Here is a 262,901-nt window from a genome sequence, read left to right as displayed (position 1 = left end):
CGATAGCCTGTTGAGCCAGTGGCTCTTCTCACACAGTGTCGAGATGCACAAAAATATACAATATGTACATTAAAAATAGATAAACAATGGGAGCGTCGCACAGTGCAGACGTGTAATAGTCAGCTCCGTAACTTTGTCTAGATACAAGTCTCAAAAAGTTACTTTGGTGGTGTTTTAAGTCGCCCAAACGTGAAGAATACCTATTTGAAGCACACTCAGGGAAATGGGGATCGCCACGGAACAGTATCGCGTGAAAATTGGGAATTTTACTGGCGGCGACCCGATACGTCAGCAAACGCTCCCAAAGATGGCCGCTCTGCACATCTGGTCTATTGCAAGCTGTCATTGACTATAAAGCTGTGCCTTCTGAATCTGCTTGTCATCGGTGGAAACGTGGAGAGACACCCAGGCCCTAATCTCTGTTCCGGTAATCAGAGCACAGGTTCGGGAGAAGATTCTGCTACAAAAAATGATATCGCAGGTATCGTAGATGAGTCAATACTCTTCTCCATGATACGAGGGAAATGAACGCTAAACTCGACGGATTGCAGTCTCGAATGGACAATATACAAAATGAAATGAATGAGCGAATCACGAGAGTCGACTGACCATAACAGAGCAAATATGTCTGAATTCGAATCAAAACAGAAAATCTTACGGTGAATTGAAAGAAGCAATTGCAGGTCTGAAACGAGAAAATGATCAAATCCAACGAGACAAAGACAATCTTGAGAACCGGAGTCGAAGGAACAATGTATTGTTCCACGGCTTGAAACAAGAAAACGCAAATGAAATTTGGGAAGAGGCTGAGGAGAAAGTCAAAGAAGTGATGAAAAAGAGCCGGAAATTTCGGAAGATATTCAGTTCGAAAGGTGCCACCGTTTGAACAACGCACCGTTAACACGTGGAGCATGGCCGGCCATAGCAATGCTGACAAAGTTTAAAGACAAAGTCCTTATTCTTTCGAAGTCAAGTAAACTACGCAACTCTGGTATCAGTATTGGGAAGACTTCATGAAGAGAGTCCGTAATATTCGCGCCAAATTGCTGACCCATCGAAAAATCCTGCTAGACTAACATGTCGTTCTAAAGCGCTCGTCCGTTTTGAAAAACTGAACTAAAGTGTTTTATACCGAGAAAGACATTATCAGTATGCTTGATTTCCTCATTGACAACATATTTGTTGAATTTGGAGGACACATTTTCCAACAGTGTATAGGAATTCCCATGGGCACTAACTGTGCTCCCTTACTTGCCGACTTATTTCTGTTCTCATACGAGGCAGAATTTATCCAGAACCTTATCAAGCAGAAAAAGGTCTCTGTAGCTCGAACTTTCAACCTAACATTTAGATACATAGACGATGTTATTTCAATGAATAACTCTGAATTCAGTTAATATCTCGCTATGATTTATCCTCTGGAATTGAAGATTAAAGAAACTACAGAAACGGCCTCTTCTGCTTCATATCTGGACATTTTACTTGAATTTGACTCCAATGGTCACCTTTCTACTAGGCTATATGACAAGAGAGATGATTTCAACTTTAGTATAATTAATTTTCCACACCTCATCAGTAATATTCCAATTTCACTAGCTTATGGGGTATACATTTCCCAGCTTATACGATATGCAAGAGCATGCAGTTCATATGGTGATTTTGTAGAGAGACATGGCCATCTCTCTTTCAAACTGTTAAATCAAGGTTACACCAGAGCAAGACTTGTCTCTACATTCAAACGCTTTTTTGGCAGGTATCGCAAGCTGGTAGATAAATACAATATCTCTCTTCGACAAATGATCACTGATGGCATCGGTGACATTGGGCCTTAGTTAGTGACCACTACCTATCTGACTTACAGATTGATATATGGCGGGTGCCACATGTGGGGCAGGATGCGCTTACTATTTTCGAAACACCTGACATCACTTCTTGGTCTTTTGGCCAGAGGTCCATATATCTTTCTTTCATGAATTTGACTTTGTTTGTACCGTCTATTTACTGTCTGTTCTGTGCTGTTTTGTGTCTATGTTTACGACTATTGTCTTACAAATTTTGACCTAGTGTTATTGGATTATGGATTGGTATGATTGCGATTATTATACCGCAGTTAACGGTCAGAAGCCATTATAAAGTCGATGATTCAACGGGCAAGTGGTGAAGTCACACACGGTCACACCATAGGGACATGGCCAGTGTCCAAAGACAACTGACATTTCATTTCTGTTCTGGAATGTCAGGGGTTCAAAGAATAACGTTCAGTTTCTGAATTTCTTGCATTTTGTAAAATTTTTGACATAATTGGTTTGGTAGAAACTTTCTGTTGCGAGACAGACTCTGTCGATTTCTTAGATAGTTATGTTTCTTATAAATTTCCAGCCTTTTAGACGCAGCCAGAGAGGACGTTCGAGTGGGGGAAGTGCGGTTTACGTTCACAGTAATATAGCAAACAAAGTCAAGGAAATAAAGAGTTCTGATAAAATTGCATTTTCTTTCATTTCCATAAAATGCTCTTTCCTTTCCACAAAGACGTTCTTTATGGCTGCTGTTACTGTAAACCAGACGATAAGACAGACAAATTCGATTCACTTGAATTATTGATTTTCGTTCTTTCAATCCAGAATCACTGGTTTTGCTGGTGGTGATTTTAACGCCAGAACTGGGTCACTCTCAGATTTTATCGTCGATGACTCAATCACTCATGTACCAACAATATTTTAGACTATGAACCAGATACTTTCCAGATGGAAAGAAATTCCATAGATGAGCATGTTAATGAAGCAGGAAGAAAAGTATTTAACTTTGACTCGTAATGTAAAATTTATACACGCACTAGCTCGCTTCCGTTTCAATGCTCGTCTCTCCCTCTAGAGGTAGAAGTTGGTCGTCATCAAGGAATTGAACGAAACATAGATTTTGTAAGCTTTATAACTCCGGTGACGTTGAGGATGAGTATCACTTTTTGTTAATTGTTCACTTTACGACAGTATTAGAGTTAAGTTTTTATCACCAAGTACTTTTCTTGATCCAAATTATGACAAATTCAAAAGGCTTATGAGTTCTAAAGATCCCCAGGTATTAATGAATATTTGTAAGTATATTTACAAAGCTATGGCTGTGAAAACAGCAGCCATTTGCAACTCTTAGTATGAATAAGCTAATCTTTAACTTATTTTTGCGAGTATTTTGTAAATACTGTATCATTTATTTCATGTCTGTATTTGTGTGATGGATAACTTTATTGAGAACTAGGTGTTCTCCTTGCATTTGGGCCCGAGGCCTTGAAACGCAATAAAATTACAATGTACATTAAAGATCCATTAGCTGTAACTTTGGTCATTTTTTATTTTGTTTGTTCTGTGTATCATCTGCAGTTTCTGGTTTGAATCCCTGAACCATGGAGAAACTTCTGATATTAAGCTCATAAATATACCTTATATGAGTATAATCTGCATTGTTATTGTTTAAATTTTGTACTCAGGTCCGGACTAGAATACATTTATCAACAATAACAATAGTCGTTTCACATATACAGGCTGTGTTGGCAAGGAGGACACCGAGCATTGGTCATGATGATCGGATTATAGTAAAATTCTGTAGTTGATACATTGAAACAGAGTAGTGAAAAAATAGTCAAAAGTTACAGTAATGTCCCTTTAAAATATATATATAAAGAACAGAAAAAAACATATACATAAAGACATCAGGTAACAGACGGCAAAATCAAAAAAGTCCAAAAAATGGCTTTCGAATCGGATTTTGCTCAAAAGGTGAGACGTACATTTCATTTTAAAAGAATGAAGAGTAGAACAAGATTTAACGTCTGCTGTAAACTATTCCATATTTTTACACCATTATACGTAAAACTTCTCATTAAAATGTATGTTCTGTGTCTTGGTATATATAATTTATTTCCATCTGTAGATCTTGTACTACGACTGTGGACGTTCTGGACACTTCTGAAAACAATCAAATATTCAGGAGTTAAATTATGTTGGATTTTGCACATTAAGACTGATTCATTAAACAACGATTCTTTGTTTAAATTGTAACCAGTTATAAATTACGACTAGGAGTGCTAAAATCAGAGTCTAAAAGTACTATGGCTACAGCTTTCTGTAGTTTTTCAATACAAAGTAAACGTTTGTTGTAACAATGACCCCATATGTTAGGGTAGTAGTAAACAATTGTAAAATGCGATCTTTGCTCTCTAGTTAAACCAGATATGAACTGAAAATGCTCACGTGTTTAATTATATGTGCAGTTATGTGTAAATTTGAACCTTTGCAACATGTTTGCAACTTCATTTAAAGTGTTATGATCAATATAATGAATAATATTCACCACAGATTAATTTTAAATCCAAGTATATATCCCAAATCAGGAAAATTCATTAAAATATGCAAATTAGGTATTGACTGAAATGTTCTCATTAAATATGCAAAGTATGAATAAGCTGAATTAAAAATGTTAAATGACTTTCTATAATGTCGTATCATAGTATCTTTAATGTACAAAGCAATTCGTCAACTTTGGTCTAGTTAAGACAGATAATAATCCTTAATTTGGAAAAATCATTAAATTTGCTAATACGGAATCGGCTAAAGTAAAAATGCTTAATGACTTTCAATGCTGTATCATAGTATCTTTAATGTACATAGCAAGTTTTGTCAAATTTGGTCTAGTCAATACAGATAAATATCCCTAATTAGGAAAGTTCATTATATATGCAAATTAGGAATTGGCTGAAGTAAAAAAGTTTCATGACTTTTAATAATGTTGTTTTATAGTATCTTCAATATATGTTGCAAGATTCATCAACTTCGGTCGAATCAATTCAGATATATAGCCCTAATTAGTGAAGTTCATTAAATATGGAAATAAGGAATTGGCTGAAGTAAAACTGCTTAATGACTTTCAACAATGTTATATCACAGTATCTTCAATGTACATAGCAAGTTTCATCAATTTTGGTAAAGTCCATTCAGATTTATATATCTAATTAGGAAAGTTTATTAAATATGTAAATAAGGAATCGGCTGAAGTAGAACTGCTTAATGACTTTCAACAATGTTATATCATAGTATCTTCAATGTACATAGCAAGTTTCATCAATTTTGGTAAAGTCCATTCAGATTTATATATCTAATTAGGAAAGTTTATTAAATATGCAAATAGGTATTTGGCTGAAGTAAAACTGCTTAATGACTTTCAACAATGTTATATCATAGTATCTTCAATGTACATAGCAAGTTTCATCAATTTTGGTAAAGTCCATTCAGATTTATATATCTAATTAGGAAAGTTTATTAAATATGCAAATAAGTATTTGGCTGAAGTAAAACTGCTTAATGACTTTCAACAATGTTATATCATAGTATCTTCAATGTTCATAGCAAGTTTCATCAATTTTGGTCAAGTCAATTCAACTAAATATCCCTAATTTCAAAAGTTCATTAAACATGCAAATTAAGAGTTTGATGAAGTAAAAATGCTTAATGACTTTCAATAATGTTAAATCATAGTATCTTCAATATACATACCAAGTTTTGTCAATTTTGATCAAGTCAAATCAGATATATATCCCTAATTAGGAAAGTTCATTAAATATGCAAATTATCCATTATCTTTTATGTCACCCCTTAATATCTTTCACAGCTGATATATCTTGGTAAGATCAACATTTGTAGCAAATCTCATCAAATTGTGTGCAGTCGTTGTCAATATATATCCGTTTTTTCTAAAATCATTAATTATGCAAATAAGCAAAAAGTAAGCAAGCCACACCTACCAAAAACTAATCAGTTCTTGCCATTTGCAAACTGAATCTATGTACCAGATTTGATTCTGATCTGATGAGTCGTTTTGAGATTTTGAGCACGCAGACAGACAGACAGACAGACAGACAGACAGACAGACAGACAGACAGACATCGCTGCGACATATGCTCACGTGTGTCAACACGTGAGCAAAAAAAGGACGAATAGGTTTAAGGTGCAGCGATTTAAAGGATACCATACTACAAACTGAATTTACTTGCTTTTCCAAATTTAGGGTGTCTTCAATGGTTACACACAACAATTTTTCATGACTTACACAATCGAGCTGATCGTTACCACACATAACATTGATGTGATTTTTCGTTCTGGCTTTTTTCTGTGTTGTCCCAAAGACTACAATCACTGTGTATGATCAGATTATGTCTTGATGTTTGGACTAATCACCTTAGCTGATGCGTCATCAGGATTAAAGGTATACTGTTACCAGTAATCTAAATATGCCCATATATGGACAAAGGGGCATTTCTTCGTATTCAAAATGCCCATGTGAGGGTGCTGTTTTTAAAAGCGGCTACCCGCTTAAAATCTGTGATTGGTTAGATTTTCTCTTTCCATGGTAACTGTGGCAAAATTGGAACAGGTGACAGTATACCTTTAACATACATATCAGAATTTTCAGAAGCTAGCGGAAGGTCATCAATAAAAAGCAGGAAGAACAGATTCCTGTGGTACGCCTGATGTACAGAGAAGAAAAGAATCACTCATCCATTAAAAACTCAACTGAGTTCTGTTTTCTAGGTATGAAGAGAAAAAGCCAATTGTCTGCTCTGAACAACCATAGAGTCTGAGTTTCTGAAGTAAAATAACATGGTTAACTAGATCATAAGCCTTTCTAAACTCAACAAGTAAAACGCCTATCAGATTTCCGCTATCGATTGCCTATTTTTTTTTTCTTTTTTTTATTCAGTTCATCATCCAACAGGCGCTAGCCAAATTACAGGATGAGTTATTCATAACCCACTAACCCAAATGGAGCACCGAGGAGTAAAGTGCCTTGCTCAAGGGCACAACACCGTCCTAGAGTTTCGAGCTCACCATTCCCCGACAGTGAGTCCGTTACTCTGGACCTACCGGGTCTCGAACTCACCACCCTCTGACAGTGAGTCCGTTACCCTAACCACTGGGTCACGGTGCCTCCAAAAGAGTCTGAGTTTCTGAAGTAAAATATCATGGTTAACTAGGTCAAAAGCCTTTCTACAATCAACAAGTAAAATGCCTATCAGATTTCCGCTATCGATTGCCTATTGGTTCCATTCTGTTAGTTAAGGCTGTCAGACGAGATTGACTCTTATACCGGATTGATTATCTGACAATAAACTCTGAAGTGAAAGAAAATTATAAAAATGACCATGGACATGTCCTTCTAACAATTTTGACAGAACAGAAAGGACTGAAATAGGTCTGTAGTTTGAGATGTTATCTTTCATGCCCTTTTTAGCTCACGCGTTCACACACGTGAGCTAAATGTCGTAGCGATCTTTGTGGGTATCTGTCAGTCTGTCTGTGCCTGTTTACACGATATTTCATGAGCGCCTGAACGGATTTAATTCAGATTTGGTAGACAGGTACCATATGCAGGTCTATTCACAAATTCCATAAAGGCGGGATTCCTTCTGCCCGAGAAAATGCGAATTGTCTGTGCTTTCCTAGGTTGCCCAAAAAAGTAATCAATGTGAAAGATATGTTGGCAATTTCCGATATTGTGAGTGGGCCGTTGTAGGATCTTGTGATACATTGTATATTGACTCTATCAAGAACAATTCTCGCTTTATACTTAATCTTAATACTTAATCGCTTAATCTTTCGGGGAAAGATGACTATCACCAAATAAAATTAAGGGATAACAAACTAAGTAGGGCGACTGATGAAGAGAGGTTTCGAAATACATGCTGCTCAAGATGAATAAAACATAAAAACAGTAGCAGATGACATGACCAAGGTCAAAGCATTGTACTATATGCAATATTGATATGCCCAGTATCACCATGGTATTACTGGTTTATAACGTGGTGCCGTACAAAAACTGAATGTCACTATCACTACAGTCTTCTGCTATCTCAGTATACAAATAGGAGTGTGTGCACAAGACTTAAGATATTCATATCTGGAGTTGATCTTTGATTTAATTTATTGATTTGCCAGTGAAAGTACATCCAGCATTTTAATTTGTCACATGTAAACGCGCAATATACTTTAATGTGTTAACTCCTTCTCCTCCCTCCCTTCCCCTCCCTCTCTGTGTCTCTGTGTCTCTGTGTCTTTGTCTTCCTGTCTCTGTCTTTCTCTGTCCTCTCTCTCTCTCTCTCTCTCTCTCTCTCTCTCTCTCTCTCTCTCAGATGGCTAACATGACAATGCTAGTAAGCCTCATGCTGATTAATGTGGCTGTTCTGCTAAGCGTGGTTCAATCAGGTGAATTTTGATTTTTAGCATCGCACTTCCAAAGCATAGAAATTTGACAATTATTATCATATTTGTGTTCCGACTGTTGATAGCACCAATTTCATTTCAATGAATGCAATTGCGACTGGCATAATTCATAATTCTGATAGTTGACATCTAAAATGAACTCTATTAACTGGTGGCCAACAAATGTGTGCTAATCTCGGAAACTACGCCCACTACGTTCGTTTCAGAGAAACCGTTGTATAGTTACGCGTCAAAGTAATAGCGGGCAAGTAATTCTAGGAAATTGATCTCACCTGTGTTTTGACATGTTATCAATTTTTCTTTGTACTTTGAAAGTCATAACCGGTTGTGGTCAACTCTTGAATGTGTAATTTTGGTTACAATTCTTTTCATGAATATTTTTCTCTCGATTCCTTTTGCCCTCTTTTCTGATTCCTTTCCTCTTCTCCTTTCTTGCCCTCCCCAAAAACACTAATATTTTAATTGTTTCTTTTCTACAGGTGACGTTATCGTTAAGCACGCATGTGAACGTGACACTATTACCTTGTCTTGTACACGCGGTGGTACCATTCATATCTTATACGCTATGTACGGTCGGTTAGAGAGCTATGTGTGTCCAGCTATTGGCAACAAATTGCAAGTCGGCGACTAGCTTTAGCGTCACTAATCGTCTATGTGAGGGTAGGAACTCCTGCCGAGTGTCAGCTAGTAACGATGTCTTCGGTGATCCTTGCGTTTTAACCATTAAATATTTGGAGATTGTTTATGAGTGTAAGTTGCCAATATGAGTGACTGCGACTTAGGCTGTGTTCAAAAAATGGTGAGGGGGCTGGTGGAATCGCGATTGAAATCTTATTTTTTTTCAGATCCCCCCTCAATACCCTAAAAAAATTTCAAGTTCCCCCCCCCCGTCTATATAATCAAAATTTTTCAAGTCCCCCCACCCGTTACCATATAGCCGTATATACTTATTAGGAATGCACGCGGAATAAAAATAAACATGTATTGTGTAGTTGTGCACGCAAATGTTCAACACTGCCTCTTATCAGCAGGTTGTAGAGCAATATGCCTGGTTTTTTTTGGGTTTTTTTATTCATTTTAACATAAAAAGAGATGGAGCAGGGTGTACAAGTGTAATAATTCAGAAAAAAAAGAAAAAAGTCAATCTACATATCACAGTGCATTAAAGAATTCTCCCCAAAGATCATTAAATTTTCTTTCCTGTCCTTTTGTCTTATATATGAATTTCTCGATACACAATTTTCTCTTAAGTTCTGCAAGGAAAAGAAACAGGAAAAGATCTTCATTTTTTCTCTTCTGTGTATAAATAAACCATTTTCCATGAAAAATACAATAGTTTAAAATGTGACTCATTTTGTTTGCGGAGGTTATACCCAGCAATACATGTTTGGTGGAAATACTAATACTAATATTCATTACTTGAGAAATCCATTTTGTAAACGAAGTCCAAAAATTCTTTGTAGAATTACATTCACCGAAGTAGTGAACTACGATGTCCTTTTCCTGGCAGTAATTACAGTTTTCTGAATTAGTAAGCTTCCACTTAAAAAGTAGTGCATTGCAAGGGAAAACTCAATGTAGTATTTTGTATTGTAAAGCTTGTATTTTAGTTTCTTTGACTGAACGAAAACAAGTGTATAAATTTTTGCCGAGCCTTCTTCTTGAATATCCGAAAAAAATTCATTCCATCTCTGTTTACTAGAATTCTTAAACACTTGACGCTTAGACATAAAACGACTGTATAGCTGACCAGTTTTCATTGTTGAAGCGTCTCTGACATTGCTTTCATTTGTGTCTCTATCCAGAGATAAAATGGTTCAACACTGCCTCTTATCAGCAGGTTGTAGAGCAATATACCTGGGCAAGTTCTTAAATTGATTCATTTTTAAATGGTGTAATAATGGCAAATTTGGTAAAAAAATAAATGATTCAATTTAGTCACACTTTTTCATTTAAATTAGAGTCTTTACTGTTCAAAGTTTTACTTTTGTGTTATTGTACGATGAGATTTTGTTTCTCTAATATTTGATTGTTCTCATATGCCAGAATTCAAAAATCCATGGTAACTGTTAGTCCCCTAGTCTTCTATGTGTTGCTCTCTGGCCGGATCTTGTGTACATGTATGTTTCACTACCAACTGAGTGTCCTTTGACCGAACACGGTTGGAACTAATTTGGGATAATTGGATGGTGAAGTAACGTCTTTAAAATCTGCAAATGTAAGCTAACCTGCTTTTCTTTTTACGTTACATACTTCTTTTATGAGTAATTTGTAATATCGAGACATTCAGCTATGGGGAACCTAAGATTTTTGAGAAATTTGAAAAATATGAAGATCCAATTATCTCAAATTAGTTCCTATAGTGTCGACCGAAACTCTTCTTAAACTACATCAGAGTCAGAGCTATAACTGTCACTGCCAGTATGCAGTAGCAGGGCAGTAGCTGTATTAACTTTGTATTTTGACAATATTTTTGTTCAGTTTATACAATTGTGCTCTTGTTCTACTCCCTATGTAGCATGTTGAGCTGTCCATTATTCAGCTTGCCAACACAGCCTACGTGTACCGTGCATTTGTATCATTGACAAATAACTTTCAGTCTGAACTCTAATTCAATTATCACCAACATTTAGACAAACGGGCTTTGTTGACAAACTGAATATTGTGTTTTTCAGCATGCTGTAGAAAGACACCAAGAAACTGTATTTGATACATTTCATACAAATATTGAAAAAATATTAACAGTTGCAGCTCCTGCCCCATTACAAGGACAACTTGTTGTTTTTACGAAAATTTACCGCATTGATACATTTTTTTAGATTTTTTCGAGATGAAAGTCATAAAATGCAAAAAAAACGGTTCGATATTTTGTTTAATTTGTTTAGTTGTTACTAACATTAGAACCATTGGACGAAATCAAAATGTTGGCAGCCAAAATATTTTCAGGTCCCCCCTATAGACAGAGCAAAACTTTCAAGTCCCCCCTCGACTTCCTCTACAATTTCGAATCCCCCCTGAATTTCTCCAGCCGCCCCCTCACCATTTTTTTAATGCGGCCTTACTTCAGTTTATTTTACGAACTGCATGTGATATAATTATAATTATAATCGTTTTCATTTGTCGCCAAATTGAACATTATTGACTACTAACTACTGTCTTAAGAAGTGCTAATTTGTATACTTATATAAAAAACTCTGTCCTCATTGTAGGTCGCTACAATTGATGATTAGGATGCGAATGAAGTCAGCCATAGGCTTGCAAGGTAAGTTAGACTATCAATTAAGGTATCTATCCCTGTCTCGATAGTAATACAAATAGGGGGTGTCTGAAGAATTCATGTGTAGGCTTTATTTTAGACTATGGGAATTATACGTTTACCTGTAGCTTCATATTTCTTCAGTGTATTCAATACCGTCGGCAAAACATTACTTCTAAATAAACTATTAGTTTTGTCAAGACATCCGTGCTTTGAAGTTTCAACGTATTAGTGCTGTAGAGAGAAAAAGTGCTTATTTGTGACGAAAAGTGACTATTCGCGAATTATCTTTGGTTAGTCCTACTTCCATCGACATTTGTTATATTTACCGTGAAGAAGTGCAAAAACAACTGTGTGGACAGAAAGATTTCACCTAAATTTGCAATGTGAAGGTGCGCGTTAATTTCGAGCTCGAGAAATTTAAATTCATCATTTTTCAAATATAAGCTAAAACACAATCTGCTGAGTTATAAAATGTGTTTTGTTCTAAACTATTGACATGATTTCCTTCTTGTGTTTCACGATGGAGGTATTTACTACGGCGATATTGCGAAAGATGGAGATGTAATTTAGCTACTTTTCTATCTTTCGCCATGTTGACCAACCCATAAAATCCTAACAAGTCCACGGATTGGCATAATAAGTTGTGTTGACTTATTAATTACAAGATATGTATATGAGAGAAAAACGTCCTTGCAATGGGGTGTAAAATAAATAAAGAGTGAAGAAGCTAGGTTAGATCGATCAGTCAGACCATGAAGAAAAGGAGACGAACTGATAGAGAAAGCAGTGAGAAAAAATCAATAATATTAATAACGTCTGGTCCACCTGTGCTTAAAGTGAATATCATTTTAGTGTCTCAAGATCAATCATGTCGATCGTACAGACCTATTGTGTAATATGCCCACGTTAAAAGGGCCCATTTTATACACTCTTAGTTATATGGACGCCCCGGCGCGGCCGGCCGCCCATGTCATACATAGCTTATACACATACAGCTATTTTATCAAGTGCTGCTCTGCAGAAAGGAAGCTCAACCCAGACGAAATGCAAACTCGGTTATGTGACATCAATATTTCATAATTACGATTTATTATTTTTCATAATTATGAAAATAATATCATATTTTAGACTATTAATTTCAAGTTGGCCTGTGATAACACGCGTACGGATAAGTGTTCTCAAGTACACTCAAGCGATAACAGTAGCCAAGCCCAAATCAAGAAAGTCATGATCAAATGTGCTTTCAATACGTGTGTTAAGACCTCAAAGTGGTCCCGACTTCAAAGTGGTCCCCATCCTAAATATCCGGTAAGATAGGGGTTAAACTCAAGTCTGACGACACCTACCGCATAATCGACGTTTTTGTTGTCACGTGGACGTTTCTGATGTAAAATCAGCTGCTATTTGATACCTTAAGTTGGGAAAAAATGTACAAAATAAGGGCTGAGCACAGAATTAACAATAGGGTGGGCCAGTGTCTATATCAACTATGACTTCTCTATAAAATGACTCATTTGAAGTCATATCGACATTATGAAGTCATTCTAATCGCTGCTCTTAAATACATAAACGGATATGAAATACAATTTGCAGCAGTGCTGTGGCGTATCAATCGCGCTTGGGGCCAAAATTCATCGCCACAATCCAGCCGGCCCAAAGACACTTTTGGTAGTTTTCTTCGACCGGGACCATAACACTGTTTGGTTCCTCACGACCCATTGTCTACTTCTGCTAGCTACCTCGATAATATAAACATGTATTTTTAACAATTTTCCCGTGAGCCGATGTCCACGACCTCTGCAACGTTTGCCCTCTCGAGTAAAACGCATTGAATACGTTTGATCTGTCAAAAGTTCAGAACAGAGCAGAAACAGTCGACGGCTCTTAAAAACGGATGAAGTTAGATGTTGCCACATTCGACATAATTAACGGAAGTAGGAGATGAGTCATAGATAGTCAGAGATAAATAGGTACATGTTCATTTATTCAAGGACTAAGCTATTTCATTATTTTGCGAAGTAAATTAAAAAAATGATTTGTATCGTAGTAAACTACGGAAAAGGTCTATGGACAGATTAGCAGCGGTTCTGAAGCGATATTCCTTGACACGAATGCGATCTATATGCCTTAGCATTATGCTACGTATGCCAGATATGAAATACACATAAATAGGGATCGAGACAAATTTCTTGGGGGGCCTATTTTTCTTTATATATTTTTTTTTCAAAATGTATCCGATACGTAAGGTAGTGACGCGACTGAAGTAGAACATTACCTATAGGAAGTTGAATAAGCAGAGAAAGTGTACAATTATTCGAATATTCGGGGACCACTTTTAGGTCAAAGGACACTTTTGGAGTCAAACTGATTTTCTTTATTCAATACTAAAAGTTGACAAAAATCCAAGGAAGTGTACTATAGTCCTATTAATACCTTATACTTCACAGGTCGCATGTTACATTTTTCAAGTTAGAACATTCCTTCAATTACGCAAAAGAAGTTGAATAAAGCAGACAGAGTGTACAATCATTCAAATTTCCCGGGGACCACTTTGAAGTCAAAAGGACACTTTTGGAGTCAAACTGATTTTCTTTATTCAATACTAAAAGTTGACAAAAATCCAAGGAAGTGTACTATAGTCCTATTAATACCTGATACTTCACAGGTCGCATGTTACATTTTTCAAGTCAACGCATTCTTTCTATTACATAAACTATGTTGAATTCAGCAGAGAGAGTGTACAATCATTTGAATTTGTCGGGGACCACTTTGAAGTCAAAAGGACACTTTTGGAGTCAAACTGATTTCCTTATTCAATACTAACTAAAAGTTGACAAAAATCCAAGGAAGTGTACTATAGTCCTATTAATACCTGATACTTCACAGGTCGCATGTTACATTTTTCAAGTTAGAACATTCTATCAATACGCAAAAGAAGTTGAATAAAGCAGAGACAGTGTACAATCATTCGAATTTCTCGGGGACCACTTTGAAGTCAAAAGGACACTTTTGGAGTCAAACTGATTTTCTTTATTCAATACTAAAAGTTGACAAAAATCGAAGGAAGTGTACTATAGTCCTATTAATACCTGATACTTCACAGGTCGCATGTTACATTTTTCAAGTCAAACCATTCTTTCTATAACATAAACTATGTTGAATTCAGCAGAGACAGTGTACAATCATTCGAATTTCTCGGGGACCACTTTGAAGTCAAAAGGACACTTTTGGAGTCAAACTGTTTCTCTTTGCTCAATACTAAAAGTTGACAAAAATCCAAGGAAGTGTACTATAGTCCATTAATACCTGATACTTCACAGGTCGCATGTTACATTTTTCAAGTTAGAACATTCTTCAATTACAAAAAAGAAGTTGAATAAAGCAGACAGAGTGTACAATCATTCGAATTTCGTGGGGACCACTTTGAAGTCAAAAGGACACTTTTGGAGTCAAACTGATTTCCTTATTCAAAACAAACTAAAAGTTGACAAAAATCCAAGGAAGTGTACTATAGTCCTTTATACCTGATACTTCACAGCTGGCATGTTACATTTTTCAAGTCATCACATTCTTTTATTTACCTTAAAAGAAGCTGAACAAAGCAGTAGGAGCAAATAATCAAGCGGACTTTCTGTGGACACCTTTACGGACATTTTGGAGTCATATATTTTTCAATACCATACAAAATGTTTGATAAATCAGTAGAAATGTAGAATAATCCTACAAGTAACTCTGACTTATAAACTCAATCTTATACACACATACAAATAGATATTAAGCATTATTTAGCAAAAAAAATTTATTTGACTGTACATAAATTTTAACAGGAGAGTTAATAAAGCACAAGAACAGTTTTTCTCTATAAAGTAAAATAACTACTCTCAATAACCGGAAAAATGAGATAAAGGGCACAAATTTCACAAATATGAAAGCACATTTTTTGACCAAAATTGCAAAAATTGCCCCAAAATACAAAATGCAGATTTCCTCCTGATTTCAATGTATCATATTATGATAGCCCTAGAAACCTGTATACCAAACATCAAAGCTATCAAACGAGTAGGTTTTGAGAAATAAATTTTTGATCAAAAGTGACAAAAATTGCCTAAAAAGTACAAAATTGCAGATATCATCAGAATTTGAATACATAACTTTTGATAAACCTTATGAACCTGAAAATGAAATATCAAAGCATCAGATGAGTAGTTTTTGCAGAAAAAAAATGACCAAAAATTGAGAAATTATCAAAAAATTACAAATACAAAATATTAACTACAATTTTACAAACTTGACTGAGGTCATTCAGAGGAATATGGATACCAACTGTCAAAGCAATCGGACAAGTTGTTTGAGAGGAGAAGATTTATTGACTAAAACTGAAAAAAAAATTACCCCAAAAATACGAACACGCAAATTTCATACACAGTAGTACACACCTAATTTAGAATACCTAAAGGAACCTACATACCCAGTTTAATCCAAATCTAACCAACGGTTACTGAGTTTTAGCAGTTTGTAGGATTTTTTTCCCCTCATTTGTTTAGTTTTGACACTGACATGTTCATTTGAACCAATTCACATCTCCACCCCTCGGTGCACCTATATACCAAATACTTAGACAGTAGCTGCTGCGGAGTTTTTGATCTGGACGTACCAACAGACAGATAGACAGACAGACATACATCATACATACATACACGCAGATGACATGTAAATGAGATGCAAATGAACTGATTCACCTTATAAGGTGAATAAGCTCTCTTGGTATACCAAAGATAAGCTCTCTTGTGACTTTGTTTGTGTACCGTCTATTTACTGTCTGTTCTGTGCTGTTTTGTGTCTATGTTTACAACTATTGTCTTCCGAATTCCGACCTACTGTCATTGTATTATGGATTGGTATGATTGCGATTATTTTGGTATACCGAATGAGAGCTAACAAGAGAGTGACTGATGAAGGAACCCCATTTTAGGTTCCGAAACACCGTTAAGACGAATCATTCAATCAACAAACAGGTTCACCGGGGACCCAGATCACATGACAAGGATCAAAGCACTATCGATTCCCCAGTGTCTCACTATGTATTCCACAAAAAACAAGTCATTGACAATGACATAGTCACCACTTGTAATAGGAGTATTAGTCTTGATGGGGCAGGGAAATGTGGTCATTAAGAAGTATCACTGGAGTGTATATGTTGAGATCTATGGGCACATAGGTCTATGTTGTTGTTCCCAATTTGAAACACATGAGGCATGTCTAAGTTATGGTTCTAAATCGGGAAAAAAATCAGACTTCTAGCTGTATTGGCCAGCCATGAATACATATGTGCATAATAAATGAGGTACAAGATGTGACATCTTAAGGTCTAATATCCTATCAAAATTGGAGGGTATAGAACTTGTGGTTACTGAGTTATGCATATATATGTATAATCAAGGTCAAAGGTCATCGAGGTCATGTGACATTTTGAAAAAAAAAATTGTATTGCTAATTAATCCCTATATGCCAAAAATTAGACCTCTAGCTCTATTCGCTTGCCCAGAATTAGATGTGTGCATAATTAATGAGGTAAAGCGTGTGTTGTCATAAGGTCTCCCATCCTACTAAATATAAAGGACATAGCACTTGTGGTCACTTATTTATTGACATAAACGCATATTTTAGGTAAAAGGTCATCGAGGTCACATGACATTTTGTCAAAAAACTTCTATCCTATAGTTATCCCTATACACCAAAAATCAGACCGCCAGCTCTATTGGCTCGTGCATAATTAATGAGGTACAATATGTGGCATCATAAGGTCTCCTATCATACCAAATATGAAGGGTGTACCACTTCTGGTTACTGAGCTATGGACAAATATGTATATTTCAGGTCAAAGGTCATTGAGGTCACGTGACATTTTGTCAAAAAAATTGTATTGCTAAGTTATCACTATATACCAAAAATTAGACCCCTGTAATGGACAAATATGTATATTAAGGTCACCAAGGTCGTGACATTTTGTCAAAAAAATTGTATTGCCAAGTTTTCCCTATATACCAAAAATCAGACCTCTAGCTCTATTGGCTCGCTCAAAATAAGATATGTGCATAATTAATGAGGTACAGTACGTGGCGTCATAAAGTGTCCCATCATACCATATATGAAGTGTGTAGCACTTGTGGTTACTGAGTTATGGACAAATATGTATATTTGAGGTCAAAGGTCACTGAGGTCACGTGACTTGTTGTCAAAATATCTGCGATATCTGCGTAAACTGATGGACGAACGGGTGGACGAACGGACGGACATGACCAAATCTATAAGCCCCATGGACTTAATCCGTGGGGACTAAAAACTGTGTCACTGCATCCTTTTTGCAATATGAATACGATGAGAAAACTTGTGCAAAGTTTGAAAGAAATTGACCTGGGCATGTCTGAGATATCTGCGTGAACGGACGGACGCACGGACGCATGCACGGACATGACCAAACCTATAAGTCTCCCGGCGGTGTCCGTGGGGACTAATAACTGCAATGATCCTTTTATTCACAATATCGTAATATTAAACAAACTTGGTAGAGCTAATGTATGAAGTTGCCCTCACTTTCCTTTACATTCTTTCATCTTCACTTGTTGCTCAGGACATCCATCATCAATTGGCACTGTACGTTACTTCATAAACTGACACCACGTTAACCACCCATTGTGCAATCTAATAAAAAAGACATGATGAAAAATGTCATTATTTCCTGTGTTCAGGTGTTTGTTACAATACAATGCGAAAAATATGTAAATTAAAACTGTCTATCCACATCATTTTTTCTTGGCTAAAATAATCATTTAACTTCAAGGGATATAGTTATCGGAACTGCGCTCAAAGATCATATGGGACCCATACCACCCATGGCAACATGTATCCAAGACACAATGGTGATTGATGAAAGTTAAAACATGTCTGTCATAATCTATCAATGTATAATTTAAATGTTGCAGCTATGATGATGAGGTGCATCTTGATATCGTGCATGAAATACATTGATTGTAAACAAGAAACTCGCACAGGCGCAGTTCTGACGACTATATCCCTTTAATAAGGAAGTTACATCATATCCCTTTAATAAGGAAGTTACATCAGAAAACATCATATACTGTAATTAAAGATGTGTAAGCTAAACCTTCGGCTATTGTTTCAGAAATCTTGTTTTATGTAGTGTAGCTATGTCAGTCTGATGTTCTACTCCCTGAAGCATGATGATATATCCCTTGACTGGTTTATCGACACAAACAATGTAATGTATAAAAAGTATTGTTATTGTTAAAAATTTAATTATTCTCTGGGCCTCGTCAAGTGTGCTGCCACTGAAGTACCTAACGGACTGTACCACTATTTTTTGGGGTGCCCAAAAGGCGTCAGGGCCTGAATTTAGCCATTAGACAACACTTTTGCCAATTATAACTATGTGCAAGTTCATAAGTCATAAATTTTGTCTTCTCAACATGCTCTAGTTAAAGAAATCATGCATGGGAACAGGTTATTTATAGTCATTAAAACTTTTGTGTTCATGCACGTTGTACAGGTGCTGTAATAGAATGTGTGAAGAAGGTGCCTTAATGAATAGATATACCGGTAATCCACGGCAAAAAGGAATTCATTTCATCAAATTTCAATATATCACACTAAGACAACCCCTAGGAACCTGTATACTAAATATCAAAGGCATCAGACGAGCAGTTTTGAGAAATACATTTTTTGACCATAAATGGCAAAAATTGCACCAATAATACAAAATTGCAGATTTCATCATATATTCAATACATCATATTTAGTTCATCTGTAGGAACCTGTATACCAAATATCAAAGCTGTTAGACGAGTGGTTTGATGAAATAAAGTTTTTAGCAGACTGTGACAAATAAAGTTTTGACCAAAAATGACGAAAAAATTCCTTAAAAATACAGATTTGCATATTTCATCACAACTTGAACAAATCTAAGTTGGGTTATCCCTAGGGACCTGTATACCAAATAACAAAGCTGTCTGACCAGCGGTTATGAAGAAGAAGATATTTTACCAAAAACACCTTTTTTGTGCTAATTTGCATATTTCAACAATATCACAAAACTAACAAAATTAGTTTCTAAGAATCATATGTTGCATCTACGCAACAAATATCAAATCAGAAAGTACTGCGGTTCTCAAGATATTTGAGTGGACGGACGCCTCACAAACGGACACACATACATACATACATACAGACTGACGACAGACGCAGGGCAATCATTTAGCTCTACGTACAGGTCTTACACAGCCTCCACCAGGCCGTGTAACGCCGGGAACACACAGACCTCCCGGCTGTACGCAGGGCTAGGCCATCATCATTGTTCCAACATGGCTGAATTGCGATGTTTCTGTGCAAGTTCAAACTCAGTGTAATTTGATTTTGGATGAAGATAATCAGTACTCGCATGAAATATAACTTCGAGCAACAAGATGGAAAATATATGACTGTTTTGAGGTGGTACTCACTCAGATATTGGTTAAGGCTGATGGGTTTAACCATGGAGATTCGTACAGTGATCGGTAGGTCGCCAGTTTTAACCGCCGTGTGCAGTGCAAACTCCCATGATGCTAATATGAGACACCCTAACCAGGTGAAAAATATGACGTGCAGTTTGGGCTGATTTCGCATGGTAAAATACATCGGAATTTTGAAAAAAGTATAAAGTGAGCGCATATATCAAAAAGGACCAAAATAACAGAATAGTATTTGCAATGTTACAAAGTTCAACAACTTTATGCAAATATATGAATGAAAAAATCCCTGGACTGCGTAAAAATTAGTTCAATTACAACTACGGGACCACTTTGAAGTCAGGGACCACTTTGAGGTCTTCACAAACGTGTAATTCCTGTTCAATATTCGGCAGATATTTAACTTAGATTAATTGACCTGAATGCTAGTGACAGATCGGCCGCTGTTTTAACTGGTGCCAATATCTCAAACACTGTAATCAACCCATAACTCAGTGTGGCGTTCGTTGATATGTTTTCAACAGGGGGACCCCCGCACGAGCATGCGCAGTGCGACGACCGCCGCCCTTTGATCATGGCAGTCAATTTCAAGGTGTACACAGGGCGGGACTTTTTACCGTTTTCCTGACAGAATTGACTTACTCTATGAGATCATCATACATGTATATAGATTTTGAGTTGAACAAATTTAATTTTGAGCACTGAAAACGTCTCTTTGGCACCGTTTTGAGGTTCAAGGGCAACAAATATCCTCTTTAACTAATATAAATAAGAATTCTCTGACGAATACTGGGATAGAAACCCTCTATAAACTATATACAAGTGGAAAGCCTATAGCTGGGATCATTTCGTTGTCATTTTAAACAAAAGGATAACATGATTTTCAGAAATCAGTTTTCAGTACTTTCTTTGACAATTTGAATTTCCGACCGAAGGGGGGCTTTCTTTACAATGCAAGACATACAAGCCTCGCATCGAAAGGACATAAATTTCAGAGATGCCATGAAGGGGACAATTTATTATGACATGAAATGTAAAAGTGAGGTATTGTTCTCACACTTCAGGAAATTATTATATTGGCCAGGGAGGGGAGCTTATCTGTACCAAGGCTCGAAATTAACTTTTTTCCCTGGTAGTCAACTTGGGCTACCATTTTCTGAAGTGGTAGCCCAGTGACAATGGCTGGTAGCCCATGCATATTAGCAATATTTTTTTCATTAACAAGACCAGAAAACGCTATTTTTCAAGATTCTGTCCATGAAGTGAATTCTTTGGTCATTTGATGTGAATACTGACACACAACGGATACAACATAAGCTTACATTTGGAAATTCTCTGAACTTAGTGTGAACTTATTGACAAGCCAACGTCAGCTGTTCAGTACATTCCTGAACCCGCTGCATCAATTTCCACGTGGTTGCATTTGCATAGTTTCAAGAATATCCAACGAACAAGTGGATCCCCGAACAACGGTGGCATGTAAAACCCATGACCCTGCGATGTCTAGTTTTCCCAGTGTGCTATTTCCAGAGATGCCACTGTTTCCTGTTCGATAATTCTGCGGGATTTTAATTCCTGTTTAGTTTCGGAAGGTCCACGCTTCTTGGAAGCAAGTCAACAGTATTCAGTAACAGTGCAACAGAAAGGAAAGTGCACTAAGTGACATCAGTATAAATAATGTAATTTCCCTCGGCTTTCTTATGAAAGGGATACTAGCAAGTCGGGTACATACATTCCAATTGCAACATGCAGACACGTCACATTCTCAGTAAGACAACATTAACTGTAGGTATGTGATAACTTTTTATTCCTTTTAGAAACCAAAAAAAATCGATAAATAGAAAATAAATATCCGATCAAAGCTAAAGTTTTAATTATAAATACATCTTTTGTAAATAAAGATACATCATTTTTCATATGTTTAAAGCAGTCCAATAGCATAAAACACCACTCACTTTCACACTTGCTTGTTTCAACGTGCCAATAGCATGATAATTTTATGTATGATATGTAAATAGTGAGTCGGAGTTCGAAATGGCAATTGTAAATGGACACTGCCATTGTTTAAAATGTTCAGACAGATGTATTCTCCTGAGGAATGTTTCTCTCTCTCTCTCTGTCTCAGAAACAACTACCATGGTCTGTCTTCTCAGAAACAACTACCATGGTCTGTCTTCATGTAGGCCTAAGTCCTTCCGACGTTTGGGTCCTTGATTTCATATAGGTCCTTGGCAAGACGTCTGTCTCTCTCCTCTCCTGTAGGTGGCGGCACGTTGGAGCGGTGTCCGCCGATGACGTCGTTCACTTACAAGCATACCAGGCTGTAGATTAATCCTGAGCGGTTTTGAAATCCCTCCACCACTGTAAGGGCATTTGGAGATACCTAGCAACGCCATGGTCATTGCCGGTTGTGACGTTGTCTACGTGCCGTACTGTATCTTCATTCTGGCGGGCGAAAGTGACATTGAACATGGCATTGAGTGAATTATGACGCAGTGAAATGTTAATCAGGATCACTATATACAAGAAGAATATAGAAATAAATCACCATGGCTGGTTCGCAACTATAATGGCGCTTTGACCGTAACCTTTGTCTAGTGCAATTAAGAGTGGAATACTTGCGTGTTGATGTAGAAAGAAATGCTGTTTATTTTCAGTGACCTCGTGTGACCTTATTATTCAGACACGTCGACAGGGCGCACAGAGTAATCCTTCTATCATACCCCGTCGTTTCCACTCCCTAATTCCTGATAGAACGCCCACTGTGATTTGTGGTAAATTTAAAATTTGCCTAGAAGTGCACGTACACCATCATTTGACTATATTCTCATTTATACAGGGAAAGGAACAGGGAAATTCACCATATGAAAACCTACGTATAAAATGAGGAGCGAAATTTGATAAAAAGGGCCTACTTTTCTTTCGCATTTATCTGAATATTGTAAATAGCCGCATTCTCCAGTGTTCTAATAAGAATCGTGACGACTGTTACCGTACACTGTTAAATGGATATGCTCTAAGTCAATAAAATTCAAGAATGATACGATCGGAATGCGCCCAAAAATAATTGCAACGATTTTATGAATAACTCAAGTCAATCACGAATGTAACAGCTCGAACTGTAGCTTGTAAAAATGTACAGTAACCATATACCAGTTAGCATAAGCTTATATATCGACGACAGACAATTTGTCCTAAAAATTTAAAATCTAGTAATATTGTTCATTGCAAGTATAATAATATTGTGTCACGGTCAAGCTTCGACGGTAAGCCATGGGCATTTTAATCTATGGTTGAGTACGTTTAAAAATAAATTCAACAATTCTTTCGTTTGACCTTCACGTCAAATTTATGAAAGGGGTTTAAAAGGGTCAAACTCCAGCTGCAGTTCAATAGCTCGACGTTTTGCCTGGCTATTTGGGTCGGACGGCAAAACCAGAAAACTGGTTTTGCCGTCCGACCCAAATACTGGTTTTGCCGTCCGACCCAAATACCCAGGCAAAACCTCGAGCTACTGAACTGCAGCTAGGTCAAACTCGTGCTTAAAATCGCTCACCTGGTAGCCACCGTGGTGTTGGCGTTGATCGGCTTTCACCAACATCGGTACGGGATCAAAGCCCGGCGCTGAAAATCCAAGCAGCGCGAACTTGCAAGCCTGGAGTTGCCTTTTCTCGGCCATCCGTTGTAATATATGTATTGAGTTTAACGATCAGAACGGTTCAACTTTTAAGTGTCGTGTGGTCTTGAGGTCTCGGGGTAGACGAATGGGCTTTCCCAGGACATGTATCGCCTTGTTATGACGGCGGTTGAAGATGACGTCACGGGTACCGGTTCACGCTGGTCGCTGTCACAATTGGTTACTTCAGCGATGACGTTTTCCGGTTCGAACAGTTTCTACGGTTTATTCTTTTACAAGGTAACAAACCATCAAAAGCTGAATAACGAATAAAAGAATGCCCTTCAAACTCAAAATGCCTCGATGGTTTGAAAAGGCGATTTGTTATACACTTACTTGTTCGCAGTATTTTGGTGTCAATCACAACTCACAGATAGGTTCGATTTAAAACTACGGTAATGCTTCAGCTCGATCCCCATACTCACCTTTTAAACTGAGAACGATGACTTTCTCCAAACTACAGCCTAAATTGTTCATAATCGTTCCTCAAATACGCAAAATTTGCAAAAAAAAATCATCCCTAAAGAAAAGGCAATTATGTACTTTCTATGTCTGAAATATCATCGAGACTTTTTATTTGTCCTGTAAAAGGTACTGGACCACTGAAATGTATTAACTGTATTAGGTGAGAGTTACGCCTCTTTTCCGGAAAGATCGGGTACTAACTACATCGCACGTATGTCACGAACGCAGTTGGAATCACTCAACAGCCAGAAATGTCAGTGTAAACAGGACTTCGGCGCCTTTATACCAAATTAGGTTAGTGGAGCGTATGTTGTACTCATTACGGGACATATAGAGTACAAACGGTCAGTGACCTTACGAACTCCATCATAACCGAGAACGTGATAATTGCACTATATTAACGTTAGTTCTGGTTTTCAAACCAATACATCCTCGGGCTACATTGTAATTTGCGTGTAGAAATCCACGAAACGCCTATAAAATGTTGCTTCAAAATTAAACCATGAAACCAAAATCCGTCGACTAAATGTATGAATGAAATTTGTGTACATTTTTTCTACTTTTATCTTAAGATATTAATGTTCTTCTCGACTAATAAATGTGTGTATATGTCTATACATACTAGAACATTATGTATATATTTGCTTTCATTTATTATTTATGGGTTTGTTTTCATCAATTTGATCTATCTCTTTGTATCTGTTTATCTATTGGTGCATGTATTTGTTCGTCTATGTACTGCATCTGTTTAATTTACATACCCTGAAACACACACAAATAAAAATACCTACCTACCTACCTTCATACATACATACGTACATGCACGATATATACATGATACGTACATTGCTACATACATACCTACATACATACATACATACATACATACATACATACATACATACATACATACACACACATACATACATACGTACATACATACATACATACATACATACATACATACATACATACATACACATACATACATACATACATACATACATACATACATACATACATAATACATACATACATACATACATACATACATACATACATACATACATACATACATACATACATACATACATACATATATGCATGCATGCATATATGCGAATGTGTCTGCATGTTGCTTTTGCACTACAGCGCTGTATAGCGAGCGGCCAAACTTTTTCAAGGTCACAATGCTTTACATCATGCGATTTGTTCACCTGCTGTTGAATTTCTCGTTTGTGATGAGACAAGCGAATACAAAGAAGTAGCATTTTTAATATACTGAAACTATACACACATGTCAAACTTCTGTCCTTGCTGCACTTTGGTCAGACAAGGTTTTGTAAACAAACAAACAAATACACAAACACAGCATTCATCATTCCACAACAGTAGCTATGCCGTGTACGGACGATTCGAAGGGCACTGCAAGGGCACAGGTGCAAAAGACTCTCGCAAGATGATATGTTTGTTGGATTTGTATGTGATATGTGAGCAACGTATGTTTGCCTTCTCAATAGCGACCATGCACGAAACAGAGTCTGTTCATTAACTAGGTCACATGATCAATACACGTTTGTTTACTCTACATAGTTCAGTGACCAAACTCCATTCTGTGTGAAAGACAGACGATCGTAAACTTCTCGAAAGCTCAAATTGTTTATTCACCTATCGTTCTATTGTTTTATGAAGCGAAGAAAATGCTGCAACTAACAAGAAATTTGCCACTCGGCTTGTTGGTTTGTAGCTAGACAGCAAGGAAACCTTGTCACAAGCCAGTAATGTGTCACAGGAATTCATATAATAACTAACAAGATTCGACAAGTTCAGAAAGACAAATTTGTCATGGAAATTCCTTGTAATTTCGGACAAGTGACCGACAAGTGACCGAACAAGTTCAACACCACCTGAGTCACAACATTTTGTAAGATTAACGTTTGGAACACTGTGTACTTTGGAACAAATGTCCTGTATATCCCCCTCATCAAAAGGACAAATGCTATTATGATAGTAATAATATTATGATTATTATCATATTATAATTGCATATTCATCCTACTGTCGTAACTCTTTGTAATTATTCCAAAACTATTTCGGTGAATCATGACCAACTCCTTACAATTTCATTGTGTCACTGTATGAATTATGGGATATAACAGTTGAATATGTTCCAAGACACATACCAAAAGTGTTCAATACGTTGCTGTACTTCTCGCTTTCCTCTGAGACTTCTATTTATTTGTTCAATTTATTGGATTTTCCTCTGTCTGTTTTGAAAATATCACAAGTAGTTTTGCCAGACTTTAATGTTGAAAAGATAAAAGACTAGGGTCGCAGACATTTACTACTTAAACAGTTTAGACTGGCTTAATCTTATCTCGCAAGTCAACACGAAGTTACTCCAATCATCCAAATATTCACCACGATTCCTCCATCCCTATGGGCAAAAATATATTAATATCGTGATCGACAGTTTGTTACAGGACATTACCGTTGATTTGAATAATGCATGGCTGATTTACTGATGTATCTACCCACAGAGTCGCTTTGAGTTATACTGAGATTCAAACAACGGGCAATTCATATTATATGTCTATTTCAACATAAATCATCGAATTTCCCTTTGTCATGACGTGAACTCTCGGTGACACTGCAAACGTTGCGCGCGGTGAGCATGGTGAGGAGTGACTATCTCGGAACTGTCAATAAATTATTTTGTATTGATCGTTGAGGGCGACATCTCTGTGTGAGCTCGCCTGTCCATATAGTCGAAACAATGAAAATCTCGTATGGCACTATCATTGACTTCCAGTGGAAATGGATCTTTACAGAAGATGTAGGGTCATGTCAAACGTCAATTTCCTGTTTCTTCTATATGTATATCGGAAATAACGTCGGGGCACCACAATACTCCACAAAATAATTCTGTACGTTCAACCGACGTGAGCTGATATCGCTCTAACTGATAAATGTAACGGTTCGATTACAGTATTGATAGCGTTTCTGCTTCGAGTGAGGCGTCAGGTTCACAGAACATTCCAATCGGTCTTCCCGTCAAAGAGTTCAAATTTCAGACTCGATTCTAAAGTAATTATAGTGGCCAGATGGCCATCCGTCAATTTTTCAAACCATTAACTGTATAAGTTTAATCGAAAAACCTACCGTACGAGAATCGCAAAAAACCTTCCGTACGAAAAACGTCAACGCTGTCCCGGTTTACCACAAATGACTTAGCTCTTGATTTCAACTCGTTGCATATATATAAATATATATATATATATATATATATATATATATATATATATATATATATATATATATATATATATATACACACACACACACACACTGAGTTGATCAGGATAATCTAAAATATTACATTTCCACTACAAATTTGTTTCGTATAGGCTGCAGAGCCGCCTACACTCATCGGGTGGCTGTGATCGACTGAAACTTTAGGCGGGAAACGATTTCTTTTGTTTTGATTTTGTTGGCACCTGTTTGTTGCAAAAGGTTGAATAATTAGTGACTGCACAAGAGAAATTTTCTCCTGTGTCTGCAGGTCGATACTAATTCGTTTCTATTGTTGAGGGAGCACATTTCTGGATATCTGAGGAGTATGAATTTCTCGTGGAGGCACAGATTGCATTTTTTGTGACGTTGGAGTATGGATTGCATTGCTTTATTATTTTCCAGTCAATCCTGTATTCTGTCTTTGCATCTTTCAGTGACCAGATGTGCTTGCTCAGTTCGGTGCTGTTTCTGTATTTTGTGTTGCGGAATGATAGCATGTGGTTATTATATCTTGTTTTGAATGGAGTCTCCGTCAGGCCGATGTATGTTGCGTGTGTATTGTTGTCTTCTCTGGTGACCGTTGCTTGGTAAACCACGCCCTCGGTGAGGCATTTTCCTGGCAATGGGCATTTGCTCTTTTGTCTGCAGTTGCATTCTTAGTGGCGATGGTGGCGGTTGTGTTCTTGTTTTCCATTTCCTTGGCAAGTACTGATTTGTTGTGTGAAGTGATAATACTTTGCATGTTCGGCATACAGCTGTAGCTTAGTTTGAGTGTATTCCTGTTGAATATCTTCCTGAGTGGATGATCGTGCCGGAAACATTTGTCGATTAATGTAGAAATTTGCGCCCGATGTTGGTGTTGACGCTATTGTCAAACGGTGGGTTGAACCATATGATGTTTCGTGTTCTTGTGCGTTTTTCCTGTTGTTGTACGGGTTTGAAAGTGAGTTGGTGGTCGTAGCCGCTCTTTTTGAGTGCATCTTGGTATGGTGTGATGGCCGAATCGAATGTTTGTTTGTCTGATGATATGCTGGTCAATCGTTTGTTGATGGATTCTGGTATGTTGCGGATGATGGAGGGTGGGTGGTTGCTTCTGTGGTTGACGTATAGCGGGATGTTGTTTGGTTTGGTGAAAGGCTTGAAAGTTTCAGTGCGTAGGTTGAAGGTCACGTCCAGGTAGTTGACAGATTTCTTGTTGGTTTCTATGGTGATTCTGAAGCCGTGGTCTTTGAAAACTGCGCATATTTGTTTCTTTATGTTCTCCATTTTCCTAGGTGGTTCGTTAAGTGCAGCCAGGCCGTCGTCTCTGTAGAGGCCTGCCTTGTCTCCGCATATTGGTTTAAGCAGTGACAGCAAGTAGGCCCCTACAAGCTCGCAAGTTTCTGCGCCGTCGAAACTGCCCATTGTCACATCAAATAATGTGTCTGTTGTCTTCTTACACCAGGTTGTGTTGTCATTGAAAAGTAGTGATTTCTTTGCTTGCAAGATGATGTTTCTCTCTTCGGCAGTGATCGTGTTGTAATTTGATGCAAAGACCAATGCTTTTTCCAGTAAGTCCTCTGTTATTGATGGGTAAAAGTCAACTATGTCAAAACAGATGAATGTGTGCTTGGATTTGTTGGGGATCGCCTTGTACCAGTTGATGACAGATTGCGTGTTTTTCCATTGGTTTAACCCGCTTTTCTTTGCTATATTTGTGTTCACCCGTTCGAGGATTTTTTTGCTGATGATGCCGATTTCTGATTTTGATGGGTTTATCAGTCTGCATACTGGGTTGTTGCTGAAATTTGGTTTGTGGTCTTTCAGTGTTATGAAAGCGTCTTTTTCTGCGATGGCATCAATCCTGTCGTCTAGCTCAAGGTTTTCTGCAATCTTTTTTCCTCTTTCACTATCTTGGGTTTTGTATTTTTCGAGGCTTTCTTGTATGATTTTGTTATGTTGTTCTGTAAAAGTTGGTTGTACTGGGCTGGTTCCATGCGGTAAAAGTTTGTTGTTTTGTCAGCTGCTATAAGGAGTTTGTTGTCATTTCTGATATTCTTGACATCTTGCGATAGTCTCTTCTGAAATTCACAATTGTTAGATTTTCTAAATTCGATGTTTTGGACGAGCTCTAGCATTCCGTCTTCAAATTCTTTTAGCTCGCTGACGGGTTTCGGCGATTTTGTGGTTTTGAAACCGAAGGTTTCTTTGTCTGGTTTACAAGATGGATTTAGGAAGTGGAAAGCTTTCCATCGTACTCGCCTGAGGAATGATTCTGTTTTCTCGATGAAACGTTTCAAGTAGCCTTTCTGATTGGCAGTCGGGATGTTCTTCGTAGAGTATCCGAGGTTCACAGGTTCCATGTTGATCTAGAGAATGCTCAACGAATGCCGGAGCGAAGTATATACTTCTGTTTAGTTCAAGATCAACTGGAGTAGAGTGCTCAATACTAGAGTAGAGCTAAATACACAACTGAGTTGATCAGGATAATCTAAAATATTACATTTCCACTACAAATTTGTTTCGTATAGGCTGCAGAGCCGCCTACACTCATCGGGTGGCTGTGATCGACTGAAACTTTAGGCGGGAAACGATTTCTTTTGTTTTGATTTTGTTGGCACCTGTTTGTTGCAAAAGGTTGAATAATTAGTGACTGCACAAGAGAAATTTTCTCTGTGTCTGCAGGTCGATACTAATTCGTTTCTATTGTTGAGGGAGCACATTTCTGGATATCTGAGGAGTATGAATTTCTCGTGGAGGCACAGATTGCATTTTTTGTGACGTTGGAGTATGGATTGCATTGCTTTATTATTTTCCAGTCAATCCTGTATTCTGTCTTTGTATCTTTCAGTGACCAGATGTGCTTGCTCAGTTCGGTGCTATATATATATATATATATATATATATATATATATATATATATATATATATTATATATATATATATATATATATATATATATATATATATATATATATATATATATTTTAAAGAAAAAAAAAATATATATGAAATGTTCTTGCCCCAACACTCTCTTTTAACTCTGTCTAAAGATTGCAGGATGCATGAAACTTAAGTAACATATATTATTACTTTGTACTTGAAGTAACTTATAATATTATTTGTAACGCTGTGCTTTTACCATCGAGCACTCTAATTTCCAACGAGAACAGTGTATAGTTATATATATATATATATATATATATATATATATATATATATATATATATATATATATATATATGTATATGCCAATTGCTGTATATTCACTACACCATCATCACCAGAAGCAAGTCTTCGAAGACTGCAGTGATGGCGACAATTACATACGAGCAGACGATTATCTGTATCTGGTGGCGCTTATCACATATACTCTTGGCGTAAGCCGGCATGCCCTGGAGTGTTAAAAATATCTACGTTTGCCCTACGTATTTTTAAAATTTTATCACTTTCCATCTAAACCAGCCTGATTCGTAGCGCATTCGCGAGCGAACGAGGCAAGGTTGCCAGGTCTCCATGGCAACCATGGAGGCTAAAAGACCCCTTTTTGTATTTTAGATGGTGTTGTGCATCGATATCTGACATCCAGTCAAAATGGTAAAAAGTGTAGAAACCGAACGCGTTATTATATGTTATTTAAAATTTCATGTAAAGTAGAAATTAAACAGTTGGAGTTGACATGTGATAGGAAGCTATCTCTTTCACTTCACGTCACAATGATCAGTAGGGGGGATTGTCCTAATTTTTTGTTTCAACTTCAGAGTACGTCGAAAATATTTAAAATTGACATGCCTTATAACGAGACGCCGATAATGTCAAGCCCGTAAACAAAATAATTGGTTGAAATGGCTAGAGCCAGATGGGTTTCCCCTGATTTTTATCGTTCTGCTTTTATCAAAGATATATATTTTAAAGTGAGTTATTTCGGGACAAAATAGATCTTCTCCGCTATATTGTCAAAGGAAATTAAATGTACATAGCTTGTTTTTTACGTCCAAGTAAAACACCGTACCATACACAAAGGCTCACTTCCATAGGCCTACAAGCTTAGGCAGCTTACTGACAATTCCTCCACTAGAACAATTGACTTCCCGAACAGAATAGTCTCATGGTAAAATACTCCTGGAGGATAGTTTTTTAATCTCAAGTTTTAGTAATGTTTCCTACTTTACGTTTTATCTTAGCTCATTTTGAATCTTATGGAGTCAATAAAGTATACACAATCTTCTCCACATGAAATCGAAATTTTAACTTTTCCCAACGGCGTTGAGAGGGTATAGGGGTCAACGTGAATTTCAAGTATCGGTTAATTTTAGGTCATTTCTTTGTCAACTCTTGTTATTTATTAAATTATTCCCGACTTTCATTTTTGATCATGGTAAATAGGTGGTATAAGTTTCTTTTGGGTTTCTTTCTTGAAAAAATGGAAACCTTTCTATCTTGAAGCGCCTAGAACGTCAAAGCAGCAATCTTAGCGGTCGCTGCCTCAAGTCCTTCACATGCCCCCGTAGGACAACGGAATACTAGCTTCACTGGTCACGTGATCGACGATGTCAGAGTATATCGGTCATGTCAGTTTGGTGCCACGGCTGGTACCATGTGTCGAGGTCTGGTCCAAGCAATTCGTCATCCCCATGGTAACAGAATTAAACATCCGTGCCACTGCGTTAGTAAAGGGTAGCCAACAAAGCTGTTCCGCCTGCAAAAGCGATTTCTCATTGGGCAGTTGGGTCTTTTATAGTGGGGGGAGGGCAGAGAGGGAAGTTTTTTTTTGGGGGGGGAGTGCAATCTGATTAAAATCAGATGTAGAGTACGGCGACGTCTTTACTTACGCGGTATTCTCTTGCTGTCGTCTCTCACTACAGCGGAGAGAATACCGCGTAAGTAAAGACGTCGCCGTACTCTATATCTGATTTTAATCAGGTTTGGGGAAGTGGAGAAGCCCCTACGGAGAAGGGGACATTATGGGCGGGAGGGGGAACTTTTTTCAAATCGTAGGGAGGGGGTCGTTACAATTATTATTTCCTCCTCAAGATTTTAACGTCATATAAATACCGTAGAAAAACGCACAGCATTACAAGTTATCAAACCGGCTGTTTTGCTGCCCCTGGTTAGTTCAGTTTACAATGGAGGGTAAACTTGCACGAAGTTGCTATTAACGACGCGAATGGAAAAATATCCCTATTCATACAAGGAACACTCGAATTTCAAAAAATAATTAAATTCTCTGTGTTTTTATTTACAATATTTCAGGGTGACATATACAAAATATTCGTTGATAGTTATAATAACTTATAATTCCTGACAACCCACCAAATATTGCAACTCCTCCATTCTTAAAATGAGATGATTTTTCAAAGAATCTGGAAATTGAAGCAAAAATGACAACATGTAGAGCAGCATTACGATTTTTCCAAAAGGTGGTGTTTTGTAAATTGCTACGAGCTTTCAATGTACACTGTTTGAAGCAAAGCTTCAGGTAACGACCGGCACCTGTGTCTGCGTCATGAACTCACGATGCCAGCAAACGGAAATTAGGAATTTTATATTAAGTGTTTACCAGCCCCCGACTCAAATGCATGTGCCAGCGGTATATTCCAAATAACCAGTGGCGAGTCCGTAAGTTATCCCGGTAAGATTTATGTAGTACTTACGAATCTATCCTTTTCATCGAATATCCTTGTGATGTCATAGATATTTATAGGACTATCAGCCACACAATTCTTCTAACGAGAATATTCTTTTATCTCATACGTTGTATCTGGGTTTACCGCCTGACGAATTCTGTTGTTTGCCCCAAAGTTCGGAGTTACACAGTACGTGTAGTGCCTCATCTGTACGGCAGTTTCGACTTGAGTTTGATTTAAATTTGTGAAAACTAGTATCTGCCAACTTCGAGGAAACAGTCAATCTAAAAAGTTTTATTGACTGCGTGGTTATTCTTGACAAATGAATTTTAGTCCGCACTAAAATTCAAATGTAAGGGTAACAGCACATAGTAAAAAAAACACAAACAGTTACAACTACTATCATGATTTAGAATAACTGCGCAGTCAGTAACACTTTTTAGAGTGAGATAAAAACTTATTATATGGGTTTATTATTTCATTCCTAATTAGTAAATCTTGCAATCGATCGGAGATTGGTGTGTGCGTCGGATTGATTGATGCTGTCGTACAGTTATAAATGTGATGTCACAGTGCGAAGTTGAACATTGGTCATGAACAGCGCCGGCAATCAGAGAAATTCTAGGATTGAGCTGATGTGCTGTGTGGTCTTCCAGTGATAAACAACCCTGTGTTCTGCAGACCTTACCGGTTACATTGACATGCCCGATTAAGTTTTCTGCCAAGTAGAGTTCCATTTATGCAATCGACAGTTCACGAGAACAGTAATAGATGGAGCCTTATTCAGCAGAGGAATATTTCTGATTTGTCGACAACTGGCGCTGAACCAAGGTTGACCTTTACAAGTCGCGCCGGCATAGAAGATGTTACATGCACAGATATATTTGCGTATAGATTGAATTGAAGAGGGGACGAGGGACACCCATCCGATTCTCGCCTGGACAAATGCACTTTTTAATTTAAAGAATCTCTGGTGCCGCTCTACTGTATGACAGACATTAATTTTATTGGTATACAAGCGCACAATAGTTGATTAAGTATTTCGTATAGGGTAGACCTTGGAGGGGTACAAGTGGAACACATTGCAGGTGGTCGCCGATGACGCACTTATTGTCAGTGGGCCTGGCGCCTGGCTGACACGTATACTCGGCCTGAAATGGGAGAAAAAGCACCGACAAAATTCAAACCAAAATGAAACATTCAAAATTCAAAACATTCAAACAAAATTCAGTAATCAGCCGGCAAAGTAAATGTTATGTGCGACAAAAGTTTATTTTATCGCGTTTTTATTTTCCAAATCACTCACATTTCCCAGCTCACACAAGCACTTTCAAACAAGGTTTTCGAAGATTCAGAACAAATCGTTGAATTATTACCTTTGACCCTTGAGTAAAGCGCTTGTCAACTCAGGCAGGCGCTGTACATGTCCAAACTGCATTATTATCGTTTACAAGTGAATTCAGGTCCGGACTAGAATTCAAATGTAAATAATACCAGTGTAATTTACACATATAGACGTTGTGTTGACAGCTAAACAGTATAGTGTTTCAACATGATTGAGGGAGTAGGACAAGAACTCGCAGTTGACACGACAATCAGACATTGCGAAAATATCATCAATTGTAACTACTGGCCTTTTAGTCTATCCCGTGTGTTCTGATGTTCACTCTCATTCATTCATAAATTTACAATTTCTACAACGCAGCACACGTCTTGCATCGTCATTCAGGCAAAATGAATATGGCCCTTCGGAAACGCGTTTTGACTTTTTAATTTGCTTCCAGTCAGGAATTAAAAGACTCTCGAGCCGAAAGCGTACAAAGATTGACAGACGTTTGTAATTTAACTTGGCAGCCTGGTGGATAATAAGACAATGATTATTCGAGAAATAGCAACTGCATCCCCCTTATTCGTCTTCTGAGAACGAAATGACCGTAAAATTACATGTAATTGGACAGTCCGGGGACCTTGGCCTATAATTTTGCATTACCCTGCTAGCCCCGCTGACAGCACTTGCCACAATATACCGATCAAATAAAACCCCCATCGTTCATGTTATTTCAATTTGTGTAAGGACTAGTTGCTTAAAAAAGGCGGAAATGACTTTAATTTACTTGATGACTAATCTGTTGCAACGAATCTACTACACAGTAGCTCGAAATGGGTTAGATCCACGAAAATTAAAGGTTTTCACATTATGCTTACAAAGACCCTATTATGAGCAATATACCTTAGGCCACACAAGATAACTATTGTTCATCCGGGTCGGAATCGCCGCGTCTACTTTTGTCGATTTTACCTCTTTTTGGAAATCCTATAAAATAGCCGCAACTTTTATTCTGCCCCTTTTCCAGCGACTGTATTAGCCACGATAGTGTTGTTGTACCACAACCTGTGATTTACCACGGTGAAAGAAATGTATCACTTGAAGAATGCTGCTTCTATTTTTAGAATGCAAGACAGTCTCCTCGATGATTGTATTTTATATCAAAAATTAGTATCATAACTTAGATCACGGTACAGTGTTGTCGGAACGTTGAGTCAAATGTGTCGAGACACCGTGGTACAGAGGCCAAAAGATTGAGTCGGAGTCATATTTAAACCTGAAACATTAGACCCCTTCTTCAAGAAGTTTAAGGGACAATAGCTATATACTTGCAATGTACTTTACACTTCTAGAAACTTAAGCTCCGTATGTTTTACATTGTGCTGGTCTATAGATCATAGTTTTAACTAGTCGTTTTCTATTTGGAAATCTATCTGGATAATTATGTGATATGCGTTATTATTGCCGGTTTTTGAATTCAAATAATCAATTTTAATGTGGGTATGTGTACAGACAGTGTTGACAAGCTGAATCGTGCGAGTTCCAAATGCTCAACCTTTCACCCTTGTTTTCCTCGGAACAGGTCACACCCTGCCATGGCAAATATGGAGTTGCTTTAAACCATGGTAATGAACGGGTTTATGAGGGAGTAGGCCATAAAACAATATACAGGACAAAAATAACTGGAAAAATCAGACGTCACAAGTTGCAGCTACGACGCATCCCCTGAATCTATGACGTCATCAAGCAACTGGGTTCTTGTTTTACTACAAAGAGTCAAAATTCACTGAACATTTATTATTTGTTGTTTCTGTATGGTGATTTACTCACATCCGAGGAACAATATTTTTGTCTTGCCTACATCCTGTTCAATTATTTTTAGTTGGGCAATACACTACTGTGTATATCAAAAACCCTTGATGGTTTAATAAAAATGTGTTTTTGTAGTTATTATGAAGGCCTGGATGTCACGATGACACAAATCTCCCTAAATCAATTTAATGCTATACAACAGTATCCATTTTATACGTTTATTTTTTGAAGCGTGCTATAATCATTTCGCAGCCAAATTAAACTTCAGATTACACGATGACGAACGATGAAAATTTCTTATAAATAAATTAAATGTACAATACGTGACAAAGGTGTCCTCTCTCTCTCTCTCTCTCTCTCTCTCTCTCTCTCTCTCTCTCTCTCTCTCTCTCTCTCTCTCTCTCTCTCTCTCTCTGCATCTAAAATTTCCTATACTGGTAAAACTTAAGCTACAAGCTTTTGACACTGATTATGAGATTATATTTGATTAATACACTGGCAAGGAGCTAGCCGATGAAACGTCACTTAAAATGAAAAATTCCGTTTAAATTCCTCAGCGACGTTTTGTTTTCGAAAATGGGCGGTGTGAAATATTTGAAATCACAAATAAGTGAATTGGAATCAATAGAAGTTTTTTGTGAGGTGCGGGAAATTGCCATTTTGACGTCTCTTCGGTACTGGTGAGTACAAATTTATGTTCTTTATGTCGTATACTAATCGACATTTTTAACAGCAAGCCGTTTGTCCCAATTTAGCCAATTCTTTTATGTGATATAAATCGAGAAGCCAGGCGTTTGATAACCGGTTGAATTATCAATTGACAGCTTGAAAGCCATTATGCGACAACAACATTGATTCCACATCTCAAGGAGACTCGCTTGAAAGCTTTGAACATAAAATCTTGGGCGTCACAGTTCTCGTATATTCACATAAATGTCACGATTTTGATATTCATTCGCTGCCACTCTTTGGAATCACAGCTTCAGCTGCTCGGAAGCGGAAACGGTTCCTTGATGATTATCAAATAGGTACATGTATGCTGGCAACGGATTCTCTCTGCCGAAAGCTTTGTAAATGGCTGGCGATGGACTATGCGATTGGCATTTACGTCAAATGATGTTTTTCATGCTGTCGGCGAACCGATCAATCATTGAAACGTGCAAGGAAATCAGAAACCCACCGGCAGTGGCTTCAGGTGTAACTCCATTTCTCACTATGTCTGCGATAGACAAATGTCATGTAGAACATGCGCTGGATAAATATTTTACCGCGGAGATTTCCCGCACCTTCGTGGAACACACACTAAATGATTCACTTTATGGAAAGAACCATTCGCCGAACTCTGAAAACAAAACAAAACAACAACGTCATTTTCGAAAGAATCAACGTGTATGGTGTGAATTTATTGTGCAGTCGTTATACTGGAACAAGAATAATGGGTCAACGCGTAGGGAGAGGTTTTAAGAAGACATATGAAGTATTACAGATTGGCAGTTGGCTTTAACATAATACGCGTTGTTTTAGCATAGTGTGTCGGTCGGGTACTCCATCATTTAATAAATCCTATCAAAAGCAGTTCTTTGTCAAAAGTTATTTCCTGTGAGCGACTTTTATCGAACCTTATTACGAAGTCTCGAGCACTCTAATCATTCGTAGCAATGTGTCTTTGATCGACTGCATGTTGTTATCACCCTAACGTGAAGGTCAACACTATCTAGGTATATATAGTCGTTGCAAGTTGCAGGCAGCCCTCCTACAATGGGAGTTTCACCGTGTACTGAAAGTCGCCTGTACACAAGGGCGACAAGAACCCGGCACGAGAAGGACAATCGGCGTAAGATCATATACAACTCGTTTACTTGCTAACAAGGGGGCACTTCCGATGTGTTTACCAAAATGGTGTCAGAAACCTCTCTAAGAGAATGAATTCTTTAAAAAAAAGAGAGCAAAATTATCCGGCACCAACTTTAGTTTCCATTTGTTAAACATCAGATAGCCTACACAGCGCAGTAATCAATTGCATACCCTACATAATTCATACCGCGTTATTTTACCTTATGCTTCCATCAAATTAAAACAGGTTTAGATGAGTTGTGTCTGTACACATGCACATGTATGTTAAAATGTAACTGTAACTGATTGACATAAACAGTTGATTGCGTTTGATCAGGAGACAGTATGAAATTTCGATTACGCCAGGTCACAATTGCTTAAGGTTACTGTACAATTATTATAGTAAACTGTATCTCGTGGACACTCTTTCGGACTCTCAACTTTCAAAAGATTTCATAACTTTCAAAAAATCAAAATTTCAAGAAATGCGTAAGAAGTCAATCGCATTTTGAAATACTGCTCATTGAAAATATTTATTTCATTTTTAACCCTTCCCTTTCATAATTTTGTATCGGTATGTATTGGTGTTTTCATCTAATCCACCATGAACCCTAGCTCTGCGTGGCAGGGCTGTGTGTTACCGGCGTCATATGGCCTGTCGTGGGAGGCCGTGTAACGCCGGTAACGCACAGCCCTGCCACGCAGAGCTACATGGACCCTAACCACCATGGACGTACTGCGGTACTTTCGTCTATCCTTGTTCATTGTTTAAAGTCTTGTATATTTAAATAGAGTTTCGTTCCGTCGATAGTTCACCGAATAGATCGAAGTCGAACGAATGAATCGAAAACTAACACGGTATGAATGGACATACACTTTCTCGTCGGAGGACTGGTCGCATTGCAGCGACCGATTAATTGCCGTCTTATGTTCACTCAGTGATTTCTTGCTGTTCGGAAAACATAAGAAGCACGCGTGCCAGGTTATAACGTGTAAGTATCAATCGCTTGATGGCGAAACGGGACACTAGTTAAAATAAATATTTCATTTTCCAATATTAAAAAGAAGCCGCCAATGTCTTTGGGAATTGCTGGTAACTTGTTTGTTCGCGCAGTCGGCAAACGCAGTGCGTTGTTACCATGACGACCAGATCAAAGCCAGATGATACACCGTTATCCCCCGAAGAGACTTAAAATAAAGCCAATTTTGAAATATTGGGAATTAAAAGGTACTGGCACTCGGCGCGATTGCTGCAGGTATCACTTCTACATCTGCAAACTCAACCAATAATGGAGATCTTTTTCAGAAAACAGCGATAACGGTCCAATTTGTAGTGGGTAAAGTGAGAGTTAATACAGCACTTCTGGATAGGTCAGGTAAATTTAATAGCAGGACGCTGGAAGGGCACCGGCGTCGCCACCTAGAAGAACACAAAATTAAATCAAGGTAGGCCAGTCTGAGATTCAGTGTGAGAAGGGGGGTAATACTCAGGTAATCTCTCTAACGAGAGGAAATGGTCGGGCAGCATTGCGCTGGTTTTCAAGTACCGATTTGGATAAGAACAGATCATGAAAATAACCGTGAATGAAGTAAACTTCAAAGGTCGGGACACACGGTTAAAGCCGATAATATCCATTTTATGTGTAATCGTCCTGCTACCCATGAACGCAATTACGCAAACTACAATCTACTCCCGAACAACGTACAACCTGGCTTTGGATTGACGCACTGACTCTTCCACCTTTGATAAATAATTTACATAGGTGATCACCCGTTGGTTCAAAGTCGTGGGACGCGGAAAATACCATTTCACAAAGAAGACTAAGCCCTTCTTACTCCGATCTATATCCTAGCCACCAGGTACATCTTCCATAATACAGTACTTTTTGAGTCCTAACTTTTGCTGTCTCTGGATTTCACTCCACAGTGTCATATGATCGGCGGATAACAATTCCCGAAATTTAGACTGATGTGTGGGTGAACCTAGCTGCTCTGTGTATAGTTGCACGGAATATCTAAACCTATGGAAATAATTTATTGCTTAGCTTATGCGAAACCTTTCCCGGAAAGATTGAAAGTTCACAAAACCGATTATAACTATAATTTTAAGATATAGCCGCGAAAACTGGGTAAAAAGACTGATTGTTTGGTATAGTATAGAGTAAAGATAGTTAGAAAATCGACGATAGGATTTTTACTGTAAACAAACATATTTAATTGTGTAATTATATTTTATTAAAGCGGAGCCTAATACAAAACGCTGAACAGAAACGATACAGGTATGAAACGCGTTAGCAGATGACAGTCTGTCTCGTTCGTCTGTCTTGTATATACATCTTCTACTGTGTAAATATCACACTATTACACGTTTAGTTTTTCACGGAAAGACCTCATCGGGGAGCATCTGAGGGATGTTGATTTTAAACTTTAACATATTTGCTCATCAATGGTCGAGTTGGGAGAAAGTCTCAGCTTACTGCGGATAACACACATCATTGAAAAACCACAGTAATAACACCGGAACATTAACGGGGATGTCACCGCTGTGCTTACGACCGCGTGAAAAGTGTACATCAAGCTAAAAGAAGGTTAATTACTTCAGGTAATATTTCTGAAAGAACACACCAAACCTAAGGCAAAATCTCAGTAAATCTAATTCAACGTCTATCAAGTTCTATGGGGTTGCCATGGTATCAACAGGAGAGGTCTACAATTTCATGAACATTCCCCAGTGACTGCGATGGAATCATAAGTGACATCGCAATCAGAGACAAACGAATCCTTAAAGGTTGCTCTGGTTTTTTACTTGAAATTCATTACCGTCCAAATATTGAGATTCTAATTTTAATGCCGACTGGCGCATGAATGGCGTACTCGCTGACATTGTTTAGTTGAACACGCATTTGACGATAGGAATATCCGTGCCCGCTCTGATGGAAGTGGTGAACCACTCAGCATTTTTATTGCCCGCCAGAATTTTAAGAAAACGGCCTGCCTTCAGATTTTTAGGCCGCCTGTTACGTGTATGTTCTTGCCGCTACATGTTCTGAATTTGAAAAGTAGCCCGGATGTGCTAACAATCTCTGAACAGCTTTTGGTCACCATATGCGCAAAAAGACCAACAGATGATAACAGTGTTGTCAGATTATTGTGTCAGTCATAAAATAACGAATGCAGGATATTGTAGTCTTTATTGCAGACCTTTGTTATGAGCATGTCATGTAATAATTCGAAAATTTTATGAATTATTTCAGTTTCGAAGGAGGCATTCAGGGATAGCCCTTGTGTCAGGTGTCCTAAGATCATTGCTTTTTACAATCACCGGGGATATGAGGATTTGATGTATGTAGCAAACGTGGAGTAGAATGCCCTTCCTCTTTATATCTTGACAGTATACGTGCAATGTAGCTTTGTCGACGAGTTGACGAATGGTCTGATGTGTAAGTGAAGCAGTAATTGAACTTGTAACTGAGGCATGTATAACTTACGACTGTAATTAACAAATCGTGGTGTCTGATTTACTAGACCCTAGTTCGCTCGAGGCTTTATTTTGCTGGTGGAATAATTTCACTTCTGTTCGCAGCCATGGCTGGTTAGCGAACGCGCTGACGACTTTTACGTCTATATTTTTTCAACCTTCTTACGCTGTTGAAAAGGAAAACATCTCACACAATGAGTAGGGGACATGGATAATTAAAATCTGCGCATGATAAACTGCGTCCATTGCATTTGGCGTCAGACTCCTGCCCTAAATGAAAGTATTGAAGAGTGAAAGTTTGTGTATGTACGTACGTATATGAATGTACTGTTACTAATCGTTTTTTCTTCTTCTTCAAAGTAACGTAACGTTCCGGCCACCATGTTACTCTTCGTTCTTTCAAGGGGGGGTTATATGTTGAACTCGCCTTGGCTGCTGAGAGGTAACTTGGGGATCTTCAGTGTATCATAGAGAAAGATAGATAGAGTGGCAACGGGTATTGTTTAAGGCGTGAAGCGGTTACGTAACCCATCCATGTTCGCCTCGCCTCAGGTTGCTCTCGCCTCTCTTTTCCGAAGAGTGCCGACCATGAATCCTTCGGTAGTTTTCGGATTTTCGCCAATTGTTAAGCGAAAGTATGTTCGGCAAAGTTTGTGTTGTTGTTGTCGTGTGGTGCTGAGCAGAATTGACGTGCTGGCGAAAACGGGAGTGTTTTGAGCTTCAGGAAAACGAGTTTTACGTTTTAAAAATTCCTCTCATATTTTTATGAATATATAATGAGTGTGTTTGAACCAAATTTGAAAGTCTTTTATCGATACTGTCTGGTTTTACTCAATGGTTTACGGTCAGTCATACCGTCTTTGACACGTGCGTCAAGGAAGGACATGTTTATGAAACTGCTGGCGTGTTATGTTTTGATTGGCGTGAAGCAGTGTTTCTGGCCTGAGAGCTCACAAAGTAACTATGGTTGCTACGCGACTGGCAGTACGATGCCATCTCGTCGTATATTTCGCATAATCTCGTGTAATTATCAACCACAAACAAAGCCTCCAAAAAGTTTAACACCTTTGAAGCTCATTTTAATATGAAAAGCCAATAGTCTACCGAGACGACCATGGAACAAAAGGCATGCAGGCGTTACCACTCTGTCTATCTTACTCTGTGGTACTACATAGACTTTATTTCTCTGTAGACAAGCTTGACAGTTGCCATCGCCCAAGATACGCTTCTCCCATTGTCTAAATGTCTTGGATCCGCTGTGTTCCTCTCTCTCTATTCCAATCTTACCTGTATTGTTGTAGAATGGGATTTTAACTGTTATCTTTAAGTCGTGGCTTTGATCATACGATAGACATGAATTAAAGATAAAATGATACATCCAATCATAAACATCGATGCAGGTCTTGATCTTAAACCGGTGTGCGGGGTATAAAAGGCCCCTAACTTATTGAAAATTCATAATGGCGCTTGAGTGACAACTGGCAATAGCTAGGTAGACCGCTCCGTGAAAATCGGCCTAAACGATTCTCAAACATATATTATTGGCATACCATGAACATAGACTGTTTCATAAACACCTAGGCCATACAGGTATCTGCAAAGTTTCACAAAGTTTTTTAAAACTACGACGATTAGGGGAAAAATCGCTTTCTGAACAAAGGCAATGGCCCTCAGGAGACAGTCGTTCCATGATTCAAACAATTGTCAATCATTCGGTGACGCGCAGAGGCGTAAACTGGTCAAACATTTGCTGTGCATACGAGAACAATTACGATGTAAACAAACTATATGTAAACTTAGAGTTATATCAGCGGGCGAAGGATGAAAACTTTGTGTTGCCATCAACTCTTTTGCCAGCGTTTATTGTGCAATGACATCACGAAAGTGAAACATTTCAGACGTGACTTAGCAAGAGGACTAGTCAGTAAGCTTACCCGTAGTACGATGTTTTCTAGCGAAAAGCGCGTAAGCAGAGTCCGTAGTTTGCACTGAGAATGGCATCGAAAATAACCATCAAAATATGGCGGTAGCTCCATGATCAATTTAATTATTGTCAGTTGAAGAGATCCACGTTTTAACTACTTCCCCCTTCCAAATCTACGGCCGAACGTGACGGTACTGAACAGTTGTTTTGGATATATATGCTGGCCCGAAAACGGCCGTATGTACACATGTTTTTTACACGTGGAAATGACATGTCATGTTCGGAGGGCTGGTACTAGTAAGGTTTTGATATACCGATTATCCCAGTTACATTTGGACTTCTGTGATGAGAATTTACAAAAATTGTAAGATATTTGAACAGTTGAAACATTCAATCTTTCAGTTCAAGATGAGCAAGTAAGCGCCATCACCCAATCTTGTAAACGCTTTAGGATACGCGTGTCTGAGGACAGCTCATTGATTCCGCGCTACATCGTAATAATATTTCAGCAAAAGCTGGACTTTAATTCCTTCAATAACCATGGAGGTAGAAAGAAAGACGGAGAGGAACCCAGTCTGTCATTGATTCCAGTCGAAGGTTAACAAACGTTTCGAGCAAAACTTGCAATTGCTCCGAAAATAAACATAACTCGTGATAATTTTTCGATATCACCCCGCCGCCAAGCAACCGAGCAACTGACCGCAATCGCTATTACAGATATCGTGATACACGAGATTCAAGGAAGTCTCGACCCTTCCGTGAATTTCCTTTATTTTTGCGATCAGTCATGACGTCGCCGTTTACCTATTTCCTACCATTTTCCTGACGTGTTCCTTTTCGTTCCTAGTTTTTCTTCTTTTTTCTTTCAAGTTTTGCCATGGCATAACTGAAACAAACCGGGAAACGAAGGCTGTTCGTACCCAAGCCTGAGCGTGATTTGAGAGCAAACAGATTACGCAGATAATGTGAACGATCGCAACCGTTACCAACAGAGTCATTATGCAGAGCCATGCCCCAAAACGCCCACCCAAACTTGGCACTAATCCTGATCCCGGTCCATTTCGAGCCGGGCTTTAAATTGACAGGTTGCCATTAATATGCAAACGTAATAGGCCAGAACCGGAATTCGAATCGACCACGGTACAAACAAAGCCATGTGCGCAAACGCGCATAGACTTACGTGTATTTCCATAAGCGTTACACATGTGGGTTTGTTTGTACCGCCATCACGTGATCTTTTGGGCGTACTGAGTCTGTAGAACGCATCGCGTCCTTTTTATTCCGGAGTAGAACCATTGACTACCTTCATAATTCTTAATATAATTCAAATGTATTCTTGTTTTCATCCAGACTTCCGTAAACATCCTCGTAAAACGTAATTAACGTTATTGTGCGTTTGTCTCAAATATGGTTTGTATGTATATCGATTTATAATTGAGATCTTGTTGTTTTAATTAATTATTTTACTGGTATCAATGACTGCTAGGTTAAGTAACCTTTGTGTGAGATAAAATATCTCCGTAACAGTACATACATACATACATACATAAGCTTACATACATACATACATACATACATACATACATACATACATACATACATACATACATACATACATACATACATACATACATACATACATACATACATACATACATACATACATACATACATACATACATACATACATATGTATATATACATACAAAATGGCCAACAGCATGACATAGCTGATGCTGTTACGTTACCCTTGACTGTCTTCAGATAAAAACACTGTAAATAACACGTGAATTACTTACATTGATGGATTATTGGGTAATCCTACGCGTACCTAGAGTGGAATTGCAATTATCTCGCAGCATTGATCAAAAATCACATATTGCAAGATTGAACAGAGGCCAGCAGTAAGGGTGACATTAAGGGACAGACCGTATTCCTTTGCCTGTGGGCACCATTGGCTCGATATGAAGAGGTGGTCACGTTCATGACTTTCAGAGAGTGTCGACTTGCCTGTATACATTTTGATCACCGTGAATATGCTGCAACGCTCTGACTTATCACAAATAGGCCTATGGAAAAATTAGCCAGTATTAAAGACAGCTTCAGGTTAACTGCCTATACTATAGATGTCAAAATTTAAGCTCTGAGCAAAGGTCAAGCTTATCGTGACTTTACCTTACACTATGTGGTATATAAATGCGGAAACGGTTTTCAAGTTGGATGTTTCAATATTCCCCTAGGTTTTCGCATTACAGTTACAGTGGTATCAGAATTCCGACAAAACCAAGGCCTGCCCTGATAAAAGTCGATGAAAGTAGATTTTTAAGTAAGTATGCGCCTCGAAAGTGAATGACTTAAACTTTTGCTCAAACTTTCCTAAATGAAACTTTCAATCATTCTCTTACCAATTCAAAAATAAAAATCAGGGGTCACCGTGCAAAGTTTGGAACTAGAAAAAGAAATTACTCGACATTTTGTGATATTTGAAATTCAAAATGGCCGCCATCCTTGTGTTTACTCCATGGGGTAAAAATAATATTTTGGGATTTTCGCGAAACTAAGACGACCAAAGTTTTTATTTCTTCAAGAGCTTTAAAATGAGCCCCCATAAGTGGTAGATCAGAAAAGAATTGTAGAAATTTTAGAGTCCGAATATCTGTCCCGGGGCGCGTTTTACCTTAAGGCAACAATAAGCTTAGGCTTACATGTAGGCCTAATGTCTGGACGTGAAAGACTGTGTAAGCTACTTTTGATCATTCCAATGACCTATAAGTTACTTTACACGTATAAAATACACATACGATAAACACAGCTAAAATATTTATTGGTGTGTAGGATTAGAGTGACTAGAGCAGTCTCTTTTTCCGTGTACCTTGAGTTCTGTATCTACTCGTAACGATGCCGTAAAAGGGTGACGTAAAGTCTTAACGACCTCTGACAAACCTGTTACTGTATAATGCTTATCTAGTTCAGCTGTTGGCATAATCGACATAACTGCTATCGAATTTACAACTATTTAAAGGGGAAAAATAATATCTTAGAGCCGTTTTTCACATTATTTCTGAATTTCACTGCGACTCTGATACACGACAGCAGACAGTTCGTGCTGTTGTGCGTAGTGCCGTCAAAGGATTGATGAAGCTATTTGTTGATGCAGCCAAGTGTATAAATTGCTAAGTGGTTTCTCAAATAGTCCTTTGAATCTCCTCATGGTCCTTCATGCCATAAGATTAGACTTCAATGTTATATAAAGAAGAGTTCAAGATAAAATTCTTTGAAGCACACTCCCTTCACACACGAGGACTGTGTGTTTAAACGAACACGACGTCATCGACGAAAGCATTATCGCGAAATGAAATCAATACAGCAATATAAAATAGGAAAATTAATATGCACACGAGTGCACAAGGTAAAACTCCGTTCGCATCAAGTGATGACTGCTCCGTTAAATTTTGTACCAGACAGCGTGGCATTTTCCACATATCTAACGTCATGGATTAAATCTAAATTATCGGACGCTTCCTGGAACGCTTCTATTTACAGGAATTAAGCAACATATGGTTCGACTTACAACGAAGCAATTAATATCAAACGTGGTCGTTAAATTGATGGTAACGTTTGCAAAATGTCCATTATGGAACAGATTGAAGATAGTACAGATGGCCCTTTGCGTCAGTGTTTCACATCACGTGAGGGTACTTCGCGGAAGTAATATTATCGCTATCTTATCTCACGTCACTCACTGTTTTATCATGAACTATCTCTGATGCTAAACGACGTTTATTTTACGAAACCACATCGTAACAACAATAGACTCTGAAAACTTAACGACGCGTGTAGTTTCTCGGAAGTATGTTAGCGGGTGCAGTGTTACAAATCCTGGAAACTACAATCTTAAGTGAGTTCGTGAAGAGGTGAGAGGTGACATTGTCTGAGGAATGCTCAGAGAAAGCTCCACGGATTTACAATATCAACTTCCCCCATGCCTGGAATACAAACGACAGTTTAACATCCTAGAAAAGCATAAAGATGTGACGATATTGAGATGTTGAAGAAATTGGAAAGTAATTGCATGGCATTGTGTATACAAAAAATGTAAGAGTGGCATGTTAGTTACGACTCGTGGTCTATCTAAAACTCCATTTTAATATTGTAATATGCACCAAGGCAGTCAAGGTCTCTCAGTTTTTTTGTAGTTCTTCTTCAAGAATGCTCGATGATTCACAGAAACCCTACTATCGCTTTGCTCAGTCTTTTCTGTACAAAATAGCTCTGAAAGACTTGTTACCATAAAAACATCACAAAAGAGTAATTTTCATTCGGATAGGGCAAGGTTGGGCAAGGTCACCACATTACGATTGTAATTGGTAAATTTTCAAGACGTCCATTATCTCTAAAATATGCTCAGGTACCTTATTCTTCGAATAAAATTACCGGACGAGCCTACAGTCCGGAACGATGCTCGCAAACACGATGTACATGCTCGCTGCTAAAATACTCGCAAAAGTCACAGAAATTAGCCATAAAAACATTTTTAAGGCAAGAATTTCACCACATTCTCTGAATTACCTTTTAATATTTATAATGGCTATGGATGATTGATGAAAACACCTACCTCAAAATTTATCGCAGTATTTTTCATATCAACCAAGATTCACATGAAACTCACGTACTCTTTCAAGTTAGCAATAGGTATGTAACCGGTGTGGTGAATCCAAGTCACAATGCAATTGCAAGCTACGGCGCAGCAAACACAGTTACAATGCCGTCCTTGTATGAGCCTTCTCTCCTATCTTTGGTTTGTGTATTGTGTATTTGCCCTAACATGTTCAGTGATGGAAGTGCCGTCGTTTCCCCCCTTTCTAAAGCCGGTGGAGTTGATAAGCGCATCTTTCCTTGAAATCACGACATCATCAGAACGTGACCTGCAGGCACAACGCGACGTTTTTTAATTCACTCACACTGCCATGGTTGTAAATCAGCGTACTTGGTATCAGGACAAAGATCAAGGGATGAAGATGCAGACAAAAGTGTGTTGGGTTATTGACGATAACTAATAGAATGACTGATCGGATGAAAGGAAATCGTAAATCCTCTTTTGCTTCCGACCACTCTAAAACTATACCGAAGTTGAGGCTGCAGTCACTGCGTGCGTGTTCCCGGCGAACAGGGTCATCAGCACTTTGCTAAATAAAACACGGTGTAAATTATTTTGGCGACATGGGACATGGTCAGCTTGAATAGTACACGAAAATTCAATTCTTCTTATCTATACAAAAGACTTCAGAAGTGAAATGGAAGTCACACTGTCACTCGTAAAAGCGCTGTGGTGGTCAGTGCAGGGTTCCCAAATACCTTTGAACAGAGCATAATTCATACTGGGCATCATCACCATTAATCTCTCCACTATTTCTCAGCAATTCCATTCCCGTTACCAAACAAACGCGCATCACAATTGTCAGCATCGCTTATTTTCAAATTTCTTAACAACTTTGAGAGGTGGGGAAGAAACATGCATGGGAAATAAATCCACGGCACATTGGATCTTTTGGACAGCACCGCTTGTAATGACGTACCGATGTTAGTGTAACAAGCAGTCCCTTGGCGACAACATTCTGAACATTGACTGTGCGCCCCCTTCATTAAATACTTCTGAGGCACTATGCTTACCTGTAATAGAATCCTAGAAGTAATCTCGTTCCGTGTTTGAATGTTCCATAATTCACCGAGAGGATTTTCGTTCACGCCACTCCATGACGCAGGCAATTTGAATCTATCAATTTTAACGATTTCAGCGAACTTGCGGCTTCGTCACACGCTTCTATCGTCCTACGTCTTTTGGAAAGACAGCAGTGAATAAAACATGACATATTCTTATAATTCAGGCCAATGAGAGGGGCGTAAAGACATCCACTCCGGCTTACACGCTGTAATGGAGTGGCCAACTGGACTACAGGACGACATATTGATGATCGCACCGACACGGCATCATGATTTTCAAAAGATTGCCCGGGCGAAATAAATACACACAATTTGTGTGGATTTGGACCCATGTCGCAGGGAGGTGAAATGGCTTGTATAAAATAAGGCGCAAAAAAGTTCTCGTCTCAATCACATTCACTGTGGTTATATCTTGCAAACTTGGCGACGGTTTCCACTGCGATTGACACCCGCAATATCATGAAATGCATTGAGGCACAAAATGTCCACCTACGAATATGTTTTTGTTCCTAATGGTTAATTACATCAGGAGAAGTCAAGTGAGAGATTTCCTGGAAGTACGTGCATCGTTTTTCCATGATGCATAAAAGTTGCCCATTTGATAACGTTATCGTGCCATTCCACCAAGTCGCCTCGGCAATTATTTAATAATTTGCCATGACTGTGTTTGCTTAACTGACGCAACAAGTTTCCCTGAAACGAGCGACTGGAGTGTTCCATCACGTCAAGGCTTTCGGATTTCGCCCGAGGACCAATTTTCCGCCGGAGTTCCGCATCTCCCTACATGCAATAACGGCCGATCGCTCGGTTGAGTTGCGACAACTGTTACATCACGTTCATTTGGTTGGATGCCGATGTGAGAGAGCACCTGGGCGCGAATATGTCACTATGATTGGTGGGTAATACCTACAGTCGAATACCCGGATAGATTTCCCAGTACTCTGCAATTTCGTTAAAGTGCCCATCATTCGCCACCAGTCGGTCAAACCTACCTCTGCACTGTAATCCATGAATCTGTCTCCGGTAGACGAAAAGAGAGACCAAAGAAACATCACTGGGCATTGTCACCATCAAGGTGCTCAGGTTTCAGAGACAGCGTAATCTTTCGCTACAGCAAATCCGCAGCTGACATGAGCGTCTCTAACTTGTTGAGCGGTTCAACGAGCCAGTCGCCTTTTCGCTCTCGTTTCCCTTGCCTAAGATTGCGTATGGTGCTATCATTAATATCTCTGTGGCGCACCACGTGACCACGTCACAAGCCGAGGAGAGCTATACATCAACATCAATGTATTTGGAGCTGCAGCTGGGCCGAGTTGCTCGCTGTTATTTTCGCGTTGTGGCTACACAATTCTAGTCGGCTCTGCTATTGGAAATTTACCTCAGACTAAAATTTTTCTGTTCTTCGAATGCAATTCCTGTCGTTCACCTCGATGATTGATTGGGGAGAATTGCCAGATGCGTCAGGATTTTCAACCGCGCAGATACTGTTGTTACTGCTACTATGAACAACACCACTGCACTCTATGAATATCACTGTGGGGACCGCAAAGCCCAGGACATCGTGGCTCTGGTTCTCCTAATTGTCGGGATAATCAGCAACATCGCTTTCCTCTACACCGTGTTCTGCTTGAACGAAATGAGAGCTGTCACCGCAAATGTGTACCTGTGCAATCTAGCCGTGGCTGATATGATGTTCTTGGTCTGCAACGGGATTGGCATCGTTTGCAAAGTCATAAGGCACGCCGCTGGAAATTTCGACGCCTGCAAAGCAATACTCTCATCGACCGTGTTCCACTGCATTGCAAACTTCGTAGCAGCTACCAGCTTCTACGCCTCGGCGTTGATCATAGGAGTGATCGCTCTGGAGCGGTATTTCGCCATATGTCGGCCACTCCGCGGCACCAACTGTTTGCTCTGCCTTCGTAGAACGTCCTGCGTGCTACAGACAACGTGCTGGGTCGCGGCGTCCATCGCCAGCGTTACTAATTTCTTGCCTTGTTGCGGTTTCGGCCATCTCAAGCTTGCAATTGAGGAGGGGCAGAACCTGACTATGATCTGTCTGTTCTTTCTCCTGGCGGTGTGTATCCCAGCTTTGTACATCCAGATGGCAAGGTCTCTCTGGAGATCATCGCACAACGAGTTTCTCAATTCCCCCGTTGCCTGGGACACGGAGAAGCAGGTGATGAGAGTCTGTCTGATCACCGCGGTAACCTTTGTCGTTTTCATTCTACCCTACATCGTTCGCCTCATCCTGGATTTGATGGTATACCATTTTGGCATTAACAACTTGCACGCGTATATTTGCTTCTTCAATGTCCCGATGTACTTTCTGATGCTGAACTCTGCAGCCAATCCGATTCTGTACGGCATAGCAAGCTCTAGATACAGAAAAGCTTTCAAGATTGCCTTTCATTGTGGCTAAGGAGACAGTTTACGTACTCATCAAAGGAAGCCACCGCTCGCCATGTATGCCAGCAGCTCTTCGTGATTTCTCGTTATTTACGGTTCCTTTGTTTTATTTCAGTTATTTGAAGAAAATGCCCTACCACGGCGCGCTTTTCTCGTGTTTTTTTTCAATTTGAATGCAGACAACTGTTTCATATGCAGGTCACTTCAGTAAGTGGTGGTACGAACTTCGAACTGCAAGATTGATCAAGGAAGCCACAGTCCTAGGTATTGTCAACAGTCTGTTTGTCCTTTCAGGTAATCGAAAAGCAACGCGGGTTGAACTTCACAGCTTTTGACATGATTATTCGAAACATCGAACCGTCAGGTCACGTATAAACAGGTTTTCAAAGGCTATCAATAATCAACATCTCATCTTTGGAATGGTCATCAAATATTTTACAACATTTCTAACTACGATTATTACAACGTTATCATAATCATTCTTATTATTCCACGAACCATACAAACAATAAAAGATTAACATTCAGAAGGAAACTATGTGGGTAATGTATATAATCATTATCTTCACTTTTCTAGATTGGCTTTGACAAATACACCCTTGTCTTCTTTTTGGAATGTATATATATATATATATATATATATATATTATATATATATATATATATATATATATATATATATATATAATGTGGACCATCAACATACACAATATACGGTCAACATTATATATATAAAATATAAATATAATATATATATATATATATATATATATATATATATATATATATATATATATAATGTAGACCATATATGTTTATGTAGGGGAGAGAGAGAGAGAGAGAGAGAGAGAGAGAGAGAGATGAATAAAGTGTGCTAGGCATATTAACTCGTGGAGCGTCAGTTTGGCAACTGCAGCGCACTTTTTGGTGTTGCCCCAGTGAAAATCAATAACTTGTCACTTAACTATTTTAAATACGGGTGGCTGAATTCCTCTGTTGACATGATAAATTCTCTCTTGGTAATGGTCAGAAATGTGTCAACGCGGTTTTTAATTTTTGCATGCTTTGGACCTCGAGTACTATAGATAATATTAATCTTTCGTTAAGCTTTCCAGAAATACCACCGAAAGGGTCAAGGTCATCTTCGAAGAGGATGTCCATAAAAAACTGTTCAATTGTTCAGATCAGCGTTGTGGGCGTAGTAATCTGACGAACTCGCATGAATTTCCATTAACTTCTGTGAGCAAATGATGACTTAGAGTTTATATTTCAGGGTTGCCACGTCTATATAAAAATATGTTATGTCTCTAGGAAAATAAGTCTTTTTATCTGCGATTATGATTATCTATTATGTTTCATCCCATGATATCTCCTTAGTCTCGTCTCGTGAATACTCTTCCGTATAGGTACCAAGAGTTTTTCCGCAGATGCAGTGTGTTTTGTAAAATCGACTTATAATTGAGATTCTGGCATTTGAATCCAAGGGCCAGTAGCTGTAACTTTTGATAATTTTTTTCGCTATTTTTCTTCTGTGTGTCGTTGTTCTATTCACCAAAGTTCGTTGAAATACTTATTATTTAGTTTGTCAAGACAGCGTCCGCACTCGTAAAATACACTGTGACAGTCATTGTTTACATTGAAATTCCAGTCCGGGCCAGAATGCACTTTTGAACAATAACAGTGCGGTCTGCACATGCGCAGGCTCAGTCGATAAAACGATACATGGTACTGTGTATCTCAATCTGCTTTGAAGTACGAGTAATGTAATTGACATTAAAGACCAAATCAGTGAAAAAAATCAACAAAAATTGCAGATACGAGCCCTTATATAATAATAGCAATCACAGCAATAGCTAGGTGAATGAACCTTTATGTAAGCTACTGAGAAAGTCCTGGGGAATGAGTCACCCCCGTAGCAAGGTCACCCCTCTATTTTCTCTCTTCGAGACGGCAACGAAATCTTTGTTCACACATAGTCTTGTTTTGGGGTTCCCAACGATCCAAGTCTCAGAGCTTACAAGTACTTAACGGAGTGCCAGAAAGTCTTGAAGTGTCTTGTCCAGATAGAATACATTTTTAAGATGATAATTTCCCCTGCTTTGATGAATGTATTTTTCTCCCAGCGAAAACACGATATTAAGCGATGGCGGTATCCACAGAGTATGGTTACTGCTATTCTGCTGCAGGCTAAGAACTACAGCTATATAGAAATTATGATTGAAGTGAGAGACATCCATAAAACTGATTGTACGCGTGACTGTACATATTGAATTCGTCTGCTGTGACTTTCTCTTTCTTCTGTAGCAAATATCATTCAATAATCCCCAAAGAAAAACTGCACTGTGTCGTATTATCCGGAGCACACCTTCGATTTCGCAAAACAATGCGCATGTCTTTCAATCTCTCGAAAATCTATGAAATACGCGCGCTTCGGGTGACCCCGCACTTGGAGGCAGATGTGATGTTTCAATTGCCCTTTTTACGTTGACATTTTTGATGTGCTTTTAAAGTTTTGTATATAATAGTCAGTGCCTAGAACATGTAGAAATAGCAGTAGTAAAGTGTATAGGAACGTGTGTCTTTTTTGCCTTCGATAGCCATATTGATAAACGAATCACTAACAGCTCGTTAATGTGTTTTTAACTAGGAACTCTCATTTAAAACAAAGCTGTGAATTATGTACGCCATGGGAGACAAATCCGACTGTGAGTATTTACTTGGTAGCTTTAGGTTATCTGTATGTCGCATTACATTGCCGTCCTTTAACCCATAGGTGAGCTCAGGTGATCCTGATATACTCCAGGCACCTATAAGCTTTTCTATCACTTTGACCCCCCCCCCCAAAAAAAAAAAAAAAAAAAAAAAAAAACCGTTACAGGTCTGTTTCTCATCCCACGTCTCTTAAAAGCACGTGTTGACGAGTTGACTTATTTTTGCTAACAACAAAATTTCAACCACAGCGAGGAAAAAGCAAAAAAGTGATTTTAACATGCAGCGGTGATTCTTGGGCGACGATTAATCTCGCTGTTGAAGACTGAACATTGCTTACACTGAATCTTCAGATATCAACATTTTGTGCGTATCGCACTGTCAATTTTGCGTTTTTCATTTTTTCAAAGTTAACGTGAAAAAGTGGCTGTCGCGGCTTAGTCTAGATCGACGCACAAGTAGATGAGTAACAATACATGTCCCTTATGGCCTTCCTTGCCCTTTCCTCTTAAATCGTGCATATATTATGAAATCTAAAAGGCATTTTGTGAGACAAAAATAGAATTTGCGTCGTGAGTTTGAGATGCTTTTTAAGCTTTCAGAAATGTCTTGTCAGGCTTCTGCCTTCTGTAGTCCGAGAAGGGAAATCCAATGACGTTAGAGTTACAAACGTAAACATTACGATCAAATTGATGGCATCGACCCCACATACGCACGGCTGCGAATATTAATTTTAATGTCGGCTTATCCAGGATAGGAAACAATAACGCCAGAACAAGTCGACTTTTCGCAATACGGTTATCTGCAATCGAGAATAATAGCATAATCGTCACCTATCTTTCTCACCTAGCTTCTGAATCACGGAGTTTCCTATCTCTGGCAGTATATCATTCACACCTCGTTTCCCATCAACTGACAAGTCTCCTAATAACAGACATTGGTGACGTCTGGTTTTCATCACGCATATCCATCTTGCACGGTAGTAGCTGTCAACAGCGTTCCGTCAGGTTGCTGATAAAACACGTCATCACTTGTCAGAGGAAAGGGACTCTGTATTGTCTATGTACAGTGATTGCATTTGTATCATGCCTGGCCTGTTATATTTCCCCTGTGGCAGCTTTTAACGCGGATAATTATTAGGATATGTTCATGGTTTGATAGCTCCGCGTGGCAGGGCTATGTGTTACCGGCTATAGGACTCCTACCGCGCACAGCCCTGTCACGCAGAGCTAATGGCTTGATTGCCCACTTGTGGGTCTGTACTATCTGTCTGTCTGTATGTCTATCCCTGTCTGTCTGTCTGTCTGTCTGTCTGTCTGTTTGTATGTAAACATGTGTTAACATTTATGTACGTAAACATTTACTAGTATGTAAACATGTATGTAGACACATTATTATATAAACACATATGTAAACGTTTATGTAAACGTGTGTAGAAGAACATCAGAATAACATTACAAGCAATAATCTACATGGTGGTCGTAAGTTCCATAGTGACAAACTCAATGTAGCAAACACAAACAGTGCAAAATGGATAGGCAATAAAAAGTCAAATCTGCTGAAAAATATCCGGTAGAGACAGCCTAGAATTATTAAATGTCAGGTGTTTCGAAAATGGTGAGCACATTCTGCCCTATGGTGGCACCAGAATGTAGAAGCGTGTATGGACGTACTGGTGGGTGACGGATGTGTGTACATGGACAGACCATCCTTTCTTAGCTCCATGGACAGACGTAGTCATAGTGTATTTTGTTGTCTGTCTAAGCGTCTAAGTTGATCTGATCTGCTGATCAGATGGTGTAAATATGTCCACCCCTCACCATCCAATCGTGAATTTATTGGGGGTCACTGTTCAATAATGATTGTAATTTATGCTGAAGGGAATGAAACTTGACTGTTACAAGAGATGGGATCAGCAAATGTACAACTCGGAAAAAGTCGAACGTAGGCAAGGGTTCCTCCATAATCGGTATGTAAATTCGCAGCGTGTGAATAATTCAAGACAATCGGCAACTTGATAGCTTTGCCCTTTAGGCCGGCCTCGTTGGGCTAGAACAAGTTGATGGCGTATGCAAATTGTCTCTGTGTACCTATGTGGAAATTCTACCGTGAGATCGCTTTGATTGATAACGCCAAATTTCTCACTCTTGGCTGATGTTTTGATCAAAATACAATACACTGTATACGAAGAAATGGGTGTTCTGACCAAGATTTAAGCAAAACGAGAAGTACATAAGTAACACAAAAGAGCAGCTTTCTAAAAGATCAAATTTAAGAAAGTTATTTGCGAATTGTCCGAAGAAAAACCTACGTTGATTTTGTTCGACACCTTTAAAAAGTGCACGGGCATCATTAGGATGTGACCACAGAACCACGTATAAACCGCTAACAAAAACCCTTTCCCGTCGTTAGTGTGATTGACAGTGACTCAGGTTTATAAGGTCAGGCCAGAAAGCACTCGAAATGGTGCGATTATCCTTAAACATGAGGTTGCGGTCAGGTCGAGCGGCACTGTATCTTCACGTATGCATGCAAGACTGAACAGCCACAGGGAGTAACCTGCAACGCGCGTAGCCTCACGAACCAATTTCACCACACAATGAAGAATCTATGGAATAAGAAGCCATTTTCTCTGCTCAGTGATTCCTTATAAAAATGGCATTGCATGTAGAAATAAAAGCAGAGAAATCGGACCAAGTAATGAAGCCAGAGATTAAAAAAGGAAACCCAGTATTTAAATGCCTTGAGAACTCAGAGAGAGGGGATTTGATTAGCCATGCATGAAACCCCTGGATTCCTTCTGTTCCATGAATAAAAGGGGTACCTTGATAAGATCAAGTTTATGGCGTCATCGCTAGGCGGGATTTGCTCATCTGTCATATCATTCTAATCTCACTTTGTAGTTGGTGACGTCATATTAAGTCCTACAACAATGAATCCTTCGATCATTGGCAAACGAGGGAAACTCCGATATCTGATGATGTGCGTGGAACAGCTCTTTATTTGCTTCTTGCCTTGAAATTTGAATTTTGATAAACTTCAAACTCCCTAGGGAGTTAATTTTATTGGCATTGCATATTTTTTTCGAATGTCACACACGTAGATGACAGCCGATTTGTTGTATCTAGGTGTAAACTAAGATTTTTTCCCAGGGAGGTTAGTTCTATCATGGCGGCATCGCTGAAACCAATTCAAATCAGAGGTGAGGCTGCATCTTCACGATTGTGAAATAGATGTCATGTATCGACCGTCACGTATGACGTGTGACTTAACAGATTTAACTCCCTGATTGCCCGATATTTGCCATACACCTTAATTTGTATAACTGTGCTGTTTGGATGTAGAGTTAACAGCTGTGACTGATGAAGTGTAAAGCCATGGCTGCTGAGAACAAAAGCCATATGTGACTCAGGATGATTGTTCTCGTGGCCACCCAGATCACATGCGTGTGTGTCGTTCAGAGAAGGGTTACAATTCTCAAGAGTTAGGAAGTTACATCTTCCCAATTGCACAACATATCTTACTGACCTTTAGCTGCGTTTACGATGTGTAGCAGCTTATCGATAAAAATAGCATTGCTCTTATTACTACATAAGCTTACGTCACGAACATAAGCATAGCTATCGGTAGAAGTTTGGGATAGATACGACAATTTATACTGTACAACTCTCTTAAAGCTTCCTCAAAGGCTATAAATACCTTGTAGTTGCTTCATTTAGGGCCGGTCGTAAATCAGTTCCCTTCAAAATTATTAACAGCTAGGACACGTTCACGTAACCAGACATGAACTGAAAATTCCCCCCTGTTTCAGTACATGTTGTAGTTGTCTGTAAATAGACTCTTTTCTCTGACACCATTACCATAGGTTTGCAACTTCGTTAAAATTGCCCGAACCAACATCACTAGAGTGTAGCTTCAATTGAAAATTAGTAATTAGCGGAAACGAAAATGCTGTCATATCAATGTAACATCACTTTATATGGCGAGTTTAATTGCCTTTGGTCATGTCCTTCAAGTTACACATAATTCTTTTTTCGAAAGTTTATAACATGTGCAAATTACCTATTAGCAGGCGGGAAAATGCAAAATTTCTTGAACTCCAATTGTACGTATACCATAGTTTCATCAATATACATAGCACGTTCGTCAACTTTTGTCAAGTCCATACGGTAAGGTATCACTAATTGGGAAGGTTAATTTAATATGGAGACTACTGACTAACTTACGTAAAATTTTAATATGCAAATCAGCGACTAGCTAATGTGAAAATGTAAATGTCTACCACTACCACATCATTGCCCTATCAATATACCTAGTAAGTTTCATCAACTTTGGTTGAGTCCTTCCAATTTAAAATGGCTGACTGGGAATGTTTGTTAAATGTACAAATTAAAAATTTGCCGCAAGAAAATGCAAAAATGTCTTTAGTTGCTATTTTATCATCATATATTCAATATACTAAGAAACTTTCATCAACTTTGGTCGAGTCCTTCCAGTTTCATGTCCCTGATTGGATACGTTTATTTATGAGAAAATCGTCGATTAACATACGTGAAGATATTAGATTCTCAACTACTCTAATCCTTATACCCTCAATTTTCATCACAAATTTCATAAACTTTGGTCGAGTTCTTCGAGTTCAATGACCCTAACTGCAAAAATTCACTAAACACGCAAATTAGTATTAGCAAATTGTAAAAATGGTCACGTGACTTTCATTTACGGTTTATTACAGTGTATCAACTTTGGCAAGCCAGCCTAGATCTATATCCCTATTTGGGAAAGTTCATTAATTAATACAAATTAGTAATAAGCCGATGTAAAATTCCTAAATAACTTTCATAGATGTTATTATGGCAAGTTTAAGAACTTTTGGTCAATCCAGATATACAGCCCTAAGGAAACTATTTAATATTCATATGTACAGTGCCATTTTTAAAAAAATTCTGCAAGCCTTGAAATTTTTCCTATATCGTTGAAGTCTGTAACAACATTCGACATGATGGTGTCATTCGTGACACATCTCATTTCTGAACATAATTATACTAATTAGTATAAATTATGAAAGTCACGCCCACCAAAACATCAGTTCTTACCATTCTTAAACAGAATCTATGCACTAAAGGTTTGATTTCAATCAAACGGGTCGTTCTTGAGATATCGCACCGACAGACAGACAGACAGACAGACAGACTGACAGACAGACAGACAGACAGACAGACAGACAGACAGACTGACAGACAGACAGACAGCAACACGCCAATAGCCAAAGTATGTGCACTCGTGAGCTAAAACTTAACAAACGATAGGGAAGACGTCAGACACACACCATAGATAATGGACCTATAGATCGCAATTAAACGTTTATTTCCTGAACATAATCATTGAATTTGTAGGATGTGCGATATTCTATCCTGTCGATCGCACTGACTCGTTAACATCGTCAAGGTAGCGTTCCACTCTTCTAGGCATAATACGGGCACGGGTAACAGTCGTGATGCGTGATGACGTTCATGCTTCAGAAGCGCGTCCTTGTTCCATTTCCACTGCTCGTATCTATTTCGGCATGACGTTCCAACTGAGCAATGTAATAGATCATAGTTTATCGCCAGGTAATTATTACGAATATCCACAGACTCTTACGAGCCCCGGCACGAGCTTAATATGAGGATTTTTTAAATCTACGGATAATGGTGAGCGGGATGTAAAAGCTGTATGAGGGTTTCTCTTTTTTTTCTGAGAGTCATTCAACCCACTTAGTTCAGAATAATACTGCTGCCGTGTTACCTTACTTCTAATCAATTTTCAAGTAGTTTGTCTGCCTATTTCGATTAAAGAGTACTTGGCAAGCGTATGTTTCAAGGTAATCGCTATATTTAACCGGGGTTTAAATTTACTGCAAACGACCGTTCGTATGTTGTAACTATGCGGATGCGTTTGCCTCAACATATAATAGCTTTCGCACCAGATAATTCGTGTGGCTAGTTGTGTTCAAATCTAAACGAACACAAGTGTTTGTCAGAGATCTAAATTACTATCCTAACAATCTGTTCGAAGTGAAATTGTCGACACTTTCCCTTACCTGGAGATGCAATTTGGGCTTCCGTGTACTGGAACGTTTATGTGCATTTCAACTTTGAAATTTAAGAAAATGTGATCTGACCGAGAAAACAAGGTGAAATGAAAGCCACAATCATTAGACCCTAATGAAGTTATACTATCTGATAGTTCTCTGGTTTATATGTCTCTGCCGAATTGGTTGCTGTAAATAGATTAGAATATGAGTGGATGGGCATCAACCTATGCTTTCTTGATTTCTCTCCTCTTTACAGACTCGTGCCGAATATAACTTCATTCAAACTAGGCTCCTCAGTGGTGTTTTACTGCATGAATTATAGGTGTTGTTTTATAATGCGACGTTGCAATTTTTTCGAATATGTGCAATTTACATGTGCTTTCTGTCGTAACTGTGACGTATCAGAGCCGATAAGTTTCACACTGGATGGACAGAAAACGTGTAGAGCGCATGTGTTTAAATACTGTGCCAGATGTAGTATTCATCGTTTGAGTGACCCTTTCTCGTACGTGTCAGCACACCCATTGAGACGGGCCAAAAGAAGAGCCGTACGCAAATATCTTCATCTCCGCTGCCCCCGGTTTTTCCCAGGTTCTCTCTGTAACACATGTCGGTGTACATATAGTTCAGTGCGTGAATCGAAAGTTTGGTGGGAAACGCTTGTAGGTTCCCTTTCATAATGGTCAAACATGTACAATGGAGCATGGCACGTTTAAACTTGTTACCAGCACGTCTGTTTCCATAAAAATTCGAAATCTAAATCAATCTGTCAATTGTTGAATGACATAGCAGGGACTATATTAATAACGATGACGAATTGTTATCAGTCTGACCAGTTTTAAAGACGGCATTTCTAATAAGTGCGCAGTGGTCTGTTACTACAACACGCGAATAGGTTTTAGGACCCTGAAGTTTAATGGTTTCATACAAGTTTTTTTTTGGTCGGAAAACGAATGAATTTTCTTCACGTTTTTCTTGCATCATCATTTCCCTTTCACGGTCCCACTATTGGGCACTAACTGCGCCAATAACGTCTTTCTCATTCGTACTCAATGTTAATTAACAAGGCTTATATACAGTATTTGTCTTTCAAATACACCGAATAGTGTTCAATATGCAATACATGTAACTGTTGTCAAATGAATTCTAATGAATTCTAACATTCAGCTGTACATAATCACAGTGGAAATTACACTCTTGCATGTAATTGCTCTGTTTACAATACGGTGTTTTCAATCGGGTTCGAACTCACAACATACGGCAGCCAGTCACCTAGCGGAGAACGTACCGCTGGACAAAATCCCCACTCTCTCAAAAAAGTGGTTCACTAATCGAGTTGTTACGATTTTTCTAACTGCGACCCCTCAACACGCTGTAGAGTTCATGAAGCACTCACGCTCGTACCCTTAGTCTCACGAGTAATTGATCCGTCAGTCGTCTGTTTGTTTGCTTGTTAACTTGTTTGTTTTTGTTTACTTGGTTTGTTTATTCTGACTATTTTTATCTTTTTTTCGATTTTTTATTTTTTTCTATTTTTCATTTACTTGTTTGGTGTTATTCAGTCAGAGTTCCCTGTAGTAAATCACTATCACACATCGCACGCTAAGTTAATTGCAACAATGAATACATCGCTTAAACAGGGCAAAAGACAGCCTCGGGGAAAATTCTGTCCACCAGCAGTTGATCAATAGGCAATTCGACAGTCATCATTGTAGGAGTAGAAAGAAAACCTGTTTGCTACAAACAGAACAAACTAACCCTCTTGCACGTGTTAATGACGTTTCAATGTGACTTTACTTGTTGGCGAAACTTTTTATCAAATGTTACTACATCATCGAACATCGAACATGCCTCTGACAATGGCCATACTATGCGTGTAGATAACGGAGGGTCGGTACACTGCCCCTAGTGGGTGACGTATGGTAGACTACTTACGTCAAATCTATGTTTCTTTCTATTCAAACTGCACCCACACGTGACCTTGTACACACCGTCATTCAACTGATAATCAATATCCGATTCGGCGATTGCCGCAATATATATGGTCGCCATCTTTAAGGGAGCGTTCAGTTATTACGGCCGGGGATGGACCGACAAAATCCAGGGGTTCACCTTAAATTTGAAAACTGTAGAGGGGGGTCATGTATTTTTCAAGCAGCACAGAGGGGGGGGGTCACTTAGTTTTCATAAGTATCCGTCCCGTCAAAAAGCAGTTTCAGTGTTCAAAAATATTCTGGGAAACAAAAATGATTCTCTGCATGATTTCATTCTCTGAACTCATTTGACTGTAAATCTGAAGAAAAGTATAATTATCTGTTACATGCACATCTTGCCTTGGCAACTATGAGACTTTTCTTCTTGTAAATCGAGCTTACTGACGGCAATGAAAATTTCCTATTACTTACATATTAGAGATACAGCAAGTTTTGTCGGGGAAAATATTTAACAGTTATACCTGTAGACTACAATAACAATTGAAATAATCTCAATCATACCCATCCATAATCCGATAATACTAGGTGAAAATTTGTAATGCAATAGTTGTAAACATAGACACAAAACAGCACAGAACAGACAGTAAATCACCGGTACACACAACAAAGTCAAATTTTATTAAAGAAAGATAATATTATATGGACCTCTGGCCAAAAGACCAAAAAGTGATGTCAGGTGTTTCGAAAATAGTAAGCACATCCTGCCCCACATGTGTCACCCGCCATATATCAATCTGTAAGTCAAATAGGTAATGGTCACTAACTAAGGCCCAATGTCACTGATGCCATCAGCGATCATTTGTCAAAGAGAGATATTGTATTTATCTACCAGCTTGCGATACCTGCCAAAAAAGCGTTTGAATGTAGAGACAAGTCTTGCTCTGGTGTAACCTTGATTTAACAGTTTGTAAGAATGATGGCTATGTCTCTCTACAAAATCACCATATGAACTGCATGCTCTTACATCTTGAATATTTTCAGGTGAAATTCCAATACATAATTGTTGTCCACGTCTGAACTTTCAAAACACCCTATTTGAAGCAATTACATATTTGTACCAATTGTCAAACACCTGTAAAAGCACAGATTTAGTTAGTTTAACATTGTAAAAAAGTTATTCATAGTTTTCTCATAGACTCCAATGTATATAGTGAATCAACATTTCGGTGAAATTCGAAAATCAATTTTTTTGTACAATTTCAATTTGTAACCACCCTTGTCTAATCAAGTACTTTTCTATGAATTATCAAACGTATATAAATACACATATTTCGCTAGTTTCATATATGAAAAATTATTCAAAATTTCCTCATAAACTACCATGTATAGTGAATCAACATTTCGGTGAAATTCCAAAATCAATTTCTTGCATACACATCTACTTGTAACCACGCTAATCTAATCAAGCACACTAAAATGAATTATCAAACGTCTATAAATACACAGATTTAGCTAATTTTATATCGGAAAAAATTATTCATAGTTTCCTCATCGACTACCATGTATAGTGAATCTACATTTTCAGTGAAATCAAAATATCAAATTTTTGCACACACATGCGCTTTTTACCTGCCACTGCAAGCAAAGTACATTTATATGAATCATCAAACATGTGTAAGTGTACAGATATAGATCCTTTTTATGGGAAAATCTTAATATAATAGTTTGTCCAATACATTCCCATGTATTATGATTTGTCATTTTAGGGCGAAGCACATCAGCCACATTTTGCCTTCTAATAGTTGCGCAAAAAATGGTGGCCCTTCCAAAAAAAGATTCATGCATGAAATTTCATGACCCTTCAAAATATTTGCGCAAAAAAATTGCGAACCACCTGTAATTTCTGTCCAATTCAAAATTATAGCAAGTCAGAAGGGGAGATTTGAATGTTAACATTCTTAGAATCTATTTGGGGTTTTTTTTTTAGGGGGGTCATGAAATCTTTGTCATCTTAAAAGGAGAGTCATCAATTTTTTGGTGCAATGGTTAGGGGGGTTCACTTATTTTGACTGATGCGCAGGAAGACTTTGCCGGCCCATCCCCCGCCATAATAACTGAACGCTTCCTAAAGCCGAATGGTCACCGTCGATCTCTTTAAAACGAGCATTGACTCTCTAAACCCTGGAAAGGGATGTAGCTTTTGAATTTGTCCTCAGCTGCGTGAGTGCTAATCTGTTTCAACGGTGGGCATTTCGACTGTCAAAAGGACTCATTATGTTATTGTCAATAGATTGTGCTAAGGAGTCTGTTCGACAAACATTAACATGACACTTCATGCATTTATTGGTTGTGCTGATGGAGAGCTGGGAATTTCAACATGTTTGAGAGGTGGAGGTAGCTATTGCATTTGATACCCTCAAGAAATGAACTGAAGAAGTATAAATTTACAATTGCCAGCAATATTATTCGCGGACTCATTCCAATATTTCCGATGAGAAAGACAGTTAATAACGACGTGAAGAGTCATTTCTTTCTTCGCGATCATTTTGAATATTTTATCCATCGCCTGTGCAGTTGCTAGGAAACGAAAGTGTGCGCGAAGGAATTAGACACGTGATAGGGATCCGCAAACGTTTTGGCGGCACTATCTCGGTTCGTCCAATGCACGGGAAAGTAGCCGGCAGCTAGATTGATATTGCTTGCTGCAGTTAGTGATCGACTATTGCCGCCAGTTGACACACTCGCAAAGCGATCTCGTTGGTGATCGGAAGCCCCAATTCATCTTTGCATGGTATATCATCTAGATATCTCCCTGCCAAAATAAGATGTACTCAGTCTACTCAGCTAGGTAGTGAATAGGTACCTGGGAGCGCAAAACATGTCCCTGTATTTAAAAAAGATGGCTTATTAACCAGTGACATTAGGGATATCGGGTTATTAGGAATGTTTTTTGCCATGTGTATGTATGTATGTATGTATGTATGTATGTATGTATGTATGTATGTATGTATGTATGTATGTATGTATGTATGTATGTATGTATGTATGTATGTATGTATGTATGTATGTATGTATGTATGTATGTATGTATGTATGTATTATATTTTATGAAGGCCCATTTACTTATTTATGCTTATATTTAATTATTCATACACAGGTACATATATACGTAGATACATACTAACAAACATACATACGTATATATCTGAATAGGTAGGTGTGTATGTTGTATCCTCATCCCATTACAAATACCGAGTACATGCACAAGATAAACATTCTTGACGTCATGGCATTGGGCAAACGCCTCGCAAGACGATGGGAATTAACTATCACTTGATAAAACTCTGAAAAATACATAGACCAGTGATGAAAGCTGACATTGGGGCTTGGCGGGGGATGTACGGAATTACAGAGTGGGTTGCTAGTCGTGGAAATCTGGCATTCCTTAGGGCCCTGGAGAGGATCAATGGGGTTAAATGCTAAATAGAAGTCAATGAACTAAAGATACCAGTGAGTCAAAGGGATGCTCCTCCTTATCAATTATTGAGGATGGTAAGTTTTGATATTAAGTTGTTTGCGTTGGTCGTGTTGCAAAAGTCGTTCCTTGAGAAATACTCTTATCAGACACGCTTCGCAGTCAACATCTAAAAATCAGTAAGACATTCGAAATGTTTGTTCATCGTCACAAACTTCGACATAAATGTTCTGTACACATAGTGGCATTGTCAACTCGTTAAATATTTACGAACCAAAAGTTGCTGTATAAGGAAAGAGAAACTCTCCATTGTCACACTCAATACTTTGAATAGTGTGTGGCTAAATATCATTTTGGTTGTCCAGTTAATCCACTCTAAAGACACGAGAGACTGCCGGATATGTCATTCGATGGCTTTCATTAATCGTTGAAAGGAATTCTCTTCGGGATTCTTTCAGCGACAGCAACATTGTACTAACAATGATTAATTGTCCCTTGTGTTGATAGGTTTCAGCATGAAATATTGATAAGGGATAATGATCATGCTATTTTTCTTGTGTCATCACCGTCATTTACTCAGCGCCCCTTAATATTACAGATTTATCACACTCCGTGGCCCGACACCTGATTGTCAGATCAAAGTAAACTGCCTGTATATATCAGCCTATACACACATCTGTATTATTGCCGATGACGTTACAGCTATACACACCACTCCATGGATTGGGATTCATGCGGAATATGTGATAAACGTCGTGACTTCACGAGATTAAAAGGTAGTGAGTTTCTGTGGCGATTGCAAGACAGCTAGGGCAAATATGTAAAACCGCGAGCGTGGTTTTGTTCCAATGCATGCGGGACGCCGCACATACATATACTGACATAAGAACAGTTAATGCTCAGTAATGAATAAAACCCGTACGCGGTTTCGGGTTTATTTCAAAGCTACGTGACTTTGCATCATATCCCTAAACTTTAAGAGGGAAACTTGCAGAAGAGAAGTCAGCGTAAAGAAGATGAAATCCTAGGAGCGTATTGTAAGCCTGTTGTAAGCTATCGTGTATACAAAGTGTTCATAAATTACAGAGTAAATAACTCTGAATATAGGCCTGTAGATATATCTATGACTCGAAATGAGCGCAGCATAGCAATGGGACTTGTTTCCTATGTTATGTCGATGACACAGCGACCACGATATAAACATTTAAAGGGAGGGGGTCGTCAGAACTACTCCCAAGGTAGCATGAGACTTACATGACCAATGTAAATGACCAATGTGAATACTGTTACAGTACGTCATAAAGTTTAAATGCCACAGTTGTGTTGACATGATGCATCTAGAAATCATGCATGGAATACATTGATTGTAAACAAGAAAGGCGCAGTTACGATGACACCCTCCCTTTAACTACTGAATACGCTCACTTGCAGACATCTACTCCAAGACTTGTCACCCGCCTTCATAAAATATCAGTGCATGTGGTGTATATATTTTATATATATATATATATATATATATATATATATATATATATATATATATATATATATATATATATATATATATATATATTTATATATATTTAGAGAGACAGACAGACAGACAGACAGACAGACAGACAGACAGACAGACAGACAGACAGAGATAGATAGATAGATAGATAGATAGACAGATAGATAGAGAGATATGGTGATTGTTGCAGGTATGTCGCCCAAAGGAAGTTTTAATAGTGAAATATCAACCATTTTATATAGATGCATGTCAGGTGCAGATGCGCAAAGACTAAAAATCGTAAGATTCCCCAAGGAGCTGTTCTGTTCAAAGGCATCGGCAAATCAATATATCAAATTGGTTACCTTCAAGAATCTCTGTGTTACGGAGATTGCCTGTCTCACGCAAAGGTTCATGAACCTAGCGGTCATCGATACCAGTAAAATTATTGATCAAAACAACAAGAACTCAATTACATAAGCCGATAGGAATACAAACCATATTTGCGAAAACGCACAATAACGCTAATTGCGTTTTACGAGCTGGAGGGTGTTTACGGAAGTCAGGACGAAAAGAAGAACATATGTTTGAATAATAGGAGCATAATGAAGGTAGTCAACACCTAATGAAGGAACATGAGAATTTCACGTGATGGGTTTGCATGTGTTACAGTAACGTTTGAAATATTAGTTGTGGTATGTAAATTTAAGATCAAGAGCTGTAAGCTTATTGATGATTATGATTTGATGTATCATTTTATCTTTCAGGCAGAGTGCGCCTCGAAAGTGAAAGAGTTAAACTTTGGCTAAAATTTTCTTAAATGAAACTTCCTGCCATTCTCTTACAAAATCAACAATAAAACTCGGGGGTCACCGTGCCAAGTTTTGGATCTAGGGAAACAAATATCCCAACATTTTGTGATATTTGTAATTCAAAATGGCCGCCATCCCTGTGTTAACTTAAGGGGCAAAATTGAATTTTGAGAGTCCGAATATCTGTCCCCGTATGATAAAAGCCACGGAACTCGTGAAGATAACGTTTAAACTCCCATTCTAAAATAATACTAGGGGGAACACAACATACAAAGCAGGGGATACAACAGACAGGACAGAACGACCAACTAGTAACCAAAGACATTTAGACAATGGGAGAAGCGTATCTGTGGCGATGCTACCTGTAGGGCTTGTCTACCGAGAAATAAAGTCTATGTAGTACAACGAACTCTGAATGTCTCGTGTAGCCAATACTTTGAAGATCCCAGTACCTCTCAGCAAGCCAAGGCGAGCCAACGGAATGATAAACGTAAAGACGAGTATTGACATCTATACCAAATTTATGGGGTAAGTCACTATCCAGTGATATATCAAATTGGTTAATAATAATATAAGTGACTATGGTATGGAAAAGGGATAAGAAGGTTATGAAATCTGTACAGTACAATGCAAACTCAGGGATAGTGAATTGAATTCCCAGATGGCGTTTTTTAAAGTTGCAAACCTATTCAATACAAACAACATGGGGTTCTTGTCCCACCAGTGTATTATAGGCCATTCCGAAAACATTCAATAAAACTGACTCCTCCATGCTCTCTATAGTACGAAATACTACGTCAGGAATTTCAACAAAGCGACAGAAACGTCAAAATAGGACTGTCGGGTGTTTCACTCATCGTCGTCGAGAGACACTTGGGGTAGAATTGAATTCTTCAAATCACATGACTAGAGCATGTTTTTGTATAACCCGATTTCCTAAATACATGAATTCGTCTCTGCGAAGTGTATTAATTGACTTGTATTGTTTAAGTATGCAAATAAACCGATGAGTCATTATCAATAGAGATTATCCATCGGCCTAAAATCTTGCACTTGATGGTGTAGACAACAGAGGAATGGAAATTTAAAACGAGTGTTTGATTTTCTCGAATTGCAGCAATAACCCAAAAGTATTACGTCATTACTACTTCTTTTCTGAACCACACCAAGCAGTCCAAGTAGGAATCTTATCTGGAAATGTGTCAAAATATAAAGACACCGGGGTATCATATTATAGAATATTTCAAATGTTGAAGAGCTAAGGTAGCCATGGTAACAGTTGGTGTTAACCTCCAAGTGCTCACGATAAAGCTATTTACTTGCATGTCTGTTGACAGGGATTGAGCATTATCTAGACTTCGTCATTCTATTAGCCATCTGCAGCGATCTCATGTTTGCGCAGTGAATACAAAAGAGAAGGGAATGTTTCAAGGCAGATACATCACTATTTGAATCTGGGCGTCGCGTCCAGCACCAGTGCTTCAAATAACTTACTATTGAATTTATCCTGCTTGCTCCAGCCTCCATCCACATGATTCTGGAAAATGCAATATGGCGGTCAATATTTTGTGTTTGATGTTATCGTAATATTTTTAGGAGAGGACAACATAGCGGCGATATTGATAAGAGAGGTGAGGGCATTTTCCAAATTAGAACTTAATAGATGTTTGAAACAATATCGCCACCGAATTTACATCAAACCCCGACTTTAGGAACTTTTAGCAGGTATTCTAAAGAACAGAATTGTTACAAATAAGTATCATGCATACGGTGAGCATTAAGTCCGTGGATGGATTGAACACCGTACGCGTCAGATAAGCTGTCGTTGCACCTTGTAATAATTGTGTTGTCAACTTTAGAGGACAGTATTCATGTTTTTTAATGCCTCCACACAAAAAACTGTCGATTGAATAATAAGTAACATCTCCGAAAGTACATTTACAAGCCGATCTGGTGATGGTCTATTTCACAAGCAAATTTACTTTGTAATCAGCGTATTTGAATGATGAAACTGTCCGACATCAGATCGTGAGAAAGAATTGGATCAAATTAAACATGTGTTCTCTCGAATACTTGCTTGTGTTCAAAAATTGCATGTCGTTTTCTAGGCCTGTCTTTTATGCGCTTCTTCTTTGTCAAGGAGACGTTTGATTAGGTGTATTGATATGAAGTACATACACGAATCAGCAATTGGCGGGAAGATTCCCAGCAGTATACGCAGTGTGACAAACTGTTTCTGAGCTAATTTTCAGGAACATCTGGACGACATGTTAATCACGTACGGTAAATGATTCACTCATCGATCACCATGGCGGCGTTTAACTAGGGCAACATTGATTGTCTTGTTTGACAAGAATGGTCGTATTACCAACCATTCGAACGCTTTACAAAGTATGAGAGAAATATTTTGAGTCTGGTGTGTTAAATAAACGTCGTCTACAAGTCTTTCAAATGTATTTGAAACTATGTTTTGCTATCCGTACGAACAAATTACAATTTTGCTTTCCTTACATTTACTCGGGTAACAGGACATCGTAAAGTGATAATTTATGATACTGGTATTTTGCTCAGCATATGACAAGCAAATTCAGTCCAATTTTATTGACTTGTCAAGATATGTGGTGTACGGATGTGCAGTTGACAGATATTTCAAAACGGCAGATTGCTCGTGCAGAAAGACCTTCCCGTGTAAAAAGAAAAAAAAAACAATTGGCCGCTAAAGCCTTCTGTGAAACAAGAAGTACGTTGCTCATCTGCATGTCATTAAAACATACTCGGATGGAACAAAAAATTAATTCATGCTGTAGTTTGTAGGGGTTTGCCATAGATTAGGTATCAGAGTTGGGGGGAATCTGTAGCGAGATAGTTGCGAACATATTTAACATCCATCCTGTTTTGAAAAAACTTCACTTGAAGGTCGACCGGGAAAGCATGTCATGTAAAATCGAACGAAATTTTCAAATCTTGGTATGCAGGAAAAAATTCTGACCACCCTGTCCGAAGAGCTAGTAGGTCCACCCCTTGATGAAACACGATGATTAAGTGAGCTAATTATTGAATTTGACATATCTTGAAAGTTGCATGACTCTTTTACGTCCAGATGGATATGTAGTGTCCTTAGGGCAAAGAGTCAGTCCAGATGGTGTGGAGTTTACATACACAGGTCCGCGATTATCGATCACAGGTGGGTCGGTTTGTCGACAACGGGTCGAAGCTCCCGAGAATATATTCAGGTGGACTTGGTCGAGTCTTCATGATTAATTAGTACGCAGAGTACCACTTGATGAACGGGTATATTTTTGGTTTTCCCCGCAACACCTCACATCATTTCTCAGTAATCTGAGGAATGCAAGGTGCAATACATGCAATGACATGTTGGCCATGTCTACTTTTGTCGACCTCTATCTTGCAGTTGTTATTTGATAACACTCACATCGTATCGGACCGAATTTGTAGCACATGACTTTTGTAGCCCACCAAACCAATTATAGGTACATGTGCATTTAATATGTAGCACACGGGGCACAATAATAGGCACACATGCATTTATTCTCAGTCATTAAATTTGAAAAATTCGACATTTTACTTTGATGTACTTAATGTCTGTATTACTTCATATTTCTACTCTATCTTAATAAAAATGAATACCATTAGCATGTAACTGTGACATGTTTTAGAGTGCAACAGAATTTTCAGTGATAGAGGGCAAATCTCCTTTGATCCAAACAATCTTTCCTGGCATTAAAATTCGTGACAGTATAGTTATCACCGACATAATATGCAAATTTATTGCCATTGCCTTTTATCACAGAGAAACATAGACAGAGTGGTAACGGCTATTGTTTAAGGCGTGAAGCGGTTACGTAAGCAATCCATGTTTGCCTCGCCTCACGAAGCTCTTGGCTCTCTTTTCCGGAGAGTGCCGACCATGCACCCTTCGGTAATTTTCGGATTTTCACCAATTGTTAAGCGAAAGTATGTTCGACAAAGTTTGTGTTGTTGTTGTCGTGTGGTGCTGATCGGAATTGATGTGCTGGCGAAAACGGGAGTGTTTTGAGCTACAGGAAAGTGAGTTTTACCGTTTTAAAAATTCCTCTCATATTTTTATGAATATATAATGAGTGTGTTTGAACCAAATTTTAAAGTCTTTTATCGATACTGTCTGGTTTTACTCAATGGTTTACGGTCAGTCATACCGTCTTTTACACGTGCGTCAAGGAAGGACATGTTTATGAAACTGCTGGCGTGTTATGTTTTGATTGGCGTGAAGCAGTGTTTCTGGCCTGAGAGCTCACAAAGTAACTATGGTTGCTACGCGACTGGCAGTACGATGCCATCTCGTCGTATTTTTCGCATAATCTCGTGTAATTATCAACCACAAACAAAGCCTCCTAAAAGTTTAACACCTTTGAAGCTCATTTTAATATGAAAAGCCAATAGTCTACCGAGACGACCATGGAACAAAAGGCATGCAGGCGTTGCCACTCTGTGTATGTTCCTCTGTGCTTTTATCAATACCATCAAATACTTCAGGCAGAATACTTTTGTGGATACATGAAGGGGCTCCACTTATAAGCATATGTTTGTTAAAATGCATACATTAATTTCATCCAATGTTACCCGTTTGTGGAGACATCTTCTCAGTGTCGCAATTAAGGTTGTTTTCAGCTCGATCCTCACAAATGGTGGCATGTTTTTCGATGCTCAAAGTTTCTGAACGACGTTTCCATGCAGTGCCATTGTATGTTTTATTATTAATTAGCAGAGAGCTGATGGTAAGCATATTAATTAGCAGAGAGCGGGCGGTAAGCAGAATCAAGCTCGTGTTGATAGGAGAGCCCCCGACCAAAGTCAGGAAGAACCATTAGATAGAGGCGGTTGTGAGTGAAATACGAATCCGGGAATCCTACATTGATTTGGTTTTCAGTTGTGTGAATATTTATTTTTTCAATGCAGCAATTCTACTTATTTTCATTCCATTCATTTTTTTCCACTTTACCACCGACTTCAACGAACTTATTCTTCATGCCTTCGGCATATTTCGGAATCTGTGTAAACCAACATACCGCAGCAATCTCTTATACATTGAAACTTAAAAATCTACGATTTTCTAATATTAAACTACTTCTACTCTTCATGTTTAACATCGTCAAGACTTGACAAACTTATCAACGTTTGAAAAAAAACGTTTCCAACATATTGATCACAATCAAAAGTAGAAAATAACATAATTTACGATCGTTGTTTTAAAGAGAAGTACTTCACGCATTTCAGTGTCCAAAAAAAAGATAATGCACTCGTTTGTAAGTCACAAAAGTGTTTAACTTACGTTTAAAAAATCAAGCTCAACTATTGCTACTTGTGTTTCAGTTCCGAAACAAAACAGGAAAACAACGACGGCACATGCGATTAATTGAGGACAAAGTGTTTGCTGATCTTCACAGTGATACTTGAACTTGGCAATGGAGAAAGCTTCATTTAGAGACTGACGCAAACCAATTTAAACATTTTCATCACGTTATCGATTACAATTTCGAGTATAGAATCCGGTACCAGCCAAAAAGAGGTGTTAATTACATGAGGACAATACTGTGAACATTTACCGTCGTGATTGGATCAAGAAGTGTTGGTGTCGTACGTTCACCTGAATCTCATACGTCATTGTAAGTGGATTGGAATTATGATATATGATATTACTACACGACGAAGGTGTATTTTAATCCAAAGCTTTGACAAATCAACAGTTTTAGATAATGATTTTTAACGGATTAGAATCCGTTTTCCGTGAAATAGTTTTCATTATTAAGTTACACCCAAAGTACTTCATATATAACCAGAATTTCGATCCGTAAGGAGCAATTTATGTCCGTATCTAACTTTATCTGATAATATCCCTGCCGAAAGCTGGTTTACATATCTATAAGATATACACACATCGCAGCGATTGATAATCTATACGCAATGTTCTCGAGTAAGTCGGCTGAAAATAAAAATAATTCAACAAAAAAAGGGAAAGACCTCAACATATAGACTGGGGAGATGATATAATATATCTTTGAAAAGAGAAAGCTCACATGTGTACAACACTGTTTAGTTCACAAATCTGTCAAAGTCATGTTAGGAAGTGACCATACACCAAAGACAAATTGCATCGATTATATATGCGGTCATTTCTCAAAACGTTGCTCCGTACCTCTTCAGCAGCCCACAATCCTACCAGTAGAAAGGTATGACATGTTGAGATCAATGTTTAGGATAACCTTGACCAATGAAATGCATAGTCTGTCACCCTTTATCAGCTACTCAATACAGCAGAGCTTACAACTCTTGATCTGGTGTTATTGTCATCTCCGTATGATCAGATAAAAATAAAGACCAAGAAAACTATAAATACAGATAGAACTGTATCAGTCAGCAGTATTGATCACATTTTGCTCTTCCGAGGTCAACAATGAGTATTGATAGTGAGTACATGATCATAAGAAGAGTCACATACTTGCGATCTCCTTTGTTCATATAATACGTATAGTCTACGTACAAATTATGTGTTTAGTTTTTGATCTGTCAAACCAACAAATCACTTTTCCCTTCATTCTCGACGGCTTGCAGGTAATTCCGACGTGCGTAAGTGGTTCCTGCGAATAAGATCATCAGCGGGTCTTTCACAGCTATGTAACCCTTGTTCTTTCACAGCTGACAGGACACACACCGTTGCACGGTATCTGATCCAGACATCATGCATTCCGGGGGCAGTGCATTAGAGCGGAACTTGCATGCTTGGTGTTCACTCTGACAAGAATGATCACCATCGTCCAACGATGAACGGTGTCCTACTCACGGAGTTAGCATAATAGGGATTACAATTCCTACACCCATTTCGGGATGTACCATTACATCTGTAGTTTGAGTGTCAGAATGAGATTATGCAATTTTTCATCGCCTTCCCGACTTTGATATTATTTCAGAGTTTACAGAGTATGCATTCTTCTTTGAAAATTCTGACTCTCGTAGGATCAACTGGTCCATCTCTTAAGGTAGAATACACCCAAGGGAAAGATAGATATTCGGACCCTCAGACTTATACAGACCTTTTCTGATATACCACTTGTGGGGGCTCATTTTAAAGCTCTTGGCGTAAGAGAACTTTTCACAGTAGTAGTTTTTCCAAAATTGAAAAGTTTATTTCTCCCCTGAGAGTTAACACTGGGATGCCGACCATTTGGATAAGTAGCAACTCCGCCTAACTAATATACTGTGCGGTACGTCCATGGTGAAAGCATGGAGGCACAGTCCCTATCTCCAAGGTGGAATAAATCGGAAACTGCACACCTAATTGGTATTGAGTATCGGGAGTCGGGGACGGCAAAGCACTAAATGTGGAGAAAGCTTTTTGTATGTTACCGAAATCGCACGCGGCCGGCTTAGTTCTACCACAGAGAAACATAGTCAGAGTGGCAACGCTTGCATGCCTTTTGTTCCATGGTCGTCTCTGTAGACTATTGGCTTTTCATATTAAAATGAGCTTCAAAGGTGTTAAACTTTTTGGAGGCTTTGTTTGTGGTTGATAATTACACGAGATTATGCGAAAAATACGACGAGATGGCATCGTACTGCCAGTCCCGTAGCAACCATAGTTACTTTGTGAGCTCTCAGGCCAGAAACACTGCTTCACGCCAATCAAAACATAACACGCCAGCAGTTTCATAAACATATCCTTCCTTGACGCACGTGTAAAAGACGGTATGACTGACCGTAAACCATTGAGTAAAACCAGACAGTATCGATAAAAGACTTTCAAATTTGGTTCAAACACACCCATTATATATTCATAAAAATATGAGAGGGATTTTTTAAACGGTAAAACTCACTTTCCTGAAGCTCAAAACACTCCCGTTTTCGCCAGCACGTCAATTCCGCTCAGCACCACACGACAACAACAACACAAACTTTGCCGAACATACTTTCGCTTAACAATTGGCGAAAATCCGAAAATTACCGAAGGATGCATGGTCGGCACTCTTCGGAAAAGAGAGGCGAGAGCAACCTGGGGCGATGCGAACATGGATGGGTTACGTAACCGCTTCACGCCTTAAACAATACCCGTTGCCACTCTGTCTATGTTCCTCTGTGGTTCTACGGACCAAGAGTTTGTATAATTTTGCAATGAGTGCTCATATAAAGGTATGAAACATGGTCTCTGCGATTACCTGACCAGCGAAATGTACATCTACAATGGAAATTACATGGGAAATAACATTTGTTCGCTCATGGAAGTTTTAATTGTAACATTTTTGCACGAAGAGCAATACTCTAAACATTATTTTTGTTCGAATATTATCCGTGACACTGCACAGTTTGGTCATGGCATGGAGGTACTCTATGGTCATAGCGCCGACAATGGTCGACAACTAAACGCCAGATCTACCATGATGGTTGATCACTAAGCGTAAGATCTGGTGAGGAATGTTTGGATCTGTTTACAGAACCAACACAGATTACGATTAAGAAATTCACGCTTTGCACAACCATTTGCCCAAGCTGTCGTTTAATGTTTTGGGTTTTATGTTGTTGTTTTTTTCGGTTTTTTTTAGTCTAACTTTTCAAAAAACAGTATTGTAAAGCGAGTAAAACTTTAAAGCTACGAGCTCTCATCGATTGTTTATGAATCAACGATGACGATAATATTAGTTTTTGTAACATTTTGAAAGCAACAAACTTAGAAGCTAGATTTTATAGACTTCTGTCCCCGTCTTGCTTTGTCGGAGGCATCTTGCATAATGAGCGTGCCAATCTTGCTCCCTTTTATATCCCGCCAGCCGCTTTCAGTAAAGGGAGGGGAGACCGTTGATACAAACACATGAAGGGAAAGCGATAAGAAGTACATGTCTTTATTAGTGTGGATTCCGTGCTTCTCCCTGTGATCTTACCTATGATAAGATTTGACAGTCTAAGGCGAAGCTCGTGTAACGAGAACGAACGACGAAAAGACTGAACCTATCTTTCTTTTCCGGCGGAAATGCACAGATTCGCCTGTACCATATATATGTATATTTTTCAGGTCACCTTGCACAAGTGACTGCTCTATAACTCTTTACCTGCCAGACAGTACCACTTCCCCATCTGCGCAAGTCAGTAAGAAGCGGTATTGAGCCAAAACCATAGTATTTTCACCCATTTTTCTTGGTATGTTATAGCAGCTTTAGTTCGTAAGAATCATGTTTACAGTATCTATGTCTTCGGGGACCTTCAAATCTTCAAGTCTTTGTTCAAATGCAACATATGGGACATGTTTTAACCAACTTGACCTGATGGTGAAATAATTATGAACCTAGCAGGTAAAGGGTTAAGACTATTGGTGCTTTGCATTCAAAGGGGGTTAAATTGGCCTTAATCAACCAAGTCTGCCGGATTTCAGCACTGTCAGGACACCCGATGAATGAATACCGAATTACTTTAAAGTGCACCTGAGCGATTAGGGAACATTCGTTTTTTACGGGAGGGGGGTTGCGGAAATCATGGGGGTTGACTTTTACAAAACCATTTTTTTAGAGGGGGTCAAATTTTACAATCAATGATTTGGGGAGGTCACATTTGATGAAAGTTTGAATGGAGTTATGACAAAAAAACAGCAGAATTGACCAAAAAGTGTATAAAACAGAATATGAACATGGCTTTATTCTATCTGAACAGGTGATAAGAAGCAGAAAAGAGCACCTCTGTTCACAAAAATAAAATTTTCAAGTTGACCAAGAGAAATGTGTCATGCCATGTTTACGATATAACTTTATAACACTCTGAATAATAGTTATATTTTTTTAAAATGGTATTATATGGACTGTTTGCAAAGATTTTTGGATTTTGTAATTGCACACGTTTAAATAATCAGGATTAACAATTATAAATAAGTACACCAATGGGACAAGTGCATTTTAATCAGTTATTCTGACGAGCCACTTTGACGGACTGTTGCGATCACAGAGGTAAACTGCATGTTTCGTACTACTCGGTTCTGATGAGTCACTTTCAGTGATGACTATTCATCCACAAGTCGGGGGAGAATGATGTGCAAGTGACTGTCTATCAGTATAAGATTGGATACAGGGATAATGTACATGCTCCTATTATTTTTTGTCTCTGGGAGTTTGAGAAAAGCAGGAACATTTTTTCAATTTGAAACTAGCAATATCTATGCATTTATAGACGTTTGATAATTGATATAAATCTTCTTGGTAAGAATAGAATGGGTAGAAGTTCATATGGGTACAAGAAATTTGAATTTTGAAATACACAAAAAAATGTTGATACGCTCTACAAGTAAGCCTATGAGAAAAGAATGAACATTTTTTTCCTGATATAAAACTGGCATCATCTGAGTATTATTAGACGTTTGATAATCGATACAAATGTGCTTGATAAGAATAGTGTGGTTAAAAGTGCATATGTGTACAAGATTTTGATTTTTGAATTTCACCAAAATGTTGATTCACTGTCTTTATGTGTGATGAAACTATGACTAATTTTGTTTCCAATACCAAACCAGCTAAATCTGTGCATTTATAGATGTTTGATTATTGATATTAATGTACTTAATTAGAAAAGGGTGGTTAAAAGAGCATGTGTGCGCAAGAAGTTTGATTTTTGAATTTCACCGAAATGTTGATTCACTATAAATTGTAGCTTATGAGGAAACTTGAATAATTTTTTTCCGATACAAAACACCTAAATCTGTACTTTTATGAATGTTCGACAATTGATACTGTTGATATAAATGTACGCGATGAGAATAGGGTGTTTGAAAGAGCAGATGTGAACAACGAAATGTGATATTGGAATTTCACCCAAGTGATTTTTTGTAAAAGTTAAAAAGTATTCTTTGAAAGTTCAAAGGTCAGATGAGAAATTATGTCAATTAAGATATTATTGATACAGACTGTGACACGCAGGAGAAGAGTCACACTTTCGAAGAGTGACTATTTTCACCCCAGAGCCTTAGGGTGCAAAGGGCTAATCAATCAAATCAGATTAAAATTTTGGGTTCACATTTTACAATTGATGAATTGGGGGGGCTCAAATTTTAGAAAGTTCATTTGAAGGGGTTGCTTTTGCATTTCATTTGTAGCTTACATTCCACCCCCCCTTCCCGTAAAAAAACGAATGCTCCCTTAGACTAGGTTTGATATGTTATTAGACACTAAAATCCAGCATAGAGCTCGAGGTAGGAGGGTATGTTACACAATTTCTTAAAATGACATAGACAGAAATGGCTCCGGGGCAAAGAGCCGGACACCATCATGAGAGAGAGAGAGAGAGAGAGAGAGAGAGAGAGAGAGAGAGAGAGGGGGGGGGGGTAGTGGCTTGGTGGCATATTACGTTTAGGATCTAAATTGAACATTCAAACAGTGTCTGAAGAACGTACCGTAAAGTTCAACTGTAAGATATAATTATTCACAATATTTCACGGTCACGCTAGGCTGACCTTCTGATGAGAATGGAGCACCTCTACTTCATCACTTGTTAGGAGTGATTTGGCCGTCTTTAGATAGTTCGAAGGTGAGACCGCTCTCTGTATTTAATCTGAAGTTCGTGGAGAGAGATGATCAGGTATAGTTAACGTGGCTTCGCGGTGAGACATCCTGAGGCGCTTCTCCCTTCTCAGGTGATGCACTTCATCAAGTGAGTGGCGTCGTTATCTGCGCAACTCCGTGTATACCGTAAATATGAACAATCATTTACAGAAGAACTCTGAAGTGGACACGGTAATTTTATTTGCACAAAAAGAACTAATTTTTTTCGCTCAATCACAAAGCTGCAGCCGCATGGAAGTTTACCCACTCTCTCCCCGCAGCTCACCGAGTAAATGCGTCTCGTGCCGGTTTGCAATTTAATTGTACTTCGGTCCATTTCAAGCACAAAATACGTCATTATATTTTCAGAGTAATACAGCAGACTGTTAATGCTCCCCAGGGGAATACTCACTAATCACAACCTCTCGGATGCCGCTGATGATGCGTCATCATTCATCAAACACAAATTGTGATATTCGCTAGATTCGAACTGTGACAAATGAACCACTGAATAAAAGCAAACGATCCTACAGCTTTTCCAGTCGCTGGGAGAATTAGAAGCATATGCGTTTAACGCGAAGGTTGTATCAAACTGAATTTCCCATCAAGTAAAGGCAAACACTTCTTGTAAAGAAGAGAACGCTCATCTCGATATTCATGATATTGTTAGTATCTTTAGCCGATCTTGTTTGAGTAGAGGGCTCACTGTACTGACTAAGCATTTAGCTATGACAACCTCCGACAACTACAACAATGGTGGTGGATAGTTGCCTAGTAAGTGACAAGTCACGCCATGTTCGACAACACATCGGGACTCTCGATTACAAGTAAACGCAAATCGTAAACACAGTCCAAGCTTTTGAAAAATCACTTTCTCGCCACTGTCACGGTCAGTGCTCCTGCAAATCAAATGAACACTCTAAATACTCACCCTTTGGAATAATAAATGGTGAGTTATTAGAAAGGGTAAGCATTCAGAGAGAGTGGTGAACACACAACGGGTGCTTACTTCTCATGACAAAGGCGTGGTATGTTTTATTTCATATGTGGGAATGTGTTAGAAACTTTTTAAAGTTCATTTATGGACTATATTGGTAAAGAAACAAATAAATACACGAACAAAAAACAGACAAACGGCGTTCTTTATTGAAAAACATGAACACAATACAACTCTATATTTGGTTCTTTATTATATATGGGAATAACTGTAAGTAACAAATAAACAAACAAACATAAACAAACAAACAAACAAACAATGAGCCAGAGTCCCCTGCGGTATCTTACAACCCCTCGCTGGCCACGCACTAGTATGACCTGGCTCGCGACCGCCTCGAAAGTGAAAGACAAACTTTTGCTCAAACTTTCCTCAAGGAATCTTTCAACCATACTCTTTCAAAATCAAGTATAAAAATCTGGGTTCACAGTCCAAAATTTGGTACTAGAGGCACAAGTAGTCCAAGATTTACCGATATTTAAAATTCAAAATGGCCGCCATCCCTGTGTTAACTCTATGGAGAAAATTAAAATTTTCGATATTTCGAAAAATTTGGACGGTTTAAAAATTCTGTTACACCAAGAGATTTAAAATGAACCCCCACAAGTGATATATCAGAAAATAATTGTAAAAGTTCCCCGAGCCGCGTTCTACCTTAACACTTGTATTTCAGCATTTTTCTGGGAATTGTTAATTTTTTTACTGATTCTCCGCCCTCCACTATTTCACTTTGTACGCCATTGCTTCATGCCTCCAAGATCCAATGAACTCTTTTTAGATAGAAAAACATTAGTTCAACTGAATGGATAAGTACCGTAAGATCTTCAGAAAGGCGATATAGAAGGCACTAAACATCAAGTCATGCGACAAAGACGATACATTTCCTTTATCACATGAACAATTCTGTAAATTCTCGATCGAAATCGAACCTGCAGTGCAGGGGTAGCGAAGACATCAGCTGTCACACGTTCCCTGAACTCTGCAGCGCCATGGATGTATTATCGAAAGTCAACAATAAAACAGAGTGTCCTTTAAGTGACAAGCGTTTGAAGGTACATGTATCTACGTGCAGGATTTGTCACTGCAAACTTCAAATGTTAAAATTTACAAGTAACATTCAGTTTACAGCAGGCGAAAGGCAGTGGGCCACAGCAAAGGATCTAAACCACTGTACCTCCCGGTTGAATGGTAGACCCTAAGGACGGGTCTGTGGTTGAATGTTGTTCAGAAAACAGCTGAGATACGAAAGAATTATCATCATTATCATCATACATGTATCATACCTTGTATTGATGATATGCTTGTCCTAAAAAGGGACGTTTGCGTGCTGTCCCTCGAAAATTTTGCTCGACAGGGGCTCCGGCCCACCATTGTCTAACCGTACCGTATTCATGACAAGTTTGGGTACATCTAACGGACTTCATTGATAATTACTTCTGCGGACGACAATCTGCGGCCATTAAAAATCTCCGTCGACAAACTTTAATTGTAACATCACTGTTTCCTTTTTTGTAGTTTTCCAATTCACCGAAGAATCCACTTTTTTCTATTTGAACGATCCTGTAGCGTGGTATGTTTTGTCTACTGTCGTGGAAGTAGTGTATATCGAATTTGAACTTGACGAGCGATACTGTCATTGCATGACCCTTGGTTTTTAATTTTTCCCCGACAGGATGACGTCAGTGGGTTAAGGGGATCAATAATCCGTCTGTAAAAGTCAATACATCGTGTAAACGTACTAGGAAAACAAAGTGTAAACGTACTAGGAAAACCAACAAACTCTATTTAAAAAAATAATTGAGAATTCTTTTCACGTGCTGGTGCGCTTGTATTTTGATTATATGCATCGACATCTCGACCTGTCTTGTTGTGTGGCGGTAACAGGTAAGGACTCGCACAGGGTTTTAAGGCGTTATCAGTCTTAACAAAAGAGTAAAAAAATTAACAAATTCATGATTATGAATACTGTTGATAAAATTTGATATTTAATACTTACAAAAGTATCAAATAGCCCTCGAATCCAGAATGATGATGAGTATTTTAGGGCAATGTCACGCAGTTATAGTACAGACCCTCAGATATAGAAATCTATATAGTTCTAGCCGTAGCATTGCACGGCAATACGCGGTAACGGTACTGCATCGGCAGTCTCTCTTTACTGTGACTACCAACTACGTCACAGTTGTCGTTGCCGAGCATGTGACGGCACCATCCTATTCCTAGTTGTCACCTATAGGGGCGAAAATCCAACGGAAGACTCATGAAAATCAAACAGCTACAGTTGGAAGGGCGCCCGCCCACGGTCATACCAATTTCAGTTAACATATCTTAATGTTATTCAAATTTGATAGTATTGTTTTTGTCCGCGATTATGAAGTTATGAAAGACTTAGCTGACTGTTTATGTCAGCGAAGGAGAAATCGGGTCAAGTGATTGGGTCAATTTGAAAACACTTTCCCACGTCATTCCACGAAAACGTACGCCATTAGTTTGTTCGAGACGTTGTGCGACCGTTCGAAAATCCCAATTTTTCGGTGAGATGCGGAAGACTGGTAAATTAGGATTTATGTGCGACAGTTTGTTCTATGGTCCTTTACACCACGCTCATTTTATTGTCATCAGAATTGAATTAGAATTAGGTGTTGTTTTCGTGAATTGAATTTTGTGTGTGTGACCCAGCGGGTAGCCCAACTTGCACCATTTGAGAAAGTTTTAAGTACTTGACTGTATTTGTCCGGGCAGTGTGATAGTTCGGGCTGTCTCGACGCCAAAGCAATTCCGGTAGAGCTGTTTGCTATGGTCCAATAATAAGAGCATCATTAAGGGAGAACGCGCCTCGGGGACAGATATTCGGACTCTCAAATTTCTACAATACTTTTTCTGATCTGCCACTTGTTGGGGTTCATTTTAAAGCTGAGTTTTTCGAAAATCCAAAATTTATTTTCTCCATAGAGTTAACACAGGGATGGCAGCCATTTTGAATTCCAAATATCTCAAAATGTTTGGAATTTCTTTCGCTAGTTCCAGCACTGGTGGCTTTTTACAGAAAAAGTACGATAATGGTTTTGGAAATTAACTCCAATAAGGTGATGTAAACCATGACTTTAACTTTTGGGAGTGTTGAGCATTTATTTGCTTATAGTTGATTCACTAATCTGTATCATATTTTGAGAAAATATACTGAATCACCCCAAGACAAAAAAAAATCACAAAACGGAAATGTCCACTTACGGCTCTGAAGGAAAGCAAACCGTTCCATCTTCCATATGCAACAGTAGTGAGACATGCAGGGGAAGTCCGAAAATTGCTTGATTGTTATTGTCTATTACTTTCGGAACTTGGTGTGGAGCAAACCCTTCGGCAAAATATTAGGAGAATGCAAAAATATCAAAGCCCTGTCATTAAAAATAAAGAGCGACTTGTGCTACATTATTCTGTAGGCTTTATTTGACAAGACCCATAATGTCTCATATGAACAAGCTTTTGGTGAATAATTATCAACGCGGATAATTATTAGTGAAAAATGCACACAAAAGTGTCCTCCACTTTTATCAATATATAACTACAATTAGCTGAAGGAAAACTTTTCCTTTAAGGTAGAATGCGCTTCGAAAGTGAAAGACTCAAACTTTTGCTCAAACTTTCCTCAGGGAATATTTCAACCATTCTCTTTCAAAATCAACAATAACAATTGGGGGTCGCCTTGCAAATTCTGGTACTAGGGAAACAAATTACCCTAGATTTACCGATATTTGAAATTGAAAATGGCCGCCATCCCTGTGTTAATTCTATGAGGAAAAATAAAATTTTTCGATTTTTGAAAAATTAAAACAGTAGAAAGTTGTCTTACACCAAGAGCTTTAAAATGAACCCCCACAAGTGGTAGATCAGAAAAAAATTGCAAAAGTTTGAGAGTCGAAATATCTGTCCCCAAGGCGTGTTCTACGTTAAAGTACGAACACCTAGATTCTAACATTGAGAATTGAGGACAAAAATGAAGTCAACACAACTTCACCTGCCACATACTATACTTGACTGCCTGAGCCATCACAGAATTGTTGCTCTGTCAACGTCGTCCACTGCTACACAACTTAATTTTGCATTCTCTGCAAATGTTTTCACATGATTGCCTGCAGTATACTCAATATTCAAATAGAGAATAATGAATTCTGTCATTTTATTTTCTAGTTATGCTCAAACACAAACAACAACAACAATAAGTGTAAAATCTGAGTATCAATAAGTTCTGTTTATTTTAATCAGCAGTGAACAGATGAAATCGAAATTTTGTTCTTCCTGTTTACGACGAACTGATTCGGGGGGGGGGGGGGGAGAGACTACCTTATCATTTTCCCAGCACATGAAACCGTTGAAGGTAGTGGGCTATAGTTGCCGTCATATAAGCTCTAAGCTTACAGTATACTGATCAGTACCCATGGACTTACATGTAATGTTTATTTCATGTAATAATAAATACAGTTTTCATCGATGAGTAGAGAAAATTCAATATTCAAGGCCTACTTTTAGCGATCATGATGACTTGCAACATATATCCAGGAGGTGATGACTCGTCTGTGCACTGCGTGACCCGCTTGGTCCCTTGACTTTTGGTGTTTTTTCCACAAATTCAGATGCATGCTGTGGTAAAAACCGACCCTCATAATGCAAACATATGATACATATCGCTTTTTATCGCACTTTACCCATCGAGGATTCAATTACAACTTTGACAGGAAGAGTGCAGGACCTGCTATGGACAGGAAGTTGGAAGTCTGTGTGGTGGCCCTGTTTTGTTAAAAAAACACATTTTGTTCGAAAGTTTGAGAAAGGCCAGAACCTCTTGCAAGTTTCGGTGTAGATCGAACCCAGCTGGAGTAGATCGAGAGATTGTCACTTTCTACTTCACTTTCGGACCCCCTATCCAATTCCCTGGTCAAAGTCACACCGACTTTCAGACTAATATGTTTTTGTTTTCTTTTTTATCAGACGTGTGCAATGTTGTTTTGCATCCTGCGAATGTAGTCTTCAATATAAGTTTTAAAGTCGTGGTGCAATGTGGTTATGGGTGTCAGGACGGGCCATACCATGTTGAGAGTTGCCTTGCGCTCCGTATAAACTCAAGTTATGCTTCTGGACGTCGACAGTTGTATTAAAGTTTATTATTTGGTGAGAATGTAGACGGAAATAGCTTTCTGAACACCATTTAGTTGATAAAAGTTTGAGTATACTAATGGTGTATATGATTTAACCTTGCTGTACTTCACAGTTTTCGTTTAGCTATAACATCGTGTACGCACGGTAGATACTAAAAATTAGGGCACAGCTTGTTTCAAATAAATCGACATAAACTGTGTCCATCAGACAGCGACTTTGTCCCCTAAAGCAGGTTTTTCTTTCTAAAAGCAATCCATAATCAGCGAAAACACCTGAAACACGCTTCCGGACACACCCGTCACGCGGAGAAGTGAGCAATTCTAAAAGTTGCCCAGAGAAGGCCGTGCCACAGCACAACAAACAGAGCAAAACGCGATATGAAAATTGTAGAGCATAGACGTCGTGACTTGGACACCAACCAATAAAGAAGAAACTAGAAACATAATCACATGCTTCTATCCGCCTTGGTGCCAGCACTTATGCAACAGAGGTCCTGAACAATGACGTAGATATTCTAGACGTTGGGTTTCACTTGCAAGAAAGTCCGGTTTCGACTGTTCGTCAAGATCGTGACGTGGACCAATTACTACGAAATATACATCCCAGGTTTTCCGGTGTTTTTACTGTAACTTCATTCTGTCCTGTTTTTCCTCTCAGTACGTGCACATACACTCTATCGGTATCCTGGGTACTTGTGTTCCCCTTGAATCCTCAAGTTTACCATCATCTATAAGTCATGGAGAAGGCAGTGGAACACAAGCGCGATGCAGTCAGGAGTCGAAGTTACATGGCTGGCGTTGCAATTGTGCTGGCCTTGTGTGTTTTGAGTTGTAACATCTTAACGCTTGTTTGGCTGTACGAGGTGAAAGTCAAAACATTACTCGAAGATGTTCGTCGTCTGGAAGACAGGGTAACAGATATGGTAAGTTACGCCGCCAAGCGAAGTGCCTCAATTACGCTTCATTTGGGCAACCAGCACAGAAGACGCTTAGATGCATTCAAACCGTGTGGGAGAACTGCGGCTTACCCTATGAGTGACTGCCTTTGCCATGTAGTTCGCAATGACCCAAGTGTTTTGAAAGAAAACTTTGCATGGGAATATGCAGTGTACGATTGATTATATACCATATTTTAGTTCCTCCCTTAAAACAGATTGCACAGTGTTTAGCACAAATTTTCAAACGAGCGCATCACATGAACGTACTACTTGGCTGCAATAATTGTAGCCTTGGTTGGCCGTGGGCTTGGGCTTCTGTCGTGCGGCTAGACGGAAGCCCAAGCCCCACAGCCAACCAAGGCTACAATTATTGCAGCTAACTATTACTTTGATATTTTCAGGAAGAACGTGTTATGTACCGGGAAAATGTTGCCGAGGAGAATGACGGTAATGTCGCCATTGCCAAACGTGATGTCTCGCAGACCAACACAGGTACCAATGGTAAATACATTTTATTGGCAATATTCGTTCAGGAAACTGATAGTGGATTTTAGATGGTGTTATACATTTCCCGCATACACTAAGGGAGCCTTCAGTAATTACAGGGGGCGGGGAATTTGGGGGAGGGTCACTTTTTAGAAAACAGTTCAAGGGGGAGGGTCACTTTTTATAAACCTATCTTGGGGGAGGGTCACTTTTGACAGAAGCTGATATTATGGCCAAAACTTTGATTGTCCGTATGATATTTCCTGAATAGGAAATCACCAACAAAATACGCACACACTTATAGCGGCCATGCATAATAAATTGACATTTGGTGAGATTCCAAAATCAAATTTCTTACACAACCATAGACTTGTAACCACTCTAGTCTAATCAAGAACAATAATCTTAATAATCAAGCATACATAAATGTACAGATTTATCTAATTTTGTACTGAAAAAAAATTATTCATAGTTTCATCATAGACCCCTATGCATAGTGAATCAACATTTTGGTGAAATTCCAAAATCAAATTTCTTGCACAACCATGGACTTGTAACCATTCTAGTCTTATCAAGAACAATAATGTGAATAATCAAGCATACATAAATGCACAGATTTATCTAATTTTGTACTGAAAAAAAATTATTCATAGTTTCATCATAGACCCCAATGCATAGTGTATTGAATGACATTTGGTGAAATTCCAAAATCAAATTTCTTACACAACCATGGACTTGTAACCACTCTAGTCTAATTAAGAAAATTAATATCAATAATCAAGAGTACAGAAATGCAAAGATTTACCTATTTTTGTATTGGAAAAAACTATTCATAATTTCATCATAAACACCATGGATAGTGAACCAACTTTTTAGATGAAATTCAGAAATCAATTGTCTTGTACACAAATGTTCATTTTACTTCCCTATTCAAGCAAAGCACATTTAAATACATTATCAAACATGTATTAAATACAGATATAGCATGTTTTGTGGGGGCAAATTGTCAATAATTTGCCTGATAGACTCCATGTATTATGATTTGATATTTTTGATGAAGCACTAAATCAGCTACATCTTGCCTTCTTATAGTTGCACAAAATATGGTGACCCTCCCTAAACTGTATGAAATACCATATCTCTTGAAAAATTCTTGCGTGATAAATTGCGACTGTCCCTCCAAAAAACACCAGCCCTCCCTCTGTAATTTGTCCCTAACATAACAATTTAACCAATTGTTATGTAAATTAGCTGATACTGTTTTATTTATTCCCGGGGAGAACACCGCAGTGGTTGGGGGGGGGGAGGGTCAAGTTTTAGAATGTCGGACAAGGGGGAGGGTCACATTTTAGACAGGAGGAGTGGGGGGAGGGTCACATTTTACGGTACAGGTGTTCGCGAAATTCCCCCGGCCCACCCCCTGTTGAACTTATTCCTTCAGGCCACCTCGGCGGTTGGAGTAGTTTTTAATGTATACTTTCTGGAATTACAGTTTACAGAAACCGTGAATAGTATATGCGTCATTTAACCTCCAAAGTATTGTTTTTGAGCATGTCTAGATTTGTCTACAACGACGGTGTGACATTTTCCATTTTCTATGATTTTATGTCCGAACGATATTTTGGGAAAGATCTGTGGTCTCTAAGAGTTATCATTCCAGGATTATTTCCCCTTCTCCCACTACCAAAAGTGGCATTCGTAAAAGATACTTTATTCCCAAATTATGTCCTACTAGTAAATACATTTATGATGCAAATCAATTTCTTTTGACGGTTATTGTAGTTAATTGTTCATTCGTGACGAGTCATGTTGTATTTCTCGTTGAATTATGGCAGGTTGTAAGTTTCAAACTAAAAAATCCACCCACAATCATCATGTTTGAAAGCATTCTGACGATATTTTGATATAGTGTATGTGTCGCATTTGCAATCAGAGTGAGGTCAAACTGAGTCCCAATAATGTTGACTGGCGTTTTACAGTGAATGTGAACATAACAAGATTTAAGGTAGTATGCACCTCGAAAGTGAAAGACTTAAACTTTTGCTCTAACTTTCCTCAAGGAATCTTTCAATCATTCTCTTTCAAAATCAAGAATAAAAACAGGGGGTCACCATGCAAATTTTGGTACTAGAGAAATAAATTACCCAAGATTTACCGATATTAGAAATTCAAAATGGCCGCCATCCCTGTGTTAACTCTATGGAGAAAAATAAAAATTTTCGAATTTCGAAAAACTAAGCCGGTGAAAAGTTTTCTTTCACCAAGAGCTTTAAAATGAACCCCCACATGTGGTATATCAGAAAAGAATTGTAAAAGTTTGAGAGTCTGAATGTCTGTCCCTGAGGTGCGTTCTACCCCCTTAAAGTTCGACAATATATTCCTCTTCCACGGTAGTTTGAGGCACCCGGTATCCAGTTGATCGGTAAAGCCAACTTTGATATAGGTGTTACAATAACTGTTCTTGAAATTTCAGGAATGTCCGTCTCACCCTGAGGTCTGTACATGTACTTTTAAAGGGAAAATAGCTTTAACTTTTGATAACAGTTTTCTTATTTTTCTTTCACGAAACAATCACATTTTCTTCGTCTTCTATAGCTAGTGCATATTGCAGTGCAAACTATATTCTTACCAGTATCATGTCATGTATACAATATGCAATTTTATTGTTGACCAATGAAGTTAAGTCCGGACGTAGTTCAGTTATCAACGTACAATAACACAGGACGTTACACTCACACGAGCTGACAAGTACAGCACTGGGCTTAGTAGAAGGATGAACTGTATTTTACAGATTAAACAAAAATACTGCAAAATGAATCAAAAGTCACATCAAATGGATTTTCAAGCCTTACATTAGAACGTTTGATTTAGGCCTGGAGGAAATCAATCTTGATAACCAGCCTTAAAAATAGTAGAACACCGGGACAAATGTCTTCGAGAGTATTGCTTGGTTAAATCCATATGTTCTTAGAGTCTTGTAATATCTCTGATAACCTCGAGGTCCACTTTGGAAATACAAAGTGAACACTACCTGAGTTTTTCTATGATGATCTTGAAGACCGAAAATCGATTACCCCGAGTCACAGTTGTATTTTCATGTCTTTGCTGACAGTTTCCGTATTTACACGTAATTTGCATCGCTCTGATAGTTTCATGTCGTTCTGAATTCCTAAAGCAGCTGCCAGTCCTCCTTGTAGCATCATGGGTTACCCGGGCCCTGCCGGTGCTCCTGGATCTGTTGGGCCCCGGGGAATGCCGGGAGTCATCGGACCCCCTGGCCTTCAAGGTGCTGCTGGTCGAGATGGGCGGGATGGACTGCCTGGTGAGAGTGGGAGTCGAGGTTCATCCGGGGAAACAGGTTCCAAAGGAGAACTAGGGCTGACTGGACAACCCGGACTACCAGGAGACCAGGGAAAAGCTGGGCCCAGTAGGTTGCTTTGCTTTTTATCCGTTTCCCAGTTTTTTATTTCATCCCCGAGAAATATGGTGCAAAGGCAACCACAGTATTGAATAACATGTAAAGGAATCACAAATATCCCTTGTTACACGAAGAAAATACATGACAAATAAGCTGAAGGTACACAGTCTCACAATGCTTTAGTCACAAAATTATTACCCTTATTCGACTATAATGGAATTCAAACAATGCAGTTACAGCAACTTAAATCAATATCTGTAAGTTTTGCATATCGTGATTCCGAAACGTAGTACGTCGCGATGCTAATATTTTCTCGGAAACAATACTCGATCGTTAAGGTTGTGTTACTTACTTTTATTGTGTTTAATAGTTGCAATGTATTTGATGGGGTACGGGATAATCTGATCATGTCTGCCGAATATGGAAGACATAACTTAAAATATTTTCTTATCTTTGTTCATAGTTGGACTACGTGGCCAAAAGGGAGAGCCGGGCTCCCCCGGTCCTGTAGCCACTCCCCCTTCCCTACCTGACATCGTAGACAACGTTCGTGACGTCATACGAGATGACATTGGCACTGTCTACGTAAGATGGGGCAGGAAAACGTGTCCTTCTTCGGCTGAACTGGTATACGAGGGTACGTCTTAACAAACTTGAATTTGTATGACAATTCCATTTTGTTGCATGACTTGATGGAGTTGTCTGACATTGAAACAAATGTTTTTATGAAGACAGTAAACGTAAGTCTGTTCAATATGCATTTGATGGCAGCTTATCAAGTAAGCATGTAATGACTAAATAATTTTACAATTTTGGGTTGCAGGTGTCATAGGTGGCAGTCATTACACCCACAACGGTGCTGGTGCCAACTATCAGTGCTTGCCCTTGAACCCCATTTACGACAACCCTGTTGCTGGATACCAGAGCGAGAGCCTTATGTACGGCAGTGAATACCAAACCCGTAACTTTGCACCGCTGTCGGGTTTACACGATGGCGATCCACTGTGTGCAGTGTGCCGTGTGAAATCTCGCAGCACCGTGCTGATGGTCCCAGCTCGCAATGAATGCCCATCCGAAGACTGGACACGGGAGTACTTTGGCTATCTCATGGCTGAACACCACAATCATAAACGGGCAGAGTACGTGTGCGTAGATCGCAATCCAGAGGCAAGACCTAACAGTGGAAGTAATAAAGATGGTGCTTTGTTGTATCCCGTTGAAGGAAGGTGTGATGCAGGCACTTTACCCTGTGGTCCCTACACCACGGGGTATGAATTGACATGCGCAGTGTGCACAATATGATTTCCTTTCAGTCAAATATCATGGCGGTATAAATCTTGTTTACAACTGTATGATCTGAACCATTACAACTGCATGATCTGAATCTCGTAAAACCTCTGTATCTTATCGCTTGCTGAAGATGTAGGTGTCGTCTACGATAATTTGTCTTTTGCAAATCGTCACTTTCTGGAATTAGAGGTAATAAAAGTGCATTGTAAAATGATAAAAGCTGTAGTGTTGCTGATTTCTGCTTCTTTTAATAGATAAGCCTGAAGCAAGTGTACACATTATCTCCATTCTCCTCTTTTCAGTGAAATTGCAATTAAGGTAGTATGCACCTCGAAACTTTTGCTCACACTTTCCTCAATGAAACGTTTGACCATTTTCTTACCAATCAAGAATAGAAACCAGGGGTCATAGTGCAAATTTTTGTACTCGAGAAACAAATTGCTTTACATTTACCGATATTTTAATTCAAAATGGCTGCCATCATTTTATTAAGCCTACGGGGAAAATAAAATTGTCGATTTCGAAAAACTATAAGACGGTGAATTTTTTCTTACTCTGAGAGCTTTATATAAAATGAGCGCACACAAGCGGTAGACCAGAAAATAACTAAAAAATTTGAGAGTCCGAATATCTGTCCCTGAGGCGCATTCTACCTTAAAACAAAAATATTCCTAGATATGTATAGTTTATTAATGTGGTGTTCAGTTTACTACTAAACGCAGACTTAATTTCGTGATGATGATTGGAAACCGTATCTGACATTGTTCACGCGTCAGTGTGTTGTTTGTCTAAGGCTGCGTTCACGAATAATGGTGAGAGGGGTTGGAGGAATCGTGATTGAAATCTTTCTTTTAGATTTCTCCTCAATACCATAAAAAATTCAAATCCCCAATCTACATGATCAAAATTTTTCAAGGCCCCCTCATCATATAGCCGCATATTTTTAAGGGATGGACGCACAGAAAAAATAAACATGTATTGCGCAGCTCTGCTCGCAGATGTTCGACACTACCTTGTTTTGACGCACACATAAATATTCTATTGAGGTTATGACGATGTTGTCAGCAGTTTATAGAGCCATATTTCTAAGGCAAGTTCTTAAATTGAAAAAAAATGGCGATCATGAGAGAGTATGCAAATTGTGAATTTCTGGCTACATTTTGCCAAAATGGTGTAAAAAGTGAGAAAGGGTGGACCTACCGAAGAAAACTTTTTATAAAAAGCGCCAACATATATGACTTAGATGCTACTTAAAAGTTTTTACAAAATTGACAATACAGGAAAGTTGAAATATTCCATCAAATAAAACTTTTAATCTCTGAAATGTTTTGTGTAATAATGGCAAATTTGATGAAAAATAAAAAATCCATTTATTCACACTTTTTTTCATTTAAATTAGAATCTTTACTGTTCAAAATTTTATTTTGTGCTACTGTACGATGAGAATGTGAAATTTTCACTATTGCATGAACTTGAAATGAATGATTACAACCCTTTTCAGAATTAGAGCGCGAAGCCACGCAGTGAACTGCAATAAAGCTGCTCACACTAATTAGTTTCAGCTGTAGCAAGCTGGCAAAGTCGACAACATTGTATGTCCCATGCAGACAGTTTGTCTGGGGAAGTTGAAATAAAAAAGATTTGTACATGGACCAGTGCATGGTAATGTTACATTGTATCTTAATCTTGAACACAGGGTGCCAATCGTAAACTCTCATTTACAACTCGAGCCTCAGACAGAGCTAGTTTTGCCTTTGTACAAGCTGACTTTTTGGTCTTTATCAAGTAGCCTTGTTCAACACCAAAGTGGCCACGGCTACAGCTGAAACTAATTAGTGTAAGCAGTTTATTGCAGTTCACTGCAGTGACTTCGCGCTCTAATTCTGAAAAGGGTTGTATATATTATTTTAAGAGATTTTCGTGAAAAAACATTGACTTTTATCGTACGTTTGTAGAAAATCAAGCATAGTGACCTGTAATATTTGATTATTCTAATATACCAGAATTCGAAAATTTCTAATGCAAAAGTATAACAATAGCTACAATTTTTCTGATCATACACCCTTCAGCAAACAATATTGCAAACCGCAGTCCCTCCTCTCACAGTGGAGGGACTGTGTTACAAACATTCAATTTTGATACTTTTCAGTATTTTTGCTTTTTTGTATAAAATCAAATATTTGTTTTACATCTTATTATGTTGAAGTATTCAGTATTCAGCCTATTAACACAATCTACACATGTGTAGGCCTTTATGATATGTCAACATATCATAAAGCTGCTGCATATTAATACTCAGGCTGTGTGAATAAATTTAAAGCATTTCAACATGATTTTTAAAAATTAACTACAAAAAATGATGTTGGTATACAATACAATGTTGCAAAATAAATCAAGTTTAAGATACCTACTGATCATTCACATCTTTGTTCGATCTACGGACAATGTATACACTGTAACATGACAAATACAGGTAGCAATAGGAATAGAAGTAAACTGTACCATTACATTCAAGGAGATGCACTCTTTTTGTTTACCATAGTCAACATTTTTTGTGAAGTGATACATCTATTGTCCGTTTTGGCCATTGTCTATTGATGTCTATTGTCTATTGAAAGTGTTTCATTGAATTACATGTACCTACCAAATTATGGAATCTGAAAACGTGAAAAATAATAGGGAACAAAACATTTGTACGCAGAACAAAACTTTCAAGTCCCCCTCTAAATATACTACCCTCAACATTTTCAAATACCCCATTCCTGCCCCTCCCCCGCCAAGTATTTGTGAATGCAGCCTAAGTGACGGATGGATGTTGGTGAGTGAGTGTGAGTAAAACTCTGATTTTATAAAATACAACTTCATTCTGAATCTACCTCGCAAAGTACATGATATTAAACACTTTGGGTTGGTCCGATTTCAAGAGTTAAGGCATCAAAAAAACTCCTTTGTAGGATTTTCAGGCAAAAGCAAGTTACGAGAGTCCGCTATCACGTACCTGTCGACAAGGTGGACATATATGAGTTTATGTCTGGTGTTTCTAGTTTGTCAGTGATTCACTCTGATACTTTAGTCTTAAAATTTCTGCAGGGCGCGTAAAACCCAACTGTCCAATTAACCCTGAAGGTGCAGAATCTAAGTGTATTTATAAAAGTTGCCATTCAGCGTTCCTCATATGTCGAGTCAGACAAGGACGCCGTTTGATGTACACCTATATTATATATTATATATATATATATATATATATATATATAATATATATATATATATATATATATATATATATATATATATATATATATATATGTGTGTGTGTAATCTTAGATACACCTATATCATAATATGGAGAAGGCGTGAGACAGGCAAACCTGTTGATTATTGATTCAAACCTGGCATCGACTTGCGCAATCTAACCTTTGAAAACATGCCGTCAAAACAGGTCCAGTGATCAGAATAATTCCAGGTAAATAAACAATATACCGGGTCAAAGGAACCGATAGAAATGACAATAACAATAGGATCATCTTGAGTCACTGCTTACTTGTGATACCAGGTGCCCGGAATTGGTGTGTACTACATCCGTAGTGACCAATTTTGTGTAAATCTAGCATAACCACCAATTTATAGTTTTGAATTAAAACTAGGGATGCTGTCACTCATCATTTGATCATACTCTCTGTCCTAGAAACTTCATGGCTATCAGTTCGTGTGCCAGGATCTTTCTATCAACAAGAACGAAAATTGCGTTGCAGTACACTCTGCTCGATAGAGGGCGAGTTGATGGAAGACCAGCAGACTACAGCAATATGTCTATTAAGACGGTGTAATTAATTTATGTCATACAACACCGTATTTCTGTGCAACTTTCAGATACACTTGATCAAAATAGATATTAGTGATATTTGGCTTTATCAAGAAAGGACTCGGAAACTTAGGGATCTCGTTATTTTCAAGTTTTGATAAAATTTTTCATTTTCAAATTCCGAAAAAGATTTTGGTCTGAAATTTTGCAGACAGTCTGCCAAGGTAACGCTCTAGAAGATATGGTCACTGTGGCGATGATTTGCAGATATGTACCGAACATTTTCACAGAGGTTAGGTTTTCCATTTTCGTCTGCGGGAAGTGTCCAATGTACATTTCCGTAACGATGCTGTAAACTTGGCGAAGATTAGAATCCGATCACAACTTGCATAGGTTAATCTCATTATAAAACAATAATGAATAAAGTTTCAAATCGCCAGCGCATAGCGCTGAGTAGTCCGAATCACCTGGGTGTATTTTCCATGCTCTAGACGGCCTATTAGATGTTTTCATACTGAGGTGAAAGTTTTCTAGAAATGTCTAGCCTTCGTTATCATTAACTTAATTGTGTTACCTAGGATTATTTTATCACGGAGATATCAAATCATTAACATATCGAGTGTTGCTATCCGCTGATAATCTTTTTTTTTTTTTAGTGACTGATTGGTTTGTTAAAACTGATTTTCAAATTGCCACAACATCGTAAAGCTTGCCTTTTAATACGTGGTTCCTCCGTATCTGTTCACTTCAAACGGTGGCGTTTGAATTTCTTTTCGATTTTCATAAAAACAAGACACTGAAAACTTCAGTTACTTCACAGGCATCAAAGTGAGTCGATATTGACAAGAAATGTAGTGTGAACATTTGAGTGTTATAAAAACTGTCTCCGAGGGGGACTAAAAGCAAGTTGCATGGCATAAGTAAACATACACAAAGTTGGAGAGGGAAAGTGAAACAGGGATCGGGATCTTCATAGTTGGTACTTGATCGAATATCGGATGATGTGATGGGAAATCTAACAGTACGGAAACTTTTTTAAAGACAGCGCCCTCAACAAGTCTGGCATGTAACGTACTTTTTTTTTCTTCGCGACAAGGCAAGGCCATTTCCGATGTTCTGAGCTTTGTGTCGGAAAACAGTTTTTTATTTTCGCTCCTTTGCTTCATAGCAGTAGTTTGAAATAGTTATTAGCTATTCGAATGTTGTTAGGCTTGTTTCAGCGCTTCTCAAAACTTCCTTCACCCCAGGCATTTGAAAGCACGGAAGCCAATTGTCATCTTAAATTCCCATTGTTTGCAAACTTTAATAATTACACTCACGTCCGTCAAAGTCAGTGACACACATAAAGTGAAAGATGCAATCAAAAGATCGAACCCTTATCCCAAATAAAAGTCGAACTTGACAAGAGTAACAGATTCTCAGTACGCTTAATAGAAAAGAAAAAAAACCCAACAATATCCCTTGTTTAACCTTCATCATGCCTACCTTCATGTTTCACAGTGTCAACTAAATTTTACCAATTGGGCTCCATTTAAACCGTGACTCGTTTGAATAGTTTCCCCTCACAATGCTCTCAGAACTCATACTTTTAAATCGATAATATTTACTTATGAAAAAATTGTTAATGTTTCTGTTACAAGCACTTACTTGTAATACAACCATGTTATATTATTTGTGAACATAATGCAGCGATTAGACCGTTCACAATTCACCGTATTCTACAATTACAATGTAATGTTAAGAATGCATGTACGCTCCTGGGGCCCAAATGGACCCCATTCGAACATTGAAAATACTAGGAATTACACCCAATGAAACGTTTTTACATTCCAAGCGTTATTGTCCAGAATCGTCTTGCATGTATTAACAAAGTCATAAAAAAAGCACATGCAAAGCGCATAGTTACAGCGTAGTGAAAAAAATTACCCAGTGTACGTGGTCGGATAGGAACCCAGTTGGTAGGATGAAGGTCAATCCTTATACTATTTTTGTTTTGCCCAAACTTCAACACTAATTACCCGTTAACATGTCCGCAATCATCATTATATAATAACGAATTTGTTATCAATGACGGTCGTGGACATCTTTATTTGGGATATTGGGATGAACAGGTAAAGTCAACAATAAACCCATATAATATTGATTTATTTATAACACAACATAAATTTAAAATACAAAGTTGGTGGACTTTTACGCTGAAGTTGCTATGTTGTCAAAGCAGCTATGCATTATGTAGTAGTTCTGGTAGCTCACAGAAATTAGATGTCATATTTTATCCTTTTTTCTGTTCTGTCAGTGGCCAGTGGAAGCATTGTCGACTCTCTCTCTCTCTCTCTCTCTCTCTCTCTCTCTCTCTCAAATCCAAAACGGTATTGTTGTCTAACAATACAGTATGTAGACAAAGAAATGTAGAAAAAGTTCCCCCATTTTGTTTTCGATATATATTTATATATTTATATTACATGACGAATCAGTCTCTAGAGTTTAATGTGATATGGTTTTACCGATCTTCTGACAACCGCTCCTCTGAGAGTTTTCCGGGCGATAACGCTTAGAAACCTTACATTGATCGATGTTGGTCGGGCAAGGTTGGGGACCAACCACCTCAAACCTTTCGCTCTAATATTCTGTTCGAGATGTTACATGGACGCCCAGGCATGGATGCTGGGTATTAAAATGGAATCAGAAAGAGCTTCGCCAGAATGGGTCACTTTGTTCAAACTTCAACCAAATAATTTTTCGCCACATAAAACATGTGTAGGGCTCACGTATGGAAATTTAATTCTTCTAATTGGGCCTAATAAACTTTTATAGTATATTTAAAAACTAATTTTCGAATGACCATGCGTACCTTTGTGTTGTTTGTCATTTACGCCACGATTACGACGTCAATAGCAATGTTTACGATGTTTGTGTCAGGAAATCAATATATAACAAAGACTTTGTTCAGACACAGCGGCAAGGAGATGGCAAGGACATTGACAAAAGAACCTTCATTATATATTAATGTTGATGAGTCTATAAGTCGGACATGCGTGAAAACTCATGACGCATTTGTGACGTAACATATAAGACAAAGCAACCAGATTGCAAGGAGAAAATTAAAAGCTGATCCTTTAAATTTCATACTTCAGTCTCGAGACAATTCGACAAATTCTGCACAGTAAATTTCGATTCCAATATAAACTTGGCCAAGGACAAGCAACCAAGTAGTTCACTATACTCGATTATCAAAAACTTAACTGCAAGGGGCTTGAATAAAGGGAAGAAGTTTTTTTAATATATATATCTAAAATCTTGCATCCGTCACCACTTTTCTTTAGAGTGCGGCTTGTTGGAAACAGTTACCTTTCCATTTTATTTGGATTTCATGACAAAGAACGTGCAGATTCTGTCGTACCATGGCGGTAAGAAAAAAGGCCTCCATGACCGTACTGTGAAAGTTTTTGGAACAGGGAGCTCTCACGACGATTATTATGCATGTATGAAAAACACTCCTTCGGATTGTAATACAAAAGCCCTCTATGGTCGTCACGGGACAGGACACGACCGCTGAACTGCAGAAGACTGGGCGCAAGAAAACAAATTAAAATTATTACGCCTTGTAAACAAAGTCCTGTAGAGGGCGTCTTGATGACGTCATTGCACTGCTGTAGTCCGAGTCTCATCAAGCTGGCGGTACACGGAACAGCCTTTCAGTGGGGAATTATATTTGTATACAGGTTGTAGCCGCTCTCTCTTCGGACCAATTTTTCATCGTTTCACGTAACTTGCCTTTGGATTTTGACTCAATATTAATAGCGTAGTCCACCATGCCGCTGCTGTTGAAGAAAAAGGATGGCAAGCGGGAGAAGATTACCGACAAATACGAACTGAAAGAGGTTCTCGGCACGTAAGTAAAAATTCAACATCATCATCGTTTTTCGTTGAGTGAGGTAACCTATCGTATTGACAGTGCACTAATTCAGTGTTTTCGGATTTGAAAGGTACCGTGTTTCTTAGGATTTAACGGTGGGCTGTGAAGGGACTTGCGCGAGTTGCGCTACGGTTTGCTGGTTTTACCATAGAGTACTGTTATCGCACCATTGACACGGCTAACGATGACGAACTGTCTGTCCCAGCGTTGGTACTATCTGAGGGTTGATGTCAGTAAACTGTTCCCCGGCTACTGTGCAGCCTCGCAACCCGTCAGTCGCCCGTCTTGAACAGCCGGCTGCCATCCGCAATCAACAGTTGGAAACGATTCGTGTGACAAAAAAAACAAAGCAAAACGACGCCAAAACCAAGACAACGTTTCGCTTGTATTGTTTTCGTCGGTGTTGTACGAGCTACGTGAAATTAAATTACAGTCAAGCAAGTTATTGTTTGTACAGTGATCTTCATCGCGAAATTTTCGAATGAAGGCGATAAACTGTCTGAAGCCTTTGAACCCGTAGATCATGATGCTGCCATACGTCGCGACGGTCGCTTCACCGTACCAAACCTTTTTTAACAGTCCTTACAATGTAACCCGAGCGCATTCCCTACAACGACACAGAATATACTCGGGGATGGAACATAGATTCTATAACAGCATGAGATGAAACTCTGTCCCAGAAGCCGCTGACATGGTTGGCCCCTTTCAGATATTTTTCCTTCTCATCCAGGGTTCCGGCTTTTAATACACGCTAGCAGCTGGACGCAGCTGTCAGTCAAAAGTATTTTAATTTGTAAGTTGATATTTCGCCGAGTGGTCAACAGATAAAAGTGACCTTCCAAGGAGTATCCATTGCCTTGGTTACCGAGCAGCCTATACACAACCGCTGTAATGTTGGAAAATACATAATTATTTGTTCCTGTGCCAGCTGTAATACTCTCTTCTGTACTTTGCCATCTTCAGGAAAAATGAAGTAATGATATCAACTCCCCAACCAAAGAAACAAAAAACAGTTTTATAACATATTCATTTAGGTGCATTTTTCCTCAGTGTTTTCAAATGTTGTTTTACACTTGTATTTGATGTTACTCGTTTTATATCTCAATGATATTACTGAATGCTCTGCACAGCACTGAGTACAACAAATACATCCAGAGCATTTTCATTGAAGGAGTTACATGTAACACATCATACAAATAAAACGTTCAGTCAAAATAACTTGTCCTTGTGATAGCTGATAATTCTTATGCATAAAATTATTTTGTTGGAGTCTAGGACAGACTTTCAATGACCAAGATACCTTGCAAGTCTCACAATTTCATAATAAAGACAACAAGTGCATGATAGAAATTATGAACTGACAAAAAAATCTGCCATACTCTTTAAGTGATATCAGTTCAAATGTACTAGGATCACCAAAGGAATACATCATGAAAACAGGTTGCAGCAACAGGTCAGATATGTGGACGTTCAGAACGGAAAATTAAAAGGTGAAAAAACCTAGAGGCACATAATGGAAAGGTACAGCCTCTAATACGCCACACCGCTAGTTCATTGCTTTTATTCAGCACCATTGCATCTATAATTTTAAGTGACTTTTTTCCATGGAAAGGCATGTAATGTAATGTTTAGTTATAACAAAAAATGTTGATTAACTTGATTTTGTCAACTTTGATATTGGAATTGGTTTACACTTTTTTAAAAAATTGTCTTGTCATTTCAAACTTTCAACAGTAAATTGAAAACAAAATAAATGAAACAACAATATTATAAAGCAGTAATATATCCCAACTGATATATTCAAAATAGAATGAGAATAGCATGTATTTAACAAGAAAACTGAATAAAATGCTGAGACTGTGCAAATGAGTCATAAGGATAAATGGCTTAATGTAAAAAGGTGCTTACCATGGAAACAGAATATTTTGGCAACAGTGATGGATTGACTGTCATTTAATTCTTCTTACAGTTTTCCATCGTTTGCACATCATGATTTCTCAAACAAATGACACAAATGCTATTCCAAACACTTCACTCAACACATGATGTGCGTATGTAAATCATCATGACCCTCTGACCTCCACGGGAACGTTTGGCCTGTTAAAGGACTTTAAATGTTGTAACTCATGTTCTTCTCCCGCAAAGCATCTTGAAACGCCAACTTCTGAGCTCCTCAACACAGCATGTATACAGTACGTGTAAAATGCACTTTTAATATTTATATATGAATTCTAGTCTGCACCAGAATTGACTTGTCAACAATAACAATTAGTCTGCTTATGTAGAGGCTGTGTTGACAAGCTCTATACTGTATACCTCAACATTCTTTCAGGAGTAGACGAAGAAAGTACAGTTGACAGTGAGAAAAATCATCAAAAGTTCCAGCCACTGGTCATTCAATAGAGATAATACAGAATTGTACCTTGGTTGTAATATTTGACCTTTCATTATTTTCTTTTCTCTTTTTTTCATGTCTTTACAGAGGTGCATTTTCTGAAGTCGTTCTCGCAGAGGAGAAAGCAACTGGCCAGCTGTTTGCCTGCAAGTGTATAGGTGAGACTTTTCTATTAATCCCAGTTGGCTACGGAAATCTCTGATTATTTTTTTCTGCAAAGAGTGAATATAGAAAAGGAGGGAAATGTGTCGATGATTCTAAGAGCAAATGACTAAGGCTTCCAAAGTTGCTTTTCTATTTTTCACTCTTGATTTGCTATCTCTCAATTATTTCTTGTTTTGATTAGGAAAAATCTTAGTTGAAGACACTTCAGCGTAGCTTTGAAAATTTAACATGCATTAGGCATGGCAGTTGAGCTGCAGGTATTATGAGTCAGTAAGGGCCATGAAACTTATATGCTAAAACAATCCACTGCATATTGTGAATTTAATTTTCTGTTTTCTTGAAGTTGTATCTCAGATAAAAAAAATTGTGCAGTGTTTATGTATAACAGAAATTCAGTAAGGACATTCAATTAATCAGGAGTTTACATTAAACTGGCTTAACCAGAACTCTGTAACAATTTCAAGACTGATCATACATGTATGCTTTGTATTCGCAAATTCTGTTGTGTTTTTCTATCATAATACAACATTTTCAGTTCCTAACTACATTCTCCAACCTGAAATTTTACACTAAGTCTTGCGTTTTCCTCATGCAACAAGCTGTTCCTACTTTGAGTAAAAACGAAAATGCTTGTCACTTTGCTATTACACGTATTTTCTCTATAATGTCTATAGGAGAACTATACAGTAATATTTTATCAATATTTGCAATTTTTAATAGCAGCAATTTTTCAAACATTATCACATTTTTTTCAGAACAAAGGACTATAAACAACCTTTTTCAGTTGTCTACGTGAAGTTACACCAGTTTGACTTTAAATAGGCATCAAAGTATCTTAAGACCGTCATTTCATGAAAATTTATCCATCCTTCAGTGTGCCATTGTGGAATATGTAATCAGCAGAGATACAGGCTGGGATGGAAAGTTATTTTACATCTGCTATAACAGTTTAGGTTGTATGCACCTCGACACTAAAAAATTTTAAACATTTAGTTTTCGTGAAGAGAACTTTAAAACATTTTTTGGCATAAGACAGTCTCATTACGTAATAAAAATGACCGCTATTCCCTATGTTAATCTATATTGGCAAAAAGTAAATTTTTTATTTTCACAAAAACAATGAATGAGAACCTAATTTAATCCACAGACTTCAAAAGGAGTCCTTCCAGCCAGCAGACCTGCAAAGAGTTGTATAAAAAATGGAAATTCAAAATGTTTATCCCTGAGGCACACTGTACCTTAATTAGATATTCATTAAAAAATTTTTCATTAATTTGTACTCATGTTATTGGTACTGCCATCAATACCTTAGTTGTTGTTTTTACCCTCAGTTTTATGGATCATTTTCATTTAGACTTTGATGTCTTTACAAAAGGTTTCTGTATACGTGGCAACTGAAAGTAATAATATCAGTTTGACTGGTAATTTGAAAGAACAAATTCATGACAACTAGTCTGATGTTTTCTGACAGCATTCATAGTTACATGTACGTGCAATTGGCTTTGACTGTACCTTCTTTTTTTTACTCCAAACACTAGGGAAAGTGATTATTTAAAAATACCAAAACATTGCCAAAATAACCTTTAGGAACACCACTTCTCCAGTTTCAAAAATAGTAGGCAGTTTATAGCACAAATTTTTAACAATAATATTTACATTGTGAAACTGACAGTTTGTATCAAGATATGCTAAGAAATGGACAAAGATTTACTTTGTAGCATTATTTTGGCTTTTGCGACCTCTGACCTCCATGAAAAAAAAAATAACGATTGGCTGTGCTTTTTTTTTCTTGTCATCTTACAGATAAAAAAGCTCTGGGAAAGAAAGGTGGAGAGACATTAGAGAATGAAGTAGCTGTCCTCAGAAAGTAGGTTAAATACTGTTTGTTTAGTTCTGAATTTCAGAGGATGCTGTAGCTGTGTACATGTAGGGCAGTTCTTGCTCTGATCTGTCAATATGTACATACTGAAGACCTTGATTTGTGTGGATATGCACACCCAGTGCTGGAACTGCTTCCCATAAATTTTAAGAGGAAAAAAAAACCAAAGTAAAGATATGGGTACTTAAAATAGTGAGGAACCATTGTTTATATAGTCTACTCATAAAATTGAGATGTGTATAGGTACTTCAGAGCAAGGCTTTGTGGTGGAGTACAGCATGTCAAAATGTGGGTCAAATAGCTAACGATGAAGTCATTACTATTTTTCTGGATTACATTTGGCTGACAGAACTTGATACGAAAGAAAAAATTTCTGAAATGTAAGATCTCAATGCTGTACTTCAGGGGCTGTAAACACCATTTTGGTTTTGTCGTTATTATGATAATTGCGTCTCCCAGAAATTATTGACTTTGGTCCGCCAAAGACGGAGTGCTGTTTTGTACATTTGACTGACCAGAGTTCAGAAAAATGTAAAGGTTAAAGGTTATGCTGGATTAGGAGTTACACAAGGTTGAGACATGGTCACTTCATGCACTTGCTGTTGCAGCTGCTAGATAAGCAAACTGGGTGAAACCCTACTTTGAATTCCTCAGTGAGATGATCAGGTCAATATGCATCCAAAACTCACCAAAAATTTGAGCCTTCATTCCAAGTACCATGCAACAGATATTGTTTAATTATTAACTGTCGTCCTATAAATATGTGGAACATGGTGTATCTTGTATTTCCAATTTGAGAAAATGTACATTGTTTTTTATAGATTTGTTTGTCAAAAATCCTTTCCTGGCACAATTTCTGTGTCTTTGCCTTGGGTAGATAACATGTTTCACTGGTTTTTTCAACATGATTACATTTTATTAGTTTTCTTATATGTTGTATGATTTGTTATCTATGCTATCCATTCTACCTGAAATTCAAAAGTTGAAACTACCTAGGGCTCGTTAACAGACATGTTGGCCTTCATACCTCCTAACTTATATATACCCTTGTTTTCTGTAGTTTAACCAGAAAAGCCTGATCATTGAGAAATTCTGATTTTGTCCGTAAATATTTCAAGATTTTATTTGCATTTTACTATAATGGCAAACATTGTTCGAGAAAAGGTGATAAAGTATATGACACATTAAATTAGAAATTGCCAAGCTACATACCGTCTGTATAGGTTATATTTGGCTCATACGAGCAGTACACCAAGGAAAGGCAGTTGCAAATATTCTGTAGTTCCTTTTTTCCCCATGATTTAGTCATGTGTGGAATGAAGATTAAAAGCGTAATTCCGTGTTTTTGTCTCCTGCAGGTGTAACCACCCAAACATTGTGAGACTCACTGACATCCATGAGAACAAATCCACAGTGTTCCTGGTCATGCAACTGTGAGTACCATTTCAACAGTTTCAATTTTTTGTGTTTCGCGGCTGATCATTTGACATTTCTACATAATTTTTGCAATTCGTAATCATGTGTGATGTAGAAAATAACTTTTACCAGGCTGCCCAGAGAGATTTAAATATCTCCTTTGCCGACAAGCTCGACAGGTAAGTCTGTCTTGCTGAACTTCTTCAAATGTGAAAGCCTTTCGTCGTCGTCGTCGTAAACCTCATCATTAGCCAGGATGGACGTTCTCACGTAGCAAAGCTGTAGTGGCTTCCATCATTAGCACTAAATTGGCCTGAGGCAGTCTACAAGTAGGACACCATGGGGTGAACAAGAGAAAGCTAGGCGGACTGCAACAAAGACTTAGAAGAGCTGATAAGTTTCGCATCCTTCACAGGTCACTCATGAGTTTTTTAACGAATCCTGAATTTGTTTGGAGGTTTTCAAATTTATATTCCCTGGCCCCTCATTGTGCTCACACTGCAAGTCTTACATAGGAAACATACTGCTACAGGATTTTTGTGAAGAAATTTCAAAAATCGATTTACTGAATGATTTTGTCGGTAAGAATGTACACTGGCTGTGTTTATTAGTAATTTCAAGCAAAGAAATCTGCCTAAATATTTAGGATTCATTCGTACAAATTAATATGAATTTCCTCAGTTCTTCACGGACATAAATGCACAAATTTTTTTCATAGTACATGTAGTCACAGAAAAGCCACTCAGTTGGTTATTTTCAGGTGAATATCCTCAAAGTTTCCAACTCTTATCTATATGTTTTACTTCCTTTTTTCCTTTTATGCAAATTTTATGCAAAATAGGGGATTAAAATAATCTGCTCTGAAGCCAACAGCAGTCTGTAGCTACTACTGGTACTGTTGCATTTTTAGACTTTGATACTTGCTTAAAATAACACACATTATGCACACAAGCTATGGAACGAAAAAAATGTATGCGTAATACCTGTATATAGAATATCAGCAAGTCAAACGGGCATAGACACACTCAAAACCAAAACATTATTTTTCAGTTTGGCAGTTTTGAGTGACCTTTGAAAAAGCATTATTCCACTGATCTCTAGAAAGCTGCTGATCTGAAGATCGTAGATGATCAGGGTAATTCTCAATCTTGTCTGTCAAAGCTTTCTTCATTTGGCTCATCAGTCGATGATTTGAACATAATCAACTGTCTGTTTCTCTTTTGATTGTGGATTGAGGTTCTGAGATTCCGTGGGAGAGGAGAGAATAAAAGAGATTAAACAGAAAGAAATATTCCCAGAGGATGTTCCTCATCTTAAAAAAACTGCCCCATGCTGGTATTTTGTCCTTTACTTTTTTTACCTTGTTCCACAAAGTTATGCAATGTGATCTTACTGTCTTTCTCAACCCAGCTACCACACTTTCAAGGGGAATTCAAAAGCCATGTGATGTGTATAAAGCTCTGCCGAGCAAGAGAGCTTTTCGATCATTGTTGCTAATTTGTCACCAGAATTTTCAAAATTTGTTTGATACTGCAATGCCTCTCTGCCTGACATAACACTGCTGAACTGCTGTCAGATCTTTAATTTAAATGTCTGGTTTCAGTGAATTATCAAAAGTCACGAATGCGAATATTTTATCCTATATTCGTGAACATGATCACCTGTGCAAAATAAGACAAAGTGATGGCATGAGGTCAGGCCAGCTTCTAGCATCCAATACCTACACACATTAATGTCTCATGTTAATTGAGTTAGTTATTTTTAGTAACAAAGTAACTTGGGGGTTTAACGCGTTGGTCAGATTAATATTATCTGACTTTGAGATGGCCAGTCTGAATCAATGGAAGACTATAAGCCTATGAGAGGTTACAGTTGTGTAGCAGCTTAGTATATCTGAAAGGCTGGAATGTTTGAATAACTGCTAGCCTTATGAAAAAAAGGATGTAATTTGGATTTAGTTTAGCCATAGCACTGGAGAGGCTGGTATAGTGATAATGTGATTAGGTAGATCAGCTTTGTGATGTAATACTATTAATTAGGAATGGAGAGTGAGAAATGATCTGTAATTTATGCTGGGTGCAATTCAATCAGGAACTCAATATTTTGATGAGACACTCTTGGTTTTGATTTTGATCAAATATATTCGTGGGTTTTTTGTCAGTGGGGCATTGCTTTTTGTAGGGCACGCTACTAGACAGACACTTCAGTTTTATCAAATTGTACTTGTTTGAACATGTAAAGGTGTACAGTGGGACAGAGTGTGATAATGTTGTCATCAATGGCTTGGGTTGTTCCATCACTGAATATGAATGTGCAGAGACGAAGTGAAAATTGAACAAATACATGTATTGTTGATATATCAGTAGGGACTGGGTATTTCCTAGGCCATTCCTGTGATATCTGTGTCGAAGAGTGTTTTGGGTGGGGATGGGGGGTACAATGAAGGGAAGGGGCTGTTTCTGTGGCAGGGATGTGGTATATCAAGGGTATGGTATGCCCACGGTGACTGTTATCTCTTACAAATATAACCTTTTTATCAATTCTACAGATTGTGTCTGACTGTAATCGATAACTGTTTATGTTCATAGAGACAGATGTACCTTTACCCATAGGAAGACCTGTTCCATGTTTTAGGATATTTCCCACCATTAGTTCCATTAATATTTTGTGTAAAATAATTCAGCCAATTGAATAAGCTCTCAGTGAGGCAGCAATTTACATACATCACTTGTGAGAGCATTTCAGATTGTCATGCAGGCAGCATGCGTGTGTGTGTGTATGTACATGTATGCACTCAATACAGGTTAGCTAGGGCCACATGCATCCTTGGTTCAACACAGAGACAGAGAGAGATTTATAGATTTATCTCAAACAGGCAATACAGGCAGCCATTTGTGTGCATGTAAGACTATGTAATAGAATTGACATTTATATCACATGAGGCATTTCCCACATGAAAGTATCACAGCTCTGTCACACATTTGGCAATGAATTGCATCCTTTGCTTCAGCCAACATAGATTACATGCATGTACACTTTTAGCTCTGCATGTGAATTACTTGAACTTTCAAACAAGCTCATCCATAGAGAGATTATATATTTTCCCACTTTCTAATGGAGACATGATCTTCCCAAACACTTGTGCATTAATTTTGTTGTTCAATGTCAGCTTTGATGCACTCCCATAAACTGGCAAGGCATATTGCAATTGAATGACCTATTTTGATACTACACTCACCCCTAGTGTATTCTGTGTTTTAATTTTACCCACTTAATAGGTAAATAATTTTGACGGTAAAATATAAATCTGGACTATCCTGCTTATGGATGGGTATCACAATACATGTATATCCCCCAAGAGTCGTCATTCTCCTATGACCCTTGAAGCCTTGAGTGCATGTATACATGTATGCTAAGTGAGTGACAACACTAGAGTGACCCTGTGCCATCCTTTTACAAGTACACAAATATATAAACAAGGCTATGTCAATAAACAGTTCAAGCTGCACCACAGTCAATATCAGGCATATGCTTGTCCCATCTTCACAGATGAAACATGACAAATTCATTATATATATTCAAGGGAAATCTTTGCAGCATATCTACTAAAAGTCTACTCAACTTCAAATTTTATTTGAAAGTTCAACGCAACCTTTTTTTCTGTGACCTTGATTCAGTTTGATATCAGTAAGGTATTCTCAGATCAAGTCTTTTGACTGAAATCTATACATGTCATATATTTGGGACTGTTGCTATCAATTCACCCATACAACTGAAATCTTGTCATACTGATGGAAACATGATACATAGTGTATAGAAAAAATACTAGTCAAGTTCAACCATAGTCTTAATCATCTCCAGGTATGATAACTCCCTCCTGCAAGTTTTGATTGAGCTTGTGTTATACAGTGCACTTTCTTTTGAGTTCATTTTTACATGTATATTTATGATTATTGGAAAAATAGGATGTTTTTGAAAGCCTTCATTTTGAAGAGTGTACATTCAACTTTCCAATATTGAAGAAATGATCAATTTCACCCAAATTCAAACAAATCAGAGCATTATACTGGCAAGTCCCTTCTGTCATTTATGAATTTAAAGCTTTAAATGAAATTTTTTCCACATCCACAATGATACTAAAAAAAAAATTAAGAAAACTAATGTGTGATTTTTCTGAAAAAAATACTACCTGTAGACTATTTGCTCTGAACTTCTAAAATGGTGACATTGTTACATAACATCAGTAATTGGATCAGATAATTAAGCTAATGTTGGTGAAGATTTGTACCCACCCACTCAACAGGTATTGCATAAGTCTTGATATTGTAATTGAATTACCTACAGTGATATGGGCCACCCTACATTATTGTAGTCTTTACATGCAGAAACAACACTCCACTGATAATAACCAATTAGACTGTTAGGAAATTGCTGTGATTTAAACGCCCAATTATAAAGTGTTAATTGCTAATGGGATAATGATAAGAATGTGGTTTCTTAATTAGAGACAGAAAATTCTAAAGGAGATAAAATCTTTATTCAAGTCAAAACCGAGATAAAATCTAAACGGATTGTGTGTGTTATTGCAGCTGTAAGATATTGTACACTACATTAAGATTTCTTAGTACCAGGTACTGCCCCTTGGTTTTGATCAAGCAGCCAATTATGTTGGCGAGGATAGCATTCAGCATAAGGATCCCTATGCTCATTGAAAGCCCACACGGCAAACAAAACGGAGGAGATAGAGGGCCCAGAAATCAACATGAAATATGTGTATTTACTCAGGCCTCAAGAGCAGGTAATTTATTTGTCCATGACAGGCAGTTATGCAAGCAAGGCAGTGAGGATGAGATGATCCCCTGGTTCCTTGTTGTCAATGGCTGTGTCATATTGTGAAACCTTCAAATACCGTCCATCTACACCCAAGGGAAAGACGAGCAAGCCATAGCTTCTGCATTGTTGAAATTAATCGGTTTATTATCATCAGTTTCCTCATATCATGGGCTGCCTTTCTGTAATCTTATATGCCTGACATAGGCGGCTCTTGCTTCCTTCTAATATTAAAAATGTAAAATAGCGATCAGAATTATCAATCTCTGACTAGGTATAGTGAAAAGCCGGAATTGATAGTCTCTTATCTCTTGCTAGGTATATTTGCCAGTACAGGAAGAGTCCTATATTAATTGAGGTAGCTGGAAATAGTGACCGCATTGCAATTCAAGAGACTTGTTGGTTAATTTATTAAAAAACTTGTAGTGTCAGTGATTCAGTCTGTGCCCTACAGGTCAAAATCCAACCCCGGCAATGGCAATAGAGTGTAAAACGGCATTGCACTTCCTGTTACAGCATTGCTGTATAGTGTATGCTTCAGTGATGGCAAGGTCACCTGACATTAAAGTGTGTAAGTTAACATGATGTGCAACTGTATATTGCACCTCACTTAATTCCTTTAAATGGCTGAAATCTATTCTACAGTCTCATACCAAATTATAAATCGGTATTTCTTCTGGATTATGTCGTAAAGATTGTTTGTTTTACTTAAAGTAATATGTGTATGTTTTCTCAATAAAAACCGTCAACCTCTAGTTGTAGGTCTGCTGCAGGTAAATGCAAGATGTTATATTGCAAGCCAGAGGTTGACTGTCCATAGGCTCCTATTGCTAGTCTTGCTAAAGACAACAGTGTATTGTTTCTACTAAAATATAAACAAAGGTTTTTAGACGTGAAGAATGGTGCCAGTGTTTTCAGCACCTTCCCAATGATTCAAGCCACCCTTGTTTGAGTTGTACCCCTCCAGGGTATCACAACTGCAATACGTGTGGGTGTGCTTGTATCGCAAATCTGGAACAACAGTCTTTGGATGTTTTGCCTGTTCTGTCTGATGATTTCTTATTAGGCTGTGAAAGCAATTAAGGGTGACGAAGGCCTTCAAAGTGGCTCTACAGGAATATATTACGTCGTCTATTTAGAAGTCATTTTCCCTCAATTTCATGCACAAAGGGTAGTTCATCTACCTGATTGCAACACATTATCAAGATTTCAATTGTATCTGACGCAATCGTTTTTCAAGAAGGGAATATAATCAACGTTTCAAGGCAGAAGATAGTCACCATTATGGTAGTAAAAATCCTACTGAAATTTCTGTGTTTGCTTGGAAAGATTTGAAACCTTGGTGAAATTTTCAATGTGCTATTAAGAAACAATATTATGATTCCCCTTATTTTATCACTTAATGAGACAAAGTGGACTATTTGTTTTCCATTTACAAAAAAATTTCACAAATTGTGTGTGTGTGTGTGTGTGTGTGTGTGTGTGTGTGTGTGATGTGCTTGATATTTAATTCATGGCCTGTACGTAACCTGTTATAGCAAGTGTTTCATGCTGAACAACATTCAGTGTAACAGGCAGTGTTAATATTGCATTTATATCTTAATATCTGTTGTAGCAGATTTTCAGTATTAAAAGTTGTCCTAAGTTTGTTTGTGTAAATACGGAAACAATTGCTTCATTTTGCAGATAGGTTACCGTTTTGCTATATCTGTTTTTCAAGTGCTTTGCCACAACACCACAGACACCCAATCGCTGGTCAGGGTCATGTTATTTGGTTTCCTTCGGTGACAGGTACATTGTACCCTACTTAGTTGATTACGTCATATTGCACCTCAAATCCTCCCGGAATGTTTTTGTTGTGTTTGCATGTGTCCCCTCCTCCTCCAAGACAACATCTCTGCGTTGGTGTGGGTGGTTTGTTTTTCTAATGCCTTCTGTGTCAGTGAGAATTACTGAAAGAGCTTCTAAATATGGCATGCATATGAAACCAAATATAACATCACAAAACAAAAAGGAAAGTCCTGGAGGTGTTTTGTTTGACCTTGAGAGTTGCATCAAAAGTTTTGTCCTGTAAAAGATGTTTTTCTCTTTCAAATGTTGAAGAAAAATGGCAGAATTCCTCATAGCGTTGGTTGATGAGTATCTGTATCAATACCTTTACTTTTACAAAATGTAGTCTACCAGTAAATCATTTTGTCACCATCAATTCAGCATGGAAGGATTCTTTAATGCCGTGCCTACAAAGCTGTGAGACAGTAACAAGAGCATTAAGGCAACGGTATGGATCAAATCGCATTGAGTGGCAACTTTTACCCAGTCGTCTGTTTACAATCAAACTTCTCACATCATACGTTATAACAGAATTAAATAGTTTTCCATTGTATATGGCTTCATTTTGTGACTTCAAAGTGTAATGGTAAAGGGGAATCTCATATACTGGTTTAATCGGTCCCATTACCAACACCATCATGTCATTTGGTTGTCCATATCTGACCGAAAATGCTATGGTACTGTGCGGTCAAAAGTAGAATTACCGTACTCAGGAAGATTGTCCCGTGTGAGTTAAAGAACTGTGTCCTCCCATAAACGAAGCAAAGGACAAGATAGGAGAGACCAGTGTGTACAGCTGGGAATGGACTCTTGACTGTGACGTGTGTGTTTTGTACCCACTACTCTGAGCATTATCCTTCAAACAATAGCACCACCGGGTCATCATTGAATGCAGATAATCTCAATAAAAATGGTATCCATGGGAAAGTAATCACAGTGTAGGGAGACAATTGATGGATGACAACAACAAAAAGACTGTACAGATAGTAAAACTCGCTTGAGACTAGTAGGGTTGAAGAATGGATGGCAGCTGTAGAGGGCCAACCATAGGTGACTGTGATCAGTGAAAACTTCACAGCAGTGTCACACCTGTAGAGTAACATTTGGTGACGTAGAACTTTGCAAACTAAGCAAGAAGTATGCGGGGCGCCAGTATTCAATAAGCTGATAAACAGCAATGTTTCTGTGCTTGATCCAAAAGGCACTATATGCTGGTAGAGAATATTCAAAGGATGAGTCCAGACAATCAATATCACTGTACTGTAAATAGAGGCCCCTGTCGCCCTTCCTGGTCAAAGGTTGATTATGTTTTGCTATCATGTCACTGTCTTTATTCACTCAGGCTGGAGTGTGCATCTACATACATGTATGTATATTCAATTTCAATCATGCAGTACACCACGTGCACACATTCCAATTGTTGCTGACATTTCACAAAAAATCAAGAGGCAGTCTTGATGTATTCCTGTGTCCTTCTAAGGAACTTTTTACAATAATTGTTTCTTTTATACTCTGAAGTGCAAGTAAACTGTTCTGTTGTTAAACCGATGTGCATTTCCTTGCCTTGCTTTATTTGTTGGTCGATATTCAGTTATTGATTATCCCTTGAAAGGCTGCCTGTGTCAATTGCTCTGTCTGCTGTGGCAAATAGAGTAGAGCAAGTGATCAGTTGATTGCTCATGAGAAATGCACAGTGGGCTCACAGAGAACTGTGTATGTGTAGTTGAAATACATGTAACAGTTACAATGTACATCACATAGTAAGCACATGTCAAAATGACAGGCTGAAATACCTTTGGTTGGTGCTAGTTTCTATGTTTGTTGAAGGCGGCATGAATTTATTGTTTTAACACAGTACCAGAGTTGATACAGGTATCATATACATGTATGTACTGTACATGTACATGTCATAAATATTTGAATAAAAGCTGGTGCAAACTTCTGATTATATGTGTAATTGAAAAGAGAAAAAAAGTTGCTGTGTTAAGGTTGTTAAACATATGTGTCTGCTATAATTGTGTTGTTCTTAATCTTATACTGTAGGAGATGCAGAAAGCATGGTTTATGGAAAGCTGTATTCTATGGAGCAACGCTTGTTTTGTTGTCGTAGAGAGGTTTACAGTACATGATTTGTGACAGTCCCTCCCTTGGGTGGAACTCAAAGTTAACCTACAAATCTGTCGTTACATTTGTAGTGCTTGGCTGTATACTTTTCAAAACACAGAGGTAGTGTGGCACATGCATACTTTCCCCTACTTGAATTATTCAGGATTTGAAAGGTGTATATATCGTAGGCCCAGCTGTTGCCAAAATCTCAAGGAGGATATGAGCCTGCAATAGACTAAAGGAGCAAAAAGCCTGTAAGCTGAATCGTTTAGACTGAAACAAAACAAAACAAAAGTTGGCTCTGTTTTGCAAAGTGTTCTTCATAGAGGGTACAGACATGACAAGTTACCATTATCTCATGAAATTGTAATGCTAAGTGAAAAGCCCAGGGATATATGCAAAATCAAGTTCGCTTACTCTACCTGTCACCTCAAAGGAAGTAATTTACCCCTCAGTGGCCCAAGAAATGGCCTTGGTTACAAGTAAAAAATGGTTGTCATGTAGAAGTAAAGTAAAGTAAAGTAAAGTAAGCCTTTATTGAAATCGTATCCCAGTTGGGATCTTGATCATAAAGTACAATAAAGGTTTTGCAAAAACAACAATGAAAGAGTATATATAATATATATATAAATATAAATATCTATACATGAGGTCAACGTATGAAAGGTTCATAAATAGTTTACTTTGTCTTTTTCATTTTGTCTTGTCTGAGTTTAAAACATGTATGTATGTAATATATACGTATGTATACCATGTAGATGGTAGGGGTTAAATGCACCGTTCATGTTAATCCAATACCTTTGCTGACTAATTCCCCCTATTGCGTGCATGAATTATTAGGCGATCTGTGTTGTTTTCGCGTGCTTCCATCACCTGAGTTCACTGGAGTGTGGGTAAGAGCAGACCGTCACAGCTGATTGGTCTCATTCCTGCCATTAATCACTGTAATTGCTCCATTATTGCAGTGGTGGTCGAAACCCAACAAAACCAGCCTCCAAGTGTTTCTCAGCTCTTGACTGTTGCGTGTGTGTGTTTACAAAGCATTTAATAACAGTACATCACACTATTGTGTATTTCACTCAGAATTGCTGTTAAGGTAGTATGCGCCTCGAAAGTAAAAGACTTCAACTTTCGCTCAAATTTTACTCAAGGAATCTTTCAACCATTCACTTTCAAGATCAAAAATATAAATCAGGGGTCACTGTGCAAATTTTGGTACTAAAGAAACAAAATACCCAAGATTTATCAATTTTTGAAATTCAAAATGGTCATCATCCCTGTGTTAACTGAATGACGAAAAATAAAATTTTGGATTTTCAAAAAACTAAGATGGTGACAGTTTTTCTCTCTCAGAGAGTTTCAAAATGAGCAGAAAATAATTGAAAAGTTTTAGAGTCCAAATACTTTTCCCCGAGGTGCATTAAGTGAACAGCTCAGTGGAATGGAATTTTTTGTATACTGTATTACAGAGGGGAAAATGCCATGCCTGCACTGCCTCATCTCAGTTTTTGTCAGGACAAAAATAAATAATACTTTGTACAATTTTTTTCAACCTGAAAAATTGCCATAGGAAAAGAGCAGTGAAACTACATGTATGTAATAAAAGCATTGTATACATATTCACACATGATGAGTTTTAAAACATTAATAATTCTTGCAGCAATGGATTGTAAACAATGGACTCTGTGCTGCAGAGAAGAAATCATCAAACTAATTTATGCCATGTTTTTGAACTTCTCTTCCTCTTTTGAACCGGCTTAGTTTTTTAAAGAAAAACATATAAACATATAGAGCCAAAATTGAAATTATATATATATATATATATATATATATATATATATATATATATATATATATATATATATATATATATATATATATATATTATATATATATAGATATATATATATATATATATATATAATATATATATATATATATATGAAGGCAAAATTGAAATTATATACAATGCGTATGTGTGTACACACACGTGTACATGTATACTTTATGTATATTGTCTGATAGCCAGCTGACACATTTACATTTTATGTTGAGTGACATGAACATACCTAAAGTTAATCAACCTTGTGTTAGGAGATCTTGCGGTCACTGGCATGGAAGATAGTCAAGCAAACTGAAACGTCTTGATATGCATGAAGATATGATACATGTAGCTAACAGCAAGCTAGGGGTGAGCTCCCTTTGTACTGCAGGTTGATGGCTACTTAGAGAGAGGTACTCCACTTTTATTGGACAGGGGTCTCTTGATTATAGAGGGTCAACCTTCATAAAAGAACAGTAGTATAGAACATCATGTCACTTTATAATACTGATGTGGCTTCACTGCCATCGAGCAATAAACCCCGCCGCAGGTGGGATCCATGAAGCTTGGGTACAATGAGCGATATATAGCACAAGCCGCCAGATGGGTGCTATATCGAGCAACCTAAAATTTAGTGTATAAGTGTACCTGCCTTCCAAGGAGGTTATTGCAATTATATCATATCAAAATTCATGTTTCTGGCATTGAAATTGCAATTGTTAGCAATAAAAAAGATAAAGGCATGAATGAAATTCAGCACCTCGGACCAAATATTTTGGAGCGGAAGGATACATAGCATGCTGGCTTTGGCAGCAGAAGCAGTACAGACGACAAAAGTGATAACGCTGACATGGAAATGTGCCTGCCATATGTGCTAAGAGGGCAGTTAAGGAAGCAATATTCTGAACCTTTACTCTAGTCTTGTAATAGTCTCAATGTATTTCATCATTTAATTAGTTCTAGCACCAATTATCCCTGCTATCTATATGCATGTTGATTGCTCATAGCCCTGGTAAAAACAGGTTTTTACCACCCCTAATTAACATGATGAGCTTCTGTCCAATCAGAACAACCCATTGTTATGAGTGACACGCTGATAATAAATCAATACACAATCATTTTTCCCTAAAGTCCTATTTATTTAGCTTCTATTTTATTTGATGTTGCACTGTACAATTATTTGTCCTTAACTACAGAGATTTAAAGGGATAAAGCTGCTATATTTTTACTTTATTTTACGTATTTGTCTATTGTTTCTGAACTATGCATATTGTTCTGATCACAGAAATGTGCTAAGTTGCCAGAGCTCTGCTTGCTCCCTGCTTTAAGCTGTAACAATACACTGTCAATTTATGATACATACCAGAAATTATATCAGCAAATTTACATGTTATGTGCATACGCAAGGTGTTAGTATAGCTCCACCGATTGATAGTTGAACGTGTACCCAAGTATCAACAATTTATCATATGAAATAAAAATATCTGAAATAGTTTGAAAAGATAATGACTTTTTGTGCCTTATATTTAGCATCAGAAATTTTATAATGATTGCTATTCATAGGCAGTCAGGGTTGTCTGTACAATGCTACATGTTCCGTAATTTTTAAGTTCTTGTTGGGCAAAGTGGGGGAAAATAGGATTTAGTTCAATTCATTGATGTACTGGCATGTCTGCATATTGGTTCTGAGCCATTTCTGCTTCATGCAACAAACATATTCGATAATCTTGCACCATGGACATGCTTGCACGGACAACAAAAAATTTGACACAGTATGTACAGCCCAGTTACATACATGTATATGCATAGATTTTGTGATACAATCAAACAGGGCTGCAGATAGCCAATTGTAATAATGCATTTTCCGTTCCTAGACCTACTCACATTTGCACTGTTTTTCTTTCATAGTGTAGTAAGAACAATATGAAACACTTACAGGTGCCTATTATTATAAGTATTAGGTCCAGTGTTTATACCTGGAAGATGATGTCATATAGGTGTCTTTCTGTCTGTGTGTTTGTCTGTCCATGAACTCTGTCAGTGATGTTCAGTCCCCACTTTAAACTCACAAAAGGTGTGGTTGTCTACTTCTTGGACTTATGTCTTGCCCTAATCCATAAGGAAATGTCAACTTGAAGTCCATGAATTTGTATCAGCAAGGGCTGAGTTTATGTTAAAATGATAACTTTGAAGCCGAATTGACTTTGGTCTTGAAGTAAACTGGGCCACTTAAAAGTGTAAATTTGTAGATGTCTGCATGTTGAGTATCAAAGTGTAAAAAGTCATTTCAAGCTGCATGAGTAAATGACTATGGCCATTTCAAAATCAATAGACAATGACTGATGAAAAAAAAAGCCCTTTCCATACAACAGCATGTGCAGGTAGGCATCTCTCTGCTCAGTGACGAAAAAGAGGAAGCTTTAAGGTGTGTATCTTTGTTTGTTCAAGTGTTTGTTCCCAGTTGCTGACACAAATGCAATGAATTTAAATACACACTCAGTACCTTCCTCTTACCAGTGGTGATTTCCATTCATGGTTATGTTAAATCCAATATCAATATTTGTAAAAGCCTGATGATGGTTTCATGTTGTCATATTACAGCACCAAATGTTTTATAGGGGAGATGTAACAATTATTATTATAGTAGTTTTAAGTGGGCTCTCTTCTGCATTTCAAAACTCACACAGAAAAACATGGCTGCCACGCTAGTATCTTATGAAATTTTATGCCATGGACTTATAATATCCCTGTAAATATAATCAGGCAACAATCTAACATTTTATCCAGATCGATGCTTGTCATCATTTTTTTTTTCTCATTCATTGAATTTGGATTTCATTTAGATGATGGGGAATTCCCTGCCTTTTTTATCATATTTGTCATTGACACGCAAGACCAAGGTTTTAATAGTTTTAACTTTACTACAGTGTGTAAATATGTCAAGTACATTGGATGTAACTAAAATATTTTGAAGGTGGACCAACAGGAACATTTTACCAGTATTTGAAACCTTAAAAATGAAACAAAGTGTTTGCGAAGATTCTGCACATAAAACACGTATTGCATGTATGATGTTTTGCTAAACCTGGTGTTTCATGCCGATATTTCCAAGGAATACAGAACACTAATTTAGGATAGAGGAAGTTTCATATCCTCCCAATGGTCAATATTGACTCTTTTAAGCTCCAAAGTCAATTTTTGTCGGCTTTATAAAATATACCTGGGTCAATTGGCCAAAAATTTTTTATAAAAAACTGTAGCCAATGAAATGTGATGTCCGTTTGGTCCAAAATTATCCCATATTGTATAATGTAAAATGTTGCATTTTAAGTTTGGTGGGACAAAATTACAGCACAAAATTACAGCACTGAGATTGTAATAACCCTTTCACCTCCATGTTTTGTTCCAAACCCCATTTTTATCAATGCTGGATGTGGACCTGTAAATACAGAATTTGGGGTGAACAGGTCTATGACACTGTCACTTGAAAAACATTCAGTATTTGATTTCATATTTATTTCCTATATTCAGTAACCTTGACAGTGCCATAGGTCATAAATTCTATTTTGTTGAGGTTAAAAAACATAAGAAGCTATTAATACAATTTCCGGATTTGGAAACTGGTGCTGAACAAATGATAGATATGATGAAAAATATTTTGAAATGATGTAGAGTCATAAATAAAAAGTGCAAACCAACAAAATTTCTATCAAGCTGATTGAGTCACATTTTTAAAAAGTTTCAAATTTCCAGAAGGTAGTGTGTTTTGCATTCCAGTGTTAAATTTTTGGTAATCTGACACACAGTCCAACTTTGATATAGCCACTCAGCTGTGTTATGAATCTGAAGTGCAGGTAATCCATCTGATAAATGCCTTATCTACTGGAAACCTGATTTATTGTGATTTGAAGGGAAAAGGTAAGCCACATCAGCCAGAAATTTAAAAGTCTGGATAATCCTATCTAAGTGGAAATATAACCTGGCCTGATACCTTGAGTCTTTGTGATATACTCCTGTACTGCTATTGCATTTTAATAAAGGGTGGTAACAAATTGAGCAGACTCGCATACTGTTTATAAGATGGAGGGTTTCCACATGATAGTCAGTCAGCAAGGAAAGTGTATGATAATAAATATTGCATCACTTTCTTCCATGATAACTTTATGACAGATAATTAGGTTTGTTAATTGCTTAACCCATCACAGCTCAAGTAAGCTGTGACTTTCGGCATATTTCTTTGTTCTGTGTGTCAAATGATATGTCTTGTTCTATTCCTCAACACAAGCCATATGTTTGTAACAGCCAGCATTACTGTTGACAGCCAATTGAATATTGGTGGCGACCAGACTTGATATGTGTACACAACATTACATATTGCACTCAGTGAGATCTGGTCCCGATATGAATACTTTGCATTTCAAAACATAAATTTTCGGACATAAACAAAAAAGATATGTTTCAGAAAAAAAATAATGAAGAAGATATCAAAGTTAAGAGCATTTGTCCTTTTGTTAATGTATAAGCATCAGCTCTGTCAGGCAGTGAACGTATGTAAAGCTGGTAATGATAAATATGTTGTAATTAAACTAACACAGTGATAATCCATACTCTGCAATTGTGAACTTTGTCTTTTGGTGTTCTGCCTGTGAATCTGAAGGATGAAGCTTAGAATAATTTTGTACATTGGGACAACACAATTACATTAGTGCAGGTTTCCTGGAGGGAAAGAGAGAAAATTATTAAAAGCCGGAAGTTCCGATAAGGCAGTGATGCAGAAAGCAAACCGGTCATAGATATTGATTCATTGGAAAGTGACATCTATTTTTTTGCAGCTGTCTTAATGTAGGATTATCGAACAAGGCTGAGAAGGGCAGCGGAACCACTTTAAACTGTTTCTGGTAATTGAAGAATATCTTAACACTGAACTTAAGTGTCGTGGCAGTTTTCTGAATGCCAGTGATGTGTCCATAACATTAGTATGAGAGCTGTAACCAAAATTTCCGTGCAAAATTTTACCAATTTTAATGAATTTTCCTGTATTTTTAAAAATAATTTTAGACCTAATAGATACAGCTTGCTATAGGGTGGAGTATTCGATCAAAATTTTGGGAAAAATTTTAAAAAATTTGTCTGGATCTGAAAAAATTGTATGCATTAAGCTTAGTAAAGGTGACAAAAATTGACTTTGGCACTCAAAGGGATGAGAACAAGCCAAATATTCATGTACATGTGTGTACATAGTAATATATTTGGGCAAATCTGACCGTTAATGAAAACAAAATTTGCTATTGAATTGCTACTTCAGATAATTGAATGATAAATGTAGCATGTACATCAAATACACATTAAATAAAAATATAGGAAAGATAATGCCAGATGAGAAAGATCGCTTTGTGGATTAGAAGTCATGAAAGATTGTTCCATCTTTGTTTCAAATTATCTACTGATCACGTCATCGTGAAATCTAATTTTAGTTCTTGTATCTTAAATTGTATTCGCCAGCCAGGAAACAAAATCGGACAGATTGAAGCAATGTAATTTCTGCTTTGTCAAAGTAAAGCCACTCTGATTATTCTGAAAATACATTTCTGCAGAATATGAGAAATATTCTGTGTGTCCTACCGTCTCTCTGAATTCATTGCAGCCTTCTGCAGAAGTAAACATCTTTTCCTCTGTCTGCATGACAATGATGAACAATATGATGTCTCGTGCTCATTGTTCGATTAACCAAGGCCAACACACAGGTATGCCACAGACAGTATATGTGTGAATGCTGTAACATGCAAAAATATCCTTTGAGTGGCAACTTTCATGCATATTTTTGTGCAGAAACGGTACAGGGGGTCAGGTGTTCGGTTTCCCTTTACTGCCTATGTACCCGTAATCACAGCTTCCACACTTCTGAAATTCCAGTTGCTTGCTTCATAAGATGCTATCTGTTGTAACACACACACATGTATGTGATTTAGTGTAGAATGGGCCTCAAAACTGGCAAATTTCAATTTACTTAAACTTTCTACCAAGAAACTTTAAACTCTTTTCTTTCAAAATCAAGAATGAAAATGAGCAACTCCATGCAAATTTTGATACCAGAGAAGCAAATCGCCTAAAATTTACTGATATTTGAAATTCAAAATGGCGACTACCACTATGTCTGTAGGGAAAGGTCCAATGTTTGAGATTCAGAAAAAATAACCCAAAATAGCAAAAACTGTATTCTTTCCACAATATTCTAAAAGAGTCCACACAATCAACATACTAGGATAGAAAGCACTGTGAAAATTTGAGAGTCCGAACATGTGCCTTGTCATCAGTAGTACCGTCTTTTAAGGCCCATTCTGATAAAGATATGTACTGTTAGCTAACTTTCTTAGTGGGTCTATCCCTGATGCAGCGAATTTATTGATATACTGTATAAAGAATACAAATCTATTGCTACCAATAACTGAAGGATTTTCAAAATATGAAATTTAAGGAACAAAATCAACATATTCTAGGTCATAGATGGAACCCATGCACACTCATGTTATTCTGTTGTAGATGTTTGTTGTTGCTTATTAAACCCTTTGAGTGCCAAAATCAACTTTTGTCTCCTATATGAAATGTAACCTATGCAAATGCAAATTTTTTCAGATTTTTTCTAGAATTTTGATCAAAAACTTTAGCCAATGAAAAGTGATGTCCATCTAGCCCAAAATTGTCAAAAAAATTTACAGACAAATTCATAAAAATTGGTAAAATGTTGCACTAAAATTTTGGTGGGAAAAATTACAGCACACAAAGGGTTAATTTATTTCCGATCACCTGTATTCTTTGGCATACCAAAATTTATGAACAGTCACTTCACTATAAGGTGACCATCTTCAATAATATAATATGACCTGTCCTCATTAATGTGACATGACCTGCGACAAAAGTCAACCAATTTGCATTTGAAATATAATAATACTGATTTGTGTACAAACAAAGCTCTGAATGCACACCTGCGCATCTTATACACTGAGGGACATACTGCTTTATATCATGATTATAATAGACGCCAGTGTGCAAAGAATGGTCCATATGATCTCAATGCAAGGTCATGATGCTTCTTTTTAAAGAAAATTAGCCCTTTTCACCCCAATTCCAGGTAAAAAGGTGCACAATCACCATCGATAACAATGGGCCAGGGCCAAACCATTGTGATGAAAGGGTTGAAACTGACTCTAATTGCCCCTACTCATCCAAAAGAACATGTGCCACTGACTCGCATGTCAGTTAACATAGAGGACTTCCTGAGTATATACATGTTGTTGTGTCACCTTGAAATTGATATTGTTGCCTTGTCGTCCTAGGCATACATGTAGTTCACTTTGGAAATTACATTCCAAAATTGTTGACACGAGAGGAACAAAAAAGAATGATTTTCAATTTTGTGAATTCATCACCCGGGTTAAAAAGGAAAGGAAGTCGTATCTCCCAGGCAATTAATAGCCCAAGAATCTCGTGTAACTTTCTCTGCAGATGGTACTACGGGTAATCCTCCAGGAAGTATCTTTCAAATACTGATCTTTTGAAGATTGCAATATATATATATATATTTGTCTAGCAAAACAGGAATTGTGATCAATTAAAATGGCCTTGCCATAAATACACATGTCACATTATTCTCAGAGAATGAGGACAGTACATTTGACGTAAAGCAACAGTACCGGTACTTTGAAAGGGAGAGATACACCTCGGGGGCAATCTGAGATTTCAGTTTCCTTAAACAGGAAGGCGACAAGGAAATTAAAATCCTGGCTGTGCGTAGGGGTTGAATTTTCCCTGTGATGGTCTGCTTTGCATGTGTAGGCATACGTAAGCATTGTCAAATTTGATAATTGGGGTCTGGCCTTAATTAGTGTGTGGCTGCGCTGCCATGTTGAAATTAAAATTCTGTCTGAAGTGGCATATTGTACCTATTTCGTTCTGGCATAATGAGCCATGATCATTGTTTGATAGAGACTGCTGCTATTAAAATAACAGGGCAGCTTTGCTATCAACAGATACTTATACTCAATCCTGTGAGTTTACTGCAAGTAGTTTAAAACACGACATTGATAGTCAGATCGCATTTGGTTGAACGTCATGTTCAAACAAGAATGATTTGGCCAAGTGAAATACGCCTTTTTTCAGCAGCTGGCACTAATGATGTAGATACGTCCACATCAAGACTGGCTTCTGCAGTGTAATGAAATGGTACGTGTAACCCATGTAACAGATAAATTGTCACTGGAAAGTTGCTTTCATCTCACCACAGTGTTTGGTTCCAGTCTGATTCATTGAAATGAGAGGTGATAATTTGCTCAATATGCGGTGTTCAGACTGAGTAAATGTATTTGACAGTTGGAAATAATAACTGCATTATACAGGTATGCTTGTCTTATTATAAGCATAATGATGTTTATATGGTGGAACTTAAACCGAAACATGTTTCTCAGGGCTAACCTTATTTACCTGGTAACTAGAGGAGCTTGATGGAAATGTATTTTTATAGCAAATCTTGTCAAAATTTCTAGCGCAATAAATTAGTTTGATTTCACAGAAATTTAGGGATAAGATCTGTGTAGCTAATGTTTCTGTAGATGGAGTTTCAACAACGTTGTTCAAAAGCAACCATGATTACTTATGGTTATCTTAGTGTCTGGTGAATTGAAGGTTAGAAATGACGAGCTCTGCCCAGTGTTATTTGTTTCTGTGCCACAAGCTTTACAATTCATTGAGAGTTGCAGCTTTTCCACGTCATTCACAAAATATCTGCTCTGCTGTACCGCCATATCCGGCATCGTCATCATCATCACCATCATCATCGTCGTCATCACCATCATCATCATCATCATCATTGTCGTCATCACCATCATCATCATCATCATCATCGTCGTCATCATCATCATCACCATCATCATCGTCGTCATCACCATCATCATCATCATCATCATTGTCGTCATCACCATCATCATCATCATCATCATCGTCATCACCATCATCATCATCATTATTATCATCATCATCATCGTCATCATCATTATCATCACCATTACTACCCAAACTGCATGATACCAAGTATTGGCTCCTCTCTGAAGATTTTGAGGCAAGCCTGTCAAAGAATATATATGCCATAATATGTAACAATAATATATCAAAAATATTTGCAAGTTTTGTTGGTGTGATAAAAATATCAATATCATATACCTACATTCACGTGCCTGTGTAAAGCTATGGGAGAAAGCGCCCTCAGAACCGTGCATTTTTTTTACGTATCACGCCCCGGCCCGGTGCCCAAATATGGGCAATCGCGTGCATTTCTGAACTATTTCGATTCTGGTTACTACGCGCGTTGCTATCTGCAAACGTTCCATTCGTACACAAAGCCAGCGCGAGATTAGGAAAACGTCTGCTCACTCAGATCGTAGTTGCGCGTGGCGACAGTGGGGCCGTGCAGGTGACATCGGCTTTTATTTCTAAATTCTAGTGAAATCCTGTGTATACTAAGTGCGTGCCTGTTCAGTAAAAATTACCAGAAACTGACAACACGCTTTTGTCCTCCATACACCTCGATTTCAGCCTTGATCTCTGTTGGTCACGTACAGTACGGATGTTGCTTTGCGCGTTCTAGAATTCTGCAGGTAAACAAATGACGTCATTATGTATGTCAATCCGCGACGGGAAGCGGTCATCGTATTTCTGAAAAACTTACACAAATGGCGATGAATCTTTGATATCGCACGCATTTTTATCTCCTAAACAATAAAGATTAGTAAATATTATGTAAACTACATATTTACCATTTCATAAGGTATATGATAAAACTTATACGGCCCTGATACGGCTTTTGCGGCCCTTGGTCGTACGGCGTACGGGCCCTCGCACGCTCGGGCCCTTCCGCCGTACGACCTCGGGCCGCAAAAGCCTATCAGGGCCGTAAAGATTAATAGCACTGACATTGTTACCTGTCAGTTTCTTAGTAGGGTCATTGTATATTGTTTTTGGAAGCCACATTACATCTTTAACATCACAAAGCTAATTCATACATACTGACAACCTGAAACACTTGCTAGGAGTGTATTTACGTCTTATGTATGACAAGGGAACTTAATGCACATGATGGCTAACCTTTGACCCAAGCAATCTCAATTATTCCGCAACAACCCCTTTTATGGAGTATAAAGACAAAAAAACTGTAAAGTGACATGGTAGCAAATGTAGCGTGCCAACGACGTTTACTCAGTTGCTCACTGTCTTAAAAGAAGAAGATATGCAAGTATTTGTGATCGCAATATTCGCTACAAGGATCCAGAGAATCCACTGTCTTTTTGGGGTTTTATATGTTGTGTATGTTGGCATGGCAGTTGACTAAGTCCTTCATGGATAAAATGCTAGATATTTTCTGTGCATGTGCTTGGTTGAGGGCTTGGAAAATACATAATTTCCTTAGAGTTGAACCATGTATTATCAGTGAAATGATTGGATCCCGAACATGCAGAAGGGCTACATGTATTTGTAGCACACGTTTGACAGGTGACTGTCTTCAGATTAATATGACAGTCCAACACAAAGCAAAATTTACTGGACAGCTATAATAATAAGGCTGTCAGTTTCTTATGGCAAATTTGGTGTGGAATTTCTAAGGTTCTGACTGGGCTGATACATCAAATTTTTGTAGTGACTGTTCATTAGTATGTCATTATGCAGACCTATTGACGTCCTTATTAGGGTCTTCCTAATCAGCCGTTTTGAATCCTTAGATAATTCAACCTCATTCCCTCCGTCCAAATAACACAACCAATACCTGGTACTGTGACATGGTAGACTGGCCAGAGAATCTACTGCCAGCATTTCTCATACTGCAAGTTTTTTAGCCATTATATAGTTGTAGGGTGGAGAATCCATACATTTCTGATAGTGTGAACGTTATGGAATTATGAAATAGCTGTTGACAACTTGTGGTGATATACTGTACATGTAGCCCTATATTGTATACTTTTACAGCAAGGACAGAAAAATACATTCATTAATGTTCAAATGGCAGTAAATTGGCTGTGGGAATATCCCATATGATACTGGTCAGCCAATAAGCACTCAGTCAGGTTTTGTTTAAATCAGTTACTTTTTAGATGTGACATATCTTGTTAGTGTGTGAACATCTTTGTTGTCCTCTAGGGAAGTATCTGCGTGTATTTGTGAGTGCAATGATGAGAAGATGTAGAGAGAGCTAGCTTTTCTGTTTTGTGGCATGTCCTAGGTTCATAATGCCTTTGAGTTTCTTTGCCGTCAGATAAGTCTTTTGTTACACTGCCTCCTCAAGTTGCATGACACACAGACAAGGTTCAACAACACGTGAGAGTATTGTGCATTGCCATGGAGACGGAGGATTCATCACTGCGTTCATTGACAGTTTCCAATTAGACAGCAGGAAGCGAGATACAAAGTGACATGGCTTTTTTTTTTCGCAATCACCGGAGATGTTTTAGTGATAAAGTCAATAAGAAGTGCTTGTTAAGATATTTCAATCAATTGCAGAATCATGAACTTGTCATTTGTTCGAGAAGAAACTCGACTTCTGCAAATGATCACGGAAGTCTCAGCCTTTTTCCATGATTATATTATTTACAATGTTTTAAATGGCAGTTCAGAATGTAAAGTAAGGTGTTTTATGCATGAATGTTGGTACCATCATAAGTATTATAATACTACATGTACAGTTACATTCGCATGTGTATGATAAACATGTATGACAATGTATTTGATTAGGGATTTGAGTTTTGTTGGTCTGGTGCCTATACTGTTTATTTGGGTCTCTGTAAATGCCTGGACACTCAGCAGTTTGTATTTTGAATACCCATGGACTCAAAAATGTCTTCATGAGCAAATCTCTACCGGAGAAAACAGTCTTGTGTATCAAAACTGATAAAGATAACACGCAAGTGCTTGCCTTTGTGAACACCTGAAAATACATGTATTCAGTCTCGCATACACTTCAAATTATTTTACTGACACAGTTTAAGTTTTAACTATGTATTAACATCTTGTGAGTGGTTCATTCCTTTGTTCTTGAACCCAATGCTGTGCAGAAGTCCAATTTCCAAATTTGATGCCATTTTGAAATGATGGAGTCGCTCCATTCAAAGTACTGTAGCAAATCTATATGTACTGGATTATCTTAATCAAAGATCATACAGTACCGTTCGGTATTAACCGAGTTGCAGAAATCGTATGTGCAACAAGTATTCCTCCATTTAAACAGTACGTGTATGGAATGGCGGTGAGTAGCTGTTGATAATGTACATCTGCTCAGCCAATATGGTGGAGTTTAATGCCTTTTGCTTGTAAATTACCGTACTTAATCCAGCCATGTAAAACTGGCAGAGATCTTTGGCGGCCTTCTCCGTCATTGGCCAAGAGGTTTATTTTTCTCGTCGTATTGATCTAAAACAAATCCAGCATTACAGGTAAACAGAGTTGGCATGGCTCCTGAAATAATACAAATCAAAAAAACGGCAAATGTGCAATATTGAATTTTTACCGCTGTGATCACCATCGGTCTCGCTCAATTCCGCTCAGGAAGCAGCCCTACTAATCAATTTCAATCGAACACTGGGGTGTTTCTCAATCAAGGAAAGAGTGAAAAACATTTGTTTTCTCCTTGCCCATGGTCACATAAATTTAGATATTATACCATTTCATGAATTCTCATTCTAGAAAAGACTTGACCTTTTTTATTACAAATTGACCTAACCGACGTTTTTACTAACGTTGAGAATTCTGATTTGGATTTTACCAGCAGTCATTGACTTGAAATTTCACAATTTTCTTTCTGCGTGAAAGATTCCAAGAAGCATCACTGCTGAACATGTGTGTTTTTCATGCACAGTTCAATTGCAATGCAGTTATTGATCTTTTACAGTGTATTGCACTAGATCTGGCCTACTTTGTTTTGTTTTCAGTGAAAACAACATCAGAAATAACAGGTTTGGCACTCTTGAGTATTTAGTACTATTTCACCATTACGATCAACTCAGGAAATGTCATAATTTTCATTGATTCTCATTTCAAAACCTACAGGCTTTGTAATTCAGTATGGTGACTGTCGAGATCGAGCTTTGTTTATCACAGAACACAGTGAAGCCACATAGATATTCTGGCCCGTGAGAGGATTTCTTTTCTATTGAGGCGATGACTTCAAATATGACGTCAGTGTTTCCACAGATGGTCAAATAAACAGCAAAGGAGAACACAGAGGATTTCTGTTTTTCACTTCTATACATGTACGGTGTATAAACTAGCTACCTGACTAGGAATTATGTTTGTGTGTAGTTTTTTTTTTCCTTTCATGCCAGAGTGTAGTATGTTCCAATTATTTTTTTTTTAATATGGACGGATGGAACTATTTACAAGAAATGGAGGGTGAAAGGGTTAAAAAAGGTGGTGCCTTCCCGTAAAGTATCTGCTGGTCATTTCATAATCACTATCAAGGTAGTTATTGATGTGCTTTTTTCCCTCTGTTATGGTACAAGCTGTGGTTCATGTAGTCATGCTGTTTGTCCATGTTCCATGCATTGTTCCATGCATTGTTTTGAATCCATTTTGGTATTGATATGACACAGTGAAATTGTGATGACAAGGTCAAGGTGCTTTATATTGGAATGATTTACCCTGAGCTTGGTAAAGACACAATGTCAGTGATTCAGCTTCTCTCTCTGGTCTTGGCTTGCTCTTTATGTGAAGTGAAACTCTGATGTCTAATAAATAGAGAAATAAAAATAAATTTATTATTATTTAAGTTATGCAAATTTAGCCCTCCCCCCCAATAAAATGACATACTGTGAAACTAGAACAAATACGTAGAAGCTGTGTAATGTTTTTCATGCTTATTATCATAATTATCAATCCAATTGACATTCCAACCAAAGTGGAATGTAGAAATGGCATATCATGGAAATTATTATACCTTATTCTTGTCTGCCATCAAGTCTCCCAGAGTCCTTTGTAAAATTGTGGCCGGCATACACTTAGTATGTAGGTGAACATGGTAAAATTAGAGATGATTGCGTAGAAAGATTTTGAACAGTGATAGTGGCAATCTGAAAGGGATCAGACAAACTATGATATATCGGGGTAAAAGCAGTGTGTGGTTCACTATTTTCAATGATGTGGAAGCTTAGGCTCAGAGTCATTTGTCTGGCTTCTTCCTGTTGTAGATTATAAATGTTATTTATCAATCATGTAGACTGTGGTCGCAATCTGCTTCACATTAAGTAATGAATTTATCAATTTATCCCCGGGTAGCTCCGTATTCACTGCCAAATGTCATGTTTATTATAGACTGCTTTTCAAATGTACATTGTATGTCATTTTCGGTGTCGGAGTTGCTAGTCTCTGAAAACGTACAGTCACTATTGAAGTCACTTGACCCGTGTTTTGCTGTGCCTATGCAATGTTGCCATTTTTATTCAATACTTGTGTTTCCCGTGTGCCTATCTGTAATCTATAGCTCGTACTAATATGATACGTATATACAGCATGAGAAACTGAAAGTTTTGTTTTTCAATAGGTTGTGTGTAAATCAATTTAGTAAGATACTGCAGATGCATACATGTACACTATGCTGCCTGGTTTAAATCACCTTCAACAATGTGACTGTGCAATGCACTGATGATATCAGCATCTGTGATCTCAAATACTTGACATTGTGTGACATGAATGCCATGATCTTTGCTCAGCCAGATAGCATTTGAAGAGCCAAGTGTTATCTGTGTGAAATATGGAAAACCTACATAATGCTTGTAAAAATGTACTCGCTGCATCTGAATAATTCAGTTTTCCTATGACCTGAATTGTTTCTAGTTTCTTGTCCATCATGTTTTCCTGCACTGTAGAGTGAACAGAAGTGGCCAACTGGCTACTGTAGGACACAGCAAGATTGGAAAGCTCACCTACCGGTAGCTGATCATTATGCGGCCCTTCCTCCCCCCCACCCCCACCCCCCTCCATCCCACCCCCCTTACACCCCACCTGCCAACCATATGGAAATATCTATGAGCCTAGACGCTGTCTGTGAACAAATCAAAGAAGCTCTGAATAGTGGGTGACACATTTTCACTCTGTTGCAAGATAACAGGCAGTCTGGTACTGGCCTATGGAAAAGACTGAAAAGAGAGTGATTGTCAGCCAGCAAACCAACATACAGTACAGTCTTGCAAACAGGTTATTGATACTCTGTAGGACATCAGTGCATGACGCTTGGCTCACTGACTCACTTCAAATACATGTCTCAGGTTACTGAGGTTATACACAGAGTATGTGTGTCTGACCATCATAATAAGCTCACATTACCCACATGCACATTGAAAATCGTGCTGGTTTCAATATTATTAATATTCACATGGCAAAATATGAAAGGCCATCTTATTTCCAGTCCTTGTTACAATTGCATTCGACACAGCCTGTGACCAAATTTTTGTGTATTTTTGATATGCAGCCATTTTTCGCCAATTTTGTGATAGGCATATAAAAGCTGATCTAAGAGCCCATTGTACCTATGGTTTGACGTGTTATTTTTACAGTGCAGTTATTAGAGAGAGTCCCATACCCCAATGAAACATCAGATCGTGGTCTTCTCATTACTAACTCTCATTGAACTGTTAAAAGGTCATCTCTTGTGGGATTCTGCAAGGCAGAAAGACGAATGCCCTTTTCAACAGTAACTGATCGTGACTTGTACATGGAGGCAAATGAGTCATGGGATTTAATGCTTCTTGATTTTTGACAGCAAATGGTTGATCTTCTCTCCTATAATTTACTTTCTATGCTTAAATCTGTAGAGGAAAGATTATTGTTAGGGCGAAGGTACACCTACAACACACATACAAGTGGCTTGGAGCTTATCGGACAGATTTTGTCATAGGACCCTGTCTTGTTCAGTAGAATCATCAAAATATTTTCAAAAGCTCTCACAGCGATTCATTGCTCAACATTGACAGGTACGTCATCAAAAGCAATGCATATTGCGATAGCTCATGGAAGTGTTGGGTGCCTACAGGCATTTGCAGTCTCGAGAAATGTGATTTTATGTGATGCAGTTTGTCTGCAGTACATAACCAGTCAATGACTGGGAATGATACCATGGAAACACATAATCAGGTGAATTTATCAATATTTTTTTAACACTGAAGTCAAAGTGTTAAACTTTAAATCAGGCTTGTTTTAGCAAATGATCATTTAAAGATGATGAAAAATAAAGGTATTAAAGGTAAACACATCAGAAGAACCAATAGAGGATAAATAATTGTTTGTATGGGAGGATCAGTGATTAATTGTTTGAGGGACAGAGTAAATTTTTGTCGCCTTTATAAAATATAACCCAACTTTTTTTTCAAATTTTCCCAAAATTTTGATCAAAAACTGTAGACAATGAAAACTGATGCCAGTCTGGTTTAAAATCATTAAAAAATACAGAAAAATATCATAAAAATTCGTAAGATATTGCCCTGAAATTTTGGTGGGAAAAATTACAGCACTCAAAGCTACAGCTGAAACTGAAAATGACCATCAAATACTTTTTCTGAAATATCTTTTTAGCCTTTTTTCTGGAAAGTAATATTCTTAACACATTTGAAAGTGTTTTTGCTTTGCAAAGGAAACAACTTAAATTTACAAATTATATGAAATGTTAGGTTATTTTATGAAAATATATGACACATGTTTACTTTGGCCATGATCAACAGTGTTTTACTGTTTTTAAACGCAAGCTCAAAAACATTGTTAAAATAATTCTTGATTTACTTCCCATCACCAACACTATGCTTCTAACATAACAAGTAAATGTTCAATTGAAATGCATAGATACCCAGTATTTCAAGTAGAGCGATTGATATTACGAAGATTACTAAGGCACAGGCCTGAGGTAAAAAATACAGTACCTTTAACTTTCTCAAAAAGGCAATGAGCAAAATGTCTTCAGCTAAAATCCCTATACCTATTTAATTATATGGCATCAAATGGCAATTTAAAATCATTTGCAAGTTAAATGATGAGATAAAAACAGCCATCCTATGTCGGCTCCAGCCAGCTTTTATTCTTTTAATGCTTTTAAACAACCAGAACACAATTCTTCAATATTTCTTACTAATTATCCTGAGTGTCACGTCAACTATTGTATGTTCATTGGCAATAAAGTCCAGTGATTCCTCACAATTTATACAAATTCTATTGAAGTTGGTCCAAGGTTGCCTGCTGGTACTTGGCATTCTGTTTGAATGTGCGGATGTGCAACTTCATACTCTGTAAGTTCGTTGCACTGAGAAAAAGTACAGCTTCAGATCAATTGCATTGGATGGCAGTCTTTGCTTTTGGAATGCTCAGGATTTGAACAAACATCATGGCATTCTCATAATTGTACCTTTTTTAATCAACCAGATTGTACCGGTATGTCACCTTTTAAAGATTCTAGGGTGACTTTTCAGGATTTTGGATTAAAAAGCAATAGCTGATGAGATGAACTAACAGATGACTATCTCATTGCATCTCCAATTTCCAATATTTTCAATGGTTGTGGTGTTTCTAATCTGATTTTTTGCTGTCGCTTCATCTGGTTGAGTGTGAGGAACAAGGTCAGATATGACAGGGTGCATTGTCTGTTCTGGAACTCCAGAGGTGTGCCGGGTGCCATGTTGATTATGTGTGCTTGAGCTGCGCAAAGCCTGCTAAACAGTGGTACTATTAATTGACGTGTTCATTCTCCTATGTTTTATATCAGTCATGGGGAAAACATACTTTTGAGAAACAGCGTTCTTATTTTACTTTAAATATTTAAAACTCAGAATAAAACGTAAAATTGATTAGTTCTTGCGAAAAGGATACTTTTCATCTATGCTCATAAGCCTCACCACAAGAGCGAGTATATTATTTATAGTCCTCAATATTTGGCAAAAATTCATCCTTTTGCATCATGCAACATGACAGGCCCCCCGGGTCACAGGAAGTCCAAATATCTGAATAATGATTTGATATTGTGCATGTTTCTTCTCGGTACCAGTAACGATTCTGCAAGACGAAGACACTGAGCAGCATTCACATATGTGTCTTCCAATGACCCAACCTGCTTTCTCATTTGTACATTTTGCGCAATACTTTTCACAGCTTTCTCAGCTGCCAGTTTGCAGTATGCTGGTATGTATTTGAGTTTGCTGGAATGATAGCCTGGAATTTTTTTTAATAACTTCAGTGTTGTTGTTTTTTTTTCTACCCCGATGGACTGCTAGAGTGCAGGGCTCCCTGAAATTATATTTTTCTTACTGGCTATTTATTCTAAAGGAAGAAAAATGCATTTTCACAGATAAGGTATAGCCAATTGGTTGCTGCTTTTCCTGATTCTTGTCATACCCATTCAGGGTCTCAATGGTGCCACTCACTTACCAGTTGTACAGAATAAGTTTGCTGAATGTGTAGTGTTTTTTTCTCTGGAAATATTTTTTAGTGACAAGGTGTCTTTCTATTTACAGTGTACAAATATTCATAAATTATGAATCTGTAGCAAATCACAAAAAATAAAAAAATATTCAAAAAACATAAAGCAAAGAAGGTTTGTTGAGTCAGTCATTACTAATACACTCAAAGTACATTTCACCCGGAGAAACACTAGTAACAGTGTAAATGCTATATGAAAAACAGAGATAAATAGATTTATGCGGCACTTACTGCAGTTTTCATAATTCGTCATTCAAATGTAAAAGTCAAAATGTTACTTTGATTGCTCAGTATAATTTTACTAGCATATGTCAGTAACCTTATAAGATGGGCATTCTCAGGTTTTCACAAAGTGAGGTTTTGCTCCCTCTATAACATAGTCAATGAAAAGGATACATTTCTCTACGGTCAAGTGATAGTACCGGTAGATCGAGCTGGTTGAGTTACAAATGTGAAATAATAAGCATTTGGTCACTGATGTTGTTCAGATGTTTAACACCATGATGTTCAGAGGGTACAAAATGCTTGATGTGTAATTATATAAAGATAGAGCAAGTGCTTTGTGGTGTGGGATAAGTGAAAATAGATGTGTACATGTATTGATATTCATTTACGCATACAGTTTAGATCTTTTTGTAAGCATTTTGCGATAATTGAAAAATATCAGCTTTTCCAGCAAAATTAACACTGTCAGAACTAAAGTGCTATCCACGGTCAAGAGTGACTGTGAGATCTGGTTTGCTATCTGTTGTTCCCGATTCAAGGGACTATCCTGCTAAAATTGGTCAGTAACATACTATTAGTAGTAGTAGATCTTACAGCAAACCATTTTGTGTGTTCAAGAATGGCGCTTCTGATCAACGTTTTTTCCCATCTTGCCAGTATTGTGAAGCTATGACTTCCTGATTTCTGTACATGTCTGTGGTCTCAATTCTTGGAATGTTCATACACAGCTGGTGAATGTAAGAATCATCATTTTAACTCCTGTACAAGGATGATCACCAGAGCAGGATATTAAACTCAAAGATATGGAAATGGCATTGATAATTCATGACTGTCCATTGTACGTTCCAGATTTTATGACCTTCTGATTGTTACCTGAAAGAGCTGGATGAAAGAAAAAACCAGCAATAGCACTATTTCACTGCCTCTGTATTTTGTAGAACCGCTCTAGCAGCATAGGCAGTGGTTCATGTACAATGTATGTGCGAGCTTATCCTCGCAAAACATGTGATACTGTACAGTGTTCCAACTTGTCAAAACAGATGCTGAAGGTCTGTCTGCAGACTATTGACAATTGTGTGGCACATCATGTGATTCTGTATCAGCCAATCACATGGCATTCACCTAATATTGAGATATTGCAGGTAGTGATGTTCGGTAGGACAGACATTCGGATTCACTAACTTTTACAGTATTCTTTAATGCACTTGTTGGGGCTCATTTTGAAGCTTAAGAAGTAAATAAAGTTTTTAGCGGCTAGGTTTTGTGAAAATCAGGAATTTGTTTTTCCCAATTTTAATAAAGATAACACAGAGATGGTGGACATTTTGAATTTCAGTTATTGGTAAATATTGGGTAATTTGTTTCTCAAGTACCAAAATTTGCATGGTGACCCCTTCCATATTTATTTCAGGTGTTGAAAGAGAATTGTTGACAGTTTGCTTGAGGAAAGTTTGAGCCAAAGTTTAAGTCTTTCATTTTCGAGGCCCAAACTACTTTTACTCTACCGGTGAATTATCTATAAACACATCACAGTGTTGCCAGAAGTGTATCATGATCCCTTCACCATGGTTTACTGAATCACCACACAGGCAGTGCCTTTGAGGCGTCACTGCAGCGGCATCTAAAGATTTCACCAGCTATTCTAGTAATTCTCAAGTCAGGGCTCAAGTAAAAAATATCAGGGGTCCAATAAATACAAAATCAATAGAAAAATTGCAATTGCATAAACCGAGTGCCGGCCGTCAGCTGTTTCTGACTGGTGTCAGTGAGTGTATGAAAGTCCTCTTCAGAAGCAATTTCCTTTTTTGGTCCTCCTGGTAAATCCCAGTCAGCTTCTTCCATTATAGATTTTTGGAGTATGGATACTCATGCTTTCCTCGATCTGTTTACAGAACCTTCAAAAGTATGTACCTGCCAAACAGCCAACCAGCAATAGTTGTCATCAGGAAAGAAAATAGCCAGGCACAAAGGGGAATATCCCAGCTATCAGAAAGTTAATGCCTCTTCTGTGTGAACATACTTTCTCCAGTATTTGTATCCATTGATATTCTTTTCAGTTTGCTGTCCTATTAGCAGAGGAAATGAGAAAAGTTTATTTGATTTACAGACAAAAGGGCATCCATATCTTAATTTTAGGAAAACAAATGCAGCTTGGCTGCAGGGGAAGTACTGTAATTATACCCTTAGGGCTAGAAGCCCTTTTCAATCTCTAGTTAGAATACACGGAACACATAAATATACAGGAGAGTTCTGTGAATTTGAAAGCACCTATTCCTCGTTTTTTGCTCTGTTACGGCATTTTCAATTCCAGACTGACATCGTCAGAGAGCTTTTAATTACAAGTTTGTTCAAGGAAATTTCTCTCAGCTGTGAATACTTCTGTAATGAAAGCTGACTCCCGTTTTAATGACGGCAGTTTCAGTTTTCCATTAATTAAAAAAAAAATTGTCCCTCAGGGTCACGCCAGGCTGTTTTTAATCTGGGTTGAGCAAATGAAAGTTTTGTTGACACGTGACTCTTGCAAATTACTCCAGTAAATTAATTAATGATGGCAAAGAAGGCACTGAACAAAGGGAGGATTCTGAAAAACAGATCCCAGTACAGGTGCATTTTTACTGTTCTGTAGTAAAAGTCAAGGAGACAAGGCAACTCTGAGAATAAGTGTCCATAAAAAGGAACATCGTATTTTGTTCACACCATTACTGTTCCACATGAATTTTTCGGTACCGGCATCTCACAAGAACAGACCATTCAAGAACATTGACCCGAATAGGTGAGCATTTTGCAATTTTACCACTAATATAGTACATGCTCACTGGAGAGCCCATGATCAGACTGTCGTACAGGAGAGTTAATTTGAAATTCCAATGATAAACCGACAGACTACAGTATGCAATTATTTCAGTAAATGTCTGTCCATTTTCAATATGCTTTCCAGAATTTCTTTTCATTTTTCTGATCGACAGCTATTAAAATGATTGTAAATTTTATTACCTGCGTTACAATATATATGGGAGAAAAATATTGAGGCGTATATGAAAGCCAAGAAGATTTAACTGCTCTATCCAGGTATAGATAAAGACCTGATGGACAAATGGGAGCCGTTTGCTTTAATTGAGCTATCTCATCACTTATTAAACAAAGAATAAACGAGACAACATGACTGCATTGATGTGACTGATACATGTTAATACTGGGTACATCAATTTGTTTGGATGAGTGACAAAACAAAGTGAGCTCATTGTGTTCTGAACACTCCTGTCACACTATGTCTGTGATAACGAGATTGCAATTAAAGTTTGATGAATTTTCACCCAAAGACATTCTTTATTGTACCATGCTTGCATGTCAATCAAGTTGATCAAGTACACGTTTTGGACCATACCAAACCAAGCTTTGACTGCATCTGTGCATTCTCTCAGCAGAGTGGGAGTGACGGCAGACACCAGAAAGGCCATGAGATTTGGACAAGGTGCTCAGGGAGGAGCTTTTGCTTTGTCTGTGATCAAATGGTTGTTCAGGACAAGTAAATTTATCAATATTATGAAAATTTGTAATTATAGTTTTTTTAGGCATAGTAATTGGTCCAATATGAAGTTTGACAGCATAGTAGATTATAGATCTGAAATGCAGTGGCCTACAAAAATTTTGATTCCAAATTTCCTGCATAATCTGGGTTCATGACTGGTTCCACAAATTCTTATGCAAGTCTGCTAATGGAAAGTGCTATTTGTGAAATAATTCACTCAGGGAGGTGGATACGATAGAAAGGTGGAGAGATTGTTTCGGAACTGTATACCATTTCCTAAGTAAGAGTGGATGTAAACCGGTAGTGTGTGACAGCAGCATAAGACTGAAGCAGGCGGTTCTACAACTGCAGCTGCCGACATCTCTAGACAGAGGTTGGATGTTAAACTGCAATGGCAGAATGTGAAGTATGATGTGAGAGTTTGATTCTGAACCGTTCTGAAACAAAATCTTTATCTGTAAGTTGATGCAGAGTCAGTGAACTTTACTGTAATCATAAACATTGTAGTACAATGGATATGGAAAATTGGGCCCAATGATATTGGTATTATTTATAAGCCTGTACAGATTACTTGCCTCTTTTCAGAGGAAGCTTTGTGATTTGACAAAAGGAGCAATGAAATTCTGTGTTCGCAACATGCTTTAACAGACTTTCAGGAAAGTTATCTGCCTGATAGGTCATTCAACTCCCTCTGGTGTGTATAATAAGCAGTGGTCTTTAAGTGTCCGCATGTTTTTACAGATTTTAAAAACACAGTGACACAGTTCATGAAACTTTACTGCAGTGTGAGCTATAATCTTTAGGGGACGTGAACGCTGGTATGCAGGTAGCCCAGTGCAACTTACGTATTCTACAGCTGTCACTACTGAAAGAGGAAATCACAAATATTACCGTCTTGACTTAATACTATTCTACAGTATGTAGATGGTCAACTTGATATAAATGTTTACCATCTCAAGAATGCAAAGTACAGTTTCAATGGTCTACTGTTTTGCTAATAATATTCAATATACATGACTTGGACCTTGAGAAAACGTATAGAGATTTTTTATGGATTCGTTCATTCAATAACAATACAAGGCTTGAGAAATTTGACAGCCAGTGAATTCTACCCATAAAAATATACCTGTTTTATCTCATTCTTTATATAATGATCAACTATACTATAAAATGATTTGATGAGTTAGGCTTGAAGAGATGTAGGCGCCTCCATAAATCAGAGTGAAAATGCAAGGACTTTTCAACAACATGGAAGGTGGGAATATTGATGAGAAAGTCATAATAAAGCTGCTTTTGGAACAGATGTGCATGGGGCTTTCTCTTCTTAGCTTACAGACACTGCAGATTCATCTCTCAAGGATGAAACCATTCTGGAACACTCTGCTAGTCTTTCAAGGATTAAATCTGATATGAAAGGGGACCTTGCCGCCAGATATTATTGTGAAGTACCAATGTATTGCAGGGATGCTGCCAGGAAATGACAAACAGATCATGGGTCTGTCTCATGTCACATTCATTTCATGACGCCACATTTGAAAGCCCACCAACCAGTGCCAGGATAACTGTCACAGTGTTCGAGCAATCAGTTTGTAGGACGTAAATTATGTATTCACAGGACGTGTAGTCACAGGATAATGAAGGAAATGTATGTTTTAATGGGATGCTCATATATATAATCTTGTGTAGAATATAATGAACTTGAGGTTTTGAGTGTCACAAGAAAATAAACCATGCTTTCATACATGAGATGAATCAACCCCTTTTCAAATCAGCAGAAAAATACTGAAAACGATCACATTGAGATTTGGTAAGAATGTCCTGAAAGATCTCAAAAACAATGACTGTGAATAAAAATGGGCACAACAGTTCTCTGCGTCAATTCTTATGGGCAAGGCATATTTATGATTTTTGCATGAATGAGATGGTGGTTCCTTAATTTTTTTTTTGATAGGACGCATGTTTATAGTGGCTAATCTTGACTCATTCACTACACTGGCTGTATTGCTCAATATTGGTTATTGCTGAGGTCAGCTTGCTGTAGAAAAGAATGGCTAGTTCCAAGTTTGGCAAGTATGGAAGATGAGTGCATGTACGGACCATGTGTCATGCTTGGAAGATGCATGGTGATGTAGTACATGTGTGATGACAAGATTTTGCAAGAGTAGCATTTCACAGAAAACTAGAATGAGTGCTCTAGGGAAACAGACAGCAGTAATGTACATGAAGTGTACATACACTGGTATGTGTCAGTTCAGTGTTTTCGTGTCATGCAATACAATAAACTAATCATAAAGAGATGACATTACATTCTGATTCAGCTTCATAGTATGTTTATTCAATTACCAAGGACACGTACCGGTACATGTCTAGCAAAGCAGAGTTTATTATTAATCGCTGTTGTTGAACACAATCCACGCATTTCTCAAAAAGTCCAAAGCCACTGTGAAATTCTGTGGAAGAGAGCAGTTTGATAAATGTGCGGACTGACTTTGGATTCCATCAGGTACCTGTCACCGAGGCACAGTGCTTTATTGCTCTTTATTTGACCTGAACACTTATCAAAAGGAATAAGAGCAGCCAAAAAATACTGAACATTTTACCTCTTCAGTTTCCGATCACAACTACATGTCCATGCACATGCAGCTTCCCTGTACACTACACTGTATTCCCTTTATTCTTATCAAAAAGCCAATCAGTGCATCCTGCCGTTAGCCAGCTGAACAGTAATAGCATCCATAGCCACTTGCTGGGGAGTGTTTACCATATTATCGATTGTCCCTGTCACTTGAGCTCATCCTTAGCTTCAGTTCAATGTACTGAAAGGCATCCAGAGCTGCCACTGCTCCCGACGACATCAGAAGAGAAGTAGGGAGGCTTTTCTGGAGGTCACATATTTTCTGTACTGGCAAATATGAGTGACATTTGTCTCTTGGGGTTCTTGACCTCTGACCTTGTCGTGCTTATATAAATGTTTGCCATTATTATTCCCCCATCACGAGGCGCACTCCCCCCCCCATGATAACATTCATTAATGGCAGCAGTTCATCCGAGGTTTATCCTTTCCTAAGTCTTGCTACATTACCGGAGAAGTACACAGGAAATTAGCAGGGAACAGCCAGCTCACATTTCATGCTGTTTTGTTGTAACAGTCTGAAACGAGAAGGTTGTTATTGTCCCTTGCCTAAAGACAGGTAATAATCTCATAAACTGATCTCCCAGATGATAATTTGATGTTTCTAAGTGCCACATGACGCGATTTCTGTTTGGCGTGAAAATTTTGCAGACATTTATTTGCTTTGAGTTTCTTTTTTATTTTCATCCTCCTTAGAACATTGTCAAAGCAATGCCATAAAAGCCAATGTAGGCACACTTGTCAAAGAAATGTGCTTTCAAATCTAACTATGTCCAAATCTGCCCGAAACATTATCTTGAAATAAATTACAGTTTGTGGTTAACTTTTGTAAATAGTCATTGCACTGAGCTTTGATCTTCAAGATCATGTTACAGTAGCCGGTGAAATGCTCTACATTTCTCAGCTGTTTGTATGTACAGGGTGGAGGGCTGAATGGAGGACTCTATATACCTCTTCATGGCTGTTTCTGTTCGCATGTAAGCGTGTAAAATGGGTAGCACCAAATCTCAGTGGGAGTCTAATATGATAGTAATAGTATCCATGATAACGGTACCTAGAATGTAAACAACCAAACAAAAGATTACATCCATAGGGAGCCTTCAGACAAGTGGTTAATTAAATGTTCACATACAGTGGAGTAACCCATGGGTCATTTATTAATGACAAGCCAGCATAGGGCAGTGGTCATTGTGTTGACCTGCCTTAACCTTGCATATCTCAGAAGTCAATCAAGTTAAAGTTTGATGATAGCAAGAATCTCCTTGTTATCCCCACTGGTACATGTAGACATGGAAGGTATGCATATACAGTTGCTGGAAATTGATGCCATGGTACATCCCCCTGGTGTTGACCCCGTTTGACCCGTGCACTGCTGCCAAAGTCAATCAGGAGATAGAAATTCAATTTCATGGTTGGTGGCTCCAAGCTTCTTCAACAGGAACTCAAGCCTTGTCTTGTCCCATGTGGCGGCACTGAAATTCATTTATGGTTCTGGGCTTACTGCCAGAATAGATTGATCCCCTGTGGGTGGTGTTGAGTTGATGTGGCCTGGTCTCATCCCTACCTCTCTCCCTAGCTCCCTGCAAGATGCAAGTGTGTATCAATTACCCTGTCTCCTTGTTGAGGAGGGAAAACTTTCATGATCTTTGTGGTTAGACTTTCAACTTTCTGATGACTGATTGCAAATGAAATCTTATCATGAAGTTGGTGAATTTAACACTTCTTTTTAGAATGTTGGAGTGGTGAAAATTGATGATGTTTGCAGCTGTTGAGAGACCTACTTTACTTTTTACCTTGTATGTGGAGAATGGTCATTGGCCTTGGCAAAAAATCAGTTCAGGAGGATCAAATTTCTCGTCAGTTATCTCTTTGCATTTATGTGGCTCACGATTTTGTATGCGTTTGGAATGGCTGACAATTCCATTTATACCATGCTGTAGCTGTATGGTACACTATGGCAGAATCAATTGACCAAAAAACCCTTATTATCAACATGTATGAACTACAGATGCTATAAAATGCTTCTTGCGGTAACAGATTTTCCCATCACTTAGAGGGAATTCCCATCAGCTGAAGCAGGGGTTTCGCATCAGTTAAAAGGTAAAAAACCCAAGACAATGGTTTAGTAATTTTCTAGCTACTTACAAATTTACAATCCCAAAATACTGTATGCAAGTCCCAGTGTGACATTGAATAGATCAAATTCAAAAGTTTTTTTTTCCCAACCGTCAACTGTGCTCTGATGCTGCCATTTATTTGTTCAGCAGATGATTGAAAAGGAACAGCAAAATTGGAAAGTACTGCCGAGTATGGATGCTCAGCTTATCTATGGAGTGAAATCTTTCTTTGTGAACGCAGCCTTATGTGGTGGAGCACATAAGTAGCGTGTATCTTCTAATTGTTATAAATATGCAGATGAAAACTTTCCCCTCAGAGTTATCTGATTATTTCTTCATCAAAATGTCGTCAGGGTGTTTTTTGGTAATCTTTACATTATAAGTCATATCCTGCAATCTGGACGCAGATGAAAGCAAAATCATCCACTGCTATCATTCGTCTATATAGATGCAAACTTTGGCTTTGTAATCTTGTTTTTTTGAGGAAGTGAGGCATGGATAACTAAAAATAGAAGTATCCCGGTATATTATCAGAAGAAAATACGGAAAGCCTTCCATTGCATTTGGCTGCTTATATCAGGAGAAAGGACGGATCATTGAGTTTTAACAACTCTGAGGTAATACTATTATCTCAAGCCCTACTGTTTTCATTGATGCAGGCACGTTCCCAGCTGAATCACGTCAAATGCAAAAACTTTGTGTAGTGTCTGTTAGTTGTTTGACTGAAACCGGCAGCATTGTTTCTCTTTCAGTGCGTTAGAATTGGATACACCAGACTGATAACAGTAGCGGGTTCAATGTCCGTAATCAAGTGATTAGTTCTAAACTTCCCGTAGAAACTTGCAAACTGGCCCAGCAATGTACCCTGAAATATTTTCAGCCGTCTTGTTAGTCGCTTTGGTTTTCATCAACCAGGCTGCTGATTCACTCTTGCCAAGAGGTCACTGAAATTGTCGTAATTGCTAGCTAGGCAGTGACATTTTCACGCCTGATCAGCTCTCTGCGGCTGGCTCCGACTACTCCCTCCTTTTCAGCTGGGACGACATTACACCAAACATACACACTTGTAACTCTAGCCGACACGGTATAATGTGAATAATGCATGCTCTGGAATCTCTCTAATTCTTCTCCTCTGCCGAGTTATCCCTCTGGCTGCCGCACTGAAGGTGTTCAATTTGGCTGCCGTGGAGACATGATTTAATAAACAAGGCACAGCCACTTTCCTAAGTCCACGCATGTAATGAGATTTCTTCACGCTGAGATGACGCTCACCTTAATTCATAATACGCCTAAAACCGCTCAATACCCTCATGACATAGATTTTCAGCAAAACCCCCTCAGTGATAAGATTTGCATTCTTATCATCATGAAATTGAAAAAAACTATGAGATTTGCATGCATGTGACATCTGTGGAAGTGCCACTTTCGCAAGTCGCATACATCTAATGGAATTACTAGGAGTTGTGGAGAGAGCTTACACTAAGCCCCGAGATCTGCTTTGCATGCGGCATTTTCGTTTAAAATCAGACTAAACCTTGTTTTGTAACTTTACTGTCCACATCTGTGTCGGGCTCTACTAGGGTAGGCGTGATCTTCTTTTTACCAATGTGAAAAGAAGTTTATGAAGCCATCTTTATAGAAATTTGGCGTAAAAGAAACGGGGGAAAATTAAACTAGGCCATGGTAACCTGTCACGGTCATATATGATTTTTTGAGATGTTACAGTGCTGGAAAAGAAACTAACCTGTCTGGCACAGGGAGTTGTCTCATTAAGAGTCCTTTCATAAAAACATGAACCATTAGTAGCTGTCTGCAGTTATAAGAGACACACACAACAGGTTTCCTTCCTGTGGGTACGTCTGTACAGATGTTATAACGATATTATTATACGTGCCTCAAAAATGACCATCTTTATCTTGACACCTGCAGAGTTCTCAAAGAAACTGACCTATTCTCTTTTAAAAAACAAAGCAGGAATTTGGGAAGTAATCTACCGTACATTATCTAGGGTCATTGCAGTGCCTGATTTAACCTACGGATACTTGAACTTCAATGTACTGTATGGTTGTGACACTGTCCTTTAACTGTAGAGGGACAGGCGATGAATGCTCTTCTGGCCAGATTGAATCTCAATGAAAGGGTTTCTAGAATATGCCTTTCTACTAGCACACTCAGAATGATTTATGAAATGCTCTTTGTGGTATCCATTTTCCCACTGACTTTGTACTTTACTCTGTTACTGGTATTGTCCTATTTGGTGTTCTTTCAGAATTCCGAATATATTATTTTATGGTATAATTCTGGACACCGTGTGTGAAAAGGATGGCTGGCTGAATAGTCTATCGAGACTAAATAAAGTCAATTAATAATAATAATGATAATAATAATAATGATGTTTTTGGTCAAAAGAAACTTAAGGTAGTATGTGCCTCGAAAGTGAAAGACTTAAACTTTTGCTCAAACTTTCCTCAAAGAATATTTCACCCTCTTACTTTCAAAATAAAGAATCAAAATCGGAGTCACCCTGCAAATTTTGGCGCTAAGTGTTGCCAAGTCATCACAGGGATCTCAGTGACCTCCAAGTTGACACAGCTGCTGCACCTGTTGATCTGTGCTGAATTAAATGTTTGAAATGAATTGCCGTCTATAAAGATGAACCATGTGCAATTTGCCAAGCAGCTATTCTGATGAAGACCTCTTGGTATTGGACATGATTGATGGGTCATGTGTGTGTAAGATATATTATGTGTTCTATTGGCTTCTGTATGAATATTCATGATGCAATTACAGAGGCTGAGCTGAATTTTGGTAAAATTGCCAGGAGTGTATCGCCGGAGGATTTCACAAAACACTTGCAAGACTCAGAGGCTATTTAATGTCTTGCATTTTTCTATCATGCAATCTTCTGGTTTGTGTCAAACTGTACATTCAGTTGTTTGTGTGTCGGGTGGTATGCAAAAATTCTAGTGGATCATACATGAAGGTATCAAACACATATGAGAGCTTCCTCACCGATTTCATGATTATCTATAAATATTTCAGCCCAGGGTATACAAGCTCCATCGAACAATTTCATGATAATTTTATGAACTATTATATGTATAGCTATATGCTTCAAGACATTAGGAATTCATTAGGCGTGGCAGATATATCTTCAAGCATGTTCATAAAGACCACACATCTGTTAGGGCCATTTGCACTTCACATCTGTCACATGTCAGGACAGTAATTTGGGCGAGTAAATAAACACATTGCAAGCGTGAGCAGCTATGGTAAATATTGGAAATCCGCAAGCAATGATAACTCCTGGGAACATATGCACTTGATGTGTGCCACCATCTGCCGGGAAGATATTCACACAAGTGGCAATTCATGACCATCAGAGAATGCGTCTCTGACAACAGTTGCATTTGTTGGGCACAGCCCATCCTTTTTTGTAACGAATGCAGGAAGCTGAAATCATCATATATTTTTCTTTTGAGGATAAGCCGTTCCTCCTCCGGGCAATAAAACCTTATCCATATCAAGGAGTAGAATTAAATAGATTAGCAAACATTTTATAGTGAAGTGTGATTTCATTTTATCCAGCAAAGTGCACTTACTGACATCAATCTGGCCTTGATCAGAACTGCCAAGCAAAGCCCATCGTGACGTAGCACTTGACGTCAAGGAAATAGTTATACATGTCCTGTAAAATTTTCTTGATGTGTTTATTGTTGAGATAAACTCCTCGCAAGCTTTTCCTGAAATACCATAGCTAGATAAAAGTACAGGAGGGGAGAGTTCCACCCAGCCAAGTATGGTGCTGCAGCCATTGATTTTCTCATGAATATATTTTTCCGTTAAAGTGTGCTCTTTCTGCTTGATCTTGATAAGCACAGCGGTGGTGACAAGAGCATATATGGAAGAGAGTCGGGTCAGTTTTCTAGGGTTAGAATCCTTCTTTGTGATCTCCATGTCAGAGAAGGAGCAGGTGGAACTTCAGCAGCATAACACCCAAATGACATATGTGTTTTGAACACTCCGTAATTGAGCGGCTGTCTCAAATATTATGTGTCATATAAAGTACGTGTGTACCATTTGACATTTTTCCCTTAATTGGGACATGTGTATTGAAACTAGCAGAGAGGATTTGAACATGACACAATTACTTTTTGGTGCTTGCTATTTAACTCTTTTTGCCATCATATTTTTTTCCCCCCACATATTGCTCATTAGCTTTGGTCTGTCTTCATGCTTTTCAGTGGTGTAGTCAGATTTATGCACATTGTAACGGGTTAATATTTATGGGTTTGTCTCATGGCATGTGATTAACAGTCACATATCCAGGCCTGTTGCACTATGTGAAAAATACTCCACTGAAGGAAATCCAATGCAACCTTAGATACTGTACGGCTTTGGGGTATATTTGTTTTTGTCGTTGAAAAATGAAAATTTCAAATTGAAGTATCCTGTCTTTCCAAATCCAGGCAGTTCCCATTCATCCAAAAGAACCCCTTTGATACTTTGTCAATATTTTCTGCAACAGGAAGTCAAAACTGTTTTCCTAAACCTGTAAGTCTTCCCTTATAATTGAAATACAAAACTGCAAGCTTGAAAAGCCAAGAGTACTAAGGTGACTAGCTTGAAACCATTGCAAGAAGAACTCTTTAAAATATTAGTGAGATGGAGGAAATCGAAATAAACTAGTCATTAAAACCAAAGTTGACTGTATAATGTCTCATGCGCCAGTGTATAACGGGGGTAGAGTACTGTATGTATGCCAAGGCAAACTTAAGTCTTAGTTATGGCTTAATTTCGTCATATCATTCAGACAAATAATGGGAACTTGATGTGATAAAAATTTAATGCAGTCTATATCAGGATATTTATAACATAATACCATTGAAAGGCTGGCTTGCAAATTCCTGTCTATGCTTTCCTTTGTGAATTTCCTTCACCAATTATTCATAAATTCATCTATGCAATGGGAATGTGCCCATAACTCAAGGATGGCCATAAAAAATTGCTTTTTTCCTGCACTACAGCATTGTTTGAACTCTCATCTATGAACTTCTGTATGGCCGGAAGTTATAAATCGTAGAGAAATTTTAGAGCTGGTCTGTAGTCATCAGCCTATGAGTCGGCGCTAACCTGCTGTGAACAGCGATCATACTAGATCAAAAGGTAGCTTCATTAAGTATGCGTGGTTTATCCTGGTTGTCATGGCACTTTTCAGACAAGGCAATCCATTAGCTCATCTCTGTACTGTGAGTAAGGTGGAAAGGAATGGCTTGGAGGAGAACGGAGTGTTGGATGCAAAAATAAATCATTTCTGTTTGTTAAGGTGGCTCCATACCATTTCAAAGAAATGAATAATAACGTCATTTCTTTGCTATTGTTTTTGCTCTCTTTTATTGCATCCCCTCTTTCAAATTTTCTGTCACTCTTTGATGAAATGCAGTTTTCATTGAGCAGTGAAATGGTGAAAAAGATAGTATGCCCATTACACAATGAAGTCAATATTTGATAATCAATATACCTCTGTATTGCCAGAGATTAATCTTTAATATTTCAATAAAGTGCAAAGAAGTCATCTTGCAAAATATTCCCATGTGTACTTGGTACAGTATCAGGAATTGTACCGGAGAAAGTGATAAGGAAATAATGAAACCATTCATCAACAGCCACGGTAATCAGTTGTTCCCAGTGTTTAATATTTCACGTATTTTTCAGAAATTGATGATCAGAATATATAACATACTCGCATCGTCGTCGTTCTCTTCCCTATGGCAGCTGGTATCAGGGAAAAACACTCGCAGCTTAGTCAACATTAAATTTTACATTCTTGAAATCCACTGAGGGGACTGTTTTATGGTGTTGCAATATTCAATACTTTCAGTGAAACTGTAATACTTTCAGGATAAAATGTGTAGGCAGACACGGAAGTTGTACATCAGTCTCAGCAAAAAAACATTGGCTCGTAAAGCTGAGACATAACAGATAAAACTTGGATTTAAACAGGAAGTGGCGGATCTCTTAGTGTGATGTTCACACTAAGACCTGAAGTCTGCTGTGTGTTGTTTCATGTGTATCACTTGCTAGTCTAGAGACAGGGCTGTAAACTTTGTAACAAAAGTGAAAATGGTGCTCATATATTTTTAAAAAAAACAAAACAAAATAGCAGATGCAGTAAGTTGAAAAATAACTATATTTTAACAGTGTACCTGATATAAATTAAAGTCTAATCAGAAAAGGTAAATAATGAATAAATTTAGCATAAACAATCATCAAAATGTTTGATACAGAAAAGTACAAGATGTAAACACATAGTTCTTGATAATGTTTGAGTATTTGCTATGATAGGTTTTTCATTCGTTATGAGTGTATGCTATGGTATATAAAATGTAAACAACGTAAATAGTATATTACACGCAAATGGCTGATATTTGGACTTGCCACATACAGCTCTACGCATAATGAGCACTGAAGCAGGGCCACTGCTTATCATGTGAATTTACTTAAAAGTGACTTGTAAATCATATTTGAGCACTTGTGTCAGCATGTTATAAAGGGGACTGGATCAGCCATTCTCCATATCAGCAATGTTTGTGATGAAGAAAGAGAATCCGTCCTTAATGGTTACTTGTCAAAATCCACTTAATGAAATTGAATTAAACTGATAAATGGATTGGGAATTGTCTAGTATAATACCATATTATCTTTTACAAGTCAAGTGATGCATACAAACATGGATCCGTGTCTGAATGATGACTAAAAAACCAGCCAGGTACCGTGACATTAGCCAGGATGCTGTACCCCCTGTTTCCATAGGATAAGAACAAAAATAAATTTTGTATATAAGTTTCTTTAAAATGGATTAATGGTTTTTTGATACTGAAAACTACATGTATGAGACTCTCAACATGAATTTAATGAGGCTGCCACTTTTGTTATATCGTGTGGCGTGGGTGCAAATTAGGATAAACTTTATTACTGTAAAAATGTTGTTTTGACCTGGGGTTATATTATCTGAGTGTATCATGCCGCATACTGTCTGAACAAAGTGATTAAAAATGAAATATACATGTTGACTTAACTCATGGCTGTTTTTAAGTCATAAAATTGTAACAATGAACTGGAGAATGATACTATAGACTGAAGCTGATCCAGAGCTTGAAACCAAACATTGTTGATTTGGTTTTATATATTTCATTTCCATCTTAATTGCCACATGTAAAAAATACACATGATGAAGAATCATATTTTCTGCCTGGCTGAAGCAATACAAGTCGTACCTTTTTGTATTTTGTTTTCTCATCAACACTTGAGTCTGTGAAACTCTGAATTCATTGGGAAACTATTAAAGGAGTTCTGAGGAGAGCTGTCCCATCATTTTAGATCACAGAATGTTCATGTCTTGTTCTCTTCATCGTTTGGCAATGATATTTCTTACTGAATAATTGGCATGGCAAATTTGCCTGCTACGATTGTCGACTGACTGTCAGTCAACCTGAAACAAATGACACCTATTATAATGGATCATTTGCATATTAGAAAGGCTACCTAATGTGATGAGGTTGGAAGTGATGGCAGCTTTGTATGACCCCCCCTACACACCCACACAAATAACATGATTCTGTTCTTTAAAGGGCGGGGGTTTGGAGTGGGGAGGGGTTGCAAGTAAAAAATTGTATACAATTACCCATCTTTTAGTCACAGCCAGCTGTCACAAATGTGAATAAAATGTATTGAACACCTATCATACACTGTAGAATTTATATACATTTGAGAATGTAAATTTGTTTCAAATCTGTTTATGACAGCTTTACAAGTTTATAGTTTACGGTTGTTAGATTTCATCACTGAGAAATGATATCATGAGAAATTTCTTATCCAAAAGCCTGACATGTTTACAACTGTACCATTGATAATCCTGCAGTTTTTCACACAATAATAGTAAGCACCATGGCAACGAGGCTACTTTCTACCCTTAACAAATCTCTCAAGATCTTACCTGTTTACCAGGCTAGGCTCAGTTGTTGATGTGTTCGTCACGCCTTTGAAATTGTCCCAGAACTAAGCGTCTTCAAATCTGCATTATCCTATCAAATTTCAATACATTTCCATCAACGTCATGAGAATGGAATACAATATGATCAGTGTGCTGCTTTGTGCAGTGCATGTTTTCTTGCTGGAGAATTGTTCATACCGGATATAGTCAAAGTGTTTAACAGGATATGCCCCAAAGATTATGTGCAAATATTCTACCGCTGTCATGCGTCTCAAGATTTTATCTCTAGGATTTATTCAAACGATGGAGTTTCCTGTCAAAGGTTCGATCTTTTTTGATATTTGGCCAATATCCAGGGATTGATGTGAAATCCAAATTATATTCTGGCTTGATAGATTATTTCTGATGTGTATCGCTATCGCGGATATTTCATGCTTTGAAATCAATTAATCATATCTAGTGTGTCCTCCTAAAGCACAGACAACACTGTTTTCTGAAAGCTGTATTTGAGCCATGGTGTTCCGGGAAGATGTTGTACATAGGACTTCCTTAATTTCAAATAAACAAGGCTATTGTGCTGTAAAAGATACTTAAATTTCTGTCTTTCTGCTACCAAGCGGAAGTCAGGAAAACATAAACATATTTCTAACCTGGCAACTCTGACCGTTCACCCATCAATTCACAAATTGGCCTTTGTGTGCAGAGTGGGAGAATGGCCTTCGTGATGCAGTTGCCGTGACAACAGTGAGGTAGCATATCCATGGCAAAGATTAATGCCCACAGAGCCTGTTGTCATAGGAACTGCATACAGGATGAGGATGAAAAAACCCCAAGTACTGTTTATGTCCTCTTTTTGCATCGTCACAAACCTTCCTCCGAAAGACCACAGCAATCTGAGATGCTGAAAAGAACAATTTGCTTTTCTACTTCATATTTTACCGGTAATTTCATATGGGCTCATTTGATTAATATGCCTGGGCAATGAACAGGATAATCTCGATCAGCACACACAGCTGAACGACAGTACATCTCAACAATATTGCTAATTATCTGCTGCTTTTGAATGAAACTGAATTGCAGCTGGATTTTCTCTGTAATTCCCCGGTATTTTAGCAATTTATTATTTTAGGTTGACCTAAGCCTTTCCTTTTGATTGAGGGGATATTATTTTGAATGCAGTAAATATCTGTAGTAGTATGTAAAACTAGTTGGACTTTGATTGTTAATGAATGTTAGCTTCTGTATTATGTATCTACTGTAGTATATATACAGTCATCACTATCATATCTATATTTGAACACCGAATGATCATTACCATTCTACCAGTTGCCAATAATACATATTTTGAATGTCTTGATGATGTATTCATGCTGAAAATTGCCTAATATCTTTTTAACTATTGTATATTTAAACTGCTGTGTTGGTGAAAAACACTTCTCTCAGTCTGAAGAGCCAAGGGTAGTGGCAAAATAGGTTGTTTTCACCACCGTTCAGTCGCATGGTCATGTGTTTAGCGCAAGCACTGGTTCTACCGATCAAAGACACGAGGTTTGTCATATGCAGCCTTGCCCCAAAGAGCAACCTGTGCATGGTGAAGGAAAGGCGTTTTAAGAGTAGTGCATGAAAAGCATCATGAATGATTGAGCCATTCAGTAAAAATTAGTATATTCACCAGAGAGCTGCGGACAAAACTTCCCATATCTTTAAAAATGCTGTAAGATTGTAATGAAAACAGGGATGCATGTGTGTATGTATAATGTGTCTGCTTCTGGGACACTTTATGGAGAAGCACTTTAATACTGAGACCAGATGATTCAAATTTAATATTCCGTAGGGTCGTACCATGAAGTCCTGCTTCTGACCATTTCAAAGATGGATAGTAATCCTTCTTCTCGTCGCTTGTCATCTTCTCAACCACGCACAGTTCATACATTATACCGATCTTCAAGGTCACTGACAAAATGTCACACACTTGGTGGAAAAGGTATCTTAGATAAGTATGGCAGCCAGGATGATAACATTACATATTTCTATCCTTCATAATAAAATTTATTCATCCGAACAGTCAAAGAACCGAACAAAGATCAGAAAGATATACAATTCCGTATGTGTTCTGATTACAGTTGACTGCACTTATATGCACATATCAAAGTTGGAAGGGAAGGAATTTTTAATTTAGCATTCTTGATATTCTGTCAAATGCTTTTCTTTATCCAGTGCCAAATAAAGAAGTGTAATCGAAAAAATGAATTAAACAGTCAATTATTTTTCATAATTGGTTTTTAAAATTTACTCTCAAAGATAAACGCTTTCCATTGTCAAATCATGTGTCATGTTATGCTGTAATGGAGACCTTTGCAGTTTTCATATTATTTCAGGTGTGCATTGAATCATGCCTATGGTCCTGAGATGGCTGATTCTTCAAAATGCTAAACAGAAATCAAATTTTTGTTAATAACACTGTTACAGATGGCCAACAAGTGTCTGTGACCAGTTTTGTTATCATGCATATCAAAAATGGCAGATGGCACAAGTCATGATTTAAGTGTTTTGATGACGTGACAGTTTACCTTGCCGCAACATTAGTCTCCCAAGAGCAGTGAAAGGGGAGAGTACGTATAGCTGCCACCCATTAGTTCAAGAAAAAAAGACTACAACCACAAACAAAATATTACTGATATCGCATGCTATGCTTTGCTGGAAACAATTCCTCAGGAGAGCACTGTGTAACATGCACAGGTTAATAAAGTGATGGTCCATAGAGACATAGTTTATAGTCTTATGTATACGTCTATATGTTTTAAATGTTTGAATACCAAACTTGATTTTCAATGTAGGGAAGTAACTGTGAATGGAATTGGTTGCATATTATTGTTACATGTTATTTTAAGAATGTTGAATAATGGTAATTATGGCAATATTTCTTTGCCATATTTTTGTCCATAAATTGACAGATGATTTCGTGTATTGATCTCTCTGTGTGTGCATTGCCGCCCATTTGAAGTGTGGGCAGTGTCACTCCAGTATTGACTCAGATACCATCAAGTACCCATTGAAATTCAACTACAGTAGCTACACAGTCCACAGTGTACCACTACTGAATGCCTATTCTTTACTTTGAAGTGAATCGATGGCTACCGTCTCAGTCTCTGCCACCATGAATGTTCTTAATCCAGTTCAGTTTAGTGGAAATGCCTCTTGAAACTTAATTTTAGTGCAACATCTGGTCATGCGTGTAAGATATATTTACAAAAAATATGATTGCCAGAGGGTCATTCCATTTCTTGCACTATATGACAGATTGTATTTTAAAGCAAAATTTGTCAAGAAGTGTGCTCATCTCCGACATAAATTATCATCTCCAATCTTTATATTGAATTATACTCAATTATATAACTTGGGATATATCAACCATACATGCATTTAATTTTTTTTTCAACTTGTTTTACATTCAGTATAGCTCTATAACAATATTCATGTTGATAGAGCCAACTTCGTTGCATCCGATTATATCTCTTTTTAAAATATATGAGCTATAAATCAACGTAAATGTGACAGAATTCCCTGTAATGTGGTACTCTGTGTTTAAAGGTATCAGCAGATAAAGTAAATCAGTAAGTGCAGTAACAGTACCTATTACAGCTGCCTAATGCTTCTGTAATATCCTTTATAATTATCGCAGTCATTAATTTTGAATTAGCTCTTAGCAAAATAGGCTTTGGATTCAAGGCAAGGTATTCAATTAGAGTTGACTCAAATAGTTCTTGTCATGCTGAATTTGAAACGATGGCGTCTGAGGTAAACAGAATGGAGTCAATGCTCGAAAATGCTGAACAAATTGAAAATGCAGTACTGAAGGGTAATTATTGCTTTTAATAAGAGTAATGTGAAAGAAGTGAATATGTTGTCGAATAAATCATTATCGTAATTGACGTGTGCTCGGGAGCTATTGTTCGTAAAAATTGGAAATGTTGAGTGTAGCTGAAGCAGAATTATGACACATGCATCGTAAATTGTTAGAAACATTATTTTATGATTTGAAGTTCATGACTATACATTTATGTATGAGTAAAATGTCATTGATTTGGTATATTATCACGCTGTTTTTATACGAAAACACAACTGCATGCTAATTATTTAGGCCTCCATTTTGATTCTAGAGGGCGCTCTGCTGTATGTGACTGCCTGACCCACGTATACTTATCGTTACTTTTAAGCACGATATGTGCAATTACACATTTTAGTGTGGATCAACTGACACTTTATATTTCCAGAGTAGTTTCCCTCATATGGTTTGGTGTCCACTTGATAGACTAAGGTAGTTTGGTTGGAAAATTGCAAATCCATCCTTTCTGAACCATCATAATTATACGGTATGACGAAGGACAAATTTGCCGATATCTTGATTTGCTACACGCATTTTAGTTTCTACATGTAGCTTCTCCAAGATCATTCTGACTTTTTTCTGAAATATTCACGCACTCTTCCCTCATTTACATTTGAGTAGTAGCTTTCAGAGTATGCTTATGCTGTTTTAAATGTTGTCTATAAATAATGTGGTGATACAGATTTTGCTTCAGCATCACAAGGGAACTTTTTTGTTTCTCAGTCAATGCATAGAGAGAAGGCTTGTAGACAAATGCCAAATTTATAAAAAAGTTAGAGTAGTACTCGTACATTGCGTTACAATATAAAAGAATTAAATAGAAAACATTGAACACTACCAGTATATTGGCTGCGTATGCTTACAGCCATTTAACCTCTTTTCATCCATTCTGTAGCCCATGTGTAAGCTACATGTATAACACAACCTGAGTAAATCTTAGGTGTAATGAAACTATCATTTCACCAACGTCTTCGTCATGTGATCAAATGCCCGCCAGTGCTGTAACATGACAAAGATGGACTGACTTACCGGTGACCCTTTCCTAAAATCAGCACGTAGTATTTCTTCATCAGACAGCTGCAAAAAGTATACCAATCTCAAGAAAAAACAAAATTCTTCAAATGCAGGGCAGAGGTTTAGGAATTGAGTTACAAGAGAGAGAGAGAAGAGACGATCAAGAGGTGAACTGTGTGTGTCACCGAGTTCTTCTCCCAAGCATGCAATTAAAGAAGTGCCATTGAAAATATGAACACTTGTGTTTACATAGGGAGCTTGAGCTGATTAAGGTTGTGTCAAGATAATGAGGTGAAGGCACTGACGGTTCGGACAGGATTAGAAAATCATCCCTTCTGTCAGGCGTCTGAGAACATTGGTATTATACTGTTTTCTCATGCCAATGCTTTTAATTATCAGAGATGTCATTGTGCCTGGAAGATAAGGTTAAGATGGATTAAGCATCTTTTGTGACGCCAAACAATGTAAAATAATACACTGCCTTCTATTAGCAATCCCTAATCATCAAAATTATCATTTAGTATTCTGCTTTGACATGAGATCTATAGAAAATCCTCATTTACCTTGGTATTGAATGCGGTGCAGGCATAACAACCTGGGATTTAGAGTCGGTGGATTACAGTGCAAATGAATGTAATTACATTTGCTGGCCAGGATGTTTGTGACAGAAAATTGCTCACTGAGGATTGTGACAGAATGGAATTTTTTTAGTTTTAATTTTGATGTCGTGCGATCTAGAGTTATTGATATTGATGATTATGAAATGAGTTGATAATATTGGTTAAGTTGGAACATCCAGGGTATGGGTAAATGGACAGGGCAGTAGCTTTGACTTTTCAAACATTTTCCCAGTACTTTGTGTTCAGATCGTCTTAAAAATGTACAGTAATGTAATCAAAAGTTTAATTTGCTATTCCACTCGGCTATTATATGGCTGTATAATTACTCAAATTGTAAATTTAGTATTTATTAACCAGGGAGCTGGAGGCCAAGCTATTTCAATGCATAGCGACAAATGATTATTAAAATTGTTGAATGTGCTGGCCAGTATGCTGTCAAAATTGAGTTTGAAATTCAAACACATACTTATTTGTCATGTTACAACAAGTGTACAGGTGGGGATAAAATAATTAGGGTGCACAATGTGAAAGAGACTCTGCATACTGACAGCCGTAAAGAATAACATGCATCTGCCGTACTTTGACTCAATACTGTACATCAAATAATTTTCAAATATTGAAAATTATTTGATGACAGGATTATGCAGTGCCAGACAACCATTGGAAGTTGCTATTATATTCAATGTAGCAATTTGCTAATTGCTTGGTTTGGAGCTTAAAGGAGCAGGCTTTTATCAGCTTTGTCTCTGAGCAAATTGACTAACTGAAGACAACTTTCAAAGGAGAACAAAGGATTGTAAACCATGTAAACAGTCAATGTAAATGTAACACTGTGCAAAAAACCAGGGATTTTGGACTGCTGCTTTAAGTCTAACCACTCACCACATAATGGGTGGACCATTTGATATCCTGGGGGGTGTCTGGGAGATTGATGAGGTAGCAGCTTTTTTTTTAACCTGATCCATTGTACATTATTTTTTTCCACTCTCCTACACTTTTTTTTGCCAAGTCTTCTCTAGCTGATTTTTTTTCAAAAATTTTCCAGAACCCCCTCCCCCAGATATCAAATGGTCTACCCCAAAGCACCCCTAAGTGTTTCTGTGACTGATGAGTCTGAATGTTGGACTGTTATGCTACTATAGTACCAAACTAAATTTTCAAATATCTGAATACTGTAAATAGCTATGGTGAAATGATATCTGTGTTGTTATCCTCAACTGATATCTGGTCCTGACTGATCGAGTTTATCAAAAGTGCAGTTTATACCGATCAAAATGAGCATGCCCGGTAGAAAAGTTACGTTGTTGTTGAGCAATAACATATGTCTTGATCAAAAGCTGGCTCTGGAAAAACTCATGATTTACTCACAAGTAGACTGACACATCAGCCACTCGTTTTGTCATTAATATTCATCATGTTTTTCTAGACCAGTTTAAAATCTGCTTCATTCTCTAACAAAATGACATATTATTTCACAACATTTCTGTTTGTCTGTCTCCACTGCAGGCTGACTGCCTTTTCAAGTCATACACTTTCCCTCTCCACAATTAAAGAACTGAGCTGCATGTTTTACTCTCAAACTTCAAAGTGGATCAACTTGTGTCATGTAATTGTGCCAAAGGTGTTTGTTCCACACTAATTTGTACAGTAGAAAGAACCAGCAATTGAAATATCCAGTTTAGACCTACAGAGAGGTGATTTGAAAACATCTTTAGAAAGATTAAGTATAATAATGCTGAAATGTCAGTCAACGATTATCTCAGGAGACTCTGTTCCATTTTCCAGCAAATAATGATTATCCATTTATCCCAATTTCCTATATTTAGGTCCATTCTGTAGAATTAAACTGCATGTCTAGTCAAACCTCCTGTCGCGTGACTTAAAAGTCAATTTTTGCAGCCTAGCATTCAAAAATGTTCACTTTTAACTTTTAACTTTTTGTATCTCTTGAAATTGCTGAGATATCGGCACACACTCTAAGACCTCTCTGCTAGACAAAGTGATGTTCAGGAGGGTTAATTTCGTCAACTAAATGTAAAAATAGTTGATGCAAACTGCGTTCTGGCCATTTGTTAAGTTTACTCCCAGTACACATGCAGTGCAGTCTGTTTTTGTTCGTAAGCTCCCAGATGAAGCAGTGTAATGATATGCAAATGATTTCTTTGACATCACAACATATCAGTGAAGCTGCACAGAAGTGTAATATGCAGCCCAATGATGAAGTGCATTATAGAAAAGTGGAATTTTGATATATGCATTTATTTGTGCACAGTATTATGATAACACAAGAATACATAAACAAGACCCCTTGATGACATTTTATGCTGCAGCTAATGAGGTGTGCATATGGCATTTTCATTTATTTCATTACATTTTGATCCATCACTTCTCATAATAGACCTAGTTTAATCAAGCAATAACACTTTTAATCATTGATAATGCATATTACTTTCTAAACTTTTTATAAGCCGTATATTATATTGTACATTGCTCAATATTTATGCAACCATCGTCTGTCCTTGAAATGGGTGATAAGAATCAATAGCGTTCTATGTACTTTCAAATTGTGTATGTAAAATCCCCCAATATGAGCAAGGTGGTTCAGAAGTGACTTATCATTAATTGCGTTTGTTGTTTCTTTTCTCTTACAGAGTGTCTGGTGGTGAACTTTTCGATAGGATAGTAGAAAAGGGCAGTTACACAGAAAAGGATGCCGCTGACATAATTTTACAAATCTTAGAAGCTGTCAAATACTTACATAGTGTAGGCATTGTACATAGAGATCTTAAGGTAGGTTTGAAGTTCTGCGCAGTTTGAACAGACCTGTCAAAATCATTTAGACGGCTATTTGCAGTCAACCCTATGCCAAAGGTGATTGATCGATATATGTGTGATAATCATGTACACAGACTTACATGTGCTTATACTGAAGTTGACAGAAGTTGCGTGTTTGAATTCCAAATGAAGCTACATTGTAAGGTACGGTCATTGTAAGGTACAGTCATTGCCCAGCTTGTATTACTGACAGCATACCATATTTCAAATGTTATGTGCCGTGCAGTATAATAGCTGGGCAAATAAAATTACATGCTACTGATTGCATTTGATGTTTCCTGTTCAGCTACGAATGTCAGGAGTTATATACACTTTAAGCAATAGCTGTTCTTTTCCAAAATTCCAAATGTCAAGTATGATGGGACCCATCAGTGTTTGATATCAGTGGCAGTCTGTAGGATACACTTATATGTTAAAGAGTAATTTGCATGGTCTATTGTTATATATGATATCCGGAAAAGCAGATAAGCAAAATCAACTGAAAGGTGGATTTTAGATTTTTCTTATATAGCAAATGTATCCTATGTATACATTTAACAGCTCAATTAGATATGTATGGCTGTTGAATATGTTGGTAAGATTACCTTGCAAAACACGAATGAATTCTTAGTCTTTTCAAAGTGTTGGTCCCTTTTCTGAAATTTGCATTTTAATAATATTGTATTCAACAGAAAAATAAAGGAGTGAAGCATAAAAATAATCACATACAAGTACTTAGAATCACATTTCCGTGTATGTCTTTGACATTTTATGCTGATTTATGAAGTTTCATCATTTAATACGAATTAAGTTACCTCCAGAAGCTGATAACGTTCAGGCTGCCTTGTAACCAGCAGTGGTTTTAGCTTATAATAATGTAAGCCAAAGGGATTTGTTTGCCAAGCTGGAGGCCTGATTAAGTCACTGGAAACGGGAGCCGACCCTCCCAGAGAAGATCTCCTGAGGTGTGATTTTGCCTCATCCGCGGCAGGGTTAAGTTTATTAAACTTTAAAATGTCATTCATCTGTGAACTCCAGTGGGAAGCTTGGTTGAGCTCACGGTGAGCCATCTTCCATTTCATCCCCATGCACAGCATAGAGGTCCATGTGTACCACTTTAACCATTTAAGCACCAAAGTCAATTTTTGTCACCTATATAAAATATACCCAAGTCAATTTTTTTCCAGAGTTTTGCCAAATTTTGATAAAAGACTATACCCAGTGAAATGTGAAATCCTTTTGGTCCAAAATTATCAAAAAAATTAGAGAAAAATTCATAAAAACTGGTAAAATTGGTAAAATGTTTGGAATGATAGGACTCAACCAAAAGTTCAAAGGAAGTTATGAGGGTTTTAAGTATTAGCTTTGACTTATCACAGATGGAGTATAGCTGTGCTCATATGGGCAGGATGTGAAGGTACTGTCAGGCAGTACATGTTGCAAAATGATACAAAACACTTTAACATAATAGAAAGTCATAGCTTTTGTCACACTCACTCTAAAACACCTGTAAATATACACCCACATTGTGTATTAAAATTGGTGTTCCGATACTCTAACATTCACAAATACTTACAGTGCAGACACAGTAAATTTTATATCTGAACCAATCCCTTTCTTTAAAAGATACACTTTACAGTGTACAGAAGGTGAAATATATGTCATTGTGTGCCCATGCTGAGGAAATTTAATGATCAAATTACCCATTAGCTAATCATTAAATGCTTTATGGGCACAAGCAATTTGTGTGGTAATTTATGACAAAGTTCATCAAAATGTTTGCCCAGTCTGCAGCAAATGTAAAGTAAATACGAATTCACACCATTACTATTAAATCTCTGAGTTGACCTTATATTAAAATATGCCCAACATTGTTAAGTGGTGACTATTCAGATTTTACCGCAGATGATGTTTGTGTTCTGACATGTTCCAACATCGTTTTAGAAAATTGAAAGTGTCACTGACAATATTTGAAATAAGAATCCCATCTGAATAATATTAAAGTAGTATTTCTTAATTAATGCGAGGTGGCTTTTAATGCGTACATCTTGATTGAATCCTTATCCATCTGAAAAAATATTCTAGGAATCTTAATGTGGTTTGGAAAAAAATCTTGTGTAATTTGCAAGGTGGCCAGTAACTATTAATTGATTGATGTCCGATAAAAGTAATCAAAGTTTGGTCAGCAAATATGGAGTGTTAAATGGTTTCATCCCTCAGGGAGTTCTGACTGCTGTCTATATTCATTTTCTACCGTGGAGTTTCCAGGACGATAACTGCATACCAAACAAGCAGAGGCACTGGATAGTTTAATGCTTCAGCAATCAATTTTTTTTGGCCATGTCAGCGATTGTATGGGAACCGGTAACAGGTATTAGGAAACTAGGTTTCAATAATACCTCTGCCCGATCAATCACACTGAATGCAGGAAATGAAAGTTAAGGTGATGTGTTGATCGTTCTGTTACTCAAAAAAAACGGCATCGAATGTTGGCCTGTCCAAGCATATGTCTGGTGAAAAGCTATGATGAAAAGCTGCAATTTGAAATTCAGGATGATTTCTGCTGACGTAGCCATTCTTAGATAATAGTGCAGCTGATGTCCTCTTCATGACAACGTATGAATAGATATCACTTTTACTCAATACTTCTCTAAAACCATCATGATCTGTATAGAGTGTATGGGATCTCCGTGCAACTCAGCTGCAAAGTGCTTTTCAAAAAGAAAGTTGTCAGAAGTGGTGTAACATGCAATTCAGTTATAGGAATTCATTACAGAGACTTCATTTTTCAGACTAAAACTTTGCTTTTTCTCTCATGGAAGATACGTGACTGAAATTATTCTCATCTGTATGTGTACTATCAGATCCCAAATACATACCAGACAATCTACACATGTATCCTACTTGTTACTGCAGAGTATACATGCCAAACCAGATATACCTCTACGGCGATAAAAATGTAACATAGGCATAATTCTTTCATATTTTTTCAAACACGTTAGCCAGGTCTTGCACAAAAGCAGTTGTAGCATGTTTACTGTTATTTTTAATGGCTTGATAACCAAAGAAGTGTCTGCTTATGTTCCTTACCCATGTAGAATGATCACTCCCTTAAAAACTTTTAGTCCTGTCACACACACACACACACACACACACACACACACACACACACAAAACAGTGCTTTTATATCAGCATCAATAGCTGGCATGAGAGATCCATTAAATGCCCAGAGTCATTTCCGTGGTCGCTTTATTTGAAAGACTACATCCATCATTTAGCAAAGCAAATGGAAAGAGCCATTGAGTCAGGATTGTTCATTACGTAAGATATTTCATCTTAATCCAGGCATGCCACATTTGCTAAATAACTATGAATTAAAAGCAAGCCATGCCTCATCAATTCATTCATCCTCCACGTCAAAGTCAGCCTGCACCACCATACATTTCCCATCATGTTGGATGGAGACAATTACATTTGAGCAGAATTAAACTGTGCCATATTTCAAGAGGGCATACATCAGGGTCAGTTTTATGTCTCACAGCTACTGTTTAAATCAACCTATGCAATATTTCCTTATCATGGCTTTTTTCTGCTTCCAGCACTTTATTCTCATCATGCTGCAGTATATTTTGTGTTTCTAAATTATTAACATCGGATGTGAAAAGCTTGTTGAATAGTAAAGTTAAGAGAGTCACGGATGCAGAATTTCACTCAGAGTCAAAGAGCAGTTGAAGGGCCTCGCACAGGGAAAAGTATGGTTAAATCCATGTGTTCTTCAGACATTAATGGACTCCCATATTTGAATATCTTTTCCTGTCTATCCGTCAGTTGTCAAAATGATTTACCCACGTAAGTGATGTAGAATCCTTGGAAAACCATTGGACTGGTTTAAGTATATTTCAAATACAAAAACTTATTTGTCAATGGTGCGTCAAGCCTTTGCAAGATAAAAGAATGTGGGATATTGAGAAAATATCAGATAACTTATTATCAGAGATTAGGAGTTTGCAGTTTGGAGATAATTATAATAAGAACAGTTCTCTTCAGAATGAAAATTTTTGTACAAATTTTATAACTTCGCTTTTGCATTACATAAACTGTAATTGGGCATTTCTATAAATCCTAGTAAAATGAAATGTGGTCTCTTTGCCATGTACATTCCCTTGGTCCCAACTAAATGTTTTTGTTTACGTGTATGACTAAACCAACTTTTAAAAAATAACATCAATACAGACAGTACGCGTCAGTTTACGACAACACTGAGTCATTTTATTTGTAAAGATTTGTGTCGGAAGGAAGCAACATTTTCTTACAGGTTGGTCAAATTGAAATTGTTGAAAATTGTTTCATAGAAATTGAATGATCAGTATCACTTGTCTAACTCACAAGATGTTCAGTTTTTATAATTTCTAAGTAATTTACATGTCAGGTAAATCTGATAACATACAAATTTGCATATTATTCTGAATACTTTATTTGATTGGACAGGTTTGACAACATGCAAATAAAAGTTTCATACAATGATCTTTATGCTAGTACCGGTATGTGCCTTGAAAGTGAAAGATTTTTGCTCAAACTTTTCTCAATGAAACTTTCAACTATTCTCTTTTGAAATCAGCAATAAATTAGGGTCACCATGCAAATATTTGTACCGGAGAAACAAATTACTTAACATCTACCAACTGTTGAAATTATAAATGGAAGCCATTCCTTGTGTGAAATTTATGGGGGCAAACTAAATTTTTAATTTTCAGAAAACTGAGATGGCGAAAATTAGAGTTACTACAAGAGCTTCAAAATAAGCTAGCACAAGTGGTAGATCAGAAAAGTATTATGAAAATTTTAATGTGGGAATATTGAGTCCCTCAGAGGTGCATTCTCCACCGTAAAAGATGATCAACATATGAAAATGTGCAGAGGGTACAGGAGCTGTAACCTTTTCACCCCATTTGCCTGTATACAGGTCCACAGTCCCCCTGAAAAACACTGGGTTGGACTAAACCATGGTGGTGAAAGGGTTTATATGTACTTGTTATATTTGTTCATATACACAGTTTGATAAATGTGAGAGCACAAGATTAACAATTGATGATATTCCAGACAGCCGTGCATGCTATGTATGCAGTGAGACAATTCTTACCCTGCATCAATGTATTTTCCTTGCAGCCAGAGAACTTACTGTTTTACAGCCCGGAGGAAGATTCCAAGATCATGATCAGTGACTTTGGTCTGTCTAAGACACTGGATGATGCCGGAACAGATGACATGTCAACAGCCTGTGGAACACCCGGCTACGTCGCCCCCGAAGTTCTTGCTCAACAGCCCTATGGAAAAGCTGTAGATCTGTGGTCAATAGGAGTCATATCATACATCTTGTGAGTATTGTTCATTGCATATGAGAGTGCATGTCTGTTGAAGGTAATGTTAAAACTCCTCATGTAGCCTGTGGTGTCCCTGATAAAGTAAGTATTAGGGATTGAAAATGGCAAAATTTGTGAATGGCACGATTCGGGCTCTTTATTATGAACAGAATCTTAAAAAATCTCACGATCATGGTTTAAAAAGGGGCTCAACCATAATGAAACTTAATAAGTAGCATCAAAGTTTTATGATAAATACATTTTAAATTTATGGCGTTCCCCTCATACTCTTCAATTCCCGACTCCATGATCCCAGTTTTACAGGTAAGTCACACCTGTGTATGCCAAAATGTGTTCTGATTGCTTGTGCATGCGTGTAATGGTGATGACCTACAAATCAAAAGTAACTTGTATGGATCGGATACTTCATTATATTTGGTGAAAAATGGTCTGATATGACATGGTTTCATGCCACAGTGTGGCTTACAACATCTTGTAGTTGGTATGCAACATCATATGACAATAACATCCTGAGGATTGTAAATGCAATGCATCATTCTTCGATTTTTGTGAATGATCCATTGACTATGAACCATCTTCCTGTGACTTGATCACAACAACCTGTCAAATCAGTGACTTTCCTCCAAAGACATTCTAGAATATGTTTGTGGTTAGATTTTAGAGAAAAGGTTTGACATGTAAATGTGTAAGTGATCGTTTTGTACAAGATTAGAGAAGGACAAAGATTTATGACAGAAATATTACAGTGTATCAAAGATAAAGTGACCTGTGTGTCTCAGCTTTATTATTAATGGCAGTTGTTAAAGCTGATAAATAGCACAGTATTGCATAGTCATTTTCTCATTGATTCCCTCGATATACCCAGACAAGAAAAAGCAGAAATATAGTTAGTCATTATCTGTATACCAGAACATCGGTACAAACTTATTTTGTAACAGCCACTTTAGCCTCGTGTTTACCTTGCAAAATGTGTGTACCAAATGTGAAATAGAATGACGTCTGATATCACAAGGATTTTTTTTTAATGGCATTCTGTAGATATCTTCATTTATAAATAGACAGTGAGGTTTATTTATTTTCCACATGTGCTGGACATTTACATTGTCTCTTCATGTAAACATCTTTCAGACTCAATGTGTACATCTGTCAGGAATCTATCATTCTTATCAATTGGAATCTGAAATTCAGAGATTATCGTTTAATACCGTATGCTGGGCTGCAACACCCATAACTTGAATTAAACTTACCCCCATTTACAGGAGTTGTTGTCACAAAATCAGAGAAGACATCTACATGTGATCTGCAGATCTTTTGCGACTAGATGGATTTGATGAAGAATCATTCTGGCTGTTTGCCTTCACTATGTTATTGTATTCCCAGCCACACTGTTGATCCAAAAGAGGCCTTTGCCACTTTGTATTATATGTATATCATATATACATCATTCTTTTTATATGCCCATCTCTCTAAATTCATACCCATACATCTGTGCTCTCTAGCATGTGAAAAGAAATAAATAAACATACATACATACATACATACATACATACATACATACATACATACATACATACATACATACATACATACATATACATACATACATACATACATACATACATACATATATACAAATACACCCATACATACATACATATATACATACATGCATACATACATACATACATACATACATACATACATACATACATACATACATACATACATACATACATACATACATACATCATACATATATACATAATGCATACATACATACATACATACATACATAAATACATACATACATGTACATACATACATGCATACATACATACATAAATACGTACATACATGTACATACATACATGCATACATACATACCGTACATACATACATACATACATACATACATACATACATACATACATACATACATACATACATACATACACACATACATACATACATACATACTACATACATACATACATACACATACATACATACATACATACATAGAAATATACACACACACACATACATACATAGTTACATAAATACATACATACGTATGTACGTATTGTACATGTGTACATACACAAATTCACATGTACATACATGTATACATACTGACATACATACTGACATTGATAAATTCATTTTGTTCAAATTATGGGATGTACTAGATTAGCATAATGATGATCACTGTAGGGTTGACAGAACCCTTCATTATGCAAGTTTCAATAAGTGGTCTCTGTGCAATACAGTAATCATAGTAAATAGATGAGTAATACTATGCAACAAACTTATGTGTATTGCTAATACTTTGCTTCTACTAGAATACCCAATCTAGCATATGAATGGAGCTCCTAGGGATTTGCTGGCACAATTAAAACAGGGCCTCAAGTTTTGCGCTGTACATGATTGCATTTAAAACTAATTGCGTCAAGTACAGCAGGAATTCAATCCAGCGGCCGTTTCCTTAATAATATTGTGGAATGTGTAAAGCATGAAATGAGCAGCAAATGATTTGAGTAGAGTTAGCAGAACTAATACAGGGTGTTCAAGAGCAAGGGCTGTGAGTGCACCGGCAGAATCATCCACAGATGGTTCTGTCCCAGCTAGCCTATCGCTATTGCTCCTCGCTTTGAAAGCAGCTGCTGTAAATAAGAGCTCTGTTCACATTGTACTGGAACTCACATTATCTCAAATTGCCAAATAAAAGAAGCAGCGGGTTGGGGCTGCATAGATTTGTTGTATTTTAGGTGTGCATGCATACCACTGTAATATGAGAAAGAAGCCTGACATTACAGTAGAAAAGATTCATAAATATCAACAGTCAGTATTGATAGGCATCAAAATGCAACTCACCTACTTTATTTCTTGTAGAGTTATGAAAATGTCAAATTAAGGTATTTTATCTATCCGTCATCATATTTGATATATGAATAATAAAAAGGGTATTATTGCTTACTAGATATTAGTTTTCAAGGCATTAATAGCCAATATGGTTGTAAAAGACAAAGGTGCTTTGGTATGCTAACTATCATTTTAAAGGGCAAAGAGTTAGAGCACTATAATTACCCAAAATTGCCGAAATGCAACCTACCAATTTTATTCAAGTTTTTGTGTTCAGGGGACCACCACAACAATATACAAGCTATCAGATGAATCTCAAGGTGGCAAATATTATGTGGTTATATAATGTTTGCCTGGGACAATAATTACTTTGCAACTCAAAGTCGAAGTCAGATGTCATAAATCATTCATATCTCCAATAACTTTTATTTTGTTAGGATGATTTATACTGTGTGTATATCTAAATGATAACTTCAACTAGGTCAGTAGCAAGTAAAAATTAATATTTTTCAAAATGCAACAAGAAATAGCTGATAGCTTTTGTTGATCACAGAACTGAGTGGATGACTTTTTTGTTTCTTGCAGGTTGTGTGGCTATCCACCTTTCTTTGATGAGAATGACACAAACCTCTTTCAACAGATTCTAAAAGGAGAGTATGAGTTTGATTCTCCATACTGGGATGATATCTCAGACTCAGGTGAGTGGTCAGGATTGTGTATTTCACCCAAACCGTCTAAAATAGTACTCTGATACACCAATCCCTGTCACAGTCTCAGCTTTATATTTCATCCAACCCATCTAAATAGAGTACTGGTATAAATGGTGCTTGGAAATGCTGGAGCTTATTCCAATATTTCATCCAATCCATCTACATAGAGGTTTGATTGAAAAACATTGAGGAATGAAGTCAGGACTATTTTCCAACTTCATCTAGTACACCTCAATGTAAATTTGTTGTAACAGAAACTGTGGAAATTCAATAGTGGACAGTTTATTTACAGGAAATACTTTGATGATCATCTACCTCCCTACTTAAATTTTACTGATTTTGTTGTTTAACATATTGGTGTGGTCACTCTTAGTATAAAAATGCAGGTACACATCAAGAGTTGCATGTTGTGCTGAGTTCTGATCATCATTACCTGGGTTTTCAGTTCTGTTCAAGAAGATACTGCTCGTACTTGTGTTACCCCCCTCTGCTATTATAGATAAAAAATAGCTTTTATCTGAAAAGATCAAAAACTATAAAATCTTGCCTGTTTAGCCGAACACCAGGCCTGGTCAGAGAATCATGTGTTATATCATAATTACTTCAAGCATTACATATAACAGCAACCCTCCAGAGTAGTGTGGAACTTTATCGGTCAGATAAACCATATATTCTTGACAAGGGCAACTTTACCATGAGCCAGCGTGTTATTTCAATTTACGAGTCAGAAGACAGTTGACTGAGGCCAACAGGCCAAACTGTAACATTTTTGTTTCATCTTTCTATAACAGTTCCGCGTATCCATAAACTGTCATCTCACTGATGAAATAAGTCCCCCAGTTGACAAAAGTTCAGAGATAATGCCCCGCTTGTCTGTATAATTATGCTGAAATATGTATGTTAAATTTCTTTGACCCCTGGCTACAGAAAACTAGGGAGATATCTATTTTAGTGTTTTTACTCAATATTAATAATATGATTTATATACCTAAGAGTAGATCCTAGTCCTGCTTCTCCAAAACTGATCCTAAATTATATGCATGGTCATTATAACATCAGTAATCAAAACCGAAACCTGATATACAAGTAAGAGTGTTCAACAAGGACAAAGTTTCTTAAACCCAAATCAGGCATTACAATTTGTCTTGATTATCAAATATGAAAAGCAAAGAACATGAATAATAGTATACGGTAAATATTTTTTTGACCAATAATTAACCGTGTTGTATGTGTGTGCCTTGACGAAATTGTTTTCTTGTAGATTAAGATGTAGCATATCTCTTAGCCGTCCAAAAAAAACTTGCAAGAATGAATGACTGTCATCATGGACAGAATATCATGGACTATTATAAGGTGACTCTCTCTTGCGCTCTCAGTCTCTGACATTTTGCCATGCCCGGGGGAAACAAAATCCCTTTTCGAAAAATCAGATAAAAATGGTCAAGCAGTGTTGGTATGATGGTATGAGTGTCAAATGCAGGTTTAGCAATCCAACACATGTTCAAGTTTGCACTTTGTGTGAGTAACAGTCGGACTTGAAACTGTACATTTCTGTAGATACAAGAAGTCATATTTATACCATCTTTTGTATCTCTTCTGTCTTGGAGCAGGCTTAAATGTATGGGTTTAACCCTTTTAACAATATTCAAGATGCTGAACAATTTACAAGTAGCTTATCACACGATGAGAAAGTCCTATAATATCAAAGGCAGTGAGTGGCCTTGTCTTTAAAGTATAGATGAATGCAAAATGAACTATCAGAAGATATTTCTCAGTCACATTATAATGTGGAGAGCATCGTTCATCCTTTAGTTATAGATTTGTGATAGAAGATAGAAGTACAGGTTTTTGAAATTAATTTCATAATTGCAAAGAACATGAGGATCAGAAGTAATTTGTAAACATCAAGCATAGGATATATACACAGACATAAAACATATACGCAGACATAGGACAGAAGACGGTGCAGGTCATAGACCTCAGGTTATAGGTGTAAGGTCATTCATTTCTTCTTCATCTTCAGTGTCAACAACTCAAGAAAAGAGAGCAAGGCGAGTTGAGGAACAGATGTTCACATGTAATTTAGTTACAAGTTTTCAATTCTCCAGAGTACATTTTCATGTTGAAAATGCCTGTGTTATCCTTGAGCAGACCGTGTGTGCTATACAATGTCAGAGCCAGGCTGACATAAAGTCTGGGAGGGTAAACATGGGGACGGAAAAGTCAACAAACTAAACAGTGATTTATTTAATCAGATGTAATGATGGAATGACCCGGAGACAATTATGACAAGACACATGCCAAAGCAACGTCCCGTAATTCTACTTTGCAGCAGGCCTTAACCCCATCATTCGTTTAATAGTGTGCTCCTTGACCTTTCAATTTTGGTATGACGGTTTATTACATGTACATGTATGTGGAAAGATCTATTGAAAAACCACAAGACTGAGATTAGAAGACAATGAGATGAAAACATTAAATCTATCACCCTTGTGGAACTGTTTAATAACCACAATCCTCCTTAAAAAATAAAATCAATAAATTTCCAAACCTTATAAAAACCAGTTACATGCATAGTTTGACCTTGATAAATATTATGAAGGTCACACAGCTACATGACATGGTCAGAGTTTGCGTGCAGTGTCATCATTTCTAAAAATACAATTTTCTTTATTTCTTTCTTTCTCAGCCAAAAACTTTATCAGCCATTTGTTGGAAGTCAATGCTAAAAAAAGATATACTTGCGAGCAAGCAATTAGCCACCCATGGTAAGTCAATTAGTGGATTCTTTGTTTATTTTTATGACATTTCTGGTTAGAAATACGCTGTCTCAGCATATTGACAATGGCTCTCACCTTGATGGTCTGTGATAGATATGACATAGGTGGTGCTTTGGGGAGTCTGTCTTGGCACATGATGTGCTTTCCCGGCAATTAGGTCTAATTCACTGGTTGCTAGACCTTAGAGAAATCCAATTTGTCATCTTTTGTAATTGTTACACATCTAATACTCTCAGCCAATTAAAGCATCAAGCAAAAACAGTCCAATGGAAATTATTTCTTTTTCTGTCAAGTCTTCTGAATAGTAAACAGAATAATATTTTTACCACACACAAAGCACTGCATGATACACCACCCACAAACTTGAAAATACACAAATTACTTGCATAAAAATACACACAGACACACACAGACACATGCACACACACACACGTGTAGGCGTAAGTGAAGGTTGTGGGACACAAAACTCTTGAATTAATATATATATATATATATATATATATATATATATATATATATATATATATATATATATATATATATATATATATATACATATATATATATATATATATATATATATATATATAATATATTATATATATATATATACATACATACATACATACATACATACATACATACATACATACATACACACATATAACGGTATATATACTATTTGCTGATGTGTACGGGTGTTAAGGATATTTATTATTATTATTCCCATCACAAATTTCAGAAATGAAATTCTTGTTCTTGTTTTCAGTTTGAAAATTGACTAGTACTCATATTTGCATGGTAAAGAATGATGTTTTTGAATGGTGCAAAGCAAACTTTCAATGGCTGTAATTGTTATCCTGTTGTTGTCTTTGATCGGTAGGATTTCTGGAGGTGCAGCCAGCACCAAGAACATCCATGAATCTGTCAGTACACAGATGAAGAAAAACTTTTACAAGTCAAAATGGAGGGTAAGTCCCATGATCTACATCGACACTGCTCATCATGACAGACTTTTCCTGTTTTTTAACCCTTTCACCACCATGGTTTGTCCCAATCCATTGTTTTCTATGGTGAAGTTGGACCTGTATACAGGGAACAGGGGGTGAAAGGGTTAAAATGTACAGATGACCTTCTGTTTCAAATGGCACAGTAGCAAAGTGATAAAACACTGAGGTAAACAGAGAAGGAGCTATTCCATTCATAGTATGGTGGTAATTTGATGCCGCTGTGAAAAATAATGGTGAATTTTCGTCAAAGTTTGGACTTGAGATAAACTAAGAAAAAGACCTACAGAACTATGGTACATATATGGTACATAGGGTGTTACCCTCTCAAGATATTTTATGTTACACCAACTTCATTGCCAAATGAAATGGTAATTAAATTACAGCGTAAAATGTAACATATTTAAATGCAATACTGGTGACTAGAAAAATGTTCCAGTGCTGTGCTTGACTTCACTTCAATCATCAAGTCGTCTTACTGTTTGTTTGTAACTTATTGGATAACCTCAACAGAGGTGCAGCTTTGCCTCTTATTTTGATAATTCATGCTGGTTGAATTCTTTCGTAGTACACCGTCAAGATTCGCATTTCAATCCCAAAGGTGCAGAGATCACATTTAAAAATCTATGCACAGAAGTAGAAAGTCAGGTAATAAGTTGTTATAAAACATCAGAATTGGTTGTACGCAGCAAGTAGGCAGGTTATAGCCTTGTTAAGTTATCATCACCTGGTTGCCAGAGAGACAGACCTGATAAGTCAGGATTGATTTATGCTAGTGCTGTAAGAAACTTTTCCAAAGGTAGTAGACGGTATTTACGCATTCATCCCAGACTTCAATATCCTGTCCTGGCAAGACAGCAGACCCAGCCAATATACATGCCAGGCCTGGAGTACGAAAAAAAAAAGGCGAGATAGTGAATCTTTTAAAAGGTGGCAGCTGTCTGTTTTCAAACATCCGTTCATTTAAGTGATTCCGTCAGTTGAAAGCTTTCCAGAGGACTAAAAAGTCTGCGAGTTTAGTCGCCACCCATCCGCCAACAATGTTTTGAAATCTACAAGCAGTGGTGTGTTTAATGTAAGGTAGTCACCATCGCCATCTCTTCCACTGAACAGCAGTCTCGTCATTTCCTGCATCAAGGTCAGACTGACCTCTAGATAAAGTTCAATGACCCTGAAAAACGGGTCAAATCCTTTCACCTTTGAAATCAGTACACTTGTGATTAAAAGCGTATCAAATTTGCAGCGCTCATACCACTTTGCCCTTTTAGTTCATCTTTGCACTGAAACGCTTCAGAAAGCAGCTGAAAGTACCCAATAAATGTAAATTTTGTTGCTGAATCAAGACACATATTTTACATGCTACACTGTGCAGTATCATTTGGATATACCAGTAATTGACTTTACTTATAACAAATATCATTGATGTTAGACACATACAACAACAGTCGTGGCAATGACACCCACTGACAACATTCCTGAAATGTTATTTTCGTAACTTGACTGATCACCGGCCATCTTGATACGTTACTTACTTAAATACTCACTTACAGGGACATTAGCTGTAACTGTTGACTAATTTTTCACTACTCTATTTCAATGTATCAACTACAGAATTTTACTATAATTCGATCATCATGACCAATGCCCGGTGTCCTGCTTGCAAACGCAGCCTGTATATGTGAAATCACCAATGTTATTGTTGATAAATGCATTCTAGTCCGGACCTTAATATACAAAATTTAAACAATAACAATGCAGATTATACTCATATGGGGTATATTTAAGAGCTAAATGTTAGGAATTTCTCCATGGTTCAGGGATTTAAACCAGAAACTGCAGATGATACACAGAACAAACAAAATAAAAAAATGACCAAAGTTACAGCTAATGGATCTTTCAATATGTTGTACTGTGAAAAACTGACGATGTATGCAATAAGAGTAACACATGCAGAAGTCATGCAGTAAAAATAATGTAAAATGAAAATGATAAACCAACTTGTCTGTGCCAAAAAGTGCAGGAAATGTCAGTGAACAGAGCGTGATTTGATAGGGCTATAAATGAAGAGAACGCCAAGGATGCCACACACACATGCCACACAACTCCAGTTTTCTTGATCTCTGCCTGGCATCATGTAACAAGCAATCATGTCTTCTATTGAGTACTGACGGATTATTTTTACTATTTTTTTATATTTGTTGTTTCTGTTGAATAAAAAAAATTGTGTATGACAAGGTCCCATATTCTAATATGAGGAAGGGGTACCATCCTGAACTAGCCGACCCTTCCAATCTTTTACTAGTTTATACTCTAGCCATTGTCATAAGACACCCTTGCATAAACTATACCTGTACAATCAATCATAGGGCATGCAAGAATTTTTTTCCTCGGTCGATTTGATAAATTCTACAGACTATGAACACATGTCCTGATGAAAAGAATATGCAGCTTGTGTGTTCTGCAAGCCCCAAAACATATCTTAGATAAACTCCATAGATGTCATTTTTATGTTGTGAATCATAGATAGATCTGGTTTCATACTTTGTTTACAATGTAAAGATGGCTATGATATATTCTCCTTCCTATGTGACCCAGTCGGAGTGATGGCATTCACCCGTTTTATCCATAGCTATGGGTTCTTTGTCGGCTGCGTCTACTGAATTCTCCCTGTCAGAACCCTTCAAAGACTCCTGTTATTTACTGTTTCATTTTCTCATCTGTGTACAGAAAAATCTTAATAAACTAACAAATAATTAGATAAATAAACAAATTAAACAACTAAATAAGAAAGAACAGAAACACAGGCAGACCATGCTACAGTATTAGAGTATATTGTCTTACAATGTACTGAATTTAAGTTTCTTTGCTTAATATAAGTGAAATGACAAAAATAACCATGAAGCGTACAACATCCAAGCAAAATGACAGCAGTATTGGTGAGCTTACAACATTTAAGGTGGATCTCATCTCTCAGAAGTGTCTTCATTAAATCACTGTGCTTCTAGTGTGTGTCTCCTGAAAAACTACCTTTTTAATAATTTTCTGTTTCTCTGTCAAATTTCTAAACTTAATTTTTGATGAAAAGAAATCCTAAGGAAAAAAGTCACTTATCATAAAAAGTGGGAAAAAAGTAACTTTTGTTATTTCAATCCTAATTTAAGAGTTCCTTGATTGTGAGATTTTTACAGAGTAAATTATTGTACTGTAACTGTCATCACAGTGCATGTCAGACAGGGTTTTCAGGAAGGCAAGGAATTTTTTTTACGCAATGATGACCCCTGACCCTGAACAAAGAGAAGACCTGGACAGTGAGTAAATCGACCAGACTAATATCTCATAGTAAGTCAAATAAGCTGGGCAGTTCTGTTGATAGGCTTATATTGACCATTATAAGTTGACCTCATGCAAAATAAACTAGGTCATTAAATCTTGGAGGGGTTTGAATTGCCGTCAAACAGATTGCTTTATCACTGCATATTATGCACACATGGTATTTTTTATTTTGATCTTTCCGCCTTTGAAATCAATATTAGTCCAGCAGGATCAGTCATTCAGATAGTCAACCCAGTGAAATGCTGTGATGTGGTTTAAAGTGCAAACAGCCCCCACGGCCTGTTTCAAACAACAATCCAGAAGGGGAAGCCGGCTGGTGATATTTACACAACAAGTGAAGCGTAGATGCAATTAGCGAAAATTGTTGTGTAGGTGTAAATTGGCATCGTTGTGGTCGCTGGAAGCAAAGCACTGCAGCTCTGTAGTGAGGATAGAGTGAGGAATGTTTAGGTCATTGAAATGTGAATTCAATTGATACTAATGATCTCTCAGCCATAATTTGCAAAGATGAAATGAGATCGCACTTGACAGACATCCAAGACTGTATAATTACTCTCATAGTATACCATGGCCTCACTTCATTACATGCTCTCAGCTGTCTTAATTCTTTGTTTTGTCTCTCTCTCTCTCTTTTTGATAGGGCGTGCAGATTAGTTTTTCATATGTCATTGAAGGCTAATCTTAATGTGGCACTATAGCCTTTGTCAAAAATTAGTCTCAAATGAGTGTAAATTCACCTAATAGTGTTATTGTACTGTGGTTTTGTTCATTTTGTCCAAGTGTTTGGACCTGTCACATGACAGTTTGGTATGCCTCTGACTCCTGGCTCTTGGATACACTAAATGATTTGGTTTCAATAAAACAGAATTTACAGCAAGGCTAAAAATTATTTTCAATAAAACAGTAAATTAGTTTCAATAAAACAGAATTTACAGCAAGGCTGAAAAAAATGAGGCAGTATCTTCTTATATTTATTGTTATGATTGTATCTAATGGCTGAAATATTCATTTAATTAAGAATTGCAGTGTCAATTTTAATAGTAGTGCCGTGTTGTGTTTACGTCCCTGTCAAACAAGACAGTATTACAGTACTATGCACCTCAGAACTGGAAGACCTCAAACTTGCGCTGAGGAAACTTTTAACCATACCCTTAACAAATCAAAAATAAACAGGTGTCCCCATGCAAATTTTGGTACCAGAGAGATTGTCTGGCATTTACTGATATTTTCAATTCAAAGTGGCAGCTATATTTGTGCTAACTCTTTGGGGAAAAGTTAAATTTTGGATTTTCACGTAACTAACATGGTGAAAACTTCGAGCCTGAAACTTTCCTTGCTCAAAATGAGCCCCACATGTGGTAGACCAGAAAATATTGTAAAAATCTGAGAATCTGAATATCTGTCCCCAAGGCCCGTTCTACCTCCAAGAAAAACAGGAAAGTGTGTGAAGTCTACACATCACTCTGTTTAATATCATTATAAATCTGATAAACTCCAATCCACTGCCGGGCGCTACGCAGACTTAATTGTTTTCTTCCAGTCAAAGCTGTGCTGCAGCCTGAGTGATGTATTGCGCATGTATTAGCACAGTCCATGAAAAAAATATGCCCTGATTTCTTGCTCTCTTGGTCTAGATGTCACGTCTGAAGGAAAAAAAAGTGTCCTGCTTTCTCACTTGCTGTTGAAGATGTCATGGCCTGTATAAAAATTTGCACTATGTACTATGCAGGAAGCCAAAACATATTAAGTTCTTGAACCCACGGTTCAATGTATTGCAATAAATTCGGTGAGGTCTGTAAAATTTATGTCCACAATACGTCTCTTTTGTTAACATTGTTGGTGTCTCTGGAGATGATGACTTTTCCATAGATCGTATCTGCTCCAAACAGGACCTGAGTCATTCAGTTTTCTTGGGAATGTTAATCTCGGCCGTAATTGCAGGATGTAGTAATCCTTGTCTGAAAGATAGTTAAACCTTATTGAACAACCCTTAGTGCCGCCATCAACAAATCATTTTTGGCGGAGAAAGTTAATCAAGGAGGCACGACAAAAGTGTTGAAGCGATAAATTGCTGTATTCCGGGATCAGTGGAAGACTGATTTTCCCCCTGTAGACAAAGACATTACTAGCAGACATTCCATGTGAAAAAAGACATTACAAGTTGTGAGCTACAATTTTTCTGGTTTCATTCATCAAGTAGAAGCTTAGAAATAATGCACTGTGCACCAATAATCAAATGTCTGTTCACTACCTTCGCAAATCCCATTAAATTCTAAGGAAACAGTAAAATATTGACCGACCCTCTTTATTTAACCCTCTTTTGAGGTAGTTTATAAATTCTAAGGATATGCTTTATTTTCCCCTCATTCTTATCCTTGTATTTCGTAAACGTCATTCTGAAAATTCTCATTTTTAGCTCCCATAGCCATATGTATATATGGCAATGGAAGCTATTCTTATAGGCTAGGAAAATGTCTGTATGTATGTATGTCTGTATGTCTGTATGTCTGTATGTCTGTATGTCTGTATGTCTGTCCGTCAACATCAAAAACTCCAAAACCGCTGCACATTTCATCTTGATATTTGGTGTGTACATGGATGATGGGCTGTAGATGAGATTTTGTTCAAATGAAGTTGTCATTGCCAAAAATATGCAAATTAGTGCCAAAAAAGGCGTTTTTGGTAAAAAATCTCCTTCTTCACAACCGCTGGTCAGACAGCTTTGATATTTGGTATACAGGTCCCTAGGGATAACCCAACTTGGATTTTTTCAAATTGTGATGAAATATGCAAATCTGTATTTTTAAGGATTTTTTTTGTCATTTTTGGTCAAAAATTTATTTCATCAAAACCGCTTGTCTGACAGCTTTGATATTTGGTATACAGGTCCCTAGGGATAGCCCAACTTGGATTTGTTTCAAATTGTGATGAAATAAGCAAATCTGTATTTTTAAGGAATTTTTTTGTCATTTTGGTCAAAAATTTTTTCATAAAAACCGCTCGTCTGACAGCTTTGATATTTGGTATACAGGTTCCTACAGATAAACTAAATATGATATACAGAATATATGATGAAATCTGCAATTTTGTATTTTTGGTGCGATTTTTGCCATTTTTGGTCAAAAAATGTGTTTCTCAAAAATTACTTGTCTGATGCCTTTGATATTTGGTATACAGGTTCCTGGGGGTTCTCTTTGTGTGATATAGTGAAATTTGATGAAATCTTCAATTTTTGTATTTTTGGGTCAGTTTTTGCCGTTTTTGGTCAAAATATTTGTTTCTCAAAAGTTACTCATGTGATAGCTTTGATATTTGGTATACATTTTTATACATAATTATGATGAAATCATCAATTTTGTATTTTTGCAGCTAATTTTGCCATTTTAGGTCAGGCCATCCTGAAATGAGCTATCAAAGATCTCAACCTTCTTCATCAATACATATGTCACAAAACGTTGCTCTCTTCATAACACAGCAGAGCTCTGTCGACCATTGGGTCGTTTGTTAGCTCCCATAGCCATATGTATATATGTTTACAAGTTTACATTTTATTGCAAATCTCAATAGCCACTGAGCAGATTAGATGAAAAATTAGCATGTAAGTACTTTGGGCTGACCTGAAATGATTGTGCACATCTTGGGTCAGTATCTTGGACTTGCTATTTTTCATGAATTTTTTTGTAATTTTCTCCCATTTTTGGTCAAAAAATCTTCTTCTCTGAAACCACAAGTCTGATTGATTTGAAACTTGGTATGGAAGTGCATAGGAGTGACCTTTCTCAAATCTGGACAAATCGTGGTGAAATTTGCATATTTGCATTTTTTGGCTATTTTTTTCATTTTTGATCAGAAATTTTTTTTAACTCTGAAACCACACGTCCGATTGAGTTGAAACTAAGTGTAGAGGTTTTTATGGGTGACGTCAGTAAGATTTGATCAAATTCTGTTGAAATTTGTATAATTTTATTTTATTGGGGGAATTGTTTCTATTTGTGATAAAAAAATCTTTTAGCTTGATTTTAGCTTGTTTTGATAACTATATGGGAGCGACCAGTGACATTGTCACTATTTTTTCAAGAAATATTTATGCAAGGAATAGGAAAATATCACAGTCTTACCCCAATGTCACAGACAGAAGTCCACAAATAACATTGCCTCAACATTTAGTTCAAACTTTGCACTTTTCAACAATGGAATTTGAAGAGTTCATTCTTATAGACGATAAGGACCAATTACATTACACACAACAGATGCTGAAGATGGCAGTTGGTGGCGGTAGTATAGTGGGCAGTTGACACCATGGGTGGCAATACCCCCCATATATTTCGCACCCAAGTTGCTTTGGGTAATTGTGGCAAAAATAATCTCACGCAAGCCAATCAAGTTATATTGGTAAAAACCTTTAGAGAACAGAAAATATCATGTCCTATATATGTTGTCTTTGTTCTTTGCAGTGTTGCGTTTTGTTGTTGTTTTGAGATTTGTTGACACCAGTGAGATTTCACTGATCGTCGTGAACCTATAACTTAACTGTTCAAATACAGTCACTGTGACAAATGTCAGTGATTTAATGATCAAATAGTGTACATGCAGAGCCAGAGGTCACATCAATAGCTATAAAGAGCATATTTGAAAATGAACGTGAGCTTGGCAGACTAAATTGAACTAATAAGATTTGATATGTGATAAGTGGTGGTAATCAGATTATATTCTGTAGAAATGGTAATGCCATGTCAATCTCCTATAATAGTGTAATATATCTTTAAGTATCAGATGCTATGAAAAAAAGACCTAAGCTGCCCAAATTATAAAGATTATAGTTTGCTAAGCTTCTTTGCTTTAAAATTTCAGATGAAAAATTATCACCTTTTGTCTGGTGTCATTAATTGAATCTTGTTCAGACACACAGTACTTGCTTTACCATGCTTCAGTTAAAAAACTTGACTGTCCACAACTGTCCAAACAGCATATCAGCCTGTTTGCCCCGATAACATGCTTCTTAGGAGAATGTAAGTCAATCAGACAGAAAAAAAACCCAGAAAAATGGGTAAATTGTTGGTCAGATAGAATATCCCGTAGGTGATTAGATAGAAGGAGAAAGAATTGCTAAAATTGTACTTGTTTATCCAGTTGTCTTTTTGTCTCAATAGATTTTCAGTGATGCCAACTAAATGCCTGTAACTGACAACTGTTTACACGCCACCTTTAGTCACCAATTAATTCACCCCATCACCGACAACACCACACTTTATCCCCATACTGCTTTCGCATGTCAGCTGCTATTTTCAAATTGGCAGTTTCAAACTCTCTCCGCGTTTGATAGCGGAAGGTTGTAAACCAAGGAACCTGAGGACTTCATTATTCAGCTGGGTCATTATGAGATACGGGTGTCCCTATAAAGTAATGACGTCAACTGGTGAGATACTGCCAGCAGGGTCCAACCTTTGGGAGACCATCGCTATTACTGGCAAGATGTGTACTTGGGTAGTTTGATGTCATCTTGTTACCGAGGACACAACTGTAGAATTTTGCCTCTCGCACGGAATGAACTGTGTTCAAATTACTCATCCGCAGTGACATAGTTTCTGTGTAGATGACATCAGTCGTGATATTTGAACAGTTTACAAGTTTACCTATGTACAAAAACTCTTAACATCTATTCAGGTGACTGTTACATCAATAGCAATACTGGGGTATATTAAATTTGTGCATGTTACGTAAATTCCTCTTTTACTAAAACAGTTTATCAGACCCCCCCCAGTGCTACAAGATAAAAATGATGATCGATGCATAATGAATGTTTACCATCACCAGTCGTATCTGCCTATATGTTGATATGTTCAATCAGGATATTCCAAGAATTATGACCCATGGAAATCTTTTTTCATGTGCCAACCAAGCGTACACCGCAAATGTTGATGGACTTTTGCATTTCTAAGTCAGGTCACAATTGACAACTTTCACAATTTATAACAGCTGTCTTTGTTGTTATCGTTAGCAGGGTGCGGCATACTCAGAATGAAATCACTGACTCATTTAAAAAAGGAATATCATGAAAAGTTTCACTTCTAGGATTTTTGTTCCTGAAGTATTCACAGACGCGCTTTCTGTATACATTGGTCACTGATCTTCCCGTATCAACAAACATTGTTTTTGCTAAGGTTGGGGAATATTGGTAAATGATTTGGGAACCCTGGTAACATTTCTGCTGTCCCTATATCTGATTGCATTGATATACCAAGGGGAACCCGGGTAAAATGACTTGGGAACATTTACCGGGGTACCGGCCTTAATGAAATTACTGACAAACCCCAAAAACTAAAACCTGTTTCACAGAAATGTTTGGTACCTAATACAGAGTAAGTCAAAAGTGTGAAGTGCAGTATTTTTGTACATCGACTTATCATGAAGTTCTGGACAGTTTACTCAGTTGTGATCAAAATATGTCTTTTTCAACTTTTCATCCTTGAATCTATGATTCTACAAACTCATTTATTACGGATAGGTGCAGCTTTTCACTTTAAAATCATTGGTAATTGTGTCTCATAAATGTAGATAATATATTAATATTGTGTTCTTGGTAACTTTTTCGTAAAACCAGATAGACATTTCCTTTTCTGTTATGATCAACAACTTATATTTAGGATCAGTACATACGATAGTTGCCTCTATCAGCTCATTTATCAAGACAACATTTTTTGGCACGATGTTAAAGTGATGTCACCTGCTTTTGATTTTGAAATAACGTATCCCTTTCTGCAATTCTAAAGTACTCTCCCTGCCACTTACTTTGTTAAGGTAGTATGCGCCTTGAAAGTGAAAGTGAAAGACTTAAACTTGTGCTCAAACTTTCCTCAAGGACAGTTTCAACCACACACTTTCAAAATCAAGGACAAAAAATCATGGGTCACTGTGCAAAGAAACAGATTACATTTATCTCAAATTTACTCAAATATTTGAAATTCAAAATGGAGGCCATCCCTGCGCTAACTCTATCAGAAAAAAATTGAGTTTTCGATCTTCACAAAAGTAAAACTCTGAAAATTTTACTTATTCCAAGAGCTGCAAAATGAACCCACAAATTACAGATCAGTAAAGTATTGTAAAAAAATGAGAATCCAAGTATCTGTCCCCGGGGCATGTTCTACCTTGACATGTGTTTCCATGGCAACTGTGGTGTCGTACGTATATCACTTTCCTATTACCAGAGTGAAACACAACAGAGCCTTTGGATGTTTAAGAACAACCGAGAACCCACGTCTGTATCATTTGATTTCCTGGCTTTCTAGAACTCGGAAGCCTCACATGTGTCAAACCTTAGAAATCAAAGCGAAGCTACTTTAATGCTGTGACTGCTGTGACACTGTGGAAATGAAACCCAAGGTATGAATAACAGATTAATTAGGCCAGCTTTCAGCTGACATCACCCCACGGAAATATCAGAAAAACAACAACAGAATGCTTACTCTTCATCATGTAGTAGCTATAAGAACTACTTGAAAGATTTCATCAGCAGTTTTGTTCTGAGTAGTCGCTTTCAAATAATTAATGTCACCGGCAATCTTGCTGGTTAATGGATATCCCTTCATTACATGACGGCTGATTGGATTAAAAGAAATCAATCCAGTGGTCAGTATAATTTTCCTTCCTCGACAGTGGTCTAACATAGGTAATCCAGTGGAAAATGAAAAGAATATGTCCTTAATGATATTAGATTCAAACATATAATTACATGTTTGGCTATATTTAAAGGAAGGAGTAGATTTAGATGTTATACAGTTGCACCGGCAGGACCTAGTTCCGTGCTCGACATTTTGTAATGTGAACTTCGGAAGAGTGAATCTGTGTATTTTAAAGCCGACTTGAATTTACAATGATTGCCTAAGCTTTTCCAAGGACTTCTTCAGCGTACATAAACATCGTCATCCAGTTTCATGCCTAGAGGAAAATAATATGTTTACATTGCAGCAGACAAATTACAAATTTGCGGCTGAATAAAATAGGAATATTATAAGCAGCTTAGGAGCCCAGGGGGAAATTATCAGAGAAATAAAAGTCCTTGAAATCTATCATTTTCCCCATTAAAGCTTCTAAAGAGTGATGTATTCGTGAGAAAAATCAACAATTTCATTATTTACCCATTTTGCCCAAGGGGGTCTGAATCAACAGAGGAGGTGGAAGCCGATGAAGACTTGAAGTATTGGTGAATTTATGAGAATTGTCACTGTGATTGTATACTTTTTTTTCGATATAAAAACGTCTAACAGCAACATTTGAAATTTTTCATTTTGTTTGAAAGGGTCCTGTAGTCCCGCATCTTCCAACACTAGCTTTACCCATTTTGTAGTCTGAGAAAGCACTCAAAGAGTGTTGGACAGAACATGTCTCGAAGGTGCAATAGTTAAAAGTTTCTCTGTTTTCTTGATATTCACCCATAGAACAACACGCTCTTTCTTGGTCTTTAAAAGTGTGTTTTCAAACTGCTTTCCTTTCAAACACAATGTATCATGTACAATATGTAATGTTGTTGTTGATAAATGTTTTCGAGTTCGGACTTAAATTCAGTAATCAAAAATACTGAAAAATTGCTGCTAACGGAACTTGAACCCTAATTTAAAGACACAGTACTAAGGTCAAGAGAAAAGTGATGTAGTTTCTAGTATCTGTTTGATTATGTTAATGAGCAGTCAACTGCTTTCATGCATTGCAAACCTGAGTGTCTTGTACCCAAGAATATTTAGACTTTCATATCATGAATATTCCTCAGGAAAGCAATAACTTTTTCCCTTTGAAGGCATTGTTTTAAATAGTTAATAGCTAGAACAGTGGCCTCAAGCCGCTCACAGATATGCATGCGTCACTGGAGTACAGTAAGCATAAAATTCATGACAGCATGGTTTAAATACTTAATAAAATGCAAACTAAAGTTTTATAATCAGAAGTTTTTGTATCACTTTATATCTGAACGAAAATTTGAATGAAATTTCATAGCACCTGTCCAAACTCATTCCATTGATTCAATAGCTCTAGGTAGCAACTCCGCCAGTTCCCATCTCACTTTGTCTTGTTTCAGTCTTCTGTTTCCAAAAGAGGGTGTAAACTTCAAGGTGTGTTTATTTCTCTTTGATGTTGAAACATGCATTTTTCTTTGAAGACAAACACCTTGCTCATGGGCAGAATTCACCGTCTGAGAGGTAATCTCCAGGGAACACATTCATCACTGACTCAGCATTGGCATTATCCTCTGTCTCCAAAGTTTCAAAACGTCATCGGTAATCCGTGCTGAGAAGCACATCCTGGGATTTTGTGCTGTCTAAATCCAGGAATTTCATGCATTATTTTATCACCAGTGATGTATTCCTGGCCAGTCTTTTCAGACAGATACCTGCAAAATGCGCCATACCCTTCAGTAATGGAGTCAGTTCTTGTATTTCAAACTGGCATGAAGTGTTGAAAAAGTAAAGGTATAAACAGTCCAAAAGAACGTAATTTATTTGTTTTCATTCATTTTATTAATTTTTTCCTTATTTCTATTCAGTAGGATTCTGTTTTTTTCTTTCAGTTGCAATTGAATTAGATTGGTCAATGAACGTTTGAATTTCTTTCGTATAATATTGTTTTTCTCCGAGGACGGGGAATTAAAATTCCCTGCAGCAGTTATACATGTAGCTCATGAATCAGCTGTCATTGCCTGGTCTTATGTTGATTGAATACTTGGCTTTCATCAAATCGACAGTGGTCCAGATCTCAGACCTAAAAAAAAATGTCATCTCATCTTCAGCTAATTAACCTGTTTTGGTCTGGAAATGCATCAAATTGTGTAATTGGTTGCATAAAAACTCATTGGTAAGCCATGTCAGTTACAGCTGTGACTCTGCCTTGCCTGTTGTCACCGGATATTGACATGCTCCTCCAGGATCCATGGCGACTGCAAAGTGTTTTAGAAATCGAGAAGATATTGCCATCAGAGGAGTCTGATGGATGGGGATAATTACCTGTTGTATAGTCTTTCATCTATTTGATACAGCACTCAGTTTGATGGTGTATCGAGGCTTGGAGTTGAGGTTCTCAAATTTGATTTTGTCGGAGTTTGGTGTCCCAGCCAGGACAGTGGATGGAAATCATCCAAACTGAGTGATGTAATATGTACGTGATACAACAGGAAAAAAAAGCATTCTTCGGAGCCAGAGCAGTTTTTCCCCCGGCTGTTTGAATTCAAAAGTCAAACACAGTAATGTATAGCTGTTGACATACAGAGTCCTGTGGTTTATGATGATGACAAAAGAGGGACAAGTAAATATTTTCATAGCAACTTGGCAGACTATATTTTAGGTGTTTCGCAAAATGTGATATCGGAGGAGCTGATAGAATTTACTCGAGAAGGATAGCATTGTCAGTAGCTTTAACTTTTGTTGATATTTCATCTAATTTTGTTTTCACTGTCAATTGCATTTTCTTGTTCTACTCCCCAGAATATGCTGAGATATACTCTGTTCAGTTTGTCAACCCAGCCTGTACATGTGTTAACCACATTATTTTACTGGTCATAAGTGAAGTCTGGTATTGCCTAGAATTCAAATGTCAAAATAAAAAGTGCATTTTTCATGAGTAGACACTGTGTAGAAAAGCTAAATAGTAGTCTACGAATGTTTCAACATGCTTTAGGGAAAAGAACTGGAACTTTCAAATGACATACAAAACAAAACTGATGAAAAAAAAAATCGTTTAACAATCATTGACATATACTAGTATTATATACATTTTCATCAAACCGTAACTTTGAAGAATGTTGTTACTGCATCAGGTTCACCAGTGAAAGCCTGATCACATCAGGTACTCAAATATTCAGAAATGTCATGGGGTAGTATATCTGGAGCTTCAAACACTGTAACTTTTCCAAACCCCCAACCCCCTAAAAAATGTGACTGAAGGAAAGTGACAGTGTCACTCAGATTGACAAGCTAACAGGTGGGTTTCATTCAATCTTGACAGAGGTGGCATTGATTGTCACCGTGTAAGTGAGGCATTCTTTATTTGAGCCCCCCTCTTAGCTATTGCTGCGGTTTCAAAACAAACCGCACAGTCTCCCGGTGATTTTAAATTGGTTTCCTAAAAAACCACAGCCCACTATGAGTCAATTATATAAGTCACTCAGATATCTGTTGGAGTGAAAGATACTCCATCATGTACGCAGATTCACTCCAATAGCCAATAGTAAAGAGGACAAACAGCTGGTGTAGCCTGCTTGCATTTCATTAACCAACTTAGCAAAAGCCTGCCAAATTTGTCCACATCAATTTCCATCTCTACCACGTCAGTCTTACGGGATTGGCCAGATTGGAACGACTGTGAAAACTCTGCAAGTGAAAAAACCAGGTCGTGTAAAAAACCTTGGGGCAGCATGTACATGAACACACATTGTGGGCCTGGCGTTACAGAGACTTCTCTTGCCCGAAGGCAAAGCACTAATTTTCTTGAAAATATATATAAAAGTCATTTACTCAGAGAAAGCTGATACAGGAGGAAGACTGTTGATGCAGCAGACCTAATTTAAGATAATGAGTGTGGCGATGCATTTTGATATTTATTTTTGATATTTTGATTGACATTTCTAGCTTCTGTGATATATTTCTTTGATGCAGATCTTACGATGTCTTCATATGTGATAATCATGATCAATCTGTTCCGAAAAGCTGTCAATGCCCTCCTCAGTCTTCTGCTTGCTGCCAAAACGGTCCACATAATAATTATTGGCCCTGTCTTCATATTCCTGCTGCATACATCAGCTTTTCCGTTCTTTCAATATCACAATCTGGTATATCATGGTATTATTTGACAAAATCGTTTTTAAAAAAATCATCAAAAACCACACACTTTCTTTTATGAAATAAGAAGGACGATGGCATCACGAGGTATCTTGAAAGGCAGGTTTTTAGTCTTATCATACATGTATCATGTTGCCCAACTGCTGTGGTCATGTGAGTGTACACGTGACCAAGTGACGCAGATTGCATGGTCTTTGGAATTCCAGTGGCAGCTGAAGCTCAGGGCCTGGCTATATCACCACTAATTACCAATAGACTTTGGATAAACAATCAAATTGAAGCAGCTTGCTGGCCAGGGACAGCCACACCACTGTCCAACTGAGGTGTAACATGTAGGTTATAGGAAAGGTCGGTGATGCAGTCAGTCACCATCCACGGTCATTGCCCCGGTGTACTTGTTGTTCAGTGGTTGATATGAATCTCCTGTTTTTTTTTCAAATGAACATAGGCAGTGAGATCTTTTGTGAAACTGAAATTGAAAGCTATCAAGTATCGGCGTGAAGGATAAGCAAACAGAAAGTTGGCAAAGGATGAAATAAAAACGCAAAATTTGGAAATACACCACTGACAAGAAAACTCAGCTGCACAAATCTACACAGCCATTGCTTTGTAGGTTTTTTGTGAACACACAGTTGTTGTTTTTTCTTTCCAATGCAATGTCTTTGCTTAACGAGCCATGTGAGTCAATAGTCGGCAGAGTCTTTCAGGAGTAAAGTTGCCGTATTCATGCTGCATCCAATCAATTTGGATGAAATTGTTATTTAGGGTAACATTTCAAACACTTTAAAAGAGCAATTAAACTCAGAAGAATCGGTAAAACAGAAGCGTATAAATAACAATTAACCATGACATAGTCCATTAAACAGGTTAGTTGGTCCATTAAGTCTTTCAATAACATGATAATAATTCAAACACCTTTCTGGGGATTGGTCTGTTTGATAACACATTCTTTTACGTCAACAGTTAGGCTGTAGCTAGAGAGCTTCCTACCCAGAGTATTGTCGTAGGTTTAGGGTTTTGGGTTTTAAGTTGAGATGTAAAACCTGTCTGAATACAAATTCACTGGAAATATTGAGTATTTTGGCATGAATGGGTAGCTTATAAATTTACCATTGGAAAGACCCTCCCAACAGATTACAAAGGACAGAAGCGTGTGCAATACTGATAATTCTGCTGAGCGTTCATGGCTACATCTGAACTTTGGTCACACATTCACCTCAGCGTCAAAATTGAACCAAACAGTGATACCACTGTACAAATAAAATGCAAAACCATTTTCAAAAGATACAGAATAACTTCAAGGCCTGCTTGCGGCCATCGTACTGTCTAATTAGTTTCCTTTTTTCAAAAAAAAATGTCTGGCAACCTTCCACAAGTCTGGAAAGTGATCACCCTGCAACTGTCTAGAGCAGAGTTGATACAATCAGGCAGTCATGTCGTCGTATTTCCAGCCGTCTAACAGGGAATAGTTTTCCAAATGCAATCATCATGGCAATGTAAATAATTTAGATTTTAATCATTGTGTAGCAGCATGAGCAGCAACCACGCATGAAGGAGAGTTACTGCATTGTTAACGTTTTGGTGAATCTGAACAACAGCCTGTGTGGAACTTGTAACACATTCTTGGCATTGAGAATTGTAAGTTTCTCCCAGGTGGATTTCAGATGTGTGTCTGAGACAAATGCTGTTTGGTGTGCAATACAGTGTGTTCCACTGACACTCAATATTCTTCACTTTGGTTCAGACTGTGTGAAACCATGAGATAGTAGAGGGGAAACTGTCCATGGTTAAACAGATTGTTAAAATGTCCAAATGGTTTTAAAGAATTATACAAGTTTTAAGAGTTATTTTTGAACCAGAATCTTGAAAAGTATTTTGCTTTGTCGTTACTCATTAATACAGAAAAAAATGACTGACAGGAAATTGCTGGCTTTATGTATTTGACTCTGAGACAGTAGAGGGGGAACTTCTCTCAGTCTACAGTTAAACAGATTGTTAAATGTCCAGTTGGTTTCCAAAGAATCATGCAAGTTTAGAGAGCTACTTTTAAACCAGAATCTTGAAAAGTATTTTGCTCATTATTAATACAGAAAAATATGACTGGCAAAATTGGCTGGCTTGATGTATCTCATTCTGAGCCATGTGATGTCCTTTTGCTTTAATACCACAGAATATCGACCAACAACATCAAAAGAGCTGATCGATCTGCACACTTCAATCTCTGAAATACAAATCAGAGATCACTCTAACTTGCAATCTGGTCCGAAAACAGTGTCGGAGGCTATTTCAAAGGTGTCGCAGATTCATGTTTGTGGCATTAAAATCTGAAAAGCTATAAAAAGGATGGATTATTGGTTCGCTTTGGGGAACGCGCCCACTTGCTACTTTTACTCTTAAATTATGTAGCTATAGCATCACACATACTTGATGTGAATAACTCTCAACACCAAGCAATGAAGAGTGATTTTAGGACGATACTCAAGGATTCAACAGTGGAGTGGCTGAAACGTTGTAAAAACTAGAACCAATTAGCATTTCTGTGACATCATGTATTAACCCTTTCACCACCATGGTTTGTCCCAAATCCATTGTTTTCTATGGTAAAGTTGGAACTGTACACAGGGAACTGGGGGTGAAAGGGTTAAACCATACATCTATATGTTCTGGGTTATGGTATCACGTATTTGATTACACATAAACTCACAAGATCTGTTTTTTAGCTAATATTTGGTATGTATATAAATACCAAAAAGAGCTTATATGGTGAGTCGGTGGCGTCTGTATGTCTGTATGTATGTATGTGCGGATGTATGTCCGTCACACGCAAAAACTCCCAAACCGCCACACCTACCATCACAGTATTTGGTGTATAGGTAGACCCAGGGGTTGAGATGTGACGTTGTTCAAATGAACATGTCAGCGTCAAAAATATGCAAGTGAGGTAAGAAAAAGGGGAAATCCTGCAAATGTGCAGGAGTGGTGGCATGCCAGTGACTGAAACTGGCTACTCCACGGACCTTGAGTCATTTCCTGTCATTGTTCATGAACTGATACATATTGGCAGACCTGCTGAAACCATGAAGGACTGTGTTAAAACATTCCTCTGCTAAGCCTGTTCCTAAAGTTGACCTACAGTACCTAAAATTTCAGACATTATTTAGTTTTGTTATTCTTGTTTTTCTGGTTTGTTGATAATGCAGGTTTCCCATAGCAACTGTTACTTGGTGATTAAATCCTTCAGTGTTGTCTCAATACTCTCTGCCTTAGGTACAGTGCGGTTTAGCCACTTCATTGCAAGCAGCAGCCTGTACGTGCACAAGTGAATTGTGTAAGGGTCAAGGCATTTATCTTCATTATAATGAAGAGCAAAAGGAAAAAAAATTGATTTACATAGTAGTGAGAAATTTTGGTTCAAAAAGAAAAGCAGTCAAGTTCTAGCATATAGGGAATTTAATATAATAGGTCATTTATCCTTTATAGATCATTCACTGTTTCCCTATGAGTAGTAGCTATTAACCTGTTCACCCCTAATTCCCTGTGAACAGGTCCACTATCACCAGTGATCACATTGGGTTTCGGTCAAACCATGGTGGCAAAAGGGACAAAATCGAAATGAGGAAACAATTTACTTACACCCGGGTGAACTTGTTATGCTGTGGCATTGGTTGACTGAGAACAACCTGCTATCACAGACAAGATGAAGGGGGGTGGGGGGCCTGTCATTTTCAGCTGTGTTGCTGGTAAAAATAGCACCATAATAAGGTAGATACCGTATATCATTGCAGCTAGCTTTAATTTGACCTAGAATTTTAACAAGTCAGTAGCTGAGTTAGTTTTAGTGACAATAGCCTCCTCCAAGTCTTGGTCAAAGTACTCCTTGTCTACAGCTGCATTGTTTTAAGTTGTCCATCACCAAGTTAAATGTGTTGCTCTTCGGCCTTAGAATATTAAATGTCCATCCCAAATCAGCAGAGGATGATAAGAAAGACACTATTCAGTATATGCCTCTGTCACACGCTTACATGTGAGTGCACACGCAAAATTGTATAAAGATGTGCTCATTTCAGTGTACTTGAATCAATAAAGACCATTCCTTGTAGTTTTCCAAAGGACAAAAATGATCCAAAATACTGCGAATCATTTTATTAGTAGTTTGGTCACCATTTACGTCCCTCTTTCAAAGACACTTCATGTTACAATAGAGTGGGAAATGGTAAACAGATTTGTCTTGAATTTTTCTGCGGCAGTAATGGGTGTGAAAGTGAAACTCCCAAGTGGTAATTGGGCTTGAATTTGCAAGACTTGAACATTTGCTCAAATTTTCTGTGATGGGTCAATGTGCAATACTTGGTGCTAGAGAAGCAGTGTATGCAATACTTACTGATGCTCCAAATTCAAAATGGCCACCATCCCTGTGTTAACTCTATGGGGAAAAATTGAATTTTTGGTTTTGATACAAATGAGCTGGCGGAAACTTTATTTGCTCCATGAGTTTCAAAATGAAACCCACAAAAGTGGTTAAAAAGAAATATTGTCAAAGTTTTAGAGTCCAAATATATGTCCTATTTATTTATTATTTATTTATTTGTTGCAACCCTTATAAAGCAGGGGCTCACTAAAAACAACAGGAGCAGCAAATTACACTGCCGGACACTGGAAATGTCAGGAAATGAGTGGAAATGTCCTTGAGGCGCATTCTACCTGAAAAAAGAAATGCCGTAATATGCTATTAACTTGATATTTTACATACATGTATGCATGATTACAAACCCAGCACTGATCCAACACTCCCTCCATTTTATCTTGCAATCATTGGTATGTTCCACACTGTACTGTTCACCATTCAACCACATTCACTGTGACATCCGCATGTATGCTTGTTCATGAACTGACAAATTTGTCTGCGGCAGTAATTGGTGTTAAGTAAATAGTAAAATGTACCAAAGCAGAACACAAATGACGGTATCAAATACGAGCGGAGTGTCACAAATGGCATAAACATTCAGTAGTCCTATTGTGAAATGAAGTGTGTAAACCAAACTTTCCAGGTGTTGCACATCCAACTACAATTGATAATCTGTAATCAGAGATTGTAATACCCGCAGTCAATGTTATTTCAGCAAAATTGACACCGTTGAAGAATCAGCATGTTCTATTTCTCTGAAACTTTGTAATTAAGCAGTGTAAACATGAAGTGGTTTAGGCTATTTACAATCAGACCACAAATGTCGTACGCCAGATCACGTTTTTTTGTCATTTGGTTGCCTACTCAGAAATAATATACGGTAATCCAACATACAGTGCAAATAATGGTGTTTGAAATTCTGTTTTATGCATGGTTTTGTGGGTACATGTGAAGAGTACTATAAGGTGTCATCTTTTACATGACAATAAACATGTACTGGTACTGTTTTCAGTGAATGATTTAAAATCCTCTAACTTCTTGGGCAATACGACATTGTAATAAATGACATTTTTCTTTCCCAGGATTCAATAGTTGTGCCTCCTTTTTATGTTTCACTGCAGTCTAGTATGAGGTAATTGCTAACTTCATATTGGAATAAAATAAATGTTAATGCTCTGCATTCATTAAGTAACATATATGGACGTCAGAAAGTACAAGGTTATCGATATTTGTGTAATTTATCCTATCGTTAATGCAGGATTTTGATTTTAAAACGTCTGATTCAAATGAGCCCTGAACATCTTCATTGATTTCAGTTTAGAAATGTTTAAAATTGCTATTTGTAATTATTACTGTGAAATATGCATGTGAGACTGATACCTCGTGGTGAAATAAATCACAGAGTACATAACTACGGCCAATCAGATCCGAGTACCACTACACCATCAGCCAATCAAATTCAACTTTAGAAGAATTGTCTCATTCCAGTGATATCACTTTAGAACAGCTATAATGATTTGCCGAAAATAAAAAAAAGTTGTATGCCCATCTGCACCCTAAACCATGAATGGATGACAGAGCTGCAGGCTCTATCTGTGGTTACCTGTGTTCAGACTTCAAACCTGTTGAATGCACCAGAATAAGAAAAAATTGTGGAAGAGTAGATCGTTTGACCTTGGCAGATGAACTTGAAGAGAATGGCAATTTACACTATATGGAATACAAAATATAATTCAGGAAACGTGGGTGCAGAGATTAGATAACTTCAATGGAAGTTCCATGAATGAATACAGCACCAGTCACAGGCTGAGGTCTGGTAAAACTTCTATCTCAGGATAACAATTGTACCAATGATATTCCCATAAAACTTCATAAAAGATGGGTTTGTCTCCAGTATAAGATCAAAGAACAAACAGAACAGATTGTCTAAGCCCAACATGACCCACCCAGCTTAAGTGAGATGACATCCCTGTCACGCTGTGGTCGTAATTTTCTTTTACATGTGTTGCGACAAATTTGAAATACATCAGCCTCGAACTTAATGAAGCCCTGAAAGCGGCAGTAATGGCATATTCCTTTGTAATGCAATCCTGCCAGACATTCCAATTCTGATAGCCATGACACAGAAGAAAATATTCCGGTCAACAAATATTCAGGTCATATCCGTGACCGTCACGTCTGGAAAAAAAAGAACGTAATTATCAATATTGACTATTTTACATCCTGAGGAATCACTTTAAGTTAGAACTTTTCGAAATTCACAGCCCACAGTTTTCTGACAAATTATATGTAAAGTGCGCAAGGTTCGGTGCAGAGTGGCTGCCAAATCAATTACAAGAAAATATGGAGTGAGTACACATAGCATTTGTGTGACAAATCATCTGAGTTGGACCAGAATGCAGTGTGGCAAGCCAGTGACACATTGTTGATTTTATTTATTACAGGGTATTTGATTGGCTTTCAGCTCTTCTTTAAAGATGTATATGATGGTGATTTTATTTCTAAAGTATTGACTAATGAAGGCCCAAGTTGCCATTAAAAGTAGGTCATAAGCTGTATGAGCACAGAGGGTAGGTCCCAGCCTTCAGGACTACTGCAAATGGCTTTTGGTATTCCCCTGCTTGCTGTGGTGTGTTTGTGTATACAGTACCGTAATATGGTACCTGTTTCAGACACCATTAATTCTGGGTAATGTGTTTGGCTTTGTGGGCCGTATTCTGTACCATATACCCATGATCTGTTTTTTGACAACATTCCATGTGAGTCGAGGGCAGATGATGCTCTGTACTTTCAGTCTAGTGAAACTGTTGTCCGGTAAAAAGTCTACTGCTAAATAAATGTAAAAAGACAGCAGTTGCACTGAGACGTGAATGATTACGGCATTGGTGACAGATGCAGAAAAGTAAGGCAAATGGCAAAGATTATCTTCATCACAGAAAGTATATCCAACATTTTCGTCACTGAACTTAAAAAAGTAGAAACTCTTGAAACATGGCGTACGTGTTGTATCATCCATGAGTTAAGACAGCTTTGCAATGACTGAAGTCGTGTGTTTGAATGGCAATTTATTACGACAAGGGAGTTAACATTTTGCACAGATGAGAGTGTCATGTCGCAAAATGTGCAGATTAAATGTTATGAGTCAAGTCTAGGGAAACAGTTCCCTGTCTCGTGCAGTTTTGTTTTAAAGTTCCTTTTCAACGGTCCATAGAAGGACATGTATATGAATTGATGCCTACCTGGAACTTATGATAGGTGTATTTATTATACAGCATCATGTCGATGTAGCTCTCTTATTGTTGTATCACCCAATGTTGAAGTTCAAGTGCTGGTGTGAAGAAGTATACTGAGGTCATGCCACTCAATAATCACAGTCAATTCCTTGACAATATTGTGTGCTGTCCTTTAGTTCCCATAGTCTTTGTTACTTGATATGTGTGACTAATTCCTTTCAAGTTCTCAATTCAATATAAATTAAATCTCATTATATACATGCACTCCATTTTCAGTTCGTCCCAATTCAGAACAGTAGGGAAAAGATTGAAAGAAAAGTGTGGCTAGAAAATAACATATAATACACAAGTCTGGTGCTGTGGTCAGATTCAAGGAGGAAAATTAAAAGTTAAATGAAAAATAAATTTTAAAGTTACTGTATCAAATACCAGTAGGCACTGTATAAATACATAGCTTTTCTCTCTAATTTGCCTGATGGATAATTTCAAAGTTAGCCAGGCTGTATGCATAAAGTGCATCACAGAAAAAAAAAGGAATTTGCAGATAGCTGATTTCATGCGTAATCAAGGTAGTGAGACTTTGAGGGAGAAATTGTGACAGCCAAATATCAGCGGAAAATGAAAGATTCAGAAAAAAATGAACCCCACACGAAGGGCGCGAATCTTGCCGTGATATTAAATGCAATCACTTTTTACGGAGGGTTAAGGTTCTAGTTGAAAGAAGCAATTATGAGCTCATTTAAGCCTGGGATATGCTCATTAAGATTAGGGACACTTGATAATTCTGTCTTTAGCTCCTTAGAGTGCTCAGAGGTTGCTAGGAGGAGACATGAACCGAGCCAGTAAATTGTCCGTTACATATTTCATCCTGGGAGACACTCAGTGATTTCTTGTACATTTTTTTGAAACATTTTGTTTGTACAGAGAAATTATGACATACTGAGGTGATGGTGAAGATTGCATAGCGTTCATGTCTTTCTTATCACGACACTGAGATGTAATTTCAGGCACTTGATCATTTAGTCATCCAAACCAGTATATCCTTGATAGGACTTTAAGAATTTCTAGTTCCGGGTTCTCAGGCTTGTTTCTGTGACCTTTGAGCAGTGCAAAATCTCAGCCCAGTGCACTCTCAAGTAATGGGTGAGCACAAACAGCTTTTGGAAATATGGGAAGGCGTATCTCTTATTTAGATGTTCTCAGGGTTTATATTACACAAAGGTGATCACATGGGTCTGTACAAGGGACAGGATATCCTTGACTGTTATTCTGTAAATGAATGGGCATAAGGAATGATGGTTTGCAACTGTATGTATACATGCACCAGAGTGGCGTAGAATCTGAGGTGCATTTCCAACAGACTAGTGACAACTTGGTGTCAGCACAAGGTCACAGCTTCTGATTAATCATATGGTGTATCTCACCCACCAAGTTCACTGCAATAATTACGCCAGTCGTTGACATTGAATTAGTGGGAACACCATAGCCGAATGACAAAATTGATTGTCTGTTGTTGTATCAGGTTTAACATATGACCTTGCCAGCTAGGGCACATGATATTATCTAGAAAAACCAGGTCAACAAGTGAAATCCCCTGGCTTTGAATTCTCCAATTAGTGCTTAATTGGTTCAACTGTGTTGCGACTTTTGAAGTCTAAGATGCGCTTCCAGCCATGGCTCATCAAGTGCAACAGACATCCACTTTGCCGCCATCGTTTTGATGGCAAGGCAGTGTTGAAGATGAAACTGTCATTAAACGGGATAGACATACAGTGACTTTCAACCCCATTTGCTGTCATCCATGGACTCTCAGAGTGTTAAAGTCACATGTGTTTGTTATTTGTGACGGTAATCATATGTCTCGCAGGCTTATAAATTAGAAAAAGCCATATAGCATGACTGCCACTGCTTGGAAAACTGATAACGTCGTCAGAGAGGGTTGAAGTTTATTTTCTCAGATGCAAGACTTGACAGGGAATTAATTACTTTCTGTCTCACTCTCCCATTAACACACACCGCCTCTTTGTAAAGCGGACTTCTAAGGTCAGCATCAATTGGTACTTGGTCAATGTCACTGTCATCTAGAGTCCTTGGGTGGCATCAGTCAACTACCAGGGGGGTAATATCGGACACACTAGCGTTCAACGAGGACATGCTGTGTTGTTCCAACTCATAAAATTGAGTCACAGAGTCAGGTGACTGTGTACTGAAAGTTCCCATGTTGGTACGTATCAGCCGTGTTTTAGGATTCTTTAAGATTCGTTGTTAAAGCTCCACCAGCTGTAATGTTTGATGTTCCTTTTTCTACTTACAAAGTTACGTTGACGTTGATGAGCGTAGTGTAAAACTTGTCAAAATGGCCTGAGATTTTTGTGTATTTTCCAATCATCAAACTGAATTTTAGTGATGGCCTGAATTCATTTGTGAAGATACAGTGCATTTTGAATACAATGTATTTTCATTGTGTTGGCAAAGGGAGTAACTTGCATTTCAACATACTTTTAGGTGAAGATTATTTATTCATTAACAAGAACAAAAAATAGTGAAAATGTCATCAAAAAATTACACCCATTGTCCCTTGAAGTATAGAACCATCAGTTAGCAGTAGAATGCATGACAGTAGAGTGTTCCAATCAGTTTGCTCATTACCCTGAATTCATGTACGGCATCTTATCTGTATAGGTCATAAATTCTGGCAATAGTGTGAGAAGTGCATGGTATTTGAACTCAGATTGGTTTGCTGTCGAAAGACATGCTAACAAAGCAAGTTCATGTACAAACTGCATCTCCTCACTCTCCTTAATGTGCGGCTGTGCGTCACTGACAGAAAGGTGGGGGGGGGGGGGAAGTTATAACTGTTTGTTTTGCTGGACCCGACGGGATTGTAAATGAAGTTCATGTCCTTTTCAACCCTGCAATAATAGTTAGAACCAAATAATCAAATGCAAGAAATGTAAGAAATTTCTATCATTTGTAGGTGTGTTCTCATTAAAGCAACTTATTTGCAGTTTTCTTAACCCTTTGAGCACCAAAGTCTATTTTTGTCCCCTTTATAAATAAACCCAAGTAAATTTTTCTCAGATTTTTGCCAAATTTTCAGAAAAAACAGTAGCAAATGACATGTGATGGCCATTTGGTCCAAAATTATCAAAAGATAATTGATAAATTCATAAAAATTGGTAAAATTTTGCACTTAAATTTTTTGCGGGAGAAAATTACAGCACTCAATGGGTTAATCAGCGTATTATATCCTTGTGTTGCAGTGAAATGTTTTTATGTAAAGTATTTGTTCATCAGGACTGACTGAAAATTCAGATATGGACAGACCTCCCTCTCCCCTTAAAAAATTTGATAAAGAATTTACTGTGCTCTGGCAAGACTTAAAATAACCTCTCAGTGTTCAAGATAGGGATGTCTTTTTTGACCAAGAATCATTATTTATGTGGGAAAATGATACCGGGTAATTTCAGAAGTGAACCATTTGCACACTGAGGTATTAACGGGAAGAGTAATACATCCTGGTTTCTGAAACGACTGCCGGGTTTTTCTCCGTAATTGGTGACAATCTTTCCCTGGCAAAACCCAATGAGAATCTCCAAGTTACCTCCTCACTGATGTGAAGTCAAGCATATACTCTATGTGCTAATTTGCAGTTGAAGTGGGCCAGTGGTGAGAGATTATGTGGGATGTGTGTACTGCAAGTTATCCAGTGTCTGCATGCACGCCGCCTCTAAATGAATCAACACTTTGGGAGAAACCTTCACTTGTGACTGCTAATTGATGATGTGAAGGTGATGGATGTTGCTCCGCCAGCGCGACCTCTGTTCCACTTTCTTGATAAATGTCTTGATATACCCTGACAGTGTCAGCACACTGCTTGTTAGCAAAAGATTTGGAAGATCAATCCCAGCCTTGTTCTTCCGATTCGGCCAATATTGGGGCTCCCTGTATGCTAGCTATGTCCTGGCTGTCCAGGGGGGCAGCTATGTGTGTACCACACTCATGGCCCTAGTCTCTATATGGCATGCGTTTTGCAGTTCAATGCTCTTTTATTCCTCTCATACATGACACGCAAGTTCACTGACATGTCTGCATTATCCATCTGTTGTTGTAAATCAACACGGTATGGTCCCTGCTGTGATCAGGGTATTATGTATAGATCAACACTATGAGCAACAATAGAATACATGTATTTTTCAGATAGGCCTGCGGTCATGTGTCTCGATCAATCCCGTCTCAATCATCACACAAGCATTTTAACCCTTTCACCACAGTGGTTCGTCCCAAATACATTGTTATCAATGACGATTTTAGACTAGTATAAATGGAATTGGGGTAGACAGGTTAAAGTATATAATATTACTACACCTGCGCCGTGCCCTTGATCTGTAAATTCAGTCACTATGACCTGTTATGAATGTGTAACGTTTTTGATGAGTACTAGGTCAGTATTTGTATTCTTTCGAATAGATGGTTTGTTGCATAGATCAGTGTCGTGACATGGAATTTCGGTCTTCATAGCCAGCTTATACATTGCATGCATTACATAGCCTGATGCAGAGGGTTTATTTTTGATTCAGCTGCCCAGCTGCCATTGTTGTCATAGTTCAATGTTGCTGTGTTATTGGAAGCATCTGTCCGTAAGACCAAAACTATTATGCAGGACAGATGTGATGGAAAGTCTTATTTCTGAATGATGACTGGTATGCACACACACTAGCCTTTAAATATGTCCACAGACCAAGCCATCCATGCATGCAGCTTATATGTGTCAATCTTTTTAATTTGAAGAACATGGTTAAGTTGTCAACAGGGATAAAGTTTGATCATAGTGCTCAGTGCAGTCTCATTTTGGTAGGCAGTGCAGTTTCCACTATTGCTTTGAGGATTTGGTCAAGTACATTGCTGTGTGAGCTCTCAATCACAGGTTTAGGTTTTAAGGTATAGAGTTGAATCTCAGCTCTCTATCAAGACTTTGTCAGAACCAATCATATATTGAAGTGGATGCATATCTCTCTCTCTCTCTCTCTCTCTCTCTCTCTCTCTCTCTCCTCCTCTCTCTCTCTCTCTCTCTCTCTCTCTCTCTCTCTCTCTCTCTCTTACCCTATTGTCTATATGTTTTGGCTGTTTATTAATAAGTTTGCCAGTGGTACTTTCATTTCTCAACTTTACAAGTATACAGTTATTTTAGTGATATATGTAAACTCATTGTGATACCATATTTCTTATAGAAGTGAAACTAAATCAAGACATTTCAATATTCCCATACAACATACCTGCAAACTGATATAATATGCTAGCCCATGTTTATATTTTTCTAAGGAATAATTATAATATTTCCATCACAATTATCAGAAAGTTCGTCCAATTTATATCACACACTAAATACTACTGTACTGTAAGAAGTGTTGACACAAAAAAATACAGCTGTGAATAAATATGAGGGATACACTGTCCCTGAGAGTGAACTTTCCCATTATGGCTGAAAGTTGTGTGCATGCCTTTCACAGACAAAATTATTTATTTTGTTTAATTGCCTACCAAATGGAGTGATTTCCTTCTGAAGAATTCCATTTCTCATGTGTGTTGGTTAATCAGAATCCAGTTCATGTATCCGATTATTGCCATGTGCGTAGGTGTACCAGTTTGCTTACCTCAGCAGGATGTAAGCCATACAGCATAAATGTACACAATTTCAGCTGTCCTGAAATATTGCATCTTGGGAAGGAATTGGACAGTGATTGAAATCTAAGATGTGATGTAGATCTTGAGTGTGATTTATATTTTGCAAACGCAGAGGGATACCAGGCTTGTGAATTTTTGACATTTGGTACTTGTCTGACCTCAGTGTTTCATCTCTTTCTCTCTAATTGGTCACTATGCCAGATAAATAACGTGCTGTTTCCTTATGTAGGCCAAAGGGCAGCCCTGTCATAAAACCCCATTTGGAAATAATTTATTGGAAATGTTCGTTGAGAGGAGACCATTTGAATACCGTATGTTACACACATGTTTTGGTCTGTATGTGGGACCATAAAATGGGGTCACCATACAGACAGCCAAAGGTTGAACTTGACATTCATTTCTTATTAAAGCGCAGTGATCCATATCAAGTGTAATCTTTGCAACGCAAAAGCATAAAAGATGATTGCAGGTAGCTCTGTGCCAAATCTTTCTGAGGAACTATGAGAAAGAGGTACTTATGAGAGGAATTTCTCACATTATTGGCAATAAGATGATGTAACTGTAATGTGTAGACGTATGATGCTGTACTAAGAAATTCTTGCCAGTATTCAATAGTTTTAAATCACCAAAACAAACAAATAAGCCGAAGTTGATTCATTGGGTCTCTCTAACAAAATATGGTAAAAACAGGCAGGCTTTTTGGGGCATTGCCTTTTTGAGTATGGAGAAACCTGGTGAAGTATCGTGCACAACTAAACGATGCAACATATGTACTATAAATTTCCTTTGAAAGAATTAATAGTGACAGACAATTTCATACATGTTGTGCAACAAGCTTTAAAAACGAAGGTTGGGCCAATGTTAGGCAAAAGGAAGGATTGAGCAATAACCCTATAGTAACATCATTTATTACCACAGACGGTAGAGGTCAGAGCAGATTGGCATGCTAAGCGCTCGGCATGCTGGCTTCTACATTTTCACATTCTTGAAGGTGTTGTGGTATTCCATGTCAACATAATATATTTCACATCATGGAAAACACTCTAAGGTTGCCCAGAAGCTGTCGAGAGTTAAAAAAACCCCCACCAAAACAATATCAGCATTCTATAAAAATAAGTGGTTTTGTCCATTAAAACAAAGCTACCCTATGACCATACCATACACATTGTGGCTGGGTTTTTTTTACAATGTAATGATCATATGTGACGAAATCTGCAGTGCTTTCTGCCTACTTTCATATCCTCTTTTCCATTTCCTTTTCATTAAACTCAAAGGCACTGTTTAAAATTTTACAGTCACGATCTGCAAAACAGTGCAGGTTTCAAAGTATTTAGTTCCTGTTATGTTTTGTCACACAGTTTTCAAACTACTGTGTGGGCCCATTTCTCTGCCTCAGATGCATGGAATATTTGCAAACAGCTATATTCCCCTTTCTTGAGTTCTTCATTACTTGTGAAAGGCTAACTCTGAAATATGAAAGGCGTTTCTTTCTTAAAATAAAGCATGTGTCAGTATATAGAAGACTTTGCACCACTTTTGCATAGTTTCAGTGCATTGGAAATGTGGTTTCACATTCCATGACAAGATAATTACAAAACAAAAAATCTAGAACAGATTATAGGACTGCATAATTATATTTTATTAATATTGTCCACAGTTTCCATATGTTATTGACTTTCCATGTAACAATGCGTATTTCACCAGAATTCAGAATTCAGCAATTTATCTAGATAGGGACAACCTCCTCCTATCTATGGTATTGCCACAAAGGCTGCCCTGTATCATCCAAAAGTTACAGCTCCTGTAATTTGCCGTCAATCATAAACATCTCAGTTTACTGTTGATGTTTGTTAAAGATACTGTAGGATCATAGCATTTACTGTAGGATCATAGCATTTACTGTAGGATCATAGCATTTACTGTAGGATCATAGCATTTACTGTAGGATAATAGCATTTCAGCTGTAGAATCATAGCATTTCAGCTGTAGGATTATAGTATATATTTCACAGATGTAGGATCATAGCATTTTAGCTGTAGAATCATAGCATTTACTATAGGATCATAGCATTTCAGCTGTAGGATCATAGCATTTCAGCTGTAGGATCATAGCATTTCAGCTGTAGGATCATAGCATTTCAGCTGTAGGATCATAGCATTTACTGTAGGATCATAGCATTTCAGCTGTAGGATCATAGCATTTCAGCTGTAGGATCATAGCATTTCAGCTGTAGGATCATAGCATTTCAGCTGTAGGATCATAGCATTTACTGTAGGATCATAGCATTTCAGCTGTAGGATCATAGCATTTCAGCTGTAGGATCATAGCATTTCAGCTGTAGGATCATAGCATTTACTGTAGGATCATAGCATTTCAGCTGTAGAATCATAGCATTTCAGCTGTAGGAACATAGCATATTTCAGATGTAGGATCATAGCATTTCACAGAAGTAGAATCATAGCATTTCAGGATGAGGATGACCTTTCATGCAGGTTTTTACTTCCTATTCCCAAAGTGAAAATGCAAGACGGAAATTGAATTCAATGCACAATGAACATGATTTTGTCAGATTTCTGTCCGTTTCATAAGACATGTACATCACAGTTAACTTAAATTTTTACCTATCAATGGTGTAGTCTCTATAGAAACAATGCTGCAAATATATACCAAATCACCTCTGTCATCTCTATTAGCTATATAATTTGATTTTTTTCTATTTTCCTTGTAGCAAGCCTTCAATGCCACGGCAGTGGTGCGTCACATGAGGAAGCTGGGATTACACGGCAGCTCAATGGATCACAGTGCAAACGGTGGCAAGTGATCGCCCAAACTACTCCCACTACTACTACATCAAACATCAACACGAACAAAAAGTATCAAATGAAGAGAAAAAAAAATTACACCGGAGCAGCTTTCAATTTACTTTTATGAAGAAAAGATGTTTTGTAGTTAGGTCAGATTTTTTTTTTAAAAAGGTTGATATTTGTGGTGTAGGTTCTCAAATCTACTTTAAAGAAAGAAGAAAAATATTTTCTTATCATTGTAAGTGTTAGTTGGTGGATTAATCTGGTTCAAATTGTTACCTGACTAAAGATCTGCTTATTTTATGTTGATTCAGAATTGAGATCCTTTGAATATTTTACCCAAGATGCACTGATTTCCCACAATGCACTGGTACAGTGTTAGATTTGTATGCTGATCAGTGCTTTATATTTTTTCTAGTTGTGTATCCAAAGTAATAAGTCAAGATCACCAATCACCGAGTAAAGTATACATTTGATGTTTTTCATGCAGTGAAGGAAGTAATTTTGTCTTGAAATTCAGCTACAAACAAGTGTATAAATGCTCGATTAGTGTTTTTTCATCTGGTATGCAGACAGTGCCTGGTCATAATCAGTGGCTTTTACGGCATTTTTTCCACAGTCTATTAGTGCTGGACATTCAAAGTTTGGCCTGAGTGTCAGCCCAAGCATTGCTGATAGCTTAGAAAAAGCTTTACCAAAGTGATTGGAGACCTAGGCTTGCTACTGTTATTGAAAAATTCATACTGAATTGAAAAAAGAGCCGGCACATCAGAGTCTGACTCACTGTGTGTACTGAGCACAGCACTGGACACATTTGCATTTACATACACAGAGTAGCTTAGGCGCAGCATTTGGTTTTTTTTATGTCTTTTTTAATTCGTATCAATTTTATTAAGTTCGTCCGATTTTAGCCGAGCCATCAAAATCAATGATACAGTTGCACTTTTTCATGATGTTAGACACCATAAGTACCCTGTGGTTACACTTTTGATTTTAGTCAATTTTTTCCATCATGGTAGATATTGAGAGATGTTTTGCATAGACCCAGTTTGGTATTATCATTGTTCATACTAGTACTATTAATCAGTCTTAACTTTTCGCTGTCAATATCCCCAGCTATTGGCTAGGTATTTTACCGGATAGTTTACACTAATCACCTTAATTAGTTTTGTGTTAAGCGCACAAGATATTTACAAAAGAGTTACGCTTGATCAGGTCACTTGAGATTTAAATGTAATGTAACTCGTTATCATTCAAACAAACATAAAAATCAAAAATACAGAGCAGATTTTTCAAACAGTTCTTTGATTTCATTTTCATCATAATCAGGCTACGCACCTTTCAAGAATATCATGTCAAACTCGTCAAAATTTTTTGTGATAATTTAAATGTACTGAACAAGAGCTAGAAAGGCTGGAGATTTACCCCACAATCAATTCAAGAGTCCTGAGACTTGCTGAGTACATCATCTGTTCCCTGCAATGTGATAAGCTTTAGCTGGTAGTGGCATCTGACAAATAAATGATACAGGAAGAAGAATCTTCAAGCAGACAATCAACATATAAGAGCCTACCCATGTTCAGCCGCAGAAAAATCCTAGAAAAAACATGATGTAAAGTACATCTCTTGATATTGATAATCATTCTATTTTTATTCGCACTCTGACACAAATTTGAAATTGTCACTATTCAGATATCAATTCTGACTATATATGGAGCACTTAAATATGCTTGAATATAAAAGATCAGTGAAGTGTGTGCACAAAAGTTTACCCCAAAATTTACAACTCGTAGAAACTGTTACCATAGTTACCAAAATTTGGCTTTATCCATGACGAACACGTTTAGTAGTAGGTGGGCAATCCACACCATAGTGGACAATGAGACACCTGTCAAAGTTTATTATGATGTATATTGTGTGCTTTCATTTGTACAATATTGTAATTTCTTTGATGTTTGGAGAAACATTTGTATTTTACAGTTTACATGGATTCTTTTGTCGGTGGTTGATGGCAAAAAAGTGGCCTAGGTTATCGGAAGTGTAGTTGGGCCGACTACTTCTTAAACTAGTCGTAGTCACTGAGTCTGTGCGTCTCGATCACTGGCTTTCCAGAATGTGATTTCTTCAATTCTCAAGTTGCAGGGAGATACTACACTAAGCGGGTAGACAGTTCTGCAATTTAATCTAACACAAAGTGCATCTTTACCAATAAGTAGTATAAGGTACAGCGCTTTTTGGGGTGAAATTATAGCCTTGTGATGTAATATATTAGTGTGTGTGCAACCAAAAAAAAAAAATTATACTAGAAAATACTGTGTAAATTATTTTATTATAATTATTAAAAATGATATTTATTGTGAAGTGCCTAGAGAAATTTTCTAAAGAATAGGTATTGTTGGTTATCCTTGCTGTGATTTGGGTGTTATGGCATTTTCCCCAGTATTAAAGTAGCTTTAATAGGCATTTTTTAAAATGACACTAGAATCTGCACTCTGCAAAGCACAGACTGAAATGAACAGTTAAAGCTCCAATAGCTCCACGTTTTGTTGTATTTTCTGTTATTTTTGTTCCGTTTGTACGATACTTGTACTACTCCTAAAAATTAAGTGGAAATGCCGAATGTCAACACAAGCTGTATATGTGCGATGTCTAATGTTATTGTTGACAAAGCAATGCTAGCCTGAACCCAATATTCGTTTGTTGACTATCATGTTAGACATTGTGTACATTTCATTTCGGTCGCAAAGCTGGGACTTCAGTGTGTTTCAGTTTACATCAGACAGCCCCAACAAAGCATCGACCCGCTTTCCAGAACAAAAATAAAGAAAATACGACCAAAAGCTACAGCTATTGCCCCTTTGAACGAGGAATGAAGCATTTGGTGCAATTCATTGTCATCGATGTTCATTTAACTGGGTTAGATGTATTTCTTTCTTTCTCTGAAAAGTTGATAATCACTAGGAATGCGGAACTCTGTTTATTTGTGAAACAGGGAAATACTCGCCAATAGTATCTGTTTGGTGTTTGTGACCTGATCAGTGTGCAGATTCCAGTGTATCTGATTTTTTGTGAAAGGGACAGAAAAAATAGCAAAAATGTACTAACTTTTTTGAAAAGTGATTATGTCTTTTGCAGTTTGGAAAGATTAGTGTAAGTTTAGAGTTTATCGCCATTCCCCTATTTTGCTAGACTATTGTTTCTTTTTTTGAAGTAGTGAGTTTATGATCTGTATTCTGCCGACAAATATCCCTGGGGAAATGATTACTAAGCTGGCTGGCTGCCAATGTCAAATGATAAATTGGACCCTTTCAGGCAGGCAATGGTAGCAAAGATTGTTTGCTTATAGGAATACAACCAACGAGAGTTCATTTTGAGTAAAAATAAAAACACAGAAAAGAATGCTTTTTAGATCTGTACAGAAAACTGGGGGTGTGAAGGAAAGTAGGGTTATGTTGACTTTGTACACAGTGTTGTGATAAATAAACTTCTATCCAAAAAAAACAAAACAAAAACAAGAACAAAACGTTTGGTTGTCTTTTTTTTTTTCGTGTGTGCCATTTTTGTGTGAGTCAACGTACTATGGCTATCCCATGATGCAGTATGAATTGTTCCATCAGAGATTCCTGAATGAATCTCAGACACATCTCGGATGTACAAGGAAAACCCTGGATTTGTTTTGTAAAATTCTTAAAATGTCCTAGTGAGCATATTCCTTTCCATGTTTTCATTGTGAATCTAGAGTTGTCTGGTAAATTCTGAAAGTTAACTTGGAAGCAGTGGTTTTAGCTGTGTAATAGCAGTGGTAGGTATTAATTTAGGTAAATCATGTAATGTTACATGTATCTGTGTTTATGCATAAGCAATATGCCACCCTCAGCGATGGGTACATGAAGAGATTTTGAAGAGTTTTTGACATTTGCCTAAGCTATAGTGAGTACATACAGAGACTGAACTAGTCAAAACCAAGTGGTGTACTGATTGCTATTATATCATATTACAGTATAATATATTGAAATTCTGACACAAAACATTAAAAGGGTTTTTCTGACTGAGAATTTGCACATGTTCCAACTGTGCTATATCGCGAATATAGCACTGTTAATATCATGTCTTGGCCAATCAGATAGCTGCATTTGTGCCATCAATAGAATGGTTTGATATGATATTGTACCATATTTATGTACTCTGCAAAAACTTAAAAACTACTGCAAGTGTCACCACAATGTCTGGAGTGGAGATGCATCACGTGTTATGCAATGATTTATGCCATTTTGAATAGTGCTGAAAGACTATTCTTGATTGAAGCAGGTAATAACGGTTTAGCCAGTACTCAGCATTATAGTTGAAAGGAAAATAGAAAAAATAGTGGCATCTATTTAGTCAAAAAGAGAGACTGGTTTTCCCAATGGATGTTATAAAATTAACTGTTGTATGGGGTCCACTGTAGTTGGTCTTGTATATTTTTTCCATAAGGTAGTTGTGCCAATACAGTTTGGATTTTTTGTTGGCCATACTGTTGCAATTTCGACACTTTCATTCCAATAATATCTAGATAATGCAATATTGTACTTTATGAGATATCATGAAATAATGTTTTTTAATCGTAAAGTAAAATTAAGAATAGAAATGTTATCAGAAAGAAATCTGCAACGATTACATATCAAAGGGACTTGTTGGTAAATTCTAGTAATTTGTATGTATGTGTGTGGATTTAATCTAATATGGGCCTGCTATTGTGCACATCACAGATCTTTGATATATCTTCAACTAAACATAATCTTTGTAGTAATAGCCCATCAGGAACGCCATTAGTATTGTACTAAAATTGATATCCTTTGTAATACAGGCTGTAATATACACCGAGTTGTAGTGATTGTAGTACTTTAAACAAGGTTATTTGAAGCAATGATGCGATTACTATCTATGATGCATCAATCTATTTATACATACCCTTTTCGGAGCACTAAGTTCTGGTAGCACAACGCAATATAATAAAGACCCATTGGAATCACTATTAAATGGTTCTCATTTGACGATCATCAGTGAACTGAATGTCAGCTCAGAAAATTATGTAAAATTTACTTTACTTCCTTGGTTTTGAAATGAAATTGCATATTATGAGTTTCTCTAAAAGTGTTACTATCTTTCCTTACAATAGTGTTGTCTCTTAGTTGTGATGTCACATTTGTATAGCTGCAGTGGTGTACTTACTTTCAAACTGAAATTTTCGTGAAGATAATTTTTGTCAACAAAGACAATGAGAACCAGTCTTTAACCTTCACAACATTGCCTAAAGCAGACTTCAATCAGTGTATATGTATTGGCATTTACTGCAGTTGATGTAACTTTAAAGACATCAACAATTTGTAATGGTTTAGGTCTGACTATAAACTCAGTAACGGGCTGCTACAGACCCTAGACAGCCACCTAATCTTGAAATAATTCTTACAAATGTGAACTTTACCATATTAAGAGACTGTTCAGGATGGCTTCAACCATCCTGACCCAGAAGCTTATTGTATGTCTCTCTGTGTGTATGTGTGTCTGACAGCATTACTGGTAAACTGATTAACACAGACATGCCCACTGTCTCAGGCACTACCGGTACTGGGATTTTTCCTCTACAGATGACATGGTGACATCTATGCAGTGTGTGGCCATCTCAAAACTGTCACCAGGGTGGTTATATGGATTCATACATGCTGAAACTGTCTGGTTGGAAGATGTACCAACCATGTATGATTAATGTAAATACCCCCCAACTATGCAGACAAGATAGATGTAAACTTTCATCCAGGTCACAGAGAGGTCACGTCAATGCAACCATGTATCATTATGACAGGAGCTTGTCCCCTGTGACTTTGTTGTGTCAAATGTAAGCTCCTATGCTGTGGACCATGTGTACATGTGTTGTTTAAATGTGACATCTGTGAAAATAACATCAGTTTCGTGTGACATCAGGAACAGATTTAAAAAAAAAATTGTTTAGGAAGCCCTAAATGGACTGGTATTGTTCTGTAGATTAAAAAATTTTGATGAATTTGTTGAGGCACCTGAAATTGTATCTCAGAATTTCTCATAAAAATAATCAAACAACGCTGTTGTACATGCACTTTCAATATGGATGGAAGTAGAGAAGACAGTGGAATTTTGAAGAGAAGTAAAGTTAGTTTCTGGTAACTTCTCAAATAACAAATTGACGATTACACATATATACACCAGCTGTAAATTGTTTTGCAAATTGTGGCAATGTCTTCCATGCTCAACTCTGCTTGAACCACCTGATTTACTTTCCAGTTAGCCAATTCTATATGGATCTAACGTCATACAGTTTTGGTTTGATTTTGTTGTAATTGATTGAGGATAAAGGTAATATTTATTTTAACCAGTTAGTGATCCTTCTGAAAGAAAGATATGACATCGTGCTGTTTTATAACTACTGGATCAGTTTATGAAAGATTATTGCAATCACTTCCCAAAATCCACCAGTTAAATTGCTATAATTATCCTGATCTGTCAAAAGGGAGATTGTAAACTTGGCAAACTACAACCTTCCTAATCAATGGTTGAGTGCTCTATACATTTACACATGTAGCTCAAAAGAGCTACCAGTCATGCGTACATGTTCATCACATTTAAAGTCTGTAGGTTCCAGGTAAACATACACAAAAAGTGCAAAATCTACTTATTAACCCTTTTCCTGCCAAGTCCATATTTCACCACCAGGTCAAGATGGTTAAAATTAATGAAACACAACGTATTCCATATGATGTATTTTAACATAATACTGTACATTTGAAGGCTGTTGAAAACATAATACTGTAAAGTTGATTTTTGGGGACAAAAGATGCTATAACATACCAAGCCAAGTGGGTGAAAATACGTCATGTTTTGGCTCAATACCACTTTTTACTGACTTGGCTGATGGAGAAGTGACACTGTCTGGCAGGAAAAGGGTTAAAGATACCATTCAGACCTTGCAAGTTAGTCAAGTCAGAATAATAAACAACCTGAAGTGAATGATAGGGTGTACAAGGTAACCATATTCTGCAAATACAGGTGTGTGTGTGTGTGTGTGTGTGTGTGTGTATGTGTGAATGTGTATATATATAGAGAGAGAGAGAGAGAGAGAGAGAGAGAGCACCATTTGATGAACCTTAGAGGATTATAACATCCTCTAACTAAATTAATGTGAGTCATATGCATGTAGACTTTTCAATTTTTGTTTTTCCAGCGAGTCTTTTGATCCTGTGAGTTTAAAAAACCAAAATAAAATTATGCAGCATGTCGTACTGCAACATTTTATAATATATACCTAGGATGATAAACAAACTGATAAGTTGGGGGGGGAGGGGAGGGGGCTAGGAAAGATATTGCATTTGCCTTGGCTTTATTCGCGTTCCATTCAGTGATGATAAAACACCCAGAGACGGCAGGGTATTGTGACATACTTTATAATGATGTGACATTCATGACCTTGAGTTTGAATAGGGTGTGATTAGACCTACAAGGGGTGTTTAATTCTCTATTCTTGCCTTTTGGAAAGATGCACGTTCTGGAGCACTTCAATTTGCAATTTACAAAAAAAGCTGTTAATGTTTGAAATGGTGGCCGTGAGATGTCAACGACAGAAAGATACTTTCATACTTTCAAGAAGGGGTTACATAACGTAGAATTGAACCTCACTGTCAGGTTTCAAGTAGAATATTGTCAATCAGATTTAGCTTCTTGACAAAACACCACACTAGACTGTAATTGTCTGGATTCAGTAGAAAACAATGAATGCAAGTAAAATTTCATTTAGAATCACTTTTTCACCGTGACCTAGCGTGAAGGTTACCCTCATGAAAATCCGATGAGCCACAAGCTTTAGCCGCTGTTCAATAATGATATTTCTCATGGGGAAAAATTGTGGAAAAAACATCACAATAAGTTCTAATCTGTACAGGCATAACCTTCAGTCTTCTGTTATTGGCCATGTGACAAAAAGTAATTTTCCTTTATCTGTTCATTTTGCAATGGCATGGTGTATAATAGGAAGCATTCTAGGTAATAAATAAATTTTGAGTTGAAGACAAAATTTGGAATAGAAACATGCAGCAAAAGTGAATCACTGTATGCTGCATGAGCACTGCGAATTTGTTCAATCAGTTTTAAACATACCTCTATCCTATAATATAACAAGTGGCATGTCCAGTGATTTTTCCCTTGTCTGCTTTTTTACTTTTATCATGCAGCGTAAGTCACAGCATAGGTCTAGCATCTATCCTAGCCATTAGAGTTGTACCAACCCCAACATGGTAGTTTGGGGTTTGCTGAACCAAAACACGATACACATTGACTTTCCATTTCAAAAGAAAGAACAAATTCCCTGATTATCATGTGCCAAAATTTTCAACCGCATCAAGTTGCAGCAACCATGTTATTTTTTAATGGTGGACAGGAAAATGGTATTGCAACTCACAAGTTTTATTGTCGCAATACATGTCCAAAAGAGTTAATGTTCACCTTCATGATCATTGCAACACCTTTGTAACATGACTATCAATTTGAAAGTGAATGCAACTGAGTCCCAGATCACTTAATGTCCTCTTCTCAATTACTATAACACTGTAACGCTTACATAAATACCAAGCTGATGGCTATCTAAAGACCAAGCTGATACAGAAAGTGACTCTTTTGATGGTGCAAGTGTTAATGGTTCTTAATGTAATGGGGTGACTTCCATTGTAGTGTTTAAATAGGCACAGTCCCTGGGTATACAAACGTCTATTGTGCGGATGATCCAATGAGAATACAGGTGGTGAGGTACATGTGTAAGGTGTGTTGGCTTTCACTGCATTCAGTGTAGGGAATAGCTGTGCTTGAATTGAATAGGATATCAAGAGCCAGATAAAAAGAATATGAATGTAGGTGATTAATAAACTGGGTAGACACTAATTTTTGCATTTTGAATGTGACATCATAAATGTCACTATGTAACTGCATGAGAAATGGAAATATCAATTTGTCAAAAATCTGCAATTATCAAAAGCATGAAAAAAAATACCTTTTTCTTGGTTAGTTTCACCAAACCTGTTATTGTATAAGCTTCATTAAAAGGTTAACAATGAATATCAAGCATGCAGATGGCCATCCAGAATTTTTGCAGACTGTTTTTCCAGGGAACAAAAGTTCTTTTTATAGACACTGTCAAAACATGCCAGAGGGGGTAAGACAAGCAGACTTAGTCAAAAGTTCTGACGCCATTTAGCGCATGGTTTGTCCTGGCTAAACAGACGATGTAGCTGGAATATGTGGCTTACATTTGTGGTATTCACACTTTGTAGAGTATGTTAGCTCAAAGATGTTTACTTGTCACACGGGACTCTCCCCTTGTAGCCTTATGGTGGCTCTCTTTTAACGTTAGACTTCTTTTCCATGAGGGAACTACTCATATGTTCTCAAAGTCAGACCTGTTGATTATCTCTGGCTCACAAACACATTGCTTCACCCACAGTGTCTCCAGGGGTGTGGAGGGGGCTGTGCTTCACCCAAGGAATGGGCTTTCACCGCTGTGTTCATAATCAGATCAGGCATTTAAACAGATCCTCACTGAGAAAACAGTGGGGAAGTTCTTCAAATGTTGAGAAAGAAGATCTTTCTTCCACTTGAAGAAGTAAGCCAGGGCACACTACATTAGGGTATGCCATTTCAGACCATTACATACTATCAAAGATATTTTCATCACTGTAGGAAAGTGGGATAAAGAAACATCTTGCAAAATCTCTAAACAAAGATACTCTCTTGTGATCATCATAACGGGTTACAATTTTCATGAACAGAATTGCACAGCCAGAATATCAGCAGCTTGATGACGTGCATTAAAGTCAATGGGGAGAAAGGAATTCAGATTATAACCACAGAGGGCGCTGTTAAGACTTCTCAGTTTGGGGGGACATCAAGGCTCAATGAAGTTCAGCATCTGAGCACTCTTTCATGCAGCAATGTGTGTGCTCTACTAAACGTTGTACAGAGCTGTGAAAAAACAGGAAATTTATCCATGACATCTATGGAATCATGAGAACACAGCTTCCCTCTAATGACCAACTAAAGGTGGTATGTGAATAAATGCAATGTCTATGAATAATTTTCAATGGTGGCATGATTTTCTTGATTTTCCTAGAATCAGTGTCTCAAAAATTTAATCCAATTTGTTCATAAAGTTTCTAGATTCCAATGACTTCTAGTCATGTACAGGAAAGCCATGTTAAAAATCAACAGAATGAAGATTTTTTTTGCAAATTCATATTATCAGGGCTAACATATTCCAAGCATGCGCTTATGACGAGTTTTTTTCCTCTTTGCACTGAGACCACAAATCAAATTGATTATTTCAAACCTGCCTTTATTTCATGTTGTGAAACAGGAAGCATTTTCTTTCTCAAAACACTCTACTTCTAGATCCAAAGCACTGCATACCAACAGAACTTGAAGTACTTCGTGATTTTATTTAGGAACATGAATGAAAGCCATAACACGTCTGTCAATTAGAATTCTGCATTATATGAATACAAAGTCTAAAATTACCTGGTTGGTTAAGGGGGGGGGGGGAAATAGCTGCATCAGCTGGGACAGAAAATGCCCTAACGTAATTAGTAGCTGAACTTTCCAAAATTTCTACACAATGCAGCGATTGGCAAGTACCGGTAATTCAAATGTGTTTTCACATACAATGCCTCCATTGAAGTACCAAAAGAGAGCCCAGGCATCAGCCGTAGGATATAAAGTCCTAATCCAACTTGAGAGATTTACACACACACAGTCTTTATATTACAAGTCAACATTCTATCATGCCTTGATCTATTACTTCATTCAAGTTCTTCATCTTCTGCTGGTAGGATGATGTTGCTGGGGTCTATGTAGTTTGGATCGATCAACGGTAAACCAGCGGCTTCCCTTTCTGCAAGTACTATATGTGCCTCCTTTTCTGCCCACAATCTGCCCGTCCTGTCATCATGGAATGATTGAGATTGGGAGAAAAAAAAATTCAAGTCAGTTTGTTGCATTTGATATCAGATTACCTGCCTGCTATGTAGATTATAGGTAGTTACTAATTAACCCTTTCACAGTGGAATTTTGGAACAATCCTACCATTTCTGAGGGCAACTTGGACATTACTTGATGATTATAGGGATAATGGAGTTAAACAACAACCTCATGGGAATTCAAATCCATTGCCAAATGGTCTAATTCTCATGCACTACCATGAAGATCAGAGATTAGAGGGGTGGGGGTTGTCCTTTAATAATATGGCTGTGCATGTGGGAGCAATATGGTGGGTCTGAATTGACTTATGGCAACAAGGCAGATCATCAAAAGTTTCTTGCAATGAGAATGATTGAAATAAAATTTAATATTATCTGGGATAAATAAATAGCAACTGTCCTTTTTGTTTACATGTAGAGATTTGTTGATAATAATACTTACGTGTCTGGCATATAATGCATAAAAAGAGTTCCAAATACAAGCACTATTGAGACAGTGAAGAAGAAAGTTACTCTGTTGGTCATTGTGTCGAGGGCTGGATCTGTCTCTGACCAGCCATGAGATACCCAGTTCTTGAGATGAAAAGGAAAACGCAGGAGTTACAATTGTTTCAAGATACAAGACAACAATGAAAAAAGGTTGAGCACATTTCAATTGCATGTAGATGCCAAACTTATAAGTGAACCTTCTGTTCTGCTATATATATACTCCAGCATGAGAAAGCTCATTTTTTCTGCCATGGTTACACCATAAAATTTTGTGGGGTGACCATGTGTTTACCTACAGGTAAATGTCTCCATAGCATAAAGAACGTATTGTAAGATTTGAGGTAAGTTACTATCGTCTCTATTTAATGAGTGATTATCTCAAGATTTGCACAATTAAACAGTAGTCATGGATACTCTTTGCATTAATTAATACACATATTTTACACTTCAAGTATGAAATGACATAGACTGAAATATTCAGCAGTGTTTGGGGTCTCTGCCAAGTGACAAAGGACTACAAAATTCCAATGATGAAATTGTCGGCACACTGATCACATGATGACTTTAATTGCATTCAAGGAAGGTTTACACCAACAGAAAATTGACTACTACTACAATCTTTCTCTCTCCTTTCACAACTTTGAGAGAGGTCGGTTATGATCCATAATTAGCCAGTGTGTCCAGTAGAGACACTTGCACTGATTTTGTGTACTGTGGTACACTTAAAGGGCCAGTAGCTGTAACTTTGGATGACTTTTCACTATTTTGTTGATAATATCAACTACAGTTTTTTTTTAATCTACTCCAATAGGCATGTTGAGATATACAGTCCTGTCAACTCAACCTGTACACGTGTAGACTGCATAGTTATGGTTGACAAGTGAATTCTGATCTGGATAAGAATTCAAACATAGAACAACAACAGTGTATTTAGATGCAGTGTTAACGAGCTAAAAGTATGTCTTTCAACATGCTTTGGAGAGTAGAGCAAGAAACCGATTTGACACTGAAAACAAAAACGGTGCAAAAATAATCGAAAGTTACAGATACATGTAATGGCCCTTTATAAGCCCTGCTATCAATAATTATGTATTGTAACACTGGTTACAAACCAACCATCCTTGCTGCCGAGTCTCAATTTTTTATACACCCAGCATGTACTTTGGTTACCAAGTCAAACCATGGGTGTACAAAAATGGATCAATTTTTTTTACACCCATGGTCAAACATAGGATACTAGGAAATACAGACTGCTGCAAAGCCTTAACTATAGGCCTGACAAGTAGCTTGTTCAAAATTGTCAGGTGGTAACTTACTGGATCATTCACATCGTCTGTTGGTTCTCGTTCTCCTTGTTTGATTATTTCCTCAACCCTGTGAAAAAATAGGGTAAACATTTGTAACTTGATGTTATTGTTCAAATACGTGTATTATGTGATTTATTGTAATTTTATTTTACATATAACTTGTCAAATTGTCACTTATGATCTATTATTCAAATCGTTCTCAGTGTAATTATTATGTCGCTTTATTTTCCTCTCATTTTCCTGGACTGATGAACTGTATTACTATTGAATATCCGTTTACACCAAATAATGTCAATGTAAAACTGGACATATCTGTGTGACTGAAATATTGCATTGATGATGTTGGACTGAAGGGTCATGACCTCAGGAATGAGCACAGAAATTACAATATTGACAAGGCAATCTCCTCATATTAGTATAAGTATCATCGACGACGAAGGAAAGAAAGTACCTTGCATGCTGCTAACCATTACAATAACCATTACAATGCAACTTCTTCAACAATGTAAATTTCAACAATTGCAGGACCTCGTACGTGCAATGCAGAGTAGGTTTGTAAGTTGTTGAACTGGTTGAAGTTTATAAGATCCACATGAACTATACTTTGACTTACCGAGCAGGATCAATTTCTGTAGCTTTGCCGACAACGAATTCGGATTTTTTAGTTTCCGAAGTCGAACTGAAAACCACTGGCTGGTACACCACTGGTCTTAAATGTCGTGCATTTCTCGAAATTTGCGGGACTAGGAGACGAGTTACTCTACAGAGGGACGCCATTTTGAATCCCTTCCCGACCTTGTCGGGAGTTATGATTATACGTAGGGGTATTTAACACTCCCACTTATGTTTTGTTTCTTTACTTAAACATTAAGGCAGTAGAAAATACAGAAATATGATGGAAAAGAATTGATACCCCTAAAATCTGCTTTCTTATCATTAAATGCAGAGCTATACAAAAAGAAGGCACCCTAAAAGTCGGCTACTCCCCTATAAAATAATCAAGTCTCCATCGTGGTCTTTCTCGCCAGAAACGATGAATTGCGAGAATTGTACAGAGGTGGCGCTGGATCCGAAACGACGTGCCGACGTCGTGTACCTTGTTTGTACTGCAGATTCTCAACCGTGTGAAGGTTAGTCTGCTAGTGCGATGCGGTTATGTGGATTTCATTTTGTTGTAATGAAATACAAAGGTAGGCGTTTATTCGTCGCATGATTGTAAAGCATTACGAATTACCAGGATTATTAGCCCATGTCCGTGTGGAGTGAAGCCTGCCGTAACTCATCTTTCACTGCTTCCAGTTCCAGTCTACCACTACCAGTTTGTCAAAAACATCAACTTGCAATCCCAGTTATGAATCCGTTATTTTCCGGACCCGGTGCGAAAACGAAACGATCGCCTTTCTATGCGTCTGCAAAGAACGAATCTGGTCCAAAACAAACAAATGTCAACTTGACCCATCATGGTGGAAGTACAGATATTGGAGAAGCAATTTTGCCAGCTCCCAGCAAGAAGCCGAGGATGTCGTTGGAACCTGACCCATTTGACGATTTTCCGGACGACGATTTCACTGAGGGAGATTTCGAAGCCATGGAATTGATAGCATCACAAGCGATGAACCAGAATGATGACAACATGGCAGGCCCAAGTGACAAACCGACGACAGCGGAAAGTGTTTATAAACATAATCTCACACAAATAAACAAACCGATAAGCAGCACGTTTGCAGCGAGTGCCAGCACTTCCGGTTTAACACATCAAAGTCAAAACAAGACATTAAAGCAAAGCAATGTGAACTACATTTCAAGCGGAAAACTTCAACCACAAAAAGGAAAACAGAAATTAGCAACTTCATCAAAACAGGAGACAGTGACCCACGGAAAGCTGGCAACGACACCTTTAACAGCTGCCAGTTCCTCCAAATTTCCCAGTTATCAGTCAAATATCGACTCTGCTGGTGCGCAGCAGACCGGTGGATCTAAGGACATCAAAACAAGCCTTTTGCCCGAATCAAAAAATTCTGGCCACCAGAGTGGACAGTTTATGAAAAAGTTTGGTGAGACTGCCGGAAATTTGCAGACACCTCAATTAGGATCTAAAGCTAAGGATGCATCAGCTGTACCTATAGGTCAGGATGGTAGAGTGTCACCATCAATGGTACAACAAGAACTTGATAAACTGAAAACAGAGTGTGCTAATTACAAGAAACAGGTAACTCAACTATCCCTGAAATTGTTTGTAAAATTTAGTTCTGCACCGAGCAATATCTTTTTCTTTCATGATGTTGGCTTGTTTGTATTAATGTGCCATAGTACAATTGGATCAGCACTGAACAAGGATTTACTTTATTGGTGACAAAATTTTGGAGAGCGTAGAATTGAAATGATGTACATGATATCATACCAGTATATTGATGGTGCAAATACAGCGATCTGATTGGTCCAGACGTGAACGGAACCATGGTATATTCGCAATATACCTCAGCTGGTACACACGTGAGCGCTCAGCTAGAGTAAAAATCCTATTTTGACGTTCTATGCTAGAATTTCAATATACTGTTACTATATAATAACAATAGAGCACAACCAGCGACGGCATACCATTCAATTTTAATCAGTTCACTTCATATCTGCACTAGCTATCGCTTGTGTGTATATGTCATGAACTGGATCGTAAATCAATAAGCAAGTGTAGTGTATAAGGCTTGCAAATATCCTGCTTAGTGTGTAGACATTACGTTACACAAAAAATCTTGTGTTTTGTAATAACAAATGTTGTAATATTGATACACCCACAAGAATAATACACAAAACAATGAAATAACCTATGCTGCAGCCACTGTCCCTTCTCAATGATTCATTAGGGTTAAACTATTGCTTGTCATCGATATTGAATTGTTTCCATGGTATTCAGTTGACAAGTCTACAGGAGGAAAGGTACAAGACAGATGGAGAAATTAAAATTTTGAGAGAAAAAGTACAGCAGACTAACAGTGAACTGAACAAAGTACAAACAGAAAAATTCAATATCGGTGAAGAATTGAAAAGGGAGCAATTAAAGAAAGAAAAGGAAGCTTCAAAACAGGTATGTTTTGAGTTTTTGATGTTTGTGTGCTGTAATATGTACTCAAGGGTTACTTGCTATCTCTGTGTGTGAGAGAGAGTGGTATATTACTGGCTGGAAAGTTGCATTTGACTTCAGTGAAAAATTTCTCAATTGTAGTAAAATTTCATACAAAGATTGGTTAGGTTGCCTTTGACATGAAACAATGATGTGGTTAATGGTAATGTAATTTTGATAACAGTTTGAACTTTCTGTTCATTATATGTAAGGTGGCATTCTGCCAACTTTTCAATTCATTTGTAATTTTACATCTCATCTGGCTATTGCATGTAGACTTCTATTGTACTTTCCCAAGCTGAGGCCAAACTACCCTCAGTGTACACTAACATATTTTGATGTTTGAAAATGTGTACTGTACTGTGAGAGCAATGATAAATACTATAGATGTTTTCTGTACTTGTGAAACATGCGCCATGTATTATCAAATAGATGTATTCAAGGTTCAAGAGGGCACAAATGAATAGAGCTATAGAAAAGGACATAAAATGACACATTCTTACTCATTTCACTAGTTGACAACCAAAGTGATCATGTTAGTGGAACAACTGTGATTATCTGCAGGTTAGAATCATGCAGTATCCACAGCAATAATAAGATTTGTCATTTCCTTTGATTTTAACGTTAATGATTTATCTTATAATAGGTTGAAAATATGAAAACCCAGCTGCAGTTTAAGGAAATGGAAATTGTCGATATTCAGAACAAGTATAAGAGTCTGGAGAGAAAGCTAAAAGTCTATGAGAACTCTTCCAATGGCACACCTAAGAACAGCCCTCACAAACAGCACGGAAGTCACCACAACAGGACAGGTCACCAATCCGCCACTTCCCCAGGCAAACCAAACAACCCTTTCCCAACCAGGCGGTCATTCCTGTCACACAGTGGTCCAAGCACACCACCTAGGTCACCCAAACTGCAGTCTTTACAGGCAGAAAGTCCACTGGCCCACAAAGGTGAATAGAAACAAAAAGCAATAGCTACCAGCAAAGATATAGTGATCAGGACATTTGTCAAGAATGTGAATTTCAGTTTTGTTTTGAGAGTATTTCTACAATGATATAAGTAACCAACTGAATCTTTTAATTACCATTATTGCTATAGACAAAATAAGTCTGCTGTTTCAAATATTAGGAAAAACCATAGACAGTAGAGGGGCCAGTTCCGTAGACCTCACAGCCCCTCGATGGCTACACACTGTGGCTGGTGTAGCCTAGCTCAGTGAATGCTGGTTTTGCCAACTCACTGAGTGGACTTCACCATCTTGTGCTTAGCCAGGCCACACTAGTGTGAATCCAGTGAGAGGGGCTGTGAAAGAGTCTAACCACTCAACTGTCTATGCAGAATGCCAACCTTATCTTTTACAAACATTAAAAGCTGTTCATTATCCATTTTTTTCAGCGCCACCCAAATTGACTTTGTTTCATTCCAATGACAAAAATCTTAAAAATAAGACAACGATAAAACACACCAAAATTTATTTAGTTATTGGCTAACAACATTCAGCACCAATGACAAAAAATCACACAGAGTTAGCACATAAGAGCAATGTAGTAGTCTGATAATAGATGTCTTCCTGGTTTTCTTGACGATAGGACCAAGGTCTCCAGGCCAAGTTTCCAGTCCCAGAAGGAAAGATAGTGGAGCCTTCACTCTTGAAGCCAGGCAAAAGAAACTACCTGCTTCGGGCAAGATAAATACATGTTCCAAGAGAGGTAAGCAAGAAGTAAAACTTTTTGTATCTCTTTGATAGTTCGGGTGCTGTAGTAGAGGAGAATGGATTCTTTCTAAGGTGTATATAAATGTGACTTCAGGTAATGATTGCATCTTAAGGTAGTATGCGCCTCGAAAGTGAAAGACTTAAACTTGTGCTCAAATTTTCCTTAAGGAATCTTTCAACCATTCTCTTCAAAAATCGAGAATATAAATTGGGGTCACCGTGCAAATTTTTGTACTAGAAAACAGATAACCCAAGATTTACCGATATTTAAAATTCAAAATGGCCACCATCCCTGTGTTTACTCTATGAAGAAACATAAAATTTTCGAATTTTGAAACATAAGCCAGTGAAAAGTTTTCTTACACCAAGAGCTTTAAAATGAACCCAAACAAGCGGTATATCAGAAAAGAATTGTAAAAGATTGTTAGTCCGAATATCTGTCCCCTAGGTGCATTCTACTTTACTGTACATATTTCTGATAAAAGAGCTATAATATCCCTCTGAGAATGTATAGGGTTATTCATGCTGCCCCAGTGATTTTTTATGACATTGTTAGTAATGGCAGTTGTTGTGTCTGTCAGTGATTATTACCTGTGCTTTGTGTCTTTCAGGACTTTGTAGTTCACCACAGCTAGTTAGCAAGCTATTGAGTATCGATCAAAATTCCAGTTACAACAGTGAACCCCCGAATCAAGGACTGGTTACCTTGTTACAGCTGCCAGCAGTGAATTCTACCCATCATGCAGCTGCAGAGGAGTATGGGATAGCAGGTGCTCTCAAAACTAATAGGTACAGTAAATAAGTTGAGTTTTTGGTGTGAATAATATGTATCAGCAATTTAGGATAAATGTGTTTCAGTTTTAGATTTACATGTATTTTGTGATGATTGCACAGTTTACCACAAGGACTGTACCGAAGGAAAACATGTGAACCTCTCCATTCTAACAGTGTAAATTTTCATCATCTTCAACATGTATTATTGAAATTAAATACACAGCTGATGAACACTCTTAAATTGCCCAGAAGAGTAGAGGCATGCTATTGTTTTCTTTATCATATGGTGTTTTCAAAAATGGACTTAAAATCCATGTTTATGATTATACACAGGAGTGCAATGGTGTCTTCACCAGAAAGATGGTCTCCGTTCAGAATGACAAGCGATGAAAATCACAGAGCAGCTTTGAAGACGCTGTCATCGCTGTTGTCCAAGTCACAGACTACTGTCAACTCTAGCCCAGGCAAAGCAAATCTTGAACTGTGTAGTCAGTCAAGTTCAATAGGTCTTTTGCCAGTGATCCAGGACCATCTTTTCAAGTACATTGATATGCTTCACAGCAAGGCAGATTCAGGCGTGCCTTCCACATTCTCAGGGAGCACTGCCAGCAGAACTCTAGAGAGTAGCACAGCCGATGCAGGGTCAACCAGGTCACTGGAGTATGACCAGTGGGTGTTCGGCCAAACTGAGAAAGCCACTTTGAATGCACTTGCTGTCCTGCAGAGGTTGATTTGCAATAGTTGTTGTGTCAGGACAGCTCTGCTGAAAAGCAGTCCGGATCAAAGCGGTGGCAGTGTACCAACACACAGTGGATTTGCCAGGAGGAGAGACGTTCACGGCCATGAAGCAAACATCAGCATCATGGAAATTGACCCATCAGCTCCCCTTATACCAGAAACAGTAGGTACCCAGATGCCAGTGTGTAGATTCCTATTAAGCCCCATCCCTTATTGTACAATTGTATCGAGGTGTACATGTGTGTGAGTGATATTTCAGATATATCACTTCTGATGAGAAACTTTAACATGATAATATCATAATTGAAAAGCACACATAGAATTATGCGAGTTTCGAACAAATTTGTAAATCAAGTTTCCAAACATTTTACAGTTTTTGAGATTGTACTCTTTCATTTTACTCTGTCTGCTTTAGAGTGAATTCAGAATTTGGATTGGTGCCTTTATCAGTAGCATTATATCATTTAGTTGTTTTTGTTGTTGTGTAATTATTCAAGTGTCCTATATGGACTTGCCCTTTTATATGCAAATACAAGAAATTATCTCCAATTATTGGTTGCCATATCAAACCCAGTTGGTTTATAAGACACAAAATAATACTTAATAAAAGAAAAAACAGCATTTTCAAAAAGACTTGTGAAGTCTTTTTGAAAATGTACTTTGCTTTGTCATTGTGAAATCTTATCATTAGATTCAGTCACTTCCAATGTGAACCTTGTTCATATAAAAGAGCATCCGCAAATTCAAAGTACAAACTTTGAAATTCTCATTTGCAGCAGGCTGCCACACAACTTGTAAGAAAGCACAGACTTGCCACAGACAGAAAGCCCAGTGATCGTTCACCGTGTCTTTTGACTGATGTTCCAGTCAACAGTATACTGACAAAGGTGTTGAGGATAGCATCCATACACAACATGTATGGTCAAAGCAGCTCAATGCTACAGGCAACACTTGATGTGTTGATGGCTCTTGCAGAAAATTCTGAACCGTCTGGTCTGGACAGGTGAGCCCAATTCATTCTCATCAATCTTTTAAAGTGTTTCCCATGCAAGTTGAAAAGCATGATGACATAGATGTCGTTTTATTCCTTACTTTCCTGACAAACAAAGCTGTATTTTTTCATCTCTATTAAACAGGACAGGACATTTGTTTCGCACTCGGGTACCCTTTTCGGCCTTCAGGATCACAACAATTGTCGAAGTACTGTTTTACACATAAGGTTTGCCTCAAAAGTCCCAAATTTTACCAACAGGTAACATTTTAATCTCACTGTAGAGATGGGAATGTATGGGTATGTCTGATTTTCATTCAGATGTCACATATTATGTTCCATTTAAACTCTTTCACCCCTAGTTTCCATGTGAAGAGATCCATCATTGCCATAGAAAATGACGGGATTGGGCCAAACCATTGTGCAATATGTGTAAGACTACACATTGTCATTTTTAGCTACTATAGACTATAGTCTATAGAAGCTATTGGGATGGGTATCGTCAGTCTGTATGTATGTATGTCCGTTTGTGAGGCGTCCGTCCACTCAAATATCTTGAGAACCGTAGTACTTACTGATTTGATATTTGTTGTGTAGATGAAAAATGATTTTGAGAAACTATTTTTTTAATTTTTTGATATTGTTGAAAATAGGCAAATTAATACCAAAAAAGGCGTTTTTGGTAAAAATCTTCTTCTTCATAACCGCTGGTCAGACAGCTTTGTTATTTGGTATACAGGTCCCTAGGGACAACCCAACTTAGATTTGTTCAAATTGTGATGAAATATGCAAATCTGTATTTTTAAGGAATTTTTTTTGTCATTTTTGATCAAAATTTGACTTACATTGTATGTAATTCTTGTACTGTATAAACCCTATCAATTCACCCAGAAAAAAATAATTAATATGATTTTAAATAATTGAATTAATTAGAAAATCATCAAAGCCAAAATAATTTTAGTGTAGAATTATCAGAAAGTTCAACTTTTTTTGACAGTTCATAGTGAAATGCTTACCATCTTGGAGGATTAAAACATGTAAAGGCAACTTTCCTGAATCCCAACTTTGACATTTCTGAACCAGTCATTTATTGTGCCATGTATGTTATCTAAAAGAAATTGCTCAAAATAGTTGTCATGATAGGGTGGTCAAATAAATAGAGATAGAGAAAAGTTCTAATTTCCATTTATGGTTGACTTGGTAAGGATAAAATAAAATTACTTTTTGAGGAAAAAAATAGAGTGGTCAATTAAAAGAGTGGTCAAAGTGATAGGGTTTTTATGGTAAAGCTGGGCTGTAAGATTCCTCATGTGCTATTTATAGCAATTATGCAATCTGTGTAAACATGCAATGAAAGTGTTACATGATGCTTTGATGACCTTGAACTTCTTAAGTTTCAAACATTTGTCTCTTCAGTGTGCTTTCTTTGAGTACGTACAGTCTCAACTTATTCAACAGAACTTACTTACAATGTTAATTTGAAAGTTAAAATGTGCTTGGTTAATAGGATGAAAATACTGATAAAAAGATATGTATGTATGTATGTATGTATGTATGTATGTATATATGTATGTATGTCCGTTTGTGAGGCGTCCGTCTACTCAAATATCTTGAAAACTGCAGTACTTACTGATTTGATGTTTGTTGTGTGGATAAAATATATGATTTTGAGAAACTTTTTTAATTTTTGATATTGTTGAAAATATGCAAATTAGCACCAAAAAAGGCGTTTTTGGTAGAAAATCTTCTTCTTCATAACCACTGGTCAGACAGCTTTATTATTTGGTATACAGGTCCCTGGGGATAACCCAACTTAGTTTGTTAAAATTATGATGAAATATACAAATCTGTATTTTTACGGAAGTTTTTTTCCGTTTTTGGTCAGGCCATCCTGAAATGAGCTATCAAATATATCCATCTTCTTCATCAATACATGTGTCACAAAGGTTGTTCTCTACATAACACAGCAGAGCTCTGTCAACTGTTGAGTCGCTTGTTTTTTCAAACCCGCTTGTCAGACAGCTTTAATATTTGGTTTACAGGTCCCTAGGATGACCTTAGTGAGAAAATTTCATACCGTCAGGAAATACTTAATTTTGTATCCATGTCTATAGTAGCTTCAGGGACTTTGGCCCTATGTTTATCATATTTTAGCTTTAACCATTGATTTGCAGCTGACTTATGCTCTGTGATACCGTAATCTTACTTTCCAATTGAAATGTTATTCTCACCTTTGCTGTTCCTTTAGCATTGTTTCTCTCAGTGGGTTACACCCGTATTTTGAATGGATCATGGAACAAACAAAACCACATACCTGAAGCATATAATGAAATTAATATGAATGTTTTTATCCACATGTATTTGTAGGTACCTCTATAGTTTCTTCAGCATTTGTTTTTCCTTTAAACATTAAAGTGGTCAAAGTGCAACATTTTATTCCAGAGTAGGCCCTCTGTGGAGAAATTTTAGCAGTAAGTCAGTACAGTTACATTATTATCTATGATTTTGTCATTCCTTGTGCATGTAGGTTACAAGCGCTTCTCACGGATGGGACCGTTCAGAACTGTCTGGCATCAGACAACAGTTACAGCATTGTGTCAACCGCTGTTTCCGTCTTGAACGTCACTGTGTGTAGCAGAGCCATAGCCCAGAGTCTCTGCAATCAGTCAGGTAAGGGAAATTTCACAGTGATTGTCTTGTCATGGAAGGAAAATTTTGTGAAAGCATCATGGATGAAATGCAATCAGAATGACAAGACTCCAATCATTGGCCACGGCCATCTCAGGTAGCTCTCAGTACAGTGCATTTCTCATGGAATTTTACATTTTACAGAATCCTGTACATTACTCAGACTATATCAGCTTTGTGCAAAAGGAGTGGATGAGGCAAGTGAACAACAGTGGACAGCACTTCAGATCAAGGTAGGCATCCGTTCTAAACTGTTAAGTTTGCAAACTTCATTGACAGCTATGGAAACTAAACTGTGACCAATTATTACAACTCACTGGTCTCACAACCTTCAGCTTTACAAGATTAAATTTTCTCTCCATTCTCACCACACTTAGTCCAACTTCACCATTGAAAACACTGGGATCACAAGCAAGTTATGAAAGTGAAGTTAATAATCAGACTACAGTTTCCATGGATTCAGTTAATTGGCTAGTCAATAGTTTAGTCATGGACGCTCTCCTAAAAAGCTAAGAGGAAATTGTTGGCTAGGTCTCGTGTTGCATAGAAATGGAAATAGCTATTGCCATGTGCATTATCATGGTCTAAATGTAATGATGCTAGTAAATTTTGATATGTCTCACTAGCTCAAATTGAAGACAAAAAGTGCCTCACTGTATTGGTATTACAATAGACAGTAGAGTGGGAAGACCCTCTACTGCCTAATTGTTTTACAAATCACCTTGCAAGTTTTCTTCATTGTGCTAATGTCTAATGTATTGGTGTTATTTTCTTTTTTTATCTCTTCTTTTGTCAGATCCTTCAGTTCTTCGCAACACTGTTTTCCTGTCACCATGGAACTGTTTCTTTGCTGGTAGAAAGTGACTGTGACTGCAGTGTGGAGGTAAATCTTTAAAAAAGGAAACTACATTCTGCTGTATATTTGTTGCTATCTATCAATGGTGGGAAATTGGCCAAGTCCATAGTGGTAATGTTTCACATTGCCTGATAACTCTTCCATGACATGTAGGAGGTTCTTACCCAGTATTTTTAGAATCCAAATAAAGTGGATGATGTCTCTAAAACTGTCCATTGGCATAGAGAAGTTTGAACTGATATCAGGCAAACCGGTTTTTAGGGTGTACGAGTACCGAATTCAGATTTATGAGAAGAAGCATCTGATAGGAAAGCGTGTCACTCATAAATCTAAATTTGCTTATGAATTTCTAGCTAGTTATCATCATACAATGTGATACTGGGCCCACCATAGTACAAAGAGGGGCACAGATATTTCTCTTGTATGGAAATTGAATGAAGTGTTTTTAATTAAGTGTGTGCTCTTTTCTTCGTATATTTTGAAATTACAAATTATAGATTCACTATTCATTTTCTTTAATTTCCAATTTATGAATTTCTGTTCCACCACAGGTTGTGAAAGCCTTGATTACAATGCTTCATAACGAGTATAAGGTACTCTGTACTCAGACCTTGGATGATCAACTTACTTCACTCAGGTATGTTATGAATGATACCGTTCATTTAGTTGTAGGTACCAAGGAATTTTGTTCTGTATTAGTTCAAATATTTGAAGGTATTTGCTCACCTACTAGTAAATGGATAATAGCTGTTCGCTGATTTTTACTTGGTTGGCCATGCAAGACAATATTTTGCTGCCACTGCTGTGCAGTGCTACTGATGCATTACTGTTTAGTAAAATGGCCGACATGTCCCTTCTTTCCATGTGGAAAATATGCAAATTTGGAGTTTACTTTTAAGCAGATTTTTTTAAAGAAAAGAGGGAGGATTTTCTTGAGTAGACTCTGTATATCAAAATAAATTCAAAGGAAATACCTGTGACTCTTGTCCTGTCTGCGTACTGACATACCATCCATCGTGAACCTTACCTATTCCTTTTTTGTGTTACTTCATCTCAATGATAACCTGACACGTAAACTCCAAGATCCAGACTGAGTGCGGTATCTCCTACCATTGATGCCATAATCTCACCATTCCATCCTTTCATTTTATTCAGCTTACAAGTTTTAAGGCAGGGAATGGTGTTGCTGCATTATCTGTGCATCTATGACAGATTGTTTGTGTCGCATCGTTTGGAGGTGGAGTTGTACTATGTGAAAGTTGTTTCAGCAATGAGCGCTGTATACAAGGAGTTACCGGACATCACAGAACATGAAGGTATGTGTCTGCCGGCACTGATTATTTCATTACAATGTAGTAATGGTATCCTGATTTCTGTCCACTGCATCATCTAGTTCAAGGTCAAGACTGCAAAGATATGCTGTTTGATATAAAAAAGCATGTTGCAGGATTGCCATAAAGGTGGATGGTATACTTTATAGAAGTATGTGTGACTGGATTTTTGAATTGGACTTGTGTACTGTATGTACCTATCATGGCGGATTGTAATTTCAACAAAGGCTTGGGTTTCAGGTATTTATCTGTACTGGTTTGATAAAATCCCATTGTATTCTCTCTGTGAAAATTTAAACATATATCCTGTTTCTCACCTCTTTCTGCTATTTTATGTTCCATCTTTAGTCACGGTGATCCAGGAACTCTGGGATTTTGAGCAGCCGGACGAGATGTGGTCGCCGGATGGTGAAGATGAAGATGAGACGCAAATGGAAACAGATTAGGTGCAGCTACTGTACTGCTACAGACAACAATCTTTTATTTCTGTTTGAAATAGTTTTTCATCCAGAAGTACTTATGCAGTTTACTGTTATTTTTCTACCAGTTGTTAAGCCATCATGCAGTTGCTGAATCAGGTATATGAATTACACGGCAATGATTTGACTTTGTTATGCATTGTAGTTCCATAATGAAGAAAATGCCTTTGGAATGTTGAATCTTCTGGTCGGTCAGAGCCAGGTCTCCACGGGCAAGTAAGAACTACTGAATTAGTAAGAAAAAACTGATGTCTGAAATTTTCTGTCCTGCCGTTGCTCTCAGAAAATGATAATCTGTGGCACCTTTTGTGCAACAATATTATCACATCAGGGTTTTTAGGATCTCCTACGTACACTTTGCAGTTGCAATGTAAGGGTGTTATGGATGAAATCCCACCAAGATGTACCTGTACATGACTGCTATCACGTATTCCAAGGCAGGAAATTGGACACAGAAATCTCTCAGTGCAGACAGCATTATGTCCATTGATTCTGATATTATATGAAAGCAATATTTTACCTCATCATGGCTGTTCAAGTCTTCCAATAGAATAATCCATGAAACTTTCATGTAGCATCCTTACTGTAACAGTCGAAAACAGCAAATAGGATAATTACTTCACCTTTTGTTTTCTCAACAGTTTTTTGCTATGTTCAATATGTCTCTTCCTGAGTTAAATATCTTTCATTTACTCAGTAGAGAGGAAGTGCTGCTACAGTAAGATGAAACAGTCAAACCGCACGTATAGGCTCACTAACAGCTGTATGTTTTCACCATTATTGTCATGATTTTAACCGTGCAACAAAAGTTTGCTCACAATGCAAGTAATCTTGGGTTCAAGAAAATCAGGCTGCCACTCTTAAACTTCATTGAAAATGTAGACATTATATGTAAGCTCAGTAAGAACAACTATGCAAAGAGGGATGACAAAATGGCCCTCACTTTGATAAAACTATTGTGCAACAAAGCTGTGTCTTGGAAATGGCCTAAACAAAATGACAGTTAAGTTTGAAAATTCAAAAGATGTTCTCCATGTTGGCATCAATGATACATCACTCTTTAATGTCAAATCAACAGGTACTGTGACCTAATTCTGTTACCTACGGGAGATTCATTGTACAGTGTAAGTTTTGATATGATTGGATGCAGAATCCAATGTCCTGGGGTGCTATTGGATATTATTTGACCTGTGACCTCACCTGTTTTAAGTAAACACTAGGAAAACCTGACACAATCTGCACAATCCAATTTTACTACAACATACCAAAACAGTGTATTTTTGACATTTCTCAGAAAATTCAAGATGATGTGTGAAATGATGTCGTTCACAAAATACTGGGATGTATGACCACATTCAAAGTATACCTGCCAGCTGGGTGTATTGTATGCTTGTGTATGCACAGGTCCACTATACAGCAATGTACTCTGATGTCAATTCTGTATTTAGGAATCGTTCAGCTTATTATGTTCAAATGGAACAAGTAGAAAAGACGTAACTGAGGACTTTACAGTAAGATATTATGCTTTCATGAAAATGAAAATAATGCCACAAGACCCGGCAGCTTTAGGGTTAAATTCCTTTCTCTCAAAATGATTCTTGTTGTCTGATTTGATACATTCTTTTCCATATTGTGACAATGTTAAAACATTTCTTTTTTGCTCATATGTAGGTTCTAACTCAGAAATTGATAGAAATGCCCTTGAACATGCACTAATGTAAATAAAAGTTTGTATTATGGAGGTGTGTGTTAACTTCTCATACCTACAAACATGATGAATGTGTTAGGGGTGCTCACGACTGAATGTGGTACATGCCATTGATCTCAAATCACCAGATTTTATTTCAGGTGGAACAGGGGCCCATGTATGTCTTTCATGAAGATTTGATACCCACACAATCATGTTACCATGGTGTTTGATGTCTTTCGAGGCTTTCTGTATTCAGACCTCTCTATCCAAGCAATGTTGTTTTGAACATTTTTCGATTTTAATGTAAAATGCATTCCAAAGATTCACGCTGCCTTGAGAAGATACATGTTGGCCATCACACTAACCCCGGAAACTCCCTAGAGGAAGGAATCAAAGCCAGGATGCTCCAGTTCATTACAATCTATCCAATGAGAGGGACAGTTTTGAAATTTGCCAAAACATCACCAATACCACCAGCTGAAGCCCTATGATATTTGTACTATGACAATACGACTTTTTGGAAGGGTATTGAAGTAGTTTTTGCACAATATTTGATGACTGCTAATGGTATCTGAGCTTTCTGTCAACCATGGGCATAATGTTGTACGGAGAGTATATTACTTGTACTAGTTCAAGCCTTTCAGATTCATGGGAACCCACTGGTAAAAACAATGCATCAGTTTGAATTTATGGCAGCTCTGGAAGAATAAATTTCAAAACTTCATTTTGAAATGTGGTAAACTGCTGTCACTTTAACTGTGATGAGATTCACAAATGACTTGAATCTGGTTAGGAATTTGTTCAATATTGTGCATAATTAACATTAAAGGGACAAAGTCGGCCATTTTTCATTTTTTCTGATACAAGGTACTACTTATATTGTTTGACATGTTGAAAGATAGTGAATAAATGGGTGACTGTGCGCATATTCGACCCCGTTTTTAGACATGATACATGAAACCATCATGAAAATTAATTAGTGGTCATGATCATTAATTCATTTTCGCAATGGTTTCATTGATTGTGTCTAAAACCGGGTTCGAATATATGCATGGTCACCCATTCATTCATTATCTTTCAAAATGTCAAACAAAATTCATGAAAAATGGCCGACTTTGTCCCTTTAATCCTTCAGGCAATATTTCAAGCAGAACCAAAAACTAAGATTTACCTTACAATATATGATGTACGGACTGATATCTGCTTGGTGCATAGTTTGACATAGGATGAGATTTCACGGCCACCGACTCATTTTAATCTCCTTCTCTTGCTTTGAATTTCTGGCAACACCCATGGCGAAGAGTGACACTCCCAAACCCTGGTCAGTGTACGCTAATATGAGTAGATTACATTTTGCATATTAATAGCATATTTGCATATTTGATGAAGGACGGATAAAAGCATTGTGTTTGCTGGAGCTAGAAGTTAGATGATGAGTATGTATGTATCAATACACAGTTCATTTGTACTTTATTCTTGAAGAATAGATTGTATATGTCTTTATTGAAAAAAAACCAGATTCAGTTGCATTGAACCATGAATTACAATGGCAGTGTAATCAGAAGCAAGAATATGATTCATTCATTGGAATGTAACTTGTTGAAATAGACAAAATATACATATCTACCAGATCAAGCTTATAGTCATTTCAAAATTACAAAATGCCAAGCTGCATCAAAAGTTCCAAGTTTGATGAAGAAAAATACTGAGTGTTTTGCCTTCACCTCCTTTATTGTTGGCAGTTTGATCAAAAAAGTGGCCGTAAAAATAATTTATTTTCAGTGGCACCAAACGGCCCTAAATTGGCTACAGATTATCAAATTTAAAGCAAGTGAAAATGACATACAATTTTAACATTTTTTTCATTGTCCATTGAAATTCTCTGCTGGTAATCAATCTAGTATGACGGTGAAAGACAAGCAATCTGTTGGCATGATGCTTTACGGTAACCTTGGTAAATGACATTCTGTCAAATATGGGCATTGCTGTCGGAATTTACAGATATTCTGTCATGTTACAGGCTTCAAATGGACAAGGACGCATGTAATATCATAATATTCCAAAGTCCTTGTTTCGATCTACTGCTAAACATCTGTAATAAAGCCAAGATTTTGACGAGAATTTCACAGACTTTTTGGATGCAATGGTGTGAAAATACAGAGCTAGTAACAGTTGTTTACTTTTCAAGGTCTGGTTCATGTCAAAAGCCTTCCACAATGCATCCACACATTTGATGAATGGATTTCCCAAGTCTCCCACACAGTCACTTTTTTACGCATACATCATTCTGTCAGTGATTACAATCTGAGATCTCTCAGCTCTTCAATGGAATGTGTGCTAAAGAATTCACTGATACAGATGATGAATGTAATCAATTCTTGACTAAAACTGATTCATACATTTCATCATTTTTACATTCATTTTGCCCAGTGAAGCCAAATTCATGCACTTCTGATGCAAGAAACATTTTCCTCATCAAAAAAATTTTTACATATTGGGTATCTCTGACTGGTTTCAAGAAATTTGAGAAATTCCTACATATACTCGGATTACAGAAACTTCACTAGTTCAAGGATACACTGATCACATTGATGGTAGCCCAGATATTACAGTATGTAGTAATTACAAAGCTATGAAATTACATCAAATGCTGACGTATCAATAAATCCAATCATGTGGATAATTACAATTCTTGAAAGGAAACTACTCAAGTAATGGATGACAAAACATAAATCTGCCTATAAAAATCATTAGATTTTTGAAAGGTGGAAAATTTCATGTATAAGATCAGTGAAGACTGTTCTGTGAAAAAATCGATATTTTATCCTTTACCCATCCAACTATGGTTAAACTATTGTTTCTCTGGGCAGGTTCGATATGTACATTAGAAGTCAGAAGGGTTCAATGTCTACATTCAAGGTCACTTCAAGGCTAATATAGAACAGACTTCTCAAAGATGTTCAAGGTTACAAAGTTTGCATAAAAAGCTGCTTATTGTAATTTGAATTAAAAATACGTTGGTGTCTAGCTCTCTACAAAGACTATGATTTCTCTATTTAAGTCACATTCTGTGCTTTTGCAAGAATTGAAAACCTTTTGGAATCGGCCTTGAAAGAAGGGCAACTAACTCTAGACAAGTTCTAAGGCATCCATTGTACAAATTCAATGTAACACTCCTGTTTTAGAAGCTGTCCAAAGGCTCTGGTCCAAACATACAGGAAATAGGTACAAATGTTCCAATTTAAAGATTCACAATGTTGATGTTCAATGAACTATATTCCATCAAAGAATAAGGAATAACTGTTCATTACCTTTGTATTAAAGCTTCCACAGTTTATTGCACTTCTCACGGGTTTCTCTATAACTTCTGTTCATTTCATTACAAAATAGATTTCCACTTGTTCAAATGAAATTCACACTTGGAATGTTGGCTTTTCATTGGTTGATATGGAATCAGAAATTGATGCACACACATAAGCTCATACAAGCATTCCAGAATTTGAGTACTACATATTTCAACCCCTTGACTAAATTGCATGCTGGAAATTTGTTGGCATGGTAACAAATTACTTTATACGCTACACAATGGAAGATTCTGGCTAGATTCTACAAGTGTTCATATTATCTTTGGTATAGCAAGTTTCGACTTTCTAGTTTATCATTCTTATCTAGCTTTGGACTATTTCTCCCAAAATGTTTGAGGTATCACATCCCCTGACAGCCAAAACATGGCCAAAGTGCCAGTATAGTAAGAGTTGGTGACCCTTGACCTGACCCCACAGACGGACTCCCATGTGATTATTTGCTGAATAATTTTATTGTGCGGCTCTGTAAGTGAAATGAATTGGTAAACAGCCAGATAAACTGACTGGCTTTGACTTGTTTAATCTTTTAATGTTGATTGTTTGGATAACGACAACGAAACATGGATACCGAAAATAAGTGAAATGAGGAGACTAATGTGAAAAAGTGAAATTCTTTTTTAGTATTTTCAAGATTATTGCAGATGATTTTCTTTAACAAAGATGCCATACTGAGGCCATGTAAACTTTTTAAGATATTTACTATTGATAGAGAGATATAAATGTAACCGGTGTCATAAACTTTATAACATTATCATTTTCTCTCTTGGATGTTCAATATTTTGTGAATGAAAAGCAAATACTAATGTTTTGTTGTTTTTTTTTTGATTTCTAAACTTAAAAAGTTTTTAAAAATTCATGACAGTATTCAATATCGATTTAAAAAAAATATTATTTGAAGTGGTTGTTTTCCATAACTGGAATGGTTATGTAATAGGTCACATCAGCAAATGATAAAAATGTTGTGCTATAATACAGAATATTTTATGGCAACCACAAATACGTATACTTTGCTTACACTTTGAAATTTGGTCGACTTGATTTCATTGAATTACTGGTTATGCTATTACAATGAGGAGCTATAGGACACAACAATGACAACGGTAGTCTAGGAGTGAATAGTGTAAATTTTGGGTCCAAATAGGCACTGTTTGGCTGCAAACCCAAAATCTGTATCTTGTATTATACAAACAGATGATGCATAATAAATTTTGCACGTGAATAGCAATTTGTACGTAATGACCACACACAAGAGAAAGTGCCAATTTGCATGGTGACTTGGCATGTCATGCTATGGTGAAGTTGGTGACTTTGTACATGGCCAGCCATGCAATGGTCATGCTGACAATGTCTAAACTAAGGACACAGCATGCAATTGTGAATTGAACAGCATTAAAATTCATTCATGGAGAAATTTCATGAGAAATTCACCATAAAATGCAATAATTAAATATGATAGTATGATGGTCATACCCTGATTTTCTGTGGAGACAAAAATTACTCAAAGATAAAATTTACTAGAAAAATTTCTTTGCGATTGGAACTGCTCAATAGCAAGCACTTAAAATGGAAATATTTTCCGTTCTTGTTTTTTTACACAGATATCAAGTGGATAATATGACCAGTGACACATTAATCCTTCAAAATAAAGATATTTTCAATACATTTGTTTCATAGTCGTACTTGATAGAAAATTAAAATGCAAAAGATGTAAAATATTATTTTTTTTTTAAACTATAGAATGGTAACATTCATTTCTTGAGATTGGATTGGAAATTTAAAGCAAAATGATTTTACATGACTCTCAAGTTTACATTAAAACAACAGTTACACAAGTATTGCTTTCATTTTGAACAGAACAGAAAGCATAAAGGGGCATTCAAGCTGGTTTGCAAACAAAAGTGATGTTTCAAAATCTGTCAGTCTTTACAAAGTTGTTTTGGTTACATAATTATAAATTTATACAGAAAATCAGGCAGCCAACTAATATACCTGAAGTTAAGTAGCAAATTAGCAGGATGAGCTTAATCTCTAATTCAGAGAAGACTAAGGGATTAAGTGCACCAGAGATGGCCAAGTATGGTCTTAAGTAAAAGCTCAGACGAGGTGACTGAAAGAATTCTTATTCATGAGTACTCTTTGTTGGGAGGCAGGAAGCTGCAATGGTGTTCCTGGGGTATATGTGTTTCAGTAAAAAATCTTTTACATATTATGAGGAAGCATGCATGTATGGATATGTGTGTGTGTGTGTGTGTGTGTGTGTGTGTGTGTGTGTGTGTGTGCGCGAGCGTGCGCACGCGCATATGTGTGTGTGCATATGTGTGGAATGGTAATTTCTGCTTTATTGAAAGTTGACATTGTCATCTTGCTGCGACTAAGATTCACTTCTCCATTCAGGGTCATTGTACTGGGATACTAAACTCTCACCAAATCCACCTGCATCTTTCTCTACCGGCTCTGCAAAAGAGAGAGAGAGAGAGAGAGAGAGAGAGAGAGAGTGAGGGAGAAATTCATTAGACGATTGGATACCACTCTAATGGTTGAAGAGAGTAATATTGACCTAACACAGAATACACGGTTCAACTTTGAACCTTTGGATCCTTTTTCCGGCGTAAATCTCAAGATGTCATGGGTTACCATTACCCAGGGTTCAAAGAGTAAAAGTTTTCTTTCCTCAACCCTAAATCCTGCCAGACAGTATAACTTCCCCATCGGACAAGGAGTCAGTAAAATGTGGTATTGAGCTATATTTACGCATATATTCATCTACTTAGCATAGTGTGTTATAGCAGGTTTGGTCAGTAAAAATCACATTTACAGCTAATGCAACTTCTTCACTGGTTTTAACCAACTTGACCTGATGGTGACATATGACCTGCCTGGATAAGACATAACTCTTTGTTACCAACAGTGACTGTGGACCTATACAGGTAATGACCACATTGAAAATTTCAGTCTGCCTTCATGTCAATTACGTAATTATATGCCAGCAAAGTAAATGTGACATAATTATTAAACACAGTCAATATACATATAGCCAACTCAAGGAAAATGATGACAGATTCAAATAATTCACTTTTCATAATCTATTCATGATAGCAAAAAAATGCATGGAAAGTCATCACTATGCCCCACATTGTACTTTTTGCACATTTTTAGCCCTTGACCTTTGAAGCTTTTTGGACAGAAGTACTACTACTACGACTTATACTCCTTTCCAGAAATTTTCAAGTTCCAAGGGTCGACACAATTACTAGACACCAAACGCAAGTTAACTGTAAAACAAAGATCAGATAAAGCTTTTCCGGGTGTGTTACTTTTCCATGGAACAGATTTCTTGTTATTTATCAAAGAATCTGATGCGATATATGAGCATTGATCAAATGGGATCATCTCTGAATGACAGAGATTATCTACTGTGAAGTGACACTCACCGTTGGTTTGAGGAGTCAAGTTAATAGCTTCGAATCTTTCAATTAGGTCTTGCATTGCAGCCTCATCATCATCAGTTTCGAAGTCACATCCAGTGTACGCACCCTTACCACGACAGTAATCTAATAGTCTGAAATGTGACAGGACATTGTGTCAAGCGTACACATTGGAACGTACAAGATGTCGAATGTTTACTGTTGGACATGATACTAAATGTACAAGACATACTCCTAATGGTGGACATTTTTTCACGAAAAATTTACCAAACTGTGTGGGCATATTTCTCGTATAGCTGAATGAGAAACCATCCAACAAATCTACAATGCTGCAAATTCTCTCTTTCAACCCAATATTCAACCCTCTTTCAATAGATATGGTGTATTTACTATCAACTTCTTTGATAGAAGGGCACACTTCAAAATCAATGTTCATGGGGAAATACGTACCGGTTCCAATGTGGGTCTTTCTGTAGCATGAATGGGTTGCCCACCACGATTAGCAGAGCCTTCGCTCGAGTTACAGCAACATTGAAACGCTAAAGTGTGAGAGCAATAAAAACATACATCAATCTCTTGTACAACTGCACCTTCAGCCATTTTGTGACCATCAATAAAACATTTTTCTGCCAATCTATTACAAACCAATCACTTGATCACATGTCAATCACTTCATGGATGAAACAATACATCAATCAATAAATCAATGAAGAAAACATTTTTTTAACTTACTTGCCAGAAGTGAAAATGCTCAAACCAAAGTATTTTGCCTGTTAACCTTGCTTTACATTGTGTCTCAGCTTCCCCATAGTAACAACATGAACTGAAATGACAGTGCTTGGAACTTAGATTTATAGCAATCTGCCGCCACAATCGGTATAGGATATTTTTCCATAACCCGATCACCACCTGACCGTTGGCAGCTGAACCTGTGTATGTGCAAATGGGGTGAAAACGTTGACTGTATACCTTTGGATTTTTCAGGAAGCCAAGCTTGTAATCAATATCCATTCGTAGATTTTCTTCATTTGTACTCCTCACCGTGGAGATGATAATAATCAGTCTCTCTTGGCCCTGGAACTCTTCCACTGATCCAACTTTGATGTTGTTGTAGTTTTTCTGATTCAGTACTTTCTTGATCTTCTGAACCTGAAAAAATTTGAAATCATTTCATTGTCAATATGTTACATCTCAGCCTTGACCCCTTGTCCTACCACATTCACCTGTCCTTATCAAGTCAAGTTGGTAAATCCATTCAATCAACGGGTGTATTATACAATTTTTTTTCACAAACATAACAAACTGAAGACATACATGATATTCACCGACTTGTGTTATTCAGACAGGGTTCCCCACGTGGGTATTTTGAGGGGTGGGACACCCCTCTATATTTTGAGCAATCTCGTTACATGGTCATAACTATACAATTAAACACATTTTCACAACAAAGGAATATGTAAATTATACATTGTTATGTAAATTGTATTTACCCTTTTTCTTTCCTAGCTGTGAGCACTGTGAGACATGCATAATCATTGACTTGATAGTGACGGGGTACGTCACAGCAGCATTGTGTGTTATAATGACAGTAATCGTTCTGATTTTTAATGACATGATCTAAATAGGGTTTATGTCAACCCTGTGAAGGTAACACCTTGTGTTGAAAGCAATCGTGGGTATACTGCAACACAGAAAAATTCATCTTCCGGAATGTCAAATAACATCACAGACAAAGCCATTGAAAAGAGATTTGATGGCAAATGGTTCAGAAATCTTGTGGGTTAAAGATCACTGTAGAGACTCATTCCATGATAACCTTTTCATTTTCCAGCTCATTCAGTGTGACAGAAACCAAGACGGGTATCCCATCATCATGACTGACTGCAACTCATGACTACCATACCTGTCGTCTGTACGGTGAGATGATGCCGATGTGTTCCTGTTTGATTTTCATTCCACCTCTCCTTTCTTGCAGCAGCTGCTTGACATAATCCCATACTATCTCCACTTCTAGAATATTGAAAAACGATGGACTCTGGCCCTCTCTCATGTCAATGCCTTCAACTCCGTGGAAGACGATGGGAAATTTCTGCAAAACAATAACAGTGAATATTATATCATAAATAGCATTCTAATGCTAGCATTGTGGAAGACGACTTAGGACAGAAACAACTTTGACAAAATGAAAACTTGTATCCCAGAATTGTTTTATGCCACTGTCCTTTGCACGTGACATTGCATTTATTCATGCTCCATAACTGATGTAAATTTTATTTCAGAATTCCTATATTTGTCCAACTGCATTGTAATATAAAGTTGCTATATAAAACTGTCAGCTGTATTTCCAAATCACACTGCGTTTTTTTAAGTTCTCAAAATTCTGCAACCAGCCATAATTTCCTCAACGGTCAGTCATAATGAACAAACAATGCTACATGTATCATATTAAATCTTACAACCTGACAGTCTTGCATGAGATGAGAAAATATCTGAATATATTTTTTTCTTTCTCAATTGCCACCATACCTGTTTTGGTAGGCCCTCCCAATCACATAGACTGTTACGGAATATTTCGTCTGCAAACACCTGTAATTCCCCTTCATAGAAGAGTTCATTTGGCAATTTCAGGATTTCTGGATGTGATCGGTAGTTGCGGATCAGTTTTGTCAACACCTCGCTGTTGTAGGGCTGGTTTTCCTCCCGTTGATACACTTGACAGTCACACATGAAACGCTCCAGCAACGATTTCCCTGAAAATAGATAGATAGCATATTGGTTAGTTTAGACTTATTTCAGCTGTAGTTCAATTTCCATCTACGTTATTGTTTAATTGTATCCTCAGAATGAATCAGATATTTTGAAACAGAGGCATTCTTTAGCTCTGAGAGACTTGTGAAAACGCTGCTAATAACATGTGGACAGTCTTATCTGTTGGCTATTTCTGTACAAAATGACTTGCAACAAAGACAAGTCATGACTTGAATCTAAGTGCACCGTCAATGACTAACCTAGTCCATATTTAATGGCTAGAGGGGACCTCAAGATCGGTCCGAGTTGTTTAGGGTCACCAGCCAGAACCAACTGACCACCTTTGGCGTTGTCCGGGTCAAGAAGCCCTGCTACAGCAATAATGGTTTCCGGTTCCACTGCATGGCCAGCTTCATCCATGAATATGTGAGTGAAATGATCTTTGGGAATACCCGCAGATACCAGCCTGCAAATGAGTTACAGATAAGTATGGCATTTGAGAAAACTGACTTTGACAGGTTGGTCGATCATTTCTGAAAGAAAGAGAAACTTACAGGTACATCTTTGTATCATACTCCTACAACTACATATTGAGGAAACCGTTCATCCATATGAAACTGCCATAGTCATAATGCCTCAGATAATTTGCCAACACACATTGCATTAACAATTTCAATACTGTATCTTTCATAATGAAGTGGAGGAAAGGAATCAGAGATTGTCATCGAAATACTTAATACAGTTCCAATAACTGATTACAAACTACGGCTATGCACTTCACAATTGAATAATTAAACTTTTGCTCAAACTTTGCTCAAGAAAACTTTCGACCATTTTCTTTCAAACTTCAGAATAATAATCTGGATCAAGCAAATTTTGGTACAGCAAAAATTACCTAATATTTACCTAATATTTAAGATTCAAAATGGCCACCGTTCCTGTGTCCACTTTATGAGGAAATTAAACTTTTGATTTTTGCAAAAATTAGACTAAGAAAAGTTTATTTACTCCAAGAGCTTCAAAATGAGCCTAAACAGCAGTAGATCGGACAACTATTGTTACAGTAACAATTTGAGAGTCTGAGTATCTGTCCTGGAGGCGCATCCTACCTTAAGCCTTTCACCACCATGGTTTGGTCCAAACCCACTGTTCTCAATGGTAAGTGTGGACCTCTATACAGGGAATTGGGGTGAAAAGGTTAAGCCTGATAAAGTACTATTTAAGAAGTAGGTGAGCAGTCACAATCTTTTATTCAGTAGGACAACACGATAAACATACAATGTCATCGGAAACATGAAGACTGTGTTTATGTGAACTTACCTTCCAGCTGTCACTAATGTAGCAACAATCACTCTGTATTTTAGAAGGTCTTCTATTTTGGGGAAAACAACTTCTCCACCACGATTATAATTGCAAATGTTTGCATCCTAAAACAGAAGCAGATTGAAAAATTTTGATCATTTGATTGTAAATTGCTACTGATATGCGTGAATTAGATAATTTGGAGAATTTCGATAAGGTAGTATGTGCCTCAAAAGTGAAAGACTTTCGTTACAACTTTCTTATGTGAACTATCAACCATGGTCTTTTAAAATCAAGAATAAAAATCAGGGGTCATTGTGCAACTTTTGATATCAGAGAAAGAAATAACCCTTACAGTGTTTTGCCCAGAGTGCGTTCTTGCGTCTTTTGACGCAAAAAAATTGAGCAATGACCCCCTAAAATTAGGGACATGGTCACGGGGACGCACTAAAAAGAAAACATTTGCCCCATTTAGTCGGACGCATCAAGCTGCCGCTCGTGTCACTTGTGGAGTCTTTCATCACGCGTAGGCAATTAGAGAACGAACACCTGACAAATTTCATGATTGCGATCTGGAGTCAACGCTCTGTGAGTGCCATGTGCCGCATAGAAAAATGTTCAATCTGTTACTTTTTTTGTGGTACATGACGTAAATTTGATTGGCCAGAAGACACTATAGACAAAACTATTGTTACAAATTTAAATATTCCCAGGCACGTATTTTTTATACCGCAAATGATTTAAATTTGGTTGGCCAGAACATTGTGTATTGATATCTTGTTGCAAAATATTCCCACGCCGTGAATGACAATTTCAAACCGCGTGGCATTGCTATTCATTCCGTTGTCGGACGTTGCATCTCACACATTCAGTGAGCTCCATGGCAAGTCAATTACGAATAACTCGGTTTTTCGTTAAACCAACCACGTCTGTTGCTGTAGAAATATCGGATCAAACAGCCGATGAGCCGATAACAAGTGACAATGACCCTGAACTGCCACGGGATATCTCTGCCTGTGAACGGCAAGACAGTATCGCCACCTGTGAGCCACCACCCGCAAAGAAACCCAAATCCAGAAAATTCAATGACGGATGGTTGGAAAAATCACAATATTCTGAGTGGTTGACTCGGGATGGTAAAGGAATGATTTGCAAGCACTGTAGGGACACAGGAAAAACAAATCCATTCACAAGTCCTGGCGGGTGTTTGAATTTTCGCGCATCGACGCTCAACCGACATTTGTCTGGGGCCGATCACAGGAACGCCGTGCAGGAAATTGCACTACGACGGGATTTCGTTCAAGCAACATCGCGTGCACTGACAGCGAAGGAAGAGGCTATTATTTCCGCAATGCGGAGTGTTTATTTGCTTGCCAAGGAAGACATTTCAACACAGAAATATTCATCATTACTTCATTTGTTACAACTACAAGGCATTAATTCATTGGAGTGTCTGTAATCTGGTGAATATGCCACATACACATCACAAAAAGCCGCGGATGAGATGCAGGATGCCAGGGGCAACCGTAATTCTTAGGGACATTGACAAACAGTGATAGTGAATTTGTGAGCGTGTTGACTGATGAGAGTACGGATATTTCAGTCAGCAAGAAGTTAGTCGTCTACGTTAGATTGATGGATTGTGATTTCCTACTAAGAACACGTTATTTAGGAAATGTTTCTATCAAGGACGGGACTGCATTGGTTATAACGGACACGCTGAAAAAGATCTTATTTGAGGAGAGGCAAATAGAAGCGAAACAGCTATTGGGTATTGGCAGTGATGGAGCTAGTGTGATATGAGGTCGAGTGAATGGGGTTGCAGCCCGATTGCGACGTGAAGTAAATCCGTATTTATTGAGTGTGCACTGTGTTGCACATCGACTCGCGCTCTGCACTAGTCAGGCAGCTAACTCGGTGGATTATCTGAAGAAGTACCAGCAAGTCTTAACGGACATATATTACGTTTTCAAACGTTCAGCTGTTCGCGTTGAAGATGTGAAGGATGTCCAGAAAGTTTTACAGGATCCACAGTTAGAATATATAAAGAGGTACATGAAGTGAGGTGGTTTTCTTTCTACATCGCTCTAGAAACTATTTATCGGACATATAGCGCTCTTGTAACGTACTTCGAATCTGTCTCAGAGAAAAATCCGATCGCGAAGGGATTAATGAAGAAAATGACCGCCTTCGAGTTAGTTGCTACGATGCATTTGCTAATGGACATCATTCCCATTATGACCAAGTTGAGTCAAATTTTTCAAAAAGCCGATGTTGACATTGCAGTCGTCCAGGTTTCCGTGAATAGCGCAATTTCGCAGATCCAGGAAGTTGCCACCGAAGGTGGCACGTTCTTGAAAACATTTAACTCTCTACGTGACAACAGACGGCAATTTGTTTACAAGCACCATTCTATCAATGCAACTCCGGAATGCGTGAAACTTTTGATCGAATTACAAAGGAGTTCACGACGAACATTTTAGATAACTTAAGTGACAGATTCCCGGCGGACACCACTAATGTCATCACTTCATTCGCAGTGTTAGCCATGCGACCAATATCATATTTTATCCAAAGCGGAGCTCAGTGCGTACGGCAATGCTGAAATCGACAGTTTAGTAAACCACTTCGGCGTCGATCGAATGTCCGATGACGGTACTTGTACCGCCATGATAGATAGTGCAGAAACTGTGCGTGAACGGGGCATCATTAAACCGTTGGTGCTACAACAGATGTACCCACGTGATAGCATGGCCACACTGTGGAAAATAATTCACGATTATAACAAAGCTTTCCCAAATTTACTTAAAATGGCTCATTTGGCTCTCATTCTTCCCGTCCAAACCGCCGACTGTGAACGCGGATTCTCGACCCAAAATCGTATAAAGACAAAATCGCGCAACAGACTGCAATCTGATAGAGTTGATACACTGTCATTAATAGTAGTGAAGGCCCTAAAGTGGAAGAATTTCCTTAAACACAGAGGCGTTGACCGAGTGGAGAACGACCAAATTGAGAAGGGTCATTTCACAAAAAATAAAACAAGCCCAGACTCTGAACTCTGAACTCTGAACTGTTTGTGCACAGTATAATCTTATGGAGATGAGCCAAGTAACTCTGAACAATATCTGCAATCATCCATCTCTCAGTAGCATGTAATGAAACACAAAAAAGTTGACATTAAATGCTATGAAGTAAGTTTACTTACCATGTGTCTTTTGTGTGTAAATATCGGCAGAGAACACTTAATCTTTCCATTTACTTACCTGTTTTGTAATTACTACTACAATTTACAATTACTACTAAATTTCGTAAATTTCTAAAATTTTGCAAGGACTTATGGGGGACATCGCAGTCGCCTTATGACATCACTTTGATAGGTCCCTGGGGCTGGGTCAGTGTCCCCCTATTTGAACTACCATGGGTCACTGTGTCCCACCTTTTCAAATCCTGGGCAAAACACTGCCTTAATTTACTGATATTTTAATATTCAAAATTGCCGATATCCCTATGTTAACTCTTTGGGAAAAATTTCAATTCTCGCAAAAACAAGATGTTTAAAAGTAAAACTCAAAATGAGCCCACACAAGTAAGTATTGTGAAAATCTGAGTCTGAATATCTGTACCTGAGGCAAGAGATAGGTACTGACACCAGAGACATTGAGTTTGCCAGGAAATTGAACAGACTGTGCGGTGTCTTGTAAGGCTGTAGCTTATTGGCTGAATGAATAGCACATACATTATTAAATCATTTCAACACAGCAAATCAACAATAGCCTTTTCAGTAGCTGACATTTACCATTGAAACACATGTTCTATTGGGCACAACTAGCTTGACTCAAATTCAGCTTCAATGATAATGACATTTATATCGATAAGTCTCTGTAAAAAACTTACCATTGGCCAAACATACATTGACTCAAAAGATGTAATTTTGTGTTGTGTTTGTTCAGCCATGGGAACATATATTGGGCTAGGATTTCAGGTTGGGTGTTTGCACATATTTTGAACGATACACTGTATCCATCTTATGCATTTCAATGAGATATGACAAAAACACATGCACAGGCAACTGAGCTTTTTCTTGAAAAATTGCATATGTGAATATATTTCCTCGCTGGCCTGAAATGACGCACCTATGTAATACCATGGCAAATGAAAATATAAAAGAACATAGCATACCCTAAGTTCTGGGTCTACTTGATTGTAGGTCCGGGAGAGTGCGTTAAGCCTTAGAATGGTGGACTTGGCTACTGGACCGTCTCGCAGCACCCGCGATGCAATCAGATCTGCCGCACTGTTGGATGGGGCACATGCCAAGATCACGCTGCGTGGAAAGGACTTGTAAACCTGCAGTGAGATAATCAATTGTCATACGCAACACTTATTCTAACATTACCTATATCAACCATTTGTAACAATAGCCATGGGAACCATCCGTTAAATTATAATTTTTTTTACAAAAAACATTCTTGATTCCATCAAAGCACTTACCTGCTTTATAGCTTCCACCACAGTGACTGTTTTACCTGTGCCAGGGGGTCCAAAGAGTAAATAAGGTGCTGGCCTGGAGGTGCCTGCCAGTATATGCTTCACTGCAGTAACTTGTTCTGCGTTCCTTTCCAACTGCCTATTGAAGATCCTGAGATAGGACAGGCAAGGCATTGATTCAGAAATCCAAATTATGGAGTATAAGTGAAAATTTGTATGAAATACAGATGATTTGGTATGTTAAATGTAAGATCTTGCATTGTAATAAACTGAAATTAATATTTTCGATCATTTTCAGCCTTGCTGTGGAAGTAAAGGGAAAAGTGCATCATAAATTTCAAAGAGCACTGTACAACACTAAAACATTCTGTGAAATCTATTTATAGATATATTGCAAGGCTAAGGTAAAAATGGTGCTATAATTTGATAATTTGAAAACAACTACACCTATTACAATTTTGAATTTATAATGTACAGTGTGCCAGTTGAAGCAAACATGGTTTTCTGCGGAGAAAAAGCTCCACATTCTGCGATGTAACTTACGTCATTCGAGTCATTGATGACAACGATTTGAGGTGTTCTTTCTCACAAGCATTGGATATTTCAGGAAACAAAACTGGTTCAAGGCCAGAGTCGTCATCCCCAGCATCCTTCACTGCCCGATGTTGAAGACGCAGGGGTAGACGATTAAATGTAAATTGTACATCAAATACCATTCCTTTGATAAAAAGACCTAAAAGTCTGAGAAAATACAAAGAGGAAATTCATACAAACAGCAAAAGGGATTAAGAAGGGAATTATCCTAACAAGAAAACACCATATAACTTTGGTTTGAACTACAAAAAGACATTGCCTGAAAGGCATTGGAAATTGGAAGGATATCAGACATCCACTTACTATGAGGCACACAGTCCATGTAGCCGACAATGAGATGCAAATGATATGCAGTAAAGGTCTCCTCGACTAACTTTCAGCTGGTTGCTCACTTTCTACTATTTTTTTAGTATTTTATACAAAGGCACAGACTTATTCTACATTCAACTTAAAACTGATAGTGATTTTGTAGCTCATTCTTTACTATTTTTCATAGTTTTTGGTAGCCGGTAACAGACACTTCGTGTTCGTGTCGGCTACATGGACGATCTGCACTATGACACTTGTACTATGTCTGCCTGAGAAAATCGGAATGTGAGAAAAAGCATTTTGATCTCAAGCTTGGGTCAATAATATCTGACAAACAACTAGTGTTTTTTTCACAGGACATTCTCAAGTTGCCAGCTTCCTTCAGTAACACTATTACAGCTTTGTCAACATTCAAAGAAATATTTTCATTTTGTTCAGCATTTTTAGTTCTGTGAATGATTATTTTGACAGTGACAACAAAGCTTCTGCAGAACAGTTTTGCGACAGATTACTTAGGTTAGAATGAAACAACTGTAGCCAATGCCAACTTGAACAAATGATGAAAGTTTTGCATCACAAACAAGTGTTGTACCGGTAGTCAAAAACAACTGGATTTTAAACACCAGTGGGCAGATTTGAAACAGAGTTAGGAATGACAGAAAATAACTATATATCTGATGCCGACTTTTGCGCTTTGTGGACAGTTTGGAAAGAGAACCGTGTTGTACTTCCTCAATCTGATTCTGATGCCAACTTTATCAACCTTTGATCTTTGTAACTTAGGAACTACATACCGCGGTACCTACCAGGTATATGTTTTCACCAAGCTACTGAGCTATTACAAAATGAGGATCTCTGAACTGACTCATTAAACTCTTGACACAGGAATCATTTCATATAATAAAGAAATCAGCCTCTATCTTCTCTACACCGGTGATTTTGTCACCTTTGATATTTTGAACATTAAGACTTACATCAATTAATGTAGAACATGTCTTGGGGACAGATATCCCAACTCTCAAATTTCTACAATTCTTTTCTGATTTACCACTTGTGGGGCTTAAAGCTCTTGGAGAAAAAACTTTCACTATCTTAGTTTTTGAAAATCAAAAATTAAATTTTCCCCCACAGAGTTAACACAGGGATGGCGGCCATTTTGAATTTCAAAATATCGCAAAATGTTGGGTAATTTGTTTCGCTAGCTCCAAACTTTGTACTGTAACCCCCGCTTTTTATTGTTGATTTGGTAAGAGAATGATTGAAAGTTTCATTTGGGAAAGTTTGAGCAAAAGTTTAAGCCTTTCACTTTTGAGGCCCATACAACCTTAATGATGTTAGAATGTGAGTATTGCACAGTACAATACCTTGAACACTTTTTCTACTTACTCTTGACTGAAGCCAATGCAGATGTCTTCCAGTTCTACTTCATGGACGTAGCCTTTGTATCTCTTACTTTTCACATCTTCAGGTTCCTGACCATGTCTCACTTGTACGTACACTGCATCTCCCCTTAAAACTGACGGCCTATTCTCAGCTAAGCCTGGAACCTTTTAATTTGGAAAAGATAGGACTTACTTTCAAAAACAAGATGGTGACAAAAAATGAACTGTAAAGGTACTTGCAATCAGTTGATTTAGTCTTGCGTTGAGGGCGGTCAGCAGCTTAATTATTACCAGGGTCCCAAGTCATTTTACCAGGGTTTGGTGTGGTTCCCCTTGGTATATCAATGCAATCAGATTAGAGGACAGCAGAAATGTCACTTGGGTTCCAAACTTATTTACCAATTCTCCCCCACCTTAACAAAAACACTGACAGTCGGTGACAATGGATTATACTAGACTACATGTACGTCTGACTACATTATTTTACTTGTTTCAGTCATGGACAGTAGAAGCACAATGCTTGAGTAATCCTTGGTTTTTGCATCAATAGTCAATTTAGTCATTCATTGAAAAGTGAACTTTTTGAAACAGTAACACACAGAGAAACTCTATAAAAAGATATATAGTGTATGCATGCCCTTGTATTTCACAATAACATATGGTGTTACTGTGAAATACAAGTACATTGTACTTGCATGCAACACAAAGATACCAGTGAATAGACTAATTTACCCTCAATTTCAGAAGTCTTCCTTTCTTTTCCATGGTTACGCCAGTCATGTCGTATCGCCTTATGTCAACTTCCATTTGGATTTCTTCAATATGTAATAGTTTAGACATCTTCTTGGCGTACAGCGGGAAATTCAGCTCTGGTTCAAGCACAGGCCTACAAAGCAACAAAATCACTATTTGTATCGACACAGTCTGACCAAGATAGTGAAATTGGTGGATTCCCTTTGCGACATCAATTGTACATATGGTGGTTTTTTTGGTGATATGGGTGATAACTGGTACAAGTTTTTGTTCTTGGGCTAATCTCCAACTCCTGAACTTTATCATCATAACAAAGAAGTCACATTATAACAACAAAATATATGCAGAATCATAGAAATATTTTCAATGATAACAATGAGGGTTTGCTACATTTTTTTTCTTCCATTATTTGACTTTTCAAGAGCTGTCATTTTAAAGCGCAGTGGTCGTCGCGCTGCGGATGCTCCTGAGGGGGTCCCCTTGTTGACAACATATCCGAGAATGCCGCATGAGGTTACGGGCTGATTATTATGTTTGCGATATTGCTGCTGATATGGCAGCTGATTTGCCACAAGCATACCAACTTACCAAATCTAATACGCAATAAAAGGTCAAGTAATCTAAGTTCAATATCTGCTAAATATTGAACAGTAACACGCTGGATTGAGATCACATTTGATCATGATTTTCTTAAATCAGTTGAATGGGGCTCGCTCGAGCCATGGAGCTAAACACTTACCCAGACGCGTGTATATGCCAACAGACTATCAATGGCAGGGCTCTGGTCTACGACATTGCTAGCAAGGACGAGAACTTTCATTTCAAGAGGCCCAACAGGAGTACAATTGACAAAAACGCAATCTTTAGAAATCTACAGCTCGCAGAGCAATGCCCGCTGCAGCAAGAAGCATCTGTTCCGTGGTCTGCATGAACGTCGGTGTCAATAGAACCGGGTATATGGCGCGCTACACTTGGCTGTGGAGAATCCAACTCCACTATGAGTTTACCCCGTTAAACAGGGGAGGGGGGATGTGTGTGCGAACGAGAATTCCGAGTACAGGTATCAAGTCAAGCGAAGGACTTTCATAGGTCTTCTTGTTATGTGGGGGTTATCTCAGTTGAAAGAAGATCCAGACCTACCCGGCAATCAGGAGGTACAACAACAAAGTTTGCGCTACCACCGGTAGGCCTACACTAGCTAGCTGTTGGATCTCTGTTATGACCGTGTACAGGATCTCTCAATACGTCCCTATGTGTAGCCGTGCAATTTTCCTGCCAAATGCCGCAAAAACCCGCCCATTTTGTCTATTGTGTCCCGTCATTTGACTATTCTTGCCACGTATTACTAGAAGAAGTACGAAATGGTGATCAACAGTGGGTCGTGGGCCAAGTCGTCGCGGGGCCGGTACGTTGTGCAGCTGGTTGTGGGACCGAATTCTCTTACATCCGTGTACGTCAATGCGGTGACCGTCTCTCTTTCGAAGCAAACAGCATCTCCCGTATCCACAGTCACTCGTGATCTATTCAGCTCTGGGCCTATTCGCCCATAGACGTGTGTACACTTGCGAGAACTCGCAAATGTACACACGTCTATGGAGCGAATAGTCCCAAAGCTGAATAGATCACGAGTGACTGTGCCGTGTCCTGCTCTGGCTTGCTGATCATGGTCTTGAGTGTAATTTTTGTGTTGGGCATTGTGCTTGTTGCTGGTCTTACATAATATATATATACAATGTTGATCATTTTAGTGATGTATTTTTACTGTGCGGAACATAGCATTGTGTACAACCAGCGTGACCGTGCGTGACCCATTTGTTCACTGTGACTGCCTGCAGTAAAGTCAGTGACATAATGTGCGGAGTGTCTCAATGTTCGTAGCCTAACATGAGTTTATAGATAGAAAGACACCACTGAAGTTCGTTTCCAATCTAATATTTTACTTTTGCATGATGTTGAGTCTTACAAAGGCATTAACAAAGTGAGGGACCGCTTCCATCTCACTCCAATTGAAGTTGAGAAGACTTATGTTTACAAACATTTATGTTTATCAACAAATAAATCGTGCACGCGCAGCGCGACGACCACTGTGCTTTAATTTCTGCATTTTTTAAATATATTCTGTTTTTGAGTGTTTTCATATTGGATGAAGAGATTTTGACAAAATCTGAAGGGCTGTCTTCCTGAGAAGTTTAATACCTACTTAAGTTCGTCTTCTTTTCCTCTGTTTATGACACTGCGCAAACTTGTCTGCACAGAGTAAAGACCCAATGGTAGCATGTTCTTAAGCTTGTCAGAGTCACTGGAAAACAGACCAAGACAACAATTTTAACTGTGTAGACAGAAGGAAACCTTTGGTATTGCATCAACACGGGCCAAATACTGAACATTGATACTCAGATGTAACAGCGTCTACACAAGTGAACCCATGCAGTGCAATAGCAACTTCACTCCGAATGCAGCTATGAAGGAGAGATTTACAAAATTCATGAAAATTTGCATGTAATGGGACAATGGGTTCCCGGCACATTGGATCAGAGATCACATGCTGGAATATTTTGTTTTGTCTGAACACATCATATAAGAGATTTAGCTGCAAATGACATCACTAAATCATTAGCTGGTCTATGATATGTGATACACACAGATACACAAACAGAGAGAGAGACACATACACAGACACACACAGATGTGTGTGTAATTCTTTTTTTTAAGAACAGTTACTTTTATCTCATGTTCTGATTTCATGGGTTATGATAAGTACCAGTACTCACAATGGTGGCGGCCATCCATCCACGACATTACCACTGGTTTTATACTGAGACACCCTTGGTGGCTTGATGTAAGGTGACTCCGGTTGTAGCATGTCACTAATATCACTGCTCATGATGATCGACAGAAACCTGATGATGTGAAAAGACTCTCGGCTTTGGGGATTTTTGAACTCAAATGCTATTGGTGAACGGTAGCGGCTAAAGAACTTGGCTCTGCATGTCACATTGACTGTGTAGGATCGACCTAGAGGAGAACATGTGAAACAAGCTAATAGCATTAAAATTACAGTCATGACGTACTGGTATGTAATCCATGTATAGAGTGATGCAATGAATTCAAGTGTTGAATCTGACAGCGCAATAAACCAAAGCGTTATCAGAGAATTATGAGAATATTGAGAGTATAGTGGTAACAGTAGCCACAAATTAATTATATTGATTTTTTTTACCATTTTGTTTATAAATATATTTATGTATTGTTACATACACACACATACTGGTATATGCACATATATTCTCTCTCTTTCTCTCTCTCTCTCTTTGCAGATCTCCCTCTCCAAACACACACAAATATATAATTATATACACACATACACACAATATTTACAGTGTGTCTGGTGTAGAATCAATGGTTTCAGTGGGGGTTTTTCGGTGTTGACTTGATAAAGTATGTTGTGTACAACATAATCAGAACTAAGTCACTACTCTTACCTGGTGAGAGTGGCACTTGTTCCTTGTTTTGTGTGATATTACGCAAATCACTCAATTTAAACACTCTGGATCGTTTCAGAAGTTCACACCGGACCAGGTTCACTGTGTTGCTCTTGCTGCAATCAGTAACAGTGAAAAACTCAACAATGTTGAATTGATTTTGAAGTAAGTACACTAAGTCTTGTGAAAAGCTTAATTGTCACAAAATGACAGAAAAAAGAACTAGGAAGCTGAGTATATGGAAAGGTGAGGCTTTCTTTTGTGGAAGTCTAAAGAAAAACTTCTTGTGACTCACAAGATACATTTTGCTTTGGATTGATATAAATACCGGTACATGTATACACAAATGGTATTCAAAGAGGTCTAAGTAAGCAATTCCATGAGTATTGGTACAGTATTCTGTCGGGATTAAAATATAACAGTGGCATTTTGAATGTGTCCTGACAATGGTATATAGTGAAATTCAATCAAATTCAGTGGCTAGCAGTGGAGACTGCATTGGCAACAACGTACAAAGCTACATACAGTTTGAGTTGTAATAGATGTATTGTTCTATGGTATGAAAAAGGAAGAAAAAACGAAAATGCTCTCTCCAATATTCCAAAAATTGTATTGTTATCATTGATAGGAAGTTAATGAATCAGAGAGCATAGGACAACTGATGAGGTATGAACTTGTATTTTTCATCAACTATTCTCACCCCTCCACCAAAAAATTGCTGGGAATCCTATTGTGCTACGACAAACAATGGGGTTGTATCAAATATGGCCAAACGAAGGTTTTTAACCTTAATGATGATTGTGGACCCCTTTACATGCAATCTGGGATGTGCAGGTTAAACACGACTGGCAAAAAGGCGAATCTTGGAATTCAAATATACCATGCTATAAACAAAACCACATTATATAAAAGTATAGAGAACTACATGATTGTATTCCTGTACATGTGCTTATCCACATGGACTTATGTCTGCTACTATGACACGACTTCTGCGTCTCCTATCCATAGAACACTGATCGGCCAAACTGCAACATTTTATTTAAGAGTAGGCGCAGTGTCCACCTACCTTTTGTTGGTGATCATTATGTTGACAGACTTAGTTTCATTTCGTCGAATTTTGATATTGATGGCACCCTTGTCCCCGTCATGACCTTCACAGAAGACTTGTACATCATTCTTGTCATCTATCAGTGCATTGCTGAGAGTGATTGAGGAAAGACAGAGTCTAAACATGGGTGGTTGAACTTGAATCAATGGTTCTCTACCAGATAATGGTTAGAACGGACAATTAATATGCAACACTGAAGTTGCAGGTTATTTTGTGCCGTGTGACTTACCAACCAATCAAGATTACAAGGCTAGTTTCTGGTCATTGATGCCTGCTATTGGTGAGAATGAAGGAAAACAAGTCATCGTTAATGACACAGTCCCCACTTGTTAATGGGTATTTTGATTACAGGTCCTCAGAGAGGATAGAGTCCTCTTCATTAGGTCTGTGATAAAAATACTTTTGAATGAATTCGCTTGATACATGTCTGAGTTATGGTTCAGGACGTGAAAAAATTGTAACAAAATGGCCGCACAGTGGCCATATTGGATCGCATCACAAAACAAATTGATGTGCATAGCTATGACATTGGTTGATGTCCTTGTACCAACTTTGAATAAAATCGGTTAAAACATGCAGATATGCCTGAGAAATGGCTCTGTACATGAAAAAATCGAAATAAAATGGCTGCCTGGCGGCCATATTGGATCGTATCACAAAACAGATTGACGTGCATATGTGTGACATAGGTCAATGTCCTTGTACCAACTTTGAATAAAATCGGTTGAGATATGCCTGAGTTATGGCTCTGTACATGAAAAAATCGTAACAAAATGGCCGCACAGCCATTTTGGATTGTATCACAAAACAAATTGACGTGCACAGCTATGACATTGTCAATGTCCTTGTACCAACTTTGAATAAAATCGGTTGAAACATGCCTGAGTAATGGCTCTGTACATGAAAAAATCGTAATAAAATGGCCGCCTGGCGGCCATATTGGATCGTATCACAGAACAAATTGACGTGCATATCTATGACATAGGTCAATGTCCTTGTACCAACTTTGAATAAAATCGGTTGAGATATGCCTGAGTAATGGCTCTGTACATGAAAAAATGGTAATAAAATGGCCTCTTGGCGGCCATATTGGATCGTATCACAAAACAAATTGACGTGCATATCTATGACATTGGTCAATGTCCTTGTACCAACTTTGAATAAAATCGGTTGGAACATGCCTGAGTTATGGCTCTGTACATGAAAAAATCGTAATAAAATGGCCGCCTGGCAGCCATATTGGATCGTATCACAAAACAAATCGACATGCATCTGTATGACATATGAAGTAATCCTTGTACCAAATTTGAATGAAATCACTCCAGGCATCTCTGAGATATCTGCATGAACGGACGCACGGACGCACGGACACACGCATGGACACACGCACGGACATGACCAAACCTATAAGTCCCCCCGGACGGTGTCCGTGGCGACTAAAAATGGCTGCGGTGATGACAGTAACTTATTCCTGTTTCTTTCGGGGAAGGGGTAGGGTAACAGTTTGCAATATGTACTGCATGGAAATTAATTGAAAGTATGCCAAAATTTGCACATCAAAATATCTTCCACAAGTTTCATTTGATGAAGTATATTGTCATTTTTATGACTGTCAAACATCTTCAATGTATCAAAATCACACCAACTCTGAGAAGGGGTTTTGAACTTGAATTTCTCATATTTTTGAAGAATACTTGTGTACAATAAAACATTCAATCAAATTCAACTCAGTAAAAAAAAAACAGATTAACATTCTTTCTCCTAAACCAAAGGCATTTACCTGTACCTTTATGTCCAAGATGAGCAATTTAGAAGTAAAGGCAGTCAGCAGTATTGTTAAACAACCAAAGCCCTATTCCAAATACGATACAGAACTTGATACTCATTTACCAGGATGGAATATTGTGGTAAGGTAAGGATACTGTTTAGCCCTTGTTTCAAACTGCTAAAGTTAAAAGTATGTAACCTAACTATTTTAGTTTTGGGCAAGGGCTACATAAGGTACAAGGGTAAGGTACGGTTTAGGTTGTACTGGAGTACAGCAGTTTGAACAGCAACTTTGGTAACACCTCAGCATGCCTGAATTCCAAAGGGCTAGCCATTGCATGCAAATTCGTGAACAGTAATCACCTATTCTTCTTCAGCAGGCTCATCATGTGTTGCTGTCGGTGTTTCCTGCTATCACTGTGTTGCCTCAGAGACTGTTCAGAGTTGAATGCTGACTTGCAGATCCAGCAGTACCACCTGTTCTTTGTTTGCGCCAATGACTGCCCCGCCCCTTGGTGTCCATTAACCTGCTGCTGTTGCTGCTGTTCCTGCAACGCGTCCTGCTGCCTCTGCTGTGCTTTCCGCTGCGCGATCAGCGCCGTGTACTGATCAACCGCCAACGGCTGAAAACCATACGCTTTGAAGCTGACCACATCACTTCTAATTTTGATCTTTCTTCGTCTTCTCAGGCAATACATCAAGGAGGAGAAGGAACACCTCAGGTCGGAGTTCTTGACATCCGTGTAGTAGATACTACGCAGCTCTGCTTTGTCTGAGATGTGGGTGAGGTTTTCATAACGCAAGTGATCCAAGAACCGCTGCCCAGCATTGCAACACACCCCATGTGCAGGCATAATATCTTCAAATCAACTTAACTTCCGTACGATTGAGTACACTTTCCTGACAAAAGATAAAAACAAGAAAATAGTGTGACTGGTCATGACACAAGTCTATCCACTAAGGAAATTCGCACAAGGGAGTGTAGAACAGTCATGTAGGAGATTTGTTATCATACCAATAGATGGAAAGTACACATTATTGAAAATGGTTGAAAATTCTGGAACAAAATTTTGGTAATACTTTCACTAGTTTTGTTACACAAAATGACATGAGGACTTTTTTCTCTTCTTCTCAAAATCTTGTAAATATAACGCATTGTGTACACCTTGCACTAGTATTGTTGAAAAATGACTTTTCTTTTAATATCTGGACTAAACTTCAGTCCTCACCAATAACAACTGAAAATGCAAACATGCACACATACTGGTTATGTTGACTAGTTGAACACTCCCAGTATTTTGATATGATTTTTGGAGTAGGATAGGCAACCACAATTCAATAAACCGGACGACTGATAGTTGACCAGATATGAACTGTAAATGCTCACGTGTTTCATTATATATTGCAGTTATGTGTAAATTTGAACCTTTGCCACATGTTTGCAACTTCATTGAAAGTATTATGATCAACATAATGAACAATATGACATTAAACTGGTCCAATAATCATTTTCATTCAAGGTAATACATTGCCAGGTCCATGGGACATTTGAGATTTACAAATTTAAGTAGGACCATCCTGAACCACTGATAGTTAGTGGTGGTACCAGGTGTCCGGAATGGGTAAGCGTACCCTGCTAGCATGCTACACCCGTCAGGATTGGTCCCAAAATTGTCTAAATATTGTATGAAGTGATACAGTATATGAATCACTGTAAGTCAAAGCCAGTCAATTGGCTGAAGAGAAAATGCTTAATGACTTTCAATAATATTGTATTATAGTGTCTTTAATGTACATAGCAAGTTTCATCAATTTTGATCAAGTCAATTCAGATAAATATCCCTAATTATGAAAATTCATTTAATATGCAAATTAGGAATTGGTTGAATTAAAAATGTCTTTTGACTTTCAATAATGTTATATCACAGTATCTTTGATGTATATAGCAAGTTTCAACAACTACAATCAAGTTAATTCAGATATACCAGTATATCCCTAAATGGGAAAGTTCATTAAATATGCAAATTCGGAATTGGCTGAAGTAAAAATGCTTAAAGACTTTCAAAAATGTTGTATCATAGTAGCTCCAAATACATGTAGCAAGTTTCATCAACGTCGGTCCAGTCAATTCAAATATATATCCCTAATTAGCAAAGTTCATTAAATATGCAAATTAGGAATTGGCTAAAGTTAAAACGGTTAATGACTTTCAATAATGTTAAATAATAGTATCTTTAATATACATACCAAGTTTGGTCAAGTTTGATCGAGTCAAATCAGACATACCGTATATCCCTAATTAGGAAAGTTCATTAAATATGCAAATTAGGAATTGGCTAAAGTTAAAACGCTTAACGACTTTCAATAATGTTAAATCATGGTATCTTTGATATACATACCAAGTTTGGTCAAGTTTGATCGAGTCAAATCAGACATATCCCTAATTAGGAAAGTTCATTAAAATATGCAAATAGCAACTATCTTTCATGTCACCCCTTAATGCTTCCAACAGCTGATATATCTTGGTGTGATCAACATTTGTAGCAAATCTCATCAAATTGTGTGCAGTCGTTTTTATATATATCCAGTTTTTCTAAAATCATTAATTATGCAACTGAGCAAAAAGTATGCAAGCCACACCCACCAAAAACTAATCAGTTCTTGCCATTTGCTAACTAAATATATGTACCAGATTTGATTCTGATCTGATAAGCCGTTTTTGAGATATCGGACCAACAGACAGACAGACAGACAGACAGACACACAGACACACAGACAGACAGACAGACAGACAGACATCGCTGCGACATATGCCCACGTGTGTAAACACGTGAGCAAAAATTCGTCAAAAAGTATAAGATGGTGCTATACACCTAACTTGGTTTGTGCCAAAGCTAGAAATTACAGATTACGCATAAAAAATATCACACGCCATCAAATCCACATATTTGAAAACTAACAAGGATTTGAGATATGGATGAAATATGAGTTTGGAAAGGCATATGTATCAGACTATTTCTGCATTAAAAAAGACTCCATTTTAATAATATTACAGTTTTGAGTACTCGTGTTTACAGTAAGGGCAAAAGTAAACTGTTGGAAAAACACAAGATATCAACAGAAATGGATCTCACATCAAAACTTGGTGACAATCTCTGTGGGGTCAGCTCAGTGTACTCACTAAAGTTGAACTTGTGCATGGAACAAACTGTGCAATGGAAAGGGCAGAAGTACTGGTCTGACAATGACATTGTTGGTTGACACAGCAGAAATGAGCAAAGGATTTTTATCACATACCGTGCATCCAGCAGGCATCTACTACCTCAGTTTTAGAACCTTTGAGTAAGGGTGTATGACCTGAATGTTAGTGATATGACTGGACAACACATAGAGTGACCAGGAATCGATATGATAGACTATAAGAAGGCAAGAAGGACACATGGCTCCTGACTACAATAATACACTGTGGTCACAGGACAGAGGTCTTAATTGCGACAGTTTCTGTATGATCCTTTGCAGATGAAAATTTGATATCTTAATATGATGATAAGATGAAAAGGACGGCCTTATAGAGGTGTAGATTTTTACCTTAACAAATAGGAAGTTTTGAGAGACGTACGGAGACAAAGTCAATTACACTTCATATGCTTACTGTTAAAGAGTAAGACACCTTTTGGGTTTTCCTTGTTATGTAAGAGATACTAGGAATACACTACCTCAATGGGATGGGCTGGTTTTTATCTAAACTATTTTTCACCAGACTGAGAGGAAGTTGTCTAGGGTGTGAATCCCCTGATCCATAATTGTTTACTGATAAAATCAGGTATGGTGATATATCTACTCCTACACATGCCGTAGTAGTCCAAAAGATATGGGCCATATCAGTAACACTACAGACAGGTGGAAACTATGATGAATTCTTTACTACTGCCAATGGTTGCAAATTATAATGTGGTTAAGGGAAATAGATCTTGTCTCATTCAAAGTAACTGCTGTCTGATCAAATATCAGTGATCACCAAGCAAAAGGCAAATAGAGGGAAAATCAATGCAAAAGAGACAAGAATCACAAAACTTAGACGTGAAAGGGACTCAAACAAAACAAGGTGAAAAACAATGATCAGAAGTTACAATTTGAAAATGAAACCATTTTAAGATTCACCGCAGAAGAATGTCACAATACTGAATATTCCATGAAATATGGCTATTTTTACACCAAAAAATTCCAATCTAACCAGCAGGTCCTACTTTTATAGTACCTGGAAAAACTAACTCAACTGTACTCAATATGGCTTGAGTGAGTCATTTGTGTTTAGTTTTCGATTCAGTGTTGACACCTAAATAGCCCAGTTAGATTGCAACTTTTGACAGTTTTTCACTATTTGGTCTGTTTGGTATTTCGATAGCAAGTTCTTATTCCACTCCCTAAAAAAGTTAAAACACCTACTATTTCGCTTGTCATCACAGTGTCTATGCATTTAGAATGTGTTAGTATTCTTTACATTTGAATTTTAATCCGGATCAAAATTTGAATGTCAACAATAATAGTGCATTACTACACAATGAATAAAACATACATACATACATACATACATACATACATACATACATACAGACAGACATACAGACGCCACCGACTCACCATATAAGCTCTTTTTGGTATTTATATACATGTGAACCAAATATGAGCTAAAAAGCTGAATACTATGTCTCCCCACATGTTACTGCTACTGGCCTGTGATGCTGCACTGCCATGATTTATGAACAAATTTCCTGTGGCCAGGTTGCTTGAGATTATTCTAAAGTTATACTGATTCCTCATTGAAAACAGATTTTGATCTCTTGTCTCGACATATTTGTCACCTACAGTAATCCAAATGGAATGCATTTCTGAAGAATCGGTTGATTAATTATCAATAGATGCAGTGATAGACCCTCAAGACAACTCCAGCGTCTATGGTCAGTCTGCAGTATTACGATTTGTAACACTGCAGTGGTTGCTAATAAGCTGGAGCACAATTACACTTCACTAGAATACACTGTATAAAAAAGAGAATTTTTACACGGTCCATTACTGTGTGAATCACATAAAGAAATGATTTCATGGGTAGCTTTCATAAGAGAGCTATACTTATATAGTTGTCAAATTATAACAGCCTAAATGATCCTATATTGCCAACTAAATGATTGTACAAAATGCTCAGAGGGATGTATGTATAGTCAGTGAACCTTTGGAAGTTTGATGAATTAAAATTTACAAGGATTGAAAATATTTGAAATTGGCACAATAGAACTGTAGATCATGATAATATCAGATGGAAAACACGAAAATTAATTTTGACAATTTTCTTGAATACAAAATCACAAAACTACTGTGAAAATAGCAGCTTGTTCACAGTATAGCAAATTACACATTAACAATTCAAAGATCTAGCAGTACAAAGTGTCAGTATATAGGCAAAACTACAAATTTAATAAATGTATACAATACTGAAATATGTCGAACTAAATCACTGTACAAGTGTTGCACCACGGTTTGTAGTTTGCAACGGAAGATGGTACCCTTTTCACATCTGCTTGATTATCCAAAACTACTCATTGGTCATCCACTGTTTCATAGATAGCAATCACGCACACTGTCCTGCAGACTCCTCTCTAAAAGTCTTACTGTAATATCTATCTGTATTTGAACTGGCAGGGCTGTGGTGCTGTACATGTGACTGCTATCTATACCTACACTACTAAAAATTTAAATCCATTCCCTGCCAGGTTCATCTGTGGCTTACACCAGTTCAAGTAGGTTAAACATTGTAAATCATAACGGGCCAAAAATAAAGAGATGTAATTTTACATGGTGCTAAAACTGAATTGTTTATCAAGAATTTGATATGTTAATTAGTATTTGCTGAGTTGACCCATGGAGGTGGTACCACTTATGCTTGAAGTTGACCTCATGATTGTGAATGGTTGGACATTATTGTCACTGTGCTGATTGTGAATGAATTGACCAGAAAATGATATATCATATGCAGATCTCCACAAGTAGGGATAATTTAGAATCCGTTCCTGCTGGAAGTGAAAACAAACCGTAGTCCCTTGGGACAGAGAGCAACATCCACATCCCATATACAAGGAACATTTGAACGACAGTATTATTGTGCTCATATAGACACTGAATATTATTAGTACAAGATCATATGGTATATGATATATATCCCACGCATGTCAGTGAGAGTGAGAGACCCTTGTGTGGTCTAATTGATTGACACCTTTTATAAAAGGCGTTTTCAAACTGGTGGATAGAAGGACTATGATTCGGTACACCACGGTCCGTCTATCCACTGGTGGATAGAGGGACTGTGGGTACACCATGCACGGAACCCGATCCTCCCACATTGCGCAACTGGAAATACACACGTGTCGTTCATGGAAGTTAAAGGGAACTCCATTGAATTGAAAATTTCAGCGCTTTTTGCTTTGTTATGTTACACTCGTGTAGCACAGTCTGCTAGTAGCCCCTATCCTCAAAAACAAAATGACTGGGACTGTACTTGTAAGTTGTAGGAAAGGGAAGTATGGATACGAGCGTTCATTTCACTTCACAGGCACTCCGACCGGCTCTCCGATCTGGCTTCGCGAAGCCCTTGTTGTATCCAATGTTTCCATGTTGTATCATAGGGCACGGTCGATCCCTCTTTCACCGGTGATTGAGGGACAATGCACAGGGGCTTCGCGAAGCGACGATCGGAGCGAGGACGGGTCCCACCTCCATGGTTTATCCATACACCGTAGAAAAACATCGGTTTTCATACCACTTGTGACTCACGATCGCCATCATCACACATTTATGCTCCTGTCACTTGTACAGTACAGTGTCACGAACACTGACACATGTAAAGAACGTTCGCGTGGAGTTCGAGTTCTCACATCCAGAATCTTGCACTTACCCTTCTGACTTTTAACGATCACCAGACTTTTGACGCTTCACCAGAACAACTGTTGGTTTCTTACTTAAAATATTCCGCCGTGCCTCCTTTAAATAGCCCTACACCGCTTTCATTTTGCGTTCCAGGTAACTTCCTGGAATATTACCCGCCTTATCGATTCACACATGGCAGCTGATTGAGGAGTATGACACAACCTGATTGCCAAACAAATCAAATCAACAGCTTTTTCATAGTGCGCCCTCTGCCGGCAAAATATTTTCTCGAGCACGCGCGCACAGTTTATGTCTTTCAGTTCTGATCTGATGGAGGGGTCGCTGCTGAAAAAAAACATCTAACCTTCCATCAATGTGACAAAAGAGATTCCTGAGTATTATAGTCTGGTGATTTCATTCTTTTTTTTTCTGAATTTCGAACAATCAGAACGAATGTAAAGGCTTTGAAAACAGCATTATTTCACACTGGGCAGCCGACTCCAGTTTGCCACGTTTGAAAGGAGGATAGTTGCCAAATATTAGTGTTTCCCATTTTTCAAGGGGAATGCTAACTTCTTCTAAATTTGAAAAACAATTCTTTCCCAAACTTTGT

At 37.6% G+C, this 262,901-nt stretch overlaps 6 protein-coding genes and 1 long non-coding RNA gene across 12 annotated transcripts; 4 read left to right on the top strand and 3 right to left on the bottom strand.

Annotated features, from left to right (window-relative positions):
- Window positions 1-21,838: 21,838 nt before the first annotated feature.
- On the bottom strand, window positions 21,839-23,846 carry LOC139134994 (uncharacterized). Its single transcript, XR_011552914.1, has 2 exons — window positions 23,605-23,846; window positions 21,839-22,493 (listed from the first exon to the last, which is right to left on the bottom strand). It is a non-coding gene; the product is annotated as an uncharacterized lncRNA (long non-coding RNA).
- A 26,839-nt stretch (window positions 23,847-50,685) lies between these two features.
- On the top strand, window positions 50,686-51,606 carry LOC139134222 (growth hormone secretagogue receptor type 1-like). Its single transcript, XM_070701135.1, has one exon. The coding sequence runs from the start codon at window positions 50,686-50,688 to the stop codon at window positions 51,604-51,606; it is 921 nt and encodes a 306-aa protein (XP_070557236.1).
- Window positions 51,607-86,135: 34,529 nt separating this feature from the next.
- LOC139134993 (complement C1q tumor necrosis factor-related protein 7-like) lies at window positions 86,136-92,152 on the top strand. 4 transcript variants are annotated; one of them, XM_070702142.1, is made up of 5 exons: window positions 86,136-86,724; window positions 87,141-87,240; window positions 90,401-90,652; window positions 91,107-91,280; window positions 91,467-92,152. In XM_070702142.1, the coding sequence occupies exons 1-5, from the start codon at window positions 86,539-86,541 to the stop codon at window positions 91,943-91,945; spliced, it is 1,191 nt and encodes a 396-aa protein (XP_070558243.1). In that variant the 5' UTR covers window positions 86,136-86,538; the 3' UTR covers window positions 91,946-92,152. The 4 variants fall into 4 exon arrangements, with proteins under 4 accessions (XP_070558243.1, XP_070558244.1, XP_070558246.1 ...); XM_070702143.1 differs by having other exon boundaries at window positions 86,312-86,724; window positions 90,404-90,652; XM_070702145.1 differs by having other exon boundaries at window positions 86,314-86,724; window positions 87,141-87,231; window positions 90,404-90,652.
- A 7,229-nt stretch (window positions 92,153-99,381) lies between these two features.
- On the top strand, window positions 99,382-206,959 carry LOC139134992 (calcium/calmodulin-dependent protein kinase type 1D-like). The gene is made up of 10 exons (XM_070702141.1): window positions 99,382-99,627; window positions 102,134-102,204; window positions 104,015-104,078; window positions 105,449-105,523; window positions 159,248-159,386; window positions 164,578-164,786; window positions 168,240-168,352; window positions 171,054-171,132; window positions 172,028-172,115; window positions 203,361-206,959. The coding sequence occupies exons 1-10, from the start codon at window positions 99,548-99,550 to the stop codon at window positions 203,451-203,453; spliced, it is 1,011 nt and encodes a 336-aa protein (XP_070558242.1). The 5' UTR covers window positions 99,382-99,547; the 3' UTR covers window positions 203,454-206,959.
- Window positions 206,960-213,802: 6,843 nt separating this feature from the next.
- Window positions 213,803-217,071, bottom strand: LOC139134991 (NADH dehydrogenase [ubiquinone] 1 beta subcomplex subunit 11, mitochondrial-like). Its single transcript, XM_070702140.1, has 4 exons — window positions 216,873-217,071; window positions 216,269-216,326; window positions 214,906-215,036; window positions 213,803-214,425 (listed from the first exon to the last, which is right to left on the bottom strand). Exons 1-4 carry the CDS (start codon window positions 217,034-217,036, stop codon window positions 214,287-214,289), a joined length of 492 nt encoding a protein of 163 aa, XP_070558241.1. The 5' UTR covers window positions 217,037-217,071; the 3' UTR covers window positions 213,803-214,286.
- A 227-nt stretch (window positions 217,072-217,298) lies between these two features.
- On the top strand, window positions 217,299-230,693 carry LOC139134990 (ATR-interacting protein-like). 3 transcript variants are annotated; one of them, XM_070702137.1, is made up of 14 exons: window positions 217,299-217,449; window positions 217,559-218,468; window positions 219,171-219,341; window positions 220,024-220,333; window positions 220,973-221,092; window positions 221,709-221,886; window positions 222,205-222,772; window positions 223,386-223,612; window positions 226,128-226,270; window positions 226,433-226,521; window positions 227,085-227,171; window positions 227,696-227,781; window positions 228,300-228,460; window positions 228,824-230,693. In XM_070702137.1, the coding sequence occupies exons 1-14, from the start codon at window positions 217,415-217,417 to the stop codon at window positions 228,919-228,921; spliced, it is 3,183 nt and encodes a 1,060-aa protein (XP_070558238.1). In that variant the 5' UTR covers window positions 217,299-217,414; the 3' UTR covers window positions 228,922-230,693. The 3 variants fall into 3 exon arrangements, with proteins under 3 accessions (XP_070558238.1, XP_070558240.1, XP_070558237.1); XM_070702139.1 differs by having other exon boundaries at window positions 217,331-217,389; XM_070702136.1 differs by having other exon boundaries at window positions 217,375-218,468.
- Window positions 230,694-232,097: 1,404 nt separating this feature from the next.
- Window positions 232,098-262,493, bottom strand: LOC139134989 (putative helicase MOV-10). Its single transcript, XM_070702135.1, has 19 exons — window positions 262,317-262,493; window positions 255,734-256,270; window positions 253,562-253,693; window positions 252,496-252,611; window positions 251,785-252,028; window positions 251,214-251,312; window positions 248,993-249,146; window positions 248,265-248,425; window positions 246,519-246,716; window positions 245,979-246,126; window positions 245,667-245,834; window positions 241,503-241,609; window positions 240,443-240,648; window positions 239,961-240,184; window positions 239,338-239,523; window positions 238,404-238,583; window positions 237,885-237,973; window positions 237,441-237,568; window positions 232,098-236,463 (listed from the first exon to the last, which is right to left on the bottom strand). Exons 2-19 carry the CDS (start codon window positions 256,222-256,224, stop codon window positions 236,381-236,383), a joined length of 3,114 nt encoding a protein of 1,037 aa, XP_070558236.1. The 5' UTR covers window positions 256,225-256,270; window positions 262,317-262,493; the 3' UTR covers window positions 232,098-236,380.
- Window positions 262,494-262,901: the final 408 nt, after the last annotated feature.

This window comes from Ptychodera flava, chromosome 6 (assembly GCF_041260155.1).
Source record: "Ptychodera flava strain L36383 chromosome 6, AS_Pfla_20210202, whole genome shotgun sequence".
NCBI lineage: Eukaryota > Metazoa > Hemichordata > Enteropneusta > Ptychoderidae > Ptychodera > Ptychodera flava.
The sequence above is the reverse complement of the archived record's forward strand: the minus strand, read 5'-3'. Positions and strand labels throughout refer to the sequence as shown.

Bases quoted from the DNA above. Each gene is read 5' to 3' on its own strand.
- LOC139134222 (XM_070701135.1), top strand. From the start codon at position 50,686: ATGAACAACACCACTGCACTCTATGAATATCACTGTGGGGACCGCAAA.
- LOC139134992 (XM_070702141.1), top strand. From the start codon at position 99,548: ATGCCGCTGCTGTTGAAGAAAAAGGATGGCAAGCGGGAGAAGATTACC. The intron at 171,133-172,027 runs GTAAGTCAATTA...TTTGATCGGTAG, and splicing joins CAAGCAATTAGCCACCCATG to GATTTCTGGAGGTGCAGCCA. The intron at 172,116-203,360 runs GTAAGTCCCATG...TTTTCCTTGTAG, and splicing joins TTTACAAGTCAAAATGGAGG to CAAGCCTTCAATGCCACGGC.
- LOC139134990 (XM_070702136.1), top strand. From the start codon at position 217,509: ATGTCCGTGTGGAGTGAAGCCTGCCGTAACTCATCTTTCACTGCTTCC. The intron at 223,613-226,127 runs GTGAGCCCAATT...TTGTGCATGTAG, and splicing joins GAACCGTCTGGTCTGGACAG to GTTACAAGCGCTTCTCACGG. The intron at 227,782-228,299 runs GTATGTTATGAA...CATTTTATTCAG, and splicing joins GATCAACTTACTTCACTCAG to CTTACAAGTTTTAAGGCAGG.
- LOC139134991 (XM_070702140.1), bottom strand. From the start codon at position 217,036: ATGGCGTCCCTCTGTAGAGTAACTCGTCTCCTAGTCCCGCAAATTTCG. The intron at 216,327-216,872 runs GTAAGTCAAAGT...ATTTTTTCACAG, and splicing joins ACAGAAATTGATCCTGCTCG to GGTTGAGGAAATAATCAAAC. The intron at 214,426-214,905 runs GTAAGTATTATT...CCATGATGACAG, and splicing joins ATGCATTATATGCCAGACAC to GACGGGCAGATTGTGGGCAG.
- LOC139134993 (XM_070702142.1), top strand. From the start codon at position 86,539: ATGGAGAAGGCAGTGGAACACAAGCGCGATGCAGTCAGGAGTCGAAGT. The intron at 87,241-90,400 runs GTAAATACATTT...GAATTCCTAAAG, and splicing joins GACCAACACAGGTACCAATG to CAGCTGCCAGTCCTCCTTGT. The intron at 90,653-91,106 runs GTAGGTTGCTTT...CTTTGTTCATAG, and splicing joins CCAGGGAAAAGCTGGGCCCA to TTGGACTACGTGGCCAAAAG.
- LOC139134989 (XM_070702135.1), bottom strand. From the start codon at position 256,224: ATGCCTGCACATGGGGTGTGTTGCAATGCTGGGCAGCGGTTCTTGGAT. The intron at 238,584-239,337 runs GTATGGTAGTCA...AAATTTTTTCAG, and splicing joins TCTCACCGTACAGACGACAG to GTTCAGAAGATCAAGAAAGT. The intron at 237,569-237,884 runs GTACGTATTTCC...GTCACATTTCAG, and splicing joins AAAGACCCACATTGGAACCG to ACTATTAGATTACTGTCGTG.